Genomic DNA, 286,418 nt, shown 5'->3' on the forward strand with positions numbered 1-286,418 from the left:
TGTAACAGAGCACAAGAAGTTTCAGTGCTCAGTTTTATTGCTTCTGTCCCCTCTGATGACTGCTTATCGCACAGCCATCAGATGCTTTGGTTTGGAATATGGGGACTGGGGAAGCAATGCCGCCCACCCCCCACCACAAGCCAAGATCAGGTACTGAACCGCCTGGGGAACCGGAGCATCCCAAAGTCTATGGGTCCCCATGAGACGCATCGTGGAGTTCTGAGGAACGAGCTGACGGAGTTGCAGAGCTGCTCTCAATGGTGTTTGAAGTCAGAGCAATCAGGTGAAGTCCCTGGTGAGAAGAATAAAGGCAGCATTACACCTCTTTGTAAAATGTAGACAAAGGATGACCCCAGGAACCACCGACCCCTCGATCTCACCTCTGTGCTGGAAAAGATGGTGCAGCGGATCCTCAGAGAAGCGCTGCTGAGACACGTGGAAGGTCAGGATGCGATATGGGAGAACCAACAAGTCTGCCTGCTGACAGCTCCCAGGAAACTCACCAAGTGCTCCTGTTGGTGCTATCGCCAGGCTCTACTGCACCTACGGTGGAACAGCTCTGTCACACCATGCAGGGCTCTGAGGAATTACCTTCTGTGGGCCACCTAGTCCCGCAGCTGCACAGCTCCCTTCAAAATAGGGCCTGGGAGATGGGAGGGAGAGGGGTGGGGGCAGCAGGGATACAGAAGCTCAGTAGAGTCAGGAAGTGCAGGGTCTTGATGCTGACTGCTGTAGGCTGAGGTCCGGCTGCTGGACTCTGGCTGCAGTGCTCCAGGCAATCGGCGTTATTGGAGGATCTAGATATTGTTAAATAGGATTAACAGATAAGTAGGAAAAAGACAACTAGCATTAAGTTTAGTGTTACACTGCACATGATTACAATTACCTTTAGAGCTCCCATTAAGATTACAGTTCAGGTGATGATTAAAATCAAAGCTGCCTCCAACGCATCCCAGGGAGGCAAAGGTAAGCAGAACACCCAGGCAAGGAAAAGCCAAAGTGAAATCCCAGAGAGATATGAAGCAAAAGAAAGGTAAGGAGAATGGTGCAAGGAAAGGCAAGGAGAAGAACGAAGGAGAACAGCACAGGGAACGCCCTGGGGATGGAAAGGGAACGGCACAAGGACTGCACTATGGGGCCAAGAGAGCAGTGCAAAGAAAAGGGCCAGAGCTGGGCCAAAGGAAGGAGAAGAACCAGGGAAAGACGCAGCAAAGATGAGGGCAAGGAGAATGGCACGAGGAATGCACTAAAGCCCAGGGCATGGAAGGGGAACGGTGCAAGGAACGCGCTACAGGGACAACAGAGCAACACCAAATGAAGGCCTGGAGCTGGGACAAGAGAACGGCGCTAAAAAGCCCAGGGAAAGGGCAAAAGACAACGAGGAGAAACAGAGAAAGCCCAGGGAACGCGCTATGGGGCAAAGAGAGCAACGCCAAAAGGCCCAGAGCTGGGATGAGAGAACGGCACTAAAATGCCCAGGGAAAAGGCAAAGGACAAGGAGGAGAAGCAGGGAAAGCACAGGGCATGGAAGGGGAACGGTGCAAGGAATGCACTACAGGAACAACAGAGCGACGCCAAAAGGCCCAGAGCTGGGACAGGAGAACGGCGCTAAAAAGCCCAGGGAAAGGGCAAAAGACAACGAGGAGAAACAGAGAAAGCCCAGGGAACACGCTATGGGGCAAAGAGAGCGACGCCAAAAGGCCCAGAGCTGGGATGAGAGAACAGCACTAAAATGCCCAGGGAAAAGGCAAAGGACAAGGAGGAGAAGCAGGGAAAGCACAGGGCATGGAAGGGGAACAGTGCAAGGAATGCACTACAGGAACAACAGAGCGACGCCAAAAGGCCCAGAGCTGGGACAGGAGAACGGCGCTAAAAAGCCCAGGGAAAGGGCAAAAGACAACGAGGAGAAACAGAGAAAGCCCAGGGAACGCGCTATGGGGCAAAGAGAGCGACGCCAAAAGGCCCAGAGCTGGGATGAGAGAACGGCACTAAAATGCCCAGGGAAAAGGCAAAGGACAAGGAGGAGAAGCAGGGAAAGCACAGGGCATGGAAGGGGAACAGTGCAAGGAATGCACTACAGGAACAACAGAGCGACGCCAAAAGGCCCAGAGCTGGGACAGGAGAACGGCGCTAAAATGCCCAGGGAAAGGGCAAAAGACAAGGAGAAGAAAAAGGGAAAGCACAGAAAATGGAAAGGGAACAGTGCAAGTAATGCACTCAGGGGCCAAGAGAACGATGCCAGGAGAAAGACCGAGCAAACGTAAGGAGGCAGCACAAAGAGAAGAAGAACAAAGCAAAGAAAGACAAGGGAAAGGGCAAGGACAACACCCAGGAGGAAAATGAAAAAGACAGTCAGCTTTTGGGTACCCTGAAGCACAGGGAAAAAGCTCTGGGAGGACTACATTGTGCCATGCTAGGTGATAGAAAAGCAGCAGTGAGTGTGTGCTGTCCTTACCTGTGTGGGTGACCAGTTACCAGTCAGCAGAGTCCGGTTCTGAGCCATCCCAGGAGATGCAGCTTTGTTTTACTCACTGCTTTTGTGGAGCACCCCACGTTCCTCAGTGCAGCTGCTGTATCCCCAGGAGTGCTGCAGCTCCCCATAGCCACCTGTTGGACACAGAACAGCAATGAAGGCACTGCCCCACACATACAGAGCAGCACTTCTTACACAAACGCGCTCCTCTGAGAAAGGAGCACTTGTAACCCCATTTCATCTCTTACCACGGCCAGCAGAAAACCTGCCTGCATACGAGCGATGCACAAATGAGGGGCTCACGGTGTTCCATTTCCTGCTCTGCAGATCCCACAATACTTACACCATCAATTAGAGGAGTCCCGGCAAGCGTTAAACACCACTGAGCTGTAAAAAGAGATCAGAACAAAGAAACAAAACATAATTCATTATGTGATAACGAGTCACAAAATGCCTCTAAACAATACTCCACCTGAGCTGATGTAGAGCACCATTCACCACAGTTGTAGAACAGGCTGGGATGATGCAGGAGCAAAGTTCAGGACCCCAAGGTAGAGATGATGAGATGAAAACTGTAAAGGAAGAAACAAAGGCTTAGCCAGGAAAAAAAAAAAAGCTTTAAAAAAAGCACAAAAAAGATTTTGAAAACACTGAACCCCTTTGCAGAAAAGGGCATAAGCTCCAGGCATCCCCAGAGCTGCAGTGCTCCATTGGCTGAGCAGCGTCACCCTGGGGCTGATTGAAGCACTCCAGAAGTGAGGCAGTAGTGAAAGAACAGAATAAACAGCAGCTCCTCCATCACCAGTTCAGAGAAAAAGAAATAACCCCAGCACCTCCCTTACAGAAAAAAGGAAGGGCATAGAGAGAACACAAAGAGCAAACATAGCTCCTTTAAACCAAAATCAGATCCCCAAAAATGACAGAAAACATAAAAAAACAACAAAAAGCATAAACCAGAAGCAAAACAGAAATCACTGACCTCATTCCAAGGAGCAGCACTGACCCAGACACTCCATAGGTAGCAGCTCCAGGCTGAGATGCTGCCCCTGCGGCTGCCGGCCCTTAAATGAGGGCAGGGGGGGGTGGAGCCAGGGATCTCCTCCTATCCCCTCCCACGGCTCAACTGCTCCCACCTGTGCTCCGAGGGCTGGCCACGCCCCCTCACCAGGTGCTCCATCACAGCTTGGGCTGTGACTGACAGTTCCCATACAGGTGTGAGTAAATTAGAATAAACCAGGTCTGCCTGTCCTGTGCAAAGAGGGATGATGGATGTATGAGCTCCCTCATTACTGTGCCAATGTCCCCACATCCCCCAGTGCTCCACGATGTCTCTACAACATCCACAGTGTCTCCCCCAGCATCCACAGTGTCCCCGCATCCCCCTGGATCGCCACAGTGTCCCTCTCCATGTCCCCATTCCCCACTGTAGCCACACCATCATCTTACCCACAATGTCCCCTCAATATCTCCCCACTGTCCTCAATGTCCGCGTGTCCCCAGTGTCCCCACATCCCCAAGAGGCACATCCCCAGTGCCCATCAACTATAGGGAGGTGGTGGTGACAGTGTTAGTGACAGCAGGGACAGAGGTGGGGACACTGCTGTGCCACATTGGCCACCTGTGCTGTGCACCATTGCCACAGTGAGGTCATGGTGGAGCACGAGGGCACAGAGGGGACATGGAGACATGGGGGGCACGTGGGGGGCACGTGGCAACATAGGAGACAGGGGACACAGCTCTGGACTGTCCCCGCAGATGCTGATGGAGGTGACACCAAAGATGGCATAGAACTGCTCATGGGGCAATGCACTGCAGTTGGGGGCCAAAACCAGCAGGTGGGACCAGAGGGACATGGGGGTACGGGGGGGATACAGCAGGGATGGGGGCCAGGGAGGGATGGAGTGACAGAAGGACAGCGGGGAAATTGGGGGACAGGAGGACAGTGTGGGGTAACAGCAGCAATGATGTTGGGGTGATGCTGGGGGAGTGACATAAGGGAGGGACAGTGGGGGTGAAATTGGGGTGACGCCAGGGAGTGATGCTGCGATGACATTCAGGTGATGAGGAGTGACACTGGGGGGGCGATGTTGGGGTGACGCTGTTGGGGTGACACTGTAGTGGTGATGTTGGGGTGACGCTGTAGTGGTGATGTTGGGGTGACGCTGTAGTGGTGATGTTGGGGTGATGCTGTAGTGGTGATGGAGTGGCGCTGTAGTGGCGCTGTTGGAGTGAAGCTGTTGGAGTGATGTCGGGGTGGTGCTGTTGGGGTGATGTTGGGGTGGCGCTGTAGGGGTGATGCTGTTGGGGAGATGTTGGGGTGATGCTAGGGGTGCAGTGGAAATGCTGAGTGAGGACTTCGAGCAGTGATGGCGCACGTGGGGGGGGCGGGGCTAAACCGGGGGAGCTCAGGTGTGTGCAATCCTGCTGACGACAGGAAGGGGAGGGGCCAGGACCACCCCTTCCCAGCCCTCATTTAAGGGTAGGAAGTAGAGCTGAGTGGTTCTTCCTGGAGCTCTCTATGTACTGGAGATCTTCTAAGGTAGGGTAGTTTTTCTCTTTGATTCTTGTGTGATTCTTGTGTGATTCTTGTGTGATTCTTGTGTTCATGTTTGTTGTATTTGGGTATTGTTCTCATTTGATGGGAGTTAGTTGTTATGCTGTTATGCTGTGTTGTCCATCCTGTTATGGGGAGATGCTGTGGGGCAATGCTGGGGTGACACCAGGAAGGGATGCTGGGGGAGGATGCTGGTGACTGAGAGCATTAGGTTCCTGTAGGACAGTGATGCTTTGGGTTGATGTTGTTGAGATGATGTAGGGCATGAATAGTGGGGGGTGACTTTAGGGCCTCTCCTGGGGGAGGACATCAGGGAGTAATGTTGGGGTGACACTTTGGGGCTGAACCTGGTGGGCTGTGTTGGGCACGCAAACCAAGGATTGTTGTGCAAGCAGGAGTTCCACTTGGGCTCCGTGTCCTGCGCTGGCCATGCAGATGCGGTGCAGCAATAGAACAAACCCTGCAGACCCTGGGGAGAAGCACAGCTAGAGAGAGGCAGCGGTGGGGGAGAGGCACAGTGCCCTTTGGTGCAGGGGACGCCCTGCTGGCACTGCCTGTCCACCCACTGTTGCCATGTTCTGCTCTCTGCTTTCCGGCGCTTTGCCGCCTCCCGGGGGTCATAAAGTAATGGGGCACTGTGGGACTGCTATGGGTCACATGGAGGAGAGAAGTGGGGGACATGTAGGGTGAGATACAACAGTGACATAGAGGGTTATGTCCGGGTATCAGTGGGGGCTGAAGTCAAGGAGTGACACTGGGGTGATGCTAGAAGATGACGTTCTTGGGGAGACATTGTTTGCTATCACTGGGGTGATGTTGAGGTATCACTGGGGGGTGACATCAGGGAGTCACACTGAGAGAAGACATGGAGGTAGGGGTGACAGTGGGGGTGGGAGACCAAAGGGTTTGGGGGGGGGAGACGCTGTTGCTGGTGGTGTTGTTGGGGGGGGGGAGACGCTGTTGCTGGTGGTGTTGTTGGGGGGGGGGAGACGCTGTTGCTGGTGGTGTTGTTGGGGGGGGGGAGACGCTGTTGCTGGTGGTGTTGTTGGGGGGGGGGAGACGCTGTTGCTGGTGGTGTTGTTGGGGGGGGGAGACGGTGTTGTTGGGGGGGGGGGAGACGCTGTTGCTGGTGGTGTTGTTCCGGGGGGGGGAGACGCTGTTGCTGGTGGTGTTGTTGGGGGGGGGGAGACGCTGTTGCTGGTGGTGTTGTTGGGGGGGGGGGGGAGACGCTGTTGCTGGTGGTGTTGTTGGGGGGGGGGGGGAGACGCTGTTGCTGGTGGTGTTGTTGGGGGGGGGGAGACGCTGTTGCTGGTGGTGTTGTTGGGGGGGGGGAGACGCTGTTGCTGGTGGTGTTGTTGGGGGGGGGAGACGCTGTTGCTGGTGGTGTTGTTGGGGGGGGGAGACGCTGTTGCTGGTGGTGTTGTTGGGGGGGGGAGACGCTGTTGCTGGTGGTGTTGTTGGGGGGGGGGAGACGCTGTTGCTGGTGGTGTTGTTGGGGGGGGGGAGACGCTGTTGCTGGTGGTGTTGTTGGGGGGGGGAGACGCTGTTGCTGGTGGTGTTGTTGGGGGGGGGGAGACGCTGTTGCTGGTGGTGTTGTTGGGGGGGGGGGAGACGCTGTTGCTGGTGGTGTTGTTGGGGGGGGGAGACGCTGTTGCTGGTGGTGTTGTTGGGGGGGGGGAGACGCTGTTGCTGGTGGTGTTGTTGGGGGGGGGGAGACGCTGTTGCTGGTGGTGTTGTTCCGGGGGGGGGAGACGCTGTTGCTGGTGGTGTTGTTCCGGGGGGGGGAGACGCTGTTGCTGGTGGTGTTGTTCCGGGGGGGGGAGACGCTGTTGCTGGTGGTGTTGTTCCGGGGGGGGGAGACGCTGTTGCTGGTGGTGTTGTTCCGGGGGGGGGAGACGCTGTTGCTGGTGGTGTTGTTCCGGGGGGGGGAGACGCTGTTGCTGGTGGTGTTGTTCCGGGGGGGGGAGACGCTGTTGCTGGTGGTGTTGTTCCGGGGGGGGGAGACGCTGTTGCTGGTGGTGTTGTTCCGGGGGGGGGAGACGCTGTTGCTGGTATTGGTTGGTTGGGGGGGAGACGCTGTTCTTGTTGATTATAATTGGGGGACATGCTGTTCATGGTGTTGGTTGAGGGGGGAGATGCTGTTCCTGGTCGTGGTTGGGGGGGAGATGCTGTTCATGGTGTTGGTTGAGGAGGGAGATGCTGTTTCTTTTGTTGTTGGGGGGGGTGACACTGAGGGGTGGTACTGAGGTGATACTGGGGGAGACATTGGCAAGCAAAGTGGTGTGGTGATGTTGGGGGTACCACTGATGTTTAACAGCAAGGAGTGAAGCTGGGGTGACACTGCTGGAGACAACCCTGAGTGACGCAGTGACATCGGTGTGTGATGTTGGGAAGTGACACGGGGGAGGGACTTAGGAGAGGAATGCTGGGAACATTATGGGGGAACTGATTTGGGGTGATGTGGGGTGTGGATGATGGGGTCATGCTGGGAGTGATGTTGGAGAAATACTGAGGGGGGGGAATCAGAGAGTAACACTTGAGTGACTTTTTGGGGTGACACTGTTGGGAGCTGTGTCAGGGCACCAAACCAAGAGTTATTGTGCAAGCAGGAGTTCCACTTGGGCTCCGTGTCCTGCGCTGGCCACGCAGATGCGGTGCAGCAATGGAACAAACCCTGCAGACCCTGGGGAGAAGCACAGCTAGAGAGAGGCAGCGGTGAGGGAGAGGCACAGTGCCCTTTGGTGCAGGGGACGCCCTGCTGGCACTGCCTGTCCACCCACTGCTGCCATGTTCTGCTCTCTGCTTTCCGGCGCTTTGCCGCCTCCCGGGGGTCATAAAGTAATGGGGCACTGTGGGACTGCTATGGGTCACATGGAGGAGAGAAGTGGGGGACATGTGGGGTGAGATACAACAGTGACATAGAGGGTTATGTCTGGATATCAGTGGGGGCTGAAGTCAAGGATTGACATTGGGGTGATGCTGGAAGATGACGTTCTTGGGGAGACATTGTTTGCTATCACTGGGGTGATGTCGAAGTATCACTGGGGGTGACATCGGGGAGTCACACTGAGAGAAGAAATGGAGGTGGGAGTGATGGTGGGGGTGGGAGACCAAAGGGTTGGGGGGAGATGCTGTTGTTGATTGGAGGGGGAGATGCTGTTGCTGATGTTAGTTAGGGGAAGATGCTATTCCTGTTGTTGGCTGGGGGGGGCGATGCTGCTGCTGCAGGTGGTGTTGGCTGGGGGGGGCGATGCTGCTGCTGGTGGTGTTGGTTGGGGGGGGCGATGCTGCTGCTGGTGGTGTTGGTTGGGGGGGGCACTGATGGGTGACACTGAGGGACAGTACTGAGGTGATACTGGGGGAGACATTGGAGAGCGAAGTGGTGTGGAGATGTTGGGGGTACCACTGATGTTTAACAGCAAGGAGCGACACTGGGGTGATGCTGCTGGGACATCCCTGAGTGACACAGTGACATTAGTGTGATGTTAGGAAGAGACACTGGGGGGGAACATAGGAGAGGGATGCTGGGAACATTATTGTGGGCATTGATTTGGGGTGATGTGGGGTGTGGATGATGGGGTCATGCTGGGAGTGATGTTGGAGAACCACTGAGGGGGGGAATCAGAGAGTAACACTTGGGTGAGATTTTGGGGTGCCGCTGTTGGAAGCTGTGTCAGGGAATCAAACCAAGACTTGTTGTGCAAGCAGGAGTTCCACTTGGGCTCTGTGTCCTGCGCTGGCCACGCAGATGCAGTGCAGCAATGGAACAAACCCTGCAGACCCTGGGGAGAGGCACAGTGCCCTTTGGTGCAGGGGACGCCCTGCTGGCATTGCCTGTCCCACCCACTGCTGCCATGTTCTGCTCTCTGCTCTCTGCTTTCTGGCGCTTTGCCGCCTCCTGGGGGCCATAAAGTAATGGTGCACTGTGGGACATCTATTGGTCACATCAAGGAGAGATGCTGAGGGAGATGTGGGGTGGCATACAGCAGTGACATAGGGGGTTATGTCGGAATATCAGTAGGGGCTGAAGTCAAGGAGTGACATTGGGATGATGCTGGAAGATGACGTTGTTGGGGGAACATTGTTTGCTATCACTAGGGTGATGTTGAAGTATCACTGGGGGTGACATCATGGAGTCACACTAAGAGAAGACATGGAGGTGGGGGTTATGGTGGGGGTGGGAGACCAAGGGATTGAGGGGGGATGCTGTTTGTGTTGTTGGTTGGTGGGGGAGATGCTGTTGCTGGTGTTGTTGGTTGTGGGGGGGAGATGCAGTTCCTGTTGTGGGTTGGGAAGGGAGATGCTGTTCCAGGTGTTGGTGGGGGGGAGGTGCTGTTCCTTGTGATGTTCGCTGGGGGGGGTGGTGCTGTTCCTGGTGTTGGTTGTGGGGGGGAGATGCTGTTCCTGTTTTTGTTAGGAGGGGAGTTGCTGTTGATGGTGTTGGTTGAGGGGGGGTGATGCTGTTGGTGGTGTTGGTTGTGGGGGAGATGCTATTCCTAACGTTGGCTGGGGCGGAGATGGGGAAAATGGCAGCTTGCAGGATCGGAATCGCGATCGGCACATATGCAACGAAAAAAGGGGTGGAATCCTAAATTGGGAGGCTGGAAGTATTGTTGTGTTGATGGTCTGAAAACGGGCTGCTCGCCGGCAATTTTGGTACCGCATCTGTGGGAGTGTTTTAGGGAAATCTATGCGCATGCGGTGTTACGCCGTATTCGCATGCATGCGCTTTTTTTATTTTTTTTTAGGGCAGTGCCTGTAGTACTGCCCACACGGTGGCAGCACTGAGGACCGCCGCGGTACTTCGCGTGCGCCCGAACGGGGCGGGCTCCTGGCGGTCATGTGCGGAGACTAGCCAATCGAATGCCTGCATGATGCATAGGGGTGGAGCCGAACGAAAATGGCAGCTTGCACGATCGGAATCGCGATCGGCACATAAGCGGCGAAAAAAAGGGGCGAAATCCTAAATGGGGAGGCGGGAGGTATTGTTGCATTGACAGTGAAAAAACGGGCTGCTCGCCGGCACTTAAGGGACCTCAGCATGGAGGTGTTTTAGGAGAATATATGCGCATGCGCAGTTTCCCCGTATTAGCACGCATGTTTTTTTCACTGCCTGCAGTACCGAATTCTGCCCACACGGCGGCAGCACTGAGCACCGCCTCGGTACTGCGCGTGCGCGCGGACGGGGCGGGCTCCTGGTGGTCATGTGCGGAACCGATCCAATCGGGTGCTGGCGGCGTGTATAGGGGTGGAGCCGAACGAAAATTGCCGCTTCCCGGATCGGATTCGCGATCGAGCACATAATCAGGGAATAAAGGTAGCGGAATTAAATGAGGAGACGGGAAATGTTGAGCTAACGGTCCAAAAATGGGCTCCTCGCCGGCCCCTTTGCGAACGTGTATTCGCCATTTCCTCGTTTCTGCACGCATGCGTCCTATTTCCTGCGGCAGCAAACTTGTGACTGCATGGTGATGTAATGGCCACGCGGTGACAGCAGAGGCCGCTGGAAGAATTTGTATGAGATTGACGAGTGCTGGCAGCACAGTCTCCGGCGTTCCGTTCTCTATTTCTTTGGTGACAGGGGAAGGACACAAAGCTAGAAGACGAGGTGGAAGTATAAAGACAAGCGAAGACGACGAAAACCAAAGGAAACTCTTCAAATCCAGGAATCCTGCGCAAAGTGCTTATGAATATCTATTAAAAAAGATTAAATTTACGTGGTCATGCTTTTCTTGTGTGTGTATGTGTCAGTGTTTTTTACGTTTTAATGTATTTATTTACAGATGCCTCTTTTGCACCCCAAGGACAAGCCCTGGACCCGTATTAAGTCTCTCAGATGTTCTGGAGCATACAAGAGAGCCTGGAGCATAGGCTCAGGTAACCTGTGGCCTGGGCTGGTCCACCTAGCACCCAGGGAAGCCTCTCAGGTGCCCTGGAGCACTGGGAATGGGCAACCTCAGGCCCCTAGACCACCTGCAAGACGAGGGTGAGCAGCCCCCAATCAATGCTGGGTCTTCCATTCCCATTCTTCAAGCTGGGTTGAGGTGACATCAAAGTTGGATATGGTTCCACAACCACACAAGACAGTAAAGCTGCAGATGCTTGGTCGTATCTCCCCTTTTGCCTTATCTGAGTCTCCCAACCCATTCCCAGCACTGCCCTTGACTGCTCCCTCACTGTCCTGTAGCTGAGGCCCCTGTGAGTGATGCCCTGCTGCCATTCCTCTCCCCTGTCCCCTGCACATTGCTGCCCCTCCCACTGCTGGGTCACTCAGTGAAGAAAAGCCACCACCGTGATGGTGCAGTGCCAAGCACACAATTCCTTAGTAATATTTATGCTGTTTTTTAATTTTTTTATTGACTTCTGAACATAATGAATAATGTATACTTTATGCTCTTAAAAATGCAGTTGCTTTGCTCTTCCGCACGCAAGTTAGGTGGGGCTGCCCTCCTCGCACCCGGCATGTGTATGCAGCACCAAATAAACATACCTGCCTTATAACCTAACACTGGGTCATTTCCACAAGGCAGTGCATTCTATGGTTCCCCTATGGATTCCGGCGTACCCTCAAAAAGCAGCGTCCAGCCACATCAGGCTGAAAAACATAGCCTCTAGAAGAATTAGATGCTGAGTGACTGATCTAATGTGATACTGACAGAAGCAGGACTCTGCTTCCGTTCTCAAGCCGCCTAACATGCAACGCCAGCGCTCTCTCTGCGGGGCCACAGACCTGCGGACTCTAGGACCTGGGCTCAGCAGCCTGCGCCATGGTGCGCGGCGGAAAGGACCTGAGCTGCGGGGCTGCGGAGCGCCGCACCGCCGCGCGGCCCCCGCCGGTGGTCTCCGTAGCCGCGCGCTCGCCTGGCCCGGCCGAACAGGGAGCCTTCCGTCGCGGCGCCCCAGGGCTGTCCTGATGCCGTTCTCAGGTGCGCCGGGCAGCTTCACCGCCAGCTGCTGTTGGTGCCCGGCGCCTCTGAGAGTCCTCTGGTAAATACCTGTCTCGAGACCGTCGGAGAGCAGCGGCTGCCGTCCCGGTAGCGCGGGCGGTGGGCGGGCCGCGGGCGCGGGCGGGCCGGGCGGCCCTGCGGTGGAGCTGCGTGCAGGCGGCCGGGCAGGCGGGTGACGGCAGTTCTTACCCGAGAGGGACGGAGGCGCCGCGCGTTCTCGCTGCTGATCGGCGGCGGCCTGCCCGGCTTGGTGGTGACCCTGAAATGTGAGATAACAGAACAAATGCCTTCAGATATCGGTTGAAAATAAGAAAGCAAGCTGAAGATCTTACCCGAATGAGGTCTGTGGGTGAACCGGCCAGGCCTTGATAAGGCTGTGAATATATATGTGATGTGAATATATATATATATATATATATATATATATATATATATATATATATATGAATATATTCAGTTGCACACATATTCTCCAAGGCATAAGGAAGGCTTGCCTGCTGTAAATGAAGTCCTTTTATCTTTCTTTACATGTTGCAAAAGTATCATTTGAAATGCATAGATGAATTTTTCCATTTGGGAAATCTAGGATGTTTTTAAAATGAATGTATTATCTTGTTTTCTTAAAATTACTGTTTGTTTTCTTAAAAATGGAGTTTACTCGATCATGTGAATTTTTCAATCCATTTGAGAAGATAATTACTTCACTTCTACCTATATAAGATAATGTTGTTTTTTTTCCCAGAAGAAAATACAGTTCAGTGGTCCCTTTTTAACTCCCATAAGCTATACACTTTGTTTACTAGCCTTCTTAAAAAAAAATGAATCAAAGCTTACCCCATGTTGAAATTTATTTATTTAATTACAAGCATCATGGATTGGTATTTATTTGATTTACTGGGTTTTGTTTAGATTTTCAACCCTTATTCCATCAGCTATGCAATTGCAAAAGCACCCTCTTATTCATTTATTTATTTACTTACAAAAAAAAAAAAAAAACCTTTTTGGTCTAGAATACTAAATTCTCTGTTGCCGATAGAGAATCTACCTTTCTGTTTGGTGTTATATGTAGTGATGACTGCGGTTCTTTTAGTTCCTTACTTCTAAGTAAAAAAATTATTTTAATATTTATTTATCAAGGGCCTGGAGCATCTTCCATATGAGGAAAGGCTGAGAGACCTGTCTCTGTTCAGGCTGGAGAAGACTGAGAGATGATCTTATCAATCTTTATAAAGTGTGGAAGTCAAGTGAATGAGGCCAGTCTCTTTTCAGTGGTGTGCAGCAACAGGACAAGTGGCAATGGGCAAAAACTGGAACACAGGAAGTTCTGTACATACATGAGTAAGAACTGCTTTACTGTGAGGGTGACAGAGCAGTGGAATGGGCTATCCAGGTAACTTGCAGAGTCTCCTTCTCTGGAGATATTCTATGCAACCTATTCTAAGGAAACTGCTGTAGCAGGGATGTTGGACTAGGTGATCCCCAGAGGTCCCTTCCACCTTCTATGATTCTGTGATATTATGCAAGTGTGCTTCAGCATGCTTCAGAAGATAATGTCATTATATCTCACCAGCAGAGAATTACTAAACGATGCAGCTTTAAAGGGAACATCCATGCCTACAAAGTGTCACTAAAAAAAGTGTGGTTGTACTCTTTTGGGAAAGTCAGGGAGATAAAGAGTACGAATAGAGTTGTTTTGAAATCTCACTAGTGTCATTACTTGTCAAATATAGCAGCTGTATTCATTTCTAAGATTCTGCAAAACACTGAGAATCTCTCCTGGACAGAATTATGTTAGAAAGTTAGACTTGTTTCACAAGGCCTCAACAAGAGTAATGAGGAGGGTTTTTTTAATTTTATTTTTTTTACAGCAAGTATAGCACTATTTGAAGTTGCTGACGCTACAGATATCACAAATCTGGCTAATTAAGCCCTTCCTTGTTCTTTATATAAAACTGAATGCTATTATAAAGGAAGAATTAGATTAAGGGAGATTTAATTATGGAAATTAAACAGAGAAAGTAGTGAATCACTGTGATTTATACTTTCCTTCAAGTTTATTACCATGTTGTATCGTTTCCAGTGAAATGTGTGTCTTTCCTAATTACCCTATAACTGTACCTCTCTTCTTTAAATCGTGCATTGTAGTCTCTTTTGTCTATCCCTTTGCAACGCTATAATGTGACAGAAAGTAGAGCAGTAATGGCGGGGTGGCAAAGTTTTTGGCTGTAGCAAATGAGGACAAGCCCAAACGCAGCAGCCACGGGTGCAGAAATGAAGGAAAAAAGCTGCATATACTTAGAAGGCCTCAAGCACACAGCTTTCTCCTGCAAGATACTCTTATCTTAAGGCTACTGACAGCCTTTAAATGAGGTCTTGTAAGGGGAGGAGCCAGTGCAATTACTCAGGTGCATTGCATTGCATTGCATTGCATTGCATTGCACCTGAGTTCCTCTGGGTTGGCCCTGCCTTCCCACCAGGTGCTCAATCACTGGTTCAGGTCATGACTTAGCATTTCTGCTACAACCTTTAAAAATACTATCTTTTTATCAGTACATGTGTTTATAAAATCCATCTGTGTGTATATTATTTTTTTCTTTTGGGGGACAAGTAGGGAATAACTTGGCAAACAATTAGCAGTAAGTAAAAATATAGCTAAAGCAGTTATGCTAATTGTGTTTCTGCTAGCCCATAACTGCTGAGATATGCTTTGTTCTGCAACAGAATAAGAAGCACCTACCATTATTTTAAGCTGCCAACATGAATCCTACATCTTAGTGAATAACATCCAAGCTAAACTTTCTTAGTTCTGTCTTTGTGTTCTTTGAGAAAATGCAAAAATAATCAACAATAGAACATCATAAAGGAGGAAGTTTTTCTAAAGAATTGTGTGTTTTTGTTGATGTTTAAGATTTATTACACAGTGAGTTACAGAAACATGGAAGTGATGGCATAATACAGAAATCTAATGTGCTGATCTTTTTCATTTAGAGTGTCTGTATTTGGATTCCATCCTGGCTGGAATTTTTACATGCTGTTTTCACAATTTCATGGTGTGAGACAGACTCAGGCTTTCAGGAGACTACTTAGAAAGGAACTGATTGAGAAAAAAACTTAGTTTGAAAAACTGAAGTGAGAATCTTCTGTAGTGTTGTAGTTTCTAGAGTCTGCAGAGGCAGGGTTTCTTTTCTGTTTGAAACAGAGGTGATTATGTTGTAAATGTTGATATTATTGTTTTAGTATGATAGTGAGGTACCACAGAGCAAATACTTAAATTTGAATGAATACATGTATTCATTTTAACTATTTTATACCTCTTGCACAGAAGGGAAGAGGAATATGGTAAACGACAACTTCTTTAAAGTGAAAATGAAATAATTTAAGTAATAGTTTCCTTATGTGTCTTTATTTCCATAGAAGTAGGTTCTTCTGAAGGAGCAAGAGAAATTAAGTCTTGTTTATGGCAAACTTGTAAAGCAATGGAGATACTCAGGGATAAGGAAGGTTGTGTTTTAGTACAAAATGTTGAGTAGGGTTGATAGTTATTTCTTTCAATAAAGACTTACGTTTCTCTATTATAGAAGCTACCTTGAAGCTGTTTTACTGGCAATGCGTATTGTTCATTAGAATGATTTGATATACCAACAGTCAGCCTTGAGTTTCAAGTGTTATTAGGTGAAAGTTAATTTCAACTTTCCTGCGGAATATATTAATATCAGTTTGCAATAAAACTGTCAGTGGTAAATGGTTGGACTTGTGTTATGAAATTTAAGTTATGATGTAATTAATTCCATACACGTAGTCTACAAACAACTAAGGCATTATTTTAATCCTTTCAAGGCATTATTTTATAAGGCTAAAAACAATTATTTCCATTGAGTTAAAAAAACTGGAAGATCTTTCCATACACAGGAGATAATCCTTCAATAAACAAAAGCAACAATTAGTAATACAATTAACAAGTGCAAAGCATTGTTTTCAGTACTTAACCATTTATCTTCCTGGAATTTCTTGCTTGTAGATATAAGATTTCCTTTTCAAAAAGAAAGTTGTAGCCACAAAAGTGCAGGTTCTTGTTAGCTTTAATTTACTAACGTTTAATAGTGAAATCACAGTAGTATGTCTGATGAGGTGAGATTATTTCCCAGGTTGGTTTAAGTGTTACTGTTTTAAATTTGATGTCATTATTTCTGTCTAAAAGAACTATTACATGCTACAATTATCTGTATGTATGAAGAAAAAAGCATTGTGCAGGAGAAAGCATGAAGGGATGTTGGTCCTAGAGTGCTCCACACATGGAATTCTCACTCTTTTTTTGGCACTGGAGTAAAACCAAAATAAGTATATTTAAATTTTGTTAATTGAGCATCGCGTTCTACACTTAGATGCAGTTGTTGGATGTCTGCAGCTTACCATTCTTTCTCTGACTTTCATATATTCAGTACTACTTGGGGACACAGATACGCTTCTCTAGTAACAGCAGACATTTTTACGTGAGAGACTGGGTGAATAGATAAGGTTTCTTAGGTGTAAACGTGAGATCGGAGGTGCCAAACTGCCACCGCTCAGCCGACAGCACGCCTCGCGTTTCCCACCCTGCTCCTCCCGCTACAAAAAACAGGCCGCTTTCTCGCCGCCCAAAACTACAGCTCCCGGCAGTCTTCGCGGCGGCGCGACCACCAGCGCGGAGCCCAAGCGGGTCGCGCAGCAGAACGGGCGCGCGCGCGAGGTGCTTGTGTGTGTGGGCAGTGGGATGTGCGAGGGGGGCTCTCGTCTTCTCTCTCGAGCGGGGCGGAACGCTGGGAGCGACACTGGAGCGGTGAGGTCCTCGCCTCGCCGCCCGCATGGAGCTAAGCAGCGCAGAGGCGGTCTCCACCCGGTTCCTCGGCCTTACTCAGCGGTACCAGAGCCAGAGAGGCGGCTTGGGCGCGGCGCGGCGCGGCGTTGCATGGGCCCGCGCTGCCGATGACGGACGGACGGTCTCGTGCTCGTACTGTGCGAGGAGTCTAGGGATGGGGGCTTGGGGGCTTTCGAACGGGTAGCGCTGCGAGCCCCGGGGCTCAGCCACTTCCTCTGGAGCTGCCGCCGGTGGCGTGAGCGGAGCCGGACGGAACGTCCTCGGGCCAGGGCTCGCTGCCTTTTTGGCGCCGTGCTCGTGCGAGCAGATACCGGTGGGATAACTGCGATTACTCGATTATTTAGCGTAATTATGCCTGTGTCTACCTCTTCGATGAAAAATAGGTTAACCGTTATGGCTTGTCGAAGGGCTGGCAGTTGAAGGTATGGATAGTAAGAAGACAGGTGTGTCAGGGAGGGCATGCAAGCTGTGACTTTGTTACCAAACTGTTGCAGTGTGCAAGTTCACCTTTGTTGTGTCACTGCTTTGCCCCCCAAACCTCCTCCAAGTAAAACACTGTCAGGCATCAGAGTCCTAAAATTCAAAACCTTTGACTTGACACTAGAGTGGTAAAAATACATGTCTTAAGTTTAAATTACAGAATATATGAATACTTGCTTTGCCATTTGGCTTATTAAATAGTCTGTAGGAGCTTCTGATGAAATAGGGAGAAAGCTCCATCTCTTTTGTCTTCCTCATCCGTTAGGATACAACTGTACAGCAAAATGCATGTACTGTACAGCAAATATGTTTAAACTGTTTTGTTTGATTTCTTGTTTCTCATCTATATTAAAACACATGGCAATGTAAGTGAACTCTAATTTATTAAGTCAAATAAGTTTGAGCCACAGAGAAGCTTAACATATTTCAGTGCTAGCAGTTCACCTTAATACAACAAAAGCTATATTTGAAACTTGTGTAACTGGAGCAATGGTATTTTTCTAGTGTAGGTCAGGTCAAGTCCGAGGAAGGATGTAATTTAATGAAGAAAATTAATAAGAAAAGTTAATAGTGATGACAGCATATTTTTTTAAAGGAGATAATGTGGTAAGTTGGGAGAGTTGGTGAGAAAAATTTCTGGTAACCAAGAATGGAAAACTGAAGAAGCAGGCACAGTAGAATTCAATGGGGAACATCTGCAGTTATGCAAATGGCATGATAACATATGTCTTGCCTTGTCATAAATTGAGGTGCTTAACTTTGTCACGGCTGTCTATTTAGCGTTTACGTTGGTGCAGGATTTTGCTTTTAACTGCTTAATATGAAGTAGATCACAAGTATGGTATGAAGCAGCTAGGTTGCTTAAGTATCAGAGACTAGCTTTTATGTATAGTTCTTTTTTCATAGGACTGAGAGTATGTGAAAGTTAGATATGTTTTAGACATTTTGAATCAGGATGCAAAAGGACAAGACTGTTATTACAGTAATGTTCTTGGAGAACTGTTACTGACTTGCTAACCAATGTATATGGTGGTGAGCATGAGGAGTTTGTTTTGATCCTGTGTGAAAGCTGTTTGAAAAAAAAAAGTGCATCTTTTGTTTCCTCAGGCTGGTATAGTATTTATTTGCTACCCATAAAAAAAGTATGTTGAGCAAACAGGAGTTGAATGGACTCTTAGTAAGTTACTGACGATATTAAACTGAAAGATGCTGTTGACTCCCTAGGAGTATGGGGGGCCTTCTAGGGTCCTAGATAACGGAGGGTTTTTTTTTTTCATTTAAATGACCCTAAGGCTGACAGTGGGGTGAGCTATAAGCTTGGAATATGACTGAGTTGCTAGTCTTGGCACTGACCTATTAGTCAAAGTTTGTGTTGTATTTGCATCTCAATATTTACTTAGTTTGTAGCATGTGCAACTAAGCCTTCTGTTACAAATACAGAAGGCTTAGTTAGAGGGATGTTTGCCATCTGTTTTGAGCTCATGAAGCACATGCTGATTTGTTTAATGAGATGTAACGGTGTAAGATGGTAAATGCTAATGCATGTAGGCTTTGAATATGGTATTCAAGGTTTCCTTTTGCTTGCATGAGAATTTCATATTTGTAAATGCTATGGGTGGAGGAAACCTATTCCTTTGCTATGCTTTTGAATTAATTTCTGTATATAGACTGAAAAAAAAAGCAACATACTTAGCAGAGCTTATTGTACGTAGTGCAGTTGTCCTATTTAAAGCACTAAGTTTTTCTTCTCAGTTCTCAAACGCATTTAAGAGCCGCTTTGGAATTCTATATTGATTGTATCATGATATTTAATTTAGTCATAGATTTTGCTTCCAATCAAGACAGACATTTCTTTTGGCAATAGTATGAAAGTCAGACTGCAGTGGCTGCTACACTGTTCGCATTGTAAGGAGTTTTCTCTGCAATAATGAGCTTATGCACTGCAAACCTTGTTCAGCAGGGGTGACATTTGTTAATGGAGGTGTGTAGTGTTGCATGAGATCTAAAGGTTTGCTGAAATGTGTATACTGATGAAGCATTTCTGTTCCAGCTCAGTCTCTGAAGATCTTGGTTGCAGACGTGGAGAGTTTAGCAGGAAGCACTATGGATCTGTTGAGCTTGTAAGTTTATTTGACCATCCTTTAATTTAAGCAGCTGTTAATGCAGAACTCAAATCCTTTTAATTTTCAGGTAAAAAATTGCATCCAGTTTGAAAAATGTTTATTCTTAGCTGGACTGGAAAATTACAGGGTAATAAAATGAGACTTCTGAAGAGCCGTGTTAGATTTGTGCTGTGAAATACTTTTACAACCTTATTTATGAAACTTTCTTATTAGTGGGACAGAAAATATTATGTAAATATCCTGTTTACCTCCCCAGAAATTATTCAGAAAGATGGAAGTTGATCTGTGTTTCCTCCTATAAGCTGAAAATTACAGTTATATTTGATGAAGCATTTGTAATTATTTGAGTTAAAAACAGTATGCATGCTTATGTGTTAGCATGAGTATGCATGTGTCTGATTTTATGTGTACTTGCCTCTCAGTACTGGGAAGGAGTACTTTTAATAAAATTAAAATAACTAGGCAAAATAATAATACTAAAAATCCCTAAAATCTGCCAGTTTTTCTGAATTGTCTTCAGAGATTAACTTGGAACTTAGTATTTTCTCATGTAGACCTTCCTTCTCCATTGTGAAAATAGCAGTACATAGGTTAAAATAAGGTCAACCTGTATAGAGTGCCATAATGAAATGTACATAAACTATTCTACTAGCTCTGGTTGTAATTTTATGTTCTTAGCTTGTGTATTTATAAATATAAATGCTTTGAATGTAAATTGGTGGCTTAGTTTCTGGAAGTTGCACTGCAAGAACAACAGTCATCTGTCTTTACATTTCATGTATTGTATTCAAATCAAAAAGGCAAATGGACTGTTGTATGCTAAGAGGCATTTTTGTTCAAAGTACTTAGATTTTTTTTTCTGGAAAAGACAAATATATTGGTAATAATAAATTAACGATAAATTTGTTGAAGTAGTCTTTTCCTTTGATTGGTTTTCTAAAAGTTCTGCTAGTGTTTAATGGAAGTGTGTGATGGTTTAACAACTGATGGACAGCAGAGCTCTTCTGTGCTACCTTCTCACTCCCCCTAAGAGGGAGAGGGGATGTGATGAAGAAGTGAAAGTTCAGGGTTGATATGAGGATAAGTGAGATCACTTGCCAGTTGCCCTCATGGGCAAAGCAGACTCGTTGTAAGAGTAGTAATGTAATTTATTACCTATTGATAACACACTTGAGCAGTGAGAACTAAAAGCAAGCAAGAAAAAACCCTTCCCCGTTCCTTCTCCCTCTTCTGTCTCCTCCCCTCCAGGTGGCACGGGGAATAGGGATTGTGGTTGATTGGTAAGGCTTTGTTTCTGCTTCTCTTTCATCACCACTTTTTTCCCCTGCGCTGGCATGGGTTCCTTCCCATCATGGGATGCAGTCCCTCAATATGATCCTTTGTAGGTTTCCCACAGACAGGAGTTCTTCAAGAACTGTACTGCACGGTGAAATCTGTCATGGATATACTGCTACAGCACAGGTCTCCCCATGGGCAGCGGCTCCCATTGGACCTCCTGCTCTACTGTGGACTCCCCCCCCCCCCCCCCCCCATGGACTACAGTGTGTGTATCTGCTCTGATATGTTACACTGTGGGCTGCAGGAGGACAGCCTGCTCTACGATCCTTTTTGTGGGCTGCAGAGGATCTTCTGCACCAGTGTTTTTTCCACCTCCTCTGTGCACCTCGGTGTCTGTAGGATTCTTTCCCTCTCTTCTTTGTTCCTTTCTCTCAGCTGCTGTTGGGCAGCAGTTTTTTTCCTTCATAAATCTGCTCTTCCAGAGGCACAACCATGCTTTCTCCAGTGTCCTTCCTATTGGTCTAATATGATCAGTTGTCTGGATAAATTCTCTTACAGTTCATATCAGCCGATGCAGCTTCAGATCTTTTAAAAGCAAGCGGCAAGCAGAACTACAGAACATCACAATAACTCTTCCACCAAGTGAAGAGAGAAAGTATTATCCTGTAATAAAACTTTTCTAGATGGAAGTGTGAAGTGATATGCCATTGCATTTTTGTTCGGATACCATTTCTGAAGTTGGTATGGTATCTGATAATTCCTTTTTACAGTTTTAAGAGGAGTAACGTGCCGTGTTATTGCTAGGTGATCTTTGTGGGGAAAAAATACAACACCTTCTCTTCTCTTCCTCTTGTTTTGTATGGATCCTAAGCAGTGTTGTTGAGCTCAGCAAAAATGTCGTGCTATCTTGTCTTGTTAACTTTTCAAGAGCTTTTTAGCAATAAGGAGAGTCTTAGTGTTCTGAGAATCCTTGCTTTCTAGGATAAAAAGACCAGACAGACTTTCTCAGAATATTTATGAAACTGTAGAAGTCTTCAGCTGGAAACAAGATGAAAGTTGACCAAGGTATCTTCCCGTACCATATACTTTTCAGTATCATTGCTGACTGTTGTGTTTGGAGATTATTGCTGCTCTTCATCTTCCAAAAATTTCAGTAAATGAAAATGCAATTAAAGACTGCTAGTTTCAGCAGTCCATTACTGCCAAAAGAAAGGATTTTAGACATGGCACAGCTGAGAGGACATGTCTGTAAAACCCATTGTTTTGAAAGGAGCAAGCTTCTAGATCAGTTTCTGGGAGGTGAACGTGTCCCTCTGTAGGCTGGTGCAGTCAAAATTTGAAGTGGGAATGTCTGATTAATACTGGATCTCCGAGATGAGTCTATAACTGTCCCATTCATGTATCTTTAGAGTTATATTTGGATCATTTCAAATCTGAGTCATATGGGTAGCAGTTGTGTTGATTCCCCTATGAGTAGTGGTAAGACGTCTGGAAAGAGGAGAAATCAAGTGTGATTTGGTTGCTGATCGTATGGATGTTTTTGAAAGTAGAGCCTGTATCTTAAACTCTCTCGTAGCTTATATCTAGTGATGCTGATGGAGCTATTCAAAGAGCTGGACGATTCCGTGTGGAAAATGGCTCCTCTGATGACGTAAGTGGTTAAACATATGTAAAGCCGAAAAATTAATTCCATTTCAATTTCTCTACTGAAAGATGTATTTACAGTCAATTACTAGGAGACTGGTCTTGAAGAATGTTAAATAATATGAAAATGTAAGAATACAAGAGGTGGGAAATGGTGTTTTTTAACCCTAAGACTAGCTTAATTATTTGTTCAAGAGTATGCAGTCTCAAAAACAAGATTTTTAAGGAAAGAGCTGGTATTTACTTTTGTTTTGTAATGCTTTGCCCAGCTTATGAAATTAGAAGAAAAATACCTGTCTTATCCTCTGCACTCCCTAGTTCACCATGTTACATCAGTGTCCCCTATGTGGTGGTGGTGGTGTTTTTTTGTTTTTTTTCTGGATGCTTTTCCTTGGTGTGATGAGGATATAGCTGCTTCTGTTTTTTCTCCTGGATATGTTTAGGCAGCTATGTATATTTTTAAATATGAGATGAAGAAGCTGAGTGGAGTCTGAAATTCACCTTAAGCTCTCCAGCTACACTTAGATTTTTCCTTAAATAGCTTGGGGAGGTGAAGGGGAAAGCTTTCTTCCTTCGTAAATCATTTTCAACTGTAAATAGCATCTTAAATTTTGAAGAAAGAAAACTTCCTAGTCTTGGAAGTGTATGTAAGGTCTTGGTAAACTTACGCTGAAATAATATGAATCATAAATTATTAGCGATAGTTTGCATAAGCACTGGGTGCAGTGTTGAAGTAGCTATTCTGCATTGATTCCCTGTGAGGTTGTGTTCTGTAGATTGGCTTCTCAGTTCAGTTTCATGCAGTTCAAAAGATAATTATCTTTTATTGTAGAGAGATTCTCTGAGTGATTGATGAATGCCATATGATAAATAGACAGGAAGAGACTTTTCTTCCTTGTAAATGCACTAAGTGGAAAAAAGACCTTCCACAGCATGATCTGCTCCAGTTAGGAGATCTCGAGGAATATTTTGGAAAGAAAGGAGAAAATGAAACCTGTGAGGGCAGAAATCCATTTATTCATTTAGTCTTAAGTTTTAAAAACATAGGTCTTCAAATTCTCTATTAAAAGATCTGCTTTATAGTGGGATGCTAGGGTATTACCTATAACAGTGGTACAAAATACTGTGGTTATTCTTAAAGCATTTTTCTTATCTTTTTTTTTTTTTTTTAATTTCAACTGCACGAAAAGTGACTTCAGAATAAGTCTTTGCTTTTGGAAAAAAAGAAAAAACTAGAATTCTCTTGGTGAACTCACCATGCTTGCTTGACTTCCTCTGTTGCATTCTCAATTTTTTTAATTCAACATTTGACTGAACAGTCTCCCAATTTTTTCTTTTCAGAATACAGGCTACACTCCAGGTACATGGCACAGAACGGATGTGCATTTGGAAAATCCAGAGTATTATACAAGATGGTATTTCAAATATTTTTTAGGAAAAGGTATTAGCGTTTTTATGTTTTGTCTGAATTTTTGTTCAATGCAAAATAAATGCATCTTTGAATTCCAGTTATTTGAATATTGAAGAAGGGTGACATTAACTTAATTCCTGTTCTGTACTGAAAGTAAGTTCTTATTTCATGTATTTTTAACTTAAAGACTGAGGATGTGGCTCTATTAGCAGCAGAAATCCTGCTAACGAACAGAAGATTTTTAAGCCCCTCTAGGCCTTAAAATCTACACCTGTTTCTTGTCTTTAACACATACCTATGTATAAATAAATACTTAAGTAAATAAGCATATATTTCACGTGTTGTGTGTATTTTATGTGTATGTGTGTTTTCTTGACAGTGGATAATACTACTTTTCTCCCAATAGTTCATCAAAATTATATAGGTACAGACTCAGAAAAGAACCCTTTCTTTCTGTCTGTTGTACTTTCTGACCAAAATAATCAGCGTGTTCCTCAATACCATTCAATTCTTTGGAGAAAAACGGTAAGAAACAAATACTTAATTACTGCTCTGCCTTTTTTTTTTTTGTCTGTTTGTTTGTTTGTTTTGGATGCATTGATCACAGATGTTTTGCTTTCTTCAGAATTTCAGTATTTTATATATGGTTTTTATTTTATAGGAGAATGTATAATTCTACCGTAGGGTAGAATTTTCTCACAGAAATTTATGACAGTAGATAATTTCTAATTGTTCTTTTCTGCAGTTCTACGTTATTTTTAGAAATGTTGCCTAAATTGTTCTTGATTTATAGTACGGATATACTGATATTTTTATACGATACTAAGAATATAACCAAATGTGATACTGGTTTCATTGATATCTTTTTAGGAATTTTTTTTCATTGATCTTTCCGTAATGACGTTTTTCTAAGCAATTAATTTAATGCCTCTTTGTAGATAGTGTTATAGTGTGACTTTCTTCTTGAAGTTCTTATGTGCCAGTGTAGTCAAAACTAAGTAAAATTAATTATGCATCATCCATGCCTTTTCATGTTCAGGTTGTTTTTTCAGTAATAACTACAACAAAGTGAAGCTAGTATGGTCTTGATCTTTGCATTTTACTTAATTGTTTTTATCAATACTCCTATTTTAACACATAGAAAAATAAGTATATTCTGTAATGTATTCTAGCTTTGTTTTGTTTTGTTTTTTCACTGTATAGGGTACTCAGAAAATATGTCTCCCTTATAGTCCCACAAAAACATTATCAGTGAAATCTATTTTAAGGTATGTATCTACTTGAAATTATTAGATAAGATACTTCTCTCTTACTGTGAATTGGAACTTGTGTTTCATTATTTTCATGATAGATTTAAAAAACCAGGAAAAATAGGTTTGCAAATCTTAATCATTGTGGACAGCAAAAAATACTTCTAATGCCTGTCCTATAGCAGACAATAGGGACAACTTACTATAGATTGTTTCTCAACACTTCAGTGATTGAGAAGAAATACCTACTTAAATTAGACAGGCTAGGGGCAGAAGTAAAGAACAGTAGATTTTGACTAGAGAGCTGTTTATTATGTGGCACTGGCAAGAGGAAGCAAACAAGGAAGAATCCAAGAATTTTATCTGCAGGTGATTGTTTCCTTGCAAATCCACAGTGTGTGTGCATTATACACAGTGTCAGTGAGGCAAGGAAATTCCTTCCCCTGGCTTCAGTATGAGCATGGTTATACTCTGTTCTGCCACTTTTCTGGCAGAAGAGAATATAAAGTAAGCAGCAGTTACCATTTTTATTTCTTTTAACTATGCAATAAGCTGAAACATTAGAACCACTTTCTGCAAAGAGTTCATTTAGATTTCACCTGCAGTTTTTATAATCTAGTTATCTGCCATGTTTTCTCAAGGTCCTCTATGAAAACTTCAGATTCAACCTTCAACTTCTGCAAGGATTGCACCTCCTCTAGAAATCTGTAATAATTGCATTTGTTTGCTGAACAGGTACTATGTGTCAGATGAATGAGCAGTCATTGGATGTCCAAAATCTTTGATACATAATAGGATACAGGCAAATGTCTCTTGCTCAGTTGAAGCTGGTTCACTGGATAAGGCTGCTAATGCTGACATAAGAGAAGTGTTATGGGAGTAGAGCATATATTGGAGAGTCAGTAACACCAGATCTGGATTTTTCCACAAATTTGCAAGTTTTATGAGAGGCCCCAGTCCAATGAGTTTGCCAGAGAGGCTAGACAGAACGTTGAGCCTCACTTAATGATTTCTTTATTTATTTATTTTAAATCTCCTGGCCTGTGGCTTTGGTTTGCTGTCAAGATGATGAGTTGAAAACACTTCATATGTCCTCCACCTCCATTATTAAGATGAGCTACATCCCCTTTCTGAGATTCTATAGGTCTGAAATGAATACTGTCCCTAGTTGTCAGCACTGTGTTCTGTACCTTTATAAATACTTGATTATACTTGATTTTCCATGTCTGTCCACCAAATGCTGAAACATCATTTCCTAACATCACTTAGTAACGCAGCCTCTATCTGCCTCTCACCAAGATGCACAATTTTATTCAGACTTCCCAGGCTGGAGAAATTTTGGCTTCTGTTAGCTACACTGTTACTCGTTTGATGGAATACCTTCACATAGGTGTTCTATCCTCCAGCTTTTACTGAAGGAAAATGAAAGTTTTCTTTAGACTCCTTGTTCCTTGCTTTCCCCAGACTGTTTGCTACCTGAGATCAGTTGGATAAATGTCGCTTCCTTTTGCCCACTCAGGCTTGAAATAAATATCTGAGCACTCTTTTGCCCCTAAAAACGCTCCTTGAGCTTTCCATCAGAGCTGATTGATACTCCTTTGGCACCTTACCCTGTTCCCAACAAGTGTGAATCTTGGTATGAACTGTTCTGAAGAGTTCTGGATATGTTGATAAGCCCATTTGTTGTGAATGAATGGGAAAACTAATCGCTTTCAAAAGGAAGTGAAGTAAGTCTCATCTACAGCGTGATCCAGGTTAAACAAAAATTCCAAGACAAATCAATTTTTTCATCGTAGTGCTAAAGAAGAAAATGGACAAAGTGATAGTAAATGCAGGAGCCTATTGGATATTTCAACTTGTTGAGGCAGTTGATCGTGTTTTTCATTTAAGTTCATTTTCTTTGTTTTTCTGTTCTGTATTTGTATTTTTGTTGCTTTAATTTTATACTAAACTGTTTCTTGTTTTTCTTGCTTCTTATCTACATGCCTGGAAATGTTCAAGGCCTGGTTGAACGGGACTTTGAACAACATTTCTTAGTGGGTGGTTTCTCTGCCCATGGCAGGAGGGTTGGAGTTAGATGATCTCTAAGGTTCCTTCCAATCCATTCTGTGATTCTGTATTATTTTAGAAGAGACAGAAGAAAAGGTCACCAACCAGAGTAGGTTATTGAGTAACATAGAATCCTAATAGTAGGTATATATAAAGTTGAACTGAAGGATAATGGATTAAAAAGCTCTGTGTTGAATACAATAAATATAGTCCTGGCTTCTATTCAAGGTCTTAGTAACTTCTGTTCTTAAAATCCAAAAGAAATGTAGGATATATTAGAGATTAGCATTATGGAAAATAAATGACCGTTCTACAAAACATCCCATGTCAGACAGACCCTTTGAACAGTTCCTTTCAATAGGAGGCCTAACTGCAATTGCTATTACTTTAATGTTGAAATATATGCTTTCCCTTCTATTAAACAGCATTTCATTTGTATTTCAGCGCAATGAGTCTTGAGAAATTTGAGAAGAGCCCAAAGGAAATTTTTCATCCTGATATACAAAAGGTAGGTTGTGACTTCCCATGTTCGGTTGCTTTCCTTTATTATTTTCTGGAAAATAAGTTATTGTGAATATTTTTTTCTGATTTGTTTGTTTCAATGGCAGGATAAATGAGAATAGGGGTTTTGGTATTTACAACTAAATTTCCTTTGAACTGGACATTTCAAAACAAATATACAAGGATGTAATAATTTTATTTGTGTTGCCTTTAATATGAGAGTGCTAAACGTAGTGTTTTATTTACAGGATTTATTGGTTCTTGAAGAACAAGAGGTAAACGTAAGCTTACACTCTTAGTTCATAGACCTATTCAGCGAATTGAGCTTTTTATTTGAAATATTTACGCTAACATGTTTGAGTCGAATTTCAAGTTGCTGCTTACTGCAGTAAACATGTATTAGTTTTCAACATTGAATTGAATATGATTTTAAGCACCAGTATGAAAATGTATGTTATATAATTCATAGTCTCTAATAATCCAAGGTAAATTACAAGATGTCTGTTATTTGTGCATGTAATGGAGTTGATGTGAGGTGTGTACTCACATACGCAGGATATATACAAAGCTACATATTTAAAAATCCTCAGATTTCTGTACTTAAATTATTTTAGGCCTTCAGTTTGATTGACTCTAAATCTTTGGTTTAATTTTTTAGGGATCTGTGAATTTTAAATTCGGAGTCCTTTATGCTAAGGATGGGCAGCTTACGGATGACGAAATGTTCAGCAATGGTGAGTCTTTCCCCTTTTCTTTAATTGTTTTATTCAAACAATTGAAAACTGTAAGCTAGTGCCCAGATGACAGATAATGATTCTGTTAAGTTTTCGTGCTCATGTTATATGGGAAAAACATAACATAGACTCTTCGTTTCTACAAAAGGTTGCCATAAGGACCATATTATCATAGCTCGGAACATGCTGAAATTCTCTTTCTGGAAATAGGCTACACAAAGTAAGGTTTTAAAAAAGAAGCAATTGAAGGAGGCAGCTCATGTTACCTGCAAAAGGTCCTGTTGTTTCTAGTTTTCATTCCTATAGTTTCACATCGTTATTACATTCTTCTGTGTGCTCAATTGGTGTTGGAAGTTAGCTGAGAGATAATTGCTTAGTGTCACATGATGATCCCTTTCCTGTAATTCTGCAAGACTCAAGATGCTGTTCTGTCAGGGTAGAAGGTTTGGATGACATTAGGAGAAACAAACTCTGGTCCTTATCTCCTGCATACAGGACTTAATGCCTGTATTTGGATTAATCTTCAGTAGGTGTTCTACACTGCTTTTCTACTGTAACCTTTCTCCTTTTCATGTGTAGAAACTGGAAGTGAAAACTTTCAAAGATTTTTGCATCTCTTGGGTGACACAATTACTTTGAAAGGCTGGACGGGCTACAGAGGAGGACTGGACACAAAAAGTAAGAAATTATCTGAAGATGCAGGAGCTGTGATATAAATGTATTTGCTTATTACATGGACATAATACGTGTACTGTAGAAATAATATGATCTCAAAACAGACTTCCTCATATGCATACTAAATGCTCTGCTTCACCAGAAAACAGTTTATCAGGTTAGCTTAAGTCACTGGGAAAAGAGAAGTATTTATATGACTTGTATTTTAAAGAGAATGGAGAGTAACCTGGCATGCTTTGTAACGGTAGAGCATCATGCCTTGAAGACCTGTATGTGATTTCTTCAGGTCTGGTAAATTATATCAGGTTTTAGCTCTGGAAATACACCGATTAGGCTGCAAACTTGAGTTTAGACATCTTTGCAAAAGTATGCATCTAAGATGGATCAGAAGAAGGAATGACTGAAGAAAATTTGAAAGAATGATGCTGAAATATTTTTGAACCTTTTGAAAATTTAACAGGCATGTTTCTACTAAGAATGTTGTCTTTGCAGACGATACAACAGGAACCTTTTCTGTCTATACCGTTTACCAAGGGCATGAAATTATGTTCCACGTTTCAACTATGCTACCATATTCTAGAGAGAACAGACAGCAGGTACGTAGTTCTTTCATCTTCCCTTTTTTTCCTCTTTTTCCCTCCCTCCTATTTCCTTTTTTTTTTTTTATCCCTTTTTACTCCTCCCCACTTCCTTTCTCATTAATCACAGACTCCAAAAATTCTTAAAATAAAATAGGGATTTTTTTACCTGTTCATAATTTAGAAATTAAGAGTTTTGGAAATAATACCTACATTGATTAATTAAAAAATGATTAAGTATTCTGACAGTCAAATGACTGCAGTTGCCATTGCTTTCAAAGTATTCATGAAGGCTGAAAACTAGACATCCATGGTATGCATGGAAGTGTTCTGAGAATTCAAGTCTGCTTTTGAGTAGGCTAATGGCAAGTTTTGTGCATTTGCTGTAAAGCACTGCTGTTGTTCTCTCACAGGTAGACCATGTTGATTATTGGGTACTTGTCAAATATGTTTTCTTTCATGATCCTTTATGACAGATCAGCCTTCTCATAATTTTGCTTTGGATAACAGGATCACAGAATAAACCCGAGGACTTTAATTGATCTAAAGAGTAATGCAGAATTGAGGTTTTTCTCCTTTTATTTCAAGTGATGGATTTTCTTTTATGGAATCCTCGTTGTTTCATTTCCTGTTTGTGAATATTAATGTTTGTAAATTCTGAGAGCTTTCTTAATTTAATAAAAAAAAGAAAAAAAAAAAGCAGTACATGACATTGCTAAGATTCTTTACTCAGGATTGAAGCTACTGTTAATTACTTAATTATATTTGTCATACTTTTCTTAACACTTGACGTTTCTTAAGCTGCATCCAGTTTAAAAGTATTGTTTCAGTGTTCTGTCACAGAACTGTTAAGGCATTGACTCCCTTAAGTCATTCTCTTCCCTTCCATTTTTCCCTCTCTGTGTCTTTCTCTTTGCACTTCTTTTTTCTTTCAGGTAGAAAGGAAGCGGCATATTGGAAATGATATTGTCACTATTGTATTTCAAGAAGGAGAAGAAACTGCTCCAGCATTCAAGCCATCCATGATTCGCTCTCATTTTACACGTATCTTTTCCTTATATTTTCTACTTTATCATCATCTTCATTTATTTTTACTATTACTTCTATTTTTACCCTAACTTCTTCCTACTTGCTGTTTACAGAAGGGACATGTGCAATCTTTACTTTCAACTACTTGACTAGTAGTCTGTAAGTCTCCCACGTAATTTTTTTTTTAGGTATGTTTATTTTAGGTATTTATGTATTTTGGTTCACTGTGTCTGAAGTCTTTAAGACCTGTCTTCTAGATTTGTAGCAGCATATATATTTCAAACTTCTGTTTGTAAATGTTGTGAAGACAATGTAGTTCCAAAAGCCTCCTGTCAATTGCATCAGACTATTGTGGGGATCATACCAGATGTGATCTATATGATATATATATCCCATTCTGGCATCTCTTAGTTCAAATTGAAAGGAATATGTAATTAAAGAAGTTTATTTATATACATGCTTTGTTGAAAAGTCGAGTATTCCTAGTGTATATCTTTCTCTCTGTTTTCTTACAGCCATTCTAACACAGTTATTTTGTGGAATTCTTTTATTCTCAGTGGGTTTCAGCGTAAGTGAATCTGGGAATTGGTGTGATGGTGCTGTTTTTTAACACCTAAATGAATTTTTAATATCAAGTCGATCAAGTACACACACAAAACTGTAGCATACTTTTGGCTTCATGAAACAGCAGGAAGTTTGTGTTTATGGTAGTAGCTCTTTTTAAAATTGTTCAAATGCAATAATTTTGTGTGAGACTCCCTTTTTAACAGTAAATGTATGTAGTCTAGAATATTTTGTCTTTACATTGATTACTATATTTGACTGTTATTAAATCTGCTATCTGCTGCAGAGAAAAAAAAATATTAAAATGCATGTGAACTTCATTAGTGATGGATTAATTTCCTTAAGTGGATGACAGATATTTTTGCCTTAGTGAGATATAATGAGCAGAATGATAGTTACAGGTAGGTTCTGATAGTAACCAATAACTTTGTTCTGAATTTTCTGATGACTTAGAGGTAATGGAAAAACATTTTGTGTTGTCCACCTGTCTGCATGTGAGGAAGCCAAATGAACTTTTAAAACTGAAGAACAGTATGGACCTGGATGCAGGTAGCTGTAAGTTGGCTTGAAGTTATGTCTTTCTGATCATCAGAATAATGACATCCTAGAAGCTAAGGTGTGCACAATGAAACAATATGATGGAAGATATGTCTTCGAGTTTCTGGCTGCTGAGATCTCAAACATTAACTAACTGTGCTGATACGATGGTTGTGGATTGTTTCTTCACATGTCTGAGTTTGGTTGAAGATAGGCAAACCAGTTCATTTTTAGGGATCCTGAGACTGCCTAAGAGATGTACAGTTGCACATCGCATCCTTGAAACGTGGTGAAATTTTGCTGGTAAATAGTGTATTCTTGTATTTTGCAGTTAGTTGTGGGGCGCTCAAACATGGAGGCATGTGCTGTCCAAGACTGAGTCTGTTAGGTCTCCACAGAATATGAACAGCAAGCTTTTCTGCTGCCTCGTGCATAGGCTTTAATAAACAAAACGACTTCTGCCGTGTAGTTGATCCTAGCTGTTGTCTTGAGATTAATGCAGTAAAATACAGTAAAAACTATTGAAGGCGTACTTTTAACCTTTTTCTCTCAACACATAGTCCAGGCCACTGATACCAACTAAAGTCCATGGTTTCAGAAGCTACTGGTCATATTTGATCACGTGATTCCAACATACAGAAATTCCTGGATTGCTTTGGAAGTTGTTTATTCTTCATAGGCTGAGCAATCTTCATAGTCATCTGAAGAGTCTGGAGGTGTTTTTTGTTTTTTTTTATTTGCTGCAGTTTGCCTAAATATTTTGTCTCTTAAAGGTACTGAAGCAAAGCAAGAAGGTTTAGTCATACAGAAATGGATCTTGTGGTTTGGTGGTTCTTGTGTAGCTGAACTGCAATTCGGCCACCTCACAATTTAAGAGTGTTACTTGAAGTCATTCATAACATAAATGTGGAAATGCGCAGGAATGTGAAGGTGAAAAGAAAGTGGACTAATATTAATGAGATCTTCTTGCCTTTTTCTCTAACTCCCTTATTATTTGGGAATCTTTATTTTGGTCTGTGCTGGTAGAGAAGGTTCATACCATCGTTCTTGCTCTTGGTGCAGAATATGAGCTAAGACAAACCTATGAACCTATGTCATACTGAATAGGTGCAGCATTTGAAAGTCTACAAAGTGGAGTTCTTGAGATGTGTGTCCACTCCAGTTATATATATGGATATATACATCTCAGAAGATTTTTTTTTTGCTAGAAATAACTTTCAACTTTCTTATTTTATACAGATAATACATTTGAATATTGATTCTGTAAAAATATGTAGAAATCTTTATTACTGTCTTTATCTGGCATATCACTTAACATAGCTCAAGAGAAGAATCAAGCAGCATGATAGTTTAATTTTTTTTGTTTTCTCCCTCAAATACTTCTTTTTAACTTGTTCTGCGCAAACCAAAGAACATTTCGTACCCTGTGTCAGGATAAATTACTTTTTACCTGGACTGAATGAGGTAGATACAGGGTGTCTCTGAATTTGTTTCTTGAACAGTTTGTTTCTAGTACCCGGAGAATGTTGTGTGCACAATTTTGTTACCTGCCACTCATTTTTGACATACTGGATCCTTTGCTGATCAGTAGTAATCATCAGGTACAGCTGTCATGGCAGCAGTTCTACATCTTGGTTCCTCAGCAAAAGTGAATCTGCTGTTTCCAGTATAGATTCAGTTGTATTAGGCCATTGTTACTCAGAAAGATTCTCACGCACGTGGTGAATGCATAGGTAAGGCAGAAAGCTGAATTTAATGAGAGTATTTTGTAGGAGAACAGCTGTTCTTCTACAGCTTTTTTGCAAAGGACTAGTTTTTACCAACACCATTAAAAGCATTATTCTGTAAGTAGAATTACGAAGTTCTATTGTAGCTTTAGTGTTCCGTTATATATGTAAACAATTCATAATTTCGGTTCAAGTAAATAATTCCAACTTGAGTGCCCGTTTGAGTTTTTTTTGTTCAACTAATGGAAATTTTTCCCCCAGACATTCCCAGATAACTGTTTCCAATTCTTTTTTTTTTTTTTTTAATCTGTAAAAATGGCAGGCTTTGAATGCGGCTTCCAGTATAGATAAATCCTTGTTCATTCAACAGGCTGAAAATATTTTCAGAAGAAAGTGTTCCTCTCTTTGGGCCACCACTTCCGTCCCCACCTGTGTTTACAAATCACCAGGAATTCAGGGATTTTGTTTTGGTGAAATGTAAGTCAATTTTCCTTTTGCTAGAAATACTTTAGTAATTACTTGTCCAGAGCTTGTAACAGGAAGCAGTCCTTAATACGTTCCAGGAACCTGATGGAGGACTTGTGCACCACTGTGTTGTATTCCCAACAAATATCCAGATCATTGAAGTCACCCTTGAAGACCAGGTTTTGTTGGCTTGAGACTTCTTTAGAAAGCTGAAGTAAGGTTTTGTTGGCCTTGTCATCCTGACTGGTAGATCAGTAAGAGATACCTAGCGTAATAATCATGATTTTGCACTCCTACCTGACAGGAGCTTGACCGATAACTTATTTAAAATATTACTCAAAAATAATTAAATTGGTTTAGTCCTTACATGAGTTAGCATTCTGTCTTTAGTTTTTATATACGTAAGGTACTTACTGGGGTGCTTTGTTGAGTTGTACCATTAGTCCTTCTTTCCTCTTAAGCTTGAAGGATTATTATTTATTAAAAACACACAAAAAGGAGGGAAAGCTAAGTAACTGCAATAAAACTAGATATATTGGTACTGAAGCAGACTGGAGCAAAGCAATTAAAGTAACATACCTTCTTTTCCATAATTTTTAGTAATAAATGGGGAAAAAGCCACATTGGAAACCCCAACGTTTTCTCAGAAACGTCAGCGCACTCTAGACATGCTGATCCGCTCTTTATATCAGGACCTGATGCCTGATCTAAACAAGGTAAATGCTAGTCAGAAGTGATCTCTGTGTTTATGTTCTCCTTCTTGTTATTACATGAAGAGCTGTGTTGCTTTAAAAGGCAGAAATCCTGATGAGAAGACTGAATTACGTACACTAGGCTAAATACTAATTGTCACATAATTTATTTTAGGGTTATTTGCGAGTTGACAGACAATACTTTCAGGATAGGACTGTTCATGCATTTGTTTAATAACAGGTCTGAGGAGAAGCATAGTAGTCTTGCACTTTGTATAAGCTTACCTGCAACAGGGGAATAGGAAAGTTAGTCTCTGAAGATTCAAAACAGATATTTGTATTGTCACCATAAAAACTGCACTTACTGCATTATGCGCAAATCTGGATTACCATGGTTAAACAGGAGATACCTTCATTTTAGGTGATGAAGACTTAGTTCTAATGCAATTCTTATCTAAAACAAAGTTAAATAATTCTATAATTGTTAAGGTGTTTTTTCTCGCTATTTCTCTTAGCTAAGTAGGTCTGCTTAAGCTTATTTTCTGTGTACTTATGTCTGCAGCTTTGCTTTTATTGTATAGTATGAGTGATACATGAGGACAAGTAGAAAGATAAAGCAGTCAAGGATTGGAAAAATAAGCAATTCCTGTTCTCAGAGAGACCTTCCACTTATATTTTCCTCTTATGATCAATCTATTAAAAAGAAAGGCAGAAAATGTAAATGATACCACACCAAATTGACTAAAATACACAAACTCTTGATTCAATTAAAAAGAGAGAAATCCACGTTTTTCTCTTTTAGAACATGCTGAACAGAAGATCCTTCAGTGATGTGTTACCAGAGTCTCCAAAATCAACACGGAAAAAGGAGGAAGCTCGGCAAGCAGAATTTGTCCGACTTGGTCAGGTAGGATCAATTTAGGAAGTATGCATTTCTGTTTACAAGACTGTGTGTTAACTTTATAGGAACACTGGATTTTGGTACGCTGTACAAATCAGCAAGGAAGATATATAAGGTATCTTAAATAGACTTGTTAGCTGTCTCAATTAAAATATATTCATACAGTATTTCTCTAGAGTTTTTAGCCCTTTTAGAATCATCTTTTAGTCATGTGTCCCTGAAGAATTTGTGTTGCTTTGACTTTTTGCCTTTAGCACCACCCTTCTGGCAGCGTGTATGTATAGTTTGACTGAATGGCTTGTATATGGTTTTGTGTCTGTCTCTTTGTTGGTTGCTTCGTGTTTTGAATTTTCCATTTTTGTAGAAGCCATATATATTTTGACTGGGAAGATAATCTAGGAGCTCCGTAGCAGTTAGTGCATAAATCTACACGTTGTTCAGGACGCAGATAATTGTTTTCTTTCTTAATTCCTGAAAATATAGTAGAAAATCAAAACTGTAAACTACTTTCTTGTCCTAAATTACCTCTTCTTTATAGTTTTTAAATTATGTACTAGTGACAAAAACTTAATTTAATATCTCTCTGTATTAGGCACTCAAATTGAAAACTGCTGTGAAAGGGGATGCACCAGCTACCTTGGCAACTACAAGCTTTTGTAAGAAGGAGGTATGCGAACCTGTCTGTTTAAGGAGAGTTACTAGAAAATTAAATGCTAGTGAATGTGTCATTGTATATCAGTTCTGTATACTGTTTATTTACTTATATAATTAGATGCTATAGCAACAAAGATGTATTGCATAATACTAAAGTGATTCTGCAGCCAGTAGGAAATAAAGGATGAGCCTGGATGTAGAAGAACTTCTCAAGTTAAAGCAAATCTTGATATCTTTAAGTCATGAGATTATTTGATGAAAAAACCATGTGTTTTCCATAGGCAGTCATCTTAAATTATTTTTACTTCATCGAGTTTAAAACAAAATTCAATTGTGTTTTTATTTTCTGTAACTACAAGATTTTTTTTTCCAGGGCATAGGAAGTAAAAAAATATATAAACCACGCTTTTCTGTGTGCAACTTATACACAGAAGCTTCAGAGGTGCTTGTAGAATTTCAGACTTAAGTTTGATGTTTAATACTGAGGATGGAGGGAGGAGGGGACAGATTCCAGGAGATATATATGAAGAACACATGATGAAAGCACAGTTTGGAGGAAGGGCGGTTGTAACAGTACCAATTCTAAACACAATCTGAACACTACAAAATGTAAGGAAATTGTATGTCCACGGTGGTGCATATATTTTAAGTCTATGCTATTTAAAAAATTTAAAAAATGATATTGCAGTGAATGTTGCACTGAAGATCATTGGGTTTTAGTTCTGGTGTTCCAAGAATGTACCTTATCATTATATTAGTCTCCAAATCCCATTGACAGGGAGAGTATTTCCTCTGCAAGAAAATCAACTAGAGGAAAATCAACTGTTAGGAAATGTAATCTGCCAGTGAACTTACACGTTACTATTTGCCATTATCCATCACGTTCTGTGTCTGTCTCATCTGTATTTCTTAGTGTACTTATTGTGTATCCCTTATGTTAATTTGTAGCCGTGGGAGTCCCAGTCTTTCTGCAGTAATTTTCCTCATGAGGTTGTCTGTGCAGATTCTTGGGGCCAGTCCTTGCTGGTTTCTACAGATGCTGGCATCTTGTTAATAGATGGTTAGTAAACGATCATGTGTTTTTGTGTTAATTATTTATGTATCTGAACATGGTCTTGAAAATGTATGTTCATAAGCTCTTTTCAGGTATTGGTAAGTCCTCACCTGCATGGATAGTTACCAATCCAAGTAAATTTATTACATCATGTAACCTATTTGCAGAATTTTTCTCTGCATCAGAATCAAGCGATGATGGCCCATTTTAATGCAGATTTCTGAATGTTTTGTTATTTCAGATGTTGTTATCTGACCATCTGAAAAGACTCATAAAGTTAAATCCATGCTCAAGGAGTGCCTAAATGGTGTGTCTGGATTTCTTAACCCTTGCTGATACTAGTGAGCATGAAGCCCAAAGCTTTTGCAGCAAGGGAAGCCTGCTTCTTCACTATCCACGCTTTTGCTAGTTTGACCCTCATCTTCTGTGTGCCGCAAAAGGCCATGAGGACTGAGGGAATTGAAGTAGTTCTCAGTGAATATCTCAAACTTTCCAAAGGATGGTCCCTTTTCTGCTTCAGTTGCATAATCTGATCCCATGGTAATGATAAAAGTCTCCCATAAGGAAGTATTGGCTGTGATGATACAGTATGTTTAGCAGCTTTCTACGGGTTGTTTTATTTAAGTGAGGGTGGAAAAAAAAAGTTGTTCTTCAAAACCGCTGACTACTAAATTTTAGCAGGATTTTAAATAAATATGTATGCTTCCTTTTTAGATGGTCAATCCACTATTCAAGTATTTGATAAAACTTTGCAAATAAAGCAGATGCACGTGTTGGAAGCTCTGGATTATTTAATTGCCCGAACAGACAAAGGTAGGTGAGATCCCTATTATTTGATTCTCCTATGAATATATCTGGTTAACTGCTTATTTGGCAGGCACATCAGTAGAAAAAAATATATTTAGACTCTTTAAGAGATTAATTTACTGGAAAAAAATCCTCTACATTTTAATTCCTGCAATGCTAGATTTATATTATCACCTTTTCCTAGCCAATTTAAAATCGCTCTGGTTAGGTTTTTGAGCTTGTATTGTTCTTTTGACATCCTTGCACCTCTTTCCCTTTGCTGACTCCCTCTGGGCCGCTCAGATGTTGTTATCTTATTGAGCATGTCTCAGTGCTTTAGTGTTTGCATGATTCATTACGCAATCACGTCATACTAGTGGAACATGTATTAAATGTCTCCAATGGAATAACAGATACAGCAACTTCTGAGTTTTGTTGCTGTTGTTTTCTAAAAGGTGTGGAAAAAAGAAACCCCTAGATGCTCAGAATCGTGCTTCAGTCCAAAGCTTAAATTGGTCGTATTGAATCATAGAATGATTTGGGTTAGAACGGACATTTTAAGGTCATCCTTCCCACCCCGTCATAGTCACGGCCATCTTTCTGTAGATGAGGTTGCCCAGAGCCTCATCCAACCTGGTTCCGAATGCTTTCAGAGATGGGGCAACCATAGCTTCTATAAGCAACCTGTTCCAGCACCATACCCTCCTCATAGTTAAGAAGATCATTCATGGAAGCACATGTTCTTCTGTGTGTACATATTCTTGAAAAGAAATGGACTTCATACATTTTATTTTCTTTTTCTCAGTGGTGGCAGTAAGAATTTGCTCTGAGACAGAGTTTCAAGGTGGACTTGAGTGGTGGAAACATTATGCCTTCTTCATTTTAGTACTTTCTATGGGTGAAGAAAGTAATGCACATGCCAGAAGTTGTCCTAATTTGTGTTACTCTTCTATCAGAACCGAAGGCAACACCTGTGATCTTGCTTTTGTATTTACAACAAGATCAACAGTGCCTATATATATAGAAAATGTGCATAGTTTTTCTAGTTATACCACCTGGTCTATTGAAAGAGTATACTTGTGTAATAAAATCTTGCTTTGTTTGTATTTTGAGAAGTTTGGTTTCTTATGTAAGGAACTATTTGAGTAGCTTATTTCCAATGATGAATAGTAGTGCACCATTACTTATTCATTTAAATTTAGGAGTTGTATATTCTACTAACATCTATTTCCATAGAAAATAGATTAAATTATGGCAGCGGGTGCTATGTTATTTTTGCAATTGTAAAGTGTGTAACTTTCAAAGAATGTCAAAACCAGTCTGCCTCCAGGTTTTCAAACTCTGTTAGGAAACCAGTTATCAGCTGCTAAGCTGCGTGATTCCGGCATTTATAGTTAACCCTTCTTCTTTTGCCTTTAGTTTGCCTCTGTTGTATTTTCACTATTTTCCAGTAGTGTTCATCTCACTGTTTTGAAGCTCTTAAATAATTTGTTTTTTGCAACACAGTCTGAGGGGAAACTGGTACTGAACTGAAGGCACTGGTTTCTAGGAAATTGTTAAGCCTAGACAGCATTCACAAGCAATCTTTCCTTGTTGCCACATTCCTGCTTACACCTAGTGAAGCACAATTACTTATCCTTGCTTTTATGGCAATGCTCTGTTTGTTAGGAGCTGCATCTCTGTGGACGTGTTAATTTCTGACCACCATCATCTTTTTCTAACTTGTTGTTTCATGGCTTTTTCCATCATTTAGGGAAAGACTCCCGTCTCCTTGTCTTCAGATTGAGTTCAGTCCAAAAAGATATAGAAACTAAGCAGATGATAAGAAGCAAATATGACTGCAGAGAAAATAAATTGGAGAGAACAAAAGGTGATTTTATTATCCTATGTTAAAAATATCCACCATACTATTATGGCAGTGTTTGTCAGGGGCTTGTTAGCTCCCTGCTCCATTCACCTTTAATGTTTTTTTTTTTTTTAACAGTTAATTCAAAGTTTAAGCCTTTATCTGAAAATAAGACTGAGTGTAGTCCAGCAGGCCTGTTGAGAACTTGGTAAGATTACCATGTTACTTGGCAGTCACTGCTGATGAAAAGTTCTAGAGAAGAGCATGTATGTTGCTTTCAGGATTGAGGGATATAACAGGAACTACATATCTCACATTCATGTATTAAGGTCACTATAAATTGGAGAAACACTGACAAATCTCTTTTAACTAGTAGTGCTCAGAATAGTTTGAGTGTTGATGATTATTTTAATAGATGTAAACATTTTCTACTTTTCAGCAGCAAGCTTCCTTGAAAATCTGGAAACTCCAGAATAGTAGTAATCCATGTATTTATTATTTGACTTGGAAAAGAAATAAAGGGAAAAATAGGTTTTAAGACTCACAGCATTTTGTCTTTTTCTAGAAGTTAGTGTTATCCTATTGGGATGATTGCAATTCTATTGTGATCTTCTACTAACCATCATACAAATACAGAACAAAAAAGCAGTCCTTACCCCAAATACTTACAATCTGGAATATTATTTCCTTAGGCTGCCATTTATATGCCATAAATACTCACCATGGCAGTGAACTGAGGATTGTTGTGGCTATTCGGAACAAACTACTTCTCATCACAAAGAAATACAATCCATGCCACAGTTTTACAGGCAGCGCTCTGCTATCGTCTGAATCTCCAGTAGAGGAGTTCCAGTATATCCGGGTATGTGTAATCTAATTACTAATTAATTACCATTACAGACTGGGCAGCACTCAGCTTGTGAGTAAAAAGGTAACGAGCAAGCATTTTGTCTTCCTGAACTTCCAGACAGTTGTAAGCAAGAAGCATTATGATGGAGCTCCATTGTTTATGCCAAAGAAATCTTTCAAATTTTTAAAATTGAATTTGTTTGTTCTATATCGAGTTTCTGTGCTTAGAAACATGCGCTTTCAGGCTAAGAGTCTGAGAAGGAGAGTAATTTTATTATTTACTGTGCAGGAAATTTGCCTTTCTGACCCACCAGTGGTTATGACGCTAGTTGATGGACCTACTGGAGATAGCGACAATATGATTTGTGTAGCTTATCGGCATCAGTTTGATTTAGTTAATGAAAGTACTGGAGAGTCCTACAGATTACATCATATTGAAGCAAACAAGGTAAGTTTCCAGCACAGAAACTATTTTCTTGCAGAACTGCACTGAACATCATTTCTTGCAGAATTAGTACTTGCTGTGCTGACTTTCTGGAACCTCTGTTTATGATGAAGATCCTTATGTCTCCTTTAGTTTCCACTCCTGTAACTTTTGCTGCAGGAGACTCTGGGATACTTGTCTCTTTTGGGATGTGTGATACTAATTACTCCTGAGAGAGGTAATTACAAGGCATGACACATTAGGGCAGAGCCTACGTTTCAGTCTCTGAAATATTGCAGCCAGCAAAAATCCGAAGCCATTATTCTCCTTTTAGTCAGTAGTTTGCATTCTGCATTTTCTTCAAGGTCTCAATGATTTATTGGTTAAGATGCCAGCAAAATAACTTCAGTTTTTGGCCACCAGTATCTCATCCAGATTTACTTACTTGGTAGTACTAAAGCTAAAATATTTGTGTATATCTTTTTGTTCTTTTTAAGAAACCATCCAAGTAATAAATTAACTTTCTAACTAAGACACAGGTTTGGGACTTAAGTAAACATCCTGAGTTTTGGAAAAAGAATTCAAATATTTCCCGCTGCTGGGAGGATAATGATCTTCAGAACTGCAGTATTCCATCTGGTTCACTACCATGTCCCATTTCCATTGCAGGTTAATTTTGTTGCAGCTATTGATGTGTATGAGGATGGTGAAGCTGGCCTACTGTTATGTTATAACTGTAAGTATCTAGGGAAGACTGAAAATAACAGGATCTCAATCTTTGTATGAAATTCTTTTTTCATTGGAGTCACATTTTAAAGTACATTTCAGTTTAAAACATGTTTTGAAGTAAATTTCAGAATTTCGTAGATGGTACTTCAGAAAGCTTCTTTTCAACTTTAATACACATCATATGGACTAGAAAATTGACTACTGTTTTACTGGGTATGTTGAATTAGACATACAATAAATGTTACTTCCTTACTTGCAGAAGGAACTCCTGTTACTTCAGATTTACCTCATTCTTTACCTAGCATTCCACTCGTTTTCTTCTTTGTAGTTCTGCGTTCTGTTATTGTGCTCTTTTCTTCTGCACACTTCTTTGCACTGTCACATTTTTCATTGTAATCCTCTTGACCTCATTTTATAAAATGGTCTTCTCTGCAGTACACATATAGTTTTGCTTCCAGTTCTCTTGAAGATATGATTTATGGGTATGAAACAGCCTTTATGAGGCAATACACAGAAGGACAAAGCACAGTCTTCTCTATTTCAGGCTGTATGCTATTTGCCTTTTCAAAGTGAGCATTGATGGAAACAGGATAAATACACCTAAATTCTATACTGGCTGTTAGTTTGGTATTGTAGGAAAAGTATTTCTTAAGTGTAACTTCCTTTGTAACACTCTGCATGGTTTCATTGGTTCTCATAGTTTGCCAGATCCTACCTGGTTCTAGTTCACTTAGCACTGTTTCAAAACTGAAAGGTTCTGTGACAGTGCGTGGTGAATTCCCATACCTCTACTTCTGTGCAGAATCAGTTCCACTGTAATAGACTTACTGCTGAGCCAAAGGTAATCATAGAATCACCAAGGTTGGAAAAGACCTGCGAGGTAATCCAGTCCAGTCATCCACTTATAACCAATAGTTCTGTCTAAACTATGTCCCTCAACGCACTGTATAATGTTCCTTGATCACCTCCAGGGTTGATGACTCCACCACCTCCCTGGGCAGCCCATTCCAGCACCTGACCACTCTTTGGGAGAAGAAGTATTTCCTAACGTCCAGCCTGAATCTCCCCTGGTGCAACTTGAAGCCATTCCCTCTCATCCTATCACCAGTTACTCAAGACAAGAGGCCAACACCCAGCTCACTACAGCCTCCCTTCAGGTAGTTTTGGACAGCAATAAGGTCTCCCCTGAGCCTCCTTTTCTCCCGATGGAACAATCCCAGCTCCCTCAACAGCTCCTCATAAGGCCTGTACTCCAGACCTGTTATCAGCTTAGTTGCTCTTCTCTGGACACTATCCAGGGCTTCAGTCTTTCTTGCTGTGAGGGGCCCAAAACTAAGCACAGTACTTGAGGTGTGGCTTCACCAGTGCTGAGTACAGGAGGACAGTTGCTTCCCTGCTCCTGCTGGCAATGCTATTTCTGATGCAGGCCAGGATGTTATTGGCCTTCTTGGCCACCTGGGCACACTGCAATACCCCCAGGTCTGTTTCCTCTACATAGTCTTCCAGCCACTCTGTTCCAAGCTTGTTGTCAAAGTGCAGGACCTGACACTCAGTCTTGTCAAACCTCATCCCATTGGCTTCAGCCCAGTGATCCAGCTTGTTCAGATACCTCTGCAGGGCCTCGCTGTTCCCAGGCAGAGTGACACTTCCAGCCAGCTTGGTGTCATCTGCAAACTTACTGAGGGTGCGCTCAGCACTGTCATATAGTGAACTTAGTTGATACTGAAAGCATGCTTCAGGATCCTAAGATCCTAAACCCTGATGCACAGTCTTGTAGCTACTTGAAACGTACTTCTAGGAAGAAAAGATCATCATAGAACAAATACGAAAACAAATGATTTGACAGTGTTCTAAGTTTGTATTTAGAAAAAGGCCTTAAATACTTTTCTGGTTATAAATTTAGATTCAGCCTAAGAACATCAATTACAGAAAAAAATGAAATCATAGCATGTCCTGTGTTGGAAGGGACCCACAAGAATCATCAAGTCAATTGTTATAATAGAACTTTGCCTAAAAAAAATGTAAAAGAACTGGTAGGAGCAAGTGTGTGAGATATTCAGAGATGTTTACCTGGAGCTCCCAGTGCACTCATACAAATGAGTCAAAAAAAAAAAAAAAAAAAAAACCTGCAATTCTTTCTCATCTTTAAGCCTTCTTTTTGTTTGCTGTCATTACTTATCATTTTAAAGGATGTTTTACCAGTGCTAACCAGGAGTGTTTAGAGAAAAAAATCTGGCAGTGGAAGGCTTAATTCCTCATCCTAGATCTTTCAAATGAAAAATTTAGAATTGCGTTCCCAGTAGGCCAGTGTTCGTATCTGACTCATAAGAAGACTGTTAGTCTCTGAATCGGACAGAATCACAGAATCGTAGGAGTTGGAAGGGACCTCTAGAGATCATCTAGTCCAACCCTCCCCCTGCCAAAGCAGTCTTCCTAGACTAGATTGCATGGGTAGGCATGTATCATAGCTAAGATGTTCACAGGTTACACGATTAATGCAGTCTTGGTATCTATAGTATCTATCCTATGTGTATTACAGTCCTCAGAGTGCATGAACTATGGCTGCTTGAATGGTAGTTCTTACAGACAGGTGTACGGCTCTGCTGACATGGCTTTCAGAAATGTTCTTGCCTATTCTTCTACCATAAACAAGGTAAGGAACTGATGATTGTTGAAACAGAATACCATTTACTTTGTGAAACTTGATAACTTATTAAAATGTCGCTTTTTTGTATTTGTCTTTCAGATGTTCAAAAAGAAGCTCGTTTTCCTTATTATCTGTTTAGATACAGAGGAGCTTCTACAGAGATGTTTGAGTTTTCTGTGTATCATCCAAACTTATGTAAAATCTACCTGTAAAGTTGGCATTTGTAATTTACAGTGTAAGCTGATGGATGGGGTTTTTTTTGTTTGTTTGTTTTTTTCAACAGATGTTTGCCAGTATAGGAAGGTGTATCCTTTTAATGGAGGTTCTCCATTGATCCAGCCATCAGCTTATGATTTTCACTTCAGCTGGAATCAAGTTCCTTATGCTGTTGGTAAGAAAACATTTCTTCTTACTCTTTTATCAGTATCCCCTAGGCTTGCATTTGTCTGTTTCTGGAATTACATCACGTGTGCTAGAAATACCTACAAATGTAAAATTAATAATGTAGCATATATAAACTTTTATTAAATAACTTTTAATAAACATAGATTAATAAATTCTTAAGAATTTATTTATGGAGATGGTAGTTAATGATTGAAATGCACTGCCCAGGGATATGGTAGATTCCCCATCCTTGGACATATGTACGTGGCACTGAGGGATATGGTTTAGTGATGGTATTTGTTAGGGTGGGCTGATGAGTGGACTTTATGATCTTGAAAGTCTTTTCCAACCTAGATAACTCAGTGATTCTGTAAGTGTGTTGCATTAATGATGCCACTTCAGTAAGTGTTTGTATATAGTGTTCTTTGAAAAGTAGAGCATTGAGAAAGTTTTTCCTCTGCTCAACTTCTTTTCCTTTCTCTTTTTTCTGTTTTTTATTTCCCATTCAGTCCGCATTCTGCCAGGCGTGGAGAATGAAATTTTGTTCAGGCTTGATGTAGCTGAATGTTCATCTGTTTATTATGCAAACTTTGTCATAGTAAAAGGAGATGCCTGAGTAGGTTGGATACTCAAAAATAGTCTACATGGAGTATTCAAGAAAAGTTTACATTAATCATTCTTCTGTGCCAAATAATTTTTTGTTTTGTTGCAGTCTGTGCTTTCCCTTATATACTTGCCTTCACTACTGACTCAATTGAGATACGTTTAGTGGTGAATGGAAACTTAGTCCACACAGCAGTTGTGCCTGAGCTTCAACTTGTAGCATCAAGGGTAAGACACAAGAAAAGCATGTTTGATTATTTGTGAGTTGTTGGAATCTATTTAACATAAAAAGTTGTCTAAGCCAAATACAGACCAAACCAAAGTTCACACATGTGCCCTCATTTGTGGTAAATATTCATCTGCGTGCTCTGAGGTTTTGTTAAGTACAGTGAGGATCAGAATTGATCTCACTGTCCTTTACTGCCTGCAGTAATGCATACTTGAGGTATTTGATTGATTGTTTATTGGGCAAGTGTTATTCTGAACATCATAAAAGTTACCCCAAGTTACAGTGAGAGGCTTTCTCTGATTAGCCTTAATCAAATTAGTAGCAGTGCAGCAATAGTGACAGTAAAACATAGAGGACAAACATTTGAGCTCTTACTCAGCAAATGATTAAGAAAATCTTGTGGTACTAATGAGGAGTTCTTTGTCATTTCAGTCGGATATTTATTTTAAGGCTACTGCTGCAGTAAGTGGATCATCTCATAGCAGTTCTAAGGAAATGAGTTCAAGGAGTTCACCTCAAACACCTACAGCTTATGAAATGCCAGAGTGTTCTCTTTCTTCTTCAGAAGGTAATATGGTTTCTTGGCAGCTTGAATAATGATCTTCGATCATTCCAGCAGCTACCACATCTCAGTGTAGCTGATCTTTAGTAAGATGAAATTGATCAGGTGAAAGATCTCGAGTTCATAGCTGAGACTACGAAAGATGGAAACATTGTTTACCCAGAGATCTGAATCACCTGGCTGAGCCTTTGCCCCACTGTCTCTTCTGAATGTATGGCAGCACTATTTTGAAGAAATTGTTTATACAGGGAAGGAGGAATTAAGCTTTACTAGCTTGATGAATTTCTGAAATGTGTCCAAGACTAAAAACAAAAAAAGGGTTAAATTTATGAGAAAACTTTCAGACTTTACATTCACCATTCCTTTCACTTAAAAACAGCAAAACCATCTCTGGATAATTAGAGATCTTTTCCAAATTCAGAATACGAAGTATTTCTAGTCTCAGAAGAGTTTCCACAATCACTTCATCCTAGGGTGATCAGTGAACAGTTGATCTATAAGGGAACAAGAATGGAGAACCATGGAAACTTCAACTAGATAATGCAATATGTATGTGTGCCTTGGTCTTTTAAATCTGGTACTGTTGGCAGAAGGGGAAAAGAGAAAGGAATGAGAGTTTCAATTTTTAAAAGGCAGTGCTGTTTGATGGTAGGTTGTTAAGTGTTTTGTTTTTTTTTTCCAAAACAAATTAAGAAAATGCAGAATGTTATATGCCACTTAAGATGAGGAGCCATAATTTAAACTATTCGGGATACAGTATTCTGGCCAAGTATTAAAATACCTGAGCAATCTTGAACAGAGTAGTGAGTCACGGTGTTATAATTGGGGTTTTAGCCTTAAGATGCGTAGATTTACTTCCTTTTTGCATTGCTGGAATTCTGTTCCATTCATCAACTTGCTGAGAGTCAACATCCTTTTCCTCTGTAAGCCAAAATGTCTTACTCCTCCTAGCCTACTTATATTGTAAGGTACAAAGCAAAAAAGATCTTGAAGAAGAAAGCAAGAAAGTTTACTTGAGTTAAAATGAACCCCACACAGTGATTATAACTTTTCTTCATAATTTTTCATTTTGAAGTATTATGAACTGATACTGTTGTGAAAGAGAAACTTTTTTTTTTTGTGTGTGTGTGTTTCAGCTGAAGTTCCATGTAAAAAACTGTATAAAATTCCTCTTAGTAACCTGGTTGGACGAAGCATTGAACGACCTCTGAAGTCACCTTTGACTCCCAAAGTCATCACTACTCCAACATCTAATGTCATTACCTCTCTTCCTGTTACTCACTCACTATCTTTATCTCGCATGGAAATTAAAGAAATTGCAAACAGAACACGTAAAGAATTGCTGGGTAAACTTCCCTTGTTTTTCTGTGTATATATCAGTTGCTACTAATATTATTTCTAATCATTGGAGCATCTTTGGACTAATCTCATTACAGTCAGATTAGTGACAGACAACTAGTGTTCATAAATAAGCAGTACAAACAAACAAAACAGTAAGCAAATGCTGTTTGCAAATAGTTTAGATAGTGTCTTGTCACATATGTAGTGACCATATTCTAAGTCAGCTGAAAGCTATTTAGTTAAAAATGAAAAACAGTGGAAAAAATGAAAATGAAAAAACATTTTTGTGAATGCTTCATTTTCTGATGAGGATATTAAGACTTTTATTCCCTTATTGAGGCATCTTGGATGAGCCTATTCCCAGGACAGAAGGTACACAGAAGCAAAAAAAGGTTCCTCGGAGACAGTCAGACCCCAAGCAGGGAGCAGTAAGATCAACTAGTAGTGACAGGTAAATAAATATATGGGCTTTAGGAAGGAGCCTAAGTTAGACAATAAATGTTTTGAAAAGTGATTGCTTCTCAACCGGTTCATGGTTTTCCCAGTTGGGTGGGGACTGATAGAGGCCTTTGTGAAATTCATACTAATGTGTAGTTTAGTATCAAAGAGCAGTACTGAAATGGTAATGCATTTTGCTAAAAGACAAGTTGAGTGAAGCAAGGCCAAATGGCATTTTGTGGGAACATGCTGCAGTTGAGCTTGTCACTGCAATTTGAACTGCTAAATTCACACTGCAGAAGAAATACTGTTTTCTTCGTATCTTCTTGTCTCACTATTTCCAAAATAAATTTTGCAAAGAAACATTATTACATTTGTCTGTTTGGCGCTGCTTACCAGACCCCACTGCAATTATGTTGTTTGCTCTGTCTTTATAAACCTGCATTTGTGATGAGTAGCAGCAGAATTCAGCCAAGATACCATAGACTGAGATTAATTCTTGTTAATCTGCTGCAGTGTTATACTGTTTTGCTATTTGAAAATTATATGGAGGGGGGCAACTCATTAGCATTGACTTTTGGCAGTAATTTGATATTTATAGTCTTTGTTTTAGCACAAATTGTTATGGAAGCAGAGTTAAACAGAGAGAAACTCAGTTTTAATGATCTGTCTTCAGGATGACTTGATTGTATCCAGAAATAGCCATTGATCCTACTTGTCCTTATCTGTGTGTTTTTGGTGACTTTTGTCTTCATCTTTGCAGAATAATCTCAGCCTCTTTCGAAAGCCATTCTGAGGGTCGTCATCTTTCCACTAGCTCAGATCCTGATTCTGTAGCAAACAGGGAGGAGAGCCTGCCATTTAGCTATCCTCTTCATCTGACTTCTTTATATGATGAAGACATCATTGACTTGAAGTGAAGACAGACAAGAATGTTCCTTACTTCACCTTTTCTTACAACTCTGTGAGCTCTGTAGGAATGTCACAAACAGTGCTTCTAGTGCTAAAATGTGGCTGGAAGTATTGGTGATTAATCTTTATAGGTCTCATGTTGTTCTGGCTTGCTTAGCCTGATTTGGTGATGCTTACATCTCTCTGACATTTGTATGTTTCCTTGAGCCATTACTTTTCTGTGGCATTTTAAAGGTAGGTTATCATTGAGAGCTTTAGGCTGAAATTGAGGTAAATAAAAAGTAGTACTTATTCTGAGCTACCTGAAGTAGCATTCTGTTAAGTTAACTGCTGTTACTGATGTCGTAAATTGTTTCACAACTGTGTGTGCAATGTAGGAAGAGTAATTTTGTAATGAAAAAAATTCCTTTTGTTGTTGTTGTTTTTTTTAATATAAAAAAAAAAAAGGCTTCTAGGCAAGATCTTTCCAAACAGTGTAGTATGTCCTTGAAATGATGCAGCTGTGTTTTGTTCACTGAAGAATTAAGAGTATTCTCTAAAGATTAGGTGACATATGAACATGCTTTTCTCTGACCTGCCTGTGTACATATTTTTAGAGGACCTTGAAAACTGTTTTGGCATTAAGAATATTTGAGCAGAAGGAATTTTTTAAAAAATACAAATCTTCCTTAAAAATTTCAAGTCAGAATTATACTGTATTTCTCCATCTAATGGAATAACTTTTCTGTAGTGCACCTTCAATTTCCTCATTTCAGGCAGAAGCCACCCCCTAATTTTTTTTTTTTTCTGACTGCAGAAAGATTCCTGTGCAGGCATCAAAATTTGTTGTTGGTTGCTCTTGCGCCAACAATAGAAGTCACTGCTTCAGATAAACATATTTTTCTAAGTGGATCCAGACTAAAATTTTACTGCTAAGAAGGTAGTTTTCTATGATGAAATAGCCATATAAAATCTTTTCTTTAAGGACAAGATTTCATCATTAAGCTTGATTATTTTTTTAACTTTTTCCTCTATGCCAAAAAGTTAATTATAAATAATATTTTGAAAGAGTTTGCTGTTTTTCATGAAAATATGATGTTTCCAGGCTTTATATATATAAGGGTTTGAGTATATTAGCAGGTATTTCTTGCTCTTTATGTAGACATAATTCTCTGTCCTTGATGGTTTTTTTTTTTTTTTTTTAATGTAATACATGTAAGTGTGACCATCTGGCGATTTGTGCATTTTGCTTCTGCCTGTCTGAATGTGAAACTTTTTTTTTTGCCAAGGTTTTTGTGCTCATTTTATTTTATGTGATGGATTAATATCTTCACATAAGAAAATATGCAAGGCCTTAACTTGAAATAATCACTTCTTATTCTTGATCAAGAAAAGAAGCAATAATTTAAGAGTAATTAGTCCAGGAGCAGAAGCAGTATTAACCAGTGGCTGCTCTTTTTTTTTTTTTTTTTTTAGTATTTTGGCAACCATGGATGTGTGAAGTGAGCCTTAATATGTTTCTGAAAGGAAGTGCCATCTTAAAGTCTTTGCAAGAGCTTGTAATTCTTTTTCAGGCTGTTTCCAGAGAGCATAGTTGTTTATCCCAACCTATTTATCTGGTCAGTTGAGATTTAAGTAGAATTGGTCTGAAAGTATCTTATGGTCCTTATCCTACTACTGGAAGTTGTAAACACTTTCATGGACTTAATGAATCCACCTTAGGAAGCACTGTTTGCACTTAGATATTTTTAGAAAGCAGAAGCATTGCCTTTTTCAGTACACAAATTTCTCAGTGTAGTATTTAATTTCTTTTGTGTGGGTGTTTTTTGAAGTCTGTACCAGTTTGCTGCAAAACTCAGACTTGATTTAAAATAATACTTTAACTGGAAACTTTGCTAGGTGATTTTAGAATATCGCATCTTAAATGTACTGCAGAAGTTCACTTCTGTTATTCTGGCATGACTTAACATGACTGAAGAACCTGAACAAACACATTTAGGTATATCTTGAAAAGATGTGGAAAGGCCTATATGGATTGTGCACTGAAGAAGAATGAAGAAAACTTGACAGTAACTGACCCCTGCCTATGGTGGTGGGCAGAATGGTGTAGATTGGTATTTGTGTCAAACCAAGATGTGACTATACAGAGAGGGGGGTTTGTAAGAGTTACTTTCTTTAAGCAGAACCACAGCAATGGCAGTAGAAAAAACCTTTATAGTTCTACCTGTAATATCAGCATTGATTACATCTTGCAAATACTAAAAAGTGGGGAAAGAATATTATATAAATATAAAAGTGGGGAAAAAAAATTAAGGAATACAGCAAAAACTTGACATTTTATGCAGGACAGCAACAAAAAAATGTTATACAGGCTTTATGATGTTTATCTGGAACAAGATGTTGGAATAGTTTGAAGAAGGAAGCATAGTTCCTTTGTCAGCTCACTTGTCTTGACCCTGCCTCTTCTGCCCCACCAGCTGATTTTTATGATAAAGCTCTACTTAATGAGTCAGGTGGAAACTGTTATGCAGGATTAATACTCCTATAGGACAGGCAAGATCTGAATAGTGGAAGAATTACCTGTCTTCATTCCTAATGTAAGTAGTGCCTTAACTTTGCTATTTTTTCTTCTGTAATTGATCAGTATGCTGTATTGGCATGTAAGAATAATACTAGACCAAGTAAAAGGAGATAAAGAGGGGTCAGGTAATGCTGTTTTGTTTTACGTCTCCTAGGTGTGATAATAATGTCAACGGTTTACAGGCTGGTAAATAAAAATAAAACCATGACAGGTAACTTAAGGCTTTATGGTCACATACATGTCATTTACTACCTACTTACTGTATGAGAGTAGCCTGGAATGTGGGTAGAAGACAGGCAATGTGGTGGTTATGCTTGGATTTTGCAATGTATGCAAGCCACAAGAACCAAACTGTGAAATTCTTTTATATTTGTCTTACCTAAAAGACAAAATATCACATAATCTGAAGCTGCTAAGACAACTGGACAAATATCCACTATACAAGGATGTGGTTTCTGTTGGCTTAAAACAGTCTCATTATACAGTCACAAGTTAGGTGCATCTTCATGTGATGAACTGTTGTCCTCAGAACTAAGTCTCAAAATAGGATGAGGTTTTAATATATCTGTGTAATCTCTCCTTTGTCAGACTAATGTCAAGTGACGAAGGAAAATGAAATGCCTTCCTGGAAGGCTACTGAGATGGACAGCTATGCTGTTGTTCACTTCAGTCCCTTGAAGTCATGTTGTTTCTTTTCCTGTCTGCAACTGCATGGTTCTATTCAGTTAGCTTAGAAAGTAGCCTCGGCTACAAAGTGCAACCTTTTCTTTTAAGTACAACCGTTCCAACTTTCACATCTTGTGTTAAAGCTGCCATTTGCCTGTGTTCTGGTGTTGGCTGACTGTCATATGTATGAGAAAAAATATTTGGATCTGCAGCAAAGATGGGTACTAATGGAGAACACTGGAAAATAAGCTCTACCACCACCTTCAGTAGAAGGGCGGTAAATTCTGTAAAGCAAGAGCTGTTACCAGCTTGAGCGTTTGCTCTCAAGCTATGTTAAAATGAAAGCCAGTTCTGGACTCTTTCCACAGATAACCTGCTGCAAGAAATATTTTGTCCTTGCTGGATTTGTTGGAGGAGGAGGAGGAGGGTTTTAACCTTTCCTGGATAATGGAATTCTAAGTCATCACTTCCACACTGTACCTTACTCTGACTAAATTATAGGAATTCAGTTTACTTTGGTGCAAGCAGGAGGACTGACTGAACAGGCAGCTAATGTTGAATGGACTTGTACCTCCTCAACAGCATCAGAAGTAATCCCAGAATCACAGAATAGATGAAGTTGGAAGGATCCAGAGGAAATCATCTAACCCAATACTCACCCCCAGATACCTCCATTCAAAACAATGTAAACTACAGCAGCTTGTTCAGTACCATGTTGTGGAATTTTGATTCTGTTCAAGAAAGAACAAGCAACGTTTTCAGCAACTCATCATCCTTGTGTTATATTTACTTTGCAGCATGCCTGTAAACCATCACAACTTTGAGTAGGACTCAAGAGCCCTGGGACATATTAGTTAATTCCTTTCCACATGCATAATGAGTGGCTTTTAAGGCTGAAGCTTGATGAGTCCTTCCCAAGGTCTGTACAGTTTGGCATTTAGGAGCTTTTGAACAGAAATAAACCTACTTGTGTTCCAGATTAACAGTGCTTTTGAGTCTCAGAAACAGGAAGTAATTAAATGTTTCCTTCTGAGAAGAGATCAGTATGACATGGAAGGGCTAAGTGCTCCCAGGACGGCAAAAGATAGATGCTACCTTGAATGTGACTAGTAACTTCAGTTGCTTGATTTGCAAAGAACAGGTGTGGACTGATCTGGTTACAAGTGTTTCCCAGTTGGGGGCTAATTTTTTTAATTTGTTCTGGCTTTTTTGTTGTATTGTTTGTTTTTGAAATGCCTGACAGGATATAAAGTGGCAACCAGAATGAGTAGCAGTTTTGCTGTCTGCTTTCATGTGACTTTGTATACATATATGCAAGCATTTGTAATTGATTGGTAGATTCAAATTTCTAAGTATTTTTTGGCTCAAAGTATTTTTGGATGGTCAATTGAGTGAACGTTAAAACAATTCTTAGTAAGGCAGGTAACAGGCTAGATTGCACCAACAAGACGTGTAGCATTGTTGTGTACAGCTAAGGTTGCTGTGCCTGCCGTTTTCTCTCTGTTGTTGTAGGTGTATTTCAGTTAAGCCACAGATTCAAACTCCTGCAGGCCTTTCTAAAGATGTGCATTTATGACTTGCATTTACAGATGCCAGAGCTTCTGGCTTAGTCTGCATTTGAGACACAGTCTTTTGATTTGGATGTTTTTAATGTGTATGTATATGTGTGCGTGTGTGTCATACTGACTAGTATCATTATTAACAATTTTGATGTCACGTGCCAAGTGCTTCCTAATTTCTGTTAAAGCGCTTTTCTCAGATATTTAGACATAGCCTGATTTTGTGGGGAAATAGATTATACTCTGAAAACTTAATACATTGCATTAACAATAGAGGAATTTTCTGTGACAGTATGCAGCAAGCATGCAGGATAGAAAGAATGGATACTGTTACTACAATTGAGCATAGCCATTTCACCAGTCTGCTTAATGCATAGCTGCTTCACTTTGTTATTGCAGGCCTGCAACTGACTACTTGTTTGCTACTGAACACTATATTAGGATATGAACTGAGGAAAAAACTTGAGATTATTTTTCTCTTATTTATAGCTCTATTATAAATATTTAACTGGTTGAATGGAAAATATTGTCTCTAAAGGTTTTTTAAAGTGTAATCAAACCGCAGTGTCAGTTTTAATGAAGTCTTTGAATGTTAGCAGGCTGTTTTGTAATTTAATAACTGCAGTGTAAAGGCAGATGCTGAGTCTGTGATCAAAACCTGTTTACTACCACTTGTCTTAAGTACTGATGTATTACCATTGTGTTTAATGCCATGTGATAGTGCATATGCTTTGTGTTTTAGATGTAGTATCTAAATAGAAACATTCCTATCACAGCTGGAAATGTTTTAAGTGCGATTTATTGTTATTGTGGCGGAGGAAGAAATGATTCACTCCTTCACGTGTAATAAATTTTACATCAGTTCTTTCTTTCACACTTACGGAGATAACAGCTTTTCTAAATTTGGCTTGTGGATTACTAGAGTTCTATAGAAATGTTTCAAATCTGTTGTTTGTTTAAGTATTGTTATACCCATGAGATTGGCCTTAAACTCTCTCTCTTTTCCAAGAACCAATCCAGGACTGGTTTGTTTCTGACCCCTGTTAAGATTCAGACCTTTTCCAATGGTAGATTTTTACCCCTTAACACAACAAAAGAGAATTTCCTCTTCTTTTTCTGGAAAAGGGTATATTCTCTGTCTATGCAGTCTATTAATTCCTTCTGAAAAAGACTCCAAAATACATCTTGCTGAGCGTCATGACTTCTCTTGCGATTTAAATGCAGTCCTAGCCCCTTTGACATCTCTGGGAGAAATAATACCACTTTACGCTAGCAGCCACAACAACCTAGCCTTCATGTGTCTACGCTTTAGATCAAGGCTTATTCTATGGTCAGGCACCCCAGATGCAGAAGCAGTATCACATGTGAAGGAAAAGTTATAGCAATCAGAAATTAAAATACTAACTGTAGCATTAGTTTCTTCATTGTAGCATATGTAGGGAAATGTAAAGGAGATTTTTTTTCATTATTTTTAAAATTAGATCTTTATCTACAAATTAGAAAAAAAAGACAGCAGACAGTACATTTAACATTCTTTTATGGCCACTGCTGTCAGTCTGCACCAGGTGGGGAAAAACAAACAAACCCAACCAACAGTAATTAAAAAAAATATATATGTCCAAGGCCTACACAAGGAAGATACAGTACAGTGAATATGTACTAATAATCAAGCACATGCAAATAACTACAGACTTTTGGGGGAAGAAAGAAAGAAAAAGATTTTACAAAATTCACTGAAACAACTGGATAGGAAGTTGTGCAACAGTCTACCACGTGATACAGCTAGTTTTAGCAACAGCACCATAATTAATGATGTAGAGATTTCCTATCAGTAAAAGCCTCAGATTTAAGATTTTCTGAAGTAGACCTCAATCTGTTCCAGGGTCCGTCCTTTTGTTTCAGGAACATAAAAGGCTGTAAAAGTCACACTGAGGCAGCAGAAGGCAGAGAAGAGCCAGAATGTCCCATAGGATGTTAAGAAACCCTAAGGCAGGGAGAAAACAACAAATGCAGTGTAAGTCACTACTGTACAATCAGAATCTACATATACTGCTGAAGAAGACAGTGGCCCAAGGCTTTATCGGGAGCATCTTTCCTAGGCTTCTACATGAAAATAAATGTTGAATTGTGATTTATGGTGCTTACTATAAAATCCTGAAATTCCTTGGTCACCAAAAAGGCCATAACCCAGTTTGTTAACACGCAGGCACCACTTGATATGCCCCTTGCTTTAAGTGGGAAGATTTCAGACATTACCAGCCATGGAACTGGACCCCAGCCAAGGGCAAAACCTGTAATTACAAACAGAAGAAAATAAATGCAAGTTAGGTGCATTTCAAAGGGGAGAGTATCAGGCAAATAACACTATAAGAGTGTGTTATTTTAGGGGAGTGTGCTAAAGGCAAGTGCACTTTTAAGTCAAATTAAGTATAAGAATTCTTAACAAGCAAAATTCTTTAAAAGTTTCTGAAGTGGTCAGTTTAGAAACAAGATTAATTTTTAACTTGCTGCTGTCTTGACCTATCACACAGAATTCAGTATGGCTCAGATACTATCGGAGACCTTTTTTCCCCATTAATGACTGTCAAGTTATTCAACCTGAGCAATTACTATTTAGTATCAGCACAAGGAGGTATATGTTTATTTTGCAGACCACTGGCTTAACTATGTAGCATCTAGCTTGATCACAAATGTTGTGAATGATCAGCATCACTTTGTCTAATACACTAAAAAGCTGTGTCAAACACAGCTCCGTTTTTCAATAATGTGAGGAAAATGTAACAAGTTTGTCACAATTACCAGAAAGTCTATGTTTCATCTAATACTAAGAAGTCTGTCTACTTACCAGCAACAAAGAGTCCTAGGCTTACTACTGCAAGCCAGGATAGTCTGGTTTCTGTTGCTGGAGATACTGAATTTAAAGTGAACCACAGATCAGCATTTGATGAGTTGTTCCCATTTGGAAGGACTAATTTAAAGTAAAACCCAAACAACGCAGTACTGAGAGCCATGATTACCCCTGAAAAGTAAGCAATAAATAAGTTGTCACTGATAGTTGCTTAGGTGTTCTTTCTAAGAGATAAATACTAGATATGCTGGCTCTAGCAGAAGTGTTTCTAAAAAGATAATGTTACTGGAAACAAGCATTAGCCTAGACAAGAATTAAAGATGTCAGTCATTCCATGCACAAATTAAAACAGTCTTTGCAGCAGTCATTACTACTGACAACTATCAACAATTTGTTTTCTTTGGCACATTTACTGATAAAGTTTTTAACCAAATGCAACCTTGTGAAACTAAAAGCCACAATACTTCATGAAAGTAGATGCAGCTATACTTAAATTAACTTCAAAGTTTTGGAACCCTTGCATTGTGTGCCTGTAACTAAGCTACTCCAAAGTAAAAATCAGCCTGGTAAAAAGAAAAAAAAATAGCTGTATGTAGTTTCAAGGAGTTCAACCCATATATAACATTCAATTTCCTCTTATGAATCAGGGTTTAAGCCCTCAGTTATAATCCACTTATAAAATATGCAGTTTGAAATAAATAAACTGTAATATTTAATCTCACCAATAGTTCCAACACTTTTTGGTACTCTACATATTTCATCTCATGGAGAAAATTTCAGTAAGTTATTTTACCAGATACATAAAGCAGCACTTTTCTTCCGGTTTTATCAATGATAAGTGCAGCCACAGCAGTGAAACATACTTGTATGGAACCCACAGCAACAGAAGCCATTCTGCTGTCCTGAAATAAAGCAGGAGACAGGGAGAAGAATTTGCTCTTTTGGGCTGATAACAGGATCACTTATCAGGCATTAGAGATGCATTTGTTTAACTCTGAAATGAGAAAAACTGTACAACATAAATTAACTAGGGGAAGGAATACATAAAAATAAATGAAGATATCAACATTAATTAACATAACACATTGGTTTCTTATTTAAAAGTGTATTAAGTCACAACTTTCCCCCCAGTGTTTGACTTTCTCTGAAGCACTGCTTTTGTAACTACATTAAAAAAAAAAAAGTATATTATGACAATAAGATTACAGTAATAAAGGTTTCTATCCATATCAAAGTTTCAAACATACTTCCCCACAAAAAACCTCAACATTCAGGTATGCCAGAATAACACAGTTAATAGGGTATCTAATTTAAAACAAAAGACAACATCAACACTCAAACTCTGTTACTTATGATGCAGATAGGATTGATATCAAAAGTTTACATATTTTATACTTATTCAGCACCAACTAAGTTGAAACTATAGACATTTGACAATATACTCTGATTACCTGGAAGTTTGCATCTTCAAAGATTGTTTCTGCATAAAACATAACTGCATTAATGCCTGTTACTTGCTGGAGAAACATGAGAATCACACCAATGAGAAGTGGCCTGTAGACTGAAGGATTCTTAAATTCAAAGAGGTTTAGTCCCTGTTAAAAAAATAATGCAGCGATTCCATGAAAAAAACAACAACAGTATTTTAAATGAAGGAACAAAAAATAAAAATTCTTACAATATTTCAGTACATTCAAAGAGTAAGTTTTCCACCCCTCCTTAGAGAAATTAAATTTCTTAGTAGTAAAAGTGTTTAAATTTGAAGTATGGAAACTCCAGAAAAATATTTTTAGCCTTTCCTCAGATTCTAGGGACAAAAATGGATGGTACTTCACAAAGAAATTTAAAATGAAAGAATCAGTAGTTTCCAGGAATAAAACTTCAATTACTAGACACGTCTGTCTAAGCTATTATCTCATTAAAGAGGTTAAATATTGCTTTTAAAGAGGTGCAATAGCAAATTAGTGCTAGAGGTGCTAAACAATCCTACAAAGCTGCTAATTATAGTAAGAAAGTGTAGCTATCTATTGTCACAGTAAGATCATAAGCCCAACTACTACTCATGCATACCAATGGCAGCCAACACTGATAGCAGCTATAGCTGGAAGGTAGAGGAAAAAAACTACTTGAATCTCACTGCTTCTTAAGTACCATTTGTGATGAATCAGGTTTGAACCACTGCAGAAAAGACTATTAAGTAAGTAAGCTATGCAGTGTAATTAAAGGACTTTTATCATATTTTCAGACTTTTTGTCTTTAGTGTTAATCAGATTCTCATCACCTCCTCCTCAACATTAGCTTCGATTTGCCTACATTCCCATTCATGGTCCACATATGGTCCCCGCAGAAACTGTAAAGCAGCTATAGCTTCTGCACGTTTCTTCTGATCCAGTAGAAATCTCGGTGTTTCAGGCATGAACAACATGAACAAAAGCATTATGCAGGGTGGAAAAGAACACAGTACTGCCAGCCAGTGCCATTTCAGTGTCATTCCTGCACAACAAAATGGAAAAAAAAAACCAAAAACATTAGCTACAAATGAATTAACATTTCAGAGAATCACAGAATTGTAGGGGTTGGAAGGGACCTCTAGAGACTGACTCCAACCCCCCTGCCAAAGCAGCTCCCTAGATGAGGTTGCACAGGTAGGCATCCAGGCAGGTCTTGAATGTCTCCAGGGGAGACTCCACAACTTCTCTTAGCAGCCCGTTCCAGTGAACAACTAAACTAACAGTTGCATAAATGAACTGACATTTACTTTCAATTCCTTACTATAGTTCTTTCATTACACGTACTATTTTTTTTTTTATTATAGAGGCTTAACCCCAATACCTGCAATGTAGGTTCCAAGTATGCCAGTTACCACCATCAACTGGACAAAAGAGCCAAGCATACCACGGACATTTGTATGAGATACTTCCGATATATATACCTAAAACAGGGAGAAAATGTCTAATAATTACCTCAATCCAATGTAGGATCAAGAATTAGAGAAATAACTTATTTCTGAAAAACAGACATTTTCTAGAAACCCTCCTCAAAAAAAGCCTCAATAAAATGGAGAGGGTAGAATAGCATCATCTCAGAAATACATACTGGCATTATGAGAAACCAGTGAAAAAGCAAGACCATAAGAAGAATGTTGATGCTGTCAGTATAAGGATCCAACAGATAAATAAACTTGCATTAGTAAGTGCTTCCTTTGCTAGCCATGTTCAGCAACAAATGCATCACTGCAAAACACTCTGGTGGTTGGGACAGTCTGCATAAACATATACCCCAAGCCACACGTAAAAGTCTTTGCAAATCTAAGTAAGTTGGAAATTTTTAACTCACTGTAAAGACTGGGTATTATTTCAATTTCAAGAAAGTCCAAAATTAATGGTTCTTGTCTTAACATACATGAGCAGCAAGCATCACATCTCATCCAATATTTGGTGTCAGCTTAAGTTTTTCAGGTTTTTTTTTTTTTTTTTTTTTTACAGTTCTTCATGAAGTTAGTATTCTTTCCAAAAGAAAATAAGTATTCCTTAGTTCTAGAACAATTCAGATCTACAAAACCACAGTATTACATATGTCATTCTCCTCTTCCGTCACTGCAATTATATGTATATTATGTAAATAACCTGTATATGAATGCCTTTACATAAAGAAACTCAGGAGCTCAACTCCAGGAAACACAGAAAGCAGTAATTTGTGTTAACATCTATGAAGGAATTCTGTCTGCTTTTTAGCAGACTACATAGCAAAACTCTTAGCAATAGAAAAAGTTGCACAAGATTACCATTTAGATCCCACTGTCCCAATTTTTTGTTCAGTTTTAAAGTATCTAGATTGATAATGAGCTTTTATTCTGTACTTTGTTGTGACTTCTTTCCCTTTTATGTTTCAGTTTGCTTTTTACTTCAAAAACTAGGAATCCTGAAACACCAGAAAACAAACTCAAATACTAAAATTCTAGACAGTTTGTTTAATGCTACTGCTAGATTGGAAAGAATTTTTCCATAGAATGGCTGAGATTGGAAGGGACCATAGCAATTATCTAGTTTCAACCCTCAGAAAAGGAAGACAAGCAAAAATTATTTCCATTAAACTACTGCAAGGATATTTCTGAATACATAAGAAAAGTTAATATTCTGAAGATAACATTTTAATGGAAGCAGAAGTCAGTACTACTGAGTAGGCTCCAAGTAGACCAGATAGCAGCCTTTCAGTATCTAAAGGAATGCTACAAGACAGAAATGGACAGATTCTTTAGCAGAGTCTGCTGTGACAGGACAAAGGGAAATGGTTTTAAACTAAAAGAGGGAAAATACAAACTATATATAAGAAAATTTTTATGATAACTTTTTACAATCAGGGTAGTGAAGCACAGATACAGGTTGTCCAGAGAGTTGCTCCATCTCTGGAAACACTCAAGGTCAGGCTGGAGCAGGTTCGGAGCACCCCAGTCTCACTGTAGGTGTCCTTTTTCATTGCAGGGGAACTGGACTAGATGACCTTTAGAGATCCCTTCCAACTCAAACAATTCTATTCATGATTCTACTTGGCATTGCACTAGGATTTATAAGTGATCACAGTTTAATCACAAACCTAAGAAGTTTAATGAAATACAAGTCTGTTGGAAGCAGACAGATAGTAAGAGCAAACAGAAAAAAAAAAAACAAAAAACACCTTAAGTCTTTACCATTATTTATACAAAATTTAAAGACATAAATATTAACAGACCACTGCAGAATGTAGACAGAAGCAATCACAGAATAACAGAATAGTTTGGGTTGGAAGGGACCTTTAAGATTATCCATTTCCAACCCCTCCACTATAGGCAAGGACATCTCCTTCTAGACCAGGTTGTTCACAGTCCCATCCAACCCAGCCTTGAATGTTTACAGGAAAGGGGCATTCACAACCTCACCGTGCAACCTGTGTCTGTGCTTCACTATCCTCACATGAAGAATTTCTTCCTGGTATCTAGTCTAAATCTACCTTCTTCCAGTATAAAACCATTTATCCTTGTCCTGTTGCTACCTGCCCATACTAAAAGTCCCTCCCCAGCTTTCCTGTAGGCCCGCTTCAGGTACTGGTAGGCCAGTATGAAGTCTCCTCGGAGCCTTCTCCAGGCTGAAGAGCCCAGCCTGTCCTCACAGGGGAGATGCTCCAGCCTTCTGATCATCTTTGTGGCCCTTCTCTATCAATTAATAGACAGAAGAAAAATTGGATCGATCACATCACTGTAATAAGAATGCACAGTACATAAGCGCTACTAGAAGAATCAAAGATTTTTTTTTAATATTAATTACATTTTCTTCATCATTAAAAACATGCAAAATATGATTCTATAACAATCAGTTCATTCTAAATCCCATGCCTTTGCTAGAATTACTCACATGTTACTACACCCAGGCCATCCATAGTCATACTACACAATAAATTATGTTCAAAATAGAAAAGCCTTAAAAGTAAAGAATTAAACAAGCAAGCCACCTCCCCACCAGAAATGATGCTCTACTTACCGGAACAACAAGTGAAGTAATTCCACTGGCTAAGCCAGTTAGTATTCGTCCAAAATAAAGCATCCAGACATTCTGAGCTGAAATAATAACGATATATCCAGAGATATATGGTATTGAGCACAGCATCAGACTCAGTTTTCTCCCAATTTTATCCACAAGGTAGCCTCCCAGTATTCCTCCAGCAGCAGCTCCTAATGTTACTACAGACTTCAAAAACAAGTTAAAAAATATGTATCATAGAATCATAGAATGCTTAAGAGTTGGAAGGGATCTCTGAAGGCCATCTAGTCCAACTCCCCTGAAACGAACAGGCACACCACAGCTAAATCAGTCTGCCCAAGGCTTTATCCAGCCTTGCCCTGAAACTCTCCAGGGACAGGGCACCAACCACAATGCTAGGCAACCAGTTCCACTGCCTCACCACCCTCACTGTTCAAGATCTTTTCCTTATATCTAACCTAAATCTACTCTCTTTGAGCTTGAAGCCATTTCCCATTGTTCTGTCATCTCAGACCCTGCTAAAGAATCTGTCCTCTTCTTTCCTGTAGATCCATTTTAGATACTGACAGGCCACTCTTGGGTCACCTAGCAGCCTTCTCTTCTCCAGGCTGAAGAGCCCCAATTCTCTCACCCAGTCCTCATATGAGAGGTGTTCCATTCTGTGGATCATGTCTGTGGCCCTTCTCTGGACACAAACCAACAGGTCTATGTCCTTCCCATACTAAGGACTCCACATCTGGTCACAGTAATCTGGACGCAGTACTCCATCTGGAAGAGATGATGCCCCATCACTGGAGACTAGCTGTGGTGTATCTGTTCATTGCAGGGGAGTTGGATTAGGGCTCAATCATTGAGGCCATAACAAGAATTTATTATCAAGATCCTCATTTACACACATCCTTAAGAGGAGTAAGACTCTCTTAAGATGCAGCGTTGAGGAACATGCAGGAGGCATGAGGGTGATGGCCTTGATCTCTGATGTCTTTTCGAACCTTAATGATCTACATAAACAGCATCTTCTTGACACTACTAAGTGAAATCACAAGGGTAATGTATCACACAGAAACTTACTGCAAACCACGATGCCTGATTGCTGTCCAATCGTAATTTCGGATTGCCGATTTTCCTCAGCTCTGGAAGAGCAGGTGAGCTATACCCTAGCACGAAGCCAAAGCTAAGCGGTCCCAGGACAGCAGCGAACGTGACCAGGTACAGGTTCTTGTTTTGCACTCTGAAGAGGAAGAGATCGACAAGGACCACGCCGCCTCCCCCTGAAGGCTCCGGCCCCTCAAGGGGCCCGTTAGGCTCGGATGGGCCCCACAAAGGTTCTGACCCAGAGGTCCCGTTTTCCGCGTTCCCTTCCGCTACCCTACTCCACCGAAATCAGCAGCGGCCGAACTCAAGCGCAGCGGGGCTGCCCCTAAGCCCGCCAGAGGCAGAGACGCAGCACCAAACCTCACCTCAGGTAAGGGTCCGAAGCAGGGTGAGCCAGCAGGTACTGGGACTCCTCTGCCGCCATGCCCCAGCCACAGGAGAACGCCTCGACGCGAGTAACCTCGGCTGCTTCTTCACGGCCGACAGCAGCCACCCCACCGGGCGGGTTCCCAACAGCTGACGACGCCGAACGCGGAGAAATAAAGCAGCGCTTTCCGGCTCAGGTTCAGACGGAAACGGCCGCAGTGAGGCAGCGGAGCGCGGTGACGTTTGGAGGATGCGCCGGAAGCTGCCTGAGTCCGGAGCGCCGTGGGCTCTGGCGGAGTGCCTTCCCTCCGGGTGAAGGTTTGCTCGGTGCAGGGACCCCGCCTCTCCTGCGGCGCCGGAGGTGACCGAGGCTCCCATTGCTGTCAGAGGGCGGCGGCGGCCTTCCGTGGGTGCCCGCAGACTGCGGCGCGGACCGCGAAAGTAGCGTGAGACCGTCCTGCTGCGGGAGCGATGGCCGCGGGGAAGCCCCATCCCCTGCCGGGCCCTGAAGGACCGCGCGAGGCGTGGCGGCTGCCTGCTGAGGGACGCTGCGCGCCCAGCCGCTATCTGAGGTGAGCGGCGCGGCCCAGTGGAGCCCCGTGGGCGGCGCCGACGGCTCTTCTGCGCGTGGGCGGAAGGCGCTGGAAGTCCCCGGTGTGCGCCGGGCTCTGTGCGAGGGGACATGGACGGGAGCGGCCGTGAGTGGAGCGGTTGCGGATAACGCGTAGAGCAGCGTGCTCATGGCACCGGCTGCAGTTAGAGATTGCTTGTTCTTAAGGAAACACGTGCCCTTTGGAGTGGCAAACACAGTTGGCCAAATGTACTGAAAAGAACCCTTAAGTGCTGTCAGCAGTAAAAAATACTGTATGAACTTCTGACACGGTAGGAGCAGCTGTTTCTGTATATTTAATGCTCAGTGCCTTCGTGAGATGTTATCAAGAAGTAACAGTTCTCTACATTCGTAGCTTTTTGTAGTGAAGACTCTACTTTTCTGTACTTTTCTGTGTCATGTTCAGAGACGTTCTTCAAGATTTTACTGTGTGAAGGTAAAAACATATGTATTATGAGCTCCCATTTAGGTTCCCCAATCCATTTGATCTGGGAGCTTCTAGGAATTAAATTCAGTTAGTTATCTTATACATTGAATGAAATTGTGACATCTCCCACAGAAGGCAGGTCTGACTTTTTAACTGTTTGCCCAGTGTTCATCTTTTTAGTGCCTTGTTCAAGCCTATTGTAGGAATTTGAGATGCCACACCATATAAAAATGTATTCAGGTCGCATAGTTCAAGAGGTAGCATTTCAAGCTGTCAGTTTCGCAGCTCTGTTTGTTGGAAATAAACTGAGAAAACAGAGGGGGAAGGGGGGGAGCTTGCTTTGTTTTATAAGAAACAAAAAAGATGTCAGAGAGGTACAAAAGAGGTTTCATGTCTTTCAACACAATTCTCCAGACATCTCTTTATATCTTCTTTAAGCACAAGGGAGGAAACCTTTTATAAAGTAGTTAGAACAAGAACCTGAGTTCATTCAGTTAGTAATTAGCTTTGTATTATTCTGCTTATATGCTTTGTTTTCTTCCCTTTTTCAACTAAACAATGAGTAAACTGTAAAACAGCATTTATTCTCTATAGTAGATTTAAACTTGAATCAACTCTTACTGGATTTTAAATGTGAAAATGTTAACTCATTACATGCAAGATGTAAACATTCACAGTGAATGCTAACAATTGCACTGTCTCATGCAACTCACTTCTGAGTCTTAAGCAGGACAAACAGTAGTTCAAAGTATGTGTGAATGCTTCATACTAACCTAATGAATATTTTGTGCTGTGATTAGTCACTTCAGTCTGTGCTTTAACATGCCTTTTGAAATACTGATGTACCAGTAATAATGATGTGATGCTTACCTTGTTTTCTGAACAGAACTAATACAGAATTTTGATGTACCACAGGTAAATTTTTCCATAACCTTATGGAGAAAAAGGACTTTGAAGCATGGCTTGATAACATTTCTATTACATTTCTTTCTCTGACGGACTTGCAGAAAAATGAAACTCTGGATCACCTGATTAGCTTGAGTGGAGCAGTCCAGCTCAGGCACCTCTCCAATAATCTAGAGATTCTTCTCAAGAGGGACTTCCTCAAACTTCTTCCATTGGAACTTAGTTTTTATCTGTTAAAATGGCTTGATCCTCACACCTTACTCACATGTTGCCTCGTCTCTAAGCAGTGGAATAAGGTTATAAGTGCCTGTACAGAGGTGTGGCAAACTGCATGTAAGAATTTGGGTTGGCAAATAGATGACTCTGTTCAGGATCCTCTGCATTGGAAGAAGGTTTACCTAAAGGCTATTTTAAGGATGAAGCAACTGAAGGACCATGAAGCCTTTGAGACATCTTCTTTAATTGGACACAGTGCCAGAGTATATGCACTTTACTATAAAGATGGTCTTCTGTGCACAGGTAGGAAGTTCAGAAAACTTGAGTATTACAAGTCTTTGTTATCTCTACTCCCCAACTCCCCCACTTGATTAATGACAATTTGATTTTTCTCGGCAAGAGATTATTTTCATAGTGCAAACTCAGTTTAAGGCAAGTCACTTTTGTTTGTTTGTTTTCAATTTCTGAAACATCTGGCACACTAACAAGCTCACTAATCATTTTAATTGGAAAACAAAAACAGAAACCACCAACAAAGAGACCAATTTATTTATTGGTTAAAAAAAGAGATGGTTACAGTGATGCATATTGTTCTTCAGATTAGCAAGCTCAGTGGAGAAATATAGTTATGTTAAATATCCTCTTAAAGGATATCTGTGATCTCATTCAGGTTAAACAGGCTTTGATCTCACAGTCTGGTCTCTGTAGTCTCAAGCTGTGTCAGAAAAAGTCTGTTTTCCTGGTAGCAAGATAATTTCCTTGGTACATTCTTAAGTACTTTCAGTTCTTAACATGGTCTAGTTTCTTGTATGAATACCTGTATACTAGAGTTAACATTGCAACTAATCTGATATGCATATTGCAATGATGGTTTCAGCTTCTTTCCTGAAGACTGCAGACTTTAAGAGTTCAGTGTGAACTCAGAAATACACATTCCTCCACATCCTCTGGTATGCTAGGGTGGTTACTAGAAACCAGTGACTAGACTAGACAGTCTTTCTACTTTCCTGGCAACCAGGGAAGGGAAGTACAAAGGAAGCTGCAATGTCAGACCTTACTGAGAAGCTGCATACTTCTGTGCTGAAACCACCAGGAGGAAAAGATGTGAAAGTATCTAGGATTTTTGTCCAGTCTCCAAAACCAGCAAACTTGAGCTACTGTTATAAGTTTTGGTGGAGAACAGAAGCACAGGTGAAATGCCCAGGTATTCATCTGCTGTCTTTCCATCTTCTACAAAGAGATTTGTTGGACTCCTTTCCTACCTGAAACAAACAAAAGCTTGCAGTATATTCAGTGGCTCTACAAACCTTAGTGTGATCTAATTATATAAAACTTACAGGTGTTTTTCTCAGTAGACACTGCCAGATAGAGGGAATGTTGGAAACTATGAAAGGTTCTAAAAGTTTGTGGAGAAACAGCAGGAGAGACATCTAGCATCTTTAGATTGTTAATTCTTTCCTCTGAGGAAACACTGAGAGAGCTGGGACTATTTAGCCTACAGAAGTGAAGGCTTGAAGGAATCTTAACAATATATATTAATACCTGAAGGGAGGGTGCGGTGAGTTCAGAGCCAGGCTCTTTTCAGAGGTGCCCTGTGACAGGGCAGGAGGCAGTGGACACAAACTGAAACATGGAGGTTCCATCTGAACATCAGGAAACCTTTCGTTACTGTGCAGGTGATGGAGCACTGGCACAGGTTGCTCAGAGAGGTTGTGGAGTTTACCTCTTCAGAGGTATTCAAAAGCTACCTGGTTACGATCCTGGGCAACTGGCTGTACATGGCTCCTCTTGAGTTGGGGGCTGATCACATGACCTCCAGAGATCTGTTCCAATCCCCATCGTTCTGTGATTTGGTGAAAATTCCATATTTAAGACAAATATGGAAGACTAGTGATTTTGTTTAGTATTCGTTCTCAATCATCCTGTTATTTTATATTGCAGGATCAGATGACTTGTCTGCAAAACTGTGGGATGTAAGCACAGGTCAGTGCATCTATGGTATCCAGACTCATACTTGTGCTACAGTGAAGTTTGATGAACAAAAACTTGTAACGGGCTCTTTTGATAACACAGTAGCCTGTTGGGAGTGGAGCTCTGGGGCAAAAACACAGCATTTCAGAGGACATACTGGTGCAGGTATGTTGAACATCTCAGATTTTATTTTCATCAGTCAAGTAACTTATGTCATCATAGAACAAATTATTGTTTAAGTTAACTTTTTCCACAACAGTATATTTTTAAGGCTCTGTCCCACATCACATTGTGGGAGCGAAGTGGACAGAGCAGATCTAGATCTGTTTGCCCTTGAATAATACCATAGTGTTTTGTAGGTGTAGAAACAATACTGAATATGATGATCTTAGTGCTTTAGAGTCTAGAAAAAAAGATGCAAACCCTGCATTTGTATTTCTGTCTTAACTCTGTCCTCTACCACAGAATATTCTCAACTCAACTGTAGGTCTGTTGTCCATGAGTAATGAGATATATCAGTTGTAGTAATCCTCCTGAAACTGGCTTCTTAGATCTCTTAGGATAGGAACTTCAACATAATCCAGCCATAATGGAGCCAATGATTTCATGCTTTTAATTTGAACAAACAGCTTTTAATTTTGCGATGTAAACTCAGGAATAGAGAGTAATAATTTATGCATGCAGTTCAAGAGCAACAGTTAAAACTGTAGTAGTCAGTGAATTTTGACCTAGTTACAGTGTCACAGGAAAATGCATACATAGAGACCGTTGTTGCTTTTGAGAACCCTTTTTGCTTGTAGTTTTTAGTGTGGACTACAATGATGAACTTGATGTTCTAGTCAGTGGCTCTGCAGACTTCACTGTGAAAGTGTGGGCCTTATCAACAGGAACGTGCCTGAATACCCTTACTGGACACACAGAATGGGTCACTAAGGTGGGAGTATTGTTTTTTAATTGATCTTGGAAAATATTTGCATGAAGTTTGCAAGTTGTTTTAACTTTTTATTTTCCAATCCCAGTCTTGCTCAGAGGTGTAGAATCTGAAGAATATCAGGAAACGTAGATATTGCAAAATAACATTTAAACAGAAAGAAAAGTTGTAACTAAACTTCTGAAAGGATTGAAGAGATTTCTGTTCTGAAGTAGCTGGAATAATATTGTGAATCAGCATTTGATTGAAAGACCAAATGAATGCAGTGGTTCAGAAAGAAAGCTACTTTTAAAATTATGGAGAAAACTAATGATTGTGATAAGCAAAATCTAAGCATAAAAAGTGTTCTCAAGTTGAGAAATGGTATTTTACTCACGAGCATTTCAGACATTTGAATGTGTATTGGGGGCAGAATTCTAGAGAAATTCCTGTATTAGCTTATCTGTATAATAAGTTCTTGCTAGTAGGAACAAGGGAGCGTAAATGGTAGTTTCCCTTTAGGTGCTAAAAAGCGTCTGTATTACTTTTGACCATTTGTGTAATGAAATGGACAATGCAAATGAATGCTTGGTTAGTTAACAGCATCAAAATAGTCATTACATCCTTCAATTACAGGTAGTTTTGCAGAAGTGCAAAGTCAAATCTCTTATGCATAGTCCTGGGGATTATATTCTTTTAAGTGCAGATAAGTATGAAATCAAGGTACGTACAATGTGTTGTACATGTATCATTGCAGTACCCAAGAAAGCAGAATACTTGTGTGCTTCTCTGATTCACAAATAACACAGGATTTTTTCTCTCTTAGTCCTTGCTTGTGAAGTTATGTACAAGACAAGAAACTCTTTGGAAGCTAATTATTCACTAATTTCCTTCATGTTTACAATCAAATGGTAGATCAACATATATAATAAAATTGAAAATATGTTTTTTATTGTATTCCTAATACGCTCACTTGTCTGTGAGACACTTGCTGCAAGTGCTACTATTGTTGCAAATTGTTTGGTTGGAGGATGCTGCATGTATTATGTATGATGTATGTATTATGTATGTATGGCTATGTGTTACAAGTCTGTTATAGAACTGATATTCACATTAAAGAAGATAAATATTTCTGAAAAACAGGCACACATTTACCTGCTGCTTAACAAAAGGCTGTGAACCTTGTTTAATTTATGTAATAGTTTATAATTTGAATGTTTTATGGTCTTAAATCGTTTTCTAATTCTAGATTTGGCCTATTGGAAGGGAAATAAACTGCAAGTGTTTAAAAACACTGTCTGTTTCGGAAGATCGCAGCATCTCTCTACAGCCCAGATTGCACTTCGATGGCAAATACATAGTGTGCAGTTCAGCACTAGGATTATACCAGTGGGATTTTGCCAGCTATGATATTGTCAGGTAAATGTTTTATTCTAAAGGTGTACTTGAAAAAAATAAGAAATACTGCCAGGTTTCATTCTTATTTATCCCTCATTATAACAACTGTTTGACTGATGTTTTGGTTTCTGGCCAAGCCAGTCCTCTTTCATATTTTTAATATGTGAGTTTTGGAATTTTTAAATAGACTTTAAATCGGGCTGCATTGCTGTAGTTGTGAATGCAAAATTGTAGTGACAAGAAGCTGATGTTGCTATGAAAGTTGCTCTGCAGTGAAGCAGAAGGCCTTTTCTGGGAGTCATTTCACAGGACAATATATTAAAAAGACCTCTTCCTTATAGCACGAATGAACTGAGATCTGTCTGTCTCAGTAACTGGGTGGAATGCTCGTGAAATCTTATCAAGATTGCAAAAAAGGATAAAATATTCTTTTTTGGAAAAAAAAACAAAAAAAAACAGTGACTTTTATGTATTGGAAACGGTGTATCAAATATTTTAACTTATTGAAGAAAAAAAATGTATTCTAGAACTCTTAGCAGACTCTTAATTGGAATGATAGGAATTTTTTGAAGAGTGCCTGCCATAGGAAGATGTACTCCAAAAGAAGTGCTTCTTCTTAGATAAAATTCCTCAGTTATTCTTACTATTAGCTTAACTTCCCATGTTTCAAAAGAGAAAGATAGTCACTCACTGCTAAAAGCAGATTTTTGTATCCATATGTTTTTGTGCCTCAGTTCTGTGCATTATGTAACTGTATGGTCAAATGCTCAGTCAGCTGTAGAAAACTTATTCTTTTCAATTTCTGTTCTAGATTTATTTAAGAAGCAAAAACTCCCAAGGGTACAGTAGGATTAATATGCATGTTTTTTCTCCCGAAGATGAATGTTTAAATTACACTAAGGGTCAGTAAAGCAGCATTCTGTTAAGTACAAATCTTGAATGATTTATTATAGTGTCACAAGATGGCATTTTTACACTTTATTCTCCAGCTTTTAAAAAAGTGGTCAAACGAATAATAAGAGGTTATACCTTTTAAAGGCACTTAGGTATTAAATCTGTATGAAAATTTACATTAAAACACAAGTACATCTATTCTTTTGTGTGCATCTGAAAATACTCTTCTGTTGTGCTTTGCAGAATCCATTTCAAACCTTATACTTTACTTGATTTAGAGTCTGTTGTGAATGAAGAAAGCCAGCACTGGAATTGCAGGCCTGACATAACAACTCTTGTTCACTTGCTTAGTATGAAGAATTTGCATCTAGTTCTTCCTGAATAATTTAGAAGTGATGAGTTTAGATGCTCATTCTGTATGGACACATAAAGATTTGTTTTAGTAATGCAGGCTCTTGACTATGTAGTGATAGAGTTTCTAACGATACTGTCTTATCTTCTAGGGTTATCAAGACTCTTGACTTCTCAAATGTGTCCTTGCTGGGCTTTGGAGAGATATTTGCTCTACTGTTTGATAATAGATACCTGTATATAATGGACTTGAGGACAGAAAAACTGATAAGCCGCTGGCCTCTACCAGAGTATAGAAAATCAAAGAGAGGCTCAAGTTTTTTGGCTGGTGAAATATCTTGGTTAAATGGACTAAATGGCCAAAATGATATGGGCTTGGTTTTTGCCACCAGTATGCCAGACCACAGTATCCATTTGGTGTTATGGAAAGAGCATGGCTGAAAAGATTACATATGCAGAATCTTCAGGATTATAAGGACTATCATCAATGTGTCCATCAAATGAAACTTTGCATGAACCAAAGTTGCACACCTCATGGTATCATCATGCAATGCACAATCGTTTGATTTTATTTGGGCATTTGGGAATGGTTTGGTTTTGACATAATACAACAGAGCATGTTAACAGTATTCACCACTAAATTTGTCTTTACTCATGTTTGAGCACACCTGTTTGGGCTCTGAAGCACAGCTTATAAAGTTAAAACTATTCAGATCCACTATTAAGTCTAAAATGAAATAGTGCTTGACCTGATTTCTGCCGAATTTTGTTGTTGTTGTTAAAACAAAAGGTGGAGCTACTGTTTTAGAATAGGCTTTTGTGCTTTTGTACATGTAACACAAAATACTGGTTACAGTGCATGGCTCCTTGTTTAACTTGAACGAGAACATAGTAGATCTTTTCTCTCCCCAGTGCTGATCTTGTCAAAAAGTTTTTTTTCTTAATTATAGCTTTAAATACTTAACCTTTGAAACTGAAAAATCGAGTTCTTTAACTACAATCAGATGATAACAATAATTTGTTTAAACTCGGGATTGTGCCAATACAAGCTCTCTTCAGTCAGAATGAGCCAACTTTTCATGTATCTGATAGAGCTTGCCAACGCAATTAACCACAGAGATACTCTGTCAGTATTTTGTAATATTTGCTGATGCTTATCTCACTCATAATGGTTTGATCAGTATTTTTGTAGTCCACATTTCTGATTGCTTGTGTGGGAATGTAACTTAATTCACAGGTAGATAGAAATAAAATGAATCAGGTGATGTTCAATAACTACAGCAAGAATAATTACATTAAATAATGCCTACCAGCCATACACTTTTTCCAAAAAGTCGAAGTTACTTTAAGTGCATTATTAAATTAATTGCTACATCTACATTTGGAAAGCAGGGGCAAATGTGAATGGCACATTTTTAAAAAGAAAGGATAAAAAACTTGAAAAAAGGACATGAGTAGGAAAACATCTTTTATTTCGATCAGCTATAAGAGATCTAATGTATAGATGAATTAACTATTGAGTAGCAATACTCCATGTACTTTTGTGGTGTTTGATATGTAATTAAAAGATGTATCTATGAAATCTTAACTCCTATGCTTTAGAAATACTTTGAGGTTTTGTTTTGTTTTGCTTCTTCTTTACAATAAAATTTTCCCTTCGTCTCTGTTTTTACACAGCTTGAAAATGAGATTTTTCACAAAGATTGGCTCTGGTCCTTGAAAAGAAAAAATTCCCTAGCACTAGTATTTAATTGTGATTTTTGTTGTTTTTATGGCTTCCAACCCTTGTGGAGACCTCTTTTGTTAGGTGGTAATGAACAGATCCCATGTTTCCCACAGGTAGGTAGTATGAATCACCCCAGTGTAAGGGGAAGCTTTGGTATGTTTTGGTATGCAAGAATCAATACAGGAGTGGTGTGGTACGACTTATTTACATGAAGTCACAGTGGAGCAGTGTCTCTTGAAAACAAGGCCAGTCTTGAAGTACCCAGTTTTCTGCCTTTATTCACATGAACTTACTTTGAAAATGTGTTTGTAGAGTAAAGGAATTTTATCAAGCAGAAGCCACATTCACAGCTCTTTATTTAAACTGGGCCAGTTCAGGCATGCATGGTAATCTCTTACAGTTTTTGCTTTCTGACTCAGAAGTGAAGAAAAGCTATGTGAAACAGAAAACTTGAAGTTCTGAAGGTGAGTATAATTATACTTTCTATGATAGGTGCAGTAACTCACCTTAAAGGAGACAGTGAAGGCAGACCACTGGATTAGCCTCCTCAGGAGCAGTTTAGACAGGAACATGCAAAATAATTGTTATGCTCAAATTGATGAAATTAGGATTGAATATTCGGACTGCTAGTTTAATGGAAATTGAGCTGGACTTCCATAGCTGTAGGTAGCAAAAATGCACCACATTTCTTAAAGGTACAAGTCTCAGAAACACAGTCAAAGAGCTCTTTGGATTTGCATAAATCCAACTAGTGTTACAATATGATAACATTTAATAAACACTATTTCTATGGGATACTTTTTTTTTTTTCAGTTGAAACTGTTTTTTCCTCACTTATTTTCACAGTGCACTGGTTTACTTTTTTTTTTCACTTGTTAAATGAAAATTTTGTACCCAAATCATTACTATGACCTGCAAGAATTGAGGAGCATTAATTTTACCACTATTCTGTGCAGTTATTTCTTTATACAGAGTGAAAAATGCATACAGCTTACAGCATTAGATGTATCAGTTGAGATAGAAATTTTATTTTTAATTGAAAACTCATTAAAGAAGTAAAACCATCTACATTGATCTTTGCTACTGTTAAATGGCTCATGGCTATGCCAAAAATTCCTGTTTCCCTTAAGAAGCCGCATCTTCAGTAAGCGACAGATCTCGTGCAGCATCTGGTCTGTTTTCTTACCCTGTCTCTATACTTCTAATGAATTGCCCTGTTAATTCCAATGTAGATCTTCATCAGGCAGGTACTGCCCCAAGCCATTTATTAACAAGTCAATGCTGAACAAAGCTGTATTTATACATACACAAAAAAAAAAGATTCATTTATTCATTGAGCAGTTTACAAGTTTGTTGCACAAAGTAAAACATATACGAATGAAGGAAAAGAAAGTTGTAAATCAGTTCACAGAAACAGTAATTTGTGCATGGTCACTTCCTATGTGTTTAATAATGCATTTTCTTAGTTACGGAAAGGTAAAAGTACTCATCTTTCCACTATGCCTTGACCCCATCAGTTGCAGCATCCTTTATCGGAGGTATCCAACTTCATCAACAGGTACTTTACTATCGATTGCTATACAGCACCATCCTGTAGTTCACAGACAATATGAATTTACATTTGGTCAGCACATAAAAGGGCTGTTCTCCCAAATCTCTGAAATATGATCCTCATGTGCAAGAGATTTTAATGTGATCTTTGAATAATATCCTATGCCTCCATGGGACACGGGCAACTCTTCACTTTCCCTTTTTGCAGCTAAAGTTTCACTTTAGAGCTTTCAGTACTGTCTGATAGAGAACTTTGTTAACATTCATGATTAATGATGAGTTATATCTCCACAATCTCGTATCCCTGATGAGAGATTCTTTGGGAAGGTTACGTTGAAGGGGCACCCGACAATGATAAATGAGGGCAACATCCATTGGAACATTCACACTGGTCCCATAAGCATGTAGAACAGAGTGGACTGAAGTCTGAATCACCTTTCTTGGATCAACTATCATTTTCTTGGGATTGATCACCTTCTTCCTGTCAGGCTCTCTGTGAACATGCTGCAGTATGTTAATACCTGGCACGGTATTCCAAGATGAAATGTTGAACATGGGAGTGGATATGGTTTCTGGGAAGATATGGTTTTCAAAGAGGAAAACGCCAGTTCCTGGATTTTGCTCCTGAAGACTGCTCATCATTGTTTTCCAGTCTAAGTGCTTAACGGGAAGAATTATTTCATCGGCATCATTAAGAACCACAAACCTGCTCCTCTGCATGTTGCGGTATATACAGTCATTTAGAGCTGTGATTTGTCCATAGTAGCCAATGTGTGTTTCATCTTGCATGAAGCGCCATTTAGAAGAAACCTTCAGGTATGAGTTTATTGGCCAGGGAATTACCTCTACAGTTCCTTCTTCCAAATAAAACTTCAGGACTTTCTCCATCATCTGGCTGCAGTTGTTCTTGTAGATCACCACCTTTTGTACCCCAAGAATCTTGTACATTTCCATACTCTGTATAAACTGTAAGACATTGTTGTAATTTCCAAACATGGCAGAGATGCATACGGTGAAGTCAGCAGAGAAGGGCTCCGCTTTGCGGTTTTTTATTTCAAACCTTGACAGCTGGTCAATATCTCCATGTGGAAACGGATGAATTGATACATGTGTTGGATCACAGTTTTCAGGTTCCAGGCAAACTATATCTGCTGCACCATAGGGGAATCCAAATCTGTCTGAATGAACATCAATTTTTGCTTTTGATACATATATCTTTCCATGCGGCTGACAGCAAAACCAGCAGTATAGTTCTTTGACATCTTCATGGTGAACAATTGCAATCACTCGTGTGACTTTGCCTTCTCTGTCATCAAAGTATGGGGATATAATAAAAGTTCTGTTATCTTTTAATGGTGTTATTGTGCCATTTGCAGTTTCCCCTCTACATCTGCTGCCTTCTTGTACTACTTTTGGCAGGTGAATAAGTCTCTGTAATCTAAGATAAGAAAGTGTGACCATTGATGTTAGCGTTATAATGCACACAGCAGCAGCAAAGTAGGATTTTTTCCCACCGCACAACATTTTGAATGTATCTAAATGTGGATGCAAATTTCTTTGTCCTTGCAGTTTACGCTGCTGCATCTGTAGGAAAGAACATGTTTAGGATTATAATATTTCTAGTATCCTTTGATAGATACGAAGAAAGTTTGGATGAGAACTGTCAGAAGCATCAGAAATGATACTTAATATTTTTGCTTGATTGTTTATGTAATTACTTAACATACTGTTCAGTCTTATATGCAAATCAGTCTTTACTAAAGAAGTATCATAACATATCAGCATTAAAAATATGCAACTAATTTATTCTCTGTTACTTCTCTTGCATTTGCAGGATACAAATAATGAAAAACAGAAAAGTATCTTTTCAACTGTGTTTTGAAAAGCAAACACATGAAAGAGAAAGCATCCTTTGAAGCAAACAGCCAAGTGAAGTTTTGATCAGCTCTCTGCTTTTTTTTTTTTTTTCCTAAGATAAACAACAAGAATTGTTCAATACAGTACAATCAATACTGAGGAAAAGGAATGCTGGTACAGTACTTAAGACACTTGCCAACCCCTACTATTTCAAATGGCTGATGTTCTGTAATGTGTGTAATAGTAACCACACCTACCAGAAAAACAAGTTTTACTACTCTTGTGCAAAGACTACTGCTGCCTCCCAAGAATTTCATTTACATTACAAACTTGAATATGGAGTTGTCCAAGCAAATCGAACTAGGCACTTGGGTGGGGTTTTTTTTAGGGCTATTTGGTTAAGTCTCCTGGAAATTTAATCCTGCATTAATCTGTAGTTCACATGCATACTTATAAAGAATTTTACAATATACTATCTATTTGTGTTGTTGTTGGTTTTTTTTCCAGTAACGTATGTTTTTCTTTCAGTAACATACTATCAGTTTAATTAAGGTAGGTTAATTACAGGTTCTGATGAGGAAGTGTGAGAGACATCTGGAAACAACAGCAGGTTCCAGAAGCAAAGACAAAAAAAAACAAAGAACTCAAGACTCCATAAAACTGAGTGATGAAGAAAATAAATACCTAGCCATTTTGGAAATGTCTTAATGGTTCTCCTGACATGTGATTCATGTATTTTGATCTCCCGAGATTAACAGCAGAGAAATCTAGTCAGGAAGTATATAAAGTCAGATTAACTAGGAACAGTACATCAATACTTCCTCACTATAAAGAGTACTCAGTAAAGGTTCATTTCAAAAATATGCTTCCAGCATATTTGGAAGAGTTTATTTTGTTTTAATAATTCATTCAGGTTTTGTGCTTTAACTCCAATTACTAATCAAATAGAATATTACTCGGATTTGCTTTAATACTAATAAATCTAATTATATCAACAGTCGCTTTGCACCAGTTTGTTCTTATTCAGTATTGCCATTAAGAGTAAAAAGCCTTTCTTCCTCCCTCCTGCATTTATGGGCTGCAGTTGTATCTCCTTTCAGTCTTCATTTTTACTACTTTTTCCATTAAACAATACGGGATGTTTCAGTATCTTAAAGGAAACACTCCTGACAAGTTGTTTGTGTTCAAATGGCCAAGTTTCAGTTAATTTCTAGCACAGGCGATCAGAAATATTTTTGTAAATGACAGTGACAAGCCCTTAGTATTACTGGAAATGTTCTTTTTAAATATATACTAGGATTATACATTTTGCATATGCATCACATTGGTCAGATTCATCTGACCTTGTCATCAGACAAAATCTTTTAGCCAGCTACAGTTACACAACATGCTTTCCTTTAATCAAGGTCATATTAAAGATCTCTTGTTGGTTGAATTAATCACATTTCTCCTTATTTTATTTTACTTGCAGTCCTTCTAAAAAAATTCTAAAACATTGTGCATCATCAAAATTGCATTCAGGAACTCCTATACACCTCAATCTGTTTTTTCCTTTCATAAACAAATGAATTACTTATGCTTTCTATTGCACACTGTATCACTACTATCACAACACATTTATTAAACATCTGTCATTGGTTCTTCACTATTTTGTCTTACAATTTTGGGATGGAAATTATTGAGTATTGGCCTTCAAGTGGAGTGCTGTTTTTACCTTTGCAGTACAACTTCTATGTTCAGATCTACTCTTCCATCATCTTTCCTATACCCTCCATAATTAGCACTGCCCTTACTAAAAGGCAAAGCAAAGTGGTAATTCAGTTCAAGAGACATTCATTCACAGGTCATTATTAATTTTCCCCCACATCTTGGTATTGTGTCTTTCCTTTATAATTTGTTTGATTTGTGTTGAGACAGTTGAAGACCACCTATGCTGCACATTTCAGCATTTTCACAAAATCTACACTGGATATTTTACTTTTCATTAAAAATAAAAATAAATAAATTTCACCTTATTCCTCTACCTTCAAACCTTGGGATGGGTTGAAGCAAAACAAATACATTCCAAAGGTTCATTTGAAAGAGGTGATTACAAAATTTCAGACTCCAACAGGCAGCATTCGAACTAGTAGTACAGGTACACTACACATCCTAGCATATGGCTTATCTGGGATCTAACTAGAACAAGGCTACCATTAGTGAAAAGCCTTATTAATTTATTATTTGTCATAAATATTCTCTCGCCTCTGCTTTACAGCTTTGCCAGAAGCAACAGCATAAAACATTGGTGTATAAAGTGAAATAAAAATTCCAAAGATTAACGATCATTTCATCATCTTGATCAAGATTTTCATCCTTTTTAAAACTATCTTCTGATAGTTTAGCTTCTTCTCTTTGAAATGCCAGTGCTCTCCCTCTCTTACATGATCCAAAGGCAGAAGCACAATTTTTGAAGATTTAAACTGAAGGCAATTTAAATTAAATTAAATTGTTGGTAAAATGTCGTTCTATAGGAATTAAACTGGCCATTTCTATTCTAGGTACCCTTCCCAAGCCACACCTTTCCTGGTACACACACAAACACGCCGCTGTAAAGCCATAAATGCAACAGCTCCTTTTGGAAGCAACTGGACTTTGTATCATTTGAACAGAAATAGACCAGCAAAAGTCTCATGATAACATTTAATATTGTTACTTCAACTTTTTAATCTGTATCAGTTTTGGCTGGGAGAGATTTAATTCATTTTCTTCATTGTAGCTAACATGTTTTGGATTTGTGACTGGAACAGCATTGGTAACAAAACATTAGCTACTGCTGAAGAGCATCAATGCAGTCAAGGCCCTTCCAGGTTTCACTGAGGGCATCTAAGAGCAGTTAGTTGGAGATGTTCAAAATGTGTGGAGTAGAGACAGCTGTCCCAAAGCTGATGGGGCAGGAAAGAAGAACATTCTATCATCTTTGTCTTCCTAAGTAACATTTACTCAGGACGAAGCCCTGCTTTCTTGCAAATGGCTGAACAATAGCTTTCTGATGTGAAGCAGTAAATGAATTCTTTTTGTTTATTCAGGAAATTTTGCTTTACCCATGAAACTGTCTTTAACATGGCTAAGCCCATGTTTTCCCTCTTTTTCCTTTCCACTTCTCTTCTGCATCCTGCGAGGGGTGAGGAGCAGATGGAGTAACAAAGCACCCTTGGGGGGCTTTGCAGCCCATCAGGGTTAACCCACAACACACACTGAAATCATTCTCTCACTAAGTTACATATTCTCTAAACCTAAAATTAAACTCCCACACTTGGGGTATATGGAGACAGAGATTTCAAAAAAAATTGTCTTTTCTCATTATCAAACATCTAAAACATACCATTCAGAGGTTAGTATCACTATCCTCAAAACAGCACTGTAGCTATCCTTTTATTTGCTGTTTCTTGAGCGGAAACATTAATCTTGCTCCTGGTGTGTCCTTTTTCCAAGTGGTGCACGTTACAGAATCCCGTGCAAGAACCTGCAGACAGAACCCATTACTGCGGGCAGACGCACCCCGACGAACGCCCCGACAGCAGAGCACCCCACCTCTCCACGCCACACATTCCCGGCTCCGCAACTTCGCCTTTCCCGGCGCAGCGGCCCCACTGCCGTCGAAGCCTCGTGCGGACACGACAACAAAAAGGGAGCCCTCCCGAGCTAACTCCGCACCACCAATAGCAGCAGCTACACCGAGTACCTCTGTGCCGGCTCCGCCCTGGCCTCCGCTGCCGCAGAGCGAGGAAAGTCGAGGCCGCCCGATCCGGCCACCTGTCACCTGCTGCTGGGGAAGGCAGCAGCAGCCGCAACAGGAATGCGCCCGCGAGCGCCTGCGGAACTACGTGCTCGACCCCGCGGGCCCCAGGACCCGCGCCGCTCTCGCTCCTGCGCACTCACTCCCGTCGGTCCGGGTGGAGCCGTTCCCCCACACCCACGCACCCCTCGTCCGGGGCTGGGTCACAGGATGGCGGCGTGGGCTGGTGTAGCCCCCCGCGAGAGCCAGCCGGGCCGCTGCGAGGAGCCCGCCCGCGCCTCTGGGCTGCTGCAAAGCGAAGTGTCTTCGCTGCAGCCGCCCGCGGAGGTTACCGAAGCGCCCGTCGGGTAGATCCCAGGCAGGGAGAGCGAGACGGAGTGACGCCGAGGCCGGTCCCAGCGCTCTACCGCGTCTCGGCGCGCACCCGATCCGGGAGCGGAACAGGGCCACCGAACTGCGGGCTGGCAGAGCCCTTCGGGCAGTGTATGAGGCCAAGGTCGCTCACATCGATCGAGTGGACGTGCAAGGGGACAAACTCATCAGTATGCCGGGAATAAAGAGCAAAGGGCACACAGAGTAGCCATAGAGACCAGAGTGGAGCTGAATTGCATTGGAGGAAACTGTGGACTTGACCCCAGAGACTGTCAAATAGTTTAATTAACTTGTGTAAAACAGAGAAACACAAAGGATTATATTTGTAAACAACAGAAAAACGAACAATAAATTTTAAGTGAAGGGAAATTTGATTATTACATAATGATAAAATCCAGTCGTTTAAACCAGTAAATTACATAAGCAGCTGATAGCTGAATCATTCCTGCAATAAAACTGTGGTGGGCACTCCTACATTAATGCTGGATTTGCAGCACTAACTTGTAATGTTGAGTTCCATCAATTTTAGTTTTATTTTGTTGTTGTTGTTGTTTGTTTTATTTTGTTTTCTGGTAGAGAGATTACCCTAAGTACTCTGTGATTTACTGTTGCAGAAAACATAGTATTAAATGTTTCTTGCAAGAACTCTAAACTTCATTGCTGCACTTAAACTCTTAACTTACCTAATACACCTTCACAGCCGAAGATGTATTTTACATCACCAAATTTATGCATCCCTGTAGAGAAGTGTATTACAAATTTGATTTGGAAGGTTTTCTGCAGTGTTACACAACAATGTCATCAGGCTCTTCCCAGCCATGTCCAAACATTTCTAGAAAACAGTGCGCAGAGCAGAGCCTTCAATTACTCTTCCTGGATCAATTTTATTTTATTTTTTTCAATTTTGAAAATGACTCCCTTGGACACCAAGCTGAGTGGTGAAGTTGTCACATTAGAAGGAAAGGACACCAACAAACTTGAAAGGTGGGCTTGTGTGAACTAGATTTGCAAGGTTTTGCACTTGGGTGGGATTAATTCCAGATACACATACAGACTGGGAGAAGAACTCCTTGAAGGTAGCCCTGCAGAGAAGAAACTGGAGGTGTTGGTGGATGAAAAAACAAACATGAGCCAGCAGTGTGCTCTTGCAGCATGGAAGTCCAAATGGAGGCCCAATCCTGGGCTTGATCAGAAGGGGGTGGGCAGCAGGGACAAGGAAGTGATAGTCCCTCTCTACTCTGTCCTCATGAGGCCCCATCTGGAGTACTGTGCCTAGGTCTGCAGCCCCCAGAACAGGAAAGGTGTGGAGCTGTTGGAAAGGGTCTGGAGAGATGACCAGAGGGTTGAAGCAACTCCCCTGTGAAGATGCGCTGAGGGAGCTGGGGTTGTTGGGCCTGGATCAGAGAAAGCTGCGAGGAGACATTGGTTGCAGCCTTCCAATATTTAAAAGAGGATTATAAAAAGGAGGGGAATCAACTTTTTACTAGTGTACATAGCGATAGGACAAGGGTGAATGGTTTTAAGCTCAAGGAGGGAAGTTTTAGATTGGATGTCAGGGGGGAAGTTCTTTATAGGGAGAGTGATGAGGTGCTGGAACAGGCTGCTGAGAGAGGCTATGAATGCTCAGTCCCTGGAGGTGTTCAAGACGAGGTTGGATGAGGCCCTGGGAAAACTGGTCTAGTACCAGATATGGTGGTTGGTTGACTTGCCTATGCCAGGGGTGACTGGAACTTGATGATCACTGGGACCCCTTTCAACCTGAGCCATTCCAAGATTGTAGGATTCTAGGATTCTGATGCCTTGCTACAGTTCACATCCAGAATGAATTTACATTTGGTCAACACATATTTCTGTGAGATATAATCCTCATGTGCAAGAGATTTTAATGTGATCTTTGAATAATATCCTATGCCTCCATGGGACACGGGCAACTCTTCACATTCCCTTTTTGCAGCTAAAGTTTCACTTTAGAGCTTTCAGTACTGTCTGATAGAGAACTTTGTTAACATTCATGATTAATGATGAGTTATATCTCCACAATCTCGTATCCCTGATGAGAGATTTTTTGGGAAGGTTACGTTGAAGGGGCACCCGACAATGATAAATGAGGGCAACATCCATTGGAACATTCACACTGGTCCCATAAGCATGTAGAACAGAGTGGACTGAAGTCTGAATCACCTTTCTTGGATCAACTATCATTTTCTTGGGATTGAAAACCTTCTTCCTGTCAGGCTCTCTGTGAACATGCTGCAGTATGTTAATACCTGGCACGGTATTCCAAGATGAAATGTTGAACATGGGAGTGGATATGGTTTCTGGGAAGATATGGTTTTCAAAGAGGAAAACGCCAGTTCCTGGATTTTGCTCCTGAAGACTGCTCATCATTGTTTTCCAGTCTAAGTGCTTAACGGGAAGAATTATTTCATCGGCATCATTAAGAACCACAAACCTGCTCCTCTGCATGTTGCGGTATATACAGTCATTTAGAGCTGTGATTTGTCCATAGTAGCCAATGTCTTTTGCATCCATAGAAAAGTGCCATTTAGAAGAAACCTTCAGGTATGAGTTTATTGGCCAGGGAATTACCTCTACAGTTCCTTCTTCCAAATAAAACTTCAGGACTTTCTCCATCATCTGGCTGCAGTTGTTCTTGTAGATCACCACCTTTTGTGCCCCAAGAATCTTGTACATTTCCATACTCTGTATAAACTGTAAGACATTGTTGTAATTTCCAAACATGGCAGAGATGCATACGGTGAAGTCAGCAGAGAAGGGCTCCGCTTTGCGGTTTTTTATTTCAAACCTTGACAGCTGGTCAATATCTCCATGTGGAAACGGATGAATTGATACATGTGTTGGATCACAGTTTTCAGGTTCCAGGCAAACTATATCTGCTGCACCATAGGGGAATCCAAATCTGTCTGAATGAACATCAATTTTTGCTTTTGATACATATATCTTTCCATGCGGCTGACAGCAAAACCAGCAGTATAGTTCTTTGACATCTTCATGGTGAACAATTGCAATCACTCGTGTGACTTTGCCTTCTCTGTCATCAAAGTATGGGGATATAATAAAAGTTCTGTTATCTTTTAATGGTGTTATTGTGCCATTTGCAGTTTCCCCTCTACATCTGCTGCCTTCTTGTACTACTTTTGGCAGGTGAATAAGTCTCTGTAATCTAAGATAAGAAAGTGTGACCATTGATGTTAGCGTTATAATGCACACAGCAGCAGCAAAGTAGGATTTTTTCCCACCGCACAACATTTTGAATGTATCTAAATGTGGATGCAAATTTCTTTGTCCTTGCAGTTTACGCTGCTGCATCTGTAGGAAAGAACACGTTTAGTAAGAGAAAATTAGAATTAAGCCATGGGGAACATCTAACATCTCTTTCACTGTGCAGTGACTTAATCAGATATCACTGTGCAGTGACTTAATCAGTGCTTTCATGATAAAAGAGTCACAGAATGCACAGAACTTTTAATGGGATGTCTGACACTGACAGTGCAAATGGGGATGTAATAAAAGTTCCTTTATCTTTTAATGGTGTTATTATATCTTCTGTAGGTTTTCCCCTACAGAGTTGATCTACTGGAATGACAGTTTTTGCCTGGGGGAAGATTTTTCTTCTTATTTTATTCTTTAGCTGAGGACCTTTCCAGGAGCAGAATAAAATACTTCCAAAAATTACAATGCATGCAACAACTGCACAAACATGTCTTTTACTACATCGTGTCATTGTTGAATTTTACAGTTTGGGACTCAGAACTTTACAACTCAATCATCTTCTATTCACATTCTTTGAAACAAAACAAAATCAGACTTTCAGCGATTTGCCAAAAAGATGTTTGTATTTCACTGAACTTTCTTTCTCCTGAACAAAACGGTTATTTTTGATACTTCAGTATGAAGTCCTACTTCATTTAGGCTTCGCATTTTGAAAAAAAATGAAGCAATCCACATTCTGTTTTACTCAGAATTGGTCCCTGTGAACCAGTTTCTGCTGTTCTGCTAAACAGTGTGATAAACTGACTGTAATTTGCATAATTTTGAGGCCTGAAAAAAAAAATTGTGTTAGTGAAGACTAACATGCTTTATCTTTTGGCATTCTAAGAAGTAAAACTATTTTTACCCCTTTCCTTAGAAGGTGTGCTGTGAAACAGAAGTTCCAATTGCATTCTTTTGAATTGGGTAAGAATAATTTCGTCCTGTCCGTCCCGATTCCCAAATCACAAATAAAATATTTTCAGAACCTACTGGGTTCAGAATCTCATGGGATTCTATGATGTTCAACATATTGTCTAGGAAAACAGCTTCAAAAAGAATGACCATTTCACTTATTCAGTTGGCTATGATTACATTAAGGGTAAATTCGTTTTACCACAAAAGATGAAAGCTCAGATCACAATTCTAAATTAGTGGTTGATCTCAGAAGGACTTTGTCTGAATGTTGTAACCTTCATTGGGATTACACACAGTACAGAATTTTTTTACCTTGCCATTGGAACACAGGTTCTCTAAGATATTCCCAACTTGGTCTAGAGTACAGATTTTTCAACATATGTTCACAGCTTGGTATTTATACTTGCTTAAATCATTACTCAGATGGAAGGCAAAATGAAAGAAAACTGAACATTGACTTATTCTATGAGTGTCCGTGAGAGTGTGATAATGTGACACATCACAACCACACACCAGTACAGTTAATATCAGAGGTCACTCACAAAGTTGCCGCTTTACTTGCAAGTCTATTCTAACTTCAAAGTTCTTTGAAGAATATGGTGAAAGCATTGCTGCCTGGTGCAATTTTCAAATCCAAGACGTTGTCCACCTGTTATTTTTTGTTTGTTTTAATTTCCTTTCCCCAGAATAAGAATTATTTAAAACACATATAATGACCTATTCTCTAGAGTTAAAATTAAAAATAACCTCTACTTCCCCTTTCATGCAAGGGTATTCATCAATTTTAAGATTACAGTACAAGCATAGAATAAATTTTGCTATACTAAGTTAAAGTTACTTGGTTATGCATATTTTTTTAGTCTGCTATAAATACTTTTAATATTGCCTCTTCAATTAACCTCCAAAATTCAGATACACATTTTGTATCACTAGTAGCTAAACAGGACCTTAAAACTAACATTTGCATTAATAAGATTACAACAGATAGGAAAGCAGGGCAGCACTATCAATTGCTAAAGAATTTGTGTCAAAGTTCTTCAAATACTTTCTGTTACTGTTGCACTGTAAACCTGTTGCACTTTAAAACTGTAAACCATATACAATTACTAACATGCTGTCCATTAAAAAGGAGAATACTTTGCAGTGAAGCTTTTTTTCATAATTGTGATAGGAGATTGAAAAAAATGGTTACAGAAAACTTCAGAAAAATAAGAAAATAATAAAGAAAAATAAGCCAACAGCAACATGGAAAAAGAGTCTATCCAAGTTCTAGTTCTTGGAGAGCTTTTTGGTTTTTACACCTTGGAGGTAGGATTTAGCAGTCAGTGTTCTCTTGGAAGCAATCAACAGAGCTATTTGCAGAGAATGGGGCTAGTCTGAAGACTGAATTGCATGTAACAACAATAAAGGAACTTAAGTTCTAAAAGTAGAGCAGGTTATGGCTCCAAACATTTATTTCCATGCAAGAGAATCATAAAGTGATTCAGGAAAGGTCCAAGAACACTGACCTGAATTTCATTAGTCTTCTAGGGAGACAATTTACTTACTTACTATGAGGTGATATGCAACAAAAATGTAACGTTCCTCACCCTTAATGTTTGTCACGTTTATTTATAGAAATAGTGCCAGGAAGGTTTTTTTGGCTACAGATGCTCAGCGCAAAAATCATAAATTTTTCTGGTGACATTTTTTCAACTGTCATTCTCACATCAGGCAGCTCCATGCCTTAAGTTTTCTGTTAAATAAGTCTTGGGAAATTTACACAGAAATTCCATTAAAAAAACCATTAATAATAATTCTACTACAGGGGAGCATTATCTGTCATTTAGTCTTTTTTACTTTTGGAACAGTTTCTAGTGACTAGTAGTCTGAACACTATTCTATTAAAAATAGATCATTCTAGTAAGAATAGAATAATTTCTGTACGTGTCACCACATAAAAGTCGCCACTTTAGTTTTTACATGTGAATTGCACAAAGCAGGAAAATACACAAAGCATACATTCCCTTGCGCCTCATGTCTTCTCGGCAAGTTGATCTTTTGTCCATTTTCAACTCTGTACAATCAGAATTTTTATATACTTTCGCTTCACATATTTTGTATGCATATATTACTAACTTTGAGCAAGTTAAAATTCATCCCAACAGCTCATTTTTAGAACAAAGAGCCTACAAGAAACAGCAGCAGTCAGTCTCTACTTTAAATCAGTAGTTCTAGTGTGCCAAAATTGTTACCATCCACTTGTTTCAGAAAGCAAAACTAAACAAAACAAAAATAGTCCTCCTGTTAGAAAACAGAGGATTTCTATGGCATGAATAGTGACCGTGAATAGAACATTACAGATAGGGTAAATAAGGAAAAAATAAGCTCCTTCTCTCACATGAAAGAGTCAGATATATTAAAGAACTGTATAAATAACCTATTGCAACCTCCTCAGATAATTGTTTTGCATTTGGAAGCTTCCAGTGATTGCAAATATTGCTCACATTTGTCTTTAATGTTGTCCTCTTCTCAGGAAGATTTATCTGATACACAAATTTTCCAGGAAGGAGAAGGTAAAAATTCCTCGAGTATGAAATATCATTTTAGATTCAAACATGTACCAGTTCTTCTGGAAAACACAGGCTACAATAGTTAGCCATAGTCTACTGAAATAGGTGACTAAAAGTTTAGTTTATGTTTTTCTAACTAAAAAAACATATCTTTTTCTCAGCTGTTGTCAGAGGAATCATTTCTGATTAGGAATAGGCACTGTCATTCTTAAAAAAAAGACTACTCACAGTACTTTCAAGATATATTTGCTGTTGTGCTTTGTACTATCTTTTTCTTTCAAATGAGTATGTGTTGGCAAAGCCTTAGTTCGTATAAGATTACATTCCAATCTTGAGAAAATGGTCACTATTTCCTCATGTCTGATTTCACTGTAGTCTCTTCGTTACTGAAAAAATACTTTGTTTGTTCTGAAGCTGAAAAATATCCCACCCACCTTCTTAAAACATACGTTTTAAAATACACTATCAACTCTGAGTCCTCTCTGTTTTGTTTCATACCAGCTGTGGTGCTGAAAAATAAACCTGAAAGACAATCTTTAACTACAACATTTCACAGAATCTCATGGTTTGGAAAAGACCTAAAGAGATCATTGAGTAATAAACTTCTTTAAACAAAGCAACAAAAGCCTTGTTTTACTGAAGCTTTCTAAAACACAATTTTTCCTTAAAAAATTAGAAAAAGCCTCATCAGTTTTAGTTGTTATGTAAGGAGGAGAGAACTGTTAGTGGAATCCATGGTTGTTAGGTGCAGTCTTGGTGGTACTTCGCCAGAATGCAGAGAATTGCGCTCTCCTGAACATATTGAGAAATCGAACAACAGGGTACTTACAGTTTCATGTCTCTTTGTCTGGTATTTCACTTTTTTCCGTGCTCCAGCCTGATTTCTGCCTTATGATCTTTGAAATGAGAGACCTTGCAATGTCTCTTGTCCCCTGACATCTGCTTCCTCTACAGTTATGCTAGTATTACTTCTGGTAGTTTGTGGGAAGTCCCGTGACTTGGTTAGCTTCCTGGACTGCAAACTAGTTCGCTTTCTGCCCTGTTGTTTTCTCAGTTTAACAACTTTGACTTTGACACTTTCTTCAGCTCATGCTTATAGCTCTTAGCCTCTCCAACAGTCATATTAACAGGAAAAATGAAAGATTAGGTAGTTTTCTTTTACAAGAAATTGTACAAATTTACAATATTTGTGTATATATACTTGTAGATTTATCTAGATCAGATATATTCACATTTTATTATCTGTGAATTATCAGAAATTATCAGATTTATTCACAGAACTGGGCTGAACCGGCCCATAAGCCACTGATAATGGATTAGCCTACATGACTAACTATTGTGAGACAAATAATATCATTTTCTCTTATCAGGAATGTATTGGTTGTGATTTTTATTTTAAATACACTTATTTCTATGGAAATAAAAGTCTTTTCACTTTATTGGAAAAAACTGAGGCTGCAGGAGTGTTACGATTGCATTTGAAATACTGTTACCATTTATACTTGTTTCTCTACCCTCACATGCCTACACAAAATAAGAACAACAGCAAATCTACACAGCTTTCATCTATCTGATAATTTCTTCAGCACTGTCTAGTAGTAAAACAACCGAGAAACAACCTGTTTCTAAGTGTGTCTCATGTTACACAGTTGTACTTATTTGGTAACTAGTCTCTGTGAAAGAGTAATGTTAAAGCATCTTTTTTTTACACTCCACCCCCCTTCCCCCCCAACCTGTAAAACAAGAGAAGATCAACAAGAACTAAGCTAACCTCAGAAATCGATCAGTAACTAATACTAAGCCAAATGGACTACTTAATATCAATTTCCCTTTGTCAATTAGCTCAGATAGAAATGTTGATATCCTTAATCAGCACATTTTGTCAGCTGAACTGCTACGTCATTTTTGAGAATGCACGTTGTTAACATTTCTTGATTTCTTATCAATCTTATTTATTAATTTGTTATTGGAGACAAAAAGAGTACCAGAATTTGCAGTTACCTTTCACTTCAAAAGAAGTTGCTTGGATGGAAGGCAGTAACAAACACATAGGTGTTTCTGACTTGCTTCTCTCTCCTTATCAGCGCTCTTTATATTGATGTGAGCTTAAAAAATATAAAAATGAAACTGCTAGCAGACTCTTCTCAGAAAGCAATTTTAAAACTCTAACCTGGTTCACATCCTTTAGGTGTGGAGTGACTCATACCACAGCTATCTGTAGTATTCAGTAGATTAATTGAAGAGGGACTTTGCCCTAGAAGTGCTATAAAAAATAGAAGTACCACGGAGGTAAGGAGCCTAGGTGTGATTGGATCCATTCCTATTCTCAGATTTAGTCAATGGTTTATGTCTAAGGGACTATATGCATAGTCAACCTAAGATAGAATCCTAGTTAGCACACAAACCTGAACAGTCACTTACTGAGGATCAGTATGGCAAGGTGTTGTGATGTCAACATGTTAGGGGAGATCCTATTGTGCAGCTGGCTGTCGTGCTGGAGAGCTTGAGGAGTTCTTGAGCTGCTCATTATTTGTAGAGTAAGATGATTGAATCATAGTCACATTTTCTGGCACATACTCAACTGTCCCTCAGCTGTTGAACAAGTTGTCCATCAGTTCCTTCAGCAACCAGTTTGAGCCAGTACTGCCGTTACATTCTGCCTAAGCAAAGCCTCAGGTGAACTAATAACACACTCACTATGTTCCTGAACAAGTTCTTGGGTGCATTGTTCAGCCTGAGTAAAACAATGGAAAGGAGGATAAGGTGTCAGGTAGCACATTATCACAGACATCACAGGGCATACATTCATTGTATTAAATTGTGTCAAACAAGGTCACATCAGTATTTTGTATTATTACAGGAAAATTTAACCATCTGGCTACAACCAGTTGCTAGTGTGTCCAGAGCTTGTGTGTTCACATGTATTCAAGAATTAAAGTCATCATTTCATTAAAGTAATGGTGTCAATTAACAAATCCATGTGTAAAATAACTTCTCTAGTTATTGTCTACTTCCTTCTTATTCTGCAAAATCGCAGACTTTTCTCTATACAGACACTAGAATGAATCTGAAAGCTGCTCACAAAGTCCAGCAATACAAAGGTTACTTCCTCCAATTCATTAATATCTGCACTTCCCTCATACACAGCTATGTTTTGGCTGACGTAAAATGGGAGTTGTCATCTTTCCTAATACGCTTATCTGGCTTATTCCACATCTGACACGTAAATTTCAACTAGCTTCCATTTTTCCTTGCATCCTATGGAAAATTTGATAAACAGATGTTATTAATAGTTCACAGCTATAGAAATACCACGTTACTGTCTTCAGAAAACAAAACAAAATCACAGTGTATCTGTGTCCTCACGAACCATAAAAGTAATAAAGTCTTGAAAAAGTCTTCCTGCTTCTGGGAGAGAACAGGAAAATGAGTCAAGTTTCAGGAAAGGGATATGTATTTTCTTTTTCAGCTCTGAAAGCAGCTTTCTTATTATTTATTTATTTGTTTATTTATTTATTTATTTAGCGTTTGGGGTCTTGCTTTGCTCTCACCTTCCCATTTGGTAATATGAGATTTATCTTTCAGACAATTTCTCAGGCAATAAAACCACTATTCTGCAGAAGTTAAAGCACCCTACTTGCCAGTCATAATGTGGAGCTTATTAATCTCAAAAGTGTAAAAATGGTGCTTATAATAAGAAACATTATCAAAACAGAAGGGCAATGGCTAATACTTCATTTCTATCTTTTCTTCCAAGAGAAATTATACTGAATATTTTATTGCTTGGCTTTCCTTACTAGAGCTCAGTGTTTAAAGGTTCAGAGAGAACACTGATTTCATCACTGAAATGAGGAAAGAAAAAACAGATTTTAAATCAGAAGATATTACTATGTTTATTATTATTTCTAAACTGATACACAGTGTAATGTAGAGCAGATACTTTTATTAGTGGATGAAATGTATTTCCCTATTGGTTTCAGCAGGCAGTAGAAGAGAATTCAAGTGTCCAAATAGCATTTAAATTTAGGTGCAAAGGAATTTATTTTGCTATCCAAGTCAATATGTATATTTGGTTGTGATTAAATGCTTTTCTAAGATTACAGTAGATTTGCCCCTACTTTGGACTTTCCAAATCCCACTTAAAACAAATGTAAACCTGGAGAGATTTTCAATTTTCTGTCAGAAATTCTGGATTTATACTATCAACAGGCTACACACCATGCACTGTAGTCTGCTTGACTGTACTACTATTAATTCACAGATAAAATGTGCTTGTTGCCTTTGAGCTGAAAAGTTCCTTCTGTAACTCTACTCTTCTTTTTCAAAATATTTTATTGGTAATAGCATACATACTTTGCACATCTTTGAATTTACAACCAAATACAATTGTTCTGAAAGTAAACAACTTTTTTTTAAACATTATTTAATTAATGAAACAATCATCAATGTAACAAGCTGAAAAATACAGCAAATCAATACAAGACTGAAGTAACAAAATACTTCACCAAAAACCTAGATTCCAATGCTACAGTTTAGTAGTTATTACAGGTGAGACATTTCACAAGAACTGTAGAAATAATCCTTACACAAATGGCATGCAGTGGACTGCTGGAAAATACAGCCAAAAATAGTGCAACAGTTTTCTCACAAAACAAACCAAAATGTTGAAATTTGTTTAGACTCTAATATGTCAAGTAAATTGCAATTTGAAAACTACTATCTTTGCCTCATTTTAGTGCTATTTGGACAAACGTATTTTGGCACATTTAACTTTGAAACTGCAGATAAATAAGGAATAATATTGCCTAAATACATTCTATAGCTTCACAATTCTGGGAATAGTCAATCTGAGATAATAATAATTATTTATTGCAGTTCTTCTCTTTGATGGACAAAAACTTGCAGTTTGTGATATTTTTGAGAAAATGCTGTATTAATCAGTACTTATTTGCAATATGTTGTGCGCCAACAGCAGCTTTCAGTTAACATTAAAGGTGCCTGATGAGAGGAAATTGCACCAAATGACAAGAAAAAAAACCCTCTAATCAGTAGCTACAATTTAACATTCAAGACCTCATCTAATACTGGATCAAGATTTTTTTTTTACAATATTATTACATTGCTTCATTATTCTGACTTTTATTTATATTGTATATCTAATTTCACAATTGTGCTATACTGAAGAGGTGAATATTGTGTATTATCTGCTATATTCACTTGTCTTCCATCAGCTTTTTTACTTTCAAATAATAATAACGTGAAGGAGTTCAGGCTCCTCTGACACACTTCCAAATTCCATGCTTTTGAGTAGGATTATTTGATAGGATGATATTTTGCTGATAATTGGGTATAATAATAATTCATAAATCATGTAGTGTACTGAGAATTAAAATGTTAATGCTTCAGCTACATGATGTTATTATGTGGAATACCAATACCAAAAATTATAAAACCATGACCAGAGGCTTCTATCTTCTACGTAACTGTTCCACTACCAGACAGACTTGCCTAGCTTTCATTGTCATTGTGATTTCGGAAATGCAGTACCAGTGCTTCATGTACTGGAACTGAGTGAGGCTGAGTTGTCAACAGGAAAACAGAACAGAAAATAATGTTATGGAATCATTCTGAGGAGCCAGGGCAATGTGTATTTTATTATAGGACCTGATTATCTGCTTCCCTGTATCAAGGAATAGCAGTTCCCTTTATGATGAACAGCGTTCAGATTTAAAAACACAAACAGACAAACAAAAAACAAACTGCTAGTAAGAGAACAAAAAAAAATATTTAACACAACATAAAGCATATATCTTAAAACCACTGTCAAGGTATTCCAGAATAACATAACCAAAACAAAAACCTGCTCTGTGCCAAAATACATTTTTACCACATAGCTCAAATTTGAACAAAAGAATTGTCCAGAGATTTGATATAAAATCTGAGGCAGCCACATCACAAAGCAAATCAGTGGTCATAAAAACACTATTCCCCAATTTTCTATTTCTATTTTTGACACTTTGCAGCAAGTTAACACTGTCAATTCTTTTGTGCATTAGAAAGAATTGAAACCCAACATGGGCCATATGTTCTTCAGTCACACAATGCAGCTTAACAATAAAAAGAGCCATTTAAAAAATGATAGGCAGAAGATACGATGTTTGGTTTGTGGTCAAACATCAGCTCAGGGGCAGTCTGTGACCACAGACAGTTGAAAACTCTAGAGTCCTGCAGGAGTCAGGATTAATCTTCTGTCCACTGGTCTACTTCCGCTCATCAGTCCATGAGGCTATATCTGGTTCTAAGGAAAACATTTACTTTCTGCTTTTAAAAGCTGCATCAGAATCACTTTCCAAGTTACATGAGAAAGTGCTGAAATAGTTGTGGCTGGCTCACGTCAGGAAAACTATTATTTTCTCCTCTTCCTCAGAGAACAATAGCTTGTTTCTTCAGTTTGGCACTTGAAGTCACATGAGGTAAGAGCAAATTATTCAAATGACATTAGATTAGCAGGTGCCTGGAAGAGAATGTATATTATTCAGCAGTATATTGCTCCTCAGCATATTACAGCATTGGGAAGCTGCAAAGTTACAAAACTATAGAATAACAGAATGGCTTGGGTTGGAAGGGACCTCAGAGATTATTTAGTTCCAACACTCCTGCCATAGGAAGAGTTGGCCAATAACCAAATCAGGCACCATGTCAGGTTGCGCAGGGCTACATACAACCTGGCCTTGAACACCTCCAGGGATGGGGCATCCACACGGCCTCTCTGGGCAGCCTGTTCCAGTGCCCCACCACCCTCTGAGTGAAAAACTTCCCCAAAATGTAATCTAAATCCAGTGGGACAATAATATCCAATGAGAAAGTGTCATCACTCTCAAGCAGGTCCAAAAGAGAGCTAATCCCATAACTGAATAAAAGATTCAAGTGATTTTTCTCCTTGGGTACCAAATCCAGTTGAAATATTCTAAGAAGTTATTAGTATGCAGGGGATGTGTGTGCATGTGTAAGTAAGATTACTGAGCTGTGTCCTGTTATATGTCCTGTGTGGATGATCATCCTATAAATATAAGCCTTTGAAAACCTTTCAAGAATTAACTTTTTTTTTTCCTGAAAAACAAAGCTGCTATACAAAGGAGAAACAGCATTTGATAAGACACTCTCTTCAATGGTATTTATAAAGCCAGTCAATAGTTTAATTGCCAGTATGTTGGCTACTTTCTTTGCTCATAATTAAGCCCCTTCTGGGCTACATCACTACTTGAAGACGCAGTTACAGAGGTTGTATGCTGTTAATATCACTGAACTAAATGTAGACTTGTACCAATCTTGATTTCAGGTGGTATTCTGTAGTTTTAAATACCTTTCATGCCTTCTCTATTGAAAAACTGGATCAATGTACAAAATTACCTCTCCCCACAGGACTGTGTGTGCATACAAATTTAGAAATATCTCCTATTAAGGGTTTTCTGCAAAATATGTAAAAGCAGGTAGAGACAGTTTCCCAGTCTTACCTGAGGCTTGTTGCTTTTGCACGCATCATCCAAATGCTTATGCCATAATATTGCATGAAACCTTGAACCAGTCTGAAACTTGTAAACATTGCCTGTAAAAATAAGAGAATTGAGGACTCTCAATTTGCACATACTGCTTCAGTGGCTTCTGATTCCTGTGAAGAAGCAAAAGTCCCGAACTCCCATTTGAGAAGTAGGGTGCTCATAAAAAGAGTCCATGCAAGGCATATTATTTAATAATCCTTGGGAGAAGGCAGCGTGAGAACATGTGGTCTGTAAAGTTAAGGGGAGTGTATAAGAACAGAGGACAAATTGCAGCTACAGAAAAGACCAGTTAGGACCACTGAGTGGATCTGATCTACTTCTGGCTTTATTCTCATTAAGACTGTTGAAATTACTGCCAATTTTTTTTTTTATATTTGTTAACAGACTCTTCTTCAGTGTTGTACAGTGTGTTTCCTCCATGCCTGGACATCTTGTAAATTGCTTCTTGATATCAAATATGGAATGCATTTCATTCAACAACCAAGAGATGCACTTGACCAGTACTGAATCTGATCACATGAGAAATGAAAGAAGCCTCAAAGATCTTTATGTAACCATTCAAAAAACAAAATAATTTGTGCCTTTCTGAACTTTTTTTTAAAGTTGGATCAAGTTGGAAGAATTACGGTACTTCAAAATTAATTTTTTAAAAGTAATGAAGAATAATTTAAAAGGCTATTTAGGTAAGTGGCTTGACGTTTGAAGAATTTTCATAATCTCTTAATTTTCCTCACTGTAAGTCAAGATTTGAGGTTGGCCAATTTAATGAAAGTTATTTAGAAACTGAGAAATTAGGGTATGCAGGTACATGCAGACATCTCTAATTGGTCAGACAGTTTCCATGAATCTCACAGTAACAGTCAAGACGCAGCAATACATCTGTAGGCACTGCAGAATATTGCAGAAATATGTTCAACTTAATTTGTACCCTCCCTTGAAAATCTCTCCTAATTATTTAAAATGAGTATCACTGTAAATTCTATAATTGACAAACTCAATAATTAGCTGTAACTATATTTTATATCGCAGAAATGTAATTGAGGGAATGCCCACCCTGCAAAATCTACCTTTGTCAGGGTTATTTAGCTGGAAAATATCAGGATGTTCAGGGTCATCAGGCAGTGCCACCATCCAGCCTACAATGGAGATCTTTTTACTAGGTGTAGATTTATACTGCAAGAGACAGAAAAGTATGTCACAGCTAAGAACATACTGGAGATCAATTTTTTGTTGTAGAAGTTGTGCAGACATATTGCTTACCCTAGAAGAACAGGAAGTACGCTTAAAATACCTTTTCAGATCTGTCTTATAAATATGCAGACTTTGCTTTTAGAACAAACTTAAACCTTACATGTTTTCTTTCACTGCCTCTTAAAGATTTTGCTCCAAAGTACAGAAGAGTTGATCCTGAAAGCATAATCCAGTATCTGGTCCATGATGAAAGCTGTATCAGAAAGCAAAAAGATAACAGAAATTTAGCATACTTTGGACATTAAAAAAACCCACATTCATTAGCAAGTCCAAGTGCTAAAAAAGTTAAGTTTACATGTAAAGAATGAGGAGCTGGACAGTGTGTCTTCCAGTGTAAATCAGACCAGATATCTAAACTTGTGTGGCTGGCTGTGGGTGCAACCCATCTTACTTTGTATAAAAATAGGACTGATCGGTTCACTGTGCTGCCTTCTACTTAAGACTTCTGCATCTTATTAGTAACATTTATTGAGATGACATTTCTGTGTTCTTCAAATCTTTTAGGATTGAACAGTGGGGATCCACATGAAAGCTTTCAATGAATTCAGAACAACAAATAAAACCCAATTCACTGGAAACCTGTGAATATAGGGTAACTATGAACGACCATGGCTTTGGTGCTAAGGGTGGATGCATGTTGGGTGAGAGAGATGTTTGTGTCTTGCTCTGCTGCCACAACCTAGAGGAATTAGTTGCAAGTGAAGGCAGAAGCAAAACTGCTGTATATCAAATAATATGCAAGGATTACAAACATGTTATAATCCAGTTAAAAATTACAATATGATTTTACAGTTGGTAATGACAAAATTTTTTGGCGTGCGATCAATCTGCAAACTGAATCTAATCCTGAAAATTAAAACAATCACTACTGAATGAGAATCCCAAGAAGGAATTAGAATCACTTACAGTAGGTTTCTTGCCTTCTTTGAGCAATGTTTTTCTTCTTAAGGGTCCTTCCATGGTAATGACTCCCATAGAACTACCGAACATGCAGCTGCAGGCTCCTGTTGGGCTAGAGAATCATAACATTACCATGTTTTGAAACAAATACGGACAATAAATAAATAATACCATTTAAATCTATTTTTCCTGCATTGCCTTGAATATAGTTTATCTTTAGACACAACTCTTCAAATATCTATTTTTCAGACCTATACACCAAGAAATAATCGGGATTTTTAAACACAGCATATTAACAAAGGATTCTATTCTCAGTGCTTAGAAATTAAAAACAAAACAAAACAAATACAGAGGCCTGAAGTCAAAGGAAAAATCAGCAATTTTCTGTTTTATTCCGGTAAATTCTAGATGTATGAAAGTGGCTTAAAATTTCAGCAATTAGAGCCCTCACTTTAGCTAACAAAAAAAGAATGTATGAAGTTATCTTGACTATTCAGAAAAAAGTTGGGATAACTAAATAACAATGCCAAGTAACTTACTGTATAGTGATTAAAATATTTTCTTCCTCATCCAGTATAATCACAGAATTTCCTGCATACCACAGTGAATAAGAGCTACAACTGAAGGAACTCTATTACAGTTAAAAATGTAAACTGTCACTAAGAACACAACAACCAAAGATTGATTCACAGGCGATGATCTACTAGAATTATCTGCTGCTAACTTCTTTTCACTATCATGTGATCACAGCTCTGATACTTTTATAAAGGGCCACTACAGTTCACTAAAGACAATTAAATCACCTCTGATAACGAATACATGAGAAAGGACATGCTTATTATCTACCAGTCAGCTGTGAAAGGAACACAATTCTGTTTATGAACAAGTATGACAGTATCACAAAGAAAAGGCTGGTGAATGTGATATACACAGCAACGACACCTATACAAGACCTTCACTTCGAAGTGGCAACTGCAACTTCTTTAATCAAGTGGATTGCCTATTTATGCTAATGTATATTCTCGCCAGTTCTAGTTTTCTAAGATAATAAAGAGAAGACTCCAGAAAAGGAAGAATGAATACAAGCAATATAAATACTTGACTGTGGGTAAGTGTAACAAATGTATTTTAGGGAACTGTTCTTTGTGGATTTAATATAAGAAGATAAAAATGAGAAACACATATCTATTCATACCTTGCATAAATTTTTGAAACAAATCTGCCATAGGCATGAATAAGAGAATATTTTCCAGAAGCAGGTATAGTTGAAATATTGTTAATATTTATTTATTTATTTTTAATGTATACATCTACATTCCCGCGTAGCTTCTAATTTGTGCTGTCATCAGACGTCACTAGCTCAGCCAAAATGGCTATTCTTAAATTTACAATGTTTTTGACGAAGGCAGAGCAAACTAATTTAGACCAAATAAAAACTGACTGGATTTAAACCCCAACTAAATGTCAGTATTTGCAGAATACTAAGTTTGGGGTCAATTTCCTTTACTGTTTATGTATACTTCTTATATATACTTACTACTTATATGTACCTCACTTGCAACTACCACATAATTTATCTGGAAGTTTTGGTCAGGCATGGATATAACGAATGCTTTTTAAAACTTTAACTATACAAGTTTTCCGTGTCACCTCTCTTTGGGCTGTAAACTAATTATCCATTTATGAAAAGTCCATGCTTTAGCAGCAAGCAACACTGGAAATACCTACATAAGCATTGCAGATGATCCCTCTCATACTCAGGGCCCAAGGCCATACCTCTGTACTGTACAAAAATAACATATCCTGTAAGGTTCTCTGACACAAACAGATGTTATGGGCAGCTATCCTATAAGTCAGGAAATAAACTGAATAAGATTCAAAAAGGCATCTTTCTAATAACATGACTTGTCAAAGTTTTATTAAAAATGAGTTAAACAAAAATGCCAATGTGGTCTTCATCCTGTAATGCCATAAAACTAAAAAATAGCAAAGATTTCTGCAATATGGAAGACAGATATAATTATTAGTTAAACCAACACCTAAACTGAATTTTATCTGAACGGACCATGACACTGTTTTAGCACTGACAGGAATTTTTAAAAGTGGGATAGGACGACTCATAAGTTGGTATGGTCTTACAAGGATACTTTTGGACACAAAATACCTTAAGATAGGAGAATTTAGACATACAAGTGAAAGTTTATCACCATAAACTGAGCAAGATAGGCCTGAACTGTACCTGTAGACACAACTTCGACTCCTGGGAGAATTCCGGATTGGCACCCTCCAATTTGGCCCCAGTGTAGCATATAAACGACCCCTGTTTGCACATGTAAATATCTGATGAGTGAAAATCTAGTCTGAGATTTCAACAATTGGGGTCTGGTAAACATGAAAGAGATCATTTCAGGTCCATGAGAAGAAAACACAACTTTACAACGTTTTATTCTGAAGTTTTCCATTTTCTTATTAAGTGATAATAATGAAAAGAATAAACATCAATTTAGGGCTTATCTGTGCTAGGGATCATTCAGGAATTTCTCTAAATCTGTTTAGTGCTCAGTGAGCACATATGAAAATTAACTCACCTTTCAAGCCCTGATGACAGCTCCTCACTAAATTCTGAGCTTTCACTGCTATCTAAAAAAGCGGAGAACAGAAAGGGAGTAAGAAAACCATCTACAATCAGAAAAGGCTTAAATCAACCTTCTCATTTATAATGCATCACTGATTAATAAAATCACCATTGCTGTTGTGTTTAAATACCATAAATCTACACATTAATTTTATATTCATTATGCTGTTTCTCCATGAAAAGCTGAATACTTCAGAAACACAAAATCTAATTACTTTGTAAGACAGTATTTCTACCATAACATCTGTAAGTCAACTGAAGTTATTAAACATGATACCACTGTTTGTTTGCAGCAAGCATGCACACCTCTAACAGATGGTATACCAGCTGCTACTAGGAGTCATAAAAAATCAATCAGATGGAATTTGCAATGATAAGCCCCTATTTTTCACCCAAGCCCTTGATCAGTTTGTCTGTCCTTCCCTGGCATTGCTATTTAACTCAATTTTAATTTGACACTCACCAAGAGTGATATTCTAAAGCTCAGTATAACAGAGAGAGGTGTGCCTTTATTTTCTGAGGTTCAAAGACCACCTTAGTGTCAAGCTCTCCTTGATCAAGGATTCTGCTAGTTTTTGCGGAAACAGTCTGAGTCATATAAAGGGTCACCTTCTCTTGCTTAGAATACCCTAATATAATTATCATCATTCCTTTTCTTAAGTTTATGCTTCCTTTGAAGTGACAGAATGGCTAAATTATTCTCCCACCTCCTAAAATACACTGCTAAAATAAAAGTTTTCTCCATTAAAACGTAGCTTTCAAAATATACACACTCTTTGTAGTAGCTTTATTTTTCTGGGAAAGGCTGACAAAAACTTCATGTACTGAATATGTACAAAGACAGTCCTGCTTTGTGCCGCTTTTATCAAAATCATTACTACGTAAATGCAGAAAGTTGAACTAAAGTCAACTAAGTAACTGAGTAGTAGTTCTGATTTCCTTTCTTCTATATAATAGCACAATCGCTGCCCAGGAACTACTGAGCTTCCTAATTCCTTGCTTTTGGATATCTCTATGACTTTACCAGAAAACTAGGAGGGAAAAACAGTTAAGTCAATCCCCCCTACTCAGTCTCTACCTATGGAAATGCCGTTTGTGAAATGCAAGTTCAGCTTGTGGCTGCGGGTTGGGCTCTGCGACTCGAGGACACTGTCATCCAGGAGGTGGCGTGGCCTCCCCGTCGGGAAAGTGGCGCTTTTGCTCTCCACCACACTGAACTGACACATCATGCTGCAAAATTGGAAAGAGAAAAATGCAAGAATCCTTTTATGTCATCTGATAACAGCCCTTCGTGCCTGATATTTCCACTCAGGCTTTGTTTTATCATGCAATGAACATACAATTCTATAGGTTATTAAGTAACAAGTAGATAATTGGTACTGCTTACATTGCTCCTTGAGTACCTGAACAAGTTACAGACTTCAGCTGGCTTTTTAAGTAACAGTCACTGCCTTTCTGTAGATGGGAAACTATACAAAGGTTTTTACTCCTATATATATGGCACTTGAACATCCTGAGCAGATGTAAAGGTAGAAAAACAAGCAGATCCCAGGTAAGGCACTGCTCATTGATCATGCACTAAGCTGAACAAACACATAATGTAAACTACTTTTCTTTAACCCATTCAATATGAAATTCAGTACACGCCCTCCCTAACTGAGGAGCAGGTGCTCTCACTTAGCTAGCACAATGTCTCATTTGTAGAACAGTTAAAAAGGTCATAGCTTTCCAGAGCGAGGGTAATACTCCCAGCAAAAACACAAAGTGTCAAGAGAAAACTTAAAGAATATACAGCAAAGCCTGAAACAATACTGCAGTATAGGAAAGGGAAAAAGCAAATATCAAAGTGTTCTGTTGCCAGATTAAACCTCAGCGATGCATGACACTGCCTGAGTGCAAGGTAACCTGGAATACCCACTTGTTTCCCAGACTGTGACTCTTCCTGTGCCTTGGTATAGGAGGTGTAGATAGACTTGCTGTGACTGAAGTGTCGGGACATGTTGGTCTCCTGCTGAATTTCATAATTGCTGACACCTCAGCTGTACCTAAAAGACAGAGATCATTTAAGACTGAACTGCTGCAAAATGCAGGAATTCATGGGCTGGCGTGTTTAGCAGCTGATTAAAATTAATTATTACAGAGAACCTGAAGACACTATTTCTGACAAGTATAGCATCTATACCATCAATTTCTGCTACGAATTAGTCTCTATATATTTCAAGTGCTGAGGAGTAATCTTTAAAACATCTTTGCACATACTTTTAACAGTGAACTCCTGCAAAAAGTCTTGGCACCCTTACAATAGTGGTACGTGCCAAAGTGCAATATGCAGAGCCATAAAGTCAGCCTGTATTTAGGGTGTGAGTAGGAATGTTCACACATGTTTAGAGTTTCACTTACAACTCCATGTTGTGAAGAAACTGTAAACAGTCTGCTCATATTGACTCACAGTTTGAGCATGTAAGAGAAAGCAAGGGCTTTTCATGCGTCTTACAGCCAGACAGATGTATTGCTTCTCACTGTGAGGTTTAGGGATGTCTCACTGCAATTATTCTTCCTCTCATTTTACAGATTTTATGAGGCCCCATGGAAAACATGGACGAGATGTTCTAGCTTCAGTTCCTTGATGCTGTCTGCAAAAGACTGGCAGTGAACTCTGCAATACAGCAGATTACAAGGCCTATTATCCTCAGTGAATGCGAGGCTACTCTTGGCTCCACAGTAAGCCAAGAAGATTTCAGTTAAATATTTAGTTGTGATTTTGGTACTCTTGACATAAATTGAAATGGTGGTCATGAATGTGGCTGTCTGTCCCAAACCTACTTAACTCCAGACTTGGTACAGCTTAAGCAGCAGCAACAGAGACTCTCTCCTACATTTACTGGAACTACTTCTTGTACACTCCAGTAGCCATAGTTTATTCAGCTTCCAGCCTCTAACCTATAACCACATGTTAAGAGTTCAATAGAGACAAACTTTTTGATGTGAAAAACACAGAGAGCTATCCTTAGAATCCTTACAAGTCTGTGGACTCAACTTACAGATAAAGAGAAATAGGAAAAAAAACACCATTCTTGGGCACGGACTGAAAATGAGATGTGAAGACATGCTAGTAACAGAAATGATTCTGCATTTGCTGTTCAGCCTACTCCAACTCCTCCAGAATTTGTGAAACATAACACTATAGTAGCATAAGTCATCAGCATATGTGGCTTCAGAAAAGGTCTTATGATTAAAGGTCACATGCAATTCTAAAAAAAATTCATTTTTAATTATTTCTTGATCTAGAGATTCAATGAGAACCATATGTCCGGGAGGTGGGAAGAAAAAGACTTAGTACAATGTTCTGCTGCATTTTCAATTAAAATTTTGTGTCTGGATTGTAAGAAGACACAGGAGGCATTTTTCCTCAAGGTGAATAGGGCTCACCCTCTTGTGCCATGGAGGCTGAGCGAAAGTTTGAATATAAAAATAATGAATCTGAGCATGGTTAGTTGGTGACTAATAGGCCGTAGAAACTCTTTGAATTAACATTTCAACTGTTTTCAGTTCAGGTTAAATTAGTGTCTAACTAAGGTGAGATGCCCTACCTGTGACAGAATTTTTTGGAACAGGTGTAGAAACCTTACAATTTAAGCCAACAGTTCCAGTCTGGCTTCCTGGCTACTTAACACTGCAATTGCAATCTCTTTCATCAGTCCTGGGAAAAGAGATAAAGGACCTGAATTCCTAGTTAGACGTCTTTAGGGAAGATCCTGAATAGTGAACAGAATGCTTTGTGGGAAAAAGTGTAGACAGAAATATCAGCTAAGCTGATACAACACTGTTTGGAGAAGCCATTTTCTATGTATTTCTGCTGCTGCTTCATCTCCAAGTCAAGAGAAAGAAACAAATACCATTTGGCTCTGTTAAGTTTGTGTTAAGGCAAAAAGAATCTGTGCCTAAAAGCCTTTACAAAATTTTTACATCTGCTCTTCTGTCAAATGCCTATGAAGAAGAACTGTGAAGTTCAGAGCTCTCATTAGACTGGAATTCTGCTTCGGGGTACAGTCAGTTCAGTAAAAAGTCAGGGGTGTAGAAGGTGTCGGCATGAGTTATGAAGCACAAGAGAGATGACCTCATTTCTGTTAAGGGGTAAAAGACAAGTGAGACTGTGCCAAGAAGGATGCCAAAGAAGGTAAATGGTGAGATACTGATGTATGCTGCACAGCCAAGGGATGTTTATGGACATACCAGACTGTTGAGCAATTAGCTGGGTAACCTATGCCTGATACTGGAGATAAGAAAATTCCAAAACTTAAATTCATTTGAGATTATTTTGCCCATTTCCCCCCCCCAATAACTGAAGTCATCTGCTACTGCTAACTCTCTTTACTCTCCTGGCTCCAGTCCTAGTGCATACTGTTACTATGATTGCTGTTCTGTTATTTTGCCTTTCATGGAGACAAAGCACTCTTAGTAGGATTTTCCAGTCAGCTGGCATAAACAAGGGTTAGCTTGCTTTTCATTATTTCTCAGAATCATTTTCAAGGCTATGCTGACATGCACAAAAAAAATATTGTATAAAAATATTAAAACATTATTAAAAATTGTTTGCGTTAGAGAACATAAGACAACTTCATCAGAATGAGCTGAGTGCTATTTAGTGGTTTGTGGCAAGAACATTTGGAAAAGTTTATGCACATCCCAGAGGATCTCACTGTTTTTTTCCTTTGCATAATTTTTCCATGAATAATCCTTCAAATGTTATAAATGAATGTTACTTTCGCAATCTTTCAGTAGAACATGTGAACATTTACAGTCTCCAGAACTCTTAAAAAAGTAAGAGCGAAGAAGTTATAGCTCACAATTTTACTTATCAAACATCTATCAATAAACCAATACTAGGCAACTGAACAGAAAACTGAAAATGAGTTGTATATTATATGCTGAAAAATAGAGTGACAGGATTCTTCTACAAGGTAAAATACTTTCAACTACTCAGTATTACGTTGGTGAGAAACTAGTAAGTAAAACCGATGTTTATCAGATCTGTTTCTAAAACATAATAGATGCTCTAAGACACAGACTGTCTAGTTAAATCTTTGCTGTGAATTTTTACTCTTCTTTTGCCACTGAAACCAAAGTCAGTGGGTGACAATAAAAACTTTTAAATACCAAGGCCTACTCACAAAACACACAATAAGGAACTTAAGACCAATGTCACACACAGAATCAAGATTTAAAAATAAATAAATCTAGATGGCTATTGTCAAAGCATAGTTTTCATTTTTGAAACACTGCTTTAAAATCCAGTAAGACTCATTTATGCATACAGCACACAGGAAACACATATGTTACATCCACTTCTCAGACAAGAATCAGGTAAGGATAAGAGACTGGCTGCACTTCTCCGTGCTCTCAACTCTCTCTCTCAATTTCAATTGTTACTTCTACAGATACACTAATTTTCAGCATGTGTGTTACGTCCATTGCACCAACAGAGAGTACAAAACCCTGACCTACTGAATATCTTGCAGCTGCATCTGCAGGGTAGTACATAAGCCTAGCTGACTTCTGCAGTGGCAGTGAAAACATATCCATTATGAGGGCATCCAAAAAATACATTAAACAGTTCATTAAAAAATCTTTTTGTAAGAATTAACTCCTGTGGTTGTTCTGATGGAAGAGACAAAAAAAAAAGTAGAAAAATCCATTTTCCTCTATGTTCTTTACATTCCTATAAGCATGGCAGTTAAATAAATACCAGTAAACTAGGATAGCAAAGAGACTTGTTTGGTAAGGAAGACACGGAGAAGTAATAAAATGATAAAATTAAAACCTGAGTGTGATCATCTTCTCTTGATGCCTGATGTAATATTCTACAATTTTTTGAAAGACTTGCAGTCTGTTAAAAAAATTACACACTACTTCTGCTTGGATTTGATGGATAATCTTGGATAATTATGTGAATTCCTCAAATTTGTTTGGTATTAATTTCTTTCACAAATACTCAAATGACTTTTAAAAATGTGTAGGGAAAGTATCACAGAGGAAGAGATTGGAAATGAGCATAAGTTTGAAACTAAAGAAAAAAGCTCTCTGGATGGCCTGTAAACTTCTGTGAGGACAGTAAAGTTCTGCCATTTCTAGTTTAAGAAAAGAAGACATTATGCACATGAAGCAGTAATCAAGCACTTGCATGAGGATTAGACAAATCTAATTTCCACAGATTGACTGGCTGCTAAAGCACTTAGCACAAACTATTTATTAGTTACCAAAGCAACCAGTAAAACAAATGCCAAAACTAAATGTCAGACTCAGTGTTTACATGGAAAATGATGGTTGTGGGTTTTTTTTTTTTTTTTTGTTTTTATTTTAATGCTAAAATGCTTTAAGTGTTGTAGAGTCATCACTGGTATACTACATCTACTTCCAGAGGATTACAAATGTGCAAACATTCCAGTCTCTCTTTTTACTTTTTTCTCTCCACTTAACTCCTGCATACCATAGAGTTTACATTCGATGAATCTGCTGCTTCTAATTAATTAATTAATTATTATTAATTAAAATATAATATATGAGAAACTCTTTGGGAACTCTCAAAGATGAATTAACTCAACATAATGGCTGAATTCCACCCCAAAAACAAAACTAAACAAAAATAAAATACAGTGGTTTCAGACGAATTGTTCCATATTCCTTCCAAGACAGTAAGGTAAAACTTCTGGTCTGTTTAATCTCCTCTCAAGAATTACACTGTGGTATAATTAGAAAAAATAAAAAAAATATCAAGCCAAAACAGACAGAAAAAATAAAGGAAGGGGTGAGGAGCTGTCCCTGACTATTGCATAACAATAATAACAAAGATGTCCATTGCTGTGGCCTGGCTGTTGCCATCTAACATACTAACATTAATGAACTGGTTAGTTAAAGCACACAAACATCAAGATCAGTCTTTGAGTAACTCACAGTGTTAGAGAGATAATTTCCTGGACATGGTAATTATTTGAATATTATTTCATCTTTTCATAGTTGTTTTCCAGTACAGGATAATGTGGTCTATTTTAGACAGCAAGCAACCATTTTCTATATTCTGATTAGTACATGAACTCTGAAATCATAGAACAGCTTGGGCTGGAATCAAGAATCATCAGGTTCCAATCCCCCTTCCACAGGCATGGCTGCCAACAGCTAGATCAAGCACTAGATCAGATTGCCCAGGACCCCTTCCAACATCTCCAAGGACTGGGCATCCATGACCTCCCTGGGCAACCTGGGCAACTTCACCACTCACACAGTAAAAAACCTACCCTGATATCTAACCTAAATCTCCCCTCCTTTAGTTTAAAACCATTCCCCCTTGTGTCCTATCAACATCTACCCTCATGTTTATAAACTCCCATTAACTATTGGAAGGCCACAATGAGGACCCCAACAGCCTTCTCTTCTCCAGGCTGAACAAGCCCATTTCCTTCAGCGTGTCTTCACAGGAGAGGTGCTCCAGCTCTTCGATCATCTTTGTGGCCATCTCTTGGATCCTCTCCAAAAGTTCCGCATCTTTCCCCGTATTGGGCGCCCCAGACGTGGACACCATACTCCAGCTGTGGCCGCATGAGAGCAGAGCAGAGGGGGTCAATCACCTCCTTTGCCCTGCTCACCACCCTCCCCTCTGATGGAACCCAGGATACCATTGGCTTCTGGGCTGCAAGTGCCCACTGCTGGCTTGTATTATGTTTTCCATCTTCCAGGAGTCCTTCTCAGTCCTTCAATTAAGTTGATAAAGAACATAAATAAAGTTTTCTATACTCATTTACACTTAGTATACACGTTCTAAGGAACATTAGTTGCTATGAAAGATAGCTTACTTGCTACTTATTTCATTAGATCTTTTATTTTGTTCTGGGAAAATATACTGAGTTATACTGTCTAGAATAATCTGTTAATCTGTTTAATAGCTGTACCATGAATGCTTGGCAACTCCAAGCCAACACCGCAGGAACACAGATGTCTTTTACAGCTAACTCAACTGGAAAGTTTGAACAGTTTGCATGCTGTAAAGCCCTTCTCCTTCCCCCCTTCCTCCCCAAGCTTCTCTCCCCCTGTTCCCTCCCGCCCCCTTCTCTCCCACCTCTCTCCATAGCAAGGCAGAATGAACAGACTTAAGTTGCTGCCAAAGAAATTGTGCGAATCACGTTGTTCCTCAAAATATACAATTGAACTGTTTAAAGCTCCTTTCTAAGTATTACTTACAAGTAACAAGAATCTCTACAGTGTTACAGTGGACATGAAATCATTCTGTAAAAGCACTATTCACAGTTACACATGCATCTGGTAATTAAATGAGACCATCGTAGCCACTAATACACAAAACATAGTCTGTTGTGAGACATTCGTTTTAATCAGATGTTTCCCTCCTGTTTAAAATTTACTGGAAAACCAGTTGGCAATCAACATGGAAAATGAACACATGGTTTTCTCCAGTACTTTACAAACAGAAATACTGGAGGATATAACTGCTTTTACTGAGCTTCACACTCCTTTAGATATTTCAACAGGAAAAAAGAAACCCACAATGTCCCTGGAAAGAGCAAACTGCAAATCTTTTGAAAGGGAGGTGAGATAGAAGATGAAATCACATTGCTGAGAAGGAAAACATTTCTATAATCAACACAAGTAGTTATAATTCAGGACATGACAAAGATAATACTTTCTGCCACTCAATTCATTAGAAACTTAAGAATCATTACCGCAATACTGAACTTTTCTCCATACTTGGAAACACATGACAGCCTGCATGAAGTAGGTCACACACAACACTTAACCACAGAATCAAACAGAATTACAGTATTAATAACGTGTTAACTTTTTCACTACCAGAACTGAACTAATGACAGCACCTCAAGGGCCATGAGTCTTTATTTTACATTAAAATTTATATACTCAGACTTCCATGATTTTGATGAGCAAATTAAACTACTGCCTAAACCGCTTTCAGATAATTGCCTACCATTATAACCTGCTGACTGGAAAGAGTTTACTCTTGATGTACGATAGTTGAAGTGGAAATAATCTCAAACTATAATTTAAATCAAATTTGAATCCAAATAATGTTGATTTGAATATCTTAAAATGTGCTATTTTTAATTCTCTGTGATCAAATAAGTTATTACCAACATTTTCATATTTTAGATTGGAATTATTCTCGAATAACAATTAGCTATATTTCTAATCGTTAATGTTGTGAAATAAACAATACATTAGCGTCGATTCAATTTTAATTCATCTTAATCTACTGAACTTAGGAATCAGTTTGATTTTTTACTGAAGTACACTGGATTTTAGCATCTTTGCACTCAGGTGAAAAAAATCATTGGTGGCATTCATTGTCTAAATGACAGTAAATGAGAACTCTCTAGCTGAGCAAGAGACAGCAGTGCATAAGCATGTTAAGCTTTTGAAGGAAACAGTAACAGAAGAACTAACCAATTCATATGACTCAAGACTTGGTTTCTAGCCACCACTCTCAACAGAGCAACCTTACACGGGATGAAGGGGCACTGTAGACTCAGAGGGAAAAGTTAATGCTCTCCTAACACTCCTAGATAAAATATGATTACCTATTCAATTGAACTCTTTCCTTCATCTAAATTTTTCCTCAGTCAAACTCTCTCTCCCCTGCTCACCTTTCCCCACTCAGTTGCTATGAAGAATGACACTGGAATGCAAATTTAAATTGCTTGTCAGATGTAGTATAGTCTTCTCTCTCTCTCTCTTTTTTCATTTTTTTTTAACATATTCACACTTGGTTTAGCACAGTGAGGCAGAAAATAGGCTACTTAGGTTAAAGGGATTAAAATAGAACAGCTTTTGTGATAATGGTTCCCACAGTAATAACTACATTTTACATATTTTCATGTTTCTTCAGCTCTTAGAAATTTATGCTTCTCTTCAACTGTAAATTAAACAATTAAATATGTTACATGTGCTTTGTTCCTTTTCTCAAACAACTTACAGAAAACTAGTGCCAGCATTACACAATGTTAGGTCCAACTGGAAATTCTAAGAAGCGTTGCACATGGAGGCACATACAAAGCAGTAATCAGTATGAAAAGGAGCCTTGCATAAATGTTTAGGTGCAAGAAAAGTTCAGATTATGAAAATCTCTAATTTTATACCTCACCTACCCTATATTCTGTTTAGAGAGGATGTGCACAGACAAAAAATTATTGACTACTGTCTAAATAGACAATGTCTTAAAAAGACACCAGAGTTGTATATGAATCCACTAGAAGAAATTTTCCTTAAGATATGTTTCTCATCGTGATTTTTTTTTCAGTTAAGAGCTAAAGTAACCTATTCATCATATTATTCATAGAAATCGTTCAACTGTGTGTCTTCCCCCTGTACAAGTGAAAATTGTGTTTCAGATTGATGTGTCAGTTTACAAAGAAAACAAAAAAGAATTTCCTATGTTTATACGTTGATTTGTCTGTAGTGAAAGAGACTTCTTCCTTTTCCACTTATTAAATACTACTGAAAATGCAAACATTTGTGAAACTGTTATACCTGTGAGATCTTCTTTGGAGGAAACCAGTCGAGGAGAGCTGCTACCTGGCTCAATTCTTAATGATAATCTGGAAAAAAAAAAATTAGACAAATTAACAATACCATTTCTCAATAACAGTTGAAATAAACTGATCAATTATTTTGGCATTGGTAAGCAGCAACTTTACCTTGTTGGAAGTGTAATTTATTTGGTCATCACAGAAAAATTTATTTAATAAACCCATCACAAAATGGTCTGACTGTTATTCAGCCCACGTAAGCATTCAGATTTTCCTTTCTATAATGATACAATTTTTAATGCATTCCTCGTGAAATTTAGGTAACTACATTCTTACACTTCATTTAGTGACCAGAATATTTGACAAACCCAAAGATCAACCTCCACACAATTTCCTGTACTGTAATATTTTTTATTCTTGAGGAGAGAAAAAAGAGGGGGAAGATAAGGCAGAAAGGAAGACCTATGTTTTTAAAAAGGTTCTAGAAAGAGGTTTGGTATCTTTATACAATCTAGAAAGCATCAGTGGAGTGTACTTCACTTAAAAGTTCACCGAAACAGCAACAGCTTTCGGTACTACCAAATGAGATTACATAACTCTGTACTTGTTATATGCTTATAAAACAAAGATTGATGATGTTGCTTACCTGTTTAGTTAAGTTAAAGTACACTCTGAAATTTTCAGCCTTTGTGAAGTTTGGCTGTTTGGTCATTAACTTCAATAATGGCAGAATTCTACAATTTTTTCAGAATAACAAAGAATGGAATTTAGCTATTCGTAATATGAAAAAAGAGGATGTGTTAGAAGAATACTAATAAATCTAAACCTAAATTTGAGCTTTGGTAAATATAAAATACTCATGTTGACATGTTTAACATAAATCGTTTAAAAAAAAGGATACATTCTGACAATGAGTTGTCACTCCTCGTCCTCATCACTTGTTCCCTCTCTCTCCCCTACAAGGCTGAAAATAATCAAAGATTTTTATTTCACAGGAGAGATACTGACAGTCAGGACAGCTTCCAACAGCCTTGACTTATTTGTCACCAACCAAGTTAACTTCTGGTGTTCCTCTGACACTGTGTTTTCCAGAGAGGCAAAGGTTATCTATATGCACACATGTTCAACTGCTCTCATCTGGATATTCATGTATGCAGTTACGCCAGCAGTGCTTCCAAGTAGTACTCACAAAGTCAGAATCTTTGGCACCTCACATGATTGGTGTTATACTATCAATAGGTCTACACAAACTCTGATAACTGATGTAATTACCAACAAATAACAGTCATACCCATCACATACCAAATTATATTCACGCAGCTTACTGCTCTGAGTCACAGAATGATACAACTGCCCAGGTTGAAAAAGACCTCAGAAGGTCATCTGGTCTAACATTTCACAGAAAAAGGGCGTCTAGACAAGATTATCTAGCACTCTGTTCCATCTCATATGAAAATCTCAAGCAGTGGGGATTCTATTTTTCCCTGGGGGTAGCTGTTCCAGTGACTGTTTTTACTGTAAAAATTTATTTCTTACAATGAAATAAATATAATATCCAATGACACCTACCATCACAAATAAACAACAACCTGTGTTCCAACATACCAAATAAACAACCCAAAATCATTACAATGTTTTTTTTATTTTTATTTTTGTATGCGCGTGTGTGTTGATACCTGCGTATGGTCAGAAACTCATCTTAGTCACTCTATGCATCCAATATCACAGCACTGTTAGAATTACTTTTTGAGCTCTTTAAAAAAAAAAATCTTTGTTTTACCTGAGTGTGAAAGTCTTGTCTTAGAGCGAGGTCTAAGACAGAGAAGTAAAAATGATAGAATTCCAACATTCTTAAATGATACAATGATTCAACTATGATACACACCAGGGCAAATCCTAGATATTAACCTGGGAAACTGCACATTAAAAACTAAAATTCCTAATCTGAGGAATTAGTATTAATGATTTAAAATAAACATAAAACTAGAAGTAAAATAGCTGGAGGAAAAAAACCATGAGCATAGATCTATATTGAATTAAAAACGATAATCAGCTTTTCATTGGGAATTAAGACAGTACTTTTAAAGAAGAAAGCACAGGAAGCATAGAGTGCATCAGTAAATTCGCACATGACATGAAAACAGGGAGAGTGGCTGACACCACAGGGCCACCCCAGCAGAACATGACGAACTGGAGAGTGGGACTGACAAAAAAACCTCTTGAAGTTCAACAGGGGAATGGTGTAGTTGTTCATTCCCTGCACCTGGTACAAAACAACTCCAGGCACCAGGACATGCTGTGGACCACCTTGCTGGAAAGCAGCTTGGTAGAACAGGTCCTGGGAGTCCTGACGGACACCAAGTTGAACATGGGGCAGCAGTGTGCCCTTACCACTAAGAAGGCTAGCGGTATTTTTGGCTGTATTGAGTTAAGTATCCCTAACAAGCCAAAGAGGTGATCCTGGTTACCTTTCCCTTCTACTCAGCATTGATGAAGCAGCAACTGAAGTACTGTGTCTAGTTCTGCCCCCACTCCCAGTTCAACAGACACCTGGATATACTGAAAAAGTCCAGTCGGGGACCCACCAAGATGATCAAGAGCATGAAGCATCTCTGCTATGAAGAGAGGCTGAGAGAGTGGGGACTGTACTGAGGAGGCTCAGAGGGCATCTTACTGATGCAAAGAGGACAGAGCCAGGCTCTTTATGAGGTACCTACTGTCAGGACAAGAAGCAGTGGGCACAAACTGGAACACTAGAGATTGCTTCTAATGTTGAAAATTTCTAGATTGAAAATCAGGAAGCATTTCTTTTACTGCATGCGTGACAAAGCACTGGCTCAGGTTGTCCAGAGAGACAGTGGATTCTCCTCCTTGGACTGGACATGGTCCTGGGCATGCTACTCTCAGTGTTGCTGCTTGAGGAAGGGTTAGGCCAGATGTCCACCAGAGGTCCCTTCCAACCTTATCAATTCTATGTATGCTTTGTTCTTGTACAGTAAAAAAGGAGAAGAAAATAAATGTTGTCTGGAAGAAAGAAGGCTGATTCTCAAAATATTTTTCTGGAACATTAAGGGTCAGTATGCTCTGTAAAGTAAGCTTCATCTCTAACCCACCTAATCTTAAGTAACATTCTACTAAGCGCAGCCATACAGCTCGTTTAAATATCGCTTTACTGATATATATATTGCTGACAATAAAATAGTTAGTCTTCAGTACTGTTCTTTCTCATGAGGTTAAGTTGTCCAGTACAAATTGAAACCATTGCTAGAACAAAAAGTCACTTTTACTCAATTTTCCTAGTAATAAGCAGGTGAGTAAGTACAGCTCAGGGAGTGAGACAAGTGAGAAAAGCTTTACATCCTTGTATATGAACTGCTCCATGAAGAGGCTGAATGAAACTTATTAATCTTTCTTGAGACAGGGAAGATGAAGCTGCAGTGAAGCAATACAGTTCTCAAAGCAGTTACTCTGTATTTCTGAGCAGTATTAGTTCATGCAGTAAAATTGGTGTGACATATCTGGAACACTTTGGGCTACCTGTGTAGCACTTAAACTGCAGGTCCAACAATTTCTAGAAGTTCCTATATCCCCAAGTATGTCCTATGGAAGAGGCACCCAAACCACAATTCAAGTCACAAGTTGATCCATAAGGCCACTGGGTCATTAGAAGTATCAGACTAACAGCAAAGGTGTCCTCCTACAGGAAATACATCTGTCTGGGAGGCCTACTTAAGATGGATTGTGGCCAAGGTTCACTGTGGTAAGTACTAATATTTTGAGTACCTGTTAGACAATTCCTCTTACTGTGAGATTAAAAGCAATGAGATGCAACTGGTATTTTGTATATATTCTTCATTGTTAGAAGTCAGCACAATGTTTTAATTGCCTATTAATTTCTCCTGGATACTTTTCTATAGGTCCTGCATATCTGAACCAAAGTTTGAACTGCCTTTTACGGAAATTGTCTTATACAGTACATTGGGATATCAGTGTCTTGTAAATATGCTCTCAATAATTGAATTATTTTTACAAAGAGCATCCTACAGGAAGTTTCAGTCCTGTATGTCTTGTCCAGATGACATTGCAATACAACTAAGTCTTCACTTTGTCTTTAATCAATGTTGTATATTAACAAAAACTCATTCAGAAAGACATATACTAACGTTTAACCCAATACACATGCTGCCAGCTCTGCCACTTGAAAAATTCATATATTAAAGCTGATGCTGTAAACACACTCCTTTATTACTGAGAGAAGTGGCAGAAGCTTTAATGTCTCATTTCAGCTAGATGGGCCAAATCCTCAATTGCTTATACATGCCAAATCTAGAATTAAAAAAACGTCCTGAATAGCACTTGAATTCTGGGCCTGGATTTCTTTATGGCTGTATTAGTTAAGTCTCCTTTTTCTAGACTTCCTTGATTACAGTAAAGTAACTCAGACAAAAGAACAGGGGTGGAGGATTAAGTAAGAAGGTGAAAGGAGAGAAGGAGCAAGTATAATGACAGAGAATACCAGGCCTGAGCTAGTGGTTCTGAAAGTTCAGCAAAAATAATTGCTCTGGAACCACTGTAAGGTGTGGCAGGTTACAGAAGGATGTGGCATAATGTGGTAATGTTTGGATACAGCTGCCTAACTCAGGGAAAAACTGCATACCCAAGGACAAGCACTCTCCTCACATCACTTCTTACACTCTTAGAGGAGGAAGAAGATTCTGCAGCAGTTGCATCATGGTATTTCTGAAGCCAGTCTGTTTACAGTGATTTTCTGAGAAAACGATGATTATCAATATATGTAATTGACATATATGGCTAAAATTGGAAGGAATCCTGATGTTTTGGTTCATACTTTTGCCCCTTAAGTCATGCAATCTGCAAACACTGTCATTTCTTATCATCTATGGAGAACTGCATATGAGCTAAGCAAAAAAAAAAAATCTATTATTTATAGGATATGACATCATTGTTAGGGATTTTCTGGAGTACTCCTACTTGCTGACAGCACAAACCTAAAGCAAGCAATTGGACTGGCACAAAAATTGTACAGAAAAGCTTTGTTTATACAAAGTGGCTGCCAAATTTTTCTTCTCAGTGTAACTGAATTTCTCATTTGCTGAAATGTGTGTTGGGATCCTGCCAATACATTTTAGGGCAACTATCTAAGCTTCTCTCCATGACAGCCTGGTTGTAAGACAGTTCTGTTCTTCCTGCCAAAAAATCAAGCATAGATCTCTTCAGAGTACACAAATGCTGTCTCTAGCTCAAAATGGGAGGTCACCAAAAATGAGGAGGTAGAAAATTCTTTTCCACTGTAAAAGCTTTGTGCTTAGCCTTTTTAAGACTTTCCATTTCTTCTGGCATGCAACCAGAAAACACTAAGAAGAAAGAAAATGTTAGGGACACTTGAGAGGAAATATGAAATCAAATACTCAAGAAAATCCAGAAACTTCTTACCAAAACACACAGGCAGAAGAGGAACAGAAGATCACTTTAAGGGCAGACATGATGAGTTTTGATAAATCCACTAATTTAAAACTTTTTGGATGAAACAAACATGGCAGAATAGGGTAAAGGTCCTCCAATACAGAGAAATGTATACCAACTGCAGCAGCATTTATGCTAAGAATCAAATGGAGTTAAGTCCAGCTGGCATCCTGTTACGAGTGGTGTCCCCCAAGGGTCAGTTTTGGGGCCCATCTTGTTTAATATCTTTATTGATGACCTAGACAAGGGAATTGAGTGTACCCTCAGTAAATTTGCAGATGACACCAAGTTGGGAGGATGTGTCAAACTGCCTGAGAGTAGGGAGGCCCTTCAGAGGGATTTGGATAGGCTGAACAGCTGGGCTGAGCTCAATGGGATGAGGTTCAATAAGACCAAGTGCCGGGTCCTGCAGTTTGGCCACAATAACCCCATGCAATGCTATAGGCTTGGGGCAGAATGGCTTGAAGAATGTAGAGAGGAAAAGGACCTGGGGGTGTTGGTTGATGCTCGGCTCAACATGAGCCGGCAGTGTGCTCAGGTGGCCAAGAAGGCCTACAGCATCCTGGCCTGTATTGGAAATAGTGTAGCCAGCAGGAGCAGGGAAGTGATCATCCCCCTGTACTCAGCTCTGGTACGGCCGCACCTCGAGTGCTGTGTTCAGTTTTGGGCCCCTCACTACAAGAAGGACATTGAGGCCCTGGAGCGTGTTCAGAGAAGGGCAACAAAACTGGTGAGGGGTCTGGAGCACAAGTCTTATGAGGAGCGGCTGAGGGAGCTGGGATTGTTTAGTCTGGAGAAGAGGAGGCTCAGAGGAGACCTTATTGCACTCTACCACTTCCTGAAGGGGGGTTGTGGTGAGGAGGGGGTGGGCCTCTTCTCCCTGATAAATAATGACAGGACGAGAGGGAATGGCCACAAGTTGCGCTGGGGAAGATTTAGATTAGACCTGAGGAAACATTTTTTCTCTGAAAGAGTGGTCAGGCACTGGAATGGCCTGCCTAGGGAGGTGGCTGAGGCACCATCCCTAGCGCTGTTCAAGAAGCGTTTAGATGAGGTGCTAAAGGATTTGATTTAGTAGTTGGGTAGGGATAGTGATAGGAGGATGGTTGGACTAGATGATCTTGTAGGTCCTTTCCAACCTTATGAACCTATGAACTTACAATACCATGTAACATATTAATACTGGTTCACAAATAAGCTAGTAACAACTAAATTTTTCCTAGAAATACTGTATTTGATAGAGAGTAAATATCATTGTGGCCGTATTTCACTTCTGAATGATACCCATTAATTAACACCATATATTCTTGTTAGACTAAACATGCAATATTTTGATTTTTGTGTCAGTATTATTACAGTCATCAGACTATCTTATTCCTCCTTAGTGATGCTCCAGTCAAATTCTACTTAATGAACCCTTCCAATACTTTTATTAGCATATGGTCTAAGTGCACACACATTTTGAGTCAAGGTATTAGCTGAAATACTTAATAACTCTGGGTAACAGGACCAGTTTCAAAGAACATAACCTTCCTCTCTAAAATATACTCAAAAATCTTCCTTATTATCTTTATGGGAACCACCAGGTCACAGCCTGAACCAGTGATTGAACACCTGGTGAAGGGACCAAATCCTGGGTACACCCCTCCCTAACCTCATTTAAGGGAAGCATCGCTACTTAAGAGATCATTTCCTCTGGAGTACTTGGTGAGCTCTGATCCTCAGAAGGAGGGGGGTAAACATTTCCTTCTTTATTACCATATCATGACATCTGCCTCTTTTTGGGTAATCTGAAACTGGTTTAAAGCAGCCTTATCTGCTACTGCTTATCCATACACCTTTGTTATATTACCAAACATCTGGTCACTTCAAACACTTAATTCTACTCACTGAAAAAAGGTACTCAATTTATCAATAGCTAATTATATAGCATTGCTGCAGTCTTTATTGACTTAAAACCTTAGCTGTAAGCTTTTAAAACCAACATGCTTTATATTGTCTACTCCATATCATTGCATGAGTTGACTCTCAAAACCCAACAAACTTTCAAGTTTATATCTGAAGTACCAGAGATGTCTTTTACGTAATACTTACAATAGCATAGAGTAAATCCTGGACATCTTAAGAGATGGCTTCAGTGTTCCTGAACAAAATTCCCAGAATATAATCATTATGTAGCAGAACGAGGACTAGACTTTCACCTGCTTTTAAAAAGCTACTTCATTTGGGAAATCTAGTTATAGTCATTAAGGACAAAAATCATTATGAATTTTATTTAGGCATCTTGGTATTATCAACTCTGATAACACAATATGAAGTACTACAGAAAAACCCCACAGCATCTTCTGTAAACAGCTTTACATTCAAGCACAAATCACACTAACATCCATATGATGTTCCTTTAAATTTTCCAAATCTAAACAAAAGAATAGTACTTACTTATAATTGTCATCTTCCACAAATTTCTGAAGTTCCTCAATGTAACGGACAGACTTCAAATACTTTTGTACATGGGGTAGTGTTGTAAGATGTTCTGTAGAGTGTTAAAACAAGATGAATATTCACATAATCTACAATAAGTGATGCCTTTTTTTTTTTTTTTTTTTGGTTCTCATGATTCCCTTAATGGAAAGGGAGGATGTGAACTTCCCTAGAGAATAAATAAGGCAGAACTATTACTTTGACTCTAAGAGGACCTTAAAGACTTACTTGAGCAAAAGCGATGCTGAGTTGATAAAGAAAAAGCAGATCAGATGCATTCCATCATTATAATACCTACAGGATTTTATCATATGCTTCCTCACAAGTGGAAGAGGTCCTTTCATGTAAGCCCTGCTTGGATTTTGTACTGATTGTTTTGGGGGAAATCAAAGTCTGCAGCAATGGCTATTACTGATTCTCACATGCATATGAGGTGAGAAAACTTAAAAAATTATGATGCTGCGTATCAAGATAAAAAGATGCTAAATTCAGAAAGACAGAAAAATCTTCTGAGGGTATGGTATATGAACAGGAACATGTATCTGAATTAACTCTTACACTCTCATAAATACAAGTATTGTAAAAACACCTATTACTCCATAAGATTGGTTCTTCAAGGCCACATTTTATCTTGCATTCTGATTTTATCTAAAGCAGTTAAAATTAATGTAACAGAGGAAGTTGCCCTAGCTGCCAAAAGGAAAGGGTCGGTGAGATTTCTTTGTCAAAGTTTTCAGAGACAAACTGAAAGTCACAATTCACAATAAGAAACATGGAAGGTAAACGACCTACCTCTTCAGAATCATGCATTATTGTACCTAATCCATAGCTTTAAATATCTTATATCAAAATCTACAACAAAAAGCAAGGGCTAGGTACTTAAACATACACAATATCTCACCTCACTTTCTCATAATGTAAGATTTAATCTTTTTTTCTGTTGAAAGCATTCCCAAACTGGAGCATTTCAATGCTCTGTATTTAATTTATTTAATTGTATTGCTACTGTCAAGGTTTTCCAGCTTGTTCCATATTTAAGCAATGAAAAATCACGGTAAATCATCAACAGTATGCTCATTATTTTTATAAGATCCTCAAAGCAGAACCCTTCTTGACATGAGGCTTAGCATAACAGGCTAGAATTGCAGAAATGAATTTTAGAGCAGTCTTGTTAACAAACAGAAGTAACATCATCTTCCTCACTAACTAAGGTATAAGAAAAAGTTTAATAGAGAATTTAACAACCATTATATTGAAACATCTGTATTTCATTCTGTAAACCTTTCATTATGATACAATAAAATGATAATGAAATTGACATATTGCACGCTCCAAAAACATTATATCTGCTGGAAAGATAAAGATGTATTCCCCACTGATTGCTGGTACAGCCAGCTTTACTTGGAAATATGTCATCTATGTAGTCCTTACATAGCAGTAAACTCCGCAAGATTTCTGTTAGTTCTTGCAATTTAGAATATGTGCTTATTTGCCTAATTGTGTTCAACTCTACCGATCTTATCCTCTTGTGCTGTCTGTACACAGGTTAGAAACCTGTTATCATGTTATTAAGGACACTGTAATAAGAATAGGAGTGAGGAAAAAAAATACTATTACCAACCATAGTTACAGGAGACTTGCAGATCAGCTATTATTCGGAGAATGTTGTTCATTTGATTGGATCTTTGTTCATTCTCCATAATGCTGCCTGAAGCAGGATATGCAGAATCAATGTAGATTAAATCCAAGAGATAAATTCCTGAAACAAATAAATCAATCAACCCACTGATCTGGTGTCTCATACAGAAACAGTTGCACAATTGTTAATGAGCAACATTGCTAGCAACTACTGACCACAACCAGGTTTTAGGCTCATTAAATAAAGAATACATCTGTTCAAACATGTCACAGTTAGTATTATAATTCTATAAGTCTTTTTTCTAAAGACAAGAAGGTTTTGCTCTTACGCACTTCTGAAGGCTGATGTCTACTATGAACAATTTGCAGAGCCATAACCAAGAACAAGAGAACTTAGCATTTTTGGCCTTTCAGTAGATCCCTTATCACGTGTAAGTATCCTACTGCCAACGTTCTCTGGTGTATAAGAGCACTAGTGCTATCTTTTTCTTTGTTTACAGTTAGTTTCCAATCCATCTTTCAAATTCAGCAAAGAACTTCCTCTGGAATGCATGAAAAAATTATTGCTCTGTGGGAGAACTGTGTTGCAATCTGTAAAAGCAGTAACGAAGTACACTGCATCTCACACATGCAGGGCTATCTCAAGACACAGAACCTGCCCATGCAGCCTCGCAGGGTGAGTGGGACAGGGATCTTATCCTTTCCATGACAGAGTTTCTCAGAAAAATCTGCAAACAAATAGGCTAAACAGAAGTTACCACATGCACTTCATTCAGCAATCACTGCAGCTATTACTATTGCATATCAAAAATATTACCTCAGTCTGATTTCTCTTTAGAGGATTGTTCTGATGTTTAGGGTCAGCTAAAAGTCAAAATTCAATCTAGTATATTCCTAAACTATTTTATAAGCTGTGTAGGGAAGCGTGAGCTTTTTCACATAACAAAGAAAGGAGTATTCTTTTTAATACGAAAATAACTTGCACAGCAAAAAAAATCTGCCATATTTCCATATCAGATCTTCCATACTCTGTTTTGAGAAAAATGTATGTATGATCTTTTTCCCCCTCATGATTTCTTGCCCTGCCTTGAAAAGAGCTCTCTTGCTTCTTCAGGAAAAGAGCTAGCTGGCTCGGTTACGCTTCCATCTTTAGCACATTACATCCTCTCAATAAATTTCAGCTATTAAAGCAACAGGAAATGCAAATGTGCTGGCCAAGCATAATTTTTCTCAAAATGAAGGAAACCCACTACAACAAATTGAATGGAGTGTGTCTAAGCACTCCTTTCTGAAAGAACTTTAGTATGCTTGCATTAATTACTAATAATCTTTGGAAGCGTATTAAGTTAGTGCAGTGAAAAAAATTATTTTTCATGTTATCACCTGGTAATAAGTATGCCTTAGGCATATATATTTTTTGACTGAGTAAGCTTAAGATTTCCATTTGGGAAAGTGCAAACTCTTACTTGAAATTACAACAGAATTATGTGTTCTTCTAGTGCTCAGTGATGTACTACTATCATCTACAGTGATAAGTTAAAAATAAGCAGCAAGAGTCAACAGAAGTTAAGAAAAGCCATATGGCTTACTGAAGTTTGCTCCTTTACAGTTCATGAAAAGCAGACAGATTTGTTAGATTTACACAAATATAATAAGTATCTGCACAAGTGCAATCTCATTTACATGCTGAGTTCGCCCGATACTTCATTACTATGTAGTTTTATAGTTCAGATTCAGACTTGCTGTGGAATTCTACATATTTCAAGAACCATCCGCAGGATCTGCACTAACTTTTCTCTGACACTTAGAAACAGAATCACAGAATTGCAGAAGTCAGAAGGGATCTCTAGAGATCATCTAGTCCAACTCCCCTACCAAAGCAGGCTCCCTAGACTAGGATTTGGGTTGGAAGAGACCTTTAAGATTATCAAGTTCGACCCCTTGCTATAGGAAGGGACACTGCCCTCTAGACCAGGCTGCTCACAGCCCCGTCCAGCCTGGCCTTGAATGCCTCCAAGGAGAAGGCATCCACAGCCCCTGTGGGCAATCTGTTCCACTGTCTGTAAGGGAGATTTCTTGCAAGAGTTTTTCTCACTAGCTTGCTCTTTATCTGATTCTTTAGATATCTAACAAGCTGATAAGTATGACGCCCACTGGGTCACGCTGGATTATGTCCAGCACGAGCCAGGTTGCAGGTGCCTACCTTATTTCTTTCATTTAAGCCTATTCATTTATGTACTCTGGAAAATCCTCACACTGCTTAGGGAGAAGTAGGTAAACAAATTACACAAACTGCCATAGAATAATGAAGAAATAGACACAGAAGCAATAAAAAGCAGTAACAAATTCAGTTCATTCTGAACTGTCAATGTTTTGCTAGGAAACTGTAAGGCTATAACTATGCTGTCTTGCAGCCTCACACAAACCTCTGAATATGAGTTAGCAAAGACTGCATCCTTTACTGACTCACAGACACAACAGGTAAGAGTGCTCCAGTGGACACTATTAATTTCAGAATCTCACCAGGAAAAAAAAAGATATTTAATCCTTATAAATGAGTGGAATATAGTTGGATTAACATCACATAAACCAACTGGCATTACTTCTCTGGAGTGGAAGAAGAAAAAACATCAAAGATGTTCAGAAATCAGGAGAAGTTTTACAGTCTAGTTTAGCTTCCTTTACTCACCCAGAAAAATCTTAAATATTTCTTCCTGTGTTAAAACTGCTCTCTCCTGAGAGAGCATTCTTACAGATATGCTTAGAGTTTATAAAGTGGTGGTTCATATGACTTGGACAACCTTAACACTTTAAGCTTATAAAAAATCTGTAGTATTTACCGCTTGCTAAAAGAAACTCAGAATTTGTTGTCAGTTTTCATTTCTACATAGTTCTACCTCTAGAATGACAGAACGCAGTACCATTACAGAAAATGAAACTCACTTTTAAATGACAGACACTGAATGGAAGAAGGAGTGACTGAGCATAGTCTTTGTTAATGTCCTAATAAGTAACTTACATCAGGGTATTTCATCTGTGTCCACACATTCGCAAACTGTGAAAAATAAAATTTTCCACTTAAGAGAAGCAGGTAAATAGGCCAGCACACTTAGCTTTGTATTTTTATTGTGGGTAGTAATTTAAATCTAAGAGATTACAGTCAATTTCCCAGTATACGGTCTACTCGTAACTACAAAGGAGTTAACTGCTGCTGGTTGGTGGTGCTTGCTACCATCTTAACATGACATCAGAAACCAACAGTATTACTCTTTCCACTTAGCATTCCTGAAGTGTTACCTAATTTCCATATCTATCTTTCCAGCTTTGCACGAAAACTAGCAATGTCTGCTGAGACCGTCAGTGAACTTCATGTACACCTTTTCTCTATAAAAAGCCTATTAAATTACTTGATCTTGACTGTTAAAAAAAGTAACCTAGAATAAATCACTTCTCTATTTGGTACAGTGTGAGCTCTTCCTAGCATAGCCTGACTACAACCTGTCCCTCTTATACATGCCTTAAGAACCCATTTTGCTCAGAGAAAATACAAAATTATTCCCCTCAGCAAAAGACTTCAAGACCCATCTCTTAAAGGAAAGATTCAGATTTGCCCTATGCCAAAGAAAACACATGCCACTAGCTTTTCAAACGTTGGCTTATATTTGTGCTACTGTTTGCAGAAAAGGCATTCAAAGATGTGAAAACCACTGGGATATTTTCCAGAGGGTGAGCTCATGGGCAGTTGCTTCCACAGGCAAAACATTTTCCAGGGATACTGACTTTTCTCCATTGTCACTAAAACCAATTCTGCAGCTGGTTATTGCATGTCCACAATACCGCATTCATTAGTTTATGGCATCACAGAAATAACAACAAAGGAAAAGCATGGTTCGATTATCTATAATTAAATTCATCAGTGGAAATTACAGTGTGTGAAGAAGAGGATTATTTTTAAATTGACAAAAAGAACTATAATACCTAGCTTTAAAATTTTTACTCTAGAGCTCGAAGCAGTAATATCACAAACACAGGGAAACTGAAATACAAAACAACAGAAAAGTGAACTTGAAATGTAGAAGTCAGCTCAGTCAGACCGTGCATTTTTGAGCATTCCATCTACTAGAGAGCAACTTCCAAAGTTAAGTTGTATTGCAAAAGTGTTTACAGAGAACTGCAGCGTTCAGTAGGATACATAAATACAAATATTTTTGTCTTCTGATTAACCCTCATGCTTCCCCCATTATTATTTTTTTTTACAGTAAGAATCAAGGCTTTCAACAGGCAGATAATAAATAAGGTTAGTACTTAGTTGATGGATACTAACAACATGCTTTTACAAAACCAACTCACAAACTTTCTGAAATCAGCAGTTATTTAACTTCATCCAGTTATGACATAGCTCAGCTTAAGCATGTAAGCTTTCAAATTTGCATGAACAGCAATGGTGAGTGAATCCTTCCTCATAAAGGATGACATAATATGCTACAAATGAGAACAAATGGACTTTCAGTTCAAAGGATCAAATGTATGAAGTTATAAATCATAGAGTCGTTTGAGTAAGAAGGGATCTTTAAAGGCCATCTAGCCCAGCTCCCCTGCAATGAACAAGGACACTTACAACTAGATCAGAGTGCTCCGAACTTGCTCCATTTGAATTCTGAATGTCTCCACGGATGGTGTAACCCCACCAGCTCTCTAGACAATGTGCGGCAGTGTTTTACTACTCTTAAAGTAAAAAAAAAAACAAAACATTTTTCCTTAGTTCCTTTCCTTAGCCTAGACTTCCCCTCTTTCAGTTTGAGACAATTTCTCCTTGTCCTATCACAGCAGACCCTGCTAAAGACTCCGTCCTTTCTTATAGGCCCCTTTTAGGTACTGAAATACTGCTCTCAGATCTCCCAGTAGCCTTCTCTTGTCTGGGCTGAATAGCAGCCTGCTCTCACAGGAGAGGTGCTCTATCACTTGAATCATTTTTGTGGCCCTCTTCTGGATGCACTCCAACAGCTTCATGTCCCTCGTGTACTGTGGACCTAATGTAGACTTTTGGGTGTAGGACAGTTTGTTGCTACAGGAATCTGTATCAAGAAACCCAGTAAGTAGTACACACAACAAAAGCAATTATTTTCCTTTTTTCTTGAAGTTGTATAGTGATGCTGATTTGATACAAAAACTTAAAGAGACAAAAATGTTTTTCCAATTTTCAGTCAGTTATATTTAAGAAAGCCTTTTCCCATATACAGTAGTGAAGATTTACCATACTAAATAAAGCAGGGGACAGAGAGAAAGCTACTTATCAATTGACTAACTGGCTGAAAGCTGAACCACTACAGTCAGCAGTCTGTAAAACCAAAGACGCCATTCTTAGCAGATTAGCTCATAGACAGAGAAAAGACCATGTTTTTGTGGTATCATTGCTTTCATAAAATTTGGACCTTCTTTATTGACTAAGGGCAGGAATATTTTTCTAAAAAACCAAAGTTATATACTGGTTAGTGTTGTTAGGACTTGGAATACTCTAAGAAACTGAATATACATCTTTGCCAAGGGAACAACATGCAATTTGTAATAGATACTGCCGACCTAGAGACCAAGCAAATGCGATCACTTTAGAGGAAAGTTAAGGGTAGGATTAAGACCAGTTTGATTTACTTCTAGCTAGCCAGAATATTCACTTATACCAATGCATACTATGAGGCTGAGTGAAAAGGACAAAAAGCTTTATCAGAGAAAGTATTCCTATTATTTTTACTTTAGCAGTTCCAAATTCTGAAATATTACCAAGAAATACTGACTTTCGATACTTCTTAGAATGTATAACATGCTTTTACTACTACTAGTGATCCCTGCCCAACTGGTTTTTCTTCTTTGATCTCGTATTAGAAAAATCTCTTCAATGCTAAAACTCACCCAAAAAGGGCTCAGATCCACATGAAGCAGCACTGCACACGTGACTCACTTACGACACGCATCACCTTTGATCTCACCTGTGCGTTTGCCACTATGTTTGCTTTCTTATTCAACATCTTCATTGTACCTGTACTTTATCTGCAATGTCTTTTTTATTAGCCTCAGAATGTTTGATTTTTTTCTCTTTGTACAGTATGCCTGTCATCTTTACAGGACCCTAAAGAAGCAATCATTTACAATCATTTACAGGACCCTAAAGAATCATCTCAAAACTTAAAGTTATTAATATACCCCCTCTCTGCTCAAGCTTCAGGATAACTAGTAAGTAGAATTCAACAGAGAATTCAACAAGGAAAGCCACAGTTTTTTTTTTGTTTTCTTTTTTAAATAACGTTGATGCTAATGAAGCTCACAGTAATATTTAACTAGAAGCTAAAGAGTACCAGAACACCTACAAATATCACAATATCACAAATATCTATCCATATAGATAATGTCTTAAGGGACATATGGAAGTGAAACAAACAATAAGACAAGTGAGACGAAGGCTCAAACTGTGTTGAAAATATCTGTTACAATTTGTGGGATACTGAGAAGTTATGCAAGTAAAATTACAGTTTTTAGATGTTAGATGTTCTGTACCAAACTGTTTTCTTCATCGGATGACATCTGTTGATTGAATCAAACTAACTTTTTATGCATATGCTTTTTATGCAAACATCTTTTTCAGTTTCAGAAACAAAAAACATTGCTGGAAAGCCACGTTACCACTCTGGGCTTTTTATACCTGGAAAGCATAGAGAAACTGCTTTGGAATATTTACTCTGGAACAGCTACTCTATTAGAGGCCCAGCATTCCTCACAAATGATGACATCCAAACTGAGAATTTTGCTGGAAACTAGTTTCACAAGTTCTCAGAAAGTTTTCAGTGGAGAAAGAATTTATCAGAATAAAACTTAGGGATTATTTGGCAAATGCACTTCATAGGTTCAAAACCAGTGTCAACATATCACCTACACACAGCATTGCCCTAATATTCAACTCTACCTCCATTAAATAGACAGCAAAATACAAATAATTCTACAGTGAACATTCTGAGAACTATTTACTTCATGAAAAACAAGAAGATAACATTACTAGCAACAAATGGTATTACGTACTCTTAGAAGAAAAAAATAAATAGTTGTTGTCATTGCTACCTCTGTCAGAACACAAACTAAAACCAGTTCATATTTAAAAAAAATACAGCAATTCCAGACAGTACTGAAAGATTTGACCCAACTGGCGCACACAGGACTTCCAAATACTATGTTTTTTAGAACTCGATTACAAATGCAATGGAATCCACACTCATTACTGCAGCAGGTGCACAAGTACTAAAATTAGTTCCACTCAAAAGCAATAGCTCCAACAGCTGAACAGAAAAAGCAACTACATTATTCTTGAACAAGTCCTTTGAAAGGCTTAGCATCTTTAAAATCAAACATTCATGCAACAAAATTCAAAACTAAAAGTTGTACCAGCCCTGCAATATAATTCCCTCATCTGCCAAGAGCATCTATGTTATCCAGTTTCATCTGGCTCCCTCTGTAACTGGAAAAAGAAATCTAAGGATCACCATTTCCAAAAAAAGGGAGAAGGTTTTGATCATATCATCTTCTCAGAAGCTGTAACATCTCTTCAAGATTCAGCTGCTAACTTGAATACATCAACTACTTAGATATTCTTGATATGGCACACAAGGGGAAAAGTCACGCTCCAGTTATCAATAGATTTTAAGCAATATTACAAATACCACTTGACATTTAATACAGATTATAAAACAAACATGTAATATGCAGTTTGCAAGCATAGTAGAGTGCCTTGTTTTAAGATGCTGTTTCTGTCTGCACACAAGTAGCAACCAAAGAGAATACAGTTCAGTTCCACAAATGTTTTAAAGATAAGCTTTTTGTATCTGCTTGGCACTGGTGAGGCCACATCTGGAAAAGTGCAGTACAACATAGACATCAAATTGGACAAAGGCCAATGTAAGACTACTGGGACATCCTGGCAGCAGGAACAGATGACACATGAGGGGAAGGCCTAAGGAACTGGGCTTGTTTAGCCTGGATAGAAGGGGCCAGAGGCACAAAACATGACTGTGGTCATTTCTCTAGCAAAAAAAGACTGTGTGTGGGAGTTGTATATATCAGAACCAGATTATTCTCAGAGGTGCACTGCGAAAGGACAAGAAGCAAATGACATAACTTGCAGCCATGGAAAATTCACTTAGCATAGGGGATAAGAAAAATCAATTGCTGCTAGGGGATTCAAGCACTATGCCATCTCCCAGAAAGGTGGTGAACTTCCATTTCTGGACATTTTCAAAACTCAGATGGACAAGTTCCTGAGTATCCTAATTTAATTCTTAAATAAGCCCTGTTTTGAGTAGGAGGCTGAACCAGTTAACCTCTAGAGATCCCTTTCTCTCTGTGTGTTTTTCCCTTCCTGTAGTAACTTGCCAATGTGGCTATGGCACTAACCTGAGTAATCTGCTAATTTAAACCATTAAAGTACAGTTCATTTATTTAATTAAATATGTCTAACGTTCAGTGCTGCTTTGGAAAAAAAGGAATAGTCTTTCTGTGGAAGAAGATACATGACTAACAAAACTACCAATTATTTTAATTGTCACATTACTACTTCCCTGAGTGTTACAGATAGAAACTGGCCTTTTCAAACTTCATTAACTTCTCCACAACAGCGGTTTCTCAGATCTCTCCTGAAAGCATTTATTCGTATTGAGTTCTTTTTTTGCAGAGATATTAAACAAATGGGCAACATCTTTTTAGGAATACAAAGAAAATAACAGTGACTCAATATGACAAGCATTTTTTGTTAATGCCTGGCAGGGGTAGCTGGAAATATTAATGCTCTTACACTGACAAAACATTTCAACACTGTTACAAATGCACAGGCTTTAAAGGTAATCAAAGTAAGACAATTTCGGCAGACTGTCTTTTCATTTTGACAGCTGATTTAAAGTGCTTTAGAGAAAACTAAACATTCCTGAAAGGCGTTCACTCTTAACTTTTTGATACTTCACATCCTCAACTAAGCAGTCTAATGTCACAGCAAATATCATGCAAACACAAATTGCTGCTGACCTACATAAAGACTTGCTCTTCTTTACTCAAGCATATTGACAACCTCAGGGGAAAAAAAAAAAATGAAGCAGGGCTCCTACTCCAAAGGCCATTGAAATGTGCCTCTAAGTATCTAGCTCTGACTTTCTGAGAAGTCTCACCTGGAATACTGATACAACCTCAATGAACTCATTTTCTGCATTTAATGAAAGGAATATTATCATTGCATCGCACGTAGCCATTCCAAAACTAAAAAAAGGATATGAGCTCACAGTGCTCCTGAATGACCTCAAGCTAATGGATCACTGGAATTTAACATTCCACATTTGTTACTGTAGCAACAGAGCCTAAACATAGCAAAACAGAAAAAGAAGCATATCAGAAATCAAGCAACTTTCAAGATACCGTTGTGTGAAAGAAAACATTAACAGTAGTTAAGGTGGAATTATGTTTAGGAATTTATGTCCAAAAAAGCCTCTGTCTGATGCAAATCAATCCCACACCCACTGAAGCAATAAAAAAATTCAGAAGTTGGCTGAAACTTCCCAGCACAGCTTTCTACAAGATCACAATCAGATTTTCTTAAGAGTACTACTAAATTTTCTCATTTTCCCAAAACCCATCCATTTCCTCTTGCTCTTCCCATGAACCAGGTAAATATATTATAAAAAAAATATTGTAATAGTGATTATTTCATCATTTTGACATGTTACCTAGCGTCAGAAAGAAGAGAACACTACAAAAAGATATGTAGGAAAAGGCGAACACAATGGCTGTTTGTGAGACTCAGCTTCCTTTCACCAGAAAGCTGTGGTTTAGAGACTTCCTGAGACAGATCTTGTATAAACATTTTCATGTTTAAGTCTGGGTGGCATTTTTTCTTTACAGCACTTCTTCTCTGAATCTGTCAGTTGAATTTTTATTCCACTCTGTGCATATTTTTTGTTGCTGTTCAGTTTTTGGCTTCAATGTATCTTTTGTCAAATGAATTCAGCAATGCAACTACACACGCTTCACAAAGTAATCTGTTTGACTTATTTCCCAAAGTTCATCTTTTAAACTGTCACATCCTTAACAACATTGCTTAACTGGAGCCTGACTCAAAGTTAATTTACATGACCAGATGTTTTACAGTATTTTACTAAGACCTCAAAGCCAAGTTTAGCACTAAACCACTCGTTGCTGACTGAATTATTCTGGTGAAGAACACTGTCAGCTTTTGAAGCCTGAAGAAGAAGAGCTGGGATCTTCCACTATTAGTAGAACGTGCTATTCTCCAACCTGGGATTTCAATGAAAGTTGGTCCTGAGAATCTCAGAGATAAAAAAATAAATGTAACAACTATGAAATATTTTGAAAATTATGTCACTAAGCATAAAGACTTTAATAATAGCATCTAATTTCACTTTGTAATTATTACAAAACCAAGGAAAATTCCCATTGGTCTGAACAGAATGCCTGCACAAAGCTAATTCTGTTCTTATCTTCTACAAATACCGAGTGCTACATCAAATAGCTCAGATAATCCATAAACACTTGGCACAAATAAAAGCTCCCCGTCACCTAGAGAAGAGACGCATCCTTATTCTTCTTTTCAACAGACAAACTGTAACAGAGAAAATAAGAAGGCCCTGTCACAGCAGTTCTGAATGATTCGCACAGAAAAGTTTCTGGAAACAGGCTATTCAGACTTTACAGTAAAGAAAAGCATTCAGCACCATGTAGTCAAAAAGGTGATCTAGGTAATATTGCACTTTAGATTACTCACAAATGAGAATGATCAAATAAACAATGTCTGGCTAATCCTGACATTTCAGGTTCTTTTATTTATAACATCTTTTTCTATAAGAGAACGCCATCAACTTAAAAACATGCAAGTCTTTACTTAGCCTCCCTCACTGGGTCAAATTCCTAGGAATTTAATAGAAGTTATGTAATTGTCCTAAAATCAATGGAACTTAAGCACATGCTAATGAACTTAAAAGTTGTTATTAACAACATAAATATGCTCCTAAATAAAGTTCTTCAGAAGTTTGGAACCTTCTTCTTGGGAAATCTTTTACTTACAAAAACCTTGCTGCTCTGAGGTGTAACAACAAATTAGAAACATGTATTCTTCAATGACAGCAAAGAAATGGAAACGCTCATTTTTAGATGAAAATGAAACATTCAACTTAAGTCTAAGAGAGGCAGGCATTTTCTTTCCCAGCTCCGTAAAGAGCCAGGACCCAGAGAGACTGACCTGCACAGGAATTTGTTGCCTTCATATCTTGGCAAATACCCACAGCAGTCACCTCTCCTCACTTTTCCTGTTCCCTGCCTCCTACTCTCAAGAAGCGCCCTGCATCTGTAGGTTGAAAAGGCACCTTGCAAATGAGGGAGTGGGTATCACAGATAAAGCTGAAGAAAACTCAATGAGTCTTTTGCTAAATCTGTCAAATGAAGAGAATTACCATGCTGCAGTTCAAATAAACCAGCTTTGTTTTCCTTTTTCTTCCAGTATAAAATTAGTGCATGGAAAAGCTCTGAAACACTTTATCTGAATTATCCAAATGCCCTACTTAAAAGCACTACAATGGCCGCTCCAGTACCTTCTTTGCTCCTCTTTTGCTAGAGAAAGAAGCAAGCTTTCAATTTAAATTACAAATTAGCAATACCATAAAGAAAATAGCAAACGAGAGGTGCTAATATTCCCTGCAGATAACTCAGGCCACACACTGAAGGTAGAAGGAATCCATATGCCTATGACATACATAATTATTAGTGTAATGCATATAAATTTCCTTGCTCATCATTCAACTAATCTAAATATTCTCATATTGTCTTCCTCGGTTTCTTCAAATTCCAAGGAGCTTTAAAATTGTCTGAAAAACTATGAACAATTAAACGGTTTGGATATAGCTTCTAAAAGATGGCTATGACATACAATTACAGTGAGGTAAGTTTGGTTTGCTAAGCTGTTGATAAAAATGCATACAGAAACGAACTTTACATTGTTATGTGTCCCTTTGAGTTCTGATAATTTCCTTGCAAGATTCCTAGGAAGTTTTAAGTACATGATAAAGATGAATTTCACATTAGCTCAAAAGATCCTTTTAAAAAGCAGAGGTAAGAGCTAGAGAACAGAAGCATTCTACATCAAGTTCTGTAATTGCATACTGTTAGAAAGGTTCTAGGGAACCAAAGAGCCCAACCAAAGCAGCCAAATGAAAAACATCTCTCAGACTACTAACCTAACTAGCAGGCAAACATTACAACTTGCACTGGAGTTCACCTAAAACTGTGGATTATCAGTCTACACTAGATTGTAAGAGCTTGTTTGAAATTGAATAGTTTTATTTTCATTCATTTCCAGGAATATGCTATTTCCCGACCCAGGAACAGACAGAAACGAAGAACATCAGTGCTACTCTGAATAACACAGCACTGCTGCCCACCCTTTTACCAATGTTCAGGAGGAAGAGACTGTGAAAAAATCAGCATGGACTATGTCAGAGACTAGACCGAATATAAGGGCTGCTCCAAAAGTAACGCCTCTTGTTTCACCATGTCTGTCCATGACATTGGAGGTGGATGTCAGTAGGGTTTGAACCTTCCCACCAATACTGTTACATTTTGTTGCTCTGTGACAGATGGCAGCAGAGGAGCAGTCTGACACAGAAGGGTGAACGCAGCAAAGGTACATCACTGAATTTCTCCATGCGGAAAAAAAAATGGCACCCACTGACATCCACTGACACTTGCCAAATGTTCATTGAGATTAAACAGTAGAAGTGAGCAGAGTGAGGGGTGGGTGGTGGTTTCAGCAGTGGTGACAGCAGCAGTGGAGCACCTGTGCTTGCGCAGATTTTTACGAGCACAGCATACAGGCTCTTGCTCACTGTGGGTGAAAGTGTAAAGCTAATGGCAGTGACTGTGCTGAAAAGGAATATTCGTAGTTGAGAAAGTGCTCTATCAATCGATTGTTGCAGTTTCCATGAAAATAAACAGAAGGTATTACTTTTGAAGCAACTTCTCCCTACCTCAGAATATTTTGTAAAAAGCTTATGAGCAGAAGGAAGCATCCCCCACACTCCGACGTTTTGGGGATGAGTCCTATGAATTACGTATCGTAACATCTCACTTCACCTAGAAGACCAACCCAGACTTAGACCATCTCTGGGATTTCCTCTTAAGACTGTGAACCACCACAGGAAAAAATAACTTTCCTTGAGATTATCACTATTTAACCAACAGCAACATCACAACCAGGGGCAGCCTGCCTGGCTCGAGTTTTCACCCGTTTTTAACGGCACGAATAAGCAGTCGTGACTCACGGTTCAGAAGTTTCAGCTACGAAAACTGCGTATAGAAAAACGCACAGAAATACTATAGGTTACATAACACCGCGACGAAAGCAAAGCCCACGTCTGCCCGAGCAGCACGCCGGCACAGCCCTGCCGTCTCGCGGCCGCCCCGCAGCGCCCGGCCCGGCCCCGGGCAGCCCCGCGCAGCGCGCTGGGCGGGCGCTGAGGTCACTGCGCCCGGGCCCGGCCCTCCGCTGCTGGGAGTGGAGGCCGCGCGCCTTCCGCCGGCGGATCCCCAGCGCCAGTGGGAGGAGGAAACGCTCGAACGTCCAACCGGAGCCTGTCGGCCTCCTGCGTGCTTCCCCCCCCCCCCCAGATGCAAGTCTCCCACAAAGGAACTGAAGTTCAAATAAGGCTGCTTCAGCCTTGCAAGAAACGATGGACTCACGGTTTTAAACTAAACTGCTGAGTTCTCTCCTACCGAAAAGAAGCCTGCGTCTCGGCAGTAATACCGTGCAGACACACGGACGAGCTGTGAAAAATCTTTAAAAAAGAAAACAAAGGGAATATTTTTGTAGAACATCTGGATATTTGCTTATTTAACTTTAGTGCAGCGTACAAAGCTATTCAGCTATAGACTTCAGGCTACGGTCACTGAAGAGTTATGATGCCAACAGCCACGTGAGATGCCACATTTCCTGTGGATGAGCAGTTCTGATAAGCTTTGATGAAAGCACACTAAGGACGGAAGAACGAAGACGAAGGAGGCAGGGTAAGAATGCATGGCGCCAATGGGTTAAATCTAAAATATACCGATTTTCTGTATGCTGAGTTTCCAAAGACTGATTTGTTTGCATATGAGCAAATGTAAGCTTTTCAAAGACATTACACTTCTTATTGCTTTATAATACTAGCAACAAAGCTATTTTCTTCCCTTTTTTGGGACAGCAAGCACATGCAGATTTAGTTGGGGGAAATAAAATTGAGATTTTATGAAACCAAGCACTGAAAAGCCATATTGCCATTATTTTCCTGAATATGACATTCATCTTACCTCATTTAATTCTGCATGCAACTTTGAGCTTAATGCTTCAGGCTGGCTGCAAAAGCTTATGAAAGTTGCATGCCTTTCAGCAAACTTTTTAGGACATACTGATTTCAACAGCAACTTTTCTAACAGACTGCCTGCATTAAAAATGAAACCTGCATTCTTTCACACATTTATGCCTGATCAAAGAGATACAACAGATCCTGGAACTTTGAAGAGTCTACAGAGTAAATTTCAATTACAAAATTAAAAAAGAACATAGCATCTATGAGTATCTTTATGTAAACATTTACTGTGGACTCCCAACTACTTTTCATGAGCAAAAAGGTTCACATTTCTGTTTAAGGGCTATTATGTACTAAGGCTGTGCACATATGTGTACGGACTATGAATACTTTTCACTAGTGTTTGGATTAAGTGAAAATAAGATGAGGCCAGTGCTAAGGGAAGTAATAACAAAAGCAGTGCTCTGAGTAACTCCATTCCAGGTCTAGAACAGAACTTCAGTAAAGCACAAAGAACAATCCACAAACAATATGACTAAAATTCCTTCTGGGTAATCCCAAAAGAAAATCTGTGCTTCTTGTAACTAAAGACAGCCTTACTCTTTTGTCAAAAAACTGCCTAAGTTCCATGGCAGCAAAGGATATATAATCTTAATAAGTTTCCTGCAGCAGTTGGTACTATTTCAAAACAAAAGTTCTGCAGCAAGGCAGGCACTGTCATTCTAAAGCATTTTGTTACTCATCCATTCCCCTCAGTGGCAAAAAACCTTCTTTTAATAATGAACTAGTTTTTTGAACCAGGATTTTAACACAAATTTCAATGCACAAAAAAAAAAAAAATCAGGTATGGAAGGTACAGAATGCATTAACAATGAAAGCTTCTAAAGCAACTAACTGGTTTCTGTCAGAAGCACATTGCGGCTTAGAATGGAAGCAAGTAACTAGTGACAAAAACTCACTCCACCCAATAAACTTGCAATCAAGCCTCCTTCTACATCACCTTTTTGTAACTGAAACCACATGCCACTACGTGTCAGCCCTTTCCTACCCCTATTATACTTCCATTGAAACGTTAAAACTTTTCCTAATACACGTGGCATGCATAGTGCTATGCAGTACTTTCAGTGTGAATTTCCTTTTACCAAACTGAAAAATAGTGTTCTGTTTTTTGCAGAGCAGTAATTTTCATCGAAAAAATCAAAGTGTAGGAGTTAATTCTAAACTAAAACTGTACTGATGGAAGACCCTTCTCCTTCAAATACAACAGAAATGAAATAATCACATCAGTGATGAAGACTACATGAAAAATTGATAGTTTAATGTACTTTAATCCTTCAAACCCTTTCAATACCAAAAGTATTAAAGAAACAGCAAATACTTGTTAGATTTTCATGTTTCTTCTTTAGAATGAAGATATATCAAACTACATATCAGCAAACAAGCAAATCACATAGTTTATCTTCTTAAGCAAAAATGCTTTAAGATCTAATACTATGTTGTTTGTAACTACGCCTTCGTTTATTCATCTGAATTCTTGAGGAAACCACACACAATATCCTACAGCACGTAGCGTGTGTAGGGAAGCCAGCCCTCCAAATGACTGCTAGCCTCAGCATATTAAATATGATCAATGCACAAAAAAAATACTGATTAGGCCACAGAACTGAATTTTGTCACAGTGTTCTAATGCTGAACAAAAACCCATCTTACATACAGATGAATAATTGCTACTTTTTTTTTTTTACTTTCCTCTGAGCCAAAACAATCATACAGGGAAATCTTAGAAAATACTAGCAGTGTGCAAATAGCACGTCATGTTTCATATAGATATGTTTTTCCATCTATCTGGGTATTTCTAAAAAGCTCTGAAGTATCAGTACTTTCAGCTTTGACATCTTAAACTTGCACACACACTCAGTGGTTCAGTCTGCAGTACAAGTCCTGTGAATTGTTCTCACACTGTTGACCTTACTACCTTTCATTTTCTTTTAAGGTAAGCTGATTAAAAAAAAAAAAAAAAGCAACTCTGAACATTTGCCAAAGAGCAAAACTTTGCAAATGGAAATATTTTTAACTTTGCCATTTTGGGAGTAATGAAGTCCAGGATGTGAAGCAGCTGTTAATTTCAGATGGTAAAATACTTAACTCTCATTGAAATATCATCTGAAAGTTTCAATATATTCATAAAAATCAAGAAGTAATATATATTTTGACAAACCAAAATTTTTGTATGATGGAGTACAGAACAGGCAACCATTTTCAAGCAAAGCCAAATGATGATTTTGCATTTTCCATTAAAAAGACAGGAAAAAGCAAAACAAAACAGGATCAAAAACTGCAGCATTCAATACCCATTTCAAAAAGTTTGTTTCCTTTTTTCAGCAAGTCAAGGAATATCCTCAGTTGAACAAACAATGAATGAGCAAACGAAAACTTTATTAGCTCCTTTCAGTTATATACATAAACAGGCCAACATTTGGTTTACAGCCTGAAACCTTAGCTCCTAGTTAACAACCCATTCAGTAGTGCTGCCATAAGTTTTTGTACAGATGCAATTATATAGTCAAAAAACAAAGAATTCCCATCTGAGTAGAGCAATAAATACTTCCAAGTACAGTAAGTATCCACAAAACTAATCTTAGCTGCATCTGCACTAGGAGTTTGACAGTGTATCCACTCAACTCTCCTTAAACATTTTGAGGAGGACACAACTACTGAACTGCCAGAATCTAAACATGAAATTACTTCTATTTAGAAAACATACAAGAACTTGAAGCGCTATTTCATTATTAGTTAAAATTGCACATCCGTTTCTTCAAAGTGATTCTTTCACTTCTCCTGTTTTTATTTGTATGTTTGTTTGCTGGATAAGTTCTGATAAGAGAAAAACATTTCCAGCGAAGAAAATTTGCACCTGTAAAGGCAAAGGGACCGGCACAAACAAGATGTTACAAAAGGAAGGAAAAACAAATGCTTACTCATCTCTGAGGATCTAGGTTCACAGGGAAAGAACTCCAAAAGGAGGGATCTCCAACAAGAGATCCTTCCTTAGTGGCAGTCAACCCTTAAATGAGGTCTAAGAGCCAGGCTGCACCCCTTTTGGTCACACAGGTGAATTGCCTTTACCTGTGCTCCCAGGGCTGACCAGGCCTTCCCTTCAGGTGCTCAATCAATGGTTCAGGCTGTGACTCAGCAGTCCCCATACAGCACCAAAACCTTCATGTTTGCCTTTACATAATGTCTTCTTGTGCAACGGCAGAGTTGAAAATCAGCACATACCTAAGAGGGATTTTGCACTGGTGATGTACGTGGTGCCAGTAATACAGATCCCTCCCAGTCCAGTGCAGAAGGGCTGATAGGAAGAGCAGAGAGAGAGATGGGGGGCTTAGCCAGAAAAACAGGAAGAAATGAATTATTAGCAAGAAGCAGCACTAGCTAAGGACAAAGAGTACAAGCAACTACTTGGCATAAGTACAACAGGAAAAAATAGAAAGCTAGTGTGCTAGACATGTAATAGGTAAGATGATTCTCTCTTGTGAGAAGGAAATTCTGATGTGCTCTGAATTTCAGTCTCAGAAAAGAAGAGGAAGCATCTCAAAAACATGAAAACCTTTCTTAAAAGTGCTTATCTCACTAGAGTCCCCACTAACACTAGCAAGCTTTTTTTCTCCTCCCTAAAAGACCCATCATTCAGAATTTTGTAAAACAAGCACGTTAATTATGAAGTTTGTTAGATCCAACTACAGAAATACTACTTACCTGATGTAGCCTACTGCAGTATGGAACAAAGAGGCTTCATTCTGAACTTTTTTCCAAATCAACAACTAGAAACAATGAAAGACATAACATTGTTTCATAAACTGTCTGCTGGGAAAAAGACACCTGAAAACAGAACATTTCCTGTTTCCATTTCCTGTCTGTAAAGGAGCACTTTTACAAATGTACTTCCAACATTTTCTTTTATAGGAAGAGCACCTTAGAAAAGGTGACATGCAGACAAGATCAAGAAAGAGAGAAGCATTTTAGCATGGTGTGATCGTGCTGATGTCATTCACTGATGGTTATCTTCTTCATTTTGAAAAATTTTTGAAATGTTAAGATCAGGCAAATTAACTGTATTCCATTTTTTTCTTAAACAATTCTTAAGAAAAGAAAGAAAAATGGAGAAAACCCAAGCTGTTTTAATTTATTCAACCTGGAAAAGAATGTATGTCCTAAATCATATGCTTGAATAAGGGTGTGAGAAGCTGTAAAACAGACCCAAGTAAACTGAGGAAAAAAACCAAAAGCTCTTTCAGCAGGTCAGAACAGTTACATTTTCTGATGGAAAGAAAGGTATTTCAGTTCAAACACTGAAAGAAAGCCCAATTTACACCTGCTATGCTAGAGACATTTGTAATAACAGACCATTTGTATAGAAATACAAGGCCTGGAAAAATGCCAGAGTTTCTAAGTGCGACTTGCTGTGCAAATGCTGACTATGCAAGTCAAAGCTGTCTGGGGTGAATTTATACTCCCTATGTTCCAAGGTGCCAAATAACATCCCTTTACCTAATAAAACCACATTGACCCAAAACATTTGTCTGACAGTCTTCAAAATTCTTGACAACTTCTGTAAAGTAGAATACCTGTTTGCAGCATTAAAATGAGCTTATTCCAATCTCTGTAAGAAATATAAAAATATAAAATCGTAAAAATATATTTCTGAAATCTATCAGAATAATTAATCCTGGTTACGTTTGAAGCTTTTTACAGAAACTTCTATGGTTTCTCTGGTTTATTTAAACAGAAAAATGTAACTAACAACCATCTCTCTTCTGAGTATGAGTAATTAATTAAGCCAGCGTATCAGTCATTATATTGGAACTAGAAAAAAAATTACTTAAAAGTCTGCACCTGCCTAGAAATGCATGGAAATTCAAATTGGATGGGACTTCACGCACTCCTTAAAAAGTAAGGCTAACTTCAACATTAGATCAGGTTTCTCAGAGCCTTGCCTTAACCAAAAACTCACATTTCCAGGGTAGAGATTCCATTCTCTCTTTGGATGATCATTTCAGTCCTTAGTCACTCTCTTTACAAAACACTGAAATCCAAAATAAAATTTTCCCGAGGCAATTTGTATCCACTGGGCTTTGTACTTTTCACTGTGCACTTCTGAAAAGAACCCATCTTCTCTACAAACACCCCTTAAACAGCAGTGAGACATTTCCATTTTCTCTACTGGAGGCTAAACAAACCTGTCTTGCTCAGCTGCTCCTCATTCATCACATCTTCTATCCCTTTAGCTATACGTGCTAGTGGCGCTCAGCTACCAAATTTCTCATTGCTCTTACTATTATGCTGTCATATAACTTTAATAAAATCTAATTGTACTAAAGATGATCAAGCAGTAAAGTGACAGTTATTTAAACACTGAATGGTTATTTTGTGCAAAAAGAAAATCATGTTTGTAACACCACCTAGTTTCTAAAAAGTACAAAGAAGGATTTAGAAACTGAAATAGCCCTGCATTTGATTTTTTTAATTAAGAAAATCAGTTTATATATACATATACAAGAAGGGTTATAAGGAGGATCTGGAGAACAACAGGCCTAGTAGCCTGACCTCAGTGTCAGGGAAAGAACAGATCATCTTAAGTGAGATCACACAGCACATGCAGGACAACCTGGGGATCAGGCCGAGCCAGCATGGGTTCATGAAAGGCAGGTCATGCTTAACCAACCCTATTTCCTTCTGTGGTGCTCCTTACTTCCAAAGGACTCTTCAGAGACTGGTATTTCAAACAATGTTTTGTGGTTCTTTTAAGGCTTTAGATGAACTGGCAACTATTAACTGTCACAGCTGTGACAACAGCATGATACAGCTCATTGCTGATGATATCCCCGCTAGCTGAGGTGAACTCACACTGGACAAGAAAATTACCTCATTTGTTCGTAGTCAAATTAATTATTACGTAATATTATACTGCATGTTAAGTTACAGAACAGATTGTTTTGTTTTTATAAAAGCTTGGACTGATTTCCAATTTGTTACTTACATTAAATTTACTTTAAAACAGATTTTATGAAGTTCTTTGCAGAAGAATATTTGACCGGAAACAAAGGATCATGATGACAAGAAGATTCGTATGTTTAGTGCTTATAGCAGCTGTAGGAACTGCTGCAAGCAAAACACAGGAATTTGAAGGCAATGATGAGGAAAGAGAACAAGAATTCATTTACATGAACAGATACAAGCGCTCCAGTGACCCACAGGACAAATGCACTTACACCTTTATTGTACCTCAACAGAGAGTGACCGGTGCCATTTGTGTTAATTCTAAGGAACCTGAGGTTCTACTTGAAAACAGGGTAAATAAACAAGAAATACAGTTACTTAACAATGAACTTCTTAAACAAAAGAGACAAATAGAAACACTCCAGCAACTGGTAGAAGTAGATGGTGGGATTGTTAATGAGGTCAAGCTATTAAGAAAAGAGAGCAGAAATATGAACTCTCGTGTCACACAACTCTATATGCAGTTATTACATGAAATTATCCGGAAACGGGACAATGCCTTGGAACTTTCCCAACTTGAGAATAAGATTCTGAATCAAACTGCAGACATGCTACAGCTTGCAAACAAATACAAAGACTTAGAATACAAGTATCAACATTTGATGTCAATTGCAAATAATCAGTCAATAATAATTACCCAGCTGGAAGAATACTGTCAAAGAACGCCATCCATAAAGCCTCTGCCACAAACTCCACAACCACCAAGCAAAGCGTATCAGCCTCCTACTTACAATCGCATGATTAACCAGATATCTACTAATGAGATTCAGAGTGATCAGAACTTAAAGGTTCTGCCACCTACCTTACCAACCATGCCTGCAGTTACTAGTATTCCCACTTCAACCGATAAACCATCTGGTAAGTAATGTTATTAATATGTCTACACTAATTTATAAGGAGTAGGAAACATTTAGCAAAATAAATGATTTTGAACTGAGATTTTAAGACCTGACACTGTCTGCATAAATTGAGCTGGCTGTACCAGCCATACAAATGGCAAAAGCCCTTTGGGAGAACTTAAACCCCAAAATGTAGCAGTATAACTGGAATTTCACTTTCATGTACCACCAGACTTCTGGTTGCTACTAGATAATTAAAGTACTTCAACGCTTTTTGCCACAAAGTTCTAATCTGCTTCCTTTAAGCATGAAAATTTCACTAGTCATTCAGAACTTCTCCAGTCATTATGCTACTCATATGTTATCATCAGTTAAGGTTATTAAACATGATAAAAAAAATATGCTAACATATGACAGGATGCCCCAGAAATTGACGCTGTTAAAAAGTGAATGTAACTGATAATCATCTAGGGTATCTCAATTACTGTTTCTTTTTGCACAAGATTGTTTAGGCAGAGTTCTAGCTACACAATACAACAAGCTCCGTATTTCAAGATTGTTAAAGCCTGACTTTCCTAAACTTATGCTAATAGCATGAGTTTGATTTGTTTCCAAAACTTTTATTAGGGAATGGAAAGTGGAAAATATGAGTAGGTGGATAAGAGAATGGAACAGTCTAAGAGATTACATTGAACTTGGAAAGTTAAGCAAAACTTATAGACTTCAGTCTGAATTCAAGTCACATTTGGTATTCAGATTCAAACTGAATCTTGGTGGGCAAGAAACACGTAATATATTCTCATCATCCAGAATGTTTTCCATTCTCCAAACACATCTCAAAGCCCCTCCCCACTATTAATACCCAGTACGATGCTTCATCCAGTTCTCTATAGGCATTTGGAAAAACAAACAAAAGGGGGGGAAAGCCAAGCCATGAACAACATCACACGAACAAAAACCACACCACAACTGTCCAGTCACTGAAAATAAAAACCACAGCATACATTTTATCCAGTCCTTTTTGTACTTCTCAAGTTCTCAGCCTTTGCTAAAGCTCCTCAGTTCTATGAAACATCTAACCCTTTGTGACCTGTACAACAAAAACTAAAGTAAAATGGAAGGCACTAAGTATCATTTAATTTTAATCTGTTAACAATCATCTTCATCACAGATCAGTCTTTTCCCTTGATCTTAAACTTTATACTGCATATCAGCAATCATCCTAGCATCTCCTCTGAGCCTTCTTCTGTTTTCAAAGCTACTAGAAAGTTAATGATCTAGCGGATCACATCAGTTTTACCATTTTGAGCTTCTACATACCTTGAGCTTCTACAACAGAAAAAAGTCAGCTGTAGTGTCCTCAACAGATACTGCTTAATGAACTTCTAAAGTCTTCAAATTTTCTAAGTAATTTTTCTCTGTGCACTCTTCTGAACTTGCTGAAGTTTGATGTATTTGCACTCATTTTCTTTGTTTACTTTTCTACTGTATGTAGTTTGTTAAGAATTTCAGGCTCCCTTATGTCATGATCAAAGATTGCCCACTCTTCTTTCCATTTCAAATTTTCAGCCAGTTCATTCCTGCCTGGTAGGGCATACCCAGTAAAGCCTGCACTTTCTTTTTTCTATTTCCCATTTTATGTATCTATTAAAAAGCTGTTGCCAACAAATTCCAAAATCTTGTTTTATTTTTTTATTTTTAACCTGGTACACTCTTCTCCCAGCAGATAAACAGACAGTTGGAAATAACTTGAAATAATTAGCAAGAAACGCATTTTATCGTACAATAAAAATCTACAGGCAACATGACATTTATTTACCAGGCTAGAACTGATTGTTAAATGGAACACAAGAACTGAAAATTCCTATGAACAGCTATGTACTGTAATAGCTTTGTTAATCATCCACATAATAAATCCACTAACATTCATTATTTTGGTCTGAACTCCTTTTAGAGCTTTGACTATTTTAACAGAAAAAAATTAAGGCAGAAGGGGTTAATTTGAAGGAAAAGTGCAAGTACTTGAAAAACTATATCAAGCATGCAGAAAACGCATAAAATGGCAGATGCAAAATTAGAAGACAACTATAATTTTACAAGTACAAAAAGCACAATCTATACAGCACAGATAAAGGAATGAAGAGATGGATAGTGGCATAAATTTCCTTTCTTCTAAGATCAGTTGGGATTACATAACAATTTGGGGCAAAAAAGCATGCTGAAGATGTTCTTCTATCAAGACATAAGAAATACAGTTCAAAATTCTGTAGATGTCTCATTACAAAGCAAAATCACTCACTAAAAAGTACTTTAAGTATTCTGGACTGTTTTAGATAATAAGTATCTGAACACACATCCATGTCAAATGCCCTTAAAAATATAATGAAAAAAATGTAGTATTCTGGAAAGGAACTCACTGGAAGAGATGGGCAGTAAATAGAAAAAAAAATACACAATATCTAAGTTAGTTATGTACATAACCTGCACAGAAAGTCAGATTTTTATTCCTGAGTTAATTCTCAGGTTTTTTTAAACAAATCTCACATTCTCTTTTAATTTCTATTAATGATTTTAGATTAACTAAAAGCAATACAAATCCAAGCTTCCAGTTCTCTATTAAGCATGACATATGACTACTGAGCCCTAACAAAGGCAGATATTTTTAAAAGCTTGAAATATAACAACTCATTTTGTAAAACACTATATGCCAACTGAAGATAGTGTGAAGTAGAATAAGATGGAACTCTAATTTAGTAGAACACTTTCAGCTCAGGAATATTGAGCAAAAAAAATTGTATTTCATCCTTAAGATATGTCTTAAGTCATACAACTCTGCTTTTTATTTTTATTTTTAAAACGTGTATTAGAAAAGCATATGAAAAAATAGCAAAAAATGTTTAGCAGTTTAATTATTCCAGTTAAAATCAAGGAATAAAGTACGATTAGAGAAACTTTTCTGTCCATTTTAATATAAAATTATTTCGAGAATACAAATTTTGTCTTCAGAATCTACTTTTCATTGTTAGGTAGGTGTTACCTGGGAGTTAATACTTACAGTATAATTTATACTGTCATTAATAATTAAATTGTAGGTGTCTCAGATAATTAAATAATGCAAAAGTAACAAGCAATTTAACTGCCAAAAGAGCATTCATCCAAATGAGTACTATCCAAACAATTAATTGACTACAGAAGAGAAAAATTAAGGAGATGCAAAAGAAAATAACATGGCTGGCTTAAGTAATTATGCGGAGTTAGAAAAATTACCTACAAACTATTTTTTAACACTTATTTCACATTCTTCAGCTTTCCTTAGGACAGCTTTCATTTCCGTGCATAGATGGGTGAAAGTCCAAAGCTACACTGAAGATATCAGACTTCTCAGTTATCAAAAACTAGTACGGTCTTCATGTAATATAAATGCACAGTCTCATTACACAGCTATATCTCCATCCTACACATCCACCGAAAAGTATTTCTGATATTAAATGTGTTGTCTGCTGAGAAGACTCATTCATTACAAATGTACTACATCTTAAAGGTTCACTTTACTCCCCTGAAGTGACTTAATTGATTCTCTCAGTATTTACTATTTTTAGGACCAGAGGGAATGGCTTCAAGTTGCGCCAAGTGAGATTCATACTGGATGTTATGAAATACTTCTCCAAAAGAGTGGTTAGGTGCTGAAATGGGCCACCCAGGGAGGTGGTGGAGTCACCAACTCTGATGGTGTTCAAGAAATATTTAGACACTGTGTTGAGAGATGAGGTTTAGAGAGAACTGTTAGTGATAGGTGAAAGGTTGGACTGGATGATCTCGTAGGTCTTTTCCAACCTTGGTAATTCTATGACTCTGTTTCAAGTGAAGCTAAGATCATTCCTGTTTTTCAGGAAAAACAAGTATATAGCGTGTATATAGTGAGATTTTTATACAATTGCTTCTTTTTCCCTCCCCCGTATAAAGGCAATATCTGTTTCTTCTGTCTCAGTATTTCCCACAAGGAAATAATTGGTAAAGTAATATGTAAATAAGTACACACTTCCATCATTTGAAATAAAACAAATTTACCCAACTCCATGGATAAGCAAAATATTTTTAAAAATCTACAAAAAATACTTAAAAACATAAGTATTTTAAATAGGGGGAAAAATAAAAAAAATAAACAACTTGGTTTTGATTCTAAGTAGAAGAATTGGAGCTTCTAAACTAAATTGTTCACATTCTTATTTGTGTTCATTTCCCACTCATGCTGAAAAGAGCAAAATACTGAATAAGTACACAATAATGAGAAATTATATAGAAGAATCGGTGAATAGGCAGTAAGTTACCCTAACATTAACACTAGAAATTGTTCAAAATTTCTAGCAGTTGTATTTTACTAAGTATTCTACTAAGCAAAATATGAATTTCAAGTATTATTTCAATAGCCTGTCTAGGAAAAACTGTTCCTTAGACTTGCTTGGTTCAGCTAAAAGTTTACAAAACTCATCAGGATGAAATCATATAATGATCTGGGTTGGACGGGACCTTAAAGCTGATCCAGTTCCAACCCCACATCCCTTGGGTTGCCCAAGACCCTCTGTCAGGCTGCCCAGGGCCCCATCCAGCGTGGCCTACAACTACAGGGATAGAGCATCCACAGCTTCTCTAGGCAGCCTGTACCAGAGCCTCACCAAATTTGAAAATAACATACTCTGTTAAGTTAAATATAAAGACACAGAGGCAAAAAAAAACCAAATCTGATTTTTAACATTTCAGTAGCAGAAGGACTGACTAAAAGTGATAAACAAGAGCAATATAAATTACCAGCATTCATTAGATCTACTTCCTTCTTCCTCTGTGACCCAGAATACTGTATCTACATAAGCATTTCCAGAAATCTGAACAGTTAGCCGTAACAGAAATGGAGAATGAGCTTAGTATCAGTACTCTAATTGCAGCCTGTGAATATGACAGAGGAAACAAGAACACAGTATTGCCACAGACAAAAAACCCAAAAATCTGGATTGTCTCCTGGTACACTGACTTGATTTAGTTAAGAATACAAACAAACCAAGCAACAGAAAACACTGACAGTTCTATGAAACTCATTTATTACTACCTCATTTACTAAGTACAAGGGTAGTCCTATCATTTTCAGTGCTGGACAATGAAAAAAATTAAAAGGAAGATACTTTGAACAGCAATGTATGATTCACAATGACTGCTCAGAGGAGAAACCTGACAATCCTTCCTCCTTTAGCATACAAAAATCAAAGAGTCTCTAATCATGAGGATTTCTGCTGACTTCACTCTTCGGCTTGGCAAATGTAAGCACAGCAGCAAAATAGATGGGAGGGTCCATCTGCAGTTATCAGCATGGACCACCAAGTTGTTTATATCTAAATTTCTCAATCCTGGTTTGATTCCACATTAATATCCTCCCACTGAAAAAAAAAATTCATTAGTAAAGAACATTTTCAAGAAGACTATGCCCTGGAATCTGCTAAACTCAAGGAAACAAAAATGCCTTTTCCTGGAAAATGAGAACACTCTGCAGAGTAATTCCTATTTAGTTTCTTGGAAAACATAATCAATGTTATTAGACCTCAGCTGCCTTAAAAATCTACCTGCATCAGTAATTCATTGTGAAATGTTCCAGCAATAATGTTACAATGAATAAGACAAAAAATTGCTTCAATAAGACAAAACAAACAAACCAAAAAAACCCAACCAACTGTGCTATTTAGCAGAAGGAAATATACTCTAAAACATATGGAAAAATGCTAACAATTCAAATACTGCTCTGTATTTAAGTTACACTCACTGATGTTTTGACTGCAGACTCTTACTGTTTTGACACAGGACCCTGGAGGGATTGTCTTCAAGCATTAGAAGATGGCCATGATACAAGCTCCATCTATCTTGTAAAACCAGAAAACACAAACCGACTTATGCAGGTCTGGTGTGATCAACGGCATGACCCTGGTGGCTGGACAGTTATTCAAAGACGGCTGGATGGTTCTGTCAACTTTTTCAGAAACTGGGAGACATACAAGGTTAGGACAAGTGAGCAGTTTAATGTCTTCTACTCTCTAAAAATTAGTTTATCAGTAATTTAAAAGATGGGTTCAAGAGTCTGGCCAACAGCTTGCTTAAAAAGGAGCTTGCTGTCTACTTAAGAAAACATTCAGATTTACCAGTAGAGCATGCACAATACTAACATGCTTCTCTTGATTCCCTTATAGCAAGGATTTGGTAACATAGATGGAGAATATTGGCTCGGCTTAGAAAATATTTATTGGTTAACAAATCAAGGCAACTACAAACTGCTTATAACAATGGAAGACTGGTCAGGTCGAAAAGTATTTGCTGAGTATGCTAGCTTCAGACTGGAGCCAGAAAGCGAGTATTACAAGCTGAGATTGGGACGCTACAACGGCAATGCAGGAGACTCTTTCACTTGGCACAATGGTAAACAGTTCACCACGTTGGACCGAGACCACGACGTATACACAGGTACAAGGTCCCTTTTGGTCTCTTGCATAATAAACTGTGGCTGTACACAAAGGATAAAAATGAAATTCTGATTTTAAGAGTTGTCAGTTGTTAACTTATGAAGCACAAACATGTGTCAACCAACTCTTACATGTACTGACTGAATTAAACATTGTCACAAATAATTATTTGCAATAAATAAGGGTCTGTAAAACATATTACGAGAGTTATTTGAGACAAAAATGCAACAGATTTCCCAGCAAAGGAGAGGAGCACTAGCAAGTCTGCCTGTAGAACATGGTTCTTGAAGAAGGCTCAGCTGACCTCACAGTGCACAGCATTTAGACATTAATAAATCCACAGTTAAAAAAGATGTGCTTTGTGTTAAGCTTTCCTCCTTGCTATAAGATTTTTGTTTCCGAGACTGAAATTGAGCTTTCTTTTACAGGTAATTGTGCACATTACCAAAAGGGAGGATGGTGGTACAACGCATGTGCTCATTCAAATCTCAATGGAGTTTGGTATCGTGGTGGACACTACCGCAGTCGATATCAGGATGGTGTTTACTGGGCTGAATTCCGGGGGGGATCATATTCTCTGAAGAAAGTTGTTATGATGATAAGACCTAACCCCAACACTTTCCACTGAAATAATTTTTCTCTTGGCTATCTTTCTTGTTCTGTTCTAAAAAACATGTAAAGCTCTACTTTTATTACCTGGAATTATCTTTTCAGAAATAAGGAATGTAAGATATTGTACATTTAATGCTAAGATGTGAGGGCCTGTATATTGTGTTTTCAAGCATCATTCCAGGAAAATAAAAGCTGAAGAAAAAAGGAAGTGACACAGCATTCAGAACACCTCTTTATACTAAAAGTTATTATATTAAGCCTCTCAGAATTGACATTTGAGATGGACTGTAGATAAATTTTCTGTTTCTTGTTCCCTGTAAATTAAATTTGGATGGTAAAAATACTGCCACAACATTTGAATATTTTTGAATGTCTTATTATGTATAAATATTCTCAATTTACAAACTGTACAGTTAGAGTTTTATTATTATGATGAGCAATTACTTGACACAGGAAACCACATCCTTTGAACTACGTAGCTGGTATATGTACATTAGTGTGATTATTCTAATTTAATCTTTGTTAATTTACATGAATAAAATTAGTACTATATAACTTGAATTCATGAGCAGATATCCAAATCATTATTATTGTGATAAATCCAGTCTTTCCCTTCACTTTGAGCATTTTAATAATCTGCTCCTATACATCAGAATTCACATTTGATTCAAGTATTTTAGATGAAAAACTTTAATGATTTTTCTTACCAAAATGAACTGCACAAGGAAATGAATCCAGATTTACTATGGATATAACATGCTATATAGCCAATTTTTTATACTATGCTCTACAACTGTGACAATATTTTGCACCTGACTTCAGTCATTACCTGCTGTATAGGCTCCATAATCAGAAATGGCTGGATATAAATTAAAGGGACTATCCAACTTTGCAGGCAAATGATGGATACCTATATATAAGCTATTTAATATTTTTAGTCAGTAGATAAATGTTATATAAAAACAGTTATCTGCAGCCAAGAGCAGTTATTTGCCACATTTCACAACTATATTGATGTCAAATTATTACACAGATTTACTCATGTATATTTAGAGTTCAGTCACAACTACAACATACGGACTGGTATAATTCTAATATTCTTCTGTGGCAGGTTTCTAAAAGATAGTTATGACGCCCCTTTCAAAATAGAAACTACCATGAAAAATGCAAGATAAGGAACACACAGACTTTCACTTTTCCTCTTACATCTTTTAGTAAGCCTGCAAGACACTAAGTGTGTTTGTTTGCACATCTTTTCCCTCATTACCTCATCACTTCTCTACAAAGATATGATGTGCATTCAACTGAAGCGTGAAGTAGCATATGTTGTATATAACTGAAAGTAGGGTTTTTAATAACTAAGATTACCCCTGTAATACTGTAATCCTTTAATAAAGCAACAGATGTTATTTTGACATGCTCAGATTTCATCTTGTTTTAGTTCAGGTTACTCACAGGAAACTGTAATTGCTTAATTTCACACAATTCTGCCTCATGATTCACATCAACTCCGCAATGCAGCTATTATTAATGCATGAAGTATCTAAATATGGCAAAAAAGTAAAGTGACTTCTAGCTAAGAAAGAAAACACTGATTTTCCAGACATCCCAAGGTATAGAATCTTCAAGCTTTATCTCCCACTGGTTTATCTATTAGACTTTGGAAAACAATCAACCTTTTGAAAAGAAACATTACACGCACCTACTGACCCAACAGATCAGGCTGTGAAGGGTCCCAACCAAGTCTGGTCATGGGCACCTCCAGGAACAGGGCATCAACAACTCCAGGCAGTTTGTTCACCTTCACAGTAAAAGATTTTTGCACACTAAGTAATCAAATCTCTCTTTTAAATTAAAGCCATTCCCTGCAATATGCAGCTTCTGTAGAGTTTTATTTGCCTTTTCTTGGGTGCTAGAAAATAATTACTGTGAATTATCTTATTGTTTCAGTTACAGTATGTAATAGCTTTCAAAATACATCATTAAGTATTTCAGATACTGACTTCTTATTTTAAAAGCAAACAAAAAAAAAACCAACAGCCAACAGTATTTTGAAGACATTCCAGAGTACAATGAATAGCTTTGTTTAACAGGAATCTGTACTTTTGGGGGGCTCTTCAGAAACGCTGGCACAGTTCAGTAGTATGCAGGAACCGAAAGTTAAAAGAGCAGGAAAGGAAGTAACGATACTTTGTGTCTACGTGAAGAATAAGAGGGAGTTACTGAAAATACAAGTCAATCATGTAAAGGGGCATTGCAGTTTCTCACTTCAACATATTTACAAGAAACTGACACAAAGCAACTACAGCTCAGAAATACCAAATTATAATGTATCTAGAAGAAAACAGCCCAGCAAAAAATAGAAAGCTACAGGAATTGTAGCTCATGCTGTACTCAAAAGACATTTCTGAAACAGTTCCCTCTAAACTCTGATGACCTTAAATGCACGATAAATAAAGACATACTGAGAGTTCCAGATGCTGGTAACGCACATATCTTCTACAAGTCAGAAGACAGCTTAAAAAACTTGCTCAGATCTCATATTTATGAACACGAAACAAAGCGAGGTATACCAACTATATCCTTCTGCACAAACTGTACCATCCTTCAGGTCAATAACACTGTACACTGGTTTTTGAGATTCAAAATGAGCTACAAATAAGCTAAATTCCCCACACTCACCTAAATATGGAATACTTGGAACCATTTTTAAGCTTCTGATGTACTCCCGTGTTCTTTTATAATTGTCCTCTTTAGAAAGTAAGTAGTCTAACTTCTCAAAAGTGGTCTTGACTTTGCGATTCAAAAGCTTCACAGAAAAAACAAAGATATACAGATTTAAAACAAAGAATCTATACAAATTCAAAAACAAATTCTAACTTATCTGAATCACCCACAGTGAAATTAAAATTCAACTGGTTGTCATCTTTAGTAGCATGTTTGAAAAAGTGTTACTGCTAATTAAAAAAACCAAACTAATCTGAAATTTTATATTACGAACAATTATTATTATTTCTGATTATTATCAATTATCTACATTACTCAAAACTCCACAGTAGTGAAATCTAAACAGTACTATAATTTTAGAGAAAAAAACGTATGCTATATAGAGTCAACAAAATTTCCAACAAGTAGTATCCTACAAGAAGTACAATAAAGTTTTCTGAAAAAAAAAAAGAGGTCTAAGGAAAGTAAATCACCATGATGCTTACACTTCCATTTTATATTACTGGGCTTACTACAGCACAATATGTAAAGTGCAAAATATACTAATGCAACAAAAGATTAAGCCATATACATAACACATTCAGCTGCAGCTATAAAAACACATTCTCAATTTCATTTGTTTTTAGATGCTCCAGCAGTATTTCAAAAATAAAAAAAATAAAACCCGCAAGACAAAGAATGTTGAGTCTTCTCCCCAGAGCACATAATTCATAGAATTCAGAAAAAAACAGCATTCAAACAAGAAAGAAAAGACAATGGTCAAGAGATAACTCACAGCCCAGGTTTTTGTCAGTCTGAAGATAGGTGCACTTTGCAGCGCTGACACCACAGACATGAGAGAATGAAGGTTATTCAGCTCTAGAAGCTTCTGTTACAAAAAAAAGAGAAGTTTTAGTATGTATAAAAGCAAAGCAGCATTAATTAATCTCAAAGTCACCTTTATAAAATACAGAGTTTTCATCAATAGCTTGAAACAAAAACAGAATAAAAACCATCCAATGCTGTCAATGCATGGAAATCTAAAGAATTCTTTAAAAGTTAAAAATTTTTCAAATATATCCCCCAAGAAAATGAGTTCATCTAATTTGTAGGCATGACTTTCATGATGTTCACAAAGAAAACATGGTAAGAAAATAAAGTTCTCATCTGTGTATTACCCAAAACCAGCGGACATAAGGCAGAGTAAACCAAGTGACACCAAGATACAGGAACAGAAAATAGGAAATAATTTTTGGTTTATTGTTCTTGAGAATGAACACTAATGTATCAGTACAATTCTGGAAATTCAGTATTTAAACAGGTCAAAAATGTCAAAGATGTCAACCGTATTAATTATGAGAGGGTCACTATTTTGCATTCTGTTTTACATGACAGATTTTCCTTCCTCCAACTGAATTTCAGTTCCGAACTGCCCAAGAGATTATCATGTCAAAAGCAAACAATTGATACAAAACTGGCTCAATTGATGACTTCCCACAATATAAATTCCAGAAACCTATTAAAATGACAACTGCTGTCCATGCAAAAAAAAAAAGGGTGAATGTAAAATTCATCCTTGAATAATGGATTTATTCATTGCTCTGAAACATATGAGGAAGATTTAGGAATTTACTGATGAAAAAGAAGGAAAGAAAAAATGGCAGCATTGTTTTGGGTTTTTTTTTTTGCAAATGAAATAACCCTTCTTTCTAATAATAAACTGGTATCTCCAAGTTGACCATTTTCCTGTTCCTTGGACAATACACTTGTACCATGTACTATAAGCTTAGCTATGTTCCTTTCTGTATAAACACAAAACAGCTACATAAACTTGTTAAAAATATTTATAATACATAAAAAATAGCATTGCAGTACATGGAGAATATTATTCAATGTACAATATTCTCTCCATGCACGCAAGATTAGCACCGAGGCCTTAGAAGCACATTCCATCTTCTTACGAAAGTATCACAAGACATCATACAAAACAGAATGGCCATGGGTCACAAAGCAAAAAAATACAACAGTTAAGAGCTACTTGCAAAAAAAACCAAACAACTGCTAAACCTCTGTTTTGTATCTCTAATTTTTATGTCAACAACTATTTGTTAAAAGGTAGTAATGAAGTCTCACGTCTTAGAAGCAAAACAGTTATTTTCATAAAAACATACAACTGAATGGAGGGAGGGAAAGCAGAAGTATACAGTCATGTTTAGTGCTGACAAGTAGCTTACCAGCAACAAGACAAACCATTTTTAACCTTGTTTGGCAAAGTTCACACTGAACAGCATAGTTTCATTTAAGTAAAAACAACAGAAATCATACCTTTGTCTTACCAATGTGGTATATCCTAGCAGATAGCTAAAGAACAGAATGTTACCCTCTGTAATCCAATAATGGTTCACAGAAGTAGTGTAAAAGCAAAAAAAGGAAATAAAATTTTAAATTATGGTAAATGTGCACTTACTTTAGCAATTTTCACAAAATGGCTCAGGATTTCTGCCCTTATTTTTAATGTCTGTGTTGTTAATATTTCTCGTACAACCCAAAAACTGACCTATAAAGTAAACACACAGAACAGAATTTATTTAGGCAATCAAGTCCTTTATTGTAAGACATTTGTAAACTTCCATGATGCTCTACGAAGAAAACACGGTAGGATACCCCTGTGTACTATCCAAAAGCATAACCTCTGGACATAGTAAGCAGAGAAGTGAAGTGACGCTAAGATAACTAAAGGAATAGGCAGACTACAGAAGAAGGAAAGGAACTGCTAATATTCTACCACATCAACAAAAATAATTAGGAACTAATAGTCTACAGGAACAACAGTGAAATATGGACAGAGTAACTGAGAAGAACTGTCATTTTAAAACCTTCATTTAAAAAATATTTTTATATTTTAATTCATAGAAGTAGATCTATTTCTCTTTGTACTTAAAGACAACAGGCAAACAATACTTCATCATATCACCGAATTATTTACCTGGTTAAACCTCCTAGTGAAGGCAACAATATTTGGAGCAAGGATGTGTTTTTCTTTCTTATTCCACCCACAGCTGGCTAGTTCCTAAGAAACAAAAAGCCTTAGAAGTCAGTAAAGTTTGAAAACATTAAAAAAGTATAGAAACTGGCTTTGGTTAGGTTAAATACTTCATACATGAAGTTAAAGCTAAACTTAACAACATTACAACTAAAGACTTTTTTTTTGAGATACAATAGATCTGCGCAGCATGAGATGGTTAACCTAACAAGGTTAACTTTAACGAGGTTGCTATTAACTTCAGAGAACTTCACAACGAAAACGCAGTGTCAACAAATGCTCACTCTCCAAAAACCACTTTGTACGCACTGAACAATTTCTTCATATGCAGATGTCTACATGTTACTGTGTGAGCACCAGAGAAAGAAATTCAAGTTCCAATATATTTCAGATGTCTATCTGTCACCATTTAAGCCTTCCACAGGTGAAACATGAACTAACAAGTTCAGAAAGGAGAGTAGTTTATTTTGAGGGCTTTTTTTTTTTTTAAACATTCATACATAGTAGGGCTGTCTTCTTTGAAGACTGATTACAAATAAAGTAAATAAGGCTGGTTTATTAGTTATTAGACTCACAGTGCTAGTAGACTGCAAGAAGTTGAGCACTTCAGAATGAAAGAGCTTTACATAAATGGTTACATTTCCAGAGAAATGAAAAACCAAAGATGTAAATAGTTAATAAAATAATAATAATTAAAAAAAAAAGAACCTACCTCAGGTTGTATAGCTTTAAATATTGGCATATCCATTAATGTAATTTGGCTCTGCAATAAAGACAGAATTTTAATTCATCCGATAAAAAGAGCAAACAATTACATGTTTACATCTGCTTGACGTGGCCCTTCAAACATACAGTAGTATTTTCTCCACAGACCAGAAATGATCATCCAGAATTAGGCATAATAAGATTGTCATACCACAAGAAAGCCACCTGAGTGGAAACAAGTTGTTTCACTGTTTTACATTTAATTGCTGCAACTACACAATGGCTTTCAGTACCTGTAGCAAGAACTAAAACTGCGTTTCTCAGAGTCTAAAGGGTTTGTGTACTTTGTTACACAACAGAAATGGTAGGAAAAATTATTTGCCCGTCACTGGCTATATTTTGAGGCAGACTATCACTGCCTTGAAATGCAACAACACATTACGATGTTAACTAGTTAAAATTGGAACATGCTTTAAAGTTGTCACACATTTTTAGTTACTAATGAGTGTTTCCTGATAAAACATAATGCTGTTACAAAGCCAATGATTTTTTAAAAAGTACTTGTAGACTGTTTAGCATATCAGAGATCAGATACTTCTACTGTTTCCTACTTACACTGTGTATGTGGAAATCCTGTAAAATATATTGAAGAACATACTGTTTAAATTACACTGTAAGTATATAAACTTACAGTGCTTTTTAACTTTCTGATTCCTATGATTTAATATTTAAAAGAGTCTCTAACAAATGCTTCTTTGGACCTTTCCCCAGGACAGATTCTTTGTTGGTTTCTACTATAATTTATCAGACGTGAATCTAATGAGAAAAAACTTCCTTCCATAAATCATTATTTACTTTTAACGAAGACACTGCTATAAATTCCTAGCTGACCACTCTTAGCTGCCACTAAAACAGAAGATCAGGTAAATCATGAAAAGGCTTCAATCTGGGAAAAGAAGAACAACTTCTCTGGCTAAGGAAGTTTTCAACATGAAAAGAAAGGAAGATCATACTAAAGTCAACACGAACAACTTCAAAGAAACGAACAGTTGTATCAGTAGATGGTTCAGAACAGTCATAATTTAAATAGAAAGTTACTATGGCTTTTGATCATCAGTAAAACTAGAGAAAGAAAAATGATTACAAATATTTAGACTTGGGAACTATAAGATGTCTTACATGACATAACACATGCATATGCACATCTGCTCTTAAAGTATACCGTTAAATAAAGACCTTCATCAACAAGCTCCTGTCTTATACCAACAGCTGTAAAAATGTTGAACATAACAAAAACTGTTGGGCTGTGAATTACATGCAACCTTAAATCAACTAGATAATTCTATTTCAGAAATCACTACAAACGCATTTTGTTGTGTTGAGTATATACAATGTTCTGAGCTATCATCTAGATATATATTATCACATAATTTCATATTTTGTCTCCTCTGATAAGTCAACTCTAACGTTATTTTTCTGATTATACACAGAATGGTAAAGCTTTGCTGAAAAGGAGCCAAAAGGGCAGGCCATTTCTTTTTGAAGCTGAGTAGATGGAGATTTGCCATACAAGTATTTTTACAGTTCTACCTAACAACAGATTTCACCTGTGTATTCTGGATTACTGTTTAAAAAGAGATTCAACAGAATATTTTCCAAAGTGACAAACTTACAGGAACAACATAGACATATCTCCAGGTCTTCTTTTGTGAAGAAGACACCACAGGTATGAACTTAAGCAAAATGAAAGAAATGCTGCTTTGATGACCAGAATATTCATGGAAACACTGAACTAGGTTTGATAACTGTCATCCTCACTCTTTCTGGTTCCCCAGCAAGTTAAGATGTAAATTACATAGTAAGAGACAAAACATGAGAACTATATCAGACTCACACCAAAACAGCAGCTCTGCTTTCTGCTTCATACTGAAAACTTAGCATTAATGACTACAAAAAGTTTCCTTACTTTTTTTAAGAAACTGAATTTTCTGAGAAACTGATGTTTCACTAGAAAAGACTGTGCGTTTGTGGTTTCAATTAAAACAAACAAACAAGCAAGCAAACAAAAAACAACAGAACTACACATACCTAGCATTACGTATTATTACAAGTGTATTGTTTTCTGAAACACTGGGAAAAAAAAATCAAGCAGCTTTAAGTAGAAAAAAATATACTATGTCAACACAACACAAACATTAAATCCCAATACATAGTGTATATATATATATATATAAATATATATAAATATATATAAATATTCTGCTAGCCATGAAGAGTATACATGCAGAAATGCAAAATAAACATTTCTACTTACAGCAAACTCCTCAGGAGTTACTTTTAATACATCAAATACAACTGCATCGTAGCTCTTATTGGCATAATCTGAACTTCGCCCTTCCAGAGAATCTGAGCTGCTACTACCCTACAATGAAAAAAAGAAAAATGACACATATCTGCAGACAGGTTAAAAAAATCAAGAAATTACACATGAAAAAGCACGACCTTCAAAAAGATTTGTACTTTAAAATTATTATGTTTAGCTTCACATGGTCAGGGAACATTGCCAGTATATTTCAGAAAACCTCCTTCTGTAAAAACTAAAACAACATATAATTTTAGCTCCATGAATTTTCTGGCTTTTGAAAGCTATTTTTAAAATACAGATAAAAGAACTGTCCCAAAAATGAAACTTGGGATGTTGAATATTCATATTCAATGGAAATGTTTCAATAAAATATGCCAAGTAAAGAGTAGGAATAGCATGTAGATTCAAATCATGCAAACAGAGAAGGAAAGGAAAACAAAAAAAGCGAGAACTGACATGCCCTGAAATGTACATTAAAGTTCAGACTTCACAGAGCATTCAGGGAAGTTGACAAACATCCTTCTCCAGGATTCTGTGCAAATCAAAAAATTGTGTGGATTCAAAGAAGGGATGAGACTGATTTATGTAAGACAGCCACTGAGAGCTACTAACCAAGACTTTCCCCTCTCAAAGTCCTTAGAGTGCAAACATATGGCACCAGCAGGATGTTCCAGTTGTGCTTGTACTGCCCCTATTCCCCTTTTCATGCATTTGCAGGTGGTCACTTTCAAAGGCAGAATAATGGATTAGAAGAATCTTTGGTATGACCATGGAGAATTTCCATGCTCTGAGCTGTGACAGATATTTTTGTCCTGAGAAAAGGCTTCTTCACATCATTTTAAATAGGAATTTTAATTTAAGAGGAAACCAGAATTGTGCTTACACATCCAGTTTGAAATTATTCCCATTTGAGAGAAGATAGCATTTATATTTGAGAAAATGATCTTCTGTAGGGCACAGCTGTATTTCATATTTTTGTTTTGTTACGTGACTTTTAAAGTTTACTGCTGAAACAACTGATTCATTTCATTAAATTAGGAGAATCACTTTGACAGGACCAAATTCCAGGCAGAAAAGGTACCACTATGGAAAAAGATGCTTCATACGGTTCTTTAGACAAGAAGTAGAATTTCTCAAGTAAGGAAGAATGTCATCAAAACATTTACTTTTTCAAAAAGCAAATGTACTTCCAATAGTACATTTAAAACATGTGCCTTTCTGGATTAAAAAAACCAACAAACGACAACAACAACTAAAGAGAAATTCAGTGGCATAACTAATTCCTAAGCAGTCTTTGTTTGGCTACTTTGGACCTTACAAACACTACCTACCACCTGCACACAGATCACAGAGAATAGGTTTTTTTGCTGCCTGGTCTCCAAAGGATACAAAAGATTAAAATGAATACCATCTTATAGACAACTGACAGACTGGTAAATTTCTTTTCCCCCAAAAAAGAAACCAACTAGATAGAATACATCCTACTGGCTTGATCTGGGTAGCACAACACATTTTTCTTGTTCACAAACTTTGGTGTTTTCAGAAATGTACACTATGCAGTAACTGGTCAAAAAATGCTATTTAAAACTAATCTGAATCAGTAATTGTCATTAACAACAACAAAAGAATAGGTTATTAGCACTCAGAACCATGGAGCTTGAATTACCATGTTGTCAAATACTACACCACTCGTGGGAAACACAACTGACATTAACCTACAGTGGAAAAGGGCTTCTCTGAAATTTGAAACAATCCAAAACTTCCATTTTTATAACAGTGATAAAGCAATGTAATTAAAACAAGGCAACAAAAAAAAACGACAGTGAACTGTACCTCTGGAGTGGCAGAGGTGACCATCACATTGGCCACAAAGTCATTCCTTTTATACATGCTCACACTAAGAAGCAGAAATTTTCAGCACAGCCAGCACTGGTAAGACAACATGAGGAAAGCAGAATTCCTGTAAAGGAATGTAAATGCATTCATAAACAAGAGATTTCACTGTTCTTTATCTGTTAAACAAATCTTAGGAATGATGTAATCATAAAGGCTAGATTCTCTTCTGTCTTTCAAGTACCAACTCTATGAATATCATTAAAGCTCCACCAAGTTCTTACCTCCACTCTGAATTAACTCAATAAATGCTTTGTTTATTTTAACAAATAAAAGGGTTTGCATTTAAGTTTAATTAGATTTTATGTCAAGACTGCACTCATTCATTCAGAAACCGCAGGATAATAGAATACATTTAAAGACAAGAAACTAAAACCACTGACCGAAGAAATGGCGCTCCCTCACATTTCCCTGCTCACCACTTCTGAGTGTATTGATTATTTATGTAACCAGTACTTGAAATCTGACTGTATTTTCGTAAAATATAAATGACATTTGCAGTTGCTCAGACCTCCACTGATATTTACAGACAAGTGTGCCTGAAAGGATTTTGTCAGGCCACAAAGAATGGATATTTTTCAGAGCACAGAACCAGCCAACATCTTCCACCGTACAAAGGAAGGAAGAATTTCAGGATCTCAGATAATCCATCATGGTCTGAAGTAAGATTTTTCCAACTGCCTTCAAGCAGAAAGATGCAAATTAGCCTGGGACTTCACAGATGTAATATACAACAGCAAGCTTCTTCCAGAAACCAAAACAGAATGGCAAAAAAATAAAAAATAAAATAAACATCTAAGAGGTACCACAAAGATGTTACTTCTGTGTAGATGGGTAGAACAATTTATTCCAGCTACACTGCTGCAGAAATCCAGTCTAACAAAAATTGAAAAAAAAACAAAAACAAAAATCCACTGACATACTGCAGCTCTGGATTAACAGATGTTGAGCCCAACAGTAATATTCTTATACAAAAGAACCACTCAATCTTTAAATAAAGTACAAATAAATACAAGACACCAGATTCCTGTGATTTTAGCAGACAATCATCTCCCCATTACCAAGAAATCTGATTGCATTTTCTTGCATGTATTTTAGTAGTCACCCTTTAAAGGATAAGTGCCACATGGACAGAGGTGGATGTAAGATATACATAATTAAGTTGTGTGTCAATCAGAAGAAACAACTTGTATAAACAGGCACAACTGAAATGACAACTGATTGATAACTCATAAGAATCCCTCACAAATTTTCAAAATAACATCAGTTATGCAAATACAACAACTTGTGATTCCACACACAAAAGCCTTCATTTTATTCCAAATTTTCGTAAGGGTTAAGAAATTCTGAGCAACTTATTTTCAAATCGAAGTAGAAACAAACAAACAAACCAACAACCAGAATTTGAACATAGCATTTACTAATTCAGACTAAAAAAGATCTTCTACTTTAGCTTATTTAGGAAAGGTGAGATTTTCACTGCACTTAACACCCCACGACGTCTTACAAGACAAACAGAAGCAACGCTCCACATAGTCACATGTACACGTGAAATTAATCAGTATGCGTGTTGAAAATAATGCCAAAATCACCTCAGTCAAACTAGTCAAGAAGCAATTTCCCTTATCTCCCATACAAACAAATTTGTGTTTTGAGCAGTAACAGACTGAAAATTGTTTCTGGGTCTGGAATTTCTCCTGTGAAAAGCCCTTAGATATACTGAAGTGGAAAGCAATTTTTTATGATGTAATTTCTTTCAAATGTGGCACTTACATAATGGCAATAAAAATACTCTCTTCCTTCTCCAGCTTCTTGACTAGGCTTTCCAGTGTGTGGGGACTCAAAAATGCTCTGACTGGGGAAGAGAAAAATCCTGTATGTGATCTTGTAATGAGCCCAAGGTCAGTCTTACTACTAATTTTAACATTCACCACATGAGATACAAAAGAGCTTTAATATCTGAAATCAAAACAACTAACATTTCTGCTGGTAGCAAAATGGATTAATCACTGTGCAAATACACATACCAAACAGATGTTGTTGGTTGTCTGTTGCCAACTTAGTACATTTTATATATGCATTTACTTGAATCATAGTAATCACATAAAATTGAAAAAAAATCAAAACAAAAAAAATCCCAGCTATGCCTTTACCAGCATTTGTCAGATTTTGTCACCTGTGGCACCGAAGTGACACTCTCTGGAGGCTGAAGAGTTAATTTCACATTGTTTTTAGTGATATGTATATACTTGACAAGGACCATGAATTTATAATGCAAAGAAAGTCACAAAGGACTCTGAAGAATAGCTATCAGCTCTGGCCAAGAATGTTCCCAAGCCATAAATTCCGAATGCTAGCAGAGCACTCAGGAAAAGGAACAAACCATCATGTTTTTAAAGAATACGGGAATAATAATGTAAACAAGCACTGATGATCATTACTAATTAACTTTCTTGATGGAGGAAAAAATACCAGGATAGATAGACTTCAAATCAGACTTAGTGGAGCTGTTCTGAGCTCTAAACTACAACCAACTTCACCAGTTTCAAAAACTCACTTACTACTTTTGTTACTTCATTGTGGTTTTCCTATTATCTCTCAATTATGAGCTGACAGGTGTGCCATGATTTTTTAAAAAAAAAGCACACTTTGGTATTATTACCAAGAGGTAACAGTTTTTTTCCAATGGTCAAATTAGCTGCTCACCTGTTCAGTGAAGATGATTAGAAAGCACCAGGCTCCACATGAAGGCTGATAAACTTGGCTGAAATCAATGGAAGTTACCAGATTTGGTTTATTAAAAGAAATAAAATGATTCTCCAAACACCAGAATGATTTAACTTTTTGTTGACCAAGGCAAGTGAATGAGTAACACCAAAAGGATCTTACTTTCAACCTCCATCAAGACAAAAAAATAAAGAAGTTATTCTACCTTTGCCATTTTTTAAGCAGTTGTCACAACCTACGGATACCTCTACAATAAACAACACTGAGCTCCATGTTCAGCTTTTGTTTACGAACACTGCACTCATTTTCCTGTTTCTTCATTCCAAAACTATTCCTCCAGATGTTCAACATTAGAATGTTTCTCTCCTTCATGAACTATGAACAAAATCACATTCAGATGCTGTGGGTGTAGAGTACAAAACGAAAATGTTAGTTAAATGTATTTGAAGAGTAAAGTAGGACTGTATTAAGACAACAGGATGAAGCAAGAGTGTATTTATATTTGTACCCCCATGTTTGCATTCAGCCACTGATGTGAAATGTGTCACCATCTATATCACATCCAGCTGCAGCCTAAAGGCTTAAACAAGGTGAAAGAACCCTATCTTCAGTTATTAATAAATGCAGATAGAAGGGGAAATAATATCAGGTATCTACAACCATTTTTTACTGCTTCTCCACTTCTAAGTACTTATGCAGCTTTTTTTTTTTTTGATGTTGCCTTTGCTTAGTGTCATTGTCTTAGAACTAAAAAGCAAATAGTAAATTCTCAAAATTATTCTAAATCTGACAGCTGTTTTGTCATTGTAGGTGACAGAGAAAGCCAACTCAGAATCACTCAAAGGAGAATTTCCTCAATTTTTTTCCAAAAAGCAGCTACTGAATGCTATAACAGGATCCTTACTAACTTCAAGAAAGTAATGCACAAACTTCAGGAGCACTGAGAAACAGTACTGTAAAACCCCTTTTAATCCTGACAGAATCAGTTCTGAAGAGTTTAGTGCTTTTCAGGCTCTAGATCCTATCTTTACTTTCCTGAGAGTTTCCATCCAGTCACATACGCCACTTCTCATTCCCTCCCATGTGACTTTTACAAAGTGGAGAGGAAAAGGATTGTGTTTCCTATTACAGAGGCAAGACTAAATTCCAAAGTATTCAAAACAAATACAATGAATAATTGTCTAATAGTTCAAGAAAAAAAAGTAAGTAGGCTATATACAAAATTTAAGAAGCCTTTACACTTATGTGACTAACATCTTCCTAAGTGACAATTGTTTGTGTATTTCCAGTATTGATTTCACCAGGAAGTTTCTAGAATAAGTTCCATTATGCTTTAGGCAACAGTACCACCTATAGATAAAATGTGTCATGAACAAGCAAGTAGTTTCATGAACATTCTTTTCTGAGAATCTTATTATACTTAATGATGAACAATGAAAAGATAATGGAAATCAATTTTTAAATTAAGCATACAAAATCCTATACTGGTGTGTGCCAAGGTCTGTCAAGTTATGTCCTTAGGAAAAAAAAAAACCAGTATTCCAAAGTTCAGTACAGGAATTTAAACCATTCAGTTATACTACCAGCACAAATACAAAGATACAAAGACTGATCAGGATTAACAAAGAAATTGTGTCTCATTAGCCTTGTCAATCTACAACAGATTCAAACAGGAATGTAAGCAAAAATATATAAACATTTTTAAGGTTCTCTGGATCAACTATGTGAGATCCCATTGCTTTAGGGGATCACAAACTGAAAGGTAAATGAATACTTTTCAGTAACAGGCACCATTCCTGAGCAAGCCAGCTGAAAAGCAGATTCCTGCATCAAATGACCAGTTGACAAATAATCAAGTCTAACACATGAAAAGACAGATTCAGAATTGATTTAAAGCTATATTAAAGTGAGGACTAATAGTTGCAATATTTGCCACAAAAGCAGAACAGCCTTTGCAGGTTCCAAGTGACCTTTTAATAATAAGATTTTTTGCATTCAAATGTTAGAAGACAGCAGGAGTATCTCACATGTTCTTCTCTCATTGGAAACAAGAAGTTTCATATCTTAAATTAAGAAAAGAACTGCAATCTACTACTCCCCCTTTCCTCCTTCCCCCTCCCCCCCAAAAAAAAAAAAAAATCTAGCATCCTTTGCTACTAAAAATGTCTCATTCTTTGTCAACCATAAAATACTTATTCTCTCTAAATCTGATTTGTTTTAGAACACTTCAATGTTCGCAATGTTCCACTAGGCGGCAGAGATTCTTAACTTATTAAAGGGCCTGTTTTCAAAATGTCTTAATTTTTTGTTTTAGTATGGAATCATAACCCAGAAAATCTACAAGACAAATATACATTCTTAAGAAATTAAAATGGCAATGAGTTCTTCCTAAGTTGTGCTCTTGCACACAGTTACTCAGAAAATCTATTTTAGTGTTCTTTATAAAAACAGAGAAACTTAGTTGACGTGAAATCACTAAAAAGACAATGCTAGACAGCACCTAAGTGCACTAAGTCCCAATTAACTGAACGCACTCAGGGGTGGACAATACTTTAACTGCTCACGTTTTCCAACATTCCAAAGTAACACCATAGGCGTTAATTTTGCAGTATCATTTTGACTGAAAGAGCAAGCATTTTGGAAGAGGTCTGTAAAGTGTAGGAACTAGTGACTACCACTGCTGCTCTGCCCCGATTTACTCTATACTCCAATAATCAAGGTGTCCATGAAGGACTGGATAAATATTCCCTTGTTACCATTTAGAGTTATTTTCCACAACTAATGCAATGTTTGTTCACTGCTTGCTTCACCAGTAGAAAGTGAATTCAGAAACCCTACCAACTCTCAGAAACTCTGTAATATGCATAACTTTAATACCCATTACTCTCAGAATCACTGAGGCTGAAACTGTTCAATCCCTCTGCTAAAGAAGGTTCAGATCAGTTTTGATAGTCACCATTCTGCAGTACCTTTGGGCAATCCACTCCAGTGCTTGACCATTCTCAAGGTAAATAAGCGTTTTCTCATGCTTAGATGAAATTTGCTGTTCTTGTTCTCTGGCCATTTCCTCTGTTTTCTATTCACTGGGTAGCACTGAAATGTTTCCTCCTTCCTCTTTACATCCTCTCATCAGGTGCTTCTACACATTCGTAGCATTTCCCATAGACCTGCTCTCTTCCTCAATAGGTAGCTTCAGTGATCATTGTCTCATTACGAGGTGGATACCTCATGGCTCTCCCTGGGACTCATTCCAGTATGCCTGTAACTTCCTTCAACTAGGGAGCCCAGCACTGATCACAGCATTCCAGATACAGCGTAACCAAGTGCTGAGCAGAAAAGAAGGATCACATCCTTCAACCCACTGGCAGTTCTTAGCACAGCCCAGCACAGTCCTCCAAAGTGACAGAGCACAGAGCAATCAACAAAAAATAGTAATGACAAAAAAAAAAAAAAAGGATGAAACAAATTCCCTTATCTACACCACCCACTTTTTCCAATGAACTAATGATGAACACTTAGGACTTTGGTAAGTCAACTTCTGCTACCTACAAGCCTCCAATACTGATCAAGTAAGAAGTGTTTATGTGAAAGTACAGTACAACAAACAAAACACAGAACCACCTGGGAATAGCTCACAGTACAAACCAAGAAAATGACTGACACAAAGACTACTTGAAAATTACAGAATTAATGAGGATTACAGCATGGCACAAGTACTTCTGTGTTCTGAAAAACACAGAAACTTTATTTTTCAGGAAAAATATGGAGAAGAAAATTGGGGGAACTGAAGCAAATGCTCTGATGACTCTTCATTTAACGGAAAATAATGATTGCTACCTGGAACCAACCAGATCTTTACATCTGAATCCTTTAGGGTGAAAAATAAAAAACTGCTTAGCAATAAACTTTTGACTACTCAATGCTTTTGACTATTCAGTGATGTCTGTTGTGAATACATGGACAAAGATGACTGTACTTTAATTAGAGAACCTTTCACTCTCTTGGTAGGGGAAGGAGGAAGCAAGAGTGAACAGAACCAGTAAACTTGCTGCACAAGAAAGAAATTAGATGCCTTAGAGTCAACTTATCTGTTAGAAACACCAGTGTAGATCTAAAGAAGATTTTTAAACCTCAGTCAAAACCAAGGGATAGAGATGTTCATTATTTTCACAGAATCGCAGGGGTTGGAAGGGGCCTCCAGAGATCAACCTCCCTGCAGAGCAGGTCCCCTACAGCAGGCTACACAAATAGACATCCAGGTGGGTCTTGAATATCTTCAGAGAAGGAGAATCCACAACCTCCCTGGGCAGCCTGTTCCAGTGCTCTGTCATTCTTACTGTGAAGAAATTCCTTTGCATATTGGTGCAGAACTTCCAGTTTATGGCTGTTTCCCCTTGTTCTGTCCTCACAGACTGCTGAAAAGAGGTTGTCCATGCCTCTTTGACTCCAACATTTAATATATTTATAAACATTAATAAGATCACCTCTGAGTCTTGAGGCTGAACAGACCCAGTTTGCTCAACCATTCCTGACAGGGGAGACTCATTTGGCTTTCCCTCATTTGGGACTATCTGAGCATAAAAAAGGCTTTACACAGTGTAAATGCCTACTTAGGTCAGCTAACATGATTCAGAAGGCAAATGTAAACATGATGTTCTTGAAAGAAAGAACTCAGGAAAATATACACATACAGGAGGAATTCAGAGATTACTACTGGTCACAATGAACATGGGTTCTGCTTCCAACAAGGCAGAACAGACAGAATCTGTACCAAAAAATGCTGACAGTCACTGAAGGTGTTAATTCAATCAGCCAAGACAATTCTCAAGAACATTACTCGCTCCAGGTGTCTTAGGCTTCCTCTAGACTTAGACACTAACTCTAGCAGAGAAAGCTACCCCATGCCATTCAAATGACTGGTTTAAAATCAATCAATCTGGAAGCAAACCTCATTCCAATAGATGACTGTGCGAAGGCAGCTTGACAGTAATACATACACCAAATAGGCCATCAAATCAGATTCTGCAGTTCAGCCTCCTACTGATGCTCTATGTGAACTACAAACAAGTTCACAGAACAGTGAAAGAACACAATAGTGCTACATATTCTGGTTACTCCTGAAATGCAGTAGGGGTGTTATAACTGCCTACTATGTGGAATTAAATTGCTTTATCTTAACCCAAGCAACATACAATTGATGCTCTGCAGGAGGCACCCTTACAAAAGCAGCTCATGGAAGTTGTCTATTGACACCTGAAAAATATAAAATAAACATTTATAACGTAGAATAACTGTTTGTTGTAGTTAATCGATAATTCCTTAAGTTAAACAAAACATGACCACCAACTGTCTTAGCAAATAGTAAAATATAAGAAAAAGGAAAAAGGGAGTAAGCGCCGCTGCATAACACTGAAGGTAAAAAAGTGAAAGAATATTTATCAGCTTAACGACACTAGCTACAAAAACAATACATACTCTTAACAAAGAATAAATAATAAACATCAATTCTGAGAACCTGATACCATCACAATTCAAATCAAAATAGAGCTGCAGCTTTCCCTACAGGAAAAGTAAGTTTTCTCACAAAAGCCTGCTGACCTACGACAAGATGTGTTTGAGAGAGCTACAATTCAGATAAGCCTCAAGAAAAAAGTCACAGAAAAAGAAGTATCTGCAATATCACTGTAACAATTACTGCCACAGCTCAAGGATTTACCAGCGTAAGAGAATTGATAAACAACTCAAGCAAACAAAAACAGTGAGACACCCATTTTAATCACAGATGAATACTTACAGAACACGGTAGTTCTGCACTTACTCACCCCATTTTGCTGTACATCTTCATTGGGCCATTGTTCACACTCAACAGCTCTGGCTATGAAGTAGCTTTATTTCGTTTACAAGCATGGCACTCCTGCAAATTACCAGAAAACATAATAATAAATATTGCTGTAATTCTAACTAACTTCTCAAACTCTGCATTTCCAACCTGAAACATGTTCATGGTATTTTTATAGGATTATACAGGAAACACTGTCCCAGCTTTAAATTGCTTTGGTGGCTAATTCCACAGTCTAGCTTTACTAGCGTATTACAGATTCCAAAACTCAAAAATGAAGATTACATCACTGATGGAGAGCAACATTTTATAAGAATCCCATAACTAATTATTCTCCAAATAAATATCTGCAACTGTTGCTCACATGATCAGCCAGTAAAACTTCCAAGCAGATATAGCTATGGTTATTGGCTAACACTTAATTCTCAAAAAAAGAATGAACACAACAAAATACAACTGATCACTCTTTTTATATCGGCAAATTAAGAACAGCTCTTTTAGCAAAGAAGACCAGCAGCAAATCTGAGAAAATGCTCTTCCAGTAACTTGCCTTGGTGACATTTAGAAACATCCCTTCCCTGTTCTGCTCTTCTATCTTACACCAATTTTAATAATCGCTAGTATTGAAGACAACTAGACATCGAATTAGAAGAAGATCATCTTACAGATATTTCAAGGTGGGTACAGATTATCATAGAGAAATTGACGTGAAAATCCCATTAAAGTCTATGCGGCACTGCTAAAGTTAACACTCTGATACTCGGTGACTTTTGTTATCACAGTATCTCTACTACAATCCCTATTCTCCTCTTACCATTAAGGAACCTACACTAAATATATGAAGGAATGGCAAAAAACAACCACCACCAATGCTATGAAAGTTAACTCATCTCAAACCATGTCACAGACTGTAGAATAATTCAAAATCCTTACATTTTGTACTATCTGCTGAAGGAACTAGGAAAGCTTCCACAAAGTTCTCACCTTCTCAACTTCTTTGGTCTAACATATTCCTTCAGAATGTACCTAAATATTTATTTGCGAGAAATTTCTACAAGATAGGAAAAAGCTCTCTTGCCCAAACATGAGAAAAATACTCATCTTTAGTACTAAAAGAAGTTTATTTTCTTAGTTAAAAATACTTACACTTACTTAAGAAAGGGGATTTCTGATCGCTTATTAAATAAAAAGCTGAAGCCATGAAGGAATACAACTGGAAGCAGCATATTTTAACTATGCCACCTAAGCAGTCTTTTTCTCTTTGGTGAAGGATTAGCTATGCTTTGCTCATCACAAAAGGAGGTCTACATTCACATACCAGCTGCAGGGTTTTCAAATTCAACACTTAAAAATATGAAAACATTTTAGTGTAAAAAATAGCTAAACCTGTTATTCATTTTCCATCACTTGAAGATGATGTTTTACAAGATAAACCTAACTGTTTTACAGCAACATTAAATGAAACATTAGTTTACTGGAAAAAAAAATTTTGGAAAAAAAAGTGTTGATGCCACTAATACTGGAATCGAGTGCACCATCAACAAGTTTGCTGACAGCAGCAAACTAAGCAGTGCAGTTGGCTGAAGGAAGAGATGCCATCCAGAGGGACATGGACAAGCTTAGCAGTGAGCCCACATGAAATCAGACAACCTCAGCTTAACTATTTCCCCATTCTGTATTGGTTAATTTCCTAAGTTCAAACTTGAACAGGAACTAAAAATCTGTGGAATAAGAGCTTTACACAGATGAATGTTGAAAACTGATGTTTTAATTAAAAGAAAAGCAGAATACACTTTGCAGTAGCTGAAAAAGAGGAGCTTCAGCTCCAGTGCTCTGCCCTCTTGGTGGCCTTTGGTATTGGTTGCTTCAGGAAACAATGACAGATCAGAAAACATAACTGACATGGTCACTAACAGAATTTAAAAAAATAAGATTCTGTAAAACCTTCAAAATATATATTTTTAAAATAAGTTTCTTAGACTTTTTGATTGAATAAAGCTGTGCTTCCTATGCACATTCATTGTAAAATATTAACATTTGTATGCAAGATAAATGAAACTCTCTTCCATTTTCTAAAGCTCTCCTCCATTAATGCTTTTAAATACTGCCTTGTATACACATACAACACTGATTACAAAAAGCACCGAGGACCTAGAAATAAAGTTTATATGGTCAGAAAGGAAAGCTCATGCAGAAAGCAATCTAGGTGGTAGACTGTCCCCGTCCCCCCCCACTAAACTAAGGTAAATACAAAGAAAACTGACAAAGAAGTGCAAATCATATAGATTGTTACCATGCTAACACAACTGTCCCAGCACAAAAACAAACCCGAATTTACAGACATCTGTTAGGTACAGATAGCTACATTCAATTCTGAAAGTTAATGCTCTCTCAAAAAAAGAAGTAAGGGAGAGTAAGAGTGCTCCACTTTCACATACGCATCACTACAGAGCAGGGGCACGCTGCAGTTCCGCTGCCAGGCATTTCAGCAGCCCTTCCTCCACCATTGCCAAGGCCTCCACACGCTGCGGCCTGCTGCAGTGTAGTTCAAGTTCGACCAAAAAAAAAACCAAAAAAAAAAAACCAAAAAAAACCCACCAGAAAACAGACCTGAGGCAATCGACGCTCCTTAGCAGTACTTGAGCAATATAACCCGTACCGTGTGAAAATAGTTTTCAAATGTATTCCTGAAACCCAGAAGAGGAAGCAGTCAAATCCAGAAGCTTTACACATACACCGTCTGTTATCCAGTTAACAAACTCTGAGTCCCGAAAAGCACAGCACCTCTCCCGGATCCCCAGGCCCCAAAACGACCCCCTCATTTCATCACACCCTTCCAGCCCTGGAAATCGAACCCGTCAGTAAAGCCGGCCGCTCGCACGCAGGGCTCACAGGAGGCCGGCCGCGTCCGGCCGCGGAAGGGCCGAAACGGGGCAGTAGTGCAAAGCAGCGATGGCACGCGCGCGGTGCAGGTACGCGGCCCGGCACTCAGAGGCTCCGACGGCGGCGGCCGCGAAGGACAAAAACAAAACCAGAGCGCGGCCCCAGCGCAGCCTGGGGAAACACCTGCGGGGAGGGGGCTCGCGGTGACGGCGGCGGGTGGTTCCCTGGCCCCGCGCCTCACACCTGCCCGGGGACCGCGCTCCGCCCGTACGGAACGCTGAAGAGCCGCGTGCTCCCCGCGGCGCTCGGGCTCCGGCCGGACCCGGGGCCGCAAAGCTCCGCCTGCCGCACACACCCGAGGCGAGGATGTGAACGACGGCGGCAGAGACGGGCCTGGAGAGCTCTGCGGCAACATAGGTCGCAGCCAGAGAGGAGGGCCCGGCCGCGTAACACCTGTCCCGTACGGGACGCGGGGCGCGTCTCACCTGTCTCGGAGGCTGCGGCCGCGGGCGATACCCCCCACGAACCTTCTCGACGCCTACGCCCGGGCAGCGCAGGGGAACCGCAGCCCGCCCTTTACAGCCACCGAGGACGAGGCCCGACTGGCGTGGGGGGATCCAAGGGAGGGGTCGGGGCGCGCCGGACTGACGGCCCCGTCGACCAATCACCGCTGCGCACGGCAGCGCTCACCAATCCGCGTGGCGCAGGGCGGGGCCACGCGATCGAGCGGCCGAGTGCGCAGGAGCCGTTGCTGCCTGCAGGTGTGTGGGGTCGCGCTGTTTTCCGGCGGGATCCGCTCGGCCCGGTCTGTTCTGGCTGACGAGAGCGGGGGGGTGGGTCCGCGCTGCTTAGCGGCACAGGCCCTGCGTGCCGCACCTGCGGTTCCCGGGAAGGCTTTCTCCGCCTCTCCGGAGCTGTCGAAGGATGCTTGGAAGCTGTCGTCGGGGCAGAGCAGCTGAGTCTCTGCCCACAGGAATCAGTTCCTCACCCATCGCCTGTTGCGCTGCAGCCTTTAGCAGCCGCAAGCCAAACTTTGTGGATCTCCATCAGCCTTGCAAATTTGCCATAAAACTACATCAGAAGCCTTGTTTCAAGAGCAGCAAAACTAGAGCATGGGTGACTGCAATTTGCCTCTCTTATAAAACCCTCGTTTCTTCTCCTCTCATGCCTACAGTTAATCTGTTTGTTTTACATTGTATGAGATTTCCAGGGTTCTTAAATATGAGTCTGATTTATAGTAGTACAGTGACAGTGCAGACAGGTACTGAAGCATGAACAGGAAAGTGTGCATAGGAAACAGCTAAAGCTGCTTATATTTATGACAAAGGAAACGTCAGAATGTTCAGAAGGAACTTGTGAAAAGCTTTGCACCAAAAGTTAACAGCATCAACTCACAGGGACACAGCCCTGCCACCCTACAGCTACCTGACAAGAGGGAACAGTTTACCTTCTCAAAATAACAGGACACCAAAACCTCATATAACTTGTTGTTGGTTGTTTCTTTACTCTCCTTCCTCAGGCAAAAGCAGCATTACTTTTATTCCATTAAGTCATGTTTCGTTTACCCTGCTCCACATTACTTGAGTTTTCAGAAACTATAAGCAAGGGCAATGGAACAGACGCTTTCTTAGAACAGTTAATCATACTGAGTCTGTCTAAACAATAAAGGGAATAAAACTCTAACCTCCTCCAACCCTTAAATCAGACACACCCTTTGGTGCCTGTTAAGTTTACAGCTTGTTCAGATTTAATTCAGCTTTGTTATAGAACAAAAGTCTTTGCTAGCAAACATCCCATATACAACAGAAAGGTGGGAACAACACTAGCAAACTTTGTACTAAATTTCATAGCATCAGCTGCCTTTTTGCAAGATTCTGCTCATCCCTGGAAAGACAAGTCAATCTCAGCAAATTAGTGATAGCATACACTTGGTTTTGGATGTATTCATTACTCCTAGAAGTTCCTTGTTACAAAGGTACTTAAAGACCCAGTTAGAAAGCAGCTAAGGCTCAGCTACCAGCAGAAAACAACTATCAGTTGCTAGATACTCGTGTTAAATTCAAGCTTGTGTGGCAGGAGCTGTAACCTACACAGCTCTACTGTTGCATATGGCACAGCAAAACATCGCTTTCAAAAAGAAATACACCTTCCCACCCAACTGGGTTACCTCTGACTTGCTGTTAAGACAGTTTGCAAGGCAGTTTATTTTATTGTTCTGGACAAGCTTTTGAAGCACAACACTGAAATGCTAATCTTTTCAGAACTAAACAAGCGCAAGGCTGGCAAAAAGACAAAGTTCAAGAATACTTTGTCTCCTTTTTCTGAAGTCCACTATTATTATCTAAATGTAGACACCAACACCATACGTTTGCTCTAGAAGCATTTTAATTTACAAACAGCAATTCCCATTGACTTTATACCATAAAAAAAAAAGCAATTTACAAGCAAGAAACAAATTCATCAGAACAAAATAAAGCAGCACTGAAATAGTCATGTCACAAATCTAAAACCAAAGTGAATACAAGAGTAAAAGAGCATTTGAATAAATATTTTAGAATTCATGCTATAAAATAAATCTTAATGGCAAGTTATTGTTACAGCATCAGCTTAGCTAGCTTCATTTACTTCATGTGTTGAAGTGTGGAGTTGTGAGGTTACCAGTTTGTATTGCAAGTTCATGACACCAAGTCAAGTCATTCAAACTGTTCAAATATTAACAATGAAAAACAATCATACAAATAAAAGTTATTTAAAAAATACAGTCAGAAACAAACACTGTTAAAATCGTGCAAGATCTCTACCCCTAATCAGATATACAACCAGAGGCTTGCAATACAAGTCCAAAGGTTGGATTCGTAATATATGTAAAGTGGAGAGACAGCAGTGCATTGTATCTACCATAGTAGGAATTATGTAAACTAGAAGCAAACCTGCTCAGTTACTGATAATTAGCTTCACATCCCCTGAAGAAATAAATACAGGAACATATTTCAGGGTGGTGTTTTTGTTTGTTTTTGGTTTTTTGTCTTTTTCTTTTTTTTTTCTTTTTTCCTTTTCAAACGTGAACCTACATAACTAAATTCATGCTGTCACAGGGATGTGCAAACATACTGAAAGTACAATATTTAATACAACTACTCCGGCACTTGTTAGAAGATATGTAAAATGCACACATTTTAAATTTTGAACATTTTGAATGACTTTACTAAACTTTAGATTCAATCACTGAATATTATGAAGTTTACAATTAATGAACTAAACAGATTCATATAAAGAATTTACACAATTCCGCAAATACTTTCAAATATAAAATTTAATAAATAACCCTGACCATTCAAAAAGCACCATTCAAGGGTAAAATTCCCTTGGAAAATAGATTAGGTGTTGCATATTTGAGTCCCTTTCAATAGTTTCATCTGAAACTGGTTCAGAAAAATGACAAAAAGAATCACAGTAAACTAATACAAAAATTCAAATAATGTATTTTTAAAGGTAAAGCTCATTCAATCGTTTCCCAGCCCTTGATTTTATTCCTGCTGTTCTTCCCAAAATTCAAACTTAATATATTAAGAGGCTCATTGCTTTGTCTAAAAGTAAACCGAAAATTTCAGCATAAAACATTAATTTATGCTTGGGAAGACTGCATAAAAAACTATCACTTTAGGCCTACAGTATATTCTGCTGAACAGTGAATTGACAGTATCCTTTATGCTACTGAAAGATTTCACACTAAAAATAGCAGAGCCAATCTTGAAGAGTTATTGACCGTACTGAACTGCTAATATACTGTATTTACAAAGCTATTTTCTAAATGTATTTACAGGTTTAAAAGTAATACAGAAGATAACTGATTAAGTAAACTAAAATAACTGTTTAAAACCACAAACATTAGCAAAGATAGAAAATCCTTTATTTTCACAGTTTGTCATAGTTGGTTAAACATAGAGGAAAGGACACTGTCACTGTTTTCACATTTGTCTATAATTAAAAAGGTAGATAAAGAAGAGACTCAATTATGAACCAGCCTACATAATTTCATGATTTACTCTGCTGTCAAATACTTGTTCACAGATTTTATTGACTTCTGCATTTATTGTAGATGAAACGCGTTAACAGGTCTGTGCTAACTTACAGAAACAAGACACTGTACAGTACTTCCATAATCTGCTTAAAATAACACAGCATACTCTTTTTTGGCAGACTAGTGAAATTAACTTCAATTAGACAATGCTTCGTGTTTCATGACAATGTTAAACCTGGCATACCATTATGTGACAAGGCACAATTTATTTGCTGTTGCCAGGTTGGAAGTTCGTTTTCTACCAGAGTCACACACTTTGCAAGTGCAAATGTAATGCTGAATATTTTATGCTTGTCTATGTATGCATCTTTTGAAGCACTGTTGAAATTTACAGTACTGTGTTATGGCTTGGTAATTCTTAACACTGCTAGCAGTGGAAAAGGTAAATGGCGTTATCAACATGAATAGGAGCAAGTAAAACTTGCAAATTGCTGAATCATGATTCTGTAGAAAGAGAGAGATCACTTCCTGCCTCTTAACAGTCTTTTTACAATGGTTTCAACCTGAATCTGTACAATCAAAGTGATTTTCTGTATTTTTTGTTTGTTTGCTTTTGTCAGAGACAATTTTGGATAAGTCACTCTTTGGTAAACTCAAACCAGTTTGATAAATTTACAAATACAAAGAACTAGATTTAAATAGTGTTAAGATTGTGACACAGAGAAATTCAAGAAATACAGAATCAGTACCCATATCCTGCTATCCTCAATTCATACTTCCACGGAAAAGGTCACACCAAAGGCACCACAGCACAGATCCAAGATAAGGGTTAAGAATAACTGTACATTTCTTGGATTTTGCATGTCTCAAACTTAATTTTCAAGATGTTTTTTATTTTATATTTTTTGCATTTAATTACTTAAACATGTAAGAAAAAACAGTATAAGAAACACCAACATATTTTTTAGTGGGTAAACATACAGACTACCTTCTCTCTCCTAGATGCAGACATAGAATTTCCTTTATTGAAAACAAGTTCTGTTGTTGGTTCAGGGAGAGAAACAATGTTCTATCTCCCTGTACCTCTTTATTTAGGCAGTTTTAGGTACTCAATTTAATTAAAACTGCTCCCAAGGAGTCAGTGGATTTATACTAAAACTTAGTATTTAATAGATTTCTTATTGCAAACTGTCACAATATTAATAACTAGTGTATTCAATAAAGCTACTGCACAAATATGCCCCGACTTCAGAGGAGCCCAAAAAGCATTACGACATAGCAAACATACCTCTTTGCTTTCCTCTAACTTAGGAATGAGCCATTATTTTCTAAATTTCAGGACATGGACAACAGATAGACTTAGCTCACAAATATCCTTTCATTATTTGCTAAACAACAAGGCCCAACTATATAAAACATGTATTTTAAAGAAGTATGCAATTCATTTCATTTTTCTTATTGGGTAGAATTTATATAGTAGTGTTTGCTAGCTCATGCTTTTGAGGTCTCTTAAGCTACTGTGTGATTTTTATTTTTATTTTTTAAATTTTCCTTAATTGTTACCATTACATTTCACATTTTAATACGTTATACTGACCTAAATGATGAAGTTAGCACCATATTAAAAAAAACAAACAAACAAAAAAAAAACACAACATAAAAACATTTGGTGAAACAAAGAGTATTTTAAAAGTTGTTGGTAATTCATTTATGCAGCAAACAACCACTGAAGATGTGAGGGAAGCCACAGCAACTCTGTAATACTTGCATGTGAAATAACAGACATATTGCTTGAAGTTCCCATAGAGTATTTGTGTTTTTTTTTTTTTTTTTTTTTAAATACAAAAAAACTACAAATTCCAAGTGCTGACATGTCACTTGGAGCTGTACGTTAGGAAGTCATTGTGCACCTGAAAACAGCTCTCTGTGAAGAGACCTATTAAATACTGCTTGGAAATACTACAGTTTAAACTACAAAAATCTCTCAGGTTAGCATTAACCAACCATGAAAAGTGATGAAGTTAATTTTAATTACCTGGTATGCTTCTACAGTACGAAATGAAGGTAGATTCTGAGGCCAGTAAAAACCACAATGCTACTTTTGGGTTTGCTATTAGTTTTCTTTTTTCTTTTTTTTTTTTTTAAATATATATATATATATAGATATATATATCTATCTCTATATATATAAAAAGGTCAGCACCACAGGTTGTCCAGTTTATGTTCTAGACAACTAACAAAATCCCTCAACAATTCAACCATAATTTAATAGATTTATGGCATTTGGTTTACAAATGTTACAGAGCAAAGCTATTAAAACAAGGTAATTCACTTTGCTCATTTGCACACAAAGTAATAGTTTAATAAAATGAAAACCAAACATTCTTCTAAAACCAAAAAGATTCTCCCGAAGTCTGAAGTCCTAAATCCTAGACGGAGGAGATCTAGCAGTTGAAAGAATGGTAAATGGTATAAAACTTCACATACTTTTACATTCACTTCAACCAGAATAGGAAAAGTGAAAGTCTTTATATATATATATATATATATATATATATATATATATATATATATAAAGCAAATTTTTATATATAAACAGACTAACTATCAAAAACGGGAAGAAAAACCAAAACAATTCATTGGTACACATAGAAGGAATCAAATGTATAATATTCTTTTTCCCCACTGCTACGTAATCCTCATTAACAGCAACAGGATTTAGGAAATAAAATAAAGTAAAATAAAATAAAAAAGAGACTACAGCTTCCTAGTGTATCCAGCAGAGATGCAAATCTTATTCTAATATCTTTCTCCACTGGAATATGTGTCTTACCAGATCAACCAGTAGGGACACTTTCAGACCCTTCCCACCTGTTCCCTAGCACAGTCTTTTATATTTTAAGCATCTTCAAAAGTGAAAAAAACAAGACACCAACCCAGGCTCTGGCAGAAACAAAGAATACTTATGTAGTCTTTTCCAGAAACTATTTTGAAATAAGTTCCAGAAGGTCAGGAAAATTAAAAGGCTCTTATACTTGTAACGAAGATCTACTAAAAGAATAAAAGATATTAAAAATACATTATTAATGTGCTTGTCTGTGTTGCACTTAGAGTGTAATATTTTAATCAGACGTGTTAGACATTGCATGAATTTCCATACTAGAATCCATGGCTTCAGAAGCTGAAGCATCATTATCTACTTTCTGTTCCACAAATGCTTCTGTTCTGTCTGGTGACTCCACCCTGTTTCTTACTTCTGTTACCCCAGGGTGATTTTTTCGCAAATGCTGGTTTAGTGTACCCTGGAAAGGAAAACATTTGCCACAAATCTCACAGCGAAAGGGCTTATCATCTGTGTGACCGCGAATATGATATTCAAGTTGGTCCTTGCGGGTATATTTCTTCCCACAGAATTTGCACACAAAAGGAGTTATTCCCATGTGCAACCGCATGTGTCGATCAAGGCTCCCTTTCTGGTTGAAAGACTTCCCGCAGTAAATACAAATCAGCCTCTCATTGTATGGATACCAATGACCTCTTGTATTTCTTTCCCGTGGACTATTTTCATATCCTGTGTTACTCACCATGGAATCACTATCAGTCCCTTGCACCAAGCCCTGAACATCACTATGTAAATGACCAGTGGATATCCGTTTTTGGCGTGCACGACCCCCTCTGAAACAGCTCAGCATTGACCTTGAAGGACTTGAATTGCTAAGGTTTCCAAAAGTTTCAGACACGCCAGTAGCCTGTGATGAGCCATGGGTAAATGAATAAACGTGTTGTAAAACAGACCCATAGGAGCCAACATTTACTGCTACTACTTGCTCTCCATCCACCATTTCAGTATGATATCCATCATCACCAAGGGAAGAGCTATCAGAACAACTTGGCCTATCAGACTTTTCCATTTTAACTTTCACCTCTGCAATCTGACTTTCCCTTCCTATCAGGTCTCCTTGCTCATGATCACCCTCAATTTGAACCTCATATTCAGAGATACTCCCACTGCTTCCTCGATCTGAATGCCCTTCTTCTTGCAGTCGACTACGTAGAGTTTTGCCTGGAGTAGTTTCCATCCTAAGATCACTGCTTGCCGTTGACTGTCGCACCTGAGAGCAATAGGGGGGAGATATCTCAATAGGGTTGGCAAAGTAACTGCTGTCTTTAACTCCATTGCGATTTTCTGTATTTTCTTCAGCACCAACAGTAACAGAGTCAACATCACCAACACTGATCTTTGAATGAATACTCTCCAGTATCTGTGTGCATTTATCGATGACACACTGCATCTGTAGAAAGCTAGCCGCAGTTAGAAAGCTAACAACATCCTTCAGTTGTAAGGACATCCTTCCAGTGTAACAGAATGAAAGCAACTGTTCAAAAACATTGGGATTTTTAATAACTGATATTGATAAGCCACTCATGGTGCTTAATGCTGAATGGTCACGGAAATATGGCGAACTGGCCGCTAAGACAGCTTTATGGGCTCGAAATGGCTGACCCTGAATATGCACAATTATGTCGCACAGCTTTCCTTGCAAGCGGAGTTCATTTAACTGGCTCAGAACAGTGTTGCTGTACTCAGGCACATCAAACTGAATGAAACTGCTGCTGTCCATTTCTACTGATGTAAAGTGGAATCTGAAAGAAAAACAAGAAGATTTACAACTGAGAATGAACACAGTTTTCCATTTCAAAAATAAACATGTGTGTATATCGAAGTAAAATTACCACGTTGATTTGCTGAAATGTACAAAACTTAGTATAAAAATGTGATGTAATATGAGAAGTAGAGTCTCAAGCTACCTATTTCTTGCAATGCTACCATTCAAATTATCTCTATGTAACATTCAGAACTCAATTGCTTATAACACATGACAGGATCCATTTGACAGTCTGTATCAAAGTTAAAAGAAACTTTACAATTTCACTCCCTGGTAAAGACTACAGAATAATAATCCCACACTCTCAAAACAATATTAAAGCCACCAGGCAGGTCAAAAATATCACAGTATTCACTCTTTCTTGAAGCTACTTGCAGAGAACTGTACATCTAAATTGTCCAGGAATTATTTTTGGAAGGTATTTCATGCAGTTTTGAAAGCCTACTAGGGAAAAGTAACAGATACGTGTCTGTATGTACACACACACACACAAATATTTATAAAAATTATATTCCTCAAATCTAGATACGTACCACATTAATCTCTGAAATAAATTTGTCATCATTTGCATTTCTGTCTAGAAAAATATTTATCTTCTTAGAAAATAATCTCAATAATTATTAAATAAATCCATCATTCAATATTTGCATGACAAACAAGGAAATCCTAACGGAAGGAAACATTTGAAGTATGGACTCAATTCTAAACCATTGACTCACTGTCAGGTTTCCTGATAAAAAATGAGTCAACATGCAAAGCACTATCTGAAGGAAAAGTGAGGAATCACCAGTGAACGTTCAATTTTTTAAGCTTCCTCTTGTGATTTTCATATATTCCTCCTTTCCTCTCTCTTTAAATAAATCACGATCATGGCCCTGAAGCTTATCTAACACAGCAATCACTTCCTAGCTAAAACCATTTGCCCCTTAAATTCTAACACATATTTTACCCCATTAGTACTCAAACTTTCCTGATGCAACAGGAAAGCGTGTTCTAAGAGGTTTTAAATAAAGGTATAGATTTCAAAATAAAATCTAAAGAAAGGCATTCTATATTACCGTAAAAAATAAAAACACACTTTTCCCTTGAGAGTGTATGTAGCAGACGTCACCTCTCATTATGTACCCATAATTAAGTAACCGAGAATCTTCAGACTTTGATGCTTACTCTCATTAATGCAGTATTGGGTAAACACACAATATAGCCACTGCATCTGTTCTTCCAACTGGACAAACAGATCTCAATGTCACTCAATGACTTCTGATGAAGAAAGCACACACAATGTATCACATCGTACTAATAGATTATTTTTCCGATTTATGTCTTCCTTTACATGTGGTAACAAGGCATATACACACTTAAATCAAATTACGAAAAATCAGGCATTCTGAAAGCAAAAGGGTAAAAAGCTTACAAAAACTGGAGCTGTGTCATCTGTCACTAAAAGTAAGGTTCACAGTCTTTACAAACAGAAACGAAAAAAGATAGCTACCTTCCTGACCTGATGAGCATCACTGAGAAAACTTCAGTGAAATGTACTTCGCTGGAGTTTTTGTAATTGAGATTTAAAACCAGGACAAAAGATGTTTTATATGACTTCACATTTGATAGAAATAAAGATTAGAATGTTTTCAGAAGTGATATGATCACAGCCATCCATGCAAAGACAGCTTTGGCAGGACAATTCTTTCAGTCATTGAATCACTTTCATAGATTATGTGCTTGAGAGTAAGCCAGACAAACCAGAAATCAAACATGAAAACAAACATAAAATGCAAGTGAATAGGTAATCAGGAAGATAAACCTGGGCATTCTAAGCATCTCTCCATGTTGTGCAGAGAACAAGATTCAAGAGATTCAAGACTCTAGCTTGTCCATGCCATGGGGAAGATTGAATTTTCAAGAGTTAGGATACATACCTGTCAACACCACTCTCATTTGACACCACTCTCAGGCTTACTTACTAACCAAGTATCAGTCGCTATCTTTATTTGTGGGGCTTATGTACTATAAACCAATGCAGTGTTCCTGTCTGAGCACTTCTTAGCTAAACCGAAGGGCTTTTATTGACCTTAAGTGAAGTCCATAGACATGTCACCTAGATAGAAGACTACAAATAAACAGTAAGACCAGTCTCCACCTGTGATACATTGTAATCCTGCATCTCAGGAATCTGGTCAAGCTTCACCCTAATTCTACCAGTAGTTATACATTTTTTTTGTAGAACATACAGAAATAGTTTGTCATATTTCGCCACAGGCGTTCCTCCTTGCTTCGTACGACCTTAAGGGCTCTTATTTAGTAAAATTTAAAAGAACTTGGTTGAGAAAAACATTAAAATACAATCACAACAAACATTAATCTGTACAGTTTCCACCTCTGTTGGACAGTTTAGCACCTATCTATGCCTACATCTTTAGTTAACACGCATAAATGGATCAAACAGTTTAACATCTTCACAGGCAGATATACAACAAAATACCTGAAGGCTTTCACAGTTTTGGAACACGGGACAGAATCGCACACTGAATTTCAGCAGTGCTATGTAGAGTTCCCTGCTTGCTTCTGTGGGAGATCATCCAGTCACACACAAAACAATATAGATCTCTTTGCATCAGCATCACATTTATTCATTGCAGTTTTATACAGCAAACATAGATCACAGTATGAATTGCTAGCAGTGGATTGCTGCCCTACATCTTAAAAGTGTTCACTGAAGTAACCTGTGAACATGAGAATTATACACATTAAACATTTCTCCTTAAGATTTCAAAAACACAACTTACTTTTAAAACTGTGTTCTACAGAAGCTCTAATTACGGTTAAAAATAAACAAAAAACAAGAATAGATAATGACAAAACACATTCGGCATTTTATTCTATTGACATCATACAGTAACACCAGCAGAGCATCATGTAACTACAACATGATGCCGTGCATTTGCCAGTATGGTATTAGTTTCTGCTTCTAAGTCTGCACCTGTTTAACATCATTCAAGCTCTGATATATGGTTTGCTGTTCTCACTGAGAGGTGAATGATTCAAATGACTGATCCTAACATTTTGTTGTATTCAGTATTTACTACACCATCTGTGAGAACTTAAGATATTATTGCAGAAACACATTATCATTCAAAAGTATTTTTAAACCACGATGTTACCCTATCAACTGTCATCATGGAACGTTTTAAAGGAAAACCTACATTACTCTCACTCCTATCAGCTTACAGTTGCCTTAGTTTTTGAATTAGAGCAGTCATAATAATTAACACCAGCTGTATCAAAGAAAAACTGTTACCAGGTATGTCACAGTCTAAGCACATTTCTAAGTCAGTCCTCTTTAAATAATATTTGAAAACAGGGAATAAATTGATCTTAAAAAAAACCCCATAAATAAACAAACAAACCCTACTCTTCCAACAACTGAGATAATTTTGTGCAGAAATACCACACACATACAATAATCTTAGAAGTACTAGATAAATACGTAGTATTGATTATTTTATCAATTCTTCCTAAATTTAAGCAGTCATTTTCTTGAGAACTCTGCAGCCTATAAAGATCACAAAGACCCCATTATTTCATATTTACTGCAAGTGAGATAAAACAAATGGTATTTGATTAAAATAGATTAAAAAATCAATTATGCTAAAAGGCTTTCCAGAAACACACAATAAATAACAGTCTTGAGTATTTACAGCTCATTCCAGGTTTGCACAGCATGTTGTGAGAGACATATGCCTGGGGACTGAAAGTGCACCTAACATGACACTTCTCCATGCACTTTATATACTGAAATTATAAGTGCACGTATCGTACATACACACAGATTTCAAACAACTCCTTTAAACAATAGAAAGGATGGTTCAAATAAATGTTTCAATTTGATACTTAAGGGAAAAAACATCTAAAGAATACTGGAATTAAATCCTGGCTCCACCCCTTCCAATCACTCAGGAGCATTGCATCCACCTGAGCACCCATGGGCTGGCCCTGCCTTCCCACTAGTTGCTCCATCACTGTTTCAGGCCCTGGCTCAGCATTTCTGCTACAGTCTCACAAAAATAAAGGCCTATGAAAGCAATTAGTTCTTTTCTTCTTCTCTTTAAAGTAAATAAATAAATAAATAAAAGATTCTCTTTCCTCCTGGTCTTGACCATTCACAAATCAACCTGTACACTTAATTCACAGAATGTGTCAAGTTTTGGGAAGGTCTGAAGAAAGCTAGAAGAAAAGAACCCCCTGGAAGGAAAATACTATCACTTTTCTCCAAACTTGAATTAGTGAATTTTAGTGCATTATTTGTATTAAAAAGACTGCAGTAAAAGGTACACGTACTTTACTATTCATCTCAAGAGAGCTTTAACAATGAGTGCTTCCCTGATTAACTCGACTAAAATATAGAATCAGTTACAACAGTGCAGACTACGTAGCAAATTTAAGATTTAATTACATTACCTTATAAAATGCAGGATAACTCATATTTCCTCAGAAACTAAAGCTAGTCAGAACAAGCTGACTAGCAAATTTAGCTCTTGAATACATTTCATGGGCAGGCATCAGAACACTGCAGTGAAAATTAGTATCATTATTCCCCTTCTGTGGATAGATCTGCAACACCTTACTCAAAGTACAGAACATCCATAGCAGAAAACAAAGGATTATTCACATCTGTACGGCAAACTCTCCTATCCTCAAGTGTCACAGAATACAATCCCATCATTCTCACAGATGAGCAGTACCTTACTCCTCTATACTTTTTGTAGGAAAGAACGAATTCTGACATTTATTCATCAGGAATTGAAAATGATTTATTTTTCACCTGACTACAGCAGGATGAGTATTCTTCTAAGAAGCCTTTTACAGATACAGCAACAAGTGTATGTACAGAACACAAACACGCATCACATTTACCATCCTGAGAAAACACTTGAAGGAGTGGATGACTTCAATATTAATATTTAACATTAACCTTAAAACCACTTCAGTTGTATAAATGTACACACACACACGCAAATACTAATGCTGTAAACATTATAATACTATTCCCAGCTCTCAGCATGGAGCACCCTGGCAACCGTTAGAACTGCCTATTTAAGCATTTCCATAGGAAAAAAAACAAAACAGAAAACCTCTTATTTGAGCAAATATTCAAAGACCACTGTTTTGAGACTGCTGGACTGACAGTCATCTTCCCTCCCTTATTCTCAAATTGACCCTCAATTCCTTGCTGTGTGGAAGTGATTAAAGTATTTAACGTCAAACACCTCCTGATGCATGAATAAAGGTCAATTCAACAATAAGAAATCTAAATATAAAAAGCCTCTAATCATCACCTTTAGTAATCTATTACTATTGCAGCAATTACAGGTTTGTATCTATTTGTAAAAAATGGGGGAAAAATACTATAAGACAATCTAGAAGTAACCAAAATAAGCAAAAGTATTTTCAGATCAGGAAAACAAAGGCACATTAATGATGACATGCCTCAAATCTCTAAGAACTCACAAGTAACAACCACAAACTTTTCTTCTGCACACCAACTTCCTCATCTGGAAGTACCAGAATACTGCTTATTTAATCTAGAATGCTTACATCCCATAATTCCTATTTCCTAAATGTCTGACAACTCTGAGACATGTATTTTAAGATGCTATTATTAAAATCAAATAAACAACCGCTTGATCAGCTGTGCAACATATGTACACCCAGGCCTTTAATAAACGCATAGAAACTGAGCTTTTGTATATTATAATGAGCGATTACCGATTATCACATAAATAATTGGTTAGCACTGTGTGCATGTAGAGTGTGTAAATCTATACCACTTGTGTTTTTTTCTCTCCCTCTGCATATCTGGGATTTCCCATATCCACATTTACGGGGCAGTTCAGATTTATTCCAGGTTCACCCTCAACGCTGTTTTATTTTGAAATAAACCTAATCACGCACGTTGTGCATGCCTCAGAGCTTCTGGAGGGCCCTCACAGCTACAAAAACTGAGTCCTAACAAGAACTTCCAACCCCTCAAGCGAAGCAGCAGCAGTCGATAAGTGCACCAACTTCTGGCAACAGCTCCACAGCCAGTGCCGGTCCAGGAACACTCCAACCAGCCGAGCCCGAGGCTCCGGTTATGCCGTACCCCGTTCGGACTAAAAAAAGGCCGAGACGCACATGAATTCGTCCTCTCTAATTCAAATCAGAACCACACGAGTCACAGACAGGTTACGCAGCGACAGCTTTCCGTGAGATGCAGCTGAGAGGAGAGCGAACTCGGCGGCACCGGAGTCGGTCGCAACAGCACAGCCACCGCCCGCAGCAGCGCGGGGCTCGCGACAGCGGCAGCCGCACGGCGGCACGACCGGGAGCTCCGGCGCGGCTGTCCCGAGGGGCCGCCTCCCCTGCGGGGCCTGTCAGGGGCCGGAACCCCCCGCCCCGAGAGCAGCCTCCGCCCCCACGGGAGAACCGCCGCAGCCCCGGGGGCCCGGCTCGACCTGCCGCTCACCTGGGGCTGTCAGGGCGTCTCACATGGCGGGTCCCCGGCCCCACTCCTGCCCGCTCCCACCGTCGCTTCCCGCCCGCTCCCACAGCTTCTCGCACCCGGAAATAATTTCGCTGGCGGCGCTTCCGCTTCCTGGTGACGTTCACCGGCACCGGGCGGCCGCCCCGCCCCAGTCCGCCGCTGTGCACGGGGAGCGCCCGCGGGGAAACTGCCATAGGAGCGAGCAAAGCCGTGACCGAAACCTCTGGGTAACACAGGCACAAACGGTCCTAAAGTTCTCATTCTCTGGCTTCATAACGCGCGTTCAAAAATTAAGAGAGGTATTTGGAGGAAACGAAAACGTTAGCGTTTACTATGAAGAGCTTACCATAGTACTTATTTCTGGAAATATATGATTTTGACGGTTTAAAAACAAAACAAAACAAAACAAACAACCCCAAAAAAGAAAACGAACAACCAAAACCCCGAAAACAACCACGCTGGCTACCAGGCGTGATGTCGATGACAAATCCATTCCCAGCACACTGAGAGGCAGCAAGCAAACTTTTGGGATAGGTTGAGAGGGACTCCTCTGCCCCCCAGCTGTGAATAACCGCCTCTACTGACCATTATAAAAGAGGAATTAAGGTCATCTGTACTACACTATCCTTTTCACTTACACCAGTCACTGAGTGAGCTTGCACATACTTTTGGAACCTACACTGCACATACCACACACATAGGGCAACAATTCACTGCTAAACGCACTGCCTGCTGTAACACTGGATGGAGGACAATAACCGAAGCAAACTACTGCTATGATAATCACCTGCAACTCAGACATCACAATCTAACTTCTGGAGGAGTGACTTTCTCTCCTCCATAGGAGAACATAAACATAAAGAAGCCGATTTTCAGAAATTAGGTGCTCCACAGTAACAGTGCAAAGTTGCTTGAGTAAGCTGACCAGGGCATAAATTGCAAACTTAAACAAGATATTTATTATTGAAAATCAAATGACTAATGCTGAACAGGCAGAATACTCCGAGCATTTTCTTTTGTGTATACAGAAAGTGTAACTAGCAGCAACTGTAAGTGAATTTCTCTATGTTATCTTCAGCTCAAAACTGTTGAACATAGAGGACTGTGGTGTACAAATACTGATTTATCTAGAAATCAGTTTCATATGCATTAATAAAGTAAGTTGATTTATTGTTTAGATAGCAAGCATTGAACTGCTGAGTAAGATGCATCAGCTATGACGGATCAATGAGGAATAAAGAGATAGACAGCTGGACAATGCAAATTGTTTGGTAAACATGTTTAAATTTAGACAAAAGAGGAATCCACAGAGAAACATAAACTTAACCTTTAATGCATTTACACAGCATGAAATTTCTTTCACACTTTGAGAAGAGAAATTAGATGCATTATCCGTACCTACTTCAAACTAACTTGTAGGCATTTTGATTGTGCAAGCTGCCACTGTTACATGAGTGCTCAGGAGTTTTAAGTCTGTACATATTTTTATGCAAAAGAAAAACAAACAACAAAACACAGTTATAGTAAAACCTGTTAGCTGAATTCAGACTCACGTGGCAACTAATTATCTAAGCAGCAAACAAATTTCTGGAATTCGTTCCAATTTTATCTACTACATGTGTTTTAAAAAAATCAGTTTTTTGTTTATCAGTTTCTTAGGCTAGGGTGCTGTGCTCTCAGTATTTCAAGAAATCACACTACTAGATAACTTTTTCTTTACATATTTAATAAAGTTATATATGAACAACTTTTGGATTTGAAATATTGTTTGAGCACTTAATTTGGTAAAAGTGAAATATTAAATACTAGTACTAGACATGCATTCCTCTCATTCAAGCTTAAGAAAACATTACAAAGTTGACAGATAACATTTATTAAAACATGTTATACAAAAAGGGGGCATGGGACTCTTCTATAAGAAGAAGATATTGAACAGTAACATTAAATTAAAACCATGCTGTACAGTTAAGACAGCAATATTTATAGACAAATCTATTCAACCTCTGCAATACAAGCGTAACATCTCACAAAATATCAAGATAGCAGTTTTACTATTATAAATGACTTGTTTAGAATAAAAACATATAGCTCATTAAGGAAGATTCACTTGACTTGCATAAGCACTTATATTTCTGGAAGAAATATGGAATCCCATGAAGAACGAAGAAAAAAAAAAGAGCAGCAATCAACAGACACAGGCTTCAAGCAAAATTAGAACTTACAATTTGATTACTTTAAAAATATACCATTTTGTTTTCCAGCATTTTCTCCTAGGGCATTGTCAGCTTACAGCTTATAGCTAAAAAACTCTAGCTATCCAATTAAGCATTTAAATGATTAAAAAACAAAAACAAACAAAAAAAACAACACCACCAAAATAAAACCCTTTCATCTGTTTTGAGAAATGTTCTAATTCTATTAAAGCAAAATACTCAATATACTGCTATGGGCTGTCAGAATTCAGGGAGAGGTCACCTCACTGGCATCAGCATGAAAGGGCTGAAAATTCAAGAAGTGTCTCCATTCTTTCAGACTCGACAGCATAGGGATTTCAATGTTATCAGCTTTTGATCACCCTCTCTTCCTTTTGATACATGACAAAGTATCTTGAACACAAAAATCTCATATGAACATAATGGACAGCACCTTCTGGAGTCCACCTGGTCACCCATTAAACAAAGACAGCTGCTGCATGCAACTTTGAAGGTACCATTTAAAAAACAGTAACAAATCTACAACAGTGGTGTGAAATAGTAACCTCCTCCCTCAGAAGGGTCAGAAATACATCTAAAGGACATCCTAGCCTTGCTAAAAGGTTTTTGGATATTTTTGGAATGTCAGTTACATAGATTACATGGTAATTAACAGCTTAGTTCTGGAATGGAATAAAAATGAACTTATCTGTCATAACAAAAGATGTTCTTCCATTGATAGGACAATGAATGGCTTCACAGAAATAGAAAATTTTGAAAGCCTCCTACATGTACAATGATTCTGGTTTTCAGAACATATTCACCTTACTGCTGTCAACAGCAGAAGTGAGCAAAATAAAAAATACACAGACGTTTCAAGGTTGTATCATTAAGGTAATGAAGCATATAGGGAGATGAATTAAATATACCAAGTACACATATGGATACATACTGATCACATCCCTCTTGCTCACAGACAAGAAAAATAAATCTCTTATCTTGAACAAATTCACTGCACTAGCAATTACTAGCAGCTCAGTAGAAGCATTTCTCACTTTGTGTACAGCTGTCCTGGGCATAAACTGCTGGGTTTCAGTAGGGCGCAAAGGTGGCACACATGGCAATGGTCACAAGCTGCCTGTGCCTGTCAAAACAGGTTCCAGCTAGCACCGATACAGATGTTAACAGCCCATTACATGCCATATCTTGAACCAGCCCAGCACCTCCACTGAAATACTTTAAAGAAAAAGCAATAGATGCTAGCAAGAGGTGCAGGGAATTAAAGTGAGATGCTCCAGAGGAAACAAATCTATAAACATATGAGGATAAACTGAGATGCTCCTGGATAGACATGCAAAGGAGACACTGGGGACATGTGTGAAGACTCACTCTCAGAAGGGCATACAGTGCCAGAGGAGAAACATTTCCATGGGACTTCAACCTATGGATAAGCTGTGCTACAGAGGGTACACCTCTGAAATAACTGAGTTCCAGGGGTGACCCAAGCAAGAACTAGCACATCACATGGCTACAGTCCATGGAGAAACCACACTAAGGAGTAGCAACACTGACAAGCCTTGCACAGCAGGGTCCACTCACCAAGAAACAAGGATGCCTATGACCCCAGCCTCCTGTGCAAACTTTCACCTCACCAAGAGTGAAGTGAAACAATGTGAGCGAAAGGAACTCCCAGTAAAAGCAAACATAACTGAGATTAGGAAGTTGGAGAGGAAGAGAGGTGTCAGAGTTAAGGTGAGCCTGAGGAAGGGGGAGCATTTAATTCTTTGTTTTCTTCTTCTCAGTGTTTAGAAGTCTGTGGAAGCACAGTAAGTTAAGCTCTGTAAAGACATTCCAAGCCAACTGTTTTGCCCATGGTAAACAAAAGTAACATTTCTACGGAAGTATCTCAAGCTTAACTTCAACACTCAATCTTCTCAATTACATTTCATAACAATCTTAGTACTTTCCTTGAAGCACTTGGTTTCAGGTAAATTAACACCAGAAAGTGTGAAAATAAACAATCAGTGCAGCAACATTTGCTGAAGTTCCAGATGATGCCATAATATGGAGTAAAACAGTAACAGGCAAATATTTAAAAGATACTACTCATGCTGAATCACTAAAGGAGGATATGGTTCTATAATATGATCTACCAGACCTGTTATAAAAACATCTAAAGTGTCTCTCTCAGTACATTTTATTTTAAAGCTTTATTTCCAAGTAACCTAACTGCAATTAGGAGCAATATTCAACTTGAAAACATCCCATGTGAAAGTCATTCCAAGCTGGTAAAAAGAAACAGTTCTGCTGGCAGCTCTGTAGGGTGGTCTGGATTTAATGGCTGCAATTTTTTGCTTGACCATGGTTCTTAGCCAGATGCCCCTGACCAGCCTCTTATTGGTTAAGTGGGAAGTGACATCCTTCATCATTTTATGCAACACTGAAGTGACAATTTGAGAAGCAATGCAATATACACAATCATTCTTGAAATGAGTATGAGTATACCTTCCTCAAAAACATGATGGTACTTGCAGAAACGATGCCCCGTATGCAGAGTAAGGCCTTTAAGAATGGAAAAATAGGGCCAGTGAGTGGAAGAACCCTTTCCTCTATGCTTATGTAAACAGGCAAGCGTTATAGTTTTCTTAGCATTAAAAAAGACAGTGTTAGCAGTGTGGAAATAAATGATATTCCCTTTATGATTTTATAAGTTTATAAAACATACTTATAAAGGTTTTTTTTTGTTGCTTTTTCTTTTTTTTTTCCTGTTTTTAAATACAAAGTGCTTCTATACATTAAGCAGGTTACAGTGTTAATGAGCAAATCCCTGTTTAGTTACCTTGATTACAAGGGTTATACATATGGCCACCGTGGTATATTAGAGAGTTCAATTAAGTGCTAAGAATAGGAACTCCTTGATGCTGACCATTCATGCCCATTGCCAGCAATGGATTCATGATGTTTGGGAGTATCAGTTTTAAGAACATTCCACGTGAAAAAATATCTGAACTGTTTGAAGATTTAGAGCCTCTTAAAAAATTGAGGTTTTTAAGTAGAATGCCAGAAAAAAAATGACAGCAATTACAGCCCACCTAGTAATAAACCCCAGCTTGCACAAGACACCTATGTTCAGAGTACAATTTGGTTGCATCTCAAGACACTTTGTAATTAGGAGTCTAAAAAAGAATCCAAATTGGAATTATCTTCACATATTTTTGCTTCATCATACAGGGGAATCTGTTGAAGTACATTATCCTGCATGTTCCAGATACAATGCATTAACTGGGGCCAGATAGAAGGCCTTTGATGCTGGTTAACTTTTTTCCCCATGTTACAAACACTGTGCTTGGATATCACTCCTTTCTATTATAGCCCAGGTATACTCTAAAGGCTCTTTTTATATTTAAGTAAAGCACAGAGATGGGTTACTACTTTTGCATAGGAATGCACTAAGCTTCAACCCCAAAATCCTGTTGCCACCTTTGTAAGTGATGCACTCACTCTACCTGCAGAGCTGGCAGCATCTCTCAGAACTAAAAACATTCCTCCATCTACCTCCAAGAATGAGATCCTCATCCTAATGAAGAAGCGTCACTTTCCCAGCAAAAAAACAGACCTTGGACATTAGCAAGGTACCATGTTCTGCAGCACCATTACTAGATTCAAATACTGTACTTTCTACATTTCCTCCCCTCACAAGCAACTTCATTTAAAGAGGTAAACAGATCTGGCTACTTATGATCATATGTAACCAGTCACAGTAGTTCAGTACCAAGAATCTGTATCGTAGTTCTTCTTACTATTCAAAGAGTAAAGAATTAAGTATTATCGCTGCCTAAATCATTTTCCTAAAGTATGTTTCTAAAACTAGTTAAAAGTTCTCAAACAAAATTTTGTACCAATAAACGTCAAGTCAATTCATGAAGCTACAGAGTTTGGTACTTGCTACTGTACTAAGTCACAAAAAATGTGAATATACAGTTAGACCTTAAAATTTTCAGTATTTTGGATAAGTTCCAAATATTAATTTTTTTTTGTTTGTCTTTTTGACAAGATACTTATTACACACGCTTCAATAGCTTTCATTATGTAACAATCAAGCCAAGCCAAGACTCATACAGCATTAGGCCCTGGAAGAACAAACTAAATTATATTTAATACAGATTTAAATTCACATAGTGCTCAACTATATTTAAGTGCTTTACAGACTCTTTAAATAGAAACCAGCACAAAATTAAGCAACCATTCGTCTTACTGGAGATAAAGTGGAAGACAGATAAAGGAAAGCCAAACCACCTTTAACGCAGCCTTTCAGTAAGCAATACAATAAGTGATATTTAATGATGCATGTTGAGTATGTTGGCAGTCTCCAGTCTAAGGTTGAATTCTACTTTTTTCCCCTTAAAACATGAATCACAGAAATTTTATTAACAGACAGTACATATAACCCAGTACAGTTATCCTAGTTCTCTTTTATATATTATTCCTCCCAGTAAGGCTACTTGAATTCCTGCTTCATGTAAAAACTTGCAGAATTTGGGTCAATTTATCAGACTTAGAAAACAACAGGGCTTCTAAATACTGTTGTGATGGCAATTAATGTCACGAAGACCTTACAGAACACATTTTTCATGCACCTTTCAGATTAACCGTTTTCACTTCACACCCATCACCTGGAGAAGCATTGTGGAAAATAGAACATTAGGTTTCCTCTCAGCAACGTAATAAATGAAACTTGTTTTCTGAGAATTTAAATTTCACAATAGCAAGTACCAGACACTATTTGAATAATTAGTTTATTACTGTACTAAACAAATGTAAGCTCTAATGTCTCAGTTCATCTCAGTAGTACTCTGCTCAGCTTTAGAAGCTTGGTATGACTTAGTACAAGAGGTGACATGCCGATGAAAACTGTCCCGCCACATAAATCTTTTCCCACAGATGTTACATTCATATGGTTTTATGCCTGTATGAATTTTCATATGGCCAACAAGATGGTGCTTCATTTTGAATTTCTTACCACAGACACCACACCCATAAGGTCGAAGACCAAGGTGCATACTCATATGCCGATCTCTCTGACTTTTGTGTGTAAAGCTCTTACCACACTGACAAGGATACAGTTTATCAGCATGTGAGAATCCAGTGAGGGACGTTTCTTCTTTAATTCCTGCAGCCATTTCAATGCCTTCACCATAGCCTGTTGCTATCATAAGATCTTGTCTGTGAGCACTTAAATTTCCATCTGCCCTTTCACCAGAAAATTCTTCCATAGAAGAGCCATAGAAGTCAACTTGCTCATCATAATTACTTTCATCTGCCTGTTCATCAAATTCTGCTTCCATCTTTTTGTCAGCTATATGAAAGTCTTCAACACCTGAAGACTGGATTGAATGATCTGCCTGAATGGCATTCATGGATTCAGAAACTTGATGTTCATCATAAGGATTATCAACACCTTCACAGTCTTGTTCAAATCTTTCTGGTTTCACATGGATCCAACGCTTGTGAGACATGATGCTGGGCTTGCTATACATAGGTCTGGTATACTGATACTCAGCACTATCACTAGTTCCTTCTTCACCATCCTGACTCGTCATTCCTGTGCTAAGTCTATCATGCTCTGTTGAAGAATTACTGGGGAGGTACTCATGCTCTGTCAGTTGACACGATAGCTCATCTTTAGAGCTCTCTTCTTCGTTTTCACCATCCCTCAGTTCCTGCACTTTGTGGAATTCTGTCTGTCCTCCAGAGCCAAGTTCAAAGGTTTCAGCAAGGCCATTGTAACTACTACTGCTTGGGGACTGATGGTCACTGCCATGATTCATCTTCTGACAGAGAACTGTTGGGTTTCCCTCTAGCACTTCAGTGCATTTATCCACTACATGCCACATCTGAAGGAAACTTGCTGCTGTCAAGTAACTAACAATCTCCGGAGCAGGCATTACCAGCCGACCTGTGTAGGTAGACAGAAGAATGTTTTCAAATACTCTCGGATTCATCACATCAGGCAGAACTATTCGCCTGCTATTTTTCAGGAGAACCTGATCACAGAAGTAAGGTGAACTAGCTGCAAGAACAGCTTTATGGGCTCTGAAGAGATGGCCCTGAACTACAATGGACACATCACATAATTGTCCTTGCTGGCGCTGCTGATTTAACTTCTGCAAAATAGTGCTAGAAAAATCTGGAAATTCCACTCGGAAAGAGCTTGATCCAGACTCCATTTCATTACAAATTTAGTGTTGTGCTGAAAGAAAACAAACAAAAGATCAGAAATTCTGCTTAGTAAAGTATTAATCTCTCAGTTTCCTTATAAACTCATACAGAAGCCACTCCAACATTTCCTGGAACATGCTGTCACTGCTGTATTTCTATTTCCCCCCTTCGATTTCATCTTTCTCTTTCCCGAAAGTTGTACTGAGGACACAAATTGCTACACCAGCATATTCAGCTGTGCTCCTTCTATTCATGAGGACTCACTCACTGCAGCAGAACCTACAGTTATCCAGCAGATACAGGTTAATCATTTTAAGCAGGAATTTTGGACAAGTAGAGTTATTTGATGAATTATAGCAATGGAGTTACCTCCAGGATGTTGCAGATTCCGATAGCATGCAGAATATCCTGGATTTCAACTATCAACAAAATTTAATTGATCATTTAATTGATCCCTCAATAAAAGCTATGTTAGCTGCATATTTTTTGTATGTATTTTGTATATCTGTAATAATTCAGTAACTGTATACTAGAAGCTCAGCCAGTAACTCAGATATTAATATTTAAGTTCCCATGACTTAGATGTCAATTACAAGTTGATGATTATTTATTAACAACATTCTTCAAAACGTCTGTGTTATATTTTACTTTGAAGTTTAATATGAGTATGCATATTGCTATTACCAGAAATAATAACAGAAATTGAAATGTACCAACGAAAGACCAATATTAACTACCTGAATAAACCAAGTTAATGCTATTTTTCAATGTGAAGTGTAAACTGAACATAACAGAACTCCAAAAGAGCTAAGAAGTAGAAAGCAGTTATTTCCCATCTAGATGTTTCTCTTAAGTAGGACAAAGTTTTAAGAGACAGAGTTGCACACCTGAGAAAGAACACTAACTAAATATGCGGAGTACACAGACGATTGAAAGTACTTTTCGACTATGGTACAAAAATAGAACATGCACGACAAGGAGTACTCAAAGTGATTCCATGGAAACACAAAATTGAGAAGATATGATTATGAAACTCTGTTCTACAGAGTCTGCACAGTAACTGATATATATTTATTATATTGACTATACTAAATAAATGTATAATGTATATGATCACGTAACCAACTACAGAAAAATGTTTCAGGTGCACTGTGTTCAAGTGCTGGCACACAGACATAACAGTATAACTACTAACTGCAAGAAAACCAGCAGCGCGCACTTACAAAATACTGACTACACAGGAGTGATTATGTAAATCAACATTTAATCAACAGTCAACCATTACATAATCCCTTCCTGACTGATCAGATTTTTCCAGCTCATATTGTTGACAACTTTATTCCTCTCTCTCAAAACTTCATTGTTCCTTCTGTAAAGTTCCAAAGCTAGAAAAGGATGACAACATAGAGAACACAGGTGAAAATAGATAACTGACCATCAACTTAGACAAGGTGAATAAGGTTTTCACAGAATAGAGAGCATGGCCTCAAAAAGGCATCAAGAAATACAAGCTGAAACCCCTCAAACACTGAAATGAGCATCTTCAACAGAACTGTGAAGATTATCCTTCTAAATGTCTTTTTTTTCCTAACTAGAAGCATGGCATCAATGTAGAGCTCTGAAGAAAATGGATAGAGAAGACTAGCCCATTATTATAAAACTCATTCATAACAATAAATAATGATAGCAATACAGCCAAAAATAAAAAGGTACCATTTTTGACCACAGTTTCCTTCTTTCCTGAAACCTTACACAAATTTCCCCCTGCTGGATAGTGGGAGAGACACTGAAGACTGAAAAAAAAAAAAAAAACAACCAAAAAAACCCCACAAACCAACAACAAACATTCCACTGAGGAAGAAGACACCCAAATGACTAAAAACTATAACTGAGCGCTGTAACTGCCTGCATTTGGCAACATTCACATATTTAGAAATTGCTTTACCAGTTGAAGCATTGATTCAACTTCAGAGGTGTTTACCAACTACCTCAAGATTCTCAGCTACAGCATGAAAATTCATTTAGACAGCTGCTTTCCTACAACTACTGCCTCACATAAACCGTAAACAAACAGTTACATTCTGCTGAGATGATTATCACGTTGAATTATGTGAGAAAGTAGCCTAAAACATGCAAATTATACTGTCTGCAAGTTCAGCTGTTAATTTTTCATTCCAGTTTGCATAAAACACTTGACAACATTACAACAGTATTTCATTCACTTTTATAATGTGCATATCATGAAATGCTTACTTTTTAAAAAGCTTTTTTTTAAATGCAGGCACATTAGTTCTTCACCTCTTTTCAAAAGTCTCAGATTTAAGATTCTATTTTTCTATACTCCCCACTCCTCCCCTTCCCCTCCCCCCCCAAAAAAACCCCGGCAAAAATAGGCCTTTAGGAAATATTTGGCCTCAATTTAAAGAGAAATCTCTATAATTCCTGCTTGTCTAAGCTGTCAGGTATCAGCAAGTACCTGGGATAGTTATCCACCAGAAAAACAACCATGGGTGGGCACAGCCTTTCTTCTGAGTGTTAAATTCTCATAAAAAGCTAAGTTATCAAACATAAGTAAAATATTTTGTTAGTAAAGTCATACACTTAAGAAAAAACTGCAGCTAATAGAAAGTGCTTCATTTTCATGCTGCAATACTGAAAAACACAGGGCTTGTACTATGTGTTTAAAGTAAAATTATTTCGTGAACTGACAGCGTATGATAACTTCAGTTCTCCGTAAAGCTTTTTTTTGAAGAAATACCTTTTGTGCCCCACCCCCACCAAGGCAGAACCTCAAAGCACTATAAAGTACGCGCAGCAGGGAACCCTCGCAGAAACGTTATGGATACGGCCGTAAGACCAGCGCGACCCGCGGCCAACGCACACATCATCTCCGCCGAGCAAGGAGCCGGGAGAGCAGCAGGCCCAGGAGCCGTCTCCCGGCACTGAGAGATCGTCGTCCCAACAGAGAGAGATGTAGAAGCCCCGTGAGGCAACCGCCGCGGTGGGAAGCGGGGAAAAGGAGGTGGGGAGGGAAGGGAGCGGGGGAAGGGGTCGGGGAAAGCAAGGTGAGCGGCAGGGTACAGAAGGCCCCACTCGCCGTCCGGGCCCTCAGCCGCGTGGCTTCCCACGGCCTGCGCCCACACAGCTTCTCACCTGGGGGCCTCACAGGGTCTCTCATAGCGGGCCACACCTCGGCCTCGGCGCTCAGTGCGGCCGACGCGGCTCAACCAGCCTGGACAGCCCCGGAAGCAACGCTTCCCCGGGAACGACTTCCGCATCCCGGTCACCTGACGGCCCGAGAGCGACTCTTCCGCTTCCTGCCCGCAGGGCGGTGGGGGCGGAACGGATCCGCTCCGGTCCCGCCCAGTTGCGGCGGCGGCCCGCGACCGCAACCGCAGCTGAATGTGCTGCGCACTGCTGGGCCACGCTGATATCTGAGAAAAGGGCCCTCCGCTCCGCTCCGCGAAATTCCTCGGTCGCTTTGTATGCACCTCCTTAGGATCTCCGTAGTACGTCCCGTTTCCATTCTTTTTTCTCCCAAGTCTTGGGAAATGGAAGATGTTGCTCAACAGCCCAAGGGGCGTCTCAGCGAGACGGTCCTATGGACCTCGGAAACAGCAATTTGAACTTGCCTAAAAAAAAAAATAGTCAAGTGTCAGAAATGGGTGTTGTTATAAGTAGCAATAAAAAGAGAGAAATAATGCCAGTGTGGGAATGTGTATGCTGCTGGAAAATCCGGAAGGAACTGGGTGTTCTTGGATCCCCTGCAGAGGGAAACAAACAACAAAACACAATTACTATTTCATTACGTCTGTAGGTAAAGAAACAACTGGAAAGTCACCTTCACCAAGGCACTATCTTTAAATAAAGATTCACTTGTTGCTTGCTTTAATGAGATTGTGATAATGCATAATTGCTTAAAAGATAGTTTCTTTTTATGGTTTGATTTTGAAATTGGTGTATAAGAATAATAATGTCACCACAAGGTTTCCCCAAAGAGTCCTCCTTTTTCTATGTTTCACCACTACTCTCCATTGCAGTTGTTATTGCTGCTGTAGACAATACCAGGTTGGGTCAACCAGAGGCCAACATGTGGTCGTACGAAACCATAAGTTTTATGTCTGCTTATTCATGCTCTACACATGCTATGAACAGGTACCTTACCTGTTACATAACAAGAACCACTCTATGTTCAGACCACTCAATTGACCATGCAACAAGTATGTACACTAGCTTTCCAAATAAGGACATCTTAGTGTAAAAATAGATTAAAAGTTACTTTGAACTCTCTAAACAAACCTGTGGCATTCATGACAGTGTTACTGAGCTAAAATACTAACAAAGTTCATAATTCTACAGCTAGTTCTCTTTCTGTAAGACATTGAGTCTCCATACAAGAAGTTAATACATTTTTTACAGCATTGTAGCTAAGTTAGATAACTGATTACTAAGCATTTTGGGGGAAGATAAACTACTAAAAGTTTCGGACTCCTGCTCTTAAAAGAGAGTTCGAAGAAAACCTCTATTACTGTTAGATGCCATATCATTTTCCCACAGTTGCTAAGATAGCAGCAGTACTTGTGTTTTTGTTTTTTCTCTAGAAGATACTATTGATCTAAGCAAGGACAGTGTCAATTTAATTTTGATTCAGAAGTTTCTCATTCAGTCCAGTTTTGTTAGAAAGAAAACCTGCCTGGAACATCTTTATGTGTGAAAATCCTGCAAAATAATTGGAGATATCTGGCATAAACAGCAACTGGTATACTTTTCTTAGTCTTTCCCTGCTTAGATTTTCAGAATTTACCTAGAAATAGTGATGAATTTAATGTTAGCTGGACGGACAGTCTTGGCTCGCATCTTGAAATGGTCTTAAAGAACAAGATGATTATATGTATCTATAAAGCTATGTGTCTCTGAACTTCATTTACTGACATTTCTGTTACTAACTACCTCTTAGATGGTAGTGTTTCAGTAAGGAGGGAAAGGATGGGAATTTTGGCAATAACCTCTATTACTTCAGAAGGTTACACCGAAGACTTTGTTTCTAGAATCTTTCTGTTAATTCTAGCATAAATAAAGTACAGATACATTTGATTGCTGTTTGTTTTATACTTAACTTTGTCTAAAGATCCCGGGCTGAGTGAGGCAGGTGAGACTGCACAGCGCAAAGGATAGAACAGAAGAGCTCAGCAAGCCTAAAGAGCTGTCAATCTCTTTTTAACCCAGCAGATGGTGCTGAAGGCTAGGCCAGCAGCACGTCCACCCCACTCCGTATCCAAACTGCCCAGGGAGCCTCGGTTTATCAAAAGCACAGGGGCTGCAGGTGTTTCATCTGTTTCTCTCTTCAGTTGTTTTTTATTATTTTTTTTTTCGTTTGTTTATTTATTTATTTTTTATATTTTATTTTATTTTATTTTATTTTTGTTTTGTTTTGTTTTAAAGAATGTTGGGTCACATATGGTCAGCAGAAAGCCACAGACAGTGTAGTTTCTGTAGTTTTAACTGCACTGTCCCAGAAATTTGTGCTAGTGAGAGTGAAGATGGCATCACCTGGCCACCCTCGACACTGAATTGAACAATTTGAAACTTTTGCTTTTGTCTTTTCTTAAATTATCCACAAGTTAAGTGAAGTGCTGTCTTTTACTATTGGAAAATAGAAACATCATGTCTGTATGTAAAAAAAAAGTGTTTTCATGGGGTTACACTTGTGATGTGTGAAGCCAAGTACTTGAAACACTACCTTTATGTGATAGTACTTCCATCTGCTTAGCTTTTTAGAGGAAATACTCATTAAATTCTCTCATTACAGAATCACAGCTTTATATTTGTTGCCTGAAGCCAACACAAAGAAATTCTTCCCCTCTCCCACTTAATTTTCCCAGAATGGAAGTCTGAATGAAAACTTATAATTGCTTGGCATAAATTTCTGGACTAAGCTGGACTCCTTGAATCATGAGTTAAGACTTCATGTCTTGTCATGCAGTTGCACTAATGTTATTTTACACTGCTGAGAAAGAGTGCTGATGCTAAAAATTCAGTCACTGTCACTGGATCCATGATAGCACTATTGTTCAGAAATGCACCAACCAATTTATGTCCACATTATCTTACATTACTGCAGAATTTAAAAATCTGAACATTGATACATCTGTAGGAAATAATTATGAATGTATAAAATATTTATTGTTTGTTCAGAAGAATGAGAATGCCATGTGATAGAGATAGGTATGTTTTACAGTGTAAGAAACAGTGACACGCAGCTTTATAGTGCTAACCAAGAATAAGAAAGTACTGAGTTCCACAACACCTTTAAATTTTAAATACATGCATGCTGCAAAATCCCTTGAGCAAAACTTAAATTATGCATTGCAAAGATATAAATTTCATTCTGCTTCTCCCAAAAAGGGAAAGCTGTATGTTGAGAAGACTAACATGTGTTGAAAACAGACTCTGAAGGAGATGCTTGCAAAAAACAACCAACCAAACAGAAAACTATTTATGATTCAGCTATAGACTTGTCTTTATTGTACTTATAAAATATACATAGCCTGTTATTGAATTGCCTGCTGTTGAAATCTGCAATAATTTTATTGTTTTTTACTGTCCTGGAGAGGAAAAAGCAGCAGCCTCTGTGTAATTTCATAAGAAGCAAGGACAGTAAATCTAAAATTACTGGATATGGGATCAATGACAAAAAGTCATGCAATGACCAAAATTTAGAAGTTTTGGAATACACAGTGTCTGTATGTCTTCTTCTCATTAGTAGTTTCTATATGTATATATAGAATATATAGTTTTTATATCTGCACATATTTCATATTTCATTGTATTACACAGTGAACTTTCTATTTACGTATTTCTCACAATAAGTACATTAACCTGTTCCATTATTAAATCAGGGTTTCATTCTGTGCACTTTACAGCAGTATCTTCTTTCTTTTGTTTACTTTGAAATTGGATATAGTTGGCTCTTTAATATGATGGGAATTAGTGGGACTTGGCCATTTAACAAGATACTTTCCTTCCCTTTTGTTTCCTCTAAACCAAACGAAGAATCAAAGGATAAAAACCTCAAACTGTCCCCAGTGAGTCTAGTAGCCTGGAACTTGAAAACCAGGCTATAATTTTAAACTAACATGAATAGTTCAGGAACCTTTTGACAAGATGTACAGTATGCTGTTGTTGTCTTCGTTTCTAACCTTGGGTGCCCTCTGAGTCTTTCAAAAATTTCTTGAATATCCAAGAGAAGATTGCTGGACCATTATGGGACTAGTTCTTTGTCACATCTTTTCATAAGTGAAACAACAGTCAAAGAAAAAAATATATATTTGACCTCCTATCCTCCAAATACTGGAAAGTTCAGCAACACAATCACTTTAACAATTTGAGGAAAAACTTAGAAGAAAAAGTTCATTTTCCATTGTATGGTTTCTGAGTCTGAATCAGGAAAAAATACTCTAGAGTTGATGTTATTATGTATGTTCTATCTTCTCTCATTCTGGAGGTTCCCAAAGAAATTCACAGGTTAATCATTTGAAGTAGGTCAGTCCTAAGTTGGTCCCTGATAACTGGGGATGTACACAATCAAATTGTTAAATTATCAAAATTTCAGGACAGGGACTGAAGAAGACACAATAAGCCCACTGAAGGTTTTGAATACAAATCCTCAAGAAATAAAAGACAAAGAAAACAATATGAGGTACAGTTAACAGGAAAAAAATAGATCTGCTTAGCACAGGACACATGAGTAAGAGATTATCTGTACAATGTACGCTGCCAGAAAATGACAGCATCTCTCCCTCAATTGCAATGAAGTATGGAATGGCACTGGAGCAAGATTTTCTTGTACCGTTAACTGAAACACCCTCCAGTCATAGTAAGACCTGACCTGTTTGCAAAGGCCATTAGTGTTTGAACTTTACAGAGGAAAAATATCAAAGAAATCTTACATGGCAGACAGATGCTATTCGATATGATAAAGGAAAGCCTTTCAAGTCTAAATGTTTACAGTCTGAAACATTTAAAAATAGTCAGATTGATTTAACTGATTTAATTTCAATGTACTTCCAGGTCAGCACTCGTTTAGTATTTTGGAATGGGATCAAGCAGACTGTGTATTCCTGGGGGACCTGTTGGAGTTGTAGGGAATGCATAGGGCCAGGGCAGATGGACAGTTTTCTTTCAGTGGCTCAAGGCTTTCTCCTGGCAACTGGCATGTGCTCTTGTTAAAATGGAGCAGATGAATGAATGTGCTAAAATGCAGTTAAGAGGAGCAGCTTACCTTCAGTTTGTGTCAGAGCTGTCATTGTCCATGTACAGATTTCACATTGTGTGGTGACTGTGAACAGATTTTAGTGGAGCACTTGGAGTCCAATACTGCCCTTTGGACTGAATTACTGATGCTGAAAGATTCACTCCTGAAATGGTTCTGAAAAGCTGAAAACTAGTTCAGTCTTTTGATGGGCTCCTGTTGCTACATTCCCCTGTCGCAGGGAAGCTAAGGCAGATCAGGTGTTCTACAGAATGAGTCTACAAAGCCCCCTCATAAATGATCCCTGTTCTGAATAATTTTATTTGATATCTAAAAAGAAGAATGTACCAGAACAACTTGCCAGTCTCGTAAGTTTTGCCTTTTTGTATAAATGAAATTACTGTTGATCTTCCACAGGTGTGCAGGCTGCCTGTGGCACTGCTGAGCTTATCAAGTTTCCCTGAGTTTGGCAGTGAGTCTTGATAAGCATGGGATGCTCATTACATTCTGTAGTTAAGTTCTTGTGCATGCTCTTCTGTTTACTCAAATAACTGAAGTTGAACATTATTATATGGTTTCTTTCAGAACTGTGTGTTTTGCTATTCTACCTGTATCAACTTTTGTCTCTTTTTGGAGGTAATTTTTTATGGCTGCATGAGTACGTGCAACTTTGTGCGCTGGTTTGCCATAGCAGCTAACACAGTTTTGTGTCTATTCAAGTAAGTAATTTCAGCTATGGAATAGTGATGAGAATTCTGCTTAAATGTTCTTGTCTTTCTTAAGAAGTTATTGACACACATCTACAGGAAGAAAAACTGGTATTATTATGAAGTTAGTATTTGCTTTGTTAGGCTGTGAAGTAGATAAAATCTTTCTGGAGAATTTTGATCTAGTTCATTGTCTTGCTTTGGTTTCCATGTCTTTGCAAAGGGCCTTGCAGAAGAATTTTCTGTGGTTATACCTGTTCTTCTATAAGGAAGTTGACATGTTTGGGTTTTCTTCACTTTGATTGCTGTAGTTTTTCAGTTGTTGTTGTTTTGTGTTGTTTAGTTTTTTAAATACGCACACACGAACTAGAAACTTTGGCAATTAAGTTAACTATTTTCATGTTTATTAAAATAATAAAAAAAGAAAAATACCATTAGAAAAAATCTATAAAACAAAAAGCATTTTAGCTTTGCTTTAGTTGAGGGGAAGCATGCATCTTCATTGTCAAGATGATGTCTTTGGCAAATATATCACTGTCCTTCCCAACACTGGTGGTGACTAGAACTTGTGTTCTGGGAGGCAGCAATGGGAGCTAGCAGGATGGCCAGGGCTGCACTGAGAAACTGAGGATAGATAGACTCCCCCATTCCACCCTGTTCTTATAGCTGTGATTGTTCTTATACAATAAATAAATAAATAAATAAATTCTCTGTCATACATAAAAAAAAATGAATTTTAGTCCAAGGCATTTCTTCTTTACCCAAAAGACTTGCTTTCTGTCTGAGTTTCTTTTGTTGTGTTTTTCAAACTGCATGAATACCTATGAGAAGTCATTTATCTGGGGGCACTGTCACCAAAAAGAATGTTAAAAATGATTTTTCATAGCACAATGTATCCTGGTATCATCAAGGAACAGCTTGATGGTGAAAGTCTGCAAGTAAATATGTATTTAGGGATAAACTGACACTGGATTCCTACAAGGATAATTGGTCAGGTACTGGGTCTTTAAAGCTCTTAGATACTTGATACCTGCAAAAATTCAATTAATTCTTGTCAAACAAATCTCATTTTAAGTGTTCAACTGTCTAAATTCCAATATGAGTCTAGGAATGAGAATAGAGCATTGTATTAACACTGATGCAGTCTCTTTTCTTTCAGCAACTTTGATGAAAAATGAATTCAGAGGAGCACGAATAGAACTTAAAAGTCCTATCACTATGGGGAGAAATATAACAGCAACTTTTCCTTAGATGCACAGCCCTGAGAAATATCACTGTTCCAGGGGCTGAAACTCCAGATATGGCAAAGGCAGCAAGGGTCAGTCACTGCAAGACTTGTCTATAACAGTGCATCCTCTGAAACCTCTGCTCTATTTGTAAAAGCACTTATGGGCTTCAGCTGTATGCCCAAGCATGAGCGGTACAGATTTGACTCCTTGTGGTGCTGGGCCAAGACACAGGAAGGTTATCTGAAAGGCTGAACTGCTGCAGGAGCCCAGGGTGAGTATGGCCAGCCATTCAGGCTCTGGTGTTCCAACCAGTTATTTATTTGACTTTGGTCCTACAGTATGAAGTATTCCTTTAAAAATCACTCTGTCTGGAGGCAGGGAGGGGAGGGCAGTTTTACTTTTGTAGGAGATCTTGTACTTAGACCACAAGTAACAAACTTACAAGTACAGAGTTCTTCTGAGCATCTGACTGAGTTCTAAGCAGGGCAGCTTACAGGCACTGCTAACAAATTAACTCAATAGATCACTTAATAGGTATGCTGGATTGTCATTTTTGGGTGGAGGGTAGTTAATATAATGAGTGGCATCATTGCAGTACAATGTAAACATTAAACCTGCCTCATGCCTAGAAAACAGGTTGAGTTCAGCAGTCAGAGGAGAATGGTCCAAATGCACAGCCTAGATGGGACAAAATGTGGTAGCACCTATGATGAATGTTGATTGGACTGTGTGTGAAAAGCACAGCCAAGATAGCCAGAATTTTGATTCTCTTTGGCTCATGAACACCAGTACATTCGTCCAGACCTTGCTGACATTTGCTATGTTGTGCATGTTGCACCACCATCAGCCTTCACCATTTGCAAGGGCAACAGCGAGGTGCAGGGATGCTCAACAGCTGCAGTGCAGCAGAAACACGTATTTGGCATTTCTGGAGGTGTCAGGATTTTGATCTGTTTCAAAAGACAAAGAATGCCAGATTTGTACACCCTGCTGAGGTGCTGGTGCTGAGCACTGGAGGCAGGGCTGGTTCTGTTGGGAGGACTCGGTGCTTGCTCTGTGCAAAGGGATGGAGATTAAAGCACATTAACATCTAGAACTGCTGCTGCTTCTGAACCAAAACTGCTCTTCTCTGTGCTCTCAGACCCAAGCAGCTGTAGCTGGATGAATTGGTCTCTCTGCAGAGAACTGCTTAATCCTCTGAATTAGGAAACAGCAGAGGGCCTCTTGAGTGCAGGTGGTTCTTTTGCCTTTGCATGCTGCTGGCAGTCAAGAGGATTACTTCTTCCTGGGTTCACCTTTCCTTGGGTTTATGTCCCAATCTGATCACTGCATCTTCTTATGAGTTTTAGGATTAAATATTCTTATGCTTTTCAAACTGACATGGCCAATGCTTATGAAAAGGCTGCAGTACCAGAATTTGATGCAATAACTGCTGCAATAGCTTAACCACATAGAGCATGCCTAGGAAAAGTTTTAGTGTCAGACAATGGTATATGGCTCCCAGCCATTTGTGACTGTGAGCTTTGTAAAAAAAAAAAATAAAATCTGTCTTTGGAAACATCAGTCTTAGCAGTTCAGGGTAGTATTTCGTGAAAGGCTTTAGCTACTGTAATTCTAGCATTAGTAACAAAACTCCAGTTAAATACCTGAAGTAAACAGACATTCTTAAAGGGATAGTTCTGCCTAAAAATAGCCTTACTTTGGCTTTGTTAAAGGTTCCTTTTTTTTTTTTTTTCAAAATAAAAGTATTAAACAAAAATCTTTAAAAAACAAAACAAAACACAAACCAAACTAAACATAGTCTGGTAATGAAGAAATTCTTTTTAGCTGTGATGCCTTCTAAATAGTTGGCTTCATTTAGTGTAATGTAATGGGAGTATGCAGCTGCCTACTAAGGACTTTGTGGATAGCATTCTGGGTTTCTCAGTGCCATGAAGAAAGGGGAATCAGTCCCTGCACCAGCTACATGAAGACGGCTGCATGCAGCTTCAGTCCTCAGGCACACTGCAGTTGGTCTGAAGACTCTGAATGATTTCCACAGGGAAGTCTCAGTTCCAGAGTTAGCGCAGTGTACATCAAGCACTATTTAGAGTTCCGTTTTGAGGATTACTTACAGACTACCCAGCACTGTGATCTAGATTTTCCAAAAAGAAGAACATGCAGTTGAGGTAAATATCTCTATGGGAACAGAGCTTTGTTGTGATGTAACAGCAAAACAGGAAATCTCAGTGGGAATGAATACAAATAAGGACATACATACATCAGAATTTTAACAATGTTTATATATATATTGTTTATAAAAACATTTGTGGAGAATGGAGACTTAATATGAATCAAGGAAAAATGATGTCTTTTCTCTCTTTTAATATAGAGTTCTTGAGATTCCTCTAAACTAAGGCAGTGCAAGCCACTCAGTTTATGTGATACAACTATATCTGATTGCCCTATCTTGTAGCTTTTTTCCAGTATTTTAGCTTATTGTGGCCATAAGATAGTTATGCAATTGCTATATGTTTAGCTTTTGTATCTTGTTTACTCAAGGAAACACTAAATGCTTGGAAAACAGTACAGATGATGCACATGTGTACAAAACATAAGAAAATTCATTCACATATATAAAGACGAGCAGCATGTGGGCACATATTTTCTCATTTTGCCACATTTTAGTATCATGTAAGGGGACGTAAGTACATAGGTGTGTATTTCCAGCTACATAGTCTAATAAGAGAGTTCTTAAGTTTTCATCTCTGCTTATAAATAAAATTGGTCAAATTACTGTAGTTTAAGACAGAGAAACACAGAAGCTGGTCAGCTGAATGATATTTGGCACAAAATGAAGAATAAAGCACATGCTGGCTTCTTTTTCAAATAAGTGCTGTGCTCTGTAGAGCAAAGATCAAGCCAAAGTTCACATTATCAGCTCCTGTACCTCACCTGGGGCTCTGTTATTGATAGGTCTGTCATCCTTCCTAATATTGGATGGGTAATAGCAGCCGATGATTAGGCCACTCTTGAGCTATTAACTACATTTCTTATCCCTTTTTATAAGAGCTTCTTAGTCAGCAGGGAAACAAAGGCTGCCTTCAGTGAACAAGAGCCCAAATTGTGGTCCTGCATTCTGCAACCTGAAAGACACAACTGTTACACTTAGAGGAGACTTCGAAGTCAGCAAGGGGGTGGATGTCAAAGGTTACTCAGTGGTGTTATCTGAAATGAGTGGGCTCTTACTACCTCTCGTGCTGACAGAAGCTCACAAAGAAATTACAGAAAATTGCCTGTTTTGTCAACATTTTCTCGGGAGGTTTATAGAAAAAAAAAAAAGGACTCTAGTTTCAGAGAGTTAAAGGGGCTCCGTCAACCTAGAAGTGACTGACAAGCACTCTATTATTCATCTATGTAAAAAAGTGATATTTTATATCATTTATTTGAGTGATTGTTAAGTGAATGGGTAGTGACATTGACTCAAAGGATAATCCTGGTAATAATTCCAGTACGTGTTTGAAGACAGACTTACACCTTTGTCAGCATTGACAATAGATACGCAAAAGGCAGTAGTCGTGAAGATCCAGATCCCAGAACTGACCCCAAACACTGGAAGGGTTCCACATCCTCAAATTTTAGAACAAGATGGATTGGAAACAAGTTGTAAAGCAGTGGAAAAACAGGCAGGTATCTTCCTTAACCAAGCATTTCACATTGGCTAAAACGAGATACAAACAAAAGGATTTCTGCTACATTTCAGTTAGAAACATAGTTTCTAGCATCTATTATAATAGCATCTATTACTGTGTTTGATTTTATCAAGAGAATAAAATTATTTAATTGCAACATCAGAGAATCTAGTAATATTCTCAGTAACCATGAAATTATGTAAGTAATGAAGTTGTGCATCATTACTTGAAGACTGGACTTTTCCTCTTAATTCTCAGCAATTGTAGGTAGTGCGAATTTACCTGCTATGGAGCACTGGGAAATTTTTCTGCAAAGATTTATTTTTCTTTTTCTTTTTTCTTCCTTTTTTTCTTTCTTCCTTATATATATATATATATACATATATACATACATATATACATCCTTTAATATGCTCTAAAAAGCCTTTATAATGTGAGTTTTCTCTCCTAGTGTTATTAATTTTTTTATTACAGATCTTGTTATTTTCAAGGTTCCCAAAGGACCTATTAACAGCAGACTTTTATGGAAAGAAGCATGGTTAAACTGGTGAAAATAACTGCGCACAAGTTATAAGTAAGTAATATAAGCTGCAGCAAGGATGCTGTGTGTTGGTTTAATTTCCAAAATAGCAACAGTTCAGACATGTAATTGCATTTTTTATTACTTTTTTTTCATAGCTGACTAGTGTAAAATATGTTACCAGTAATATATAACAACTAACAACTTTTAAGTTTCTTATCCAGCATTAGATTTCTTATCCTATTGGAAAGGAAGGTCACTCAATGCATCCTTCATACTTATGAGGAAAAACATATTATTTCAGATACATGGTGGCTTCATATCTCTGTTTTTACATTCTTACACCATCAGCATTACCTGAAATATTTTCTGCAGTAAGAAAGTTAAAGGACTGTGAATAATTTATGTCTTTTCACAGCATTGGGTGTATAAATGGAGGTTTTCCACCAAGGGGATTTTATGAAGAGTCAACTTCACTCGATTTTGAATCTGAATCTTAATATCATGGACAAACAGGTATCCCAGTCCCTATCCTTCCTAACATTTGAAACTAACATTCTGCTTTTCCAGACTTCCTCCCCCTGTCAGAACTGCAAAGATCACTTACATCTAAGATCTCTATTCATCCTACTAGCTGACCTTTACACCTAAAATGCATGCATCTTGTCTTCTTTTCACAGTTTATAGCTCCTTACGGCCATATCTCACTCACTATTTGGGGACAAAGCTACCTTCAGTCACTATCCACATTTCCCCATTATTCAAAAAGCTTTTCAAATTAAGATGTTTTCCCCACTTTCGAGGCTGTAAGCACCACACTGATGGCTCATTTAAGTATTCCATCCATCATTACAACCAAGTCCTTCTCCACAGTGCTGTACTATATCCACTTATTGCCTGGACTGCATTCATGTTTGAGATTGCCCAAACCTAGGTGCATGACATTGCACTTGGTGTTGCTGAACCTGTATGAGGTTTGCACGGTCTCATCTCAAAAAATGCAGCTTAAATGATGCTGTTTGAGCCAATGCTAACTGTTCTTTTAAGTACATAAAGTTTAGCCAAAAGTTTTAAAATAAGATATCACTGACACAATATCAGTGTTAGGGGAGAGTAAAATCATCTTTGAACTTTCTGCCAACTGCTAGTCACTTACTGAAGTTTTATAGCATTAGCCTAGTAGTGGCAGTTTTCTCTATCTGTCACATCTTGTTTTATTTGCATCAGAGGGTACAATTATATTCATACAAACTTTAACTTATTTTAAAAGTTGAAAGCAGCCCCTGATTTATGTTCCCCACAAGGCAATTCTTTCTCTCCTGGATGTAATATGTCACAAATGAGTGAGGCTGCAACATTGCTGCTATCACTTTGACTCCTCCATGCATGCCTTCAGGATTCTGCAGACACATTAAGCAGTGACAGCAAGCTCTGGCTTCTTCCCCATCCTGTTCAGTATTCAGATTTAGAGGTTGTCAGTGTCTTTACAGTAGAATTTGAATGTGATGACTTCTCAGAAATGCTAAAACATGTTTCTGAGGACCCAAATATGTCTAGTATTCTGTGCTCACAGGAAACTCTTCTAGAAGTACAACTGGCCCTACAAGGGTGCCTAGTTATTTCCTTTCGTTACCCGAGATGTGAAGGGAATTAACAAGTACAAGGTTTTGTTGATGAGTTTAGGCTGAATCCTAGAGAAACAGCAGTCTGAATGTGGCTTTGAGGAAAAGGACTATTTTGATCTCATTTCAAAATCACTGATGTGAAGAATTTTGCCTCTAAACTGCTGAATCTTCCTGCATTATCCCTTACTTTCATAGTTCTCCACATCCCATCAAAACACTGTTAACTGACTAGAAAGATATAGCTTTGGGCTATAAGACTACAGTAAAGATTCATAGCCTATGATGCTTTTCCTTAGGGTCATTCATGCAGGAAGAGTGGAGTGACACTGTCTGCTTTCCACGTATATGTTCTGACAATTTTACATTAACCCTGCTACTTATTGTCTCTTAAAACACCTTTAATAATAACTTTCTCAAAACTCTTAGGGACATCAGCAAACTTGAAGTCAGCTTTCAGTGGCTGAGCAAGGACTTGCCTGAGGTTGGCTGGTATGTAAGAAACAGACAGAAAGAAAACAAAATGAATGTCTAGAAAAAAGTATGAGCTGAACAATCTGAATGAATTACCCATGCACAAATGATGCATGGATTTATGCTTGAATGATATGAATTATGATATGGATTAGATTTACACATTGGTAGAAACTCTAACCTCAGAAACCATTCCAATGACAGTCTGTGGAAATGCTGGGCTTTCTGACTTTTTGCTTCTTTTTGTTTCTCATTGTTACCATAGTATTTGTGACCCAATCAACTCTCATAATGTTCAAGTGGAAATGATAATAAAGATGGAGTTCAAGACCTGACCAAGATGAAGGGATCATTAGATATTTGTGGCATGGGAATGAAAGGAAGTCCCTTGTTTTGAGGTGTACAGATAAATACACGAGACAAGGAGTTTAAGTGTGGCTGGTGGAGCTTGAGCAAGAATCAAGGATTACGGAGACAAAGTGTTTGAACCAAAGTCAACTGAAACCTAGATCAATCCAAATAACTTCTTTCAAATATGGGTAAGTATCCAAGTAATTAACTCAGATCTATGAGAGTGAAACTGGTCCTGGAGCAGAATTTACAATTGTCTCCCCAGTCTAGAGCTTTAGCCGCAGTCTATGTATGTGTAAACGTGTTCACTGGATAGCAGTTAGAACTTCCTCAAGCAGAGAAGAAATAAGGAGACTACTTCCAGCTTGGTTTCAAAGACAGACTCTCACATGCTGTCCTCCTAGAGAGAATCTTTCAAAATCTCAGTAGTATGCATCTCCAAGTAGCATGGTTCGTTGGCTTGACCTATACTTCAGATGCTTCTGCCTTCTTTCTTCCTTTTTTGATATTCCTGTTCAGCATTTGAAGGACAGGAATCACCTTGCTTTATGAGTTAGAAACATGCCTAGCACCTGTTTCCTGACACAGCATTTTGCAATACAGTGTCACTTCTCTGCCTCTGCTGATATTTATTCTCACAGAAATATAACCACATGAGGCATGTCTGCAGCAGCATAAAGTTTAAATTTGATGGGTAACAAAGGAAACCTCAAAAGGATTAAACTGCAGAGGGTTTGCTAAATATTTTGAAGAACTTTGGAACAGTTGGTAAAAATTACATTATTTACTCTGTGCATCAGCTTTCCCTTCCTTTATTTCCTATTAAACCACAGAATGTAGCAAGTCTGATAAAGGTATGATCTTATCTATGACTGTTTCTGTGCATATACAGACGTGAACATATGGTTTCTTGTGGGTACACTTAGCAGTCAGTTAACCATTACAAGGAAATTTTGCTGGTTATTGTAGAATGTCATGTGAGCAAACACCCAATCACTAGGCAATGAGTCCACAAGGCCAGGCTGGACATACCTGTGTTATATTTACCTGTCATCATTGCATAAGTGTCTGTTGAATGAATAGTAGTCCATGTGAGAAGGATGGCCAAAAATAAGTCACGTTTAGCAGTCTGCTTAAATTTTTAGAAAGAGAGCAAGCACAAGATCCGCATCAACCAACACAATCAAATTTCTGAGCTACTGCTGGCCTTGAATTTTCAAGTATCTTCCCAAGCAAAAATTCCATCTGAAATCCCATTCCTTCTTCCAGCTAATTGTTTTCCTAGCAGCATCCCAGACCCTCCATGACCACAGGGATTTCTGAGAAAATATGGGTCACGGGAAGTTGAAAGATGAGCAGGCCTCCATACTCAGTGCCCAGCTAGAGGGGCTGAGGAATTTACAGCCCTTCCAATGCTCACACTTTATTCCTCTCTGCTGTTGTTGTTATTGTGCAGTCATGTGAGGCTTCTGCGTTGTGTCAGCCAGAGACCTTGGACACATAGGAAAGTACTTTCCAGTGCCTTGTTCTTTGCTATTATTCTGAATTTCCTATCTCTGATCTTGGGGAATATTTCAGATCCCTTACAGGGTGTACTGATGTCATGAGTTCAAGTGTTGTGACTACAGCAAGCCGGGATTTGTTCCTGTGGGTGGGGGGGCAGAGGTGTGTGCGGCTGCCATCCATCCTAGAGGGAGGCATAAACCAGAGCAGGTTGACTCTGCAGTGTGTGCTTTAGTGCTCACAGCTGACCTCTGGACAAGGAGGGGGAAGGGGACTGACAGCCCTTCATTCTGTGACTCTGTTGTCTTTAGACAATGCTCATTTCTGTATTACTCATAAACAAATGTATCTGAAACACCACACTTTATATCCACTTACAATTCTGAATACCTTTCCATTTATCTAAAGCTTGCTGAGGTGAGTTCCTATAAGGGAAGACTTATTTCATTTCCATGAAATGTTTATATTTTCTGGGAAGTTTCTCTCTCACCTCTTTAAATTTTACTGCAGTTGGCGTGCAGCCTGCAGCAGGGTCCTCCCAAGGAAGCTGGTGAGGCAGTGAGGTTCAAGAGGGACTATAAATTTCAAACTCTCTGGGTTAGAATAATTTAAGTGCACTAAGTTCTTAACCTTCAAGGATCAATACAAAGTCCTTTTTTTTTTTTTTTCTAGTAGTACTGTAAAATTTGATCTAAGAAAAAACAGCAAAAACAACCCCCCTCCCCCCCTTCCCCCCAGAACCTTCAAACCAAAGTAAATAAAGATTGCATGTGAACAGGGGTTTGATTCTGAACAATATTTCTGGAGTTTCAAATTATGTTGTCAAAAGGACGTCTGTTTGGGCTGTTCATTGAGAATAACCATCGCAGGAAGATTTTCTTTACAAAAATATAAAGACCAATGAGCTGATACTCATTCTTGCAAAATGGACATAGTTCTCTTTCTGCATCTGATTTCTTTATTTAAATCCCAGAAGTGATTTGCCCTTTTCAGCAATGATTTTTGGAATGGATTAGAGCTGGTAGATATATGTCCCAGTGGGTGATGTACAGACCACTTTTCCATATTTCACCCTGCTGCAATTATAATTTTGCGCTTTTTTCCTGAGTGTCTAACATAATATCAAGCATATATATGCAGCCCTTAAATCTTAAGCAGCCAGAAGGCATTGATTAACCTATTTTCTTTACAGAATATTAATAAATTACCTCAGTGAAACCTGTAGCTACATATTCAGGTATCCATCTTTGTTTTGAGAAAAACAACTGCCTTCAAATGTGGCATACAGACTTCTAGAATAACTACACACAAAAAAAGTCCTAATCCAGTAGATGATCCCAGGTTGGTTTTTTTTTAATCTACCAGTCATGTAGGGTAAATACATATTAAAATACAAATTTAAATACCATTTTCTTTTTGCCAGGACTCAGGCTATTATTTCCTGTAATTTTCCTAGTGACATCACAGCTGCTTAAACCAGCATTTAAAATCTTAATTTTGCAGAATATATGAGATCATTGAATGAATGTGGGAAATACAGGACACAGAGGCCAACATTTAACAAGGTAGTGCAGGAGAAGCTGTTCTATAAAAGTTAAATTTTTGTTCAACCTCTACCTCTACATGTTGTCTTCAACAATAATTTTCAACTTGAAAAAGTTCCATCCTACAACACACCCACAGATTCTAAGAATCAGTCATCTTCTAGAACTACCGAAGGCAAAGTTTCTTCATGGAAGATATTACTGGGCACAAATATGTCAGCTGTGCTGTGGCTGAGAGCAATGTCAGTGATGGAATGCAGAGTGCTTGCAGAAGGTACTCACAGCTGCCTCTGGAGGAAGGACACTTCAGGGCAGCCTGATGCATCAGGTTCCCAGTTTCCAAAAGAAATAACAGGGAATGGAAAATCTTTATACATGTTACATTTTTACTAGAAGTTAAACACTTCTGTGTACTGAAATTCACACTTACCTACTGTCAAACAGCATGGTCCTAGTTCTGTCTTAGGCAAGATAGCATTCTCCATCTAATTCCCAGACATGGTTTGAAAATTAATCGAAGTTAGGAACCTTTACCACTATGCATTTTCCATGTGGCCAACATTTCCGAGGCCTAATATGAGTACACTGTGCCAGCTGTCCTCATTGCCAGTGACACTGATGTTTTGCTGATGCACATGTGGCCTTCCCATCTAGCATAGTTACCCCAGCTCAAATGGGCCCTTATTCAGTTGATTTCATGTCTAGCACCGCAAGGAAGCCTTTGATCAACCAAATTTACCTATGAAAATTCCAAGTATTGCTAGAAGTGTTCAAGGACATAAGCCTGACTGGCTTGGTGTTTTGCATCAGGAAGGGTAACATACTGGGAAAGCAATAGAACGCTCTACACTAATTTGATTCAGAATCACAGAATAGTTGAGGTTGGAAGGGGACTCTGGAGGCCATTTAGTCCAACAGCTGATGATCAAGGAGGACTCTCAGAGCAGGGTGCCCAGGATCTTGTCCTGGTGGCTTTTGTTGTTTTCCAAGGAAGGAGACTCTACAGTCTCTAGGCAGCTTGTCCAATATTCAAGCAGTTCAGCACACCAGCCTCTTTGATGGCTGCTGGATGCTCCCCTGTAAATTTCTGTGAAGATTCTTTATGCCCAGGTATATTTTTGGCTTCTGCAGTAGTTTTACTTTTTTAGCTGTAAGTTGTGGTTTAAACTTGTTACCTTAAAATTTCACTGTATATGTGCTAGCTGTGATATTTTGAAAAATAACGACTATTAAATCTGTATGACTTCTTTTTACAAAGAAAGATCCATAGTCTAAAAGTCTTTAAAACAAATATTTTCATTTCTTTCTCTCTCTTTCATACAGCATAAGGTTAATGTTTTGAGGTAGGAAAGCTGAATCTGCAGACACTGTTGCAGATAGAAATGTATCATGTATTAGATTCAATTTTGTTCACTATTTCTTTCCAGTATTCCACTTACTTTTGTTAACATACGATAAATATCAAGAAAGCTTTGTAAAACAGTATCTACAGTGATTTCAAGAACTTTCCAGAGGGCTGTTTTGGAAAATTCAACATTTCAACAGATGGTCACTTAACTACTTTCCCCAGTCTTCTGATCAGTTACAGGTATACTCAGAAGCGCTGCTCCTTTCCCATGTCTTTGTGATAGCTGACCATTTGGGCCCTTTGCTTCCTATCCTTTAATTGACTGAACGAACACCAAAGAGCAATCTTTATCTGCTTTGCTTGTTATGTTTAAATCTTGGAAAACCAAGTTTACAATCAGAATTATCTGGTCACATATATTCTAGCTAAAGCTGACAGATTTATCTGGTATATCCTTCTGCAACAAAAGAAAACAGAATGATTAGATTGAGCTATTTTCTTGTAGTCTTATTCCATGCATTTTCTACCAGTTCAACAGTGAGAGAAATGATGAATTTAGATTCAGAAATTCCACCTTGACCTATGAATGGACTTTGTGAGGAGCAAAAAATATCATGGATAGAACAGAATTAATAAATAAGTCATATCATCTTCAGATGACACTGTTCTCATCTGCCATTGGCCAGCTGAAACCATCAGGGACCAGGCACCAGTAGTAAGATTCTCAGCTACCCCTCAGTGTACATGCAGCCACTACCTCCACGTTTTAGCCACAAAAAACATCCCAAACCTGCTCTAGCTAAGCATGTTCAAGCCTGCCACAGACTTTTCAATAGCTGACTGACAGCATATAGGGGTGAAGGTTCATAAAACTGTAGCCTGCTGTTCTGCAGGAGCATGGCAGGAGCCAAAGCAGAGATCCATGCTAATGTAATTTGTCCTCCCATAGCTTTCAAGATAAGAAGAGAAATGTGGTATTGATTTGCCCAGTAAAAGGGACACCCTCAAACATGCGGAATCCATCTCTGCTTGTCACTCAGTGCCGCTCTGCCTTTTGGACAAGGCTGCTTATATGTGTGAAGTTATTAAGCAAAAACATATTTCCAAGCCTGATGATTAGAGCCAGCTTCAGAAAAGCAGGTATTACACCAATACAAAAAGCAGACAAAAGCCTAAATAGCACTTAGCAGTAATCTGCAAATCAAGCTGCAGGAACATACATAGACACCTCAGTCTAAAAATACATATTTCTTCTCCTGGACATAAATCCTATGCGATGCTTTAATTAATAACTAATACAAGTTGCTTCTAATTAATATTTTTTCAGTCTGATGAAACTAAGGAGCAATAAGATCATGCAACAGAGAAAACTTTACAGAATAAAAAGATTAGGAAAATCACCCATAGCTGTCCACATGGGAATAGAGAAGTAGCCATTGGCTCTTGCTTTATGAATACCTAAGTTTTCAGGTGTACCTAGTAAATAATTAAGGATGATAAATGCCAGATGATTAATAGTTCCTCCCAGGGCCTAAGAAGCTCCACTAATTAAGATCTGAGCAGTGTGGAATGGATATTTGTCCTCTGTTGATAGTAAGTAGGATGAGATCTAAAATTGTGTCTGGGTCTGACGCTAAATTAGGTTGTGTGTATAGCAAAATCACATTGTATTTTAGTCATCATTCCTTCTTCTTTCTGCCTGTCTCCATCGAGCCATTTAACAAAGAGCTGGAAAGGAAGCAATGTCTCTCTGTGGACTTATCAGGAAGTTTACACAACAAATACTCAATGCAAAGCTAAGTGAGGAGGCAGTGTTGACTGAACAGCCATGGTAGGCACTGTAGGGAAGTACCTGCAGGTAAGGAGAAGCAAATACTATGTTAGCATGAGAAGAGTGAAACAAATAGGAGTATAGTCACATCGTTCACACAAATTAATTACAGTGACTAAATCATGGTTTTATGTTTTTTGTTATCGGTGTTTCACATCGTCAAATCAAGTAGTGCACTGGAAGTCTCAGAAGAGATGTATACAGTTCCCAGAAAACTTTGCTGTTCCTTTTCCATTTTCTGGTTGATGGGAAAGATAAAATTGACTGGAAGTCATGAGGCTGTCTCTTTTTGACCCCTGGCAGATCAGAGTAAGAATCTCAATTTTCAGAAACTCTCGTTTATTTGATTTATTAGCTTTAATCCCAATTAACTTGTATTTCTGCTATTATTATATCTCTATGATTACTACTGTAACTAGTAAATTAGTTTTCCTTGTCCAATCTTTGCCACCTTCTTTTTGTTTCTTTCTTTCCCTCTTTATTCGCTTTCCTCTTTCTCCCTGACCTTCTTGGTGGGCCTGTTGTCTGCAGCTTAGGCTGGATACTTTATTCTGAAGTTCAAGGAGTGGATACACTGAGAAAGTTACTGAAGTGTGGGAAGTGTGAAAGTATTCTGATAAAACTTTAAAACTTCTGTCTAAATAGCAGTGTTCTCAGTGCCTCAGCTGCACAGCAGGTTTGTCTTGTGCCTGTCAGTCTCCTGGGGGTACAGCCTCAGGGCTAATCCTTCTGCTGAACTCCATAGCAGTAGAATTTCACTGCAGCTCTTTCAACAGCAGAGAGGACTTCCCTGATATTTTTCAACTGAACATAGTATCTATAAGAGGCTTAAGAGGAGGCTTATTCAGATATTCCTCATTTTCCTTTGTCTCTTGTAGCTGTCCTCTCTTGACCATGCGAGGCAAGTGGTTTTGGCACTTGCTTTAAATGATTATTCAGTGAGGAAAGTAGTGGTACAAATAACTAATTACATACTATGATCATTGTAACTACTGTAAAAAAAGATATTTAAATCTTTTTCTTTGTAAAATATATTTTCTAGGGTAGTTAACAACAGTGGTGCTTGTAGAGACATTGTTTCCTGTGAATCTTTCTGGAGACTTTCTAGAGAAAAGGACACAGAGGAAATATTACTGTGGGAAAGGTTATTCCAAAGCTGAATGTTTTTAACACTTGACAGGAGGACAAATGTTATTAGATGAGCAAAAGCTTAAATGTTTTTTTTTTTTTTTTTTCCACACAGGTTACCAAATAGAAAAAATTTCCTTCACAGTGGTAAATAATACAAGTTCCATACCAAGATGTGGGGCCTTCTTTCAGATTAACCCATGCTATGTGATCAAGAATAAGAGAATGAACAATCAAACAATAAATAATGATATAATCAAGAAGTATGGAAGCTCTTTTTCCTGTAACAATATATATCTTTTAGTGAAACACTCTGGTATCACAGATGTAGTTCACCAATATGCCCCTGAGGCTGCTCCTCTGATTCCACATTTTATGGACTAGCTCTTTTATTCCTAAAATCAGCAGATATATGGCTTACAACTGATACCAGCATGGGATGCATCACAAGCAACTTGTCTATTATAAGTGGCCCGCAAAAGAGAGGAAATAGTGTTTGTATCCCTCATAGCATTTTTACAGACTAAAAATGATTTAGAGGATTTATATATTTTTTTTCTGGATGCTGTGTATTGCTCAATTTGGGGTTTCTGGAATATCAAGGAAACTGAAGACCCATAATTCCTTTATTTTGGTATGGTGGGGCTTAGGAGGGAACAAATGACGTATAGTGGAAATACTTGGAAATCTGATCATAGAGTAAGAAATCTAGAAGTTAGAAGAGTAAGAAATCTAGAAGAACAGCTGTTCTCTGGGATTTTGACTGGATATTCTTTCTCATACGGATCTTTAAAGGCTTTACTAACCATGTGATTTTTAAAATAATATGCCTACATTTCTGTAGAATGAATTTTTAAAGTATTTTTTAAGATTTCTGTTCAAACAAAAAAAAACCCAACAACTTTTGCTGGATCCAGCAGCCTTCTCTGGCCTACCCACAAAACCAGCTTTGTGCATGGACACACACCAGTCTGGTGGTTTGTCTTAATAATTACTGCATGGAGTTGAGACAAAAAAAAAAAAAAAAAGGGTGGGGACCTGAGGGTTAAGGAAGACATTATGCTGTTGTACCTCTAATGAATGAACATATACACTTAGCATAACTATATTCAGATTTGATAGAGGACAGGTGTAATGGTAATTGGTAGTTTACACACCTTTGCAGAAAAATTTGGAGCTGTGTTCTGCACTTAATAAGTACTAAGTATGTGAATTTTTAAAGAATGGAGTTGTATTTTTGAAGCTAAATTTCCTGACCTCCATTTCCTCATGGAAAAGTCAAACCATTCTTCTAATCCCTGTATTCCCAGATCACACAACTTGCTTAGAGAGTGCTACCTGTGTCTTAGAGAGTCTGAACTTCTCTTCTTACTTGTGTTTTTTTTTTCAAATATGTATGCAATTTGCACTACAGTACTGTTTTAAGGAATTTCATGATGTGGAAGGGAGAAGACTATGGAAGGATTAGCTCTCAAGTTATGGAAGAGTCTGATGTCAGATACCTGAAACCAAACACAACAGGGCTGCAGCAGGAAAAGGGAAGGAGAGTTCATTTCTTCTCAGGAATGGAATGACGTCTCAGACTAACATTTGGCCAAGAAGCTTTATTATTGTTGGTGTGATTTCAGGGTTATAAGGAAAAGACTCTAAGTGCTGATGGGGAGGACTTGCGCTCTTGCTTCATGGTGCTTAGAATATAAAATAATCCCTTGAAAAAGAGCACAATTGGAATCACAGTTGAAAGTGTCAATTTTTCTCCCTGCAAATTCTACAGAGAACCTGCATAAAGGAGGGGAAATAGTCTGTGTGGCCTTGAAACCTTATATAATGTTTCTGTGTTGGGACAATAAAAAATATCCTAACTGTTATTTTGTCTGAGCTCAAGTCTTGAAGGGGACATTGGGCTGAGTAGGAAAAAAGTTCTACAGTTACAGCTCTTATAATTCTGAGAGCTTTCTCCCAAATACCTCCTACTTTCAAGCTCTGTCTCCAAACACTCAAACTGTGGAAGTGATAACCTGCAGACTTGGCAGTGTACATGACATTTTACTAAGGGAGCTTACACAAATATTATCTCAAGTGAAATGAGGGTTTAATTCTATTATCTGTGGCTTTTCTTTCCCTGGGGTCAAAAGTACAGAAAGTGGTCATGTTGTCTTTATAGCCCAAGAAACAAAAGACCTGTTTTTAAACCAAATAATTAGTCATCCAGAACTAATGTCCCACAGCACTAACCACTGAGGGGGCTTTAGAGTGATCTGAACCATTTTGCAGTTCTCCAGGGGAATCACTTCAGAAGTTCTGGAAGAATACATTGCAGGGAATTCTCTTGAAGTTGGTGACACTATACTTAAGGTAACAGAGAACTGGAGATCCTACAGGTAATGCCAAGAAACTCTAGGATAACCTTTTCCTTGAAGAGTGCTGTTCCTTGTTTTACACTGAGTGATTTCATTCCCTGTTGTTTTGTCTTTAGGTTGTACAGGTCATATGTGTATGACTGTACATGGCACACCCTCAAGGTAGCTTACAGCCTCCTGTGCAGAACAAAGGACAGATCTAGGGAGATGCTGATAGAGTTCAAAATATGAATAGTGTGTGGTCTAGCAACCTACAAGACATCTTAAGTTCTGGAACTTTGATCAGACAGTACCAGTTTGGAAGTAGAAACCTTCCATCCCAGCACCCAGAACCGGGATTGGCATAACTATGCTCTTGGCTTTAACAAATCACTTTCACAGATTACTGTGCAAAACATATGAAGACCACACTATTCACTGCTTCAAACTTGTTATTGACTCAGGTTCAAGAATTCTGCAATCTGTGAGAGGCTGGAAAACACCAAGAATTTTTAAGTTGCAGGGCTAAAATATTAGTAATGCCCATGCTTGAATCCAGCCTCCTCCTCTTGCGCTGAAGCTGCAGACTCCACGTTGGTCACAGTCTAGAAAAAAGGACTTGATGATCTCTAGAGGTCCCTTCCAACCCCTTCAATTCTGCAAAAAGTTGTATGAAGCATTTTGAGAGACAGCAAAGTGCTGGAATACTATGTTTACTACCCACTCTGGTCCAGTGCTGTTGTTGTGATTTCTTTGTAGGTAATGAATGCTGTAAGAAGGAATGACAAGCCCTTTCTGGTCTTGATTTTGGCAGTGGACATTGGACATTGTCTGACTTGCTTTTGGAAGAGAGTTTTTGGAAATGCTATGACCTGAGGAATTAACTGTGAAAAGAAAACCTGTCTTAGTAACACACATATCCATTATCCTTTGCTGTCATTGAACACTGTGGAAGAGAAGTGCAAGCATTGTTCTTAAACAGAATGGAAATCTTGAAAGGATTGCCTTTACTCTAGGTTTTATGGATCTAGTAACTTGCTGCAATACATGTTCCAAGCCAACTTCTTAGCTTTACACTGATTATTACAGCAATCCTCTGCAATGCAAATTCAATACTTTAATTATACAACAGCCATCAACTAAAGTGAGACCCACCTGCCCACACTTCTTCCCAGAGTACATGCTGCAATCTGCCAGAGCTGCTGCAGTGCAACAGTAGTTCTTTTTGCTACCATCCTCTGCTGACATTGATGGTTTAACCTCCAAGCTACTATTTGTCTATGTGCTTGGGCTTTTCTTTTAGTTTATTCCATTCACTGCCTTCCCTGTACTCATCTGCATGAATGACTGCATATGACTAGCCAAAAAAATTTTACAAGCACTTTACATGCCATAGTGATTGAGACCAACTCAGCTCATATAATTTGTCAAGTTAAAAACTGCAGATCTCTTTCAGAATTTTAGACATTTTCTACTTTCGGAAGTCATCTCATACCTTTTGTTCAGGCTGCTTTTCCCCAGCAATGCATCAGGAGATCTGAATTAATGCAAAATATTTATTCCAACGAAAAAGCGACTCAAAAAAATGTGTTTCATTTACAGAATGTGCTAGAATAACAAAATATGATTATAGCATTATGGTATTAACAAATGAAGTAGTCCTTCACCTTACAAAATATTATACAGACATTGTTTGTTCAGATGGCACACTGTCCTTTTGGTCTAAATCTATTACTCAAATTTTCCACATAACAACTTCCCAAAGATACCTTTGAAAATTTATAAAGAAAACATGTGCTTAATACTTTAATATAAGTGGGTTTGATTCAATACAGATTGTTCAGAAGCACCAAGTGTCTGTGGATGTATCTTGGGTTGTATCTAAATCTGTGCTTCCGTGCATATTTGTGTGTCTGAAAGCAATTCCAAGCCACATAGTCTGTGAAACAGCACAGTGAGCTTAGTAGGAATATGAACCATGTGAACTGTGATGACATTAAACCACAGATCTTCCTTTTGTCTGTTTTGATAGCCCTTGATCCTTCAAGGACGTGGAAGTATTTTTTGGTCCAACAACTGGAAAACAAGGCCACTTTCAATTCTGGAAAGGAAAGCATTCTGCTTTAATCCATCCCTCTATACTTTTGTTTTCAGACACTATCTGTCAGCCTAGCTTTTGAAATTAACACAAATACCCACGAGAAATACAATCCTACTCAAGGCTGTGAATCAAATACATTGCAGCCAATAAATACTTGCCCTTTGACTTCCAAATGATGTGTAATCTCTGAAGCAGGTACAGTAACCTTGGATAATCTGCTCATCGGGTTTTTTTAGATTAAAAAAGTGGATGTACGATTTTCCTCTAAATTCCATTGTTCTGTAGTAGTAATAGGAACATAATAGCATCAACACAAAAAATAGCAGAAAACTGTCTGCTAAACACCCATTTCAAAGTTAATTTGAAATATTTAAAGTATCACAACTTACATCTGTTCTCTCTGCAGGTTTACAGCTGAAATATTGCTCAGAAGAGAAATGATGGAGTGTCACTAGAAATCCTGGTCTATAATCAGGGCTCTTTCTTCTCCACGACTTGAATCATTTAGTTAGTGAGAAATTAAGTTTAATTTAACATACAATTTGCATAAAATCCTCTTTGCTTTATTTTCTTTCTTAAGATAGATATGCACAGAGGCTGAGGGTTGCATATACAAGTATATGAAGTGCCCTGATCAAATTTACTAATATGATATTCCATGTTAATAATTGACATTTCAAACTCCAAAAACATCTTAAAACTTTCTCTGTTGTCTGCTTTTTCCTGCAGAAAGGAAAAGCCAAGGATTCTAACTCACCATTAGGTGGTGCCCATGTCTTTCATTTAAAAAAAAAAAATAAATTAATGTACACTAGAATCTACTATCTTTATCATCATTTTGCATGCCCACTGAGCATAAAGCTGTGGTATTTTAGTGGAATGAGGGAACAAAACAAGTGTCATTTCCCTTTTTGGAACTGAGATCCCATTGTATACAGACTTGAGGAAGCCAGCATAACAAATTGGTGCTTTCTCCACTTAGCAGTTTGTAGACAGTTACCTGTGGGAATGTGCAGCATCTGTGTCCCTTGAACCTTCTCAGTCAGCAGGTCCAGGGGCTTTTGCACTGGCTTTGTAGAGGGAACAGAGAAGGGAGGGGGAGCGTCTAGTCTTTGTGTGACTGCATGGAGCACTGCTGAAAATGGTGTAAGTTGTGTTAGTCTAAGGATCAAAAAGACCAGAGGAGTGTAGCTTGCATCCAGTCACTGTAGAAGAATGCTGAGATACAGCGCTTACTTAAGTCATGCTGGAAAAACATCATTTTAGTCCTCTCAAGCTCTGGTAAAGCTGATGTTTGCAAATATCTGTGAAAAGGAGATGGAAGATTTGCCCTCTCTGAGATGTCATCACTTTTATCATTTTACCTGACCCTGACCTGTATTTTAACTTCTGAGCTTGACCATAGACCTGCCTCACCACCTCAGACTTACCTGATGGTCTGGACTCTCAGCTGACACTGGCTGCTATCTCTGACCTGTCCTACTTCCTTGCCTCATGTGGGTCCTAATGGATCCCTGCCTGACAGGAAATCTCAGTGCTAGCTGTGCCGTCATGCTCAGCTATGTCACTGTGAGAGCAACTGGCCTTTGCCTCTATTCACACTTGCCACTTTTCCAATCTGTGTTGTCTCCATAATATGCATTTTTTGTACTTCACTGCTGATATTCATTCAATCTCCTAAGTATGTAAGGTTATTTTTAAACAAGCTCTCCTTCACTTCATGAAACTAGATTTGATATTTCTAGGTGACACTTTCTCCTTTTATTTGGGAGATTCTTGGTGATCCTAATGCAGCTTTTTGCTTCAGGAAGGTTGCTGTGCCTATATGATGGTGAGTGGATGACTGTGCCTCAGTAGCCCACTAAGGCAGCTCCTTTGTTCCTTGACTAATGTGGAAACAATCCTAAGAAATGTGGTTTGCACCTGCTTGCTCTCTTGCATATTGTATTTGGAGATGAACTTTTAGACTGCGTCAAACATTCAAAAAAAAAAAAAAAAAAAAAGAAAAGAAAAGAAAAAAAGCCTTGAACAAAAGCTCTAGTCACTGGTGTAGGATTTATTTTCTTGAACTCTTTCCAAAATCGCTAGCTGCATGTTACTTCATCTGCAGGTGAACAAGAACATTCTCTGAGGCAACAGCATGCTCTGAAGACAGAAGTTGCGCTGTTATTGCATGTCCTTACCAGGAGGATGTGAATCCACCCTGAGGCTGAGTGAGAAGAGGAAGGTCCTGGGACAGGAGAACTCTGTGAGTGTAACATCAGTGTGACTCTCAGCATTTCAGCTTCAGATCTAACTGAAGCCTGAGTAGACCTCCTTGCTGTAGATATGGAAAGATACAACTCAAAAGTTATTTTCCTTTCTTGGAATAAATGAAGATGCAGGGAATGTCTGGAAAGAAAACAGGCAATTTTTTGATACACATAGTACAATTAACATCAGGATGGCGTTCCTTTCAAGTTAATTGTTTTATTTTGTTAAGAGTAATGACCATCAAAGCAAATTCTGAGTTTTGTAAGCAAAAGTTACTCCTACCTTTTGTGAAGATGGCATTTATTTCTCCTCTTTGTAACTTCATTATTAACTTTTCTTCCTCGTTAATATTTCCTTGGTGTATGTGAAAAACTCAACATGTACAGATTGTTTTTCCATCCTTATTTCATCTTTTGCTGTAGGTACATTGTGGAGTTATTTAAACAGACATTGATCTGTACTTTATCAGCTGTTGTGACTCAGACAAGGAGGAGAGGCTTGCGAAGGTGAATGCTGGTGGTACCTCTCCTACCTTACAGCCTGAAGAGAAATCTGAGGGTATACATGTTAGCTCTGAGTATCTCACCTAGATTTTGCATCTAGAGTTTTTCATGAAACACTATTTCAGTATTTGGTTATAATAATCTAACCTATGGCTGTCATACCAAGTGCATGTACTGGTACATAGAATTTGCTTACAGAATGACATGAAAGTTTGCACCCATAGATCAGCCTTGCCTACCCTCAAAGCTTTCAGCCTTTCACAAGTCAGAGGGTTGGTACAAGCTACAGAGGCTCTGACTTATGAACCACCATATCTTGGTAGCTTGAAAGTGCAGGAATTGAGAAGAGTTTCTGTCAGCGGTGTACCTAGGGCCTCAGGGTCCCGGGAAATTGGCCTGCCTACATCAAAACTACTCAGGAGTTTTGGTGCTGGTGGGCAGCAAGACGATCCCATGAGATATGCAGAAAGTGACAGAATAGGAGCAAATCCACCTCCTGTGGAATTTTTAAGCATTCAGACATAATATATTGAAATGTAAAATGCATTCAAATTAGAAACTAGGTGTGACAGTGTTAGTGGCTTACCACAGCTGGAATTCAGTGCTGAGCAAGGGAACCCAGCAAAGATTTACTCTAATTTAAATCAGATGGCCTGCCAGAACATGCCTGCTAAATTGGGAAGGTTTTTTGATGGTGTGGTAAGGGATAGTGTACACCACAACAGCAGCTCAGATTGGCAGTAACCAGCTCCCTCACTTCAGTGAGATGAACTGAATAGGCAGGTCATCCCAGTAAATGAGAGACTGATCTCAGCAAGTTAACCTAGTCTCATAATTGTATATAAATAAATAGAGGAAGTACAATACCTTCTCATTTTACAGAAAAGAAAAATTAGCCTCTCCAGGAGCAGAGTTGGAGAGGGCAAAGGAGTTGCCCACTTCAGTAGCTCTTGGCTGTGCTGTAGTAGGTCCAGAATTTGCTGCCTTCCAGCAAAAATAAGAGAAATGGGAGAAATCAGTGGTAATTACTCTTCAGCATTAGTGGTTTTTTTTCAGGGAGGTACCTTCAAACAGTTAATTCCAGGTCAGATCAGGGCACCCACCTGTTTTTCTTCATCATGGGATTCTGAGTATTTTCTAAGACATGTCCCCCAAACCCTTTCCTTCATTGGCCATGGTAGCTCAGGTGTTGAGCCCTTTTCTCCTCACTGCTTGTGATGACTGGAATCTGGCAGGAAGGTCAAGCGAATATGACTGAATTTTTGTGATTCTCTGCAGGGGCTGATGCCACCTGGCCCTTTGGACCTGTGTGTAGACTTGGGCCCAGTTGCCAAAATGGTGCATAGACATAATCTGTGTCTATGCAGAGGCACCTCTGCCTGCCCTGCCAGGCCTGCAGATCATGGTGCTTCTGAGCTCTGACAAATACTTTTCCCAATTCTGAAACTTGTTGAACACACAGAACATGATTTCCATATAAGAACGTAAAATCCTACTTTGAATTACCTTAAAGCAGATAGAAAGCTCTTCAGCATAACTCGCTGTTTTGTAACTGATATGATGTGTATGAGTTCACACCAGTTTCTGTTTTGCCAGATTGTATGTAAAAATATTACAATTGGACAGTGCTAGGCTTGGTGCGGCCTGGATCTGGGAGTTTTCAGCAAGGAAAAGCTTTCTGGGACTTTTTCTTTGTTTAATTGCATTTTCAATTTCATTTTCAGCAATCTTTCACTCTGTGCGGAGATTTTTTGTTGTTGTTTTTGTTCTTTCTCTTTGATTTTCATTGCTGTGCATGTTTTCCGTGAAGGACTCTTCTGTATCATGTGTTGCCTGGAATCAAAGTTGTTTTCAAAGCACTCCCTACACAGCTACTGAACACAAACTGTGAGGCAACGCAGCAGGAGCTGTGCGGTGACCTGGAATCAAAGGGAGAAGTTGCTCTGCTGGACCAAGCGGCAAACAATCTTGTTTTAACTTAAGAATGTCAAAATAACGTGGAATAAAATATGTGAGGAATGATCTCCCATTGCTGACGGAGTGGGGAAGGAATTCCTACATGCCGTCCTGCAGAGACCTGTCAGGACTGACTCCTGCTATAGGAAGCCCAGGAAGAAAAATGAAGGAGAGAGGAGAAAGGGAGAGGAGGAATCAGATGGAAGGGTGCTGATCTACAAATAGAAATGCTGGTGCTGTTGGAGTGCAACTGCAGAGAACTGTTTCTGAAGGGAGTAGCCCAATCCTGTGTCATGGAACCTGGTGTTTCAGCATTAGGAATGATAATGGTTTAGTGGCTGCTGGCAATTATCTCCCTGCTGAAGTGGGAGAGGATGGACTTTCTGACTGTATTTTGAATGCTTGAAAGTGCAGCTTTTTGCCTGTTCACAGACATTTGCAGGTGAAGCAGGCAGAGTATTTATGCCAGCTGGCTCTATGCCTCTGTCTGTACCATACTAACAGCTGACGACTCATGATCATAACCCAGTCCAATTGCCAGAGGCTACAGCAGTTACAGTCAGGTGTCATCTGGGCATCTTGTCCCTGATGATATCTCCTAGAAGTGTTAAGTGCAGAAAACAGGAGATTAGGACACATTTCTTATGGTATCTAAAAAGAGATTAAATTCAACCCTAGTTTCCTAGGAGAGACCATCAGATGCACATATCATCATCTCAGAGTGGGGATCCCTGTGCCTCCCTTGTTTGCCACCAAGCAAGATGGGTCTCACCTTCAGGCCCAGCAGCTGTGCAAAACATGAGTACTGTGCACTGCCAGGAAGCTCTTGCGTGTGGCATCTGGCTGGTTGACAAGGAACTGCTGGACGGTGGCAGGGCTGCTTCTACTTGCTCCTCATGGATTTTGGGATGTTTGCAATGATTACAGTGACAAAAATAAACATAGTACAAAAGAAGGACTGTGAAGTTTCACATTAAAAGCCACCTCGAAAACATGTTCCAAAATGAAAAGATTTTGCATTCACTGTTGACTGTCTTGAATTTCAGGTACCACAGAGTAAACCCATAAAATCTGTTTTGTATCCGTCCACCTGATGGATGAGGCTGAGGTACTGCTAAAGTAGGTTAAGGCACAGTACAGAGGAGCAGCTACATTTTGTGTTTGCAAATATGTGAAGGTCGCTATTCTGCTAAGACTTTAATATGGAAGTCGCTGTTAACAGAGATATTTCAGTGAGGAGAAAAGTCAGACTTGGGGCAAACCACAAGGATTTGGAGATTTCTTCAGCCCTATCTATCCCTAGGCTGTTCTGTTTAGCCTGGATTTTGCTTCAATTACAAATAAAAGGTTTAGGGCCAAGAATTTTTAAAAAACCAGCAGTGTTAGCTGTAAGCATTATGACTTAAGTGGGTGGAATCTGAACCCTTAAGGTTGTTAGTACAAATGTATTCCTTTGTGGATTACTGTAAGAAGCTGTTGTGAGACAGACCTGTTCATAGAGTGGTATTGCCACAGCAGACAGCTTGCTATTTGATTCTGACACCTCTGCAATTCAATCTTATGCTCCCTCTCTGCATTTTTTTTAATGCTCTCTCACACAGAAGAAAAAAGATGCAATATTAAGACTTTTTAATGGCTTCCTTGTTGGGTCAGTTAGGCAGAGAATGAAGTAATTTGTAATGGGATTGCATTATCTGCTATTGCTGAGAGGTGTTGTGGGACACATACTTACTTCTGAGGGGTTGCTAATTCTTGCTAATTGTTTGTAGTCATGCCCCAGCTGAAGTAAGCAATGGAATAATCATTGCGGTGTTTTTTGTCTTCTTCTCAGGATTCTAAAACACTTCTAGAAAAAGAACGATGCACTTTTGCAGTAAAGGACAATTTTAAATGAGAGAGTAGCAACTTAAGAGAAATACAGTGTGAGAAATTATTTTGAACCCCCTGATAGTGCTTTGACACGATTGCTGAGCTTGGTTGGACAAGTGGGCTCTACTACTCTCTGCAGATTTTTCTAAAGATGCTGAGAACTGCCCTGACATGGGGGCAGTAAAAGAAACTCATCTGACTAGATTTCATATAGAGCTCCACAGAATGTCCATATGTACTTGGGAGCTACACATGTATGTGTGAAATGGGAAAAATCTGACCAGTGCCTCTACCCACAATGCAATAAACCTCTCCCACTAGCAAAGCACAAGACTTTCATGCCTTAATAGCTAATTACTGACAGGAGATTCATTCAACACTATTGATAACATATTGCTACCTTCACTTCATACTTGTCATGAAAATATCACACCTGACTTGGAAAGGAGTTTCACCACATCCACTGAAACAAGGGAGTTGAAGTATTCCCATGATAAAGAGGCTTTGATATCAGAACCTAAACTAAACATTTCCATTTTGTATCTGGTTTCTTTAGTTAATATGAGGTCTCTAGAGAGTAATTTGCAGCAAATACTTATTTGACAAATTTATTCTCGTTTTCTGTCTGTGAAATACCATGTATATATATATATTTTTAAAGAATAACTGTAATTCTTGTCTATTTTTTGCACTAATGGTTACTGGTACTCAGAATTCAAGCTATGCTGCTTATTAGAGTGTGGTCAGACAACTTCTGCAGTGCTTTTTATTTATTTATTTTTCTCACAGAGACCAAGTTAAGAAATCTGGTGCAAAGACTTATACCATTATGAGCGTGGAAGTTCACTTGTGTGTAGTTTGGAATTCCTTTATCAGAAATATTTTGGTTGTTTAACTGTTCATTAAACGTGAACACACGCTTATGGCACACAGAAGATGGAAGAATGGCTTTGGGATGGGTTCATCGCCTCCCTCAGCACGAGAGGTGTCAGCAGCCCTGCAGTTCTGCACTGCATGGTGGACCACCTCAGGCTTGTGAGGGTAGTTGCGTCTGCAATGTTCCTCCTGATAAAGCCAGGTTCAGTGCTAACTGATCTTGGAGTGCTCAAAACTTGTTAGCTGCCAGCCAACCCCAGATGCTAGCACAAAATGCTGGGCCTGTCACACTCATGTGAGGACACTCACACCCTCTGCTTCTTAACACTGATATACTTTGTGTACCACTAGGTAACATCCCTCACATACCTGACTGAGGATGACACTCGAACGTGGTGAGGTTACAGCATGATCTGGACAAGATGTCACCAGACGCAGCTCTGTGTCTGATGATGAAGCATTTCCTAAATACATCATTCTTATGGTGGGAAGGTCTCTGCTCACACTGTGGTCCCAGGCAAAATCTCATTTTGTGTGAAGGAAGTGTTTCGACCACAGAGCTGAAAATGCAGTTTAAAATATTCTTATTTTTGTGTCTGCATTTTGGAAAAGTAGTGTTGATGCTTCAAAAACTTGTCCAATCAATCTTTTCATGAAGTCTGCCTCCAGTGACTAGCCATATATGTTAAAACATTTTTTTGGACAGATATACATTCAAATCATGTCTAACTTGTTTAAACTGAAAATGGAACCAAGAAACATGTAGCATAGTTTCTGCACCTACTTCTACAAATACAGTCCATATGACAAGATAATTCCTATGGCAGCACTTCTAACAATAGCCAGGTTATTCCTATCCTGGTTAACATATCTTTCTTTGAAATAATTGAAATTCTTCCTCCAGTGCTTTTTCCTCCTTAAGCAACAGCCCAAAGGATACGTAAGATAAGCCACTTTATTCACTTTTGACACCAATTAGTGACAGTTCTTCTTTTCAATGAATATAAGAATGAAAAAAGCTGTAGACCACTTCTGAGCCACACAAACTGAGAAAAGTTATTCAGCTTCAGAATGGAGGAGATTCTCCTCAAAGGAAACTTTTTTGTGCAAAAGTATTGATAGAAAAGAAAAATATACAAAGAGTATGTCTGATGGTCCAGTGTGAAGACCCACATTGGGAGAAGAATAGAAATAGCTGGAGTTTCAGCAAATCAGTTTAATTGACTTTTGTGCCTAACTCCTCTTTCATTGGTCTGGGATCCCTGCTAGCTGCTTCTATAACCACAGCCAATGCTTGTGGCAGACTCCTTGACTGCCTTTGTTGGTCTCAAGTATCCTCTGTAACTTCACCTTTATTCTGCTTAATAATGCAGCCCATTGTCTGCAGTTCCCCTCAAGACATTTCAAGCAGTTCTTAGTGTCAGCTGTAATTCTGTCAGTAACTCAATCCAGGATGGGCTGTCACTGTTTAGCAATGCTCTTGAACTCTGCAGCATCTTGGAAGCAGTTGCTAAATTAATGTAAACAATGCCCTTGGGATAATAGATGATACTGCTTTTGTATTTTTTTATCTGTAAATAAAATAGAGCTTGTTTCCACTGGGAATGCAAGTGGCTTGGTAATGAGATCCTGGACTGGGCTGGCTTCAAAGTTCACATTTGTTTATCAGAGGAGAGTCAGTCCTGAATATAAACCTGATCAGAATCCCACACTTGGAAAGAGCAGCCCATGGGATAAAACACTGGAATAAAAATATTTTCTTGTCTTGAGTCTGATCAATAGAAGGTTTCAAGAATAACAGTGTTTAGTTTGCAGGGACGCCAGCACTTCTGTGTCAGAGGATGAGCATTTATTCCTGGACCAGTATTCCAAGTCAATGGATTTAATAGCTTGGATCATCAGCTGCAGGAGAACTATTCTCCTGGCAGCTTTCTGTGCAGAGAAGAGTGACTTCTTCCTCACTAGCCCCACTAGAAAGGAATGAATTGTACCCAGGCAGCATAACTGAGACTGATGAGGTGCAGACCACTGAAACTGGAGTGAGTCTTGCACTGCTCTGGCACGTTACTCAGCTCTCACATTCATGGGGAGTGAAGGAGAAGCATATGAGCATGGGAAGCAGATATCGTCTTCCTCCTACCTCATGTTGCCAATATGCAGCCAGTTCTCACAAGTTCTGTGACAGCTACCCTGCTGCTGTAGATACATAACTACAGATACTGTAAATGTGGCAACCTGGGTAACTGTGTAGCACAGTAATAACTTGATACCAAGATAAAGGAGACTTATCTGCCCTTAACCTGAGAGAGCGTACATTAATCCCATAGGCTTTAGAGAATTTCTATGTAGCAGCTCAGTATTATCTAAGGGCAGAATTTGCCCTGCTGTGTCTGAATCACTCAGAAGTCATAACTGATAATTTATGCAACTTAAATTACCTGTATTTCTGTATTAGATTTTGTTAATTGTAAATAGTTTGACTGTCTCACTTTGGATTTTTTAATGTGACCATAAGACAGGTTTGGAGTATTGCGACATATCAAAACAAGTACTCAGATTTCAAATAAATAAATAGATAAATAAATAAATAAAGAATAAAACCCTCTAAAATCACATAAGCTTTTTAATATTTCCTTGAGGTCTTCTTCATCAAGTGTAAACCATGGCCCTGAGGAAACCTGGTATCCTCAGAAGAAAAGTAGACTGGGATGGAAAAGAAAGAGCTTTCTTTGAACTGAGAAAGGCTTCCCTTAGTGGAATGGGCAATTTCCATTCCATCAGGACCATATGTCCTCTTGTAAAACCAGTCCAACACTGTCTTGATTAGAACCAATCTATAAATTACTGCTACTGAATTCCGTGAGATGCTGGGAAGACTAAATCTTGCACTATAGATGAGACAAAATTTTATGGGCTCTGAAACCCACTATCCCTTCTGTGTTTTATTCTTATGGTCTGGAATATGGTATGTGAGAGACATTGACAGAGACCACGTGCAACTGTGGGCCTCAGGACAACTAAATTTAATGTTTTATCTCTGCCTGCTTGCTTACATATGCTTAGTGGAGATCATGACCCTAAGGTTTTTTTCCAGCCCTTCTCTTTGGGTAAGACAATACTGAAAATTGAGGATTCAAATGGGTATCTTGTACTTCACTCTTCTTTTAGAAATTAATATAGTTTCTGTACTCTCTATCAGTACTACTGAGGCAGTCAAAAGCTGTCAGACGTAGCCATTATTTGCTCTAAGGAAGAATGAGCACATGGTTCACAATTTTTGAGATAGTCTAATCTCTCTCTCTTCCCTTTTACTGAGAAAACAGACATGGAGTTATAATTGTAAAACAAATACTTGTCTAAAATGTCTCCTTTCTCTCTGAAATTTATTCTGCAGCTCCTCAGTGTGACATCTGGAAACATACCAGGTTAAATGGATAACAAGTAGCAAAGGTTCTTGTAGGATCTTTCAAATGTTTTCTGTTTTGGGGGTACAGAAAGCTGTTCCTGCTGGGAGAGTTGGATGGAACAATAAAAAAGGCCTTATCTTTGGGGAATGCACGAATGTTAGGGTAATCCTGAAATCTCTTTCATGAAACCCATTTTTCAAATGCTGGAAAACACTGTGCTTAACAATATGCCGTACAGTGCGTTCAGACTTACAGAAAGCAGATTTAGAAGTTTTTTATAACTTCCTGAGAAAATGCACTCCCCCTAAGTAAGCTTTTACAAGTGTCTTGGATAGAATGTTTAGGATTTTTCAAGGTTCTTGAGATTGTTAATAATACTGCACAGGACCTTGGGGAATGAGTAAGATGATCTAACAGGTTGTTTCCATCTCTTATTTCTGTGTCTCTTTGATTTAAGGATTTTCTGCATTTATTGTTTGCTGCTTCTCTTGGCCACTTTGTATACTGTCTAGTGATTTTACCAATCACAGGTAATGGCAGAGGCTACTTGAAGCACCACGTTGCCATAGAAACACAATAGCATCTAGTTGGGTCTAACCTCTCTCTCCCATTTCAGCCCCCATGGGAAGAAGAAATTCATGCCTTAAAAATTAATCAATTTGATGTAAACTTTTTCTTTTTGTTGCCCAGGTTTCCTGCTGGATATTCTCATGCTGATTTAATTATTTACACTACTAATAAAATATTAGAATTACAGCAACTAGCTCTTAACACCAATAACCCAGTAGTTACCAGAGCCATCATTACTCCTAGTATTACCCCTATTATTAATTTTTTGTTTGTTCACTTGAAAGACTAATGATATTCTTATTTCAGTCGCCTAATTATGTAGCCACGGAGGGAAACTTGCAGCATAGTATGGGAGATATGAATCCAGAGAAACCTGAGCAAAGTCTTCAGTGACAGAGAAGCTCATGAATCCTGCACAGGAATGTGCCTCAGCCAGGGGCCCATGCCTACTTGACTCTATGACACCGAATCACATTTCTTGCTTTTGCAGATGCTAGTCATAATGGCTTCCCAGCCCCCTGCAACCTTGGTTTAGCATGCAGTACTGTGGCCTGGTCTTTGGATGGGATTTTTTTCCCCTTTTCCCCTTTGGAAACTTGTTCCTTCTCTGGGCAAGTGCTCACTTCACCAAGGACTGCAGTCTGACACAGGCCCTTCACAAGCTCCTTGACATATTTCAATGATCATTTTAGCTTGCGTTGTTCTGTTATTTTATTCACTTAATCCCATTTAAGTATGGCAACATTTACATGTCATGAGTGAAGGAAAGGATATTTATAATATAAGAGCTGGGGAGTGCTGTTCTAATGGCACTGGTCTCAAGCAACGTGACTTTATAATTTAGTACTTAAAGAAGTGTAATTTCAGGTAATCTAATAAGTAGCAGCTTCAAGGAATCCATGGGAATCAGAATTTTCTTTTACATTCAGTCCTTGTGAGTGGTGATTGAATAATTTTACTGATTCTGCACATCTTAGTGAGCACATACTCTGGAATTAAAGAGCGGGCTGGTGTTGTGATATCTCAGGACAGGGCGGGAAAAAAAAAAAGACAACAAACCATACAGCCATTGTTTTAAATTTCTATTATGGGTTACAACGAAAAAACTCTGCTTGATGGATCATTATGATATGAGCAGATAGATACAGGCCCATGGCAGCTTGTGTACTAACAAAGGTAGGACATCAGAGTTGCTAGCATCTACTAGTTGCCTTTATACCGTAAGTGCTGCTGCCTGGGAAAGTTGAAGAAAAAAAAATCAACATTTGCAATATGATGTTTTCTGTCAAGAAAAGATGGTATCTCAACTCACACAGAGATGACATTAAACCTTCCAATTCCTCTTGTGTCTTGGTCTTTAGGAATTTTACATGAGTTGGCTTTTAAAGAACTTGCTTTAACTCCAGACCAGTAGTTCCTTGCAGTGAGAACACTGTCAAACATATATCTGGTTAAATAAAATCTATTCAGGGAAGGATATCCCTCTAATAATCATTTAGGCTGCAAAAGCATAGTCTTGCCAAGGCTGGATAAGGAAATTACAGATGTGACTGTTGGGCCCCTGTCTCCTGTGCTCCCATGATAAGATCAGGCTGTAGCCTTTCAATTACAAAAAAAAAAAAAATTATTTCTAAAGATTTAGGAGACAGTTTTTGAATATAAATAGAACATAATCAGCTGCCTCAAAGTGTAGAAGCAGCTGTCTGTGTTGTAGGAGAATCTTAAGCAATAACTTCGACGTAGCAAGGATGTCTGATATATTTCCAATAAGTGTTTAGTTGAAGGCTAACTGTTGAAGACCAACATCTCTAGGACGAAGTTGTGCATAGCCACTGGGAAGAGTGCTGATGGCTTGCTCACGATCAGAAAATTGCTGATGGCATGGTCATGATCTTGGGCAGATAACTTCTTAGTGGGAGTGCTGCACCCAGGAATTGCACAGAGCTCAGGGTGCTACCATGACATGTCAGTGTTGAGCATTGCTGACTGTCTGATCTCTGTAACAGAAATCTATGTTTTAATTTTGTAAACTGCAACAACATTGATTTCCTTGGTCATGTTAAATTGAGCCTAGCTCTGTAAAATTTGTATGTAGTTTTGGAATTTGCAGTTCATCTGCCTGCTCTGTATCTTTACATCCTTTTTTAAAGTTCGTGTTACTATGCTCTTCCCTTCCTTTCCCTGACTAATGTGTTTGTGATCTGCACCATCCTATGTAAAAACTCAGAGAGGAGGAACTTTCTCCACTCTTTTTCCATAAACTGCTAAACCTTTTCCGGAGACTTCATAAGCACACAAAGTACATTTCGTACTTTCCAGGTATAGTGCATGAAAATTCTGCTATGTAAACACTGTAAAGTAGGTTTTGAGAAAATGTTAGTCACCATTATGCAGTTCAGAAACCAAGACCACAATTAAAATACAAGTATACTTTGTTTTATTGGCTGTGACTGCAAATACTTTGTACACAAAAGAAACCTTTGAAAACTGACCAGCCTACAATTGTAGGCATTTTACTCTTACAAGGTAATTTGTCTAGTAATCTCAGTGTTAATATTTTTCATCTGCTATACACAGCTGATGCAATGGACAGTGTTTCTGGTATTACACCTAAAAATTCACATAAGTGGTGGTGGTGTTATTTCCCCCATTTTTTACTGTTTATTTGTTTTGTTTGTTTTGACCAAGGTCAAATCTCCATTTAGTAAACAACCTTACCTGCTCTTCTTTTGTCTTTGCTGTTAAATACAGTGAAGATTATATTTTCCTGCACTGTCTTTTCGCTTCAAAGTTGTCAAAATTAAGTAGGATCAACATGCACACCATTAAAAAGTGCACTAAGTATGCAAATCCTAATTCTTCAGGCCAGCCAAGGCTACATCTGTTTAAACGTTACTTATATGCATGTACACTGTACAGGAAGCTGGAGTGCTTTTCAGAGATGCCTGGAGTTGTATCTTTTTTATTCTTCCCTTTCTCAAAACAATTTTAAATCTACAAGAAAGGTCGGAGGAGGTGACAATTCATGACCCAGTGCTGAACTGAGGCTGCCTGTACAGTCTTTTTGATGCTCTGACCAGGGTCAGTGAACTGGGGGTTATTATTGGCTCCCTGTGTCTATGAGGCACAGCCTATCCAAAACAATTTTTAAATTACCACTGGCATGAGACTGTCAGGAGGGATAGTAGCTGGGAATGTCTAGACTCAGCAGCCAAGACAAGCTCCCCTATGGTGGAGACACTGAGCACCGAAGGGGGTCAGAGAGAGGGGCCAGGAAACTGCCCCCGGAGCTCTCAGGCTGAAAGACAAAACTCCTGTCATGCACCCTGCAATTTGCTCCAGGGATTTAGGCAAAGAATTTAAGATAAGGAAATCTATAGACCTTGCAACTGGGAGAATTTTCAGCTGTTTTATTGCTTTCCATAGATTCTAAAGCCAGCTGTCTGCTTTTATGAGCTCTTTAAATCACACATCACAGTATCCCAGCTTAAGTCACACTAAACTGTCTCTGAATTTGTGCTGATTATTCTTGACTTTATTCTTTAAAAATTAACATTTAAATTTGACTTTAAGGATGCATCAAAGAATTCTGATATTTCAGCAAAGCTACTACACTTTCCAGCTCAGGTCAACTGTCTTTTCCAGTGTGTTGAACCCCAAGCAATGCACAGAGAGGTCATGGGAGTCCTCAATGGTTTCTTTTTCCTGTTCATCAGCTTAAACAGAATTTCTGAGGAACGGAGATGAACCCTTTCCAAGCTTTCCAACTCATTGTCAGTGTTTTTTACCTTGGGTTTCCACTCTTTGTTTTTCAGGAGGTTTAATTCAGAGTGCGCTGGCAGCTTATTTATTAAAGACATATCAAAATTTACTATGACTTGCACATTAATTAACTCTGTACTGTACTCCTAACCCTAATCCTTATACTCCTTGTTAATATTCACCATTTTCCAAAGAGACAATTTCCTGCTGTTCCACATAGCTTCACCATCATGGTGTTTAACAGTAGATTTGGACCAACCTACATGTTGCTGGGAAAACCACTTTCCATACACTTGTTTCCTAACATTTGATTTCTTAAATCCACATTTTTCTCATATTGTAAAAGATATAGTGTTAGGGCTTATTATGGCACCTAACACAGAAGAATTCCAAATGCTTGTCACCTTAGGCACTTTGTGGTTAGGCACACAGCAGATTTGACACACAGCAAGAACATCAGTTTGCTTTAAATGGGGCAATTACTTCAATTAGTACTCGTGCTGTAAAGTTCACTCTCTCACTGAGTAAAATATCAGTACCCTCTTTATCACTGAGTAGAAAACAGCTTGTTACAACCAAAGCCAAAATTGCACCATAAATTAATTTTCATTTCCTTCATTTAATATCAAATTATATACATGTAACAGAAATGTTCAGTCACAGCCTGAAGCAGCAATGGATTGCCTGTTGTGAATACAGGGCCAACCCAGGGGAGCTCAGGTGCATGCAATGCACCTGAGTGACAGAAAGGGGTGGAGCCAGGATCCACCCCTGCCCAGACCTCATTTAAGGGTTGGCAGTGGAGGTAATGGTATCTTGCTGGAGATCCCTGTGTACCTGAGGTCTCATAAAGGTAAGCCGAGTCTTTCTTTTGTTTTTGTTCTCATGGCAGCTTCATTCCAGCATGCCCTCTCTTGCTGCAGCCTATGGCGCTGTTACTTTGTTATCATTGCTGGGCTTTCCATAGTGTTGTGATAGCAAAGAAGAATATCTCAGAGATATCGCTATGCATGCTAATAAACTAAAAATTTCAGTGTTGTTAGGAAAGTGATAGTCTTTATTTTCTTTCCAGCAGTGATCTCTTAGTCAAGCAATTGCCACATCCATGCCTAAGCCACACGTGGTGGATTGCATGTGATGTTACAAATGAAAGTAGAGATATTTCCACTCATCCAGAGCTCTGCCAGGGAGTCACTGGAGGTGTACTGCTATGAAGCACTTTACAGTTGTGAAGATCTCCCTAATCCTCTATAGATCACAAGTAAATCACTGCTTTTCAGGTTGAAGAAAGTGCTAAGGTGTAGCTGTGACATGGGCACTATGTGGACTGGTACCCCAGCAGCCTCCTGGGGTAAGGTAGCCTAAGCTGCTACTCCTCGCTGTCAGCTGGCTGTGCATTGGGCAGCACCAGTGGGAGCTGAAGGAAAGGTAGCCTGCAGCATGTTGATTTTCTGGGATAGACTATCTATTGCATCAAGTTTGAGAGCAATCTTAATTTCTTCTCATTATCCGTATTGGAAAACAGGTCATATTCACCACATAAGGTTAAGTCCTTCTATGGACATACACTTCCTTTCACAAGATAGCCTTCTTCCCTTGCAGACTTAGTCTGCTTAAAAATGCCTCTTAGCTGTGTAGGAAAAAGTAGCTTTTGTGACACTGAGTTAATCAGGCACAGCTGAAACAAGTTATTTTGAACTGGCTGTCTTCAGGAACTGGCCTTCATCTGCTGGGATTTTCATCCCCAGAGGGACTACAGATCACTGCATCTTCACGTCTCCTTCTCTTATGTTTCATACAAACTGTGTAGTAAAACTATTTTTTTCTGAAGTTGCATTTTCCTGTCAAAATGTCGTATTTTGAACCAAGTTTTTTTTCCTCAACAACTCAAGTACAGGTTTCCATGGCAAAAGACTCCTTTTTGGAAGAAGCAAGAGAAATCTTGTTTCCTTGTCTTTCCTTAAGGCAAATGATCCAAGAAAACTAAGAAACGGGTGGTTTATAGCTAAGTGACAATTTTATCCTGTTAAAATTGGGGTGTAATTGAACTTGAAAATAGTCACTCTATTGAGGCTACCTTCCCCATTCATCCTAACAACTTCTCACTGATTTCATCTGTCCTGGTCCCCATTGTTCCTAACTACTTTGATTTTGACAGCTGGTATCGTATCACAAACTTTCCAAAATTTGATAGATGGAGTGGCAAAATGTAGTTGGACAAATAGCCCCAATGCACCTTTTAGAAGTGGGGGGTAGGCCACTGAGTATGTGAGGGGGCAAGATTTAACTTGAGTTTAGCTATCTTAGACAACTGATGTACAAGATATTTTGGTTAGCAAAACAGCTGAAATTCAGTGGAACAAGAGAGCCTAGCCAAGAACAAAGATTCCTCTGAGGTTCTGGGATTGTTTCTTGAATGGCATGGACTATGTGCTGTGGCAGTTCTGCTAGTTTTGCTGAATGTATGATATCTTCATATGGCATGAAGTTTTTATTTTTTTATGGAAAAGGTAAATTAAATCTGCACGTAGATGGCATCCACCTAAAAAATACATCGAGACTTGAATAAAAATTGTTGTTTGCAGTCTGAAAATATTCAATGGAAAAAAGCCCAGAGCTTGGATGGTATTAAATTGTTCCAAGCCAAGTCTTTTAAGTTGCAACATTTTCATGACTTCTACTTATCTTCTGGTGTACAAACCACTAATATCACACAGCAAAGCATTCCTATTGCGGTGATACTAAAAAATATTTTATTTTTGTAAAAGCAAATTAGTGTACTACTTAACACTGCTACAGTCTGACAAAGGCATGAGATATCATACAGTGACAGTACATCAATGTATAACAATATTTATATTTAATAAAAAGTAAGACTTTAATTTTTAAACTTTAAATAATTTAAGAAGTATCTGTTATAATGAAGAATATTAAGGACTCTAGTAGTTAGGAATTTATTCTCTACTAATTGTGTTGAATGTGATTTAAGGAACTTATGTCCTATTATTAATATGCTTAGTAAGAATCCAGAGGCTATTTTTATTGTGTATGACTATCAAACAAAGTAGAATCTTAAGATTTTCAATTTAATACTAAAAATTTCAAAATATTTTGCCACTTAGCTTAAGTTTTGCTTATTGCATGATACATTTTGAAGCAAAGAGGTGGCAATTATCTTCTTAGATTCTAAATACAAAATAAATGCTCATGAATTAGATATTCCCCTAAATTACTGGGGATAGTAGGGCTCTCCCTGTCCACTGTTCTGCCTTTAGGTGATAGTCTGATTTCATAATGTAATGGGAATGCATCGGGGAAAATTAATTCCAATAATCTATGAAATTAGATATGTAATTTCAACACCAAAGTCATTCAAGAGCAAGAATCCTTAATATAAAATTAGAGCAATAAATCAAGGCATTTTTCGTGGTTTCTTGTCATGCTAACACTTCAAACAGGAAAACCAATGCTGAATGGTACGGAACTCCATACATTGCAGTATACAGCATTTAAAACAACACTTCCTTCTTTTAGCTTTCCATCACTGCACTGCTGGGATTGTATCCTTCTATCTAGATGACTCTTCTTGAATTACACTGCATTTACCCAGAGATAAGATCTGAGAAGATTTGGTTTAATCACATGTATTCTAAAATACTATGCGAACGAGAAGCATGATGACAAGAGCAGTTAAAATAAATAGTTGTATGAAATATGCTATTTCAACATTCAATATGTTTTCTCCTTCAGTACCCCATCATCTCTTTAAGACATGTAATTTGAAAAACATAATTTGAATTAAAGCAAGTTCTGTTGTTGGTTACTTTCCAATTATCTAATAGTGAAATGAACTTCAGCAGATAATGTATTTTTGAAATGCATTTCCTTATCAATGTATAGTTTAACTTCTAGACAAACTACCATTATGGTTACATAATTTTCAGAGCATGCCATGTGTAAAGTCTCATCATTCTAGAACATCTAAATAAAGTATTTAATTTCAAAAATTAAAAAGAACCTCATACATAAAATAAGTGGTGGAAAAAATAATCAGCTGCAGTTTCTGCTTTGAAGATTTTACAGCTGCATTTTTTCATTGCGCTTTTTCTCAAATGTGACATATGAAGCACTTTTTGCCTCTCATTCTTCAATCTGAATAGTCATTCCTATTGAATTAAATTCTTCAAAGCCTGTGTTAAGCTGATTCTTTGATGTTAATTTTAAGAATGGTGAACTTAATTTTTTTCATTGTACAGAAGAGGTTATAAGTAGTTGTGATGTTAAACAGGATACACAGGGAGTAATGTTTATCAAGGAAACAGCCAAACACATATAAAGTGTAGAATACTTAGGATATTTCTGATCAGTAGATCCTTTTCTCTGGATAGCTACAGCAGCTGATGATTCACAGCTTGCAGGTACAGTATCAGTAGTAGAGCATTTCTTTTGTGACAAAGGAATATAAGTTGCCCTGGAGATTTTTAATTAACTTTTCTCCCTTATCCCTGCCTGCTTATCATTTCAGTAGTTATTTAATCTTCAGATCAGATTTTGGATATTGTTTCTCAGAAATGTCTTTTTATCTCCCCAAATTAGCATTTCAGAAAAATAAGGTTTCCATAGTGCGCTGCTCTTTCCACTTTTTTTTAAAGGAACAGTTTGTATTTACAACCATTAACAAAGCCTTAAATATTAGAGGAATCTTAAAAAGGAGGAAATTACATAAACTCTGCAAACAAAACAAACATTCTGGATCTTAGAATTACCGGTGACTACTTTCCCATCTTTAATCAGACTAAGATCCTTCTTTGTAATGTTTTATACATTTGTTTTATTTATATTTATGCCTTTTATATGTTTTAACTGTTTCACTGTAAATTAAGGTGATTGGACTTTTTTTTTTTTGATGAATTTAAATCATTCAGACTAACATTTAATTCAGTATTGTGCATTTAGCAAATAAATGCACCTTGTAGAGTTTATTTAATGTGCTCATCCGATTTTGGTATGACCAATTCAGCAAGTTGGGCAAATGTGTTAATTGTTTTTTAAATATTAATACAAGAGAACAATGTTGGAAGAGAGAGAGAGTGCTACTAAAGGCAGCTACATCCCTAGATATCAGAGAATGTTTCCCTGTACTGTTGCTTTTTAAAGCATGAAATTTATTGTTTTCAGATCTGTTAATGCCATTCAGCTACCAGACAGCTTTTAAGACTTTTTTTCCTAGATGGGTCATAAATGCTCCCAAGAATTCAAAATAGGAAGCTTTTCCTACCGTGAAAATGGAAGGAGAGTTTAAGGAAATATGATTTACAGATACAGGATTAATGCTGTAAGCTAGAGGGAGCTCCACCACAACGAAATAAAAAGGTTCAGCTTCATTTATCAGTGTGCTTTCCTGGCTTTGTCTGCTTCTGAACATGAAAGACCCAGTTTTATTGCAGATATTATCTACACCATTCTGTGATATGAATGTTATTGTTTAAACTGTTGCTGAGACATAAAACAGCTGAAATCCTCCACCAGAACTGTATTTATGCCAAACCTTTTGACAAATATACAGTCAGCAGTCACTGGTTGTATTATTTTTTTGTTCACCATCATTGCCTTTGTCTTCATCATAATACTCAGCCATCTTTAATGAAAACACATCCTCTGTAAATCCAGAGTGCAGGTATGCTTCAGGATCAGATCTTGTACCTTTAATTGTGCAAGTTAATGTCCATCAGATGTGAAAGAATTCTGGCCAAATCCCAAGCTGTGCATCTGCAGGCACTAATATCCTACTGTTTCATTTATTTCACAGTGCCCTTTCAGAAGTAATTTACACCATCAGCTCACTCTACTGAAAACCTATTTTAATCCAGAACTGAGCTTAAAATGTGATCAGCAAAGTGAGGTTCATATGACCTGCTTGTAAAGGAAGTGTGACTATTATAACTGGGGCATTAATAATCTGCATCCTAGAGAATGAACATCCTGGGTACGAAGCTATCTACTACAAGTCCCAGTGATTATTTACTAAGCTTGTTACCCATTCTGTAGTATTGGCAAAAGGATGGTATTTTTCCACTATTATTATTAGATAGAACTTCAGTATGCGAGTGATGGTTTTTTCTAGTTTTATTGAATGCTTACCTCAACATTGCGCACTGAACAGTCCTGGCCTACATTTGAGGCTCTTCTTGTTTAGATCAAGGAACAGGAGGTAAACAGATGATATTGCTCTAGTCACAGAAATAGTAAGACTTCACATAATATCTTCTCATTTACTTTTGATAATGAAGTATCACTTCAGAGAGAAAGCAACAACTGAAGTCATCAAGGTTAGGTCATGGCTGAATGAATTTACTTTGTCTATATGGAATGTGTATTTCATGGTAAGTCATTTATAAATTAATTTTACATCTTTCTTATTTCTAGAATACCCAGATCTCTAGTTTTTCTTTTGTGAATTAAAAAAGCTTTAAAATGTGATTGGCCATCCCTCTTGTCCTCCTGCATTAGCACAGTGAGATAGAATACAGTGACTAACCATATCAGAAAATAAGAGTAAGATCTCCAAACAACTGCTGCAGATGTTCTCTCACCATAAATTTGAAGTTCAATTTAAGTAGCTGCTGCAAAGAATACTTCAATGTTGTGTATCAGCCTTAAGCATAAACACTACTGGACTTGACCTCTTTTCTGGAAAATGGCTGTTACAAGGATTAGAACTGGTTCTGGTGTCAGCTTAGGGAATAATTTTGTTCCACAAAACCACTTTTCTGTTTGTTTCCACGTGGAGAAAAGACTGTAATTCAAACTGACACATGAATCTCCATCATGGCCTCTTACTCTGTGATAGGACTGCTGTAACCCACTCATTCTGGACCCTGTAACAAAAGGATGGTTGATAACAAAGCTTAAGGTTCTCTAGTGTCAGAGAGAAAATTGTCTGACTGAAGGGCTTATATTCACATTGTTTCTTGCAACCATAAAAGTAGTAACTAGACCTTAAAACTATATATACTTAATAATCTTATGTATGTTTTTTCTCTACTTCCTTCCCAATTTCTGAAAAATGCTTGAATGAGAGAAGCAGGATATCTTTGTTTCCCTTAGCTTATGTTTCTTATTTCTGCTCCTTCTGTAGTCTGTGTTAAATTCCCTGAATTATTCCTTACAGAAAGGTATCTATAGGCTGGATCACCAGGCTGAGGCCAGTGGGATGAAGCTCAACAAGACCAAGTAGCAGGTGCCACACTTTGGCCATAACAGCCTCAGGCTATGCTACAGGGTTAGGGCAGAGTGGCTGAAGACTATGTGGAAGAAATATACAGGAGGCTGTTGGTTGACTCTTGGCTAAACATGAGCCAGCATAATGCCCAGGTAACCAAGAAGGCCACTGACATCCTGCCTTATATCAGAAATACTGTTGCCACCAGAAGCAGGGAGGTGATGGTCTCCCTGTACTCAGCTCTGGTGAGGCTGCACCTCAAGTACTGTATTCAGTTTTGGGCCTCTCACTATAAGATACTGAGGTCCTTGGGCATGTCCAGAGAAGGGAAACAAAGCTGTGAGTGTTTTGGACTGCAGGTCTTATGAGGAGTGCCTAAGGGAGTTAGGATTGTTTCCTCTGGAGAAGAGGCTTATTGCCCATTGGCCTCTTCTCCCAGGTAACAGCAATAGGGTTAGGAGGAATGGCTTCAAGTTGTACCAGGGAAGGTTCAGATTGCATATCGAGAAAATCATCTTCTCCAAAAGTGTGGTCAAATATTGGAATGGACTTCCCAGGAATGTGGTTGAGTCACCATCCCTGGAGATGTTCAAGAATGATGTAGGTGTGACAGTAAGAGACACAGTTTAGTGAGAAATATTGGTGGTAGGTGGACAGTTAGACTAAATGATCTTGGAGCTCTTTTCCAGCCTTGGTGATCCTATGATTCTATAATTGTGCAACAACTGTGTAGAAAAAGTCATACTTTCCAGTGCAGAAGTTCTACAGAAAAATGTTTCCTGCAAAAGTAGTGAAATAAAAGTAGTATTTTCCCAATGAGTTAGGGCTGCTTACACTAACGTTTACTAACATCCATCCTGAGACTATCTCCTTATTCTCCCGTATTTCCTTAAAATATGTTGTAAAAACAGAATGTGATATCACAGTGTTGTGCCCCTAATAACCATGAAAGCCTTTATCTGAGAAATTGTTTCTTTAGGTTTTGGGGTAATTTTTTTGCTTTGTTATTTAATATTAAATATTTCAATATTAACATATTCATGTTTGTTCATAAAGCCAGTAAGAACAAGCAATCCTTAGAATCCATTTTCAATGCACAGATGATAGCCACCCTTTTGATATTACAGTAACAAATAGTTGGAGGAAGCAATATAGCCTGAAAGGTTTTCCTAATGGTAATTGTAGAGTTAGCTTGCTGACAGTCTTCAGTTTGTTTTCTTGGTTTGCTGAAAAGTCCTGATCAGCACCTTTGTGAACTGCCTAAAAACAATAAAAGAAGCTTTTAAACTGTGTTTGTTTCTTTGGCATATATGATACTGCCTCAGCCTTCTGATACAACCACTTGGGATGCAGCATTCATAATGCAGGTTTCCTGTCATACTGGCACCTAGCAGGTTGCCATAGTGACAGACATAAGAAACATTACTTCAGAAATGTTGGTTTATTAGAGTTAAAGTGCATTTTGAAAAAGGATCCAATTTCAAGTTACTCTGTGTTTTATACAGGAATAAGCAGAATTATTTCTTTATACTAATAAGAATTATTTTGAACCTGCTCATCCCCCAACATATATTTAAAAATATGTTGTGATGCACTGTATGTTCTTGGCACTACTTTTACGTAAAAAAGGACGCTGTTCTTCCATCTCTATCTCTCTCAATATACACATTGCTGTGCTACATTCTGAACTATCTGCTTTCAAACAGCTAAAATCATTATGTTCCTGTATTTTTCAACATGCCATATCTTTTATTTATAAGGAGTGTCTTACTTCAGGCTGCACTGATTTTGCTCATGTTAATGTAGAAAAGTCACAGAGGGGGACATCAAGGGAGACTTCTGAGGTATTCATGCCTACGTCATGCTTCAACATATTAATCAAATAACAAGCATTTTTTAAGCAGCAGAGCTGCCTAGCAGGTCTGTGCTAAGCAAATCTCTCAGATCTAGGATGGGTTTCCCCACATGAATGTGAAGCCCATGGAGATTCAAACTGCAAAGCTCATCAGCTATGCCCTCACCCTGCAGTGCAGCCTCAGTGACACAGCTGGGGCAGCCCTAAGGCTACCAGCATCCCACCTCTCCTCTGATTAAACCTATCTCCCTCCATTCTGCCTAATAAATAAGATTAAAGGGTATGCTGTTGAGGGGGAGGAGCTGGATCACAGATTAGAAATAGGTGAATTGAGTGCATGGGGAGCATCCAGCTCCCTGAGAGTCTTCCAGAGAGCTTGCCTGGCTCTGTTTGTTCAGAGGAACGCCGGTCGGCCTGGTGCAGGCAGTCACTGAGAATTGTAAGAGAAATTACAGAGAAATGTAAAATATTCGCTTTCTCAAAAGTTGTGCCTTTCCATCCTTGTTAAATATTATTTCACTGAACACAAGTGGGAAACAGTTTGGAAGTACAGTTTATAATTCACAAGGATCACTAGCTCTGTGTTTAAAGTCTGAAATGACCAGAAAAAGCCTATTTTTCCCCAATAGCTACAAGCTGTCTTGTCTGGAAATTCTTTTATAGAAGAATAATTGGCAATTACTGATATTGTGATAATTTGATTGATTGCTTAATGAAAGAAGAATACAGGATGAAACATTCCCAGCACTTTTTAATCTGACTCGGATTTTACAGCTTTCACAATCTTTCAATTTCTGTAACCCACGACAGAATCAATGTCTTTTGTAGACACTGGCAAAGCCTGATGTAGCATTCAAATCCCATACTTCTGTGCACCTAGATACATTTGTGTTGATAGTTTACCCTGAGCAGTTACAAGGAGTTGATTTAAAACCTAACTAGGGCACTTCTTCTGAATACAATGCCCAAATCAGATCCCTTGAGAGAACAGCTTTACTGTTGCAACAGCTCTCCTCAGCTGCTGTGACCCTTTACTTTCTGGACTGGGGACTTTTAATGAGTTACTCTAAAATCCCCTCAGTGAACTCTATGCTCTGAAGGCTGATGGTCATCTGTTAGGGGGATTACACTTCTTGCTTTACTTTTTTTTGCTCATTCCTCATCTTTCTACATAACAACACCTGGATATATTTCCATTTATTTGAGACAGAGCTTGAAGTACCAATACAAGCAATAAATATTAGATTAATTCTTGTCTAGTGTATTATGCATCTCATCGCTTTAAAAGAATAAATAAATAAAAAATAAAAAACACTACTGCATACTGATGCAAAATTCTTCTTGACTTTCCATAGAAGAAAGGCTGATACAGGTTTCCACAGTGATGCAAGGAAAAAAATGGTATCTTGATGCCCTGGCTCTTTCAAAAGATTGTCATGGAAGTTGATTGTTGGCTCTAGAAAGAATCATAAGATCCTGAGTGTGTAAGAGATGAGTCCTGGTTCCCGTTGAAATTTCCATGCCTCTCATGCTAATACTGGTTGCAGTGATATTAACTGAAGGAAGTTTAGTAAAGTCATGGAGATATGAAATGCTGCATAAAGAACTAAGGCCAAAGGCTTCAAGCTCCAGAATTTTGGATTAATTCATGCTTATTAGTGTCACCATAATTTAAGTAGGTGTCACTTGGCAGTTGTAGTCTGAGATAACAAACAATTAACATAAAAGTACAGAGCAGTAAGAAATACTTTTTCTATGGAAACTCAGTTAAGTACGATTTTTGATTTACAAGACATGTCAGAAAAAATATATATATATATATTTCCATAGAAAGAAAATGGGCTTCTAGTTTATTTAAAATGTGGAGATATCTGGCTTGGAAAAAATAAATGTTTTTTTTTTATTTTTTATTTTTTTTTAGGACCTTGTAGCAGATTCTAATTCAGTGGACAAGCTGAATTTATTCTTAAGCAGAATATAAACTGAGATATTTGGACATATCTCTGTGTTGTGTTTTGTTTTGTTTTTCATTGTAACTTTTGTTAAGCAGCAAGCAAGCAGTTAACTCCCTGTGCAGTGCTGTGAGTGTGCCTCTCTGGATGGGTGCTGGCAGCTTTGTAGGAGCTCACTGGTAAGATTTAAGCAGCAATGACTTATACAACATTTCTTATTTTTTATAGGCATCAGAGCAATTATTTGGACTTGCCGAGCCATTTCTTACATTATATTACCTCAAAAAAGTATTTTACAAAGTACTGAAATGTAAGGAAATACCATACAATTGTGAGTAGTGAAGTACTGAATCCCCATATCTGTACGTACAGTGATACCCAAATCTTACCCAATGCACAGGTGGAAAGGTGCCAAATTCACTCAATATCTTTTAATGTAATTTTACAGTCTAGTTCCATGTATGAATTACTACATAACTTCTCAACTGAAGTCAAACATAGTAATTAACATTCTTCAGAGTATGTGTTGTGGAGGGACATGTGGTATTCTAACCACAGTGTCACAATGACTTCCATTGAAGTGCATGACTAAATAATCACTGAGAGAACTGCACAGGAGTTTTTCCTATTGCCATTATATTCAAGCAACATTTGAACTTAATTCAGCTGTCTTTTGGTAGTTTTGTATAGCAACAGGAAAAGCTTATTTCTATGATCAAGTGATCTGTACACAAAATCTTAAATTCCATCAATAAAATTGAGTACACCAACTTGACAGTGAAATGTCAGTAGAGTTCAGTAAAAATAATTAACGTGGGGAAAACATCCTCGTTTCTTGTCTGGAAAAGATTGAACCTCTTTTCTATTGAAACCTTAAAAATAAGAGCAGGAACCTGTCACAGAGCACTGAGAACATACAGCTTCAGTCTGGCACAGGCATAAGGGTTACAGCGAAAATAATCTGCTGTTGTGGTTGTGGGTAACCATCAGTGGTCCTTCTGAAAGTGATACGTGATTGGGAATAGTTCATAAATAAGATGGATACATAATTTGCTGCAGTTTTCACCAAAGCCTGTGGAAGAAAACCTATTTTGAAAGAATGCTCTGAAAAGAGCGAAGTGTTTGACATTAGGAGAAACGAAGCTCACAAAGGAACTAACTCTTAAATCTGAGTCAAACTGTGCTCTGGTTTTCGTCAGGTGTGGGAAATGACCTGAAAGGAAGCAAAATGTTTCAGACTTACCATCAGATGATATTCTGTATAATCTCACACATTTCTGTATAATCTCAAACTTTGCCTTTTCTTTCCTTATATTCCTGCATGAAACTATTGTGGTTTGCTGTGTAATTAGTTTTGTTGCTGAGAGAGGACAAGAGAATCTCTTGTTAGATGGATTAAAAGGATCTGTGCTCTACAGCATTTGAGTGACAAGAATCATGTCAGACCAGTCTGTTGTCAAGCTGGGAAAAAGTGACAGAGCAGTCTGCACTGTCAGAGTGAGACAAGTTCTCCCGCTTGCTGAGTGGCAAGAGGCAGGCATAAACTAGTCCTTTCAAAGAGCAACCACAGGTGACTGGGTCAAACAACTGAGGCAAAGCCAATACAAGTCAGTCCTGTAAGCAAGCAGCATGATTCCTTTCTGCCTTACTGGAAACACTCCTGCTGAGGCTTGTACCGACCCATTAGGAGCATCAGAAAATACTTTCAGATCTAAATGGGGAAGGGGAGAAGGCGGGTACCAGCTTTGATGAAGAATTTCCTATATTGTAGACACTAATTTGGAGTAATGTTTACATTATCACTTTCAATAACAGTAATTCTTGTATAGTAAAAGAGGATGGAAATTAAAATATGATGAGAAAAATATAACTTCCTTTGCCTTTGCTAATTAAAGCAATGGATTATTTTCTTCCAACTTTTATCCATTGCAATGTTTGGGACAGCGGGTGGAGGTAGATGCTCTGCAGTCCTGCACCTCCACTGCCTGCTCTTCAGTCATAAATTTATGCTTTGTTACAGAGCTGTCTATGTATGTTTCCCATGTCAAACATGAATAAATCTACAGTGAGTCCACATACAAGCACAAGATCTGGTAGGAGTTGCAGGGTTACAATTAGTAGAAAGAAGGATGGCTACTGTGTATTCTTCGCTCCACCCAGACACCAGCACGTGGTAGTGCATCTGGGGGTGTGCATAGGTACATGTGGGCTACCCCCTTCTTCCCTTGGAGTGCAGGCATTTCATCTCCCCCATGGTTTGAGAAGTGTACGTGGCTCTTTGTGGGGCAACTCTGTACTCTCTCCCTATGCACATATGCAATTACAGGCACAGACTACTATGTCAAATATGCGTCTGTTGCTATAAAAGTATCGACAGTGCTTAAACTGCAGATGTGCTGTGACTACGTCTGACAATGCAGGCTAGTATAATCTCATTGTTACCTTATGTTCTGCAGTTTTCTTTGTGATCTTTACCTGTTGTGAATCTTCTTACGCTTAGATTGTCAGCTCTTCACGGTAGATAATAATGACATCAACATCGGTAAAGCTGCAGTTTAGATGGGTTAGTGTGTGGTAGAAAGATGTTTGCTAAAGCAATAGTGAGACTGCTGTGAAATGTATATGGAATAATAGGGCAAGCAGGGCAAAGTAAGTGATTTAAATGCTCTGAAGAGGAATGAACAGCTGTGAAGTACTGATACAGGAGATGAAGAAATAAATCATTAGGTGATGATCAGCAAAATGATGGCATGAAAATAACCAGCAGGGTGACCACAAAACCAGACGTGTGGAGGGTGAGGCTCAACATAGTAGCAACGCAGCCATTCAATTTATACTAAGAGTGATGAAGTTAGGAACTGCATGCAAAGTTGTTAGGGCACATATAAGCCATAAAATCTGCAGTTTCTGGTTACAAAGTGACAATTGTCTTTTTTTTTTTTTTTTCTCCTTACTGTATGACTCTGAAATGTGGACAAGTTAGCACAAGAACATCAGAGGAACAAGAAATCATTAATCAACAATACCTCCAAGCTATTATGCTTATAAGTGTCAAGACAAAACTCATGAGTAATGATTTTCTGCAACACATTTTCATAAATGTTTTTTAAAAGAATAAGAGTTTTCTGAACCACAATTTTTATCTAGCTGAAAGACATGAACTTGTTAAAGAACAATATTATTTTAAAGGACAGAATATAAAATGCAATAAAGGAATGGAAGATCTAGGAAGAAGGAGCTTGCTGGCTCCTGGACTTGGAGCTCAGCAGCAAGAAGTTCTCAGATTCAATTGTCTGATTGGGAATGACTTTCACATGCAGGTTACAAACCAGAGAAAAGGGCTTCTGTACTCACTTGCCCTGTTGTGAAGTGGTCAAAACTCCAAAACTCAGTCAGGCTTTTTACTATCGTCTTCCAACTCACAGAAGCCTTTGAATAAATGAAATTCATGGTGGATAACTCACCTAAATCTTCTGTGTTGTCACAGATTCTGACTGCACTGAGCTGTCTCTAATTTAAGAACACATTCCAGTTTTCTGGTTAAGAGCTCTAACAGATGGCAGGTACACCGTATCTGTTATTCTCCTGTCACTGTCTATCTGCAGTAAGCTGAATGAACATTAAATGCTTTGAATAGATTCTACTTCGACTACTGCCTTTTTATCAACTGAAAATAAAATTCACTATTTAAATTTTCCACATTAGGAATTTCTTCATTTTATTTGAGATAAACATCTCAGGAGAAGTTGATCTGTGAGACTTTATCTCAGGAAGAAAACCTAGTAACCTTAAAAAAAAAAATGAGATAAACCAAATGTCCAAATCTCAAATAACTAGAAAATTCTCAGCCTTATTTAATTAAACATTCTTACATTATCAGTTTGCAGTGGGAAGGAAAAGGACCACTTAAGAAGCTGTGCTGGTTAAGACCTTACTGCATATGTACATTTGGAGTTAGGGCAGCAGCTGCATGTTGCAAAAGTCTCAGCCTTAGCAAGTGCTGTGTGCAGGAACTGCTGCTGTGCTTTGTGCCCAGACTATACCACAGCATGTGAACCTGAGCTGACAGTAGCAGTCAGATGTACCAGTGGCAGCGGCACATAGGAATACCCTTAGAAGCAGATGCGATCTTTTTCTGAGAGCAAGAGGTGAGTGACACAGCCATGCCTGTCAGGTAGCTGTGAATTCCACCGTACAGCAAAGCCACCATCTGTCCTGTGACCTAACAGCTCCTTTGGAGTGTTTTGGTTTGTGAAATGTCACTCCTTTATGCCCTGCTACAGTCAAGGATCCTATGTCCTTATCTTGACATTAAAGGAATGGATTTAATTGTCAGTCCTCTTAAACAAGCGTTTAATTCCATTCTGTGGGGAATAAAGACACTCTTAAATAATTGAGCAGCTAAGAGATTGGTTATTTCTGTTTTCATTGCCCATATTGATTTAAGTGTAGTTAATCCTTTCAAATACCCATGTCACACAGGGCCTGATGGCTCTCTTTAGGGCAATATTGTTCCTCTGGCTAGATTATTTGACATCAAGCATTGTAATGTCACAATAAATCCTTCATGTGCGCTGTTCTTTTCAAAGAGAAGTACCAGATGGGGACTTTGCTTCTTACATTAAACTCTTGGTTTTACTAGTCAGAAGTTGGGCTTGTGAATAATTTTCATTAGATTTCATATCTCATAAAACTACCTCTGCAACAGCGACATTAAATAATTAGAAGCCCAGTTAAACAGGCTTGTGGACATAAAACAAACCAAGGTGTTCCCCTCTCTAAAAATTAAATATAGTTGTGTGTGCAAAATAATCTCATTTGGGATATAGTCCAATGTAGACCTTTGGAATAAATTTTACAGACAGAAGTGGGTACAGATGAAGAGAAGAACTAACAGACATTTTACAAGACACTGTAACTTTTATCATTTTTAGTTAAATCCTACATCTGTCTGTCTACACTGTAGTCAGTCCTGTTAGTTGAGATATATTCCACTTGGCACTTACAAATGGATCTGAATGGACCCAATAAATATTAAACTTGCCTTGTAGATACTGCAGTCTTACCACCATGTTCACAATGTGTTTTACATGTATGATATTCCGTTTCTGAACGGCACGTTGCTGGGTGGATGCTGTTGTAGCTGTGTGATGAATGAGATCGAAGACTGATTGATTTCAGACAGATCAGCATGCAGGAGTAGCTCTAGGTATGCCAGCAGGTGCTTTCTGCACAGTGACAAGGAGGCAGGCACAAGGTATTCCACCAGGACCTCCTATCCACTATCTCTACCTGAATGGGAAAGCTCCGTTCTGTATGATGCCTCTGTTCACACTTGCCTCTTTGTAACTTGTTTTTAATGCATTGGCAATTTCTTGCCCTCGACATGAGGAATGTCCAATGCATGGGTGTACCAGCCTGCCCCAAATGCTACCACTCCGTGCTGTTCCCACAGACCACAAACACAACCTTACATACCCCAGGAAAATTGTTGTTGCCGTGCAGGGATGTGCTCTTGATGTACAGGGTCACAGCCTGACTTCATGGTAGTACTGTGGCGGTGGAAGACAGAGATAAGAGCAAGAGTAACTGGGCATAGTTCTCATCTCACTGTCATTGGAGCACAGGTTCATATCATTTTCCTGTGGATCTATTTTGTCAAAATGTAAGATGATGTTCCTATGGATGTTCTTGATAATCACCCAACAGTTCTAAAGCCCTGAGCAGGACGTTGCATTCGCCACTGCTATTTTAAGCTTTATCACAGCATTGCCTTGGAATTAGCAATAGCAAGTCCAGAGTTCATGGTATCCATTTCAGTTTTCACTGTGGGGAGTGGATCACATTAATATGAAGGATCCTGTCAAGCCATCATGTACTGCCTTGTGCTTGCTCTGCCCTGCCAGAAGTACCCTAGGATTTCCTCCAGGAGAAGCTCCCGAGAGGCTACATGTGTGCACATTGTTGTAACTATTATCCTTTCCCTTTTCACTATCTTATGAAATTGTTTTATCACAAGCCACAAGTTCTACTTTGTTTTTTTCAATTCTCTCCCCCATCCTACCGGGAAAGGGAAGGAGTGAACAAAGGACTGTGTGGTGCTGAGCCTCCTGCTGTGTTAAACCACAACAGTACTACTGGCAGCAGCTCATTTTTACCAACCCAGGAAAAAAATATATTTTAATTTATTAACAATGTATTAATAAGAAATTCTGCTTTTATGACTTCATTTTTTTAAGTAACCAGATGTGTTTTTGAATTTCCTGAGTTTATGTATTGTCTGGATGAAGCATCTGGATCCAGCTCATTGTGTAGCCTTTACTGACGCTAAATATTTTGGACTGGCCACTAGAAGGAATCTCAGAGGATCAGCTGGTATCATTCAGCATGCATGAGAGTCTTTTAGTGACTACATTAAGCTGATCAGAAGCAAAAGTGAGCAGGTAGCTACTCAAGAAAATGGACTCGCTTTCTGACCCCAGACCAAGCAGAGTACTATTCTCTTACATCTACGTGAGAGTGAATTCTCACATGGACTCACCCAGGAGACAGAATATTTTTCTATATATGGAACTGAAAACATGTTCACTACTTCAGCTAAGAAAATGAATTCCTTACTGGTGAAACCTGGAAGAACAACAAACCCACATTTCAATGGACATCAACCAAAGCAAAACTTTTTCTTCTTTTCTCAGAGGTTAAAAAGAAATTTTCACAGAAGCAATGAAGCTACATGCTATTTATAGGTGTGGATGGTTATTCTTTCCCCTTTACTTCACATGAGTGTATATCAACCAAAAGGAAAACCCTTACAAAGCTTATTTCATTGTTTTGGTGTATATGAACCTGTCATCAATGTCTTCCACTCTGTGGAAAATATTACCTTCCATTTTGGCCATTTGAATGATGCTTCCCTTCAGGGGTATTCTTCTCTGAAAAGTCAAATTATGTGTTCTGTGTGGCGTAGTGCACAGTAACGCTGTGAACTCCTCCCCTCAAGCAAGATGAACAATCCCAGAAGACCAGTGCAGGCATCCCAGGCCCACTCTCAATATTCCAGAAGTGACTTACAGATGAACTGGTTGTGTGGTATGTTGTGTGATAGCATTCTTCTCATGAGAAAGAAATCCACTGCTGAGTGTTTTGACAGCATATGCAGATGAAGTCACAAGTGCTGGTGGAGCACATCATTTTTATCAGTTGTGTTGAGTATCCTAATATCAGAAAATGCATGGAAAATAGTTGCTGGTTTTGCTCAGTGCAAAGTTTAGGTAAACTAAGGTACTTAACCAGACAGTTACCAGAGGCACATCCTGAGGATGATACAGTGGAGCTTTTTCACAGTGAAGATGAACAGCCAGAAGCTCCACCTTGCTGAGAAAACAACACAAATAGTTTCCACAAATACATCACCTACTTTTCTTCTTCCACATGACTAGTGCTTTTATGTTTTACCAATTCTAGAGCATAACATGGATGATTCTTATAGCCCACTATAGCAGAAATGCTCAATCACACCCTGAAACAACAACAGACCACCTGATAGAAAGTCAAGGCCAACCCTAGGCAGCTCAGGTGCTTTATATAGTAGTGTATGGGGACTGCTGAGTCACAGCCTGAACCACTGATTGAGCACCTGAAGGGAAGACATGGTCAGCCCTGGAAGCACAGGTGAAGGCAGTTCACCTGTGTGACCGGAAGGGGTGCAGCCAGGCTCAACTCCTCTTAGACCCCATTTAAGGCCTGACTGCCACTGAGGGAGGAACTCTTGTTGGCGATCCTTCCTTTGGGGTTCTTTCTCTGCAAGCCTAGCTCCTCAGAGATGGGTGAGCATTTATTTTTCCTTCCTTTTGTAATACCTTCTTGTTTGTGCTGGTCCCTTTGCCTTTATGAGTACTAGACAATATCTTTTCACTGATCACTTCATTAATTTATCAAATTTGTCTAGCTGTTTCATAGTGAAGTAGTCTTCCTTTGTATTAGATCTTCTGTATGAATGGCCTGTACGTGGCCTGAATATGCAGTTTGCTGCAACCCCAAATTTTCAAACCTGAATCCAGCGATGAATACATAGAATTATGTTAACAGTGGAAACATAAGTTCTTGTTCAAGCTGGACTGCCAACCTTGGCATGGTGCACTGCTTTGTTTATGTGATCCTTTTCTAAGCTACTTCTCACAAGCTCTCCCTTTCTTGTTGCAACACAGAATGCTGGTCTCCTCTGAAGGTTGTTCTCAAACTACTGGCTACTTCTCATTCAGAATAGAAGCATCTTCAGTAGGAGTGGTTTCCACTAGTTAAATAAGGTTAAAATCTGTTCCCTATAGATCATTCCATGTCTATCATGGCTGCTCTTTGCTCTAAGTAGAGAGGCAACGTTAATGATAAGAAATATGCTGGAAAACCAGCAGACAAGGAAACTCTTCAGATCCTAATAAATGTTTAGACTGTGTGTGTACAAGGATGCAGGCATTCTTTATACCTGAAGGTCGTGCAAAATCACTTTTCCATCTGTTGACTGGAGTGGTTGACGAAAGAATTGATGTCTACTACTTGTCTGATCAGCCTATTTACAGTGCAGTAGTACACAAAACACTTCATCCATTGATTGCTATTCTTCCATTACTTTATCACAGAGCTGCCCTAATCTTCTAGGTGGTCATAACAGATTTAGAATCTGTCGTGAGGAACAGATAAGTGTTCACTTCAGATTATTCTTTCAAATGTGTATTCGATCACATTTTTTTCCCCAGTTACCTTTAAGAAATACATGTTAGTGTCAAATCCTGCCTTTATTAAGTAAGAGTTTACATATTTGATGCATTTTTAAATGACATTTTAAAGAAGTTTTCTTAAGATTATAATGGAGACAGCCTGTCAAGAATGCAGTGAGCAAAAATGAAGGGGAACATTCCAACGGCATTACCAAGGCCCTCTGCAACCACACACCCAGCATGCAGGCTTTGCTTCATTATGCCTAGAGGTGTAAGAATAGCTGTGAACAGCTAATAAGAATCAATGCTATTGGAGACATCTGTTTCAGTTTTCATTTTTCAGTGTTATTAGTGCTTATTGGTACAAGGCTCAGGAATGTATCCAATCCCTTTGAAGTTAAGTGTATTGTAAGGCTAGAGGCATTGTGAGCCTTGTTGATGACCCTCTGTGTAACCTTTCAATTAAACATCTACAATGCAAGGAATGAGAAAAGATGTCCTTAAAAGAGAAGATTGGTATACTGAAATCACACTGTTGCTCATTTTAGATTTCACAAAGCAATCTCCAAACAAATACTAGGTTGTTTGATTCTTCAAAATGCTTTTTAAAAAATCTATGTCTCTGGTCAGGTGAATATGCCACTGTTCTTCTCTGCTACTGATACATAATAAAAATCTGTAGTCTGAACACAGTATTATTAACCAGAGGAAAGGTGGCTTTTTTCCTTAAAACTAGAAAACAAAACAGATAGCAGCTGGAGTCACTGCTAATTATGTCCTGTCTTCCTCAAAAAAAAAAAAAAAAAAAAGCCAATCTTGATCACATGCACTTAAAAGTCTGGATCAAGAGGGCAACTTGACTTATCAATGAAGTGATCTGCACAACCTTCAGAGATTAGAAGGAGATTTTGAGAGAGGTATTCTGCTGCTCATGAGGAAGTCAGTACAGCCTTTTGAAACTGAGACCTGTCCTGTTACAACTCAGGAATGGCAGCACAGTGTTGCTCAATGGCCCTGAGCATACAGTGCTCTAGAGGCATCTCAGTGCAGAAAACTGGCTTAGTAAAAAATCAATGTCTTTAACCCCAAAGACAATGGTAATCTGGAGAATATTGAGAGAGGTTGAAATATGCAGGACAATCACTACTTTTACTGAGAACCACCATATCCATGCACAGGAAACCTTTTCAAACATCTGACAGTCTGATAAATCAACTCCTAACTCTGAGTAGTAACCGCTATGGCAGGTATCTTTTATCAAGGCGAACTAAGAGAAAGGTATTGTCTGAACCGTGTTTTTTTCTGGAGGACAGCACAAAGGTTCGGTGGCTCTTTGAACAGCGGTAGCAAGACTATTTTACAAAGTATCTATCATGAAATGATGAAGACCTCCTTCCTAACTGTCTTGAGAGAAAGCAAGTGATAGTGTCTGTGGACTTGAATTGTGCCTGTGGGCCGTGAAGGAAACTGAAGCTTAAATGGCATGAGGTAACTGGTAGCTGGTACGTTTTACTCAATGACACCTAGTGCTGACCCACTGCAATACTGAGAAGTGTAGTCAAGTTGAAATGTGGCCTTTTGGCATGACAAACACCAGTAAGAAGTGAACAGTGGCAGTAGCGCTTTTATCATTGTCTGTTGCTTCTCTTTAGTAGTAGAGAGGAACAGTTTGGGTTTCCCTGTAATTAGTATAAGGTTTGGCCTCATTAATTTGATCTTTTTTTTTCCATAGTGCAGTTTGTTACAATTATTTAATTGCACTTAAATGGAAAGAGTTAAAATCTTAGTAAAGAGGAAAGCCTAGTAAAAGTGGGTCAAGAGGAAGATGAGAAAAGTCACAGAAGATAGTTGGTCTCAGAGAAGACACATTGCAGCCCATAAGTAAGTGGGAGAGGAATTATTTAGAATCACATGAGAAAGAATGAATAATAGGAAACCTTGTGCTGGCAATGAACTCTGAGCTGTGAGAAAGCAAAGGGTGGAGTATATCACCAAAGACAGTTAAATCAAATAGACAATGTACAGTATAAAATGTCTTCTGAAAAAAAAAACCCACCTATCTTAGTCCCTTAGTGTGGGATACGAGAGGTTACAGTGGCCTCAGGTTCAACCTGTGCTTTAGAACTGGCCACCAGCATTACTCTTGAGATATGTCTTGGCCCTCAGCTTTAGAAAGGACAGAAAAAGCAGCTGCAGCTGTCATACATTCCCACAGAAGAGTCCTGACAAAGCATCTTATTGAAACTCTCTATATGGCCTTCTCTAAATAAGGCCTTCAGAGAAAAATTCACTGAAGGTAGTACATGATTTGAGTGATAGCTAAGTAGTAGTACCAGCTGGATCTGACTGTGGTACCCATAAGTCTTGCATTCTCAGTTCTCTTGCCCGTGGGTGTGGTAATCCATTTTAATTTTCTGTAATGTCCGTCTGCTGTGAGAGCATGTGAGCAGGGCCAGATCTATTCTCTGCCCTTAAGTTTACCTAAGAAACATGTATTTTGACACCTGATGACATGGCACAATGCAGTATTCATCTGTGACTCCCTATTTAAGGATGAGTGACAGCTGCATTATGCTTTACTCATGTTATTCAAGATGGAGATGGGCGCTGCTATTTTGTTAAATGCCATTTTCTGTTTTACCATTACATGAACATCCTCCTTCAGTCTGTCTCTTAGTCCCAGTTCCTCTTCTCTCCTCTCTCCTCATCTCCTTTTGTTTTCTTTCTAATCAGCTGTGTCTTGTATTTTTATATTATTTTTCTGTTCTCACTGAGATGGCAATGGGGTGAATAGCTGGTGATTATTCTACACTGAATGGATAAAATAGCATACAGATTTGGTTAGAGCTATGCAACAGCACAGAAAGCATTTCTATTATGCTGCAGAAATACAGATTTATTTAAAAGTTGTCTCCGTTCAGTGCATGTTTCCAGGAACTCTCGAGTCGCAACAATAGCAACAAATCAAGTAAAGATAACAGGAATTATTCTTCATATTGAAAAGTCATAGATTATTTATTTATTTATTTTACCTTTTCAGGCATCACTGGATGGCTGTTTCCCAGCACAGACAGCAAGGGTATGTTTTAAGCCAGAAACCTCTCTTCTTTTATAATCCATATAAGAATGCTTTTACATTTTCTTCACTTGACAACTAGTGAAAAAGAAACAAGATGGCACTTTGGGGCAGTGGATAGAAATGTGGAACAAAGAAAACTAGCCCACCATGGAAGTGGAAGTTAAGAAAACTGCACATTCCTATGCCTAGGGCTTCTTCACACCTCAGTATCCTTAATTATGTTCCAGGGTATTTTGGCATTCCTTCTATTTGCATTTAGATCTTTCATCAGGAAGATAATGTTCTCTGAGCAAGTACTATCTCAAACCCCATAAATCCCAATGTTTAATACGTTAACGATATAAAGATAACTATTTAATTTTACTTTATGCATGACAGAGAAGCCAATGACAAATAGTACTGAGTAGTATTTATGAGTTCCACGCCTGGAGGAATTATAAGCACCTTAAATTACTGTGAATTCTGACAAGGCACATACGTTGAAGACTTTATAAAACTTTATACTTCATGCACGTAATTACAGAACAGTTCTTCTCCCTGCCATTGTTCAGCTCCAGGTTTTTTTGTTTCTTTTTTAGAGTGGCTACAGTCAAAAAGCAGTATCTTTCCAGGCTGAAATAATCTGTAAGAATGTCTCTAACTCTCTTGCTCAAAATCACTCAGACCTGCAGGTTCCAGCTGTATTCTGAAATGTGCCATGAGAAGGGCAATAAGGAAAACTGTCAGAGTGTTGTGGAGACAGCGTGATGGGCAGTTGATCTCTGTTACAGCTAGAAACAAAATATAAGGTGGTTGTTCTTTTCTTTAGTTATTCTTACGTTAACGTGACATGTTCTGCATTTTCCCCTCTGGAATACAGTTAGTATTCCCTTCCTATCCACAGTACTGAATCAGATGCCCTTACCAGCTGCCTGAAGTGCTCACAAGAGCACCCAGGATGGGTTTCAAACCTACTTTTAGGAAACTCCAGATTGCTTTTTTTCCCAGAATTTTTCCCAGATTGTTCCAGATTTATTTATTTATTTAGGGGTTGGAAGGAACCTCTAGAGATCACCAAGTCTAGCCCCCTCTCTCCCCCCCCAAACCAAAGCAGGCTGCACAGGTAGGCATCCAGATGGGTCTTGAATATCTCCAGAGAAGGACACTCCACAACCTCTCTATGAAAATGGTCAAACAAAACCCAGTAGAACATTCATAGGCATCTGCTAACTTTCATGAGTTTCTAAGGTTTATCTGCACTCAACTGCGGTACTTGGAATGGGAAGAAGTGCTAGTGAACATTTCATAGGCACAGAGAGGTTGCTAGCTTAGTAACAGCTGGAGGAAGAAAACTTACACATCTGTAAGCACAGCAGCATTTTCTGTGAGTGTCTTAGAACAATTTGGCAATGAAGAATGAAGAGCTACAAGAACAGAGGGCTGATGATAACGGGAAATTTACAGGAAAGTACTTAATTTCTTGGATTTTCAAGTGAACCTTGTAGCTGAATTCAAAAAGGTAAATGCAAATGTATGGGAAAGTACCATTCCTCTCAAGTACTATATTTGGCTCTGTTGGAAACTGCCTTGAAAGACAAGAAATTTTACAGGTACTAATGACAGAGAACGATGACCTCGTGCAAAATAACAGTCACCATCTGCTATTGCTAACAAAGAGCACCCTAGCAGAGATTTGACTATTTTATCTGCAACAGAATTTTCTTCAAAATGTGTTGAGAAGAGAATCAGTGTTTGGATTTTAAAAGGGACGTGGTTGTGTGACCAGGATTCATGGCATTAAGTAACTAAGCATGATAAAATGAAGGGAAGAGAGGAGGTGGAAATTTTCTTGCCTGGAACTGTGTTTAGAGCAATAAAGAGGTGGTTCCCCATTCTGGATTACAACTCACCCAGCCCATCCCTTTGTACTGCTGCACAGCATCTGTGTGATCACTGTGCAGACCATGGACTCTGCACAGAAAAATGAAGAAGGCATATGCACTACAATATTCATTTTGGATTGCAGAAGAGTAGTGCTGGCAGGAACCCGTGTCACAGACCTGCTTGGCAGGACTGTCCTTTTCTTTCCTCATAATAAAAAGTTAAAATGTTAAAAAAAGTAGAATTAACAACAACAAACAAAACAAAAACAGTTTCTAAAGCAAGAGTTCTTTTCCCTCTTTCTTTTCCTTAAGGGCAATTTACACAACCTATACCTTGGATGGGACCCATTCCAACAGAAGCCAGTAGAGTTTTGTTTTCGCTGTTAATCAGGCGTGGCAGGAAACTGTTACCAGTTGTGCACAATGCGCCTAGTTTCTTCCCTTCTCTGATCCAAATGTGCTCAGATTTATTAAAGTGCAGAAGTCTTCGAAAAATATGATGTTAAGGGCTTGCCAAAATAAACCAGCAGTAATAATGAAGCAATAATGTATTTAACAAAGTGACATGGAAAAGGCTAGCTTCAAAATCTATTTGCTGTGCTGCTATCTATGCTTTATTCTCTGCAGCTGCATAAACCAGAATCCTTTGTATTTTCTGAGTACTGTGTATACACAGACATGCCGCATGAACTTACACAGCTTCACTCAGATTCGGATCTTGATCATAATTTTATAAATTCTGATATTGTTAAAAGTACGTTGGGCAGAGAAGCCTCCAGTCACTTCCATCCTTTAATAACAGCAACAAATGATTATGGCCAATACCTTTAGAAAAACTTTGGAAGCAGGATACGGCCACAGGAGAAAACACGGCTTGTTCCAGTTCTAGTTCAGGCACTGAGACGTGAATGGACTGCGAGAAGGAGAATCTCTAGCAGAGCTATCAGTGCCCCAGTGTACAGCGTGAAGGGCTGACACAGCAATGTTTTCTACGTAAGGGTGCGAAGCAAGGGGCACTAGCTGGGACACAAGAGATTGCTTCTGAACATTAGGAAGCACTTTTCTGTGTGAGTGACAGCACTGACATAGGTTACCCAGAGAGACTGTGGAGTCTCCTCTTTAGACTGGCCATGGTCCTGGGAATGCTGCTCTGTGTGTTGCTGCTTGAGGGGGTTTGGGCCAAGTGGACTCAGAGATCTCTTCACGCCTCAAGCAATCTGCAATCCTGTGACATGAAGGGACACTGTTCAGTGCTGCAGTAGGTACCACTAGTCAGTGGACTCAGCAGCGCACCACTCAGCCTCTCCCCATTGCTTGCTAACTCGTTCCTGCACTTCGCATCTTCCTTTCAAGACCAGTTCTCTAAAAATCAGACATAGATAAATGCAACTGCTTCTATTGAAGCATTTTAATACTCTTTTCTGAGCAGTACAAATTGGCTGTCTCTTGCCAGCTCTTGCTACACTTTGCATTTTTGGGTGAGAAACATACGTAATGGACTTCAAACAAATAGTAGCATTCTGCTGCTCTGAGCACCCATCTGTAGCTCATTTTCAGCTCATTCTAAGGCTTGAACTAATGAGTGTGTTGAAGACACAAAGAAAAAAATAAAACAAATTTCAGAATGTGTGTGCAAAACGCTGTTTCCCTTGGTAGGGAAGAAGCGTGGGCTGTCCAGCAAACTCAGGGATCTGCCCACAGTCTCACAGACAGTTGTCAGTGGATGAGAGAAGAGCACGCTGCCCTGAACCTGGGAAAGCAGAGCCACTCAGAGCTGAAGTCCAATACTGGAAAACAGCCCCTCAGTTGCCTGCTGGGGAGCATAATGCCATCCATGTATCATACATCTGTGGGGACACGCTGTCCCTAAGCTCCATCTCCTGCCTTGCTGGGCCAGTTATTGTTTTATAATTCATCATTTCAATTATACATGTATAAATCAGGTATAAATAATATATATAAATATATAGATAGATAGATAGCAACAGTGAGTTCTTAAATCTAACAGATAAATTCTTTACGTTGATGGAAGACTGTACTGCAGAAACAACAGCAAATACAAAATGCAATAATTCAATTAGCAATAATGACTCTGAGCTGCTGCATTAGGACAGCAGAACGATTAATCACGATGCTGATCTGAAGGGGACCTGTGAGGTAAAAGATAGTTAAATGAATTAGCAAAAGTCTCAAAGCATCAGGAGCTCTGAATGCGAATTGCTACTTACTTCTTCCTTCACCACTCCTTTCAAAGCCTATTTTAAAATTTTGTCTTTTCCTGTCAGCCTCAGAAAGTGCCTTACTGAAATCAGGGGCTGACCCAGGCATGCAGGTGTTGAAAGGAAGTCTGGCTTGTCTTGAGCTTGCAAGGTCAGAACAGAGACTGTAATCATCCAAATTGCTCTAAAAATAAGCTTTGCTCCTTGCTGCTTTTTTTTTTTTTCCTCCCTTTGCTTCGGCTATTTTATTCCTACTTTCAGTGCTGCTTCTACCCCCTGTATGCATGGAAACAAGTTCAACAGTCAATGAAGATGAGAAATAGGAACAGAGAGAAATGTTGAAGTCTCTCGCAGGAAACTCTGCTCTAAGATGGTGTTTCATTGTCAAAAAGAGAAGCTGCCTATGCTTAATGAGAAAAAGGGAGAGAAGCCAAGAAAATAGGTTCTAAAAAATAAACCTCAAATACAGGATATTTGGAATTAAACTGAGCTGAAATTTACTTCTATTAACTGATTATTTCTTTTGTGGCAAAAGCTTCCTTAGCCTCACATTGCTTGCTTTGCTTGCATAATTATTGTGTGTTTATTTTATCGTGAACATTGGCTAGTGCTATTTCAAGTCATTCCTCTGCCATTCCTCCACCCCCTCTCATTCTGTCGTGCTAGGTTGAGCCTCAGGATGCCACCTCCCCAGGAGAGCCCACAGGAGATACAGGGACATGCTTCCAGAAACATGAAACACCCTCCATATAGTTTGTTAGAAGTCTTGAAAGGAGCTTTAAAAGCATGTTTGAAAGCTTTTCTTAATAAAGACGCATGGTTCTCTTACCTTTCTTCACAGCTGTAAGAGGATGAAATAAGGATGATGACTCACTTCAGCCTATGCTTGAGTGACTAAGTTACCTGGGCGTGGAGGGGGTATTTGAAGTGCTTGGAGCAGGGGCAGGTTGGTAACCAAACAAGGTTTAAATCTTAAAAGGTGTTTCTTCTCTGTTCTCCAAACTAGTGAAAGTATTTATTTTGAAAAAGATTTTTCCTGCACTCCCAAAGTTATTGCAAAAGAATATTCAGAATATTGATGTCAGTGCCTTAGAGCACTAAACCTAATTAAGTTTCTCTCATGTCTTAAAGCACTGCACATACCTGTTTACAGGAGGATGGCAAAGCACCAGCCCTGCCAGGAGATCCATGTCAATGTGTGAGGTACCTCTGCAGTAAAAAGTAAATGACAGTTAGAAATTGGTAGGTGGTACTTGTAGTATAGACCCAAGAAGCTAAGATTGACATTTTCTGGCAGAAGGTTTGTTGTGGTTAAATATCTTTTTTCGTTAGCCAAGGAAAAGCACTCACACAAAAATTACTTGATCCTCAGAAGAACAGGATTAGCATCAGGAAAGGGTGTCTAATAGCAGGCCTCCCTGATACAAACCTCTGTCCCTGAATGGGATTCATTCTTTCCCAGCTGAGCTGGTGGGAAGTTCTTGCTCTTACAGGAAAGCGCACAGACTGCTGAGTTGTGTTGTTTTTACTCTCCCCCTTCCATAGGGGTCAAGTGTTCTTACAGAAGACTCACTCCAGGCTATAGGTCCTGACATAAGTAGCCTACCTTGCTTATTCTCCCCAAAGGGATTTAACAGACAGGGTGTTAGAGCCCTCATAAACTGCTTGTCAGCCCAGCATTGTTTGCTTATTCCAGGTTCAGTGGAAGGAGATCTCACTTCAATCTTCAGCCTGTCGCGACCATTTCTTTCACACATTTTCTCTATCTTTTCTTCCATAGCCATCTCTCAGTGCGATCTCTCCAGCACTGCCAACCAGTTCTTCCAGGCTGAGAAGTCTGGCACAGAGAGAGAGACAAAGAGACACTGAGTCATTTACAAAAACAAGGCACCGCCCATTATTTTAGCACACTGGAGTGGACTACTGCTGGGAGATCTCGAGTGCCAAACAATAAATGAATCCTCTCCGGTTAATCGTCACCCCTGCCAATGAGATGGAGGTTTGTCGCTTTTGCAATAAAGGACAAAAGTCTTTTCTTCTGCTCTTTGTTGCCTGTAACAAAGCTGGTTGGATGCAGCTGGGATCAGGCCCACAGCTGATCCTCCTCTCCCCCGCCCCTGGGCCATTCCACTCAGCTCAGCTGGTGTCACCAGGACAATAGGAAAGCTGTGTTTGTTGCATCTCAGGATGCTAGGTCTATAGTTTGGACAGCCCAAGAATATGCATGCATTCTCTCCATTGATGTTCAGGGGCTTGATACTTCTTTGTTTGGTTTGTTTCATTGAAAGGTAAAACGGAAGAGGACATAATGCCTCTGCTTAGAAATATAGATGCATGGTGGCGTAAAAGGGAGGAGAAATAAATATTTCAGGCGTAAGACCTGAATCCATACTCCTGATGGAGTGGGGGGAGCTGGCTATTGTACCAGCTGTGCTGCCCCACTGCAAGATTTCCTCAGGCAGGATCCTTTTCACAGAACAAAGTCCTGGACTTGTTCAGGTGACTTATTGCCCTGGTGCAAGACAGCAAGTTCATCTCCCAGTTCCACCTGGCCTCTGGCAGGTAGCTCTCCATGCAAGAGTGAACAAGTAGGTCTGACTCAGCTGCAGATGGACAAGCCATCTGAAAATGATCAGAATTCAGTACTCCCTGTCTTATATTGCTAGAACTTTGCTTTCCATTGTGTTTGATGTAGGTACATTGAAAGTAAAGGATACTTTTTCTCACTGTTTTTATATTTCTTTTCCCAGCCTGGCAGAAAGTAGGCAGATTCTAGCATGCCCACTTTCTCCCCACTAGTGTCACAGCAAAAGACAGAGCTAAGTGAGTCAGTTATGCCTGTTTCATCCTAGCCTTGTTGCCTGCCTCCCCACAGGTTGCTCATCTGGGCCTTCTAGCAAACTGCTGCCTAGCACGCTCATTTCCATAAAGCATACCACTACCAAGAGCTTCCCAACACTTGGCTACCTTTCAAACAGCCCATCCTAAGTGCTGGCGAAACTTTTCTTGTTCTGCATATCAACTGAAGAAACCATCCGTGTTATTATCTGCACTGAGTACCTAAGGTACAGTGCCAGTGCTATGGCTAAAATAAAAATAAGCTCTTCTACAGACTGCACCGAAGGAGCTAGAGAAAAGTCCAAACTGCAGTGTTCTTTCCCCTTCTTTTTGCTGCTAAATAACTGTTTTCATGCCTCCACCGTACAGGTTGATACACATCTTTAAAAGGCTCATTTGAGTTGTGTTTACCTATACACAACTAAAACTGAGATAAGTGTTTTTCTTACCTTACTCAACATAGGAGATCTCAAATTCTCTTCTGTCTAATGTTAAAAGTATTAATGACTCTTACTACATTTCCTATTTTGGAATAGTGTATTTCCTGATTCTTCTAACGTCATTGGATTATTGATTGTTAGTGTGTTCTATCTGCATATGAATGCTTGTACTCCTGCAAAAGATAGTCACCTAGAAACCTCTGGAAATTGAATACATATTCAGGACTCAACAATTCTTGCCTTATATATTCTAACATAGCAGCAGAATTTCATCACCTACCTCACCATCAGTTTTTTTTTTTTTTAGATCTTATCTTTTCCAATCATAAGCTGAAAAAGATGCATGATACAATATCCTACCAGTGCTGCAGGGGATGTGACTCCATAGGTAATTTGTGAGATAGATGTTGGGAGTGTCCCAAACTAAAATTGTTTGAGGATAAAATTACTGAGCACGGTGCTGAAATGGTGGATCACCCACTGGCCTTGTCTAGGATTTCCAGAGGGCTTCTATGTGCCAAAATACTACTGAACATCAATTAAAATAGTATCTAATTACCTTCACTGAAACTCACAGCTCATCCTTCCCGTAACATTCCTTTCAGTGATTGCATTAGCAATGCTATAGACTTTGATGATAACAGACAACATTGTTATAGCAACCGAGGTCTGAAATGCCAAGAACTGGGCTGACTGGACAGAATGAGACGTTCAGTGGCATCTCTGATGTACACACGCACAGGGAAGTCCTGTGCCTCTGTGCATAATCATCACACACTGCGTGAAAGCTCAGGTAGAAAAGAGAAAAAGAAACAACTCAGAAGGCCACCTTCTCCCCTTAGGAGTTTTCTGTTATGGCTCTGAAAATTCTGGGAAAGAGATGAGGTTTTGTGCTGCAGAACCATAGAATGGCTTGGGTCGGAAGGAACCTCAAAGGTTCCAACCCCCAGTAACACATGTAATCCCACTTTCCCACGAAGCACTGATCATGTAATTATTTCAAAAACAGATTTCTTACTAGTGTGTGATCTCTCACCATCTAAATAATGCCATCTCTCCCCTAGCCTATGAGTTCACAGATAAGTAGTACTCAAAGGGATTGAAAAACCATTTAGTTTCACCAGAGCTCAGAAGAAAGTTATTTCCTAAGAGTATTAGGAAAAAAAGAAAAATAATTCCTGCAGAGGAGTAGAAGTCTGTGGTAGGCTTCATAGTGCACTAGGAAGTTCTGTATTTAAAAACTGCGGGCTTTTTTTAGAACTTTTTCAGATTCAATAGAAAATAATACTTTAAATTAAACATGTTCCTGTTGCTTTTCTCTTTACGTATGCGTTGTCTCCTGTTTGTCTGCCAGCCATGCAAAAAATCACTGCAATTGATTATATAATATGGGGGTTTTTTGTTTGTTTGTTTTTGTTTTGGTGGAACTTTTTCAAAGTTTCTTTCCAATAACATTTTTGAGAAAGATTGCAAGTATTTTCAATAGTATCATCTACCAACATTTTATTACTAGCCTGATACTTAAAACTGAAGTATTGGTGTCCTAGTGGGACACCACTGGTAACATGCAGAACTCGCAGTTCCCAGATGGTAACAGATGTAGTATGTGGGATGTCTGGCAATAGGTTAAAGTGAGATACCACTTTATCCAGCTCCATGGAACAGCCTGCTCTGTGTGACTGGGCACACAGACTCCTTTTGGCCTGAGGATACAGGTCCTAAGTGCTTTCCAAAGCATGCAGGACTCCTGAGAATCACAGAAATCTGTAGATGGGAGCTTTGTACATTGAGTATGAACACTTAGAAATGAACCTCTCCCTGAGTTTTACTTACAAGAACTGAGTACTTAGAAACATTGAATTCTGCTCATGTAATTCAAGTAATTTGGCTCTGAGTAATTCAAGAAGTTCAAAGTGAGTATGATGTCCTTCCTATGGTTGAACAACAGTTTCATCTGAACTTTCATTATGTTGAACAAAGCACAGAACTGCATTAGTGCTCTTAGATATGAACTAAAGGGTCACTGAAGACATTCCACCTATCAACTGAGTAAGATTTTCTTTCTACTAGCCAATGTTTGCACAAGAAAGACATGCGTGCCTAGCTGGAAAGAAAAAAAATATTTGTAATTCCTATTTGAGAAATTGCTCAAATTGTGAAAGTTTCGCTTTGATATGTATCCAAGAACAGTTGTTTGGGGAAATGGGTGACTAAACAAGAGGGCCATTTGAAAGCAGCTTGGCAGAACAGGTTGAACATAGGCAGATGTGCCCTTGCCATTAAGAAGGCTTACAGTATTTCCAGCTGTATTGAGTATCACCAACAGGTCAAAGGAGGTGATCTTTTCCCTCTACTCAGGATTGATGAAGCAGCACCTGAATATTATGACCCGTTCTGGAGGAGAAACAGCAGATTCCACTGCTAAAGCTGCCTGTTACCTGAGTACACCAGCCTTTGTGTTGTGGTTTACCCCAGCAAGTAGCTCAGCATCACAGAACTGTTCTATCATTCTCCTCTGAAATGTGATGGAAGGCACAGCAATAATAGCAGAGCAGCAAAGCCTTCGGCCACAGCAAATGAGGACAAACTCAAATGCAGCTGTCATAGACACAGAAATGAAGGAAAAAAAAGGCTGTTTACCTTCAGAAGATCACAGGGATACAGGAATCTCTACAAAGATACCCTTGCCTTCACTGCCAACCTTTACCTGAGGTCTGGGCAGAGGTGGATCCTGGCTCCAGCCCTTCCAGTCACTCAGGTACACTGCATGCACCTGAGCTCCCCTGGGCTGGCCCTGCCTTCCACCAGGTGCTCCATCACTGCTTCAGGCCGTGACTGAGCGTTTCCTCTACATTCTCCCTTCCCACTGGGATGGGGGAGTGAATAAAAAAAAAAAAAAGTAGAACTCACTGGTTGAGATAAAACTATTTACAGAGATAGAGAAAAAGGAAAAGGATAATAAATGTGGCAAACATATATGCATGTGTGTGTGTATATATGTATGCATATATATATATGAATGTTTATAGCAAGTGATGCACAAACAGTTGCTCACCACCCCTGACTGAAATCCAGCTATCTCCCTGAGCAGCAGAAGAGAGCAAGATGAACTCCCACCCCCTTCAGAACTCCTTCTGTGTGATTTCATACGGTATGAAATATCCCTTTGGCTGGCTTAAGTCAGCTGTTCTGATTCTATCCCCTCCTAGCTCCTTTGGCCTGTCACTGAGAAATGGCGTTGGCTCTGAACAGCACTGCTTAACAGCCTGTAAACCCTAGTGTGTTGTCAACACTTTTTCTGCTAGAACCAAAACATAGCATCACATCAGACACTCTGAAGAAAACAGCTCAGCCCCAGCTGAAACTAAGACACTCTACCATAAGCATTTTCTTGTGTATATTGTTAATTGTGGAAATGCTGATTTCATGACATCCTACAGGTGGAGCACATGGGGCACTTATATCAAGTGTGCCTTACCTTGAAATGGCTTTCCCAGTGTATGTCCATATGTATTCACTGTGCATCTCTTTTATCTCAGGTAAGACATATCACTCATCTCTTCATTGATCGCAGGATGTTTCCTGGATTCATAATCAGCTGTATACCTCATCATTCAAAGCCAGGTTCTTCTAGGCTTGCTATTGTCAGATGATGTGCTGGTGGACTCAGCACACTCAGCTCCCACTGGCAGCACAGGTATAACTGTCTAAAACTGCCTGCATCTGCACACTGGACCCAAGGGAAAGCCCAGCTATAACTGCCTCCTGGACACTGTTTCAGGAACCATCACTGCTGAATCTCAGTGTCACTAGCAAAGCCTAGGTACCCAAATCAGTAACAAAAAGCTGCCACTCGCTGTTTCATGAGAAACTATATGCTCTTGCTGGCCTCCATTCTGCCCCAGATAAGGATCTTGGTCAGATTTTGTGTAGATGGCTTTTCATTCTAGTTTGCCAGATTTTTCACTGAAATAAAAATTCAATTTTTCTCCAGTGTTATAAGGAAAGGCTTGGAAAAGCAAAATAGTGATGATGGATAAAATATTATTCCATTATAAAACTGTTCATTTTTATCTACTTAGTCTGCAGAGTTTTGTTTTTCTTTCTGTGGTGTAATTGTTAATTTTAGTACTGAAATATGAATATCCCAGATGTGAAGATACCAGTTCCTCCTATCTGAAAGGTGATGTAGGTTTCACTGGCATTGCTACTAGGAGCAGCACAGTCTTTCTTACCCCCTTGGTTTCTTTTAGAGTGAGTAGACTCATTGATGTAAGTAAAATAATGTAAGGGAAAGCAGCATCCAAAGAATACAGGGACTGGACAATCTGGATGGACTTGCCAGAAGGCATAACAGCTCTGAACAGTTAAGCCCTTGCCACCTGGAGGTAAGCTTTGATGGTCTGGCTCTCCAGTGTGCCCCTTTAAGCATCTGAACACTACTGCGTGTTTTGGGAAGATTAAAAAGGTACACCATTCTGTAATGGAAACGGAAAACTACTGAAAGCAGTAACACCTTTACTGTGCAAGTTTGAATAATATATGGAACATGGTAGTTAGGGTTCAGAAATTTGCTACAATGCCTTTGGATCGTGTCTTTGGAGTAACTCTAGAAATAACACTGGTACTATGAGAATGAATGTGCTTTCTGTACCTACAGTAATTTGGGCTAATTGGTGAGGGCTCGGCATCACTCTGGTGTGGAGCAGAAAGCTGTATTGGTATTCAAAGCAACTAAGCTATCAACTGCAGTAAGTTCCTCATCCAAAAGGCTCTCTTAAAATTGGATATAGAAAAAAGATACTTGCACAGACAGGGCATTCTGAAAGCACCCATAGCTATGCATAGCTATCAAAAATGTTTCAGTTTTGAAGAAAATGAGACTTTTAGAACTTTCCAAGACTCCATAATGATGCTTGCAGGGTATCCAGGCGGCCAATGAGCCCAGCAGCAGAACTGCTATGCAGTGGACAACCCAGGGCATCAGGAACCCCAGTGGTGGCAGTACTGGCCAGAGGGAAACTGAATATGCTTCACTCTGCTCTGCCCGGCACCCAAACCTGTCAGTGCTTGGCCACGTTTCCAACAGTACCTAAAAGATTAAAGACTAAGATCTGCTCCTGCTTAAAGCACTTTCCTCAACCCATCCCAGCACACACATAGGTATTGTCCCCTGGGGCTGCCTGAATCATCACTGCAGCATCAGTATCTGACACTTCGCTTTGCAAAGCATTTGCTGTTTAATGTGTGTTTGTGCTCCAGTTCCCACCTTGTTGAAATGATGAAACCCTGCACAATGTAAGCCTGACACGATTCCTTTCTCCTAGAGAGAATTTGTTTACTGCTCTGGCAGAGCTGTCATGTACATGGAAGGGGAAAGGCAAGGGCTGTGCTCACATGCTTGGAAGGTGGTTGAGAAATCTGAAAACATCGCACAATCAGATGTAAACAAACAAGTTCTGCATATTCTCCTTTCCCAAATATTCAGAAGTCTTAAAAGAATTGGGTGTGTAATTGAAAGTAGCCAAAGGCAGCTTTATCCTGTGCTACCAGCATTCATGCAGCTGATCACCCAAAGTTTCACTTGGCAGGTTGTCAGGGGTTATGCATTTTCACATGCGTGAAGCTCTTCAACAAAGCTTTCCAGCCTGAACAGCACAATAAATAAATAAAAATAAGAATAATGGGAGGAAAAAAACCCCACAAAAACACAAAAAATTCACATCCTCATCCTTCTGCTGATTTTATTTAAAAAGGATGCAAAATAAATATTCATTCTCCCTTCACCTCAGTCTGACAGCTAAGCCCTTTGTTCAATATTGCAGCTTCACAGCACCAGAATCCTATTCTCTTTTGCCTCTGGAATCTCACCTCCATTTACTTCGAGAGGCAAAAGGAATGATTTTTCCTATATAAAATCCCTGGTGCCCCATATCCACTGTAAGCACATTTGAAGATGTTCTTGATGTCACAGTATCCCAGGCAGAAAGTGATCCTGAAGCAGTATTTTGGAAGGCTCGTTGTCAGAAAATTGTGCACTTGATGGGGTGCAATGATTCTGAGAAATAAGAGTGTTTTCCTGAAAACCAAAGCACTTTCATAGTGAGTGCTCCAGGGAACAATACTGATGCTAACGCCAGAACACCATGTCTGTTTGCTTGAGTGCTAAGATGTACACTTTTTCCTGTTACGGGCCAGAGGAGAAAATAATTCTATGAAAAGAAAACTCTGTAGACAACACATTACTGAGGGGAATATGAGGCTTTTGTTGCTCTGCATTTGAAGGAACAGAGAAACTTGTACTTCATACTAGGTAATTCCAGCAGTTCTTTTAAAAATAGTAATTTCTCCATCTTCTGAGAAAACTGTCACTCCTACTGACTGTGTTCCATACAAAATGAATATAACTGAAATATGACATGGTAAACAGAAAGGGACAGAATAGAAGCTACATAATGTTAAAATCTGACAATTTATTTCCATAGTTATCACAATTTTAATTCAGGTATCCATTGATTCCACCCCACTCCGCAGAACATAGAAATACAAGAAAATAGAAGAGTGGGTCAACATTCTGAGAGCTCCATCCCAGAGAAACCATGTGAGGTGCTGAGCTCAGACAAAAACTCTCCCCACCAATGTTCTACTGAACTCTCACCACCAGAGAGGGGCACAGGGCAGGAGAGGGTTGAGAAAAAAGTTTTTCATGCTTTTTTCAATCATTGCTCTTGTGAGAGACAGAAAAGTCCACCTACAATACAAACCGTATCATTTACCAAAACCACAAGTGAATGTGTTTCTGGTTCCTTTTGCGGCAAGCTTTGACGTCGAGTGGCATTCCCAGCATGGAGATAAATTTATTTATTCATTAATTCAATATATTCAATAAACCAACCAGCACATAGACTTATTCTTTACAAGTAATTAGAATGTATTACAAGCATACAAATGTGCCTAAGACTGAGAACTCAGGTTATAATCTAATGAAAATATTGTCGCTGAATTAATTTCCTATGTGGTGCCAGGGCCGTGGAATAAAAAGTATATTGAAAGTCTTCAGAGACCTACTGTCAACAGCCTAGCACTACCTCTACTTCAAGCTGGAGAAGATTAGATTTCAAAAGCCTGTTCTGTTTCACGCCTTTTCTAGTTGTCTTGCAGGAATCTTCCATGCTTTCAAGGTCTCTCCAAAGTTTCAGAGATTAAGAAAGTGAAGAAACAGGCAATTTCTGCTGCAAGTGTTGCTAAAATGCATTAGTCTCTCAGAAAAACAAGTCAAATGCAGATTTCCCAGGAAGTTAAGGCCATTGGTCCTCTGAGCAAAGTTGCAGTTTATTATATTCTGCAGATTGCATCACCACAGCAATTGAAAATTATACTGTGTCTGGCTTCTCTTGGCTGTAGATGTAGACTTTTTTTTTAATCAGAACTGCAGCAACACAGTGTACCATCACTATGTGGAAAGTCACTGCTGTTTGAGACCTATGTACAATCGGATATCGTATCTGTCTAGCATTTTCCATGCTCTAAGCATTTTTCAAGCTAACCAGCTGATACTGTATCAGCAAGAACAGGGATATTTTTTAAGAATGAGATATATGATTGCAACAGGTTTATTTCTGTTTTGTTTTCTTTGTTGTTGTTTTGTTGTTTTGTTTTGTTTTGAATGAACTGGAATGCAGACAAAGGCTCTGTTCAATAGTGTTCTCAGACGATAACTGCAAATTGAAGGGAGAAGTAATGACTAAGTATCCATTGGAGATTTATTCTTTGTCCTGCCGCTGGAAGCCAGACAGGCGGACAACCTATTAGTGGCATATTAATTCCAGCTTTCCTTTTTAATCCACCAATACACCAACACACCAATTTTTAATCCACCAAGGTCAGGTAAACCCTGCAAAAATGGCCCTCTTTGGGTGCACAGATTTCAGATACAGGCTGTGTCACCATATGAAGCAGTTTTTCCTGATACACCCCTGAAGCTGCTTGTAAGTAACCTATCTTCAAAGCCACTTCTGTTTCCCCCAACCTAGAGTAGAAATCCCAGGGCTTCTCCCTCATTATACTAATGAAAAGAGGCGATTAGGTTATCCAGGTCTCTGTGGTTAATTCTGTTTGGTTGTAAGTGTTTTCGCTGCTTCAGTAAGCAGCAGACAGGCATTGTGATGTCCTGCATGTACACCATTGCTATCAGTAGTATTATTACTCAGTCCTAAACCAGAAAATTTTTGCATAGCACTAAGAGGTAGAGAAAGATAAAAAACTGTATGGGCTTCACGGGGAGCACTTCTGTGCAGGGCTTATCAGTGGATCCTTATCTACATTAATCTGACAGCACAGGTGCGAGGGAACCCCGCAGCTGGTACAGACTGTCTGATGGGTAGTAACCCACCATGCTTTGCTGGACACCAGTTTACTTGTTCCAAGTTGAACAAAGAAACAAATTAAGAAAGTGTGTTTAAGTACTGCTGGTAATGCAGGAGGGGTGCTGGGGAGCCTAGGAGAGAGCTGCCTGTCTTTGCTGTCTGTTGGCATGGGTAATAAACATTACACAACACCCACAGACGCTTCCTCCTGCAGAGAGAGGTCATGGCAATTATGGAATAAGTGTGTAAAAAAAAACCTTCATGTCCCACGTTCCTCATTTTAATAACACAGACATCAGTGTTGTGAAACACCCTCCTTAGAAAAGCATTAAAAGCAGAGGTACATGTCCTCAGCTGCAGCAGCCTGCACTGCACACCTCTGTGTGCACCCGCGGGAAGGTCCCAGCCCATGAGCAGCCCAGGGAAACCCATGCCTAGAAGTGTCACAGTTTCTTGCAGCTTCCAAAACAATGTTTTTGAATATTGAGATGAAGCAGCAAAAAGGAGTATTTTTAGAAAAAAGTTGTCTCAAGGCTCCCATAGTCCTGATACTTCCAGAAGGAAGCTGACTTCTTATGCAGGAAATAATATTTCAAGTAGAAAACTGTAAGAAAGCCTTCAGTCTTTTTTACAATAACCCATATTTAAAAAAAAAGCTCAACTCTAGCAAAATTATGTGAATTCTGAATAAGTCCTTTAGGAAGTAAAATATAACAAGATACAGAACAATATTTTTTGAAAGAGGGAAGGACAGAAAAGCAAGAGATAATGAGGAAAATCTGTGTGTCCCAGACTGAAGACTGGGATTTGAGTGCTGGAGTCAGTCCTTCTGGACTCTGTTCACAACTCCATCATGTCAGTCTTTGTGTTGCAATTATCTCCATTCGTTTGAAGACTTTTTTCTTTGGACATTGTTTGACTACGTCGGGATCTGAGCAAACTCTCACTATCTCTGCTGCCAAGAATGGATTTGGTATTCAGCACCCGTTACTCAGTGACTAGCTGGCAAAACTGGTGGGCAGGCCTGCCTTTCAGGGAGCAGGTCTCTCCTTAACCCCCTGCATAATTCCTTACGGACACAGCACCCCAAAGGCACAAAAAAATATCACCACTATTTCCTCTTTTTGACTAACAAAGAGAGAATATGATGCCCTGCTGTTAACTGACGGTCAAAAGAATATCTGTGAAAGTACAGAGGGTAGAGAAGAGCAAAAGGGAAACAGACACTCTATCAAGAGCTAGTGATGGATGCAAGCTTTGGTTTACATTGTGCTTTATGTCACTCTCCACTCAGTATTACTCTCTCTCCTCTCCAGCTTGTGGTGAAGCTTTGGTCATCAGCAGTAAGCAACATGTCTTGCTCATAACGTGATCTGCATAAGCTCTGATGCTGGAACGTTTGGGCGCAGTGCACTGATGTGTTGGCCATGATGAGCTCAACCTCAGCTACCGCCAGTGGAGATGGCCAGATCCCCGTGAGGAGTCATGGACCAAGGAGATGACTATGAAGGATCTTTTCTGAACGTATGCACTTCTGCAGGTACAACCAAAGACAAGCTTTCTCTTTATTCTAGAAATTCGTATTTCTCAAAGTATGAGAAAAAAATATTTTGAGAATGCAAATGGCAGATGTTGCTTTGATAAACACTGCAAGGCAAATTCATTAGTGGTCTTTCAAAGAGAATTTCTATGTTTTCCTGTTGTAAGAAAACAAAGAGATAACATTCTCTGTCACCTCTCTCATTTTAGAATACACATTAAGGTTCTAGCGCTAATTACCACATTCAGTCCTTGGAAAGAAAATAGACCCACAGCATCTTAACTGCAAAACACGGTTTTCAGGAAGAAATCATTTTCTGAGAATACAAAAATATATTTAATTCTTAATGAGTAATTGGTTTATGTTTGTATGCAAATAAAGGAGAAGCAGATTTTCTATGTATTTAATAGCATTTAATGCATGATCATTTCATACAGCCGGGCCATTTTCACAATGTTTCTTTTAAGTTATTAAAATATTGATAAAACACTGAACATTCATTAATTACACCAATTCCAAGTGCACAGAAGGATGAACAAATGCATTTTCATTATGAAAGGTAATAATAATTAAGAGTGACAGCACCTTATCCTCGGGATCTGCCTCCCAGCAGTGGTTTGGCTGATAAAAAAAAAACACAAGTTAAGATAAGGCAGCAATTATTAAGACAAATCTTTTGAAGGGCTGTTTGAACTCCTGTGTCCAGCAGATAATCTGATTTTACAAGGTGCTCCAAGGCGGGGTAGGCTGCACGGGAAGCAGTACCCAGGTGCAGGCCTTCAGCCCTTTGCACCGGCATTTTTACCTCTAGCCATTTCCTCGGTCTCTTCTTTTGTTTGCTACAGCTGTGACATATAAATCAGTCTTCATTCCGTCTCACTGACACCAAAGAGAAACACAACACAAACAATGCAGAACAGCAAGTCCCAAATGTATTAATCTTTTTTCCTTTTTTTTCTTTTTCTTTTTTCTTTTTTTTTTGCTGATTCCTTTCACCTATCTTTTTGGGAAGATTCAGAACAGCTGTGGGCAACTCAGTAATTCTTTCTTCATAAATATTACATGCACACAGAGCATGAATATCTGAGTAGCTAACTCTGACTTAGGTGAAACCAATTGCTAATGACAATTCATTTTTCCTCAGTGCCGTTCCACCCAAAAGCAAGCATGAGGGGGACAAGATGATGCAATTTGGAGGTGGGCAGCAGAAGGGAAGGAAGGTTTAGACTGGAAACAAAGACAATTATTGATCAATCCTTCCAGTCGAGTTCTGAGGTGGGAGTTTTAGCAGAAAGATACTCATGTTCAGCAGCTATGTGGGTATTCTTAGGAAATAAATTAGCAAACACTCAAAAAAAATGATTGACTACTTATGGGCAATTTTTATTACATCACTGAGCTGCTACATCTTGGTGTGCCCTGCACAATGCTGCACACTTCGTTTGCAAACTGCAGTGGGAAAGACCAGACAGCTCTCTAACATCCTCCCCTTGGGGTGTACCATATCCCTGTAGTGGTAAAGGACAGCTTGGTTTCACCTTGCCCAGTCCCATTTCACCCATGCATTTCTTCTCTTTCATAGCCTCTTGCAGCCATGTGCTCATAGCTCAAAGTGGATTAAGCAGCTGTTCTGTTGGAAACCTCTTTCATTTCAGTCTTTCATGGGATGCTTTTCAACCTAATGAACTCACACTGCTGCACGTGGGCTGCAGAGGATGGGGTGAAAGAGTGTGCCTGGCAATGGGGGTGGGAGCAGGGCTGCCCCTTTTGGTGACATCAGGTCAGGTGTAAGAATGTGTCCGCTGACTTTTAATAATGAATAAGAGTTGTGACTTTATGCCTGAGGCACAGAACAGAAATGTAGTGTCTCCAGACAACAGGAATAGCAACTGGCAATCAAACCTCAGCTGAATTTTATGGCTTTCACTGTCTCAAAGACATCAGCATCAGCATATATTGGTCTCAGACTTGCCATTATTGGGTGAATAGTTTGTAATCCATTGGTAATAGTTATGTACAGTTGTCTCTTTTAGGATATGTCTCCTCTCACATGTGTTTTGCCTCAAGAAACATTCTTGTTGGTTGGTTTGAAACCACCGCAGTGCACACACTGTATTGCCAGGGCTTCTGCTCTGACAGCCCAATCCTGGGCACCGCTGCAGCTGCTGCTGAGCACAGCTACGCACCTGGCCCATGACCTGCCCTGACATGGGCTGTGCTCTGCAGATGGTGCCCTCCGAGCTCCTGGACTGGCCTGACCATCCACACCATGTGTGCAACACTCAGAAGCCTTGCTCATCCAAACAAGATGGCAAACCATTTCACCTTCTCATTCCGGATAAGTCTGCAGTTATTCATTCACTGCAAATACGAAGTCCCACATTAGCAGGACCCTGTGAAGCAGATGAAGAGAGGATTGCTTCCAGGAATTCAAATGCAAACTGTACATCTTTGGACAGTTGTGTTGAGCCCCTCCATGGCCACAGGCTGTGCTTCTGCCAATCTTTCCAGATCACGTGGGTCTGCTGACTGCCCAGGGCAACCTGCAGCCACCTGGGACGCTCAGGGACCCACAGGTATGTGGTCATTGGACAGGGCAGTAACACTGCTTTGGTCCTTGTGTGCTGCCTGCACATACCAGAAACAACTGGCAGCTGAGAGGGCTTTCTGAGTCCAAACATCAAGGATACTAACACTCTGTTTTCCAACACAAGTGCTCTGTGGCAGGGACCAACAGAGCAGCACATTTCCTCTGCCAAGGAAGGACAGGAAAATGTTGTTTGAGTTGGCTTTATTTCCCCATGCTCAGCAAGTTTGAGGAGCAGAACCTGCTCAGGAGACAGTCCAAGAATACTGGGCAACAGCGAGCTGTCAGTTGGGTTGTCCTCATTCCCTGGCAGCTCTGTGCCTTTCTGCTTGTCCAAGTCAGCACTGCCACTTACTTTTCACTTAAGGATAAATGGTATTGCTTAAGATGGTAAAAAATAACCACATGGCCATTTCTGTGACACATAAGCAGAGAAAAAGAGGTTAAAAAAGTTTGGCCCATGCTCTCCAGCTGCCTTGTTCTAGAGCTGATTCACTTTCCATACCTGCGTTTGCTCCAATTCACTTTACTTTAAAGAATATGTCTTTCAGAGAACAATCTTTTCTCAGTTTCTGATGAAAATCTAGCAGTTTTGGTCATAAATTTTCACCTTGAGACACTTTATTTTTATCTCTGGAAAACTGAACATATTCCTTATGTAGGTGAAAAACAGCATTTAGTTGGAAACTGTAATTCTCAGCTTAAAAATACTTTCAACAAAAATACTTGAAAGAAGCCTATATGTTGCCTTACAATGCATCTAGACAGACAAGATCGTATCTCGGCTCTTTGGGTGATAATCCCATCTCTGGCTGTTGTCAGCAGGGGACATGCTGGGTCAGAGCACAGGCACAGTGGGGTTCTCTGGATAATCCTTCCCTCCATGGACCTCCAGCCCTGGTAAGCAGCAGGACAGCTGGAGGCTGCAACCAGGGCACTGTGAGGAGCAGAAATAGCTCTTACCTCCACAAGCTTATCCGACTCGTGGATATCCACTTAGACTGCTGGCCTCTCCAGCAGGCAGCAGCAAGAACTAACACAGTGTTTCCCTGAAGCAGTTCATGGGACGTCAGAAACACTGACAATCCTCCAGACCTCTGCTACTCAAGTGGATCGAGCAGATGGCTCCACATCACTGACAAAAAACCCAACCCAGTTGTTACGATCCCCAGGTTTTCTGGCCTGAGAGAAGAGCGGTGCCATCCCCCAGTACACAGAGAACACATGTTCAGTCTGCAAAAGCAAAGAAAGAACTGCACTCTAAAAGAAAATCCTGCTTTGTTTACAGGTTGCTTTTATTTACAAATATACTGAGGTGTAATCTCTCTCTTTTTTTCTTTTTCTGTTTTTTTTTGTTTGTTTGTTTTAGTGTCTGGGTGGGTGGGTGTGTGCACATGGGAGGAAGCATAATGTTTGAGAATCTCATGTATCTTGGCTGCCAGGCCATGGTGGCAGAAAATAAAATCAGCAAAATGAAATTTAAAAACACTAATAAATAATTTAACAATGACAAGTAATTAAATAATAAAGAAGACAACAACAATCTACATACATTATGGTGGCTTGTTACCAACACAGAAGGAAAGAAGGGGGAAGCTACTGCAAAAGGCAGATGGTTACGTATGAAAGAGCATATTCATATTTTTACAAGTTAAACAAATTGTAACAGACAGCTACAAAATACTACATTTTGATAACATAAATACAGAATATATAAATATACAAGTAATACAGCCATACACAGCTAAAAAATAGGGTTCACTTAAAAACAGAGTTCCCAATGCAAAATATCTGTCAGTCCCTTCACAGTCACTGCTGAACAGAACAAGGGTGGCAGAACCAAGAGGACGTGGGCTGTGTCCTTTAGGAAGGCAAATGACCGCCAGTTTATTGGGGCAGGTCTCAAGTGAGCAAGGCTGTGCTTAAGTCCTCCCCCCAAAGCCAACACCTTCCATACTTGCCCAAAGGTAAGCACGTGCCTGAGGAGCCCCCTAGCGAGACACATCCAAACCTGAAGCCCTGGCACTCTGCCGTGGGTGCAGGTGTTGTCTGTCCAGTGCCACCAGGTGAGGAGGAACGCTGGCACCGAGAGATGGACCAGAACATGCAGGGACACCTGCTCTCCACGGACGTGGGAAGTGCTTTGAGCATTGGATTGTGTGCAGCACTGCCCTGAGCACTTCAGACTTCGAATACCATGGATCCAGATTCCGCAGCTTAGTTGTGCTTTAGTATACTCCCTTTCCTTTCACTTTTGTGACAAAATGTGGAACCTGTAAGAGCTCTTTCCTTCCTCTTTGCTTCTGCTGTTAAATTTTAGTAACTTCTTGGGGTGGCTGGGATTATTGGTTTGAAGAAGGCGCCCTCACAAACCTCAGCTTGCAGCACCCCGGCAGCATCACAGAGAGCTGTGTTTCTGAGCCACCTGGGGAGGCTTTGGATGTACCTCTGATCCCTAAAGAAGCTGAAAGGAGTCCTGAGCACAGTGGGAAGAGGTACGTGGGTTCACACCATCCCTGGAAGGTATGCCAGCACGAAGAACCTTCCCCATGCAGTGATAGCACAGTAAGATGGCTACTAAAAGAAGAGCACTGACCTCCTTAAAGGACATGGGAGTATCATCAGACACAGGCAGGGTGGGTCTGAGGAATCCACTCAGCAGCCACGGTGAGACTAGAGTGAGCTGTGCTGTGGGACGGTGAGCAGTGACTGAGCCAAGTGGTCCACATGTTTTTAACGACAGATTTTAAAGAAGAAAATGAGATAAAAATTCCTGGGGTGGTGCTTCAATCTCAGTGAGTGTAACCACTGTATTTTACTTACAACTGTATTTCATGTTGTGACTGTGAAACATATCTACCACCGGTCCCTAAGTGCTTAGAACACAGGTCCTATTCCAGAGCGCTTCAGAAAATAGGGGGCTGAAAAGAGCAGTATGTGGTGGGAATTGTTGCCCTGACATTCAGCCATGCAGTGAAGCATGCTGCCACCCAGCTGAGAGCCACTTGTGTTTGGTGACTACACTGCTCAGTAACCATTTATGAATGCAGGAAAATCTGTGTGCTATCATTGCTTTTATAAACAGATTGGGTAATTGCACAATAAAGACCTCTGAGGAAGATGTAACGTAGTATATTCACTCTGACCTCACAGAGATCTTTTTTAAGCATTATTGAGCAAACACTGAAACCTAATTAATCATCTTTTACTTAATTGCATCTTGTCACCACTTTAGCTTAACGTGTATTCCTTGGTTAGCCAAAACAACATGATTGAAGCACTGTGAAGAGCTCACTTGATGCATTTACATTAGAGAGAGGTTAATTTCCTAGGGAAAATGATCACTGTAAGGTGCATGTAATAAACTGCTGTCATGACCTCTAGCCTCCAAGCTCCCATATGTGCAATCACTGTTTGTGGTTTCCGTGGAAAAGCCAGATGCTAAGAATTTTTGGCAAGGGTTTATCAACTTGACTCAGTATAAGATATTACTGTGATATGGCCCATTAAACATTTTACTTTTACCTGATCAGTGACATTTCCCTTGCCAATAGAAGAGTAAAAGAGAAATCAAAAGGGTCAGAGGTTGCTATATAATCTTTTACTGCAGGTCCCAGGTTAAAACCACAATGATCACACTCCAGTAGGATGATTCATTCCACAAAAAGAAAAAAGAAAGGAAAAAAAGAGTGACATTTATTTTGTTTTAATGAACTTTGGCCTTTGCCAGATATAATGGCTCTGCTGAAAACCTTCAGCTATGCATTCCTTCTCTTGACCAGCAGCAACCCACAGTGGCAGGGGAAGCATTACACATGCCAGAGGGCTCAACTGCGTAATGCCTGTGGCATCAGAGGTGGTAGAATATGGGAGAGAAAAGAGCTATGACAGAACACACTGAGGGAAACAAGATGGTATGTACAGGTACATTGCAATGAAAGGAAAAGGAAAGGTGGCAAACAGCCATCTAAAGAACAACTAAGGATTATGGCTATTTCAGCTATCAAATGGGATATCTGATCCTTCCCTTGGAGATGGATTCTATTTTCAACATACAGAACAGAAGCAGAGGTAGAGTTGGGACAAAGCAGTTCTGTACATCACATTATAGCCCTCATACAAGTTTCTGTTTACATTAAAAATGCCACTTTGATCCTGCCAATAATGAGGGACAAAGCAAGATTTGTGTCTAGATTATAAACCCAGTATGTTTAAGGTGGTGAAGATGCTTTTCTATGACTCTGAAGGAGCACAGAAGGAGGACAGGGAAGAAAACATAATGAATCCACTGAGGTTGGTGGATGTTTATAGATTTACAGATGCTTATAATTATAGATGCTTATAATGTGCCATATGAAAAGTACTTGCCTTCTGCCCTGCAAGCAGTACAGCTCACCTGAGTTCTTTATAAATATTTATTACCATGCAGAGAAAAGGGAATTTGCTACTTATTTTAATATACAAGGAAAGGGAAGGATGGATAAAAAAAGAAAATCCTTTCAAAATACATCTGGGGGTTCACAGCCTTCAATTAAAAAGCCGCTTCCCTGTCAGAAAGCGAGAGAATGGTCACTAGCAAAAATACAGAGGTGTAAAGGCCCCAACTCCTCGGAGATGAGATGGGTGCCTTCAGGGAGGGGAGCATCCTCCAGCACCTTTGTGGGGACATGGGATCCTTTGGGTGCCAGGAATCGTGTGGAAGGCAGGTATGGGGCTGGCCACCATGCAGCAGCAGGAGAGGTCTATCTCCAGGTCTGTGCTTCACTGCTGTACTGTGTGCACACAGTCTTCTCCCCCAGTGCTTGCCTCACCCTCATAGAGCGAAGCTGCATTAACTTATCTCAGAGATAAAAGTTTGCTTTCTTAATAAACCTCTAACACTCATGGTCCACATTTCCATTCTGGGGAGGAATGTGAACATATCTGTTTCCTCAGACCTAGCCCCTGATCCTTGCCACCCTCCCCTCCAGGGCACAAAGAGAACTGTTCTGCACCAGGAAGAGGTGTGTGGCTGTGGCAGAGCTGCCCGGCAGGACGGCGGCGGGCACAGCATCACTCCCTGCCAGGCATCCTGCTCCTTGCCCAGGGCCCCCAGGACAGACCATGCTCCCGCAAGCATGCTGTGACCCACAGAGGCTGCAGCTTTGCCCTGCTTGCAGCCCTTGGCCAAATGTCACCCAGCACTCTGGACTTGGGTTTGGCTGTTTTGGTCAATACAGTAAAGGTATTTATTTTAGGAAGGGTCTATCCTGCCAATCTTTCCCCATGAGCTCTATTTTGAACACACCCTGTAATTACTGATATTACCCTGGCAAATCTTCCCCATGAAGTTTTCTTCACTAAGAACCATGATCGTACTTGTCTGCCTCTCCACATTATAATTATCACCAGGCAATGTTCATAACTATGCTATTCTTATTTATGATATCTTATACCCTACGAAAATCTATATGACATATGCTCAGACTTCAGAGTCTGAGATGATCAGACTTCAGCTGGGACATTCCCTTCAGTTCCGGCACCACTTGCTCCTCCATTTGCACTACTAGCAGTTTAGTTGGAGTATTTATTATAAATACAGGAGTCCCATCAGTGTGAAACCTGCAGGAATTTGATCTGACTCCAGTTCAATACATCCAAGCCTCCCATTGAGATCTCTTTCCTACTTCTTTTATTCCCAGGTGGTGCACGTTTCAGGACTTCTGATGGCTCAGGCTAGAACTGTGTACCATTCATTCTTGCTGAGGCAAGACAATTAACTAAAGGAGTGCTTAATTATTCCAGATGGGCAATGGAGTATAGCACATTTATGCCTCATGCAAAACATAAATAAACATAACAGAATGAACAACACATCTGCCAATCATAGTCTAGACTTAAAATTTGGCACTGAAATACTTACAAACAGAAGTAAATGTTTTATTCTCACATTTCAGAAAAATTAAATAAAACTCCGTCTTGTAAGCACCTTTAGTTTTAATTATTTAAGATCAATACTAATCTAAACGCCTCAGTCCCTAACATGCATC

At 38.8% G+C, this 286,418-nt stretch overlaps 10 protein-coding genes across 26 annotated transcripts; 3 read left to right on the forward strand and 7 right to left on the reverse strand.

The window, feature by feature from the left end:
- Positions 1-4,011: 4,011 nt before the first annotated feature.
- Positions 4,012-8,961, reverse strand: LOC136049143 (uncharacterized). The gene is made up of 2 exons (XM_065737185.1): positions 8,871-8,961; positions 4,012-4,796 (listed from the first exon to the last, which is right to left on the reverse strand). Exons 1-2 carry the CDS (start codon positions 8,959-8,961, stop codon positions 4,012-4,014), a joined length of 876 nt encoding a protein of 291 aa, XP_065593257.1.
- Positions 8,962-12,169: 3,208 nt separating this feature from the next.
- Positions 12,170-51,180, forward strand: GARNL3 (GTPase activating Rap/RanGAP domain like 3). Of its 7 annotated transcripts, none has more exons than XM_065737208.1 (29): positions 12,170-12,315; positions 19,360-19,429; positions 22,287-22,361; positions 23,696-23,795; positions 24,172-24,290; positions 24,969-25,033; positions 27,509-27,572; positions 27,814-27,840; positions 28,224-28,299; positions 28,879-28,977; positions 29,467-29,570; positions 30,488-30,596; positions 31,501-31,546; positions 33,780-33,886; positions 34,475-34,590; positions 35,369-35,473; positions 36,060-36,134; positions 37,070-37,181; positions 37,890-37,988; positions 39,715-39,831; positions 40,500-40,669; positions 40,946-41,104; positions 41,750-41,816; positions 44,740-44,847; positions 45,553-45,671; positions 46,105-46,240; positions 47,371-47,580; positions 47,915-48,026; positions 48,777-51,180. In XM_065737208.1, exons 1-29 carry the CDS (start codon positions 12,311-12,313, stop codon positions 48,931-48,933), a joined length of 2,928 nt encoding a protein of 975 aa, XP_065593280.1. In that variant the 5' UTR covers positions 12,170-12,310; the 3' UTR covers positions 48,934-51,180. The 7 variants fall into 7 exon arrangements, with proteins under 7 accessions (XP_065593280.1, XP_065593281.1, XP_065593276.1 ...); XM_065737204.1 differs by lacking the exon at positions 12,170-12,315 and adding an exon at positions 16,680-16,871; XM_065737207.1 differs by lacking the exon at positions 12,170-12,315 and adding an exon at positions 18,038-18,486.
- Positions 51,181-55,216: 4,036 nt separating this feature from the next.
- Positions 55,217-63,687, reverse strand: SLC2A8 (solute carrier family 2 member 8). 3 transcript variants are annotated; one of them, XM_065737213.1, is made up of 10 exons: positions 63,532-63,687; positions 63,143-63,302; positions 62,072-62,278; positions 59,391-59,490; positions 58,840-59,051; positions 58,010-58,153; positions 57,352-57,460; positions 56,556-56,729; positions 55,856-56,001; positions 55,217-55,694 (listed from the first exon to the last, which is right to left on the reverse strand). In XM_065737213.1, exons 1-10 carry the CDS (start codon positions 63,588-63,590, stop codon positions 55,557-55,559), a joined length of 1,449 nt encoding a protein of 482 aa, XP_065593285.1. In that variant the 5' UTR covers positions 63,591-63,687; the 3' UTR covers positions 55,217-55,556. The 3 variants fall into 3 exon arrangements, with proteins under 3 accessions (XP_065593285.1, XP_065593283.1, XP_065593284.1); XM_065737211.1 differs by lacking the exon at positions 62,072-62,278 and having other exon boundaries at positions 63,532-63,668; XM_065737212.1 differs by lacking the exon at positions 63,532-63,687 and having other exon boundaries at positions 62,072-62,148; positions 63,143-63,230.
- A 124-nt stretch (positions 63,688-63,811) lies between these two features.
- On the forward strand, positions 63,812-71,989 carry FBXW2 (F-box and WD repeat domain containing 2). 2 transcript variants are annotated; one of them, XM_065737215.1, is made up of 7 exons: positions 63,812-64,104; positions 65,485-65,994; positions 67,633-67,827; positions 68,463-68,596; positions 69,209-69,295; positions 69,822-69,991; positions 71,368-71,989. In XM_065737215.1, the coding sequence occupies exons 2-7, from the start codon at positions 65,505-65,507 to the stop codon at positions 71,654-71,656; spliced, it is 1,365 nt and encodes a 454-aa protein (XP_065593287.1). In that variant the 5' UTR covers positions 63,812-64,104; positions 65,485-65,504; the 3' UTR covers positions 71,657-71,989. The 2 variants fall into 2 exon arrangements, with proteins under 2 accessions (XP_065593287.1, XP_065593288.1); XM_065737216.1 differs by having other exon boundaries at positions 68,502-68,596.
- A 1,960-nt stretch (positions 71,990-73,949) lies between these two features.
- On the reverse strand, positions 73,950-80,620 carry LOC136049168 (uncharacterized). 2 transcript variants are annotated; one of them, XM_065737218.1, is made up of 2 exons: positions 80,271-80,620; positions 73,950-76,076 (listed from the first exon to the last, which is right to left on the reverse strand). In XM_065737218.1, exon 2 carries the CDS (start codon positions 76,074-76,076, stop codon positions 74,709-74,711), a length of 1,368 nt encoding a protein of 455 aa, XP_065593290.1. In that variant the 5' UTR covers positions 80,271-80,620; the 3' UTR covers positions 73,950-74,708. The 2 variants fall into 2 exon arrangements, with proteins under 2 accessions (XP_065593290.1, XP_065593289.1); XM_065737217.1 differs by lacking the exon at positions 80,271-80,620 and adding an exon at positions 80,074-80,168.
- Positions 80,621-82,354: 1,734 nt separating this feature from the next.
- Positions 82,355-88,213, reverse strand: LOC136049169 (uncharacterized). Its single transcript, XM_065737219.1, has 2 exons — positions 88,069-88,213; positions 82,355-83,829 (listed from the first exon to the last, which is right to left on the reverse strand). Exon 2 carries the CDS (start codon positions 83,827-83,829, stop codon positions 82,462-82,464), a length of 1,368 nt encoding a protein of 455 aa, XP_065593291.1. The 5' UTR covers positions 88,069-88,213; the 3' UTR covers positions 82,355-82,461.
- Positions 88,214-93,006: 4,793 nt separating this feature from the next.
- Positions 93,007-167,469, reverse strand: RALGPS1 (Ral GEF with PH domain and SH3 binding motif 1). Of its 6 annotated transcripts, none has more exons than XM_065737309.1 (21): positions 167,351-167,469; positions 160,603-160,684; positions 158,770-158,896; positions 156,886-156,993; positions 154,579-154,629; positions 153,810-153,893; positions 153,291-153,380; positions 151,620-151,712; positions 150,800-150,926; positions 119,718-119,855; positions 118,055-118,148; positions 110,133-110,200; positions 101,503-101,629; positions 100,663-100,814; positions 99,538-99,589; positions 99,189-99,269; positions 96,956-97,061; positions 96,150-96,242; positions 95,866-95,971; positions 94,754-94,845; positions 93,007-93,753 (listed from the first exon to the last, which is right to left on the reverse strand). In XM_065737309.1, the coding sequence occupies exons 3-21, from the start codon at positions 158,824-158,826 to the stop codon at positions 93,724-93,726; spliced, it is 1,749 nt and encodes a 582-aa protein (XP_065593381.1). In that variant the 5' UTR covers positions 158,827-158,896; positions 160,603-160,684; positions 167,351-167,469; the 3' UTR covers positions 93,007-93,723. The 6 variants fall into 6 exon arrangements, with proteins under 6 accessions (XP_065593381.1, XP_065593382.1, XP_065593383.1 ...); XM_065737310.1 differs by having other exon boundaries at positions 95,852-95,971; XM_065737311.1 differs by lacking the exon at positions 95,866-95,971.
- Positions 133,334-149,532, forward strand: ANGPTL2 (angiopoietin like 2). Its single transcript, XM_065737334.1, has 5 exons — positions 133,334-133,828; positions 140,171-141,027; positions 146,853-147,046; positions 147,236-147,506; positions 147,934-149,532. Exons 2-5 carry the CDS (start codon positions 140,220-140,222, stop codon positions 148,131-148,133), a joined length of 1,473 nt encoding a protein of 490 aa, XP_065593406.1. The 5' UTR covers positions 133,334-133,828; positions 140,171-140,219; the 3' UTR covers positions 148,134-149,532.
- Positions 167,470-176,870: 9,401 nt separating the features above from the next.
- Positions 176,871-192,843, reverse strand: ZBTB34 (zinc finger and BTB domain containing 34). 2 transcript variants are annotated; one of them, XM_065737332.1, is made up of 2 exons: positions 192,786-192,843; positions 176,871-178,943 (listed from the first exon to the last, which is right to left on the reverse strand). In XM_065737332.1, the coding sequence occupies exon 2, from the start codon at positions 178,919-178,921 to the stop codon at positions 177,422-177,424; it is 1,500 nt and encodes a 499-aa protein (XP_065593404.1). In that variant the 5' UTR covers positions 178,922-178,943; positions 192,786-192,843; the 3' UTR covers positions 176,871-177,421. The 2 variants fall into 2 exon arrangements, with proteins under 2 accessions (XP_065593404.1, XP_065593405.1); XM_065737333.1 differs by lacking the exon at positions 192,786-192,843 and adding an exon at positions 185,472-185,556.
- Positions 190,450-193,928, reverse strand: ZBTB43 (zinc finger and BTB domain containing 43). Its single transcript, XM_065737339.1, has one exon. It carries the CDS (start codon positions 193,906-193,908, stop codon positions 192,514-192,516), a length of 1,395 nt encoding a protein of 464 aa, XP_065593411.1. The 5' UTR covers positions 193,909-193,928; the 3' UTR covers positions 190,450-192,513.
- Between the last annotated feature and the right edge of the window lie 92,490 nt (positions 193,929-286,418).

Source organism: Cyrtonyx montezumae, unplaced genomic scaffold, assembly GCF_038088225.1.
Source record: "Cyrtonyx montezumae isolate F1298 unplaced genomic scaffold, pur_monq_1.0 scaffold_20, whole genome shotgun sequence".
Lineage (NCBI taxonomy): Eukaryota > Metazoa > Chordata > Aves > Galliformes > Odontophoridae > Cyrtonyx > Cyrtonyx montezumae.

Coding starts and splice junctions, on each gene's coding strand:
- LOC136049169 (XM_065737219.1), bottom strand. CDS start 83,829: ATGCAGCAGCGTAAACTGCAAGGACAAAGAAATTTGCATCCACATTTA.
- ANGPTL2 (XM_065737334.1), top strand. CDS start 140,220: ATGATGACAAGAAGATTCGTATGTTTAGTGCTTATAGCAGCTGTAGGA. Junction 147,047..147,235: donor GAAACTGGGAGACATACAAG/GTTAGGACAAGT, acceptor ATTCCCTTATAG/CAAGGATTTGGTAACATAGA. Junction 147,507..147,933: donor AGACCACGACGTATACACAG/GTACAAGGTCCC, acceptor TTTCTTTTACAG/GTAATTGTGCACATTACCAA.
- SLC2A8 (XM_065737213.1), bottom strand. CDS start 63,590: ATGGCGGCAGAGGAGTCCCAGTACCTGCTGGCTCACCCTGCTTCGGAC. Junction 59,491..62,071: donor TTACTTCACTTGTTGTTCCG/GTAAGTAGAGCA, acceptor TCCCTGTTTTAG/GTATATATATCGGAAGTATC. Junction 59,052..59,390: donor ACTTGGAACCTACATTGCAG/GTATTGGGGTTA, acceptor TTTGTTGTGCAG/GAATGACACTGAAATGGCAC.
- LOC136049168 (XM_065737218.1), bottom strand. CDS start 76,076: ATGCAGCAGCGTAAACTGCAAGGACAAAGAAATTTGCATCCACATTTA.
- LOC136049143 (XM_065737185.1), bottom strand. CDS start 8,961: ATGTCCCACAGTGCACCATTACTTTATGGCCCCCAGGAGGCGGCAAAG. Junction 4,797..8,870: donor GCAGAACATGGCAGCAGTGG/GTGGGACAGGCA, acceptor CTGCACCCCTAG/CATCACCCCAACATCTCCCC.
- ZBTB43 (XM_065737339.1), bottom strand. CDS start 193,908: ATGGAGTCTGGATCAAGCTCTTTCCGAGTGGAATTTCCAGATTTTTCT.
- GARNL3 (XM_065737204.1), top strand. CDS start 16,816: ATGGAGCTAAGCAGCGCAGAGGCGGTCTCCACCCGGTTCCTCGGCCTT. Junction 23,796..24,171: donor CAAATATTTTTTAGGAAAAG/GTATTAGCGTTT, acceptor TTCTCCCAATAG/TTCATCAAAATTATATAGGT. Junction 35,474..36,059: donor AATTTGTCCGACTTGGTCAG/GTAGGATCAATT, acceptor TCTCTGTATTAG/GCACTCAAATTGAAAACTGC.
- FBXW2 (XM_065737215.1), top strand. CDS start 65,505: ATGGAGAAAAAGGACTTTGAAGCATGGCTTGATAACATTTCTATTACA. Junction 68,597..69,208: donor ACACAGAATGGGTCACTAAG/GTGGGAGTATTG, acceptor CTTCAATTACAG/GTAGTTTTGCAGAAGTGCAA. Junction 69,296..69,821: donor CAGATAAGTATGAAATCAAG/GTACGTACAATG, acceptor TTCTAATTCTAG/ATTTGGCCTATTGGAAGGGA.
- ZBTB34 (XM_065737332.1), bottom strand. CDS start 178,921: ATGGACAGCAGCAGTTTCATTCAGTTTGATGTGCCTGAGTACAGCAAC.
- RALGPS1 (XM_065737308.1), bottom strand. CDS start 158,826: ATGTATAAAAGGAATGACTTTGTGGCCAATGTGATGGTCACCTCTGCC. Junction 118,149..119,717: donor GCAAGTCTCCTGTAACTATG/GTTGGTAATAGT, acceptor AACACTCTACAG/AACATCTTACAACACTACCC. Junction 97,062..99,188: donor AGTCGAAGTTGTGTCTACAG/GTACAGTTCAGG, acceptor ATGATTCTCTAG/CCCAACAGGAGCCTGCAGCT.